The sequence below is a fragment of the Patella vulgata genome, chromosome 3, assembly GCF_932274485.2.
Source record: "Patella vulgata chromosome 3, xgPatVulg1.2, whole genome shotgun sequence".
Lineage (NCBI taxonomy): Eukaryota > Metazoa > Mollusca > Gastropoda > Patellidae > Patella > Patella vulgata.
Genome location: NC_065881.2, coordinates 26,885,417 through 27,136,719, shown reverse-complemented (window position 1 = coordinate 27,136,719; position 251,303 = coordinate 26,885,417). Strand labels below are relative to the sequence as shown.

At 35.8% G+C, this 251,303-nt stretch overlaps 4 protein-coding genes and 1 long non-coding RNA gene across 9 annotated transcripts; 1 reads left to right on the top strand and 4 right to left on the bottom strand.

The window, feature by feature from the left end:
- Positions 1-42,175: 42,175 nt before the first annotated feature.
- Positions 42,176-77,118, bottom strand: LOC126816903 (techylectin-5B). Its single transcript, XM_050543714.1, has 2 exons — positions 76,192-77,118; positions 42,176-43,229 (listed from the first exon to the last, which is right to left on the bottom strand). The coding sequence occupies exons 1-2, from the start codon at positions 76,790-76,792 to the stop codon at positions 42,583-42,585; spliced, it is 1,248 nt and encodes a 415-aa protein (XP_050399671.1). The 5' UTR covers positions 76,793-77,118; the 3' UTR covers positions 42,176-42,582.
- Positions 77,119-104,809: 27,691 nt separating this feature from the next.
- Positions 104,810-250,991, bottom strand: LOC126816897 (transport and Golgi organization protein 6 homolog). 4 transcript variants are annotated; one of them, XM_050543700.2, is made up of 17 exons: positions 250,471-250,991; positions 241,368-241,449; positions 239,225-240,063; positions 236,355-236,475; positions 234,064-234,191; positions 224,703-224,859; positions 191,135-191,232; positions 173,765-173,877; positions 173,027-173,209; positions 153,387-153,492; positions 139,499-139,714; positions 127,597-127,722; positions 127,212-127,400; positions 120,267-120,930; positions 119,484-119,635; positions 114,257-114,370; positions 104,810-109,832 (listed from the first exon to the last, which is right to left on the bottom strand). In XM_050543700.2, the coding sequence occupies exons 2-17, from the start codon at positions 241,438-241,440 to the stop codon at positions 109,650-109,652; spliced, it is 3,462 nt and encodes a 1,153-aa protein (XP_050399657.1). In that variant the 5' UTR covers positions 241,441-241,449; positions 250,471-250,991; the 3' UTR covers positions 104,810-109,649. The 4 variants fall into 4 exon arrangements, with proteins under 4 accessions (XP_050399657.1, XP_050399659.1, XP_050399658.1 ...); XM_050543702.2 differs by having other exon boundaries at positions 153,413-153,492; XM_050543701.2 differs by lacking the exons at positions 224,703-224,859; positions 234,064-234,191; positions 236,355-236,475; ... (1 more) ...; positions 241,368-241,449; positions 250,471-250,991 and adding an exon at positions 196,181-196,199.
- LOC126816930 (uncharacterized) lies at positions 137,340-139,491 on the bottom strand. The gene is made up of 3 exons (XR_007678672.2): positions 138,480-139,491; positions 137,877-137,958; positions 137,340-137,488 (listed from the first exon to the last, which is right to left on the bottom strand). It is a non-coding gene; the product is annotated as an uncharacterized LOC126816930 (long non-coding RNA).
- On the bottom strand, positions 201,047-205,816 carry LOC126816909 (uncharacterized). The gene is made up of 4 exons (XM_050543722.2): positions 203,871-205,816; positions 202,737-202,880; positions 202,246-202,399; positions 201,047-202,075 (listed from the first exon to the last, which is right to left on the bottom strand). The coding sequence occupies exon 1, from the start codon at positions 204,995-204,997 to the stop codon at positions 204,014-204,016; it is 984 nt and encodes a 327-aa protein (XP_050399679.1). The 5' UTR covers positions 204,998-205,816; the 3' UTR covers positions 201,047-202,075; positions 202,246-202,399; positions 202,737-202,880; positions 203,871-204,013.
- LOC126816901 (dynein regulatory complex subunit 2) lies at positions 205,845-210,333 on the top strand. 2 transcript variants are annotated; one of them, XM_050543710.1, is made up of 2 exons: positions 205,845-205,964; positions 208,720-210,333. In XM_050543710.1, the coding sequence occupies exon 2, from the start codon at positions 208,740-208,742 to the stop codon at positions 210,237-210,239; it is 1,500 nt and encodes a 499-aa protein (XP_050399667.1). In that variant the 5' UTR covers positions 205,845-205,964; positions 208,720-208,739; the 3' UTR covers positions 210,240-210,333. The 2 variants fall into 2 exon arrangements, with proteins under 2 accessions (XP_050399667.1, XP_055955724.1); XM_056099749.1 differs by lacking the exon at positions 205,845-205,964 and adding an exon at positions 207,471-207,588.
- Positions 250,992-251,303: the final 312 nt, after the last annotated feature.

The window sequence follows — 251,303 nt, the reverse complement described above, 5'->3', positions numbered from 1 at the left end:
TATGGTCATTCTGTTATAATCAGACTGGTCAAAATCGAAGATTTCCAACAAGTGAATAAAAATACTACAACTTATTGAACTCCATATGGACCGTAAATAACTGACTGGGATATATTTTTAAAAATATACAAGTCGGGCTGATACTGATATGAATAGACAGAGACTAATTTTCATACACAGGCCTGACAGGCCAGGGTTATTTGCGAAGAAAATGACAACGTAAACAAGCATGGCAACCACATGCATACGCTACACAGCATATTATATCTACACGGTCACACGAGTGTATGGACATTTATCAAACATAATATGCAATTTATTTCGAACCTAGTCACTGCTGGAGTTCAAAATCATTTAAAAAGTACATAAAATACACTTACGATTTCTGTTTCGATCTTTAAAATGATCGCAGAGTGACCTCCCTTTCGAAACAGACACAATTAACCAGTCGCCTAGTGAATCAAACAGAACAGGAAGTGTTTTATGGATGGGACAAAAAATAATCCCAGATTGCCCATATCTCGGTTATTTATCAACGGATCTTCTTCGGGTTTTCATTTTGAGATTCTTTGGATGAATCCCATATGGGCTCTTTCTGACGGTTATCAGAAATTCAGAGGTTCGCTTGATTAATATTAGTATCAAAGATTTGCGAAAGTTTCTTTGTCATTTTTTCGAAATTCAAGATGGCATATCTCCGATTTTCTCCGAACATGATTAGTTCTCTCCTTTTTAAGAAAAAATAGATATAAAATGATATATGCTAGTGTTAGCCCCAGATATTATCATTCTTTTTCAAAGACCTTGTTCCATAACATTTTCAACCGCTTGGCCGCCATATTGGATTTTATAAAAAAAATATTCAAATCGTTATTCAGCCACAATTTTAATTTCGATTGTCGAAACTTTTTTTTGTATTGAACATATTCCAATTGACAACAATCCTTAGGGAGCCGATTTTTGAATTTCGATTTTGTTTACTTCCGGTTTCACTTTGAAGTTTGTTCGACTTTTCACCATCTAGTGTTGGATGGCCGAATGGTTAGCACGTGCGCGCTGTATCATAAGACCTGTCATTGAGTCAACTGGCGTGGTTTCGAATCCCCGGTTGTACGTGACAAGGAGTAGGGTCGCCTGTCCAGCCTCGTGGGTTTTCTCCGGGTCCTCCGGTTTTCCCCCACTGCTAAAGACCCCTACGCGCATGCGAATTAATGAAATAAAAATTAAACCATATGTTAGTCCCGAAATGACCTAGTTTGTGTCGAGTGGACGTTACACTCCATTTCTCTCTCTCCCTCCTAATCTTTCCATGACCCTTGATCTTTGTATGTATGATGACCCCGATGTCTACTAACAATTAATATTAAAAACTTCCGGTTTTATTAATTGTTCAAAATGACAGGTTTGTGCAGTTTATTAGGTATTGGATGTTACTATACTCAATAATTGATGCTGTAACTTTAATGTTGATGTGACAAGGCGTGACGTGACGTGACGTGACATATTTTACTTTAGGAATGCCTAAAAAAATGTTCGAAGCAGAATTTTGATTTAGGTCAACTGATGGTCACCATTTTGAATTGAATATGGAAAACGATAAAAAATAAAGTCTTCATTAACGGGCTTGTAAATAAACACAATAGGCCGTAGTTTGTACAATTCGTCTAGTATTTCTTAAATTAATACATTTCTGGATAGCCTGACACATGGTCGAAATTTTGGTATTTGAATATTTCAAAATTTCGAATTTCGCCTTTGACATTTTTTGTGCCGACAAAGCTGTTTACGAGTGAAAAATTCCCATCAACGGCTTGAAAAAAAATCGAAATCGGCCGCCGTTTCGTGAATTCGTCTCCTATTTCCCGAAATTAATACATTTCTGATTAGCCTCCTTCCAAGAATGGGTGGTGGCTTTGGAATCAATATATTTTCAAAACGTTTTACGAATCCGAAATCACCAAAATTTACTAATGAAAAAATTGATCTATATAGCTGTAACTGTGTGATTTTGTGATCTATTTTACTAATTCATTTTTGTTTGAGTACCTTAAAACATTTACTTTAAATCTGCTATTTCCGATTTTCGAAGTTCGAATACTACGTCATTGACCTCTCGTCCCGGAAGTAAAACGAACATGACAACTTCTTGAATATTAGTACGATTTTCATGAAATTAGGAATGTATAAGTAGATCTATTTGATCCAACTTCAACGATGTCATTAGAAATTTTCTAAGTTATCTCCCCTTGGAGAAAATAATGTACTAGCTAAGACATTACTGATACGTACACAAAATATGAAGTCTATCGATCGAACCGGAAATGCCACCATCTTGAAATGTGAAAAATCACTAAGGCTTTTTCGATATTTTACTTACAGACTTCACTGAGGAGTCACGGCCATTTCATCCCGGTTCAATTCTTGTTGAAGCCGAGCGATCTAAAATGTAAAATTTAGAAAGACATCCAGTTTACAAAGCCACCACCTTTAATTAAAACAATGTTTCACCTTTTAACCAAATCAAAACTGTGGCTTGGTCATTTTAGATTAAACCTCGAAAGTGTCGTAATCTGACGAATAAAAGTAACTTCTCTAAAATAAAACCAATGCAATATGTTTTATGTTACATTTAAACAGTTCGTGACAATTCATTTCGGTTTCATGCGAGCGCAATATTGTCCGTAGCATAGTTTTCATTTCGTTCGATATGTGGAAACACCTGACCTGGTCAGATAACTTTTATTCTAAATCTTTGAAACTTGATATATGCAAATATACGTTTTACGTTTGCATATAAAGAACACGCTGGTTGTGCCTTTTGAGTCTTTAATAAATCAGAAGTAATGTTTGTATATAAAACCATAAATAAATTCCCTGTAAGCAAGAAATGTGCATTTTATGTTTATATAACGATTAATATATATATATATATATATATATATATATATATATTTGGATGATTGTTTTGTGGTCCTTAAAGTATCTTCAGAAATCATCTATGAACTCCATAAAATGTTAAACAATTTAGATGGCAGTATTCAGTTCACAATTGAACAGAGTAGAACAACACTAAATTTTCTCGGTGTGAAATTAATACTTCACCCTAACGGCTCTATTGAAACTGATATTTTTTACAAGCCAACAGATACACATCAATATCTGAATTTCAGTTCTTGTCACCCGTCTCATACAAAAAGAAATATCCCATATAACCTAGCTAGACCCTTGCATGTATTGTTCATAATGTAACCAAGACGTCATGACGTCATAATATGTATTATTTATTTAGGAGATAAACACCTCCTGTTTCGCATTTAGAGGGGTGTTATTGTCCAATAGACATGTCCTGAGATCATTAGGACCCAAGACGCGTTAGCGTCGCGGGTTGTAATGTAAAATCTCAGGACATGTCTATTGGACAATAACACCCCTCTAAATGCGAAACAGGAGGTGTTTATCGACATTGTAACATGCTATTTTTTAGAATTTTTAAAGAACTTATTTTATTGTGTAAACTTCAAAATTCGTCTTACGGCAAATCGCTTTTAGTGACGTAAAAAACAAAGAAATCAATTTTGACGTAATGAAAACGTCGTGACGTAGCGGGGTAACTGGCTGCTCATGTTAGATTTGACTCGCTTATCGTCTGGTTGCTATAGTAGCCGTATGAGTATAGACACACAAAAAAAAACCCCTAAAATTCTCACTTCATTTTTTTAAAAGTAGTTTTTGAAACAAAATTTATGTTTCTGTAATAGATTTTTGAATATTTTGTTGTTTGTAGCTGTTACCTGACAAGGGGTTGGCGTTTTAAGTGCATCTTCGGACATATCTCCAAATATTTCATCTAATGTACCGAGATCAAAATTGATTGTCTCCATTGTGGTTATCGCCATTAAAGTAGTACGCATAATATTAATACGCAGTGATTTTTCTAATTTAGAGGGGTGTTATTGTCCAATAGACAGTGTCTAATCGACCAATCAAAACGCAAGATTCACCCTTAAGCATGTTACAATAAATAGTTTGCGCCTGAAGAGCAACGTAAGTTGTGAAAGCGCTAGCGGAAAATATGTAGTTTTCTTTTGCCATTTTTTTTATTTTCTCCCTCTCTCTCTCTCTCTCTCTCTCTATATATATATATATATATATATATTTTTATATTTTATACTATGATATATGATACTGTACATTAGAACAACAACTCACTACAGCTATATATATATATATATATATATATATATATATATATATATATATATATATATTAATCGTTACACCTCCAGTGTTCAAACAGCCCAGACAGAAGAATAGAGATATTGCAATTTTATAGAGAATCGACAAATAAATTTGAGGACAATGTCGTTAACAGTGTTGATCCCGAAAGGCGTTTATCTTGTAAGATTAAATAAAATGGGGTTTGGTGTCTTACTTTTCTTCCCCAATTGGGCTAATGAAAACAGTCGTTTATTTTGTTGTGAAGGCGTATTTGAATTGACAAATAAATAGACGAGGATGTTAAGGTGAATGTAGTTCATCCCAAGGGGCGTTGCTATTGTAAAGACGGTTAAAATAGGGTTTAAGATTCTTCTTTTCTGCTCCAGTTTGGTTAGTGAGAACGGACTTCTACTTTGTAGTGAAGGCGTATTTAACAAAATAGTGAATCACTGTCAATATAAATGCCTCAGCTCCCTATCACCGCCATGTTACATTAGTTGTAACGGCCATTTGTCTGGAATCCAGCAAAATTGGTCTTTCAAAATTGTCATATAAGTGTATCGAAAATGAAATGAAAAAGGGTTTAACGTCCTACTGTTCTGCTCCGACTGGGATCATGAAGACAAGCATATGTCATGCATTGTGCTATGAGGGAGATTTTGCTCGTCAGTGGCGCTACAACCTACACTTATATCGAATTCCATCTGCCAATGGAACTTATACATGCCATCCAGACAACTAGACAGCTGTCCTTGTCAGGCCCTCCTTTCTGCTTTACCAACAAGGAGAAACCACGCCGGGAGATATTGATAAACTTTCTCGGCCACCACTGGCAGTGCCAGAGTTATTGCCCTTGATCTCTTTGAAATATATTTTGGACGCTCTAGAGGCTAAAGTTAAGGTCACAAGAGGAAGAAGCCTAGTTATTTTCAATAATTTACGATAATTACTGTCAGAGTTATGACCCTTGACCACTTTGAAAATTCTTCTGGATGCTCTACAGGCTAAAGTTAATGTTTGATTGACTTTAGATGTATACACAGTGTTTATTGATTTTCAGCGATTTCCGATCGAATCCTATGAAAATCACACCTAACTCTAAAACTAAATGCAAGGAACGGGCCTGTTTACTGAAGCACAACTACCTCCTGTCCTGCGTACGCGAAACTACTAAAAGGTCTATTCAAGAGTTTTAAATATACCTTGGGTGTAGCCACAATACGACAGTTTTTGTTTTGTATTTTTTCCATCTTGTAAATGTAATTTTTCAGATACCTGATGACATTTATACTCATTGTTTCAATAGATTCTAATATCCCCTTTTGCAGTTAATATGAAAGCTTTGATCTAGTTATTATTATTATTTACCGCCGGAGCCTATTTCTCCATGATCGCGAACAGATACCGATCTAGGACCTAATTTTCTATTAGGAAACTGGGTGAGGCTACTTGATAGATTATTTTTGAAACTTCTGCGCAGACCGGAAGTGGTCGAATTTTATACGGTGCTTCGAAATTGAAAATCGGCTATAGTTTTATCAATTCTTTACCTATTTTCAAGCAAAAGACATTTCCGGAATCCCCGGACCTTTTCCCAAACAATAGCAATCTCACATGTTGCAATTTCGAAACTTCGTTGTTGACTTCTGTCGTTCGAATATTAAAAAAAACGTTGTTTACGAGACAATTTTTGTTATTTTTCAAAGTTTTCAAATTTGACCTACATTTTTGACCTAGCTGAAGTAAACCCGATCACAATGATATAAGTTTCATTCAGAGTTATCGCCCTTTATCTTTCGATTTTCTTTTCGAATTTACTGTCCATTTTGTAAGAAGCTTCAATTTGTTTTTACGGCCAAATGGTGGTTTCTGAAACTTCTAGAACATAAAGCCATACGCCCAATCCAACTGATAAAGCTATCCCGACAAGGATCCGTAAACCGGAAGTACTTGAAATAATGTCCGATATTTTGAAAAAAAAAACGCTAAACAATAGGTGCTTTGGGGAAAAACTCGATTTCTCCGTCCAATATCAATAGATTAAACAAATTAAGGTATCGTTGGGCGGCACGAGGATTGGACTGTCGGATATTATGACCAGGCAGCAAAATATAGCACGCTGAAAATCAGGTATTTTCTGATTTGGAGCGTGTTTGGACACCTTTATGTCAAAAACTTAACATACATTTTTTTTTTAACTTTCTCTACCGAGAGTCCATTCGATAGTCTTGTGCACAAAGCCATCCAATAAGACTTTGAAATGTCTGGAATATGATGATAAAAAAAGGGACTGAAAATCGAAAAAATGTCGAAAAATAGTGAAATTAGGTCAGATAGCTGACCTAATTACGATTCTAACGATGTATAATATGAAAACGACACCTACGATTTTTCTTAAACCTTTTTTACTCAGAGTCCTCTCGGTGGTCTATGGCATGAATCTCAAAATAGAAGCATTGACATAATATAAGTGGTCCAAAAAGAGCCTCAATCTTTGAAAAAAGTAGAAAAATCCTTAAATTACTGAAAATGTTCTTCTATTTTTCTTTGTATTGAAAACAGCTCAATGGATGTTTCTGAAACTTCTGGTACAGAAAGTTTAGTATCCAAACAATTTGTTAAAACTATCCCGACAATGATCCAAAAACCGGAAGTAGTCGAAAAAATATCCGACATTTTGAAAAAAAAACGTAAAAAGTAAATAAAAAAAAAAATGGTGATCTTGCGAAAAAAAGTGATTGCTACGCTAGATTTCACCGAATCAAAACAACTAAAGTCTCATTGGATAGTGGACAATCTTATGACATCCAAATGGTACAAATTCGCTGGTTAGGCAATATATCACGGGACGCTGAAAATCTAGTATTTTTCTTTTAGAGCCTATAGACCAGTAAATCTATGGAACAGATCCACTGTGACCTGGAATAAATTTGCAGAAAGCTGGATTCAACTGTTTTTGTATCTAGGGAACTTGCTTATCAAAATAACAAAAATCTTCCAAAATCGGATTTGCGGGTCTATGCAAAAATCGATAGTCAATCCAAGATGGCGGACGACTGCGTGAAATGGCTTAAAATATCAAATATCTCGGAATGTAAGCGTTTTAGACCATATAAATGTACTATGAGTTAATATAAAAGTGATACCACTGAATCAGATGATGGGGCCAAATTGTTGCTATGACGTCATAGTGGCGTCATAACGCAATATCGAGTCAGAAAAGGAAGTAAGTAAATATAAAGTGACGTCATAACGCAATTTCGAGTCAGAAAATAAACAGATTGAATAGAAATGCCTTTTAATAAATTAAAGTAAGAATAAATGGAGGTACTATCACACTTTATATATTAAGTGTCTTATTTAAATCATACCGGTCTTCATATGCCAGTCGGAGCAAAACAGTAGGACGTTAAACCCCATTTCATTTATTTAAATTATACACTATTGAATGTCAGGAAGTGCGTCATCATCCTTTCCATTTGCATACATATCAGGTTTAATGCTATTATCACAACTGTCAGTTTGGCACGAACCACATGCGCTAGTGCAGGAGAGTCCGTATCGTCGACACCCACACCTCCTACTGGCACAGTGTGTGGTGCAGTTACAGTGAACTATTCTTAATAATTCGTCTGGTACATGAAGTTGATCAGTCATGATTGGTATAAGCAAGAGTTTATCATTAGACATATTCCAACCCCAATCAGTCACCACCATATCACCATTATTTGGTGATATGTTCTCAAGCTGTGAAATATCGTCGCAGTCGGAGGCAACCGTTCAGGCGCGACAAAGTTTTTCGACGAGAAGACCTTGCTTGTCAGCTGATTATGGCGTAATTTCGCTAAACTTTCTTCTTTGCTGTTGAATAACGTGAGCATTGCTTCACAGCCAGCTCTCGAAATTTCCTCCAAGTTCTTGCCACTAGTAGTGAACAAATCCGCAGATTTTCCTAGTTTAGTGGATTTCATAAGTTTGGTGAACGCCGTCTACTTCCCAATTCCGAAAATCCTTGATGTTGTGTCACACCCTGTAAAAGCGTGCAGAAACAGTAGTCGCTTACAAACACGTTCTCCCAGGATCTGTCTTACCAATGCTATATCATAAACCTTAATGTTTTTTTGCTTCTTTGTCTGTTCGAAAGTATAGTTTTTCTGTCTCTGCTGGGTCTTTTAAGTTGCACAACAGTAGAACTAGGAGATCAGTGTCCTCACCAATCACAGTTGTGGAATGTATCAGCGCCGTGTTCACTGCCTTCAGTACAATGTCTAGGTCGACATCTCCATTAGCATGGACAACTTGCCCTCCAGCTCAGTACCGGATCTAAGGGGGGGCAAAGTGGGACACATGTCCCGGGCCCCTACATTTAAGGGCCCCCACAATTCTGGGTCATTCTAATATTTTATCCCAGACGGAGCCAACCAGTACCTGGGCTGAGGGGGGCGAGGATGGGGCCCAGGGCAGTAAGGGATATTGGGGGCCCCGGGACTGGTAGGTACCAACAGATTTTCGGGGGCCCAGAGATCGGTTAGGCCCTAAAATTAACTAAATTACATAACATAGAGGTTCTACCAATCGATAATAGGTCCTAACCTGTTTCGGGGACCCCATCTCGCGATGTGATTGCTGGGGCTCAACCAGTACCGGGAAATTAACGTAATCATAGTATAGTAGTTCAGACAAATGTATAATCTGAACATGTTTCCTGCCTAAATTTTACGTCTTTTTTCTCCTTGTCTTTTGCTTGGGATTTTATGTCTTGATTTGACCTATGCTCAGTGAGAAAATTGGTTGATAGTTTCGTGCGTATCGTCAAAAAATACATGGGAAATGGCCAAAACATCCTTCACATTGCCTTGGTGTTATGGAAATCGCATTTTTAGCTCATTGTCTGGCCCTCCTAATGGCCGAAAACACCCCAGGCACTCAAAGGGGGCGGATACATACGATCCGCGGTTAGTAAGAACAATTTGAACAAACAACAGTGGGGCCCCCGCACAGTTGGTATGTCCCGGGCCCCGCATAAGTTTAATCCGGCATTGCTCCAGCTTTCTCAATCCCTGTTCCCAACATCGTAATGAAGAGCTCTTAGTTGGACGAATCTCGTGAAATATGCTATCGATAGTAATGTGTACTTTATTAGATTTACAGGGATGCCGCCGTTTTTGTGTACAATATTTGGTCGTTGGTCCATCAAAGACGATCGTTGTTTTATCAAGGCCATACTTATCCAAGAATTTTACATACGACTTTATTATTGAACCATAAGAGCTATCTGGTATCCATTTGATGCGGTGCAGTAATGAACCACTGTCCATAACATACCAGTCAGTGCTCGGTATATAATTTAAAATGGCTTTGTTGTCTTCATCTTCTTCATTGTGAATGGACTTTGAGGGTTTGCAACAGTGCTGGTTTGTTGGGCGCCCTCATCAGGTTTTTACTTTCAAACAAAGAAGGTGGAAACGGACAAAGTTCGTATTCCATGGCACCACTAAGTGACACTTCACCAGTCTGCGAAACTACAAGGAAGCGTTGGAATAATGCAATTGGATTAAAAGATCTATCTTCGTCTATTTTCAAGCTGGCAGTAGAAGCCATTGTAACGGCACGATCTTTACGCTTGAATGAGTAAGAGAAGACTTGTTGTCCTACCATTTTTTCCATAATTCTCCTGCCCACTTCTTTAAACTCAGTAACGTTCACTTGTGGATTGGCTTCCAAACCAGAGATGATATTCTTCAGAGAGGGATATGTAATTAAAGGCGGATAGTCGTTGAATTTGCCGATAACCTTCGAAGAATCTTCTGCGTCACGCTTTATCCGGCATGGCATCGTTTCTTTGTGTTGTTCGCTGGTTTCAAACATCTTTCCTGTGAATTCTTGCATTGCCTGATTATATTGAGAGCATTCACGCGCCGACATTGTCCACAAGGCGATTTGTTTTTCAGTCATGTTACTGCCTCTGGTTAAACCTCCTGAAGTCTTGAGGGCCCTCGCGAGGAACTGTTCAATACCTAGATCCAATCCAAGCCAGGCCCAGAATTTTTCGGTTCTTCTTAATACGAAGAGTCCTTGTTCAAACATAGCATTTACTTTAGGTTGCGTGGTTTCTAATTTCGCCATATTTTGAAGGTACATGTGCTGATTTTAGGTAGTTGAAATGTCTTGCAACCCCAAAGATTTCCAGACAGTGGTATACAGCCGCTTTATGAATCTGCCAGTCACCCATTCTATCAACTCGAACTAAATTTCGAGCTACTTGCATCATATATTGAAAACCAAACCATAATTCACTCGTCTTGGACTTTGAAGACAATTCGTTCTTTTTGGAATTCATAACATCAAGTACTCGCATAAAAGTCTCATCTTCTGCCAGTGATTCAACGGTTTGCCTTCCATTCATAATTAAATCGTATTTCTGACTAAGAGTATTCATTGTCTGGCCGAAGTTTTCGTCGCCAACAGCTAAAAGCCTGATCAAATATTGTGTTAGAGATTTGACAACTATTAGGAACCCGCGTAGGGCTCTTTGGACAGCTTTACCGTGCAGCATGTGTTCAACAGTGTTTTCACCATAAATGACTTCGTCTCTCAAACCTGCCCCATCCATTAGAGTCCCAATAGCGCCTAATAAGTTCATCAATGTATGAAATGATCCAAGCACCAACACAATATTTTTCAAATCATTATCATCATTCAAATCATTCAGAATTTCCGATGCCTTCCAGAATAATGGTTGGTCGAACGTTATAATGGCCGGAAGCTGGTAATTGCGAGCTAGGTTTGAGAGATATGACAATGTCGAAAATATACACGTCACTAGAACGCATATCTATCATATTCAGGAAATACACCGAGGATTGTCCATGGTGAGCACGGTCTTTGTAAATCAGATTCATGTCTCCTCACCAGTTGGGAGTATTAGGATGAGGTTTGAGATTCCATAACATATCAATCTTCGGGCAAATTGACACATTCAGAAGAGCATCAAAACTAAGTTTTCGGGTCTGTCCCGATTGGTGGTAGTGTTTTATGTCAATTTTACTCCGAATAGTTACATCTAACTTCGTCATATCTATACGTGGAATTTTCTTAGTAATGTTGTTTCGTGGTGTTACTGCAGCGATCATCCCCATTCCATGGAATACACCTTTTCCATCTGTCGTAATTTTATAATGATCGACATTATCAGCTGCAAACGAGAGTGCCATTTGTTTAGACATCGCCCCAATTGGCATATCCGCATCAGAGCAGGCAGCATTCATTTTAAATCTGAGAACCTTGCTGTACAATGAGCAAAATCCCATACTATTCAGACGTTTTTATCTCGAAAACTAATCTTATTTCATTTCTTAAACTTCTGTTACTTAGAGTACTAACGGTGGTCTACGGTGTGAATCCAAATTTAAAAGCCTCAATATAGTATAAATGGTTCAAAAAGGGCCACAATTTTTGGAAAAAAATATCCAATATTTTGAGAAAAAAAAACAGTAGAAAATTGGCATTCTTGCGAAAATCGCGATTTCTCCGTCGGGTGTAACTGAATCAAAACAACTAAAGTATCGTTTGGTAGCACGATGGATCGGCTATTGTATGACACTCTTCATGTCTGATTCCTGAAAGCCGGGTCAGTGCTGCTTGCCGGTCTATTTATTATTATTTTTCTTCTTTTATTTTGCTTAGATCTCAGCAACTACTTGTCACATCGTTACGGGGTCTTCGGTTTTACCGGGAAAGTGGGTGTGACTTTGAGAATATAGCTATTTTGAACGTTCTGCGACAATGCGAAATGTCCGAAATTACCGAAGTTGTCGTTTTTAAAATCATTGCCTTAATTTTAACAATAATCGTTGGATTTTAACTTTCTATACATTATGGCATAGCCTGAGACAGGGCACACAGTTGTGCTACTTTTGATTTTTGATTTTCTGAAAATCTTCGTAGATATAAGGCGCTAAATTTAGAAAATTTAAATTTTTACCCAAAATTTTTTATTTATTAATATTTTTTGATGGTATTTTACTCAGGATTAAAGAGTCATCCTACTTGAGCAAAAATGTGAAAACATTTGGGCTCAGTAATTTACGTTAACCGCCATTGGCTAATTTAGTTTTTCGGTCCTACATTAATTATTTATTGTTCGATCTGTATAAAACAAAGTTCATATGCTCCGTGGTCTCAATTGTCATTTTTTTTTTGTTACCGATAGAGTTTCCTGGAAGTGGCGTAATTTTGCCAAGAGCTACAATTTTGACAGTTCGGTACCACTTTTTGAAAGCCAATATTATATTTTCAAAATCTGATATACCTAAAAGGGTGTGCCCTGTAAAGGGGCGCAGAATCTTGAGCTCAGGTTTTTTAATTTCGATTTCATTCTTGGGCAATTTCGATTAAAAGGTGAAAAAAGGTCTAAAATTAAGCTATTTACAAACCATTCAGCGTCTTCATAAAATAAAACATTTCTTTGGAACTTTCATAAACTCGTAGCAATAATCCACACAAAGAGGATGTATGCGAAAATTAGTTTGTAATATGAGCATTTGCCGAAAAATAGGCAATTTTGCATGCGTCACTTTTCACGCTATTTTGCCTGTAAAAGAATCAACTATTATTCGATTTTCAATATTTTTTTTACCATTTTATGTCTAATGCAAATCTTGACTAGGGGTCACACTAATTTAACATTTTCACAGTCACCGGAAATGACGTCATTTCGACAGAAACTGTATTTTTAAAATTAGGACATTTGTGTCCCCTCAACAAATAGAATGAACCCATACGATCATACAGATACCACAAAATGGTTTCTAACTTGAACGGTTGCAGAGAAATAGACGATTTTCCACAAGTCACTTTTCAAGGTTTTTGGTCTATAAAAGTGTCAGTTATTATTCGATTTTCATAACATTTTCACCATATGATATCTTATGTCATTTATGATTTCATGGAATTAATTTAACATTCTCAGTATCACTGGGAGTAATGTCATTTTGGCAAAAACTGTATTTTTATTCAAATGAATCTGATTTTTAATGTGTTTAAAATTATGATATTTGATTCCAATCAACAAATAGAATGAACCCATACGATCATACAGATACCACAAAAAAGGTTACTAACTTGTACTGTTGCAGAGAAATAGACGATTTTTACAAGTCATTTTTCAAGGTTTTTGGTCTATGAAAGTAGTAATTATTATTCGATTTACATAAAATTTTCACCATGCGATGATGCCATTTCTGATTTCATAAAATTAAATTAACATTTTTATTATCACTGGAAGTAATGTAATTTTGTCAGGATCACTTACATGTAACAGATGTATAAAATGAATTAATTGCTGGATTTGGTTGATTCTGCGTCCATTTTGTTTCATGTGTGCAATGCTTATGTAGAAACCTGTTTATCGGTTTCATTGGTACCGGAAGTGACATAAGTTAAAGGGAAACGTGGCACCGGAAGTGACATAAGTTCAAAGGTTAAGTTGCACCGGTGAAACTCGTCATTACTGCATCGCAGTTCTAGTTTATTATTATTTTTTACCGGCAAGGCCTATTATCTCGAAGACTATAATATACTAAGCAGCAAAAGAAACGTCAGGTTGCCATGTTACTCTGAATAGACGCATTGCATAAAACTTGCCAAATGTTTTTATTGCATATATGTGACCACATCTCCAACTTTGCCTGAGCAAAAAGGCTCCTTCCCAAACACAGAATTGAACCCAGGAAATGTTCTCAAAAACGCAACCTGACTTCTGAGATGGTAATGTGTTCTACTTGATTTTCATGTTACTCATGCTGCACGTGCTGTTCACCGGGACCAGCTATATAAAATGCACCCCCATACCTGGTTGAATCATTCACACTACAACGTCAGCAGCATGCCACGACTCACGACAGCTCAGAGAAACCAGGCGCTTGGAAGACGCGACGCTGGCCACACTACCCAAGCAGTTGCCAATCACTTCCCGGTCAATGTTCGGACCATCTACAGCCTTCAGCAACGCTTTCGGGCCACCAACACCACGGATGATCGTTCCCGAACTGGTAGACCAAGGGTTACCACAAGGCGACAAGACCGTCATGTTGTGCGACAGCACGTGCAAAATCCCTTCACACAGGCATCTGAGACAGCACGTCAGACAATGGGAACACATGGAGGACACATCAGTACCGATACAGCGGGCCGACGTCTCACCAGAGAGAACATCCATCGTCGTAGACCTTACCGTGGACCAATCCTCACCCCTCGCCATCGACGTGAATGTCTACAGTTTACCCAACAACACCAGAACTGGCGACACGGGCAATGGAGAACTGTTCTGTTCACAGATGAGAGTCGGTATTGCGTATCAACTGCAATTGGCAGGACCAGAATATGACGTCGACGTGGCCAGTGTTATTCTGACCAATGTGTCATGGGGACGTCCAAGCATAATGGTTTGGGGTGGAATCGGCCTGAACCAAAGAGTGGGTGCTGTGGTGTTCCAAAGTCTTGTTCCGTGAGAGGAAGCTCCACCACAGCAGTGCGCTACATCGATCAAGCTCTCGTCATCGAAACAACGTTTTCCAGCTAATGGATTGAGCCAGGCTTTTCTGATAGTGTGGTTCCAGGTGCCAATGGCGTTCATCAATCATCTGGTCCACTCCATGTACAGACACTGCGCTGCTGTTATTGACACTCGCGGTGGACACACCAGATACTGATGTATAGACTGTGTACAGACTCCAAACCTTCTCGTAATGTCTTGGAATTGTGATGAATTATTCACTAATGTGTCAACATACTATTCACAAAAAATTGCTTTGATCCATTTAGTAAGTCGTTTTCTAGTATGATTTTATTAAAGTGCCTCTCTTTGATGGAAAACCATATGACCGCTACGAGAAAAACTAATTTCCAAAGTTCTACCTAGAACGGAAGTTCCCACATGTTCGAAAACCGGAAGTTGGCTGTGGTTTCTAAATTTCTTTATCTAATCCTGAATTCTTTTTTTTTTCAGTTCTAAAATTTTCATATTTAAAGATACATTATGTAAGATTTAGATAAAGAACTAGCCATTCTTGCTATAATAGTTCGAAAGTAGATGATGTAAAATGAATAATTTGAAAATTTCATTCAAATTACTCTATTGCAAGCGAAGATATTAGCCTTTGAAGGTTTGACAGACGTGTGCAATAATTTCAACCACCGTACTGGTTGATCGAAGCTAAGTCTCGGTCCCCCATATTTGATTAAATCAAAGTATCGCTGAACCATTCTAATCTATTTAATATCGGAGATATCTGATGCCATCGACAGTTGATTAAGGCCTGGATCAGTTAAAGATACATTATGGGAGATATTTATAGAGAGTTGGTCATTCTTGCTATAACAGTTCAAAAGTAGATGATGAAAGAAGAATATATTGAAAAATTCAGTCAAATTACTTTATTCTGAACATAGTTATCATCGTTGTAATATTTGCCTAGAAATGGTAGCGAAATGTGTCTTCACCTTCGCCGAACGTTTGATTGACAGGCGTTAACTCCACCTACATATATCGATTATCAAGTAAAGTTTTCAATGGCATACGGAAACGCTTTACAGCGGCCTCGCTAAGTACACTCTATCATTTAGCCTCGATCTAACTGACGTATTTTCATCAGGTTACCCCTTATCTGATTTAATCAATTAGTGAAATTCTATTTAAATCCGAGCTGTAGCCGAGCCATCCGTGGGTCTACAGAGTTGATTTTGGTCTTGTTGTTTAAATAAAGATCTAATTTATAATTTCTATAACATCTGAAGCCTAAATTAAGACTTGCAATAATCAGATTTAGCTCTTGCATAATGCATGTTTAACATACATTTTTGGATACCAGAAGCCCATCCGATTCCAGCAATATAAGATTCGTGCAAGGTTATCACCCTTTATTTTTCGAATTTTTTCAATTTTTCTACCCATTTAAAAAAAAAAATGTTGTTTACGAGAATTTGTTTTTATTTTTCAAAATGTTCATATTTTACATACATTTTTTGGATACCTGAAGTCCATCCGATTCCAGCAATATAAGTTTTATTCAGAGTTATCGCCCTAATGTGTGTCATTGAGTCGACAAGGAATAGTGTCGCATGTTGAATCCTCATCCCACTGTTAAATCCACTGCGCACAAGCTAATTATTGAAATAAAATTTAACGATATTTTAGTCGAATTATTGAATTAAAATTAAACCATATGTTAGTCCCGAAATGACCTAGTTTGTGTCGAGTGACCGTTGAACCCCATCTCTCTCTCTCTCTCTCTCTCTCTCTCTCTCTATCTCTCTTTCTCTGTAAGAAGAGAATTAATAAAAACAATTATCAGTATAATCGATTAAAAAAATAAATTAAAATATTCTAGGAAACCGACATTTTATTTTATTTTTTCAAATTTCCAGAATTACACAGCTTATTAATTAGTGTTTTTTTCATTGTTTTGTTGTTGTTTTTTTTTTTTGGGGGGGGGGGTCACATCAAGGCGATTGCAACAAGTTGAAGTATTAGGCCGCTTATTTTAATGTACGGTGGCCGATCGTTGTCCTTCTTGTAATGATATGCAGAAGCTAGCAGGTGATCTAATTCATTTCCGTAATATGCCAATCGGTAAAAGAAATTAAATTGGAGAAAATTTGTGATAGAAAATCCTGAATATTATGACATTTAAGACCACACCCACCCCCTCCCAATCAATTAATAGAGTTTAATAGCGTACAACTTTTCAAGTTATTTTCTGGCACATTTATATTTACATACCTTGAAAAAAGATCAAAGTTCCACGGTACTAAACTTTATTAAATAGGGGGAGGGGAGGGATATTTAAAGTAAAGAAATAAACGATCTTAATAAGAAATTTTCGATATCTGTTCGTATACAGCTGGAAAGTATGTTTGTTTTTGTTTGCTACAAAATGTAAATTATTTTCTTGCACATTTGTATGTACATACCTTTAAAAAAAAATTTGAAATGGTACTAACATGTATTAAATAAGGAGGGAATGGGGGGGGGGGGGGGTATTTAACGTCAAAATTGCGGACCATAACACAAAATACAAGATTTCGGAATGCATACCATTAAATAGGTCTGAATACATTTTCAAAATTGTAAAATATTTTCTGACATATTCATATTAATGTACCTTGTTAAAGAAGTTATAATATGGATCGTCTGAACGCTATTTAGTGAGGGGGGGGGGGTATTTAAAAGTCAAAATACGCATCTTAATACGAAATTCCAGTTATCGTATAACGCTATCAAACAAAACCTTATTTCTTAAAGTAGACTACTCTCAATTTATTTTATTTAATGCTAGATCAGATTAACCAATATAGAGAGATTACACGCACGCGATTTCACTAAAGTTGTATGGTGACTTATTGTATGTCAGGTTGATTCTGCTCGTGTCGTCATAATGTTACGGTTCGATGAATTTCGAGAAATGTTTTTGGGGAAAGTTTTTGGAGAAATGTTTTGCAAGATTTGTATTTGGAGATTTGTATTTAGAAATTTGTTGTTCGAGATTTGTTTTTCGTTGTATGTCTATGATGAAAGGCAAATGCAGATTTTTTTTGTTTTTGATTTACTAAAATAAATTTATCTTTAGATTAAAATAAAATTAAATTAAATAAAAATACATTTTACAAATCTGATATGACAAATGTCTGATTTGTAAAACAAATATTGATTGATTTTAAGATACAAATGTTAATTTTAGTGTACAAATGTTGAAATACGACAACAAATGAAGAAATAAGAATTAAGGACTATGAATTAAGAACTAAGAATTAAGAACACAGAATAAAAAGCTGGTTGGTCTTCCATACAAAAAAGGTAATGTATTTTGGGGCATGGCTGCGGGGTACAATCCAGTATTGGGCTGAGAGAGGCAGGGAGTTGAGATCTCTAATTAAATTTAAAATAAATGAAGGAAGTGGCTTACCAACAATTTTTACCACTGAAAGTTGTGCAGAATACCATTTTCCCTCACTTAAAAGACTTCTTTCGTTGTACGTAAAAGACACTACAGGAAATACCACTGATCTTAGTAATCGTAACATTCTCTTCAAATCACTGCAAGAATATACCCATATTGTTAGCCAGTACTTCGATCTAAGAACAAAATCGTATTTTAAAGATGTCATGAAACCTGTGTTTGGTGTTGATACTTTGTGGTACCGACAGGAATTTGCTAAATCGAGGGGAATGGTGCATTGGCACGGTTTGTGTTGGAGATCTCACAAACATCCTCATAACTTGCTTTTTGAACCTATTGAAGCTGGTCTAGATGATGATGCATGGGCTAAGAACTTAACTGATTGGGTATCATGCGAATTTGGCATGACCGCCTTGCATCTAGCTAGAAATGCAGATGGAAGTTCCAACAAGGATCTTTGGCCGCCTCCTAAAGGCTCAGCACCACAACCACCAGATGAAAACAACCCATTACAAAAATTACTCATGGATGTCAGTGTCTCTCAAGAGTCTTTATTAGAGGACTAAATACTTCTTACTAATCGTTTTAATTTGCATAGGTTTTCTGATGGATTCTGCTTGAAATCGTCAAAAAGTTCTATGAACAAAACATGTCGAAGGGAATTCCCCAAGGTAATTAGACCGTCTCCTTCTCTTGTGAAAGACAAAAATAAATCTCTAAGGCTTGAAATAACAAGGGATTATCCAGGTTTAGTCCAGAACTTAGATTTTTTTGCTACGGGGATTTGATGTTGACTGGGGTGAAAATCTCACTTCCGACACAATGATTGCTCTGCAGAAAGACACTTTACATCCCCTATCCCTCTGCTGTAAAATCATCTGTATTACCCAAAACTGCTATGAAATTGCAAATTTGATCCCTTTTCTCCAATTCTAGACCAAAAAGGCAACCCAAAAATGCAGGAAGAGGGGAGAAAAAAATTAAGGGAAAAATTGTCTATTTATAACTCGCACTACATTCGTCCGACATGAAATAAGGGGAAATAATTACTTATGCACATGCCTAGGTGCCGAAGGCTTCTCTGACCTGCGCATTGAGTACCACGCCATTGTATAACGCCTTACAGTAAAATACAAGTCTAATAATTTCAGTTGTGTTGTGTTTGCAGTATTGTGAATGGCCTTTACTGACGCTGTGTATGTTGCAGTGCTGTTTTCATTTTTGCATGACAACACCGGAACCGTGTGAATACTATGATCCTTTTTGGAACAGTCAACATTTATTGGCACAAGGTACGGTTCCTGGAAGAAGAAAATGTCGCAAATCTACACAAGTCATAGCCAGGACTGGCAATCGATACCGATTTTACATACTGATATCGGCAATCATTTGGGTGATATGGATATATCTGAAAATTTGAAGTTGAAAGAAATAACTATGTTTGTATGCTAGTGTAGTAGGGTATAATTGGTTGTCAGTTGTTATATATTTAGTATTTAGAAGTAGCCTCTTTCATCCTGTGTTTGGTCTTAGTTTATATTTAGTCAGACAGTTAATTCATTTCTTTAATAGTCTTGTTCAACTAGACACTTCCCATAGCTTGTAGTCTTGTCTTTCCATGTCATCTGTAGTTTATACCCTATTTGGAGTGAGTAGTAACCCGTTACTTAGCTACAGTCCTTTAGTCACTTTTTCTTACATCTCCATCTTGGATGCATCATTTTCTGTCACAGCTACAATTTCACTAACCAAGGTAGGTTTTTATTTGTTTATACTGTTGTATTCTAATATAAGTACAAATAATATAATATATTCAATCTAAGTAAGTAATAAGTTATATTTTAAAATGTAGGCCTATGTCTAATTTGGTGTTTGTTTTACCTTTTAGTGTTTCACTATTTCGTACTCTGTACATGTATATGGTTTTCACCATACATTAGTTCTGTTTCTTCATTTCTTAAGGGAACCTTTTTCAGGGTATGTTTTTAGTTAGTTTCACATTTTGTTATATGTTATTTATGTACAATATTACTAAATGCTTCATTATTACCTGTACTAGGCAATATATATGAAGATCTAATTATATATTAGTTACTAGTTATTAGAAGCTATATATCTAAGCTATATTATTTTGTATATATATTTGTAATTTAGTTATTTTATTATTTCAGTGCTCTTCTAGTTGTTCTTCTTTCTGTAAATAATTGCCTGTTTTGTTCCTGTGTGCACGCTCTGTGTATTTTAAATAAACTGTTTAGCTGTGTTCCTGTCTTGTCTCTTTTGGTTTAACCCACGACCTGGAAAGGTGGGTAGTCCGTCGTCCATCACACAAGTAATGTATTTAAATATGTAATTGATCTGAAAAAAAAAACTATTATCCTCAACCAACGTTTCATAAAGTTATTTTCGTTCGCAGCTTACTTGATGGTGCAATGATGTTATTAATAAAACAGTAATCGCGGCCGCGCCCGCCATCAATCGAATTCCTCTGGTCGCTCATAACAATAATGAACTGGAGGCAGACCACCATTAAATTTCACCATCTCGGTACCGACAAATTGTAGTTCGTCTATTTATAGCAATTCTCTCACTGTCACTTTTCTCCCCTTTTGTATGCCTATTTTTGTTGATGTTTTGGTCTAGAATGGATGAAGAGGGTTTGAATTAACATTTTCTGCCAGGTTTTGGTTCATGATTTTGAGGCGGAAGGATAATGGGGTTATCAGGTTGGCTACGGCGATATGTACGGCAACTAGTTACATGTTTTTAGTATGCTTCTTCAAGTTTGTGTATCTCAAAATTTTGGTGGCCAACCTCATACAAATTTTAGTGCAAAGACATGACCATTTGTTCCTCTGTCTTTAGTGAAAAGCATTCAGCCCAACGAAAATTTGGGGAAAAGTTGGAGGTGGGCAAAGAGGCCAGAATAAACATTGAAGTCAATGGGGAAATTAATGGTGGTCTGCCACCTGTATGGAAACAACCTGACAGTGGATGAGAGGCCCAAATTTGATATGATCTCCAAATTGTCAGAAAATTTGATATATGACATTTTGATTATAAAAAAAAAGTGAAATGGTAAAATTTCAAAAATATTTGACAAATTTGTGAGGGGCAATTTTGATTTTAGTCAAAATTTTGTGATTTTCAGTGTTTATTTACTTTTCAAAATTAGTGGAAAATATTTTAATGTATAATTTTTACTTTTTCTGCATCATAAAGGTTAGACGGGAAGAAAGTATCATAATTTCACTCAATTTTGCCTAAAAATCATGATAAGTTGTCTGAAATTCTTCAGTTTACCCCCAATATTGTTGTCAAAATTTTTATTATTCATCTGTTACAAAATAAACCAAAATGTCTTGCATGTCTTTATTTTCATTGTTAAATAACTTGGAAAGGATCCATGTGTTTGTCAGATATTGAAAAGGTATCAATGTGTTTGTCAGGAATGTAAAAATTAAGAAATTTAGTCTAATTATGTACTGCTGAGGTATGTTAGAATTTTCAAAACATTAGTGAACTGCATTTTGCTGCTTAACACAATTTAAATCTTTCAAACCCTGAAATTGTTGCATTCCCCTTCTCGAGAAAGTAAAATTTTTGTGTTTGCAGGGAAATTTCTCTGTCTTCGTTTCATTTACTTGAACATGCTATTTGGATATTCAATTCAGTAATTGGATTTTGTGCTTGAATTGTAACCAAGCATTTTATATGACAAAAACAGATAGTTACATATAAGATTTCAAGGATTTCTAAGACTTTTTGTTTATGGCCAAACATGTAATCCTATTAGTAAGTGTAGGGGGACTGCACCACACAAAATTTACACAAAAACAAATACACGGACACCCGTATTACCGTAGATGTGTGTTTTGCAGCTTAATGTTTTACATTTTGGATGTAAATGTATTATTTGTTGTGATCTTTTAAAATGTGACACTTACAGAGCAATAAAATATTAATTAATAGCCTTTTCATACCCCTTTTATGCTATGAATTATGTCATAACTCCCTTTTTCCACCTCATTTTGTCAGGAAATTGAGGTAAAGATTAAAACAGAGAGAGAGAGAGAGAGAGAGAAATGGGGTTTAACGTCCACTCGACACAAACTAGGTCATTTCGGGACTAACATATGGTTTAACTTTATTTACATAATTCGCTTGCGCGTAGGGGTCTTTAGCAGTGGGAGGAAACCGGAGGCCCCGGAGAAAACCCACGAGGTTGGACAGACGACCCTACTCCTTGCCACGTACAACCGGGGATTCGAAACCACGCCAGTCGACTCAATGACAGACTTTATGATACAGCGCGCTCACGCTAACCATTCAGCCATCCAACCCCCCAAGATTAAAACAACTTGCTTCTACAAAATATTTACACTATGTAATTTCAAGGATACCTCTGATTGTTAAAGTATTTTAAATACTGAAATATTCCCATTTTTAAAAAATAAAAAGTGCTTTGTGACCCTTTTATTAGAGTGGCGATATGGTTATCACCTAAATACAAGCATTTGTTTTACATTAATTATCAATCCACATTTTAATAAATAATTCATACTTCTTATAACTAACTGTGTTTATATGTATGTATATAAGCCAGGGATAGAGGAACATGGCTATTAGCCGTATTCCATCAACAGTATTACTTATGTGGACACAAGTTGGATTTGTTACCACAGCAACATTTTTCGGGGGTGGGCTTACAAGTTTCACTATAGTTCCTTACAGTTACCTTCAATGCAATCAATTTGCAGCTTGTCTTCTTGTATACTGGCCAAGGTTTCTAGAAATAAATGCCTTTCATCTCAGACTTTCCAAGAAATAGGGAAATATTGGTATTTTGAGGCATACAAAGTGTCAAAAATGGACCATTTTGTAGAAAGTATATAACTTTAAAGGGTCACCGTTTCTGCAGTAATTACTTTTTTGTGATTCGGTATTATAATTATGTTGCAAAAATAAATGTGAAGCTATAAAGAAAAGAATTTTTATGATATATGAACTTATAAAACCATATAGGAGGCAGACCACCATTAAATTTCACCATCTCGGTACCGACAAATTGTAGTTCGTCTACTTATAGCAATTTTTTCTCTGTCTCTTTTCTCCCCTTTTGCATGCCAATTTTTGTTGATTTTTTGGTCTAGAATGGATGAAGAGGGTTTGAATTAACATTTTCTGCCAGGTTTTGGTAAATATTCATGATTTTGAGGCGGAAGGATAACGGGGTTATCAGGTTGGCTACGGTGATATGTACGGCAACTAGTTGCATGTTTTTAGTATGCTTCTTCAAGTTTATGTATCTCAAAATTTTGGTGGTCAACCTCATACAAATTTTAGTGCAAAGAGATGACCATTTGTTCCTCTGTCTGTAGTGAAAAGCATTCAGCCCAACGAAAATTTGGGGAAAGGTTGGAGGTGGGCAAAGAGGCCAGAATTAACATTGAAGTCAATGGGGAAATTAATGGTGGTCTGCCTCCAACTAAGTTTCTATAAAAATGGAGTTATTTCCCTTGAACAAGATTAATTTATACATCACGTTATCCCTATATGCCCGGCATCTAGGAACTACTTACCAATCGAGAAAAGAGTTGATATATGTTCTCATAAATGCCTTCTCAGACGATCCATTACCAAACATTATGTTTTTATTACACAAAGGAAAGAACTCCCCACCAAACCAATCCATGGCCACCTGCCGCAAATGGAAAGATAGCTACTGTCTGAACCGTCGTAAATTTTAAAGGGATTTCTTCGATTATGAACAAACTACTTAACTTGGGTTATTATAAACTTACCTGTGTGTTTGAAATTACCTCCGGTTAAATAAAATCCATTGTACAACTAAATATCCCAGCGAATAAAAAAAGTTCTCTTTTATAAATTTGAACTCATGACAAACTTGGACATCGAGAAATACAAAGATAGGTTGCCAGGCAACGAAACATACGCCCACAGCAGCTAAATCGTCCGGGCAGTCAACAAGAGTTGTCGCATATTTTTACTTTTTTCGGTAATGAAACATTTATAATACACTAAAATCTGATTAAGAGCAACAACTCAGAAAACCATTAGAATTTGTTTGGTTTTTATAAAGTTCTGCCCCATGCTAACGTTTTGTATACAAAACTTTTAATACTGTATCATGGATTTAGCTGTTCCAAATTCATTGAAAATCAATATACTTGTTCGTCTCAAGATCATAAACACTGTGTATCAATCTGAAGTCAATCGGATATTAACTTTGGCCTCTAGAGCGTCCAAAAGATTTTTTGAAGTTATCAAGGGCCATAACTCTGGCAGTAATTATCGGAAACCGCTGAAAATCAATAGGATTCTTCGTCTCATGTCCTTAACACTGTGTATAAATTTAAAGTCAATCGGATATTAACTTTCGCCTCTAGAGCGTCCACAAGATTTTTTGAAGTGATCAAGGGCCATAACTCTGGTAGTAATTATCGGAAATCGCTGAAAATGAATAGGCTTCTTCATCTCATGACCTTAAACACTGTGTATAAATTTAAAGTTAATCGGATATTAACTTTGGCCTCTAGAGCGTCCACAAGATTTTTGAAGTGATCAAGGGACATAACTCTGGCAGTAATTATAGGAAATCGCTGAAAATCAATAGGCTTCTTCGTCCCATGACCTTAAACACTGTGTATAAATTTAAAGTCAATCGGATATTAACTTTGGCCTCGAGAGCCTCCACAAGATTTTTTGAAGTGATCAAGGGCCATTACTCTGGCAGTAATTATCGGAAATCGCTGAAAATCAATAGGCTTCTTCGTCTCATGGCCTTAAACACTGTATATAAATTTAAAGTCAATCGGATATTAACTTTAGCCTCTAGAGCAATTGTGGACGCCGGACCGACGGACGGACGGGGGTGACGACAATATACGACATTTCAATGGGGGCGTATAAAAATGGAAGCTAATTATGTCACTTATCGGGGTAGATCATTTTGTATATGGGGGTCGCAGCAAGGCTTGTCTATCGTAACGATGTTTGGCTCGTTTACGACAGTTTTGTGTATGAATAAGCCATTGCTCTTGGACCCAGTAATGAGTTTGGGCGTTTACAAACATAAATACGCCCGTAGTCCGTTATTTTGTTTCCGTCTTGTATTAATTATTTGGTTAGAGACTTTGGTAGGATTATTTCTTTAGAATACATGTGCAGAACAAAAAGAACGACATTCGTTTTACGCGCCTTGAATCTCACCCTTGAATATCTTTAATATTTCCTGATGAACTTAAGCAGTCCTGTCAATTAACCTCGACAGTCTGCTGTAGCCGAGGAAAATATGTAAATGCCGATGCATTTTACATTTGCCTCGGCAAAATTAATAGTCGAGGCCATTGAATCATTGAATAGATATATAACGTTATTTTTTTTTTTATAAATAACAAAAAATTATCATCAACAAATTATACCGCATATCGGTTTAATTATCGACAGATAGTTCCATGTCTTTCTATTTCTCTTCGAATATTATTTCCATTGTGCAAAAACTGCTCAGAATTTTATAATCGTGCTTCTCGGTAACACAATTAATATCCGAAAATCCCGGCTTCGTTTTGAAATTCACGGGCCAATGTATCCACACGATTGTACTCTCAGTTATTAACTATTTAATCACAAGTACAACTCCATTTTGAAATCCATGGAGAATGGAATTTTCTGATGGCATTTCGTAGATCCCGATCATGCCTCAGTCAACCAACGCTTTGAATTCTATTACCGTAAACGGTACCATGCCATATGAGTTATTGTACAGTGAAAATGGTTAAATGTAGCGCGAAACTGCTTAATTAACACACAAGATCCAATAATACAAACATTTATATAAAGACGATAAACGATGTTTAGACATTCCGAACTGTTTTGATTTTTAACCAGGAATACTGTTGACATGAAGAGTCGGAACGTGAACTAAATATGGAAATTATTGAGAAGCGGTGGCCCCTTTTCATTTTTTTTGTGGTAATCACAAAACTTTGAAAATGGACTAATAACCACAGAGCATAACCACTAATAGCCTGTTGTGTTTGATTCTTAGTTTTATATTTCAGATTTGTATTTGGGCCATTTTGATTTAAGGATGATAAAATAGGTGTAAAATAAGCTACACGTATTTACACTGCATTCAGGCTTTTAATATTTTAAAATATATCTTGACAACTTTCATAAACCTGTAGCATTAATCCATAAAATATTCATTGACAACTTTCACAAACCTGTAGCATTAATCCTTACAAAGACAATGTATGTCAAAATAAGTTTGTTATATAAGCAGTTGCCGAGAAATAGACGATTTTGGATCAGTCATTTTTCACATTATTTTGTCCGTAAATGAGTTAATTATAGTCCGATTTTCGATTTTACTTTACCATGTGATGCCTCATGCCACTTTTGACTGGGCGGAACCAATTTCACATTTTCAATGTCACTAGTCATGAGGCCATTTCGGAAAAAAACTGTATTTTTAGCCTTCAAAATAGATATTTTATTCACAAGAGTCTGATTTGTAATGTTTTTAAAATTATGATATTTGATTCCAATCAACAAATAGAATGAACCCATACGATCATACAGATACCACAAAATGGTTTCTAACTTGTACGGTTGCAAAGAAATAGACGATTTTTTTTCAAGTCACTTTTCAAGGTTCTTGGTCTATAAAAGTGGCAATTATTATTTGATTTTCATAATATTTTCACCATGTGATGCCTTATGCCATTTATGATTTCATAGACCTATTTTAATTGTCCACGGAAGTAATTTCATTTTGGCAAAAACTGTATGTTTAGCCTTCAAAACAAATTTTCTTTTTTTTAAAGTGAGTTATATTTATCATCGTTTAACATTACGATATTTGACTCCAATGGACATATAGATTGAATCAATACGATGATATAGATGTCCAAAAATTGCTTCTAGCATCTTACCCTTTTCGAGAAATAACCAATTTTGTCACGATCACCTTAGATTTTTTTCGCACTTTAATTTCCCATTAGAAAGTCAGCTAACTTGGCGTAAGTTAGTAACAAATTTTGTCAGGATCACTGTGACCCATGGTAAAAAATGTATAAATGGAATTGATATTGCTGGGTTTGATATTGCGTCCATTTTATAACACGTCTGCAATTTTTATGTTGAAATCTGTTTATCGGTTCCATTGGTACCGGAAGTGATATAAGTTCAAAGGTAACGTGGCACCGGAAGTTCAAGGGTAACGTGGCACCAGTGAAACCCGGCATTACTGCCTCGCAGTTCTAATTTTTTTCTTTTTTACAAAAATTGTGATTGCTAGTGGTGACGCCAATACAGTTTGACAAAATTAGTACGTGTCCAAGCCATTGAATACAAATTTTATTCAATTGCTGTATTCAATGAAATTTGCTCGTATTTGCATGTAGTTATAGAATAATGGATTTTATCGAACTTCCAGGCATTAAGACTCGGCGAAAAGAGCAACGGGACGAAAATTTCAGGTATGTCACCAAGTTTCGGCCGTTGGAATCAAAAACTGAAGAAATGGCGAAGAATTTTAGAGTCGTAGTATCTTCTGAAACAGACAGAAGTATGTAAAGACATGAACTTTTTATCCTAAGTTAGCATGTATATATGTATATAACTATGTATTAATTTAAATTTCAGTGGTACATGTATTTGTAAATATTTTACATTATATGGGAAGAAGACTGTAAATTGTATGACTTGTTCTGATCCCGTTTGTATATACTTATATATGTGTGTTTGCAAATAAACTATATTATTTTTTAAAAACAAAAACACAAACAAAACCGCTGAATATCGAAAAGTGTTTGTCCTCACATGACCACAATGCGTCATACCAAATTTAACGGATGGACGGACATAAAACGCCCACACTGAAATGCGGGCTTAAAACAAGTAGTTCCCGTCATCCGGCAAATCTTGGAAAAGGCCCACAATTATAACATTCCCCTCGGTGTTTTTTTTCCAAGAAGTTAGCCAGCTCATGGGTTAGAAGCTATCCGTTAAAAATGTACATTTAAACAAATTCATGCACACATCATTCACACGAACTACTGTATCTTTTATACACCTTGTGTGTCTCAAAAAAGAGAGAGAGGGAGAGGGTTTAACGTCCACTCGACACAAACTAGCCTAGCCTAACTTGGTCATTTCGGGAGTAGCAAGGGTCAATCGTATTTCAATAGGGGTCTTTAGCTGTTTGAGGAAACAGGAGGACGTGGAGAAAACCCACGAGGTTGGACGCGTGACCTAATCCTTGTCACGCACAAGCGGGCAATCGAAACCACGCCACTCAATGACGGATCTTGGGATTTCACGCGCATGCGTTACACCGCAAGACCCCCCCCCCCCCTCCGAGGCGTGTCCCTCAAATGAAATTTACAAAGAAGTGAGAGACACCCCACCCCACCCCTTTTCAGTGAAGATGTCGTCCGGTCTAGTTTGTAAGATCACACTGTTACAATGTTTAACATGAACCAAAGTTATCTTTAGTATTATCGACGCGCAGGTGTGTTTGTCGGAATCAAAGTAAATCTACCACCATGGTCAAATTTCCAGTCCGCTCGCTCACTGAAATCCAGAAAAATTGGCGTACTGGTGTTGTGCATTTTCAGTATACTAGTTCTTAGTGAGGTGGCGAATTAAGCCATCGCCTGCTTGGTCCATGCCAAATACGCCCGCGCATGGACCAACCAGGCGATGGCACAGTCAGGCGTTCCTAGTCAAAAGTGTTGTCATTATAGTTATATTCAATTACGCCGTTTAGTGTAACTTTACCTTTACCTGCAATTTTCCATTTGCCATTTGCTAATACCATACCTCAAAAGACAACATTTAAGACTTTTGGTTTTATACAAACTAAGCATGACGTTATTCTTATAAACGATAATGATTACTTTATTTTTACAATCATTAATGATTTTATTATGTCAAAAACATACCATTTCACAAAGAATAATTCAAAATGGTTTAATGTTCCAATGCAATCGATAAAAGATCCTGCCATATTAGACAACGATATTGTCTGAGCATGTTGTAATATACTGTTATGCCAATATCATACATCGGGCGTGTATCTGGCGGAATAGAACGAATGGTATTCCTGTGATGCCATTGTCTTTCCATTTGGCGTCGTGCACCTTTATTATCTTGGTCATCATCCTTGCCAGGAAAGCCGGTGATCAGGACTTACACTACCCACTGCCACAAGAAAGGGTCTCGAGTGTCTACATATACATCGCCTCGATTATGCTGAGTTAATCGGTTTCGAATATTATTTATAGTATGCCCCACATACGTTGTGGCTGACGTGTACTCACAATTAAATAGACGAATCAAGTTTCTGTATGTTGGGTAACTTTACGACGAGATAAAACCTCTAGAACAACAATCAAAAGCAGGCGTTTTGTTTACCTTCAAAGATCACAGGAAATCGCAGCGATTTCAATGGCGGACAAGTTTAATGGCTTGCCGAAGTGCTCCTTTCTGGGGATTGTAGCTTATTCCAACACTAACGACGAAACCTCAGATAAATAGTTAAAATTGTACTTTTAATAAACGAGTGTCCAAAACTGGCTAACGGTCACAATAACGAGATACGTATCGCTAGGGCGAGCCGGTCAGGTGACTAAATTTACAGTAGAATATAGGACATATATATACAAGCTTAGGATTAAAATAGTTATACATAATAATATTTGATCAGAAATGTTAAATTGTACATAGGAAACAGATGTTTAAATACAGAAGAAGATATCGACATACCAAGAACGCGTGTTAACTATAATTACGTAATATATATCGTTATATTAAGTATAAACCCAAACAGCCAAATTACGGTATGATCAACGTTCTGCCGTTCCGCGATATGCTGTTGATGACATGGTTCTTCTTTATGACCCGGCGGTGCCCAAAGGCCGTGCATCTAAACTTACAACCAAATACCAAGAACGCGTGTTAACTATAATTACGTAATATATATCGTTATATTAAGTATAAACCCAAAAGGTTAAAAGACTTGAAAGATTAGTCAGATATCAATTCGGACATTGGTCAATTACTACCTTAACTAAAATTATATCATAAAATATATACAAAGCTACCCTATAACAATTTGCTGCCAAAGAAGTACATTATTTAGGTCATATATTTACCAAAGATGGGATAAAAGCTGACCCAGCCAAAGTTGAAGCCGTTAAAACGTTTCCTGAACCAAAGAAAGACGCAACAAAAACTTCGCCAATTCCTAGGCTTAGCCAATTACTATCCTAAGTTCATGAAAAATTACTCAAAAATTATATCCCCTCTTACCAAACTACTACAAAAGGATACGAAATTCCTATGGACTCAACAATGCCAGCTTGCCTTTGATCAAATTAAGAATTCTTTGATTTCGGCACCAGTCCTGTCATTTCCTGATTTTAACAAACCATTTTTGTTGACAACTGATGCCAGTGGTGAGGCTTTAGGCTATATACTTGGACAAATGAACGACAAAAACCAAGAACAGGTTATCGCATATGGAGGGCGATCACTACATCCAAATAGCCGTAATAGAAGGTATTAAAACATATAGAATCTATTTAGCTACATCCAAATTTAAAGTATTTACAGACCATAAAGCGTTAATTTACTTACAAACTTGTAAACTTACCGGTACGGGAAAACTTACCAGATGGGGGTTGACACTGCAAGAATATGATGCTGAATTCTTATACAAGCCGGGCGCCACGAACCAAAATGCCGATGCCCTCCCAAGACGCGAGTATCCCGCATTAACAAAACAACCAAACCATGATGATATCCACCCTGCTGCCGTGGTTCAAATCAACACTACATTGAATAATTCGCGTACGGGAGAATCAAGTGAGTACTTTCAAATTGTCTTTACGAACAAGAACCAAATGCCATTAGTAGCACCTGTTCATATACAGGAAGAAGTAAATCTTCCTGATGTAAGTAAATGACAACGTGAATGCAGCGATTTTATTCCAATATTTAATTACTTAGAACGACAGGAAATTCCTCTACATTTGTCCGAATCACAGACAAAGGGATTACAGATCAGGTCAATGGAATATAATATCGTAAATGGCACCTTATACCACTTTTATAATCCAAAATATAAAGGATCGAAACGAGATCGTGCCAATAACATCGCTCAACTAGCCATACCATTACCAGACCGTCAACAATTATTATCTGCATACCATGATTCCAAAGTAGGCTGTTAATTGTCATTTCGGACGAGACTCGACGCGGTTTTCCATTTTGTAGAAATTCTACTGGCCAGGTATGTACCAGGATATTGAAGATTACATAAAAACCTGTGAGGTTTGTCATCGATCAAAGAATCATCCAGCCAAGACAGCACCATTAGTTCCGATGCCCATCGAAGATACCTTCCAGCGCCTACATGTTGATATCTTAGGTCCTTTACCTGAAACTAAATCTGGTAATAAATATGTATTACTTGCTGTTGATTCCTTTACTCGTTGGACGGAGGCGTTTTCAATGAAAACACAAGATGCAAACGAAGTCGCTAAATGATTGGTAAATGAAGTATTTTCAAGATATGGAGTACCAAACACTCTTATAACAGATAGAGGTAGGCAATTCACTTCAAAATTAGTTAACGCCATTTGCGAATTGTTCGATGTTAAACACAACTATACGTTAGCATATCACCCACAAACCAATGGAGTTTGTGAACGTAAAAATAAGGATATTGCCCAGGTGTTGCGAGCTTATACCAATGACGAACAAGATGATTGGGATACATACATACCTTTCGTTATGATGGCCATTAGAAGTTCCCCATGCCAGTCGACAGGGTTTTCCCCACATTACCTTCTATTTGGAAGGAATATGACCCTACCGTATGATGTTTCTATTGTACCTAAACAATCGCTCGGTAAAGATGTGGAATCACATGTAAAAGAGTTGTTGATAAAAATAAAAACCGCCAAAGATATTGCGCGGAATAACGTGAAGAATAGTCAGGAAACAGCCAAATTACGGTATGATCAACGTTCTGCCGTTCCGCGATATGCTGTTGATGACATGGTTCTTCTTTATGACCCGGCGGTGCCCAAAGGCCGTGCATCTAAACTTACAACCAAATACCAAGAACGCGTGTTAACTATAATTACGTAATATATATCGTTATATTAAGTATAAACCCAAAAGGTTAAAAGACTTGAAAGATTAGTCAGATATCAATTCGGACATTGGTCAATTACTACCTTAACTAAAATTATATCATAAAATATATACAAAGATGCACTATAACAACACCCTTCGACAAGCTTTTGACCCTAAAAGCAAATAAATGAATTTATATGGATTTAAAAAATTAGTCAAAGTAAGTAAAGTAGCAGTATGAACATAATGTAAAATTTACATGGAAATGCAAGAAAAACAATTATCAAAAATTATAAAAGATAATATTTACACAAATTATCAATCAAATTACGGATAAGTCCGATCATTGTGCCACACAATATGTCGCATTCGTGCATGGTGATGTTGCAGATATGCAACATGCTGGTCATAGTGAGCGCGAGACGGGTAACGTAACTTGGGTCCGGGTATTTTTTTCGCATGGTCCTTTATGTAAAATCATCCAAATCATCCTCGGACACCCACGAATTCGTCGTTGTTGAGAGACCCTTCCAACGAATTAAATATTCCTGTTTGTCCTTTTTAATTCGTCTTTGGACAACTTCCTGGGTCGATTTGGTTGCCGTGTTTCGTTTGTGCACTTGGTCCATTGATCTACATGTTGACACGCACTGTCTGTATTCGCTGGTCCTTCGTTGTCCGTGACAACTCTGATTCACACTTTCCACAGAACACATTATTTCCACCCACGATACCTGCTGAAAGTCATTTTTTCTAGAAAGAAATTCTTGACGACGCCGTTAATCACACTCTTTCTTTGCTGAAGAACGATCTTTCTTCTCCGGATTACGATGAGTAGAATTGCTCCACTTAAAACATATTTCTGTGGTACTGTAATCCTGTCTCAGGCTCCAAGTTACTAGTAATGCGTCCATATACCTGATGACGGCCAAAGCTGCTGCTGGTAAATAGCGTTCCATATCCATGCTGGCTAACGGTCACAATAACGAGATACGTATCGCTAGGGCGAGCCGGTCACCGGACTAAAGTTACAGTAGAATATAGAACATATATATACAAGCTTAGGATTATAATAATTATATATAATAATATTTGATCAGAAATGTTAAATTGTACGTAGGAAACAGATGTTTAAATACAGTAGAAGATATCGACATACCAAGAACGCGTGTTAACTATATCGTTATATTAAGTATAAACCCAAACAGTTAAAAGACTTGAAAGATTAGTCATATATCAATTCGGACATTGGTCAATTACTACTTTAACTAAAATTATATCATAAAATATATACAAAGATACACTATAATAACAGATAAGTCGGTCAACAGGTACTTGCCAGTTGGCATCGCTGAATCCGCGACAACATAAAATCCTAAATTAAGAAAATAATTTGGATATCTGGTTAGCAGATTTTTCGCGCACATATGCTCTTTCGCCAACTTGGATACTTTATTAAATTTTTAAAACTATTTTTAGCCACAACACCGATGGGTGGAACAAAAAGTCATAAAAATTTGGCCCAGCATCTGGCCTATAACTAAGATAATTAGAACAAACTTCGATGTTCACTTCAACATATACAATCAAATTTTAATGTATCATGCTCCAGCAATGGGATCGATCGTGTAAAATGTCGGAGTAACTCGAATTCTATTACGAAAATCGGGGACAGAAATTTGCATCCCATACCCGATTGATCCGCGTAATTCTATTTTCATAACTAGTAACTTACTGTTACTGTCTTCAATACGCAGCCGTTTTGAATGGGTAAAAAAATATCGTCATTCTCTACCCTATGGGCTGTCGCTGAAATGTGGTGCCCGGAATTTGAAATGGGTCGCTGGGCAACAATGGCTACTCGCCATATGGGGCCAGGCGTTCAGCTGATTTGGGGTGTGCATTTGTCTTAATCTGCAGCGATCAAGTAAATAGGAACCCGGTTAAGTTTCACTACCGTCCCAAATGGTGTTAACACAAAATTGTGTATAGTGCAGCAAGGCCTCAATCCGTTTATCCGGCATTTCAGGGCTACAGTCCTGTTCCCCAAATAAATAGGTCAGTAAATGCCACCTGGGGACATGGAACTTACGGTCCTTGGGCATTTTAGTTCCCACTTCTGGGTTCTCATGATATAAGTAGTGAGGAATAGACACCCGGGGCAACGATCAGGTGAAGCAGGGAGGCACAGAGTAGTAAAGCGGTAACTGGGCTTTCCCTCCTCTCAATTATGCGTGCAAAACTGTCATGTGAAGTGTAAATGGTCTGTTACACCCATGTAGAATAAGCCAAGTGTGCCATCTTGTGTATTAATTTCTGATAAAAGAAAACGTACCTTGCCAGTACTGTATAAATTGGTAGGAGGCAGCATGTTTTTAAAACCGGAATCACGGTGAGGCAATGAGTAGGACGTTGGCTGGTTAACGGTACTATTAGGGATCGATTCTGTAAATTAGGACACAGAGAGACCCTTTCTTCCCAGTCTTCAGAATCAGAGGCGGATTTAATTTTCGACAGTGCCCTTTTTTACTGCTGAAATTGCCCTTTCTCAGACCCAAATATGTCCGTTCCCAACCCGTTGCAGGGATCCCAAATGACTCAAACCATCGATTCAAACACACCAGTCTGGTCTAATTAATGCTTCCACTTTCAAACGAATTCTTGTTGTTTAGCTGACGGTGCCCTAATCCTATAGAGTGACTATAGACAGACATTTTGTGGAATCGGCGGCGTATACACTCATGCCCATCACCGACGCGCATGAGTGCAACTTGATGTAGCATTGTTTCATGTGTGGACAGTACAAAGTACAAGTTAGTGAAGTGGCTAGGGAATAGATTCGTCTTTTTTCCCATCATAATGCCTCGCTCGCCTTGACAATTTTCGAGTCGCATGTTCAACTGGCTTTTTTGCTCGATTTTAAGGCTCTTTTTCAACGATTTCCGAACGTTTACTTAGACGAAAATATCAGCCAAATAGCTCTTGGAATGGCTACAGATGCAAGGAAATGACGGATAATGTTCATGCCCCCCCCCCCCCAAAAAAATCCCCTCTCAGCGGCGTGCCCCGTCTCCGCGGTCAGTGCCCTCATTTTGCGGCGCCCCCCTTTTCAAAATTCCTAGATCCGCCCCTGAGAATATACCATTCATCACGCCAGTCACAACAAATTATTGGACTGTCATTTTTAGGCCCCTACAATATATTTCTATATTCCTTGTCGGACTCAGAGATGGACAGTCAGGCGTCTTTTTAAACTACATGATCCATGCGGATATTTCTGTGTCTTAAACGAATCAAATACGGATGACACCCTCCGTTTTACGGGTTTTTACTTTAAATACACATGGCGTGATCAGTTGGGTTATGATACCGGGCCATTCCAAGCCGGTGATCGATTGAGATTTTACCTTTCTTCACAGCGGTATAGAAAATTTACAAAGTACACAAAATATAGTTATCTGACGCTTCCCGATATTTGCCAATATGAGAGAGAGAGAGAGAAATGGGGTTTAACGTCCACTCGACACAAACTAGGTCATTTCGGAACTAACATATGGTTTAATTTCATTTCAATAATTCGCTTGCGCGTAGGGGTCTTTAGCAGTTGGAGGAAACCGGAGGACCCGGAGAAAACCCACGAGGTTGGACAGGCAACCCTACTCCTTGTCACGTACAACCGGGGATTCGAAACCACACCAGTTGACTCAATGACAGGCCTTATGATACAGCGCGCACGTGCTAACCATTCGGCCACCCACCCCTCCCCCATTCGCTAATATGAATCAGCTCGTTATTCAGGTAGAAAGACCGCTTGTTAGAATCTATTTCCCGAGACTTTGAAGTGTTATATACCAATTAGACGAATAACGAACAATGAACCACAAGCTAACTTCACGTCGCTATTGGGTAGTAAAAAGACATTTCTTAATTCACTTCATACTTATACTTATGTTAAAAAATGTTTAATCCCAGGAATCAATAATTAGTTAATATTCATGTACAATCGTCGTAATGCTATGGTAATGTCGTGTTGTCCAGTTGTAATAATGGTTCATTCATTATCGAGGAAGTGTTGAGAGCTCTAAGTTTATTCCATAATAAATCATGTTTAGCTTTGTTTGCCATTGTTTTTTTATAACTGCTGTCACAGATAAAGCATGGTTTCTTTTAATTTTGTTAACTTGTATATCAGCGTCGTTTGCCTTTTTTTTCTTTGTTCTCTTGTCGGGTTTCCAATTTCTAGGTTCGGTATTAAATCATCCCAACGTGTGGTGAAACAAAATGAGGATACTCGATTGAACGTTCCGGAATTGAATTCTCTCAATCCCCAGAATAGTGACAATCGAGTGAAAAGCGAATTTCGCGCAAAAACGCATGTGTCGAATGCATAAGATAAAGGGGGTACTCGATTTAACGTTCCGGAAATAAATTCTCTCAATTCCGAAAATAGTGTCAATCGAGTGAAAAGGAGAATTTCGAAGTACAACGCATGTGCCGACTGCATAAAAAATATCTCAACCAATCATGGCAGCTGAAACATACTTGTTACTTAAAATACGCCACGATTCTACTCACACCACCTCAGCTGTCGGGACTGGCAGAAGTGGCAGGAATGAATTCTGTATCACTTGATTGCAATTCTGTCAATTGGGGACGTTCCGGACTGACAATTGAGCATCCCCAAAGTGTTTTGGTAATTCTTTCGACAATATCGATTAAGACTAGTAGTGCCTCCCTTTCCTTCGTTTGCATACCAATTTATTTATATTTTGTGGAGGAAGGGGGTAGACATACATGCATTCGACAAATAAGATGTTAAAAAAAACGTGACAGATTCCTTTGACCGGGCGTAGAAACAAGATAGGTTTCCAGGCAACGAAACATACGCCCACAGCAACTAAGTCATCCGAGCAGTCAACAAGAGTTGTCGCACATTTTTTTCTATTGTCGGTAATGAAACATTTATAATACACTAAAATCTGATGGATTAAAATTCAATATACTTGTCTGCCTCAAGATCTTAAACTCTGTTTATCAATCTAAAGTCAATCGGGTATTAACTTTAACCTCTAGAGCGTCTACAAGATTTTTCAAAGTATTCAAGGGCCATAACTCTGGCAGTAATTATCGGATATCGTCTCATGATCTTAAACGCTGTGTATAAATTTAAAGTCAATCGGATATTAACTTTAGCCTCCAGACCGACGGACGGACGGGGGAGGCAACAATATACTACCACATTTCATTATGTATAGCATTCGTTGTAAAACTAACTCGGTGCAAAGGACCTCATTTGACCTTTGACCCTGAATATCTCGAGCCCCCCCCCCCATCGACGGACTGATTACCACTCGGCATCGTATTCTAAGCAAAATTTTTATTATACAAAAGTTGGGCCTGATTTAGTGCCCATTTGGTGGACAACCCCGCCCACTGGGATAATAAAGACGGGCATACGCCATACAGTGTATTATGTGGGATATTTAGCCCGAACAGTGGCACTACGGCCTACTCTTACTTCGAATTCCAACTTTCAAGGGTTCTTTAAAGTGCAGGCCAATATATACACGAAACCTCGGTTGGTTTTTCGTCCCATCCGAACGACTATACGATGTACCTTACCAGGCCCTCCGTACTGCACCACTGACAATACCGGAGTCGAATACGGGACATGCAGGTTAGCGACCCAAAGTCTTATCACTGAACATCCGTGGCCGTAGACATAATTATGGAATTTTATTTTATGAAGCAATTTCATGCGCATTGGGGACAACGAACGAAAGGTCGAAAGGAACGAGTAAAACATATTCGATAGCTTTATAATACGATATGTATGACAGTACCACAAAAACATAATTAGTACAAGATTATTTGACATTGAACATCACTGTAGGGATCTTTTGTCTATAAAATCAATGAATAAATAAAAGATAGGGTGCCAGGCCACGAAATATAAGCCCATAGCAGCTAAGTCGTCCGTGCAGTCAACATTTATAATACACTAAAATCGTATTAAGAGTAACAACTAATTAAGTAATTATCAGAAAATCATTAGAATTTGTTTTACTTTTAGTTCTATCTCATTGAACTAAAAATCTAATATCATGGATTTAGCTGTTCCAAGTTATCAAAGATAGGTTGCCAGGCAACGAAACATACGCCCACAGCAGCTAAATCGTCCGGACCGTCAACAAGTGTTGTCGCATATTTCATCTTTTGTAGGTAATGGGGTCATTTACAAGACAATTTCATACAGATTAGATGATAATTTTCGTCCTTTTAGGATTCAGAAGGTGCTACAAACAGAAACATGGACCTTAACTCTGGAAGTAATAAGCAAAAATTGTTGAAATTCGACAGTTTTTTTCGTTTTACTTATTTAAATAATCCATATAAATTTCATATAGATCGGATGGTGACTTGTCGTTCACATTGTTCAACGAGTAAAAAAAAGGGGAGAGAGAGAGAGGAATGGAATTTAACGTCCACTCGACACAAACTAGGTCATTTCGGGACTAACATATGGTTTTTAATTTTATTTCAATAATTCGCTTGCGCGTAGGGGTCTTTAGCAGTGGGAGGAAACCGGAGGACCCGGAGAAAACCCACGAGGTTGGACAGGCGACCCTACTCCTTGTCACGTACAACCGGGGATTCGAAACCACGCCAGTTGACTCAATGACAGACTTTATGATACGGCGTGCACACGCTAACCATTCAGCCATCCAACCCCCCGAGTAAAAAAAGGCCCATAACTTGAGAAGTAATTACTGGAAATCGCTGAAATTGAATAGGCTTCTTCGTTTCACTAATTTAAATGATGCATATAAATTTCATATGGATATTAGAACGCTGAATATCGATAGGGTTCGTCCTCTCATTACCACGATGCTTCACACCAAATATGAAAAAGATAGGTTGCCAGGCAATAAAACTTACACCCACAGCTGCTATCATCGGAAACCGTTGAAAATCAATAAGCTTCTTCGTCTCACTGTGTCTAAATTTATAGTCAATCTCATGACCTTAAACACTGTGTATAAATTTAAAGTCAATCGGGTATTAACTTTAGCGTCTACGGCATCCACAAGATATTTCAAAGTGATCAAAGGCAAAAGATCTGGCAGCAATTATCGGAAATCAATGAAATTCAATAGGCTTCTTTGCCCCATGAAAATAAACACTGTGTATAAATTTACTCGTATAGTCAATCAGATATTAACTTTAGTGTCTAGACCTTCCACCAGATATTTCAAAGGGATCAAGGGCAGTAAATCGGGCAGTAATTATCAGCAATCATCAATTATCAGCAATAGGATTCTTCGTTCCACGACCTTAAATACTGTGTATAAATTTAAAGTCAATCGGATATTAACTTTAGAATCCAGCGCGTCGGCAAGAATTTTTTAGAGTGGTCAAGGGCCATAACTCAATAATTATTGGAAATAGTCTTCGTCTCATGGCCTTAACACTATGTGAAAATTTACAGCCTTCAGAGCGTCCACAAGATTTGTTAGAGTGATCAAGGGTCATACCTCAGGCAGTAATTATCAGATATTGTTGAAAATCTATAGGCGTCTTCGTCTCATGACCTTAAACACTGTATATAAATTTAAAGTCAATTGGGTATTAACTTTAGTCTCTAGAGCGTCCACAAGCAATTGTGGACGCCGGACCGAAAGACGTATAAAAACCGTCCAAAACTACAGTCTCTATCACCTTCACATGGTTTTCGTCAAAGGGGGGACTCTAGAACGGAAGAATACAGATAGGCTTCGTCCTCTCTTGACCACAATGCTTCACAACAAAATCCGTCGCAAACTGTAGTCTCTATCGCGTTCACAAGGTTTTCGGCAAAGCGGGAACTCTGGAACGGAAAGTTACAGTAATTATCGGATATTGTTGAAAATATATAGGCTTCTTCGTCAAATGACCTTAAACACTGTGTATAAATTTAAAGTCAATTGGATATTAACTTTAGTCTCTAGAGCGTCCACAAGCAATTGTAGACGACGGACCGACGGACGTATAAAATCGTCGAACACTACAGCCTCTATCACCTTCACAAGGTTTTCGGCAAATGGCGAACTCTGGAACGAAAGATACAGAACGCTGAAAATCGATAGGCTTCGTCCTTTCTTGACCACAATGCTTCACAACAAAATCCATCGAAAATTGTCTCTATCGCGTTCACAAGGTTTTCGGAAAAAGGGGCATAACTCCAGAACGATAAGTCGTGGAACGATAGGGTTCGCCCTCTCATGGCCATGATACTTTACACCAGATTTGAAAAGAATCCGCCTGAACTGTTAGCTCTTTATCTGAATCTTATATAATGCATCTTTAAGATAAAAGTGTAAGCGGACGTTCGGACGAACAGGTTCGATGGCGTATAACAATGGTGAATTCCGTGATATAGGTCTAACTAGAAACCTTAAGCCCATAAGTTCTGTATTAGAAAATTCATAATTTCTTTCATTTGATATACCGAGTTGAACTATAAGAAAGGTTGTCTGACACTATGTCTCATGATGCTTTATGGATAAACGTCAAAATACATTTTTAGTTTCTCCAGAAAGCATTATTATTTATGATTTATTGAAAAATACTTTTAGTCCAGGCATTTTAACTCAATTTCGCACCATTCCGGGCAGCTGCTGCAATAGATATGTCGACCATGGTTTATGTTCGGTTTAGACGTATATTACCACCAAAAGGTCCCAGTCCGAAATCCGTGCCCAAATGGGTTAAATTGGCAAAAATCCAAAATGGCCGCAAGTTTTCACTGGAAAATGCCAATTTTTATCCACTTATCATACAATGATCGAGATCGGTATCAAAATATATACTTTTGGGATAGCTGAATCCATTCACTAATTTAAATAATGCATATAAATTTCAGAAATATAGGATGATAACTTTTGGGGTTTGAGCGTTCACAAGGTTAAACAAGTGAAACAAGGACCATAACTCTAGAAGTAATAAACGGAAATTGCTGAAATTCAATAGGCTTCTTCGCTTCCCTAATTTAAATATTGCATAAAAATTTCACAAAGATCGGATGTTAACTTTTGGCATTAGAGCGTTCACAAGGTTCATCAAAGTGAAACAAGGGCCATAACTCTAGACGTTATAAACGGAAATTAATTGAAATAAAATAGGCCTCTTCGTTTCACTAATTTAAATAATGCATATACATTTCAGAAAGATAGGATGATAACTTTTAGGGTTTGAGCGTTCACAAGGTTAAACAAAGTGAAACAAGGGCCATAACTCTAGAAGTAATAAACGGAAATTGCTGAAATTCAATAGGCTTCTTCGTTTCCCTAATTTAAATATTGCATATAAATTTCACAAAGATCTGATGTTAACTTATGGCATTAGAGCCTTCACAAGGTTTAACAAAGTGAAACAGGGGCCATAACTCTAGACGTTATACACGGAAATTAAACAAAATATATCAATGTAAACAAAATATATCAATTTTAAAACAATTGGATGATAACTTTAGGCGTTAGAACGTTCACAAGAAATTATGGACGGACGGACCGACGGACGGACGGACGGGGGCGACGGCAATATACGTCCACATTTCTATGTGGGCGTATAAAAAGCACGACCATTTTCCGCAGTGATCTGTGAGTGGCCCTGGTCGACATACCACTACGCCGCTACCGCAGTGAGCTGAGAGACACTCCAAATGAAATTTAGTTCATACTGGATGAATGTCATTGTGTTAGGTCTAAAGTAGGAGTATCATTCATCTTCAATCCCCAGTCGGAAATCTAAAACCCTTATTGGAATTTCTCCTATATTGACACGGGGATATGTTAAAAAAAAATGGACTAAGCTACCTCGAAAACGTATATTTTGACACCAAACTCGAAATTTCCCGCCAAAATTGATCGCCATCTTGAATACACCCCTCACCCAATATTGACTCAGCGGTAACACTTATCACAAAAATGTGTATGGAAATTTTTTCAGTTATCCCGAAAACGTATATTATGATACCAAACTCGATCATATTATGATAATTGGTCGGAAATCGGAATTGACAAGTCAAGACCGGCGGCCATTTTGGATTTTGGCCAATCGGACCCATTTGGGCACGGATTTCGGACTGGGACTCTTTTTTTGTGATAACGTCTAGACCGACCATAAACCGTGGTCGATATTTTTATTGCAGCTATCTTGCTTGGACTATTTGTGAGCAAAATATTCAGATATTTCAATTAGGATTCTGTGGATTCGCGATCGGTCGTATTTTCATTTCTGATCGACCTAATTGTTCCCTTTTCCAGTGATTCCATGCTATTCCTCGCCATTGTATATTCGATTGGTTATGATATGGTCCATTTAGAAAAGCAAACCAACAATTATTAAACCACCAGCCGCCTTCCCATTCCTTTGCGCAATGTGCCTCTCGCCTGGCATCGTTATCTTGGTCTGGTGTACTGAACATCATGCGATTGTGTTTGAACAAACTATCTTTAGCACTTCCGGAATACCCGTGTACATGTAACTTGTAAAAATCTCTTTCACCTTCAACTTTGAATGTTTTATATGACGCATAGACTCGATTTCCCGAGAAGTCCCACAAATCTATTCTAAGTTCATATTGTTTTTGATTTGAAATAAGGAATATATTGTCGTTCCCAAGCCAAAACTCCATGTTCACATCCCCAAAACCTCTTTTGTACTCATCCCAATTGCGATTGAAGTCTGTATTGCCACTGAAACGTTTTTGTATTGTAAGCCAACCTCCGGGACGTGTTTCCATATCACACCATACTGGAATAGGACATGCTGAATAACTTGGTTTAACATAATAAACACCATTTTCTGTGTGGCCTTGTGCATAAATTTCTTCACAATCTGTAATGATATTGTTATATATAATGGAAAACATAGTATAGTATATTTATTGTATTAGGCTGAATTTCGACCCAATAGTAAATGTTTAATATGTCGTCCTAATCCGCACAGTATTATATAATTTAGTAAATTATATTTCAATAGATCTCAATCAACCTTAATTATCCCCATTTATATCTATTTCATATTGTCTAATATATTTCCTTAATCCCCTGTCTCCGGTATTTTTTGTTTTACACTTTAAATTGTCCTTTTAAATTGCAATTAACGTCTACGGGCTATAGCGTTTTAGTTACCATGGTATATTGTTTGTATAGACGATAGATTTATAGGATTGATGCCCTAGGTATGCATGGAAATATATATACCTAAATGAGTTAGTTAAGGGGGACCTTTCTACAAACCTGCCATAAGGAGATCAACTCCAGATCACATCCCTAAGGACAGACTTGATTTACCTGTATTTGGATATTTGGAAGCACACGTTCATGTCAAATCTCATATATCTATATTGGAGCCTATTTACCATTAATCGGCTATACCAATATTTGATACATTAATTGTGTGTTGAAATTCATGTTTATTATTTGTTAACCAAAAAATATAGAAATATTTACAAAAAAGTCCTGTCTTCATTTATACAACAACGACGATTCAATAAAATACACAAAACTACACCTGCAAAGTATTACACATTTGCTTCAATTCTTAAACAGGGAATCCGATGAAAGTACTATTACATCATGAAATCGATTAACCTTATTAGATTATGACATTGACACTGGTATGACACGGTCAACGGCCACGTGGAAGTCATTAGTTACTGCCCTTGACCTGAGTTATGATGAAATATAGGCAGCTGTATAATCTCGTCGGTCATAAGCAGAAATGAAAAGTAGATAGGACAGAGCGGGGATCATTGGCGCCTTGTAGGGAGACTAGGCGAGGGCGTCTAGAAGTTAATTTGCAATCAGGCTGGCCTCGAGTTAAGACCGGACAGTGGCCATGTAAGTTAGTCGGGCGTTGGCACGCTGTGCCAAGCCAAGCTAAGACCATGACTCCCTTGACACAATCTAATTCCGGAGTCTTTAACTGTAAGAAGTTTTGTACTTGATATGTTTAAAGAATAATAAAAGTAACGTTTGAAGTTAAACAAGTGTTGTAATCAAGAACCTGATTCAAGGACCCAATACTGTAACATATTAATTGGTGCCGTGTACCAGAGCAACGTTTGAAGTCCTAACCACTAGAAGATCTTGGCTATTATTATTAAGAGAAAGGTCTTTTTTAAATCCTAACCATGTTCAAGGTTAATCCTGACAATAGTGCTATGTTTAACAAGTTAAATATACTCTTCAAAAAATGAAACGCATAGTGACTTTTCGTCGTAGGTATACCCTTGCTCTGTCCTCGCCTCGTTGCAACAGGAAACGCGACTCGTTGCTGAACCCAACTTGTCTCCAGCGTTGCTGTGGCCATACTCCGAGGTCGCTGTTGTGAATGGTTTCCGCAAATGGCGTAACCGGATGTGACGATCGAGAGCAGGTGTGGTCACTCTTGTTTGGCCTGAGCTTGGGCGGTGAGGTGTTGAACTTCTCTGTCGGTACCCATTAGACCAGGAGCCCAGGGGGTCCACCTAGCTGAAAAGTGTACCAATTTTCTTCTGTATGGTATCAATGTATGTATATCTGGTATCATCAGAATGTAAGTATGCCGGGTTTCTGGTGGTGGGTGTGGTATCCCACGCCCTAAATGCCATGACCCCCAACTAGGCTAGATTAGCTCAAAAGTGTACCAAATGAAAATCGTACAGCAGTGTACCGTACATCTTCAGGTATTACAAAAACACTCTGACAGACATTTCTAGTGGTGGGTTGCCCCTGACAGAGCTATGTAATTGCCAGACATTTGTAGTGATGGAGTATCCCTGACAAGAGTTATCTAATATTTATACCTATTTGTTGGGAAAGGACAAAAAAATATATACATATATATATATTGTTTGTTTTATAATGGGTCGTGTTTTTTTATTAAAGATTATGAATTATAATTGTTTGTTTTTGAACACATATTTTTGCATTTAAAATTAGTATTTACCAAGAATTAACAGATTTATAATGCGGAGTAAAATGATTTGTGATTGTTTAAACGGAATTGGGTTAACGATAGTATCGTAATATGGAAATTAACTCATAAAGATTCACAAAGTATTAACGGGTTTTTCTGTTGTATTTTTGTTTTGTTTTGTCTATATCTATATATTTTTGCGCCGATTTTACGGGATGCCTCGATATTTACGAGAGAGATTTATTCGCGTTTCACAAAGTGCCCCGATTGTTACGGGATGGCCTGATATTTACGGGAGAGATTTTATATTGTGTTTTAATGTAGTACCCCAAATATTATGGGATGCCCCGAAATTTCGGGAGAGATTTTATTTGTATTCCTCGAGAAGAATTGAGTGGCTATATACGCTCGCGGCCAGATTAGGGGCGAGTGTGATGTTTTGTTTTGTTTAAAAAAAATAGAGAGATCAACCGTTTGTTAATTTTGATAAGTTCTTTCAAAAATGTCTTATTTAAGAGTGGTGAAATGTGTTCAGATAATTTTTTATTCTTTATCTTGAGGGAAAACAATGACATTCTATTTTTTTATTCATTTTTTTTTTTGTTAAATAATAATGCAAATATTTTGATTAATTGCTAATTTGAGTTCACTCAATGATGTAATAAGCAGATGATAAAACTTGGGCACGGGTGGCAGTTATAATATTCTTCATAGCAAGACATGTCATAACACACAGTTCGGCCAGACGGTAAGGAAAGGGAAAAGACTACCCGAAAAAAAAATAAAAGCGGCCAATCTTAAAGAAGAGAAGGAAATGAAAGAAGAGAAGGACAGAATATACGAGGAAAGAGATACCTTGTACCCACAACGCCGATGTCCTGAAGAAGAAGAAAGAAATAATTTCTTCAGTGCGTGTGTGACTTTGTAATGATTGATTAAAAACGTTTGTGTGACCATTAGAAGAATTTATATTATATATATTATGTGATTTCAATAACTCCGTGTGTCACCAATAGAATAGTTTGTATTATATATGTGTGTGATTTTAATAACTCGCGAGGGTGACCATTACTAGAATCCGTGTTATATGTGATTTCAATAATTCGCGTGTCTGACGACTAAATTAGTGTTTTGTTTTTTTGATTTTCTTTCTAGACTTTTGTTTATTGTATGACATTTAATCAATGTTGATTTTTATAATGTTGTTTATATTTTAATTAGGGTAGTTATTATCGACTCCATTTATATTCAATTTTGTAACGGCCTTAAAAAAAGTTATTTCTTAACTTTTTCCTAAAGAAAGAGATGTTATAGACGCTTTGTGCCATCTTGACACGTGAAAGCGGAACTGATCTTAATATCAACATGTCGGCTATCGACACCCATGGTGGTCCTGATGACATTCATTAGTCATTTCCATAATATAAACGTATGGTTGGCCTGTTTTATTTAACTTCCTTTGTCTTATAAGCAAACTGTACTGAATGTTAAATCTGATATGATGCAGTAGCCATATGTGTAATGAGATCCTTTGTCTAGAAGGGTTTATAAACCCAGAATGGAAACGAGATCGGGGACGAGACTAAGCGAGGGCGTCTAGAAGTTAGCTTGGGACCAGGCAGGTCTCGAGTTAAGACCGGACAGCGCCCATGCAAGTTAGTTGGGAGTTGGCACTAGAATCATGGCTCCCTCAAGTTAATTCCAGAGTCATGTGCTGGTAGACTGTGAAATCTACAAGGAGGAGAAAAGGGAAATAGTGGAGATGATGGAGAACAACAATATACCTCTCAACACCAGGAACCTACTCTTCCCGAAACCAGACCTCAAATATGAATCTTCGAACAAATCCACGATCTAATGAGCACGGTTGGACTAAGTATAATAGTAAAGTACCCACGGTTAGACGGGCTCGGCAACTAAACACTAAACTACACAAAGATATGCCAAACTAGCAGGATAGTGGAGTAAGAGGGGCCACGATTAGACGGGTTCAGCATCTACATGTAAACACTAAATCCGCTACAAATCGACACACCGGAATAGTGGAGTAAGGGGAGGTTACGATAAGACGGGCCTGGCACTTAAACATTAAAATCCAAACGATATGTTTATTAATAAATAAAGGGAAGAACTTCCCAATAAACCCACTCCATGGCCTAAGGTCGTAAATGGAAAGACTGCAAAATCGTATTCTAAACAAACAGGAAGAAGCTTCGGCTCTCCTACGTCTTGTCTGTGATATCACTTCTGTGGGAGCAGATCTTAAAGCACCAAGATACTACTACTATATTTAATATCTGCAGTAGTGTCGAATACTGTACTTGTGACGGGCTTAGAATCTTTAAGGTACACTAAACCAGAAAATAGGCCATATTTCGGAGAATATTCAACCAACTTTTGAATCAGATACATATTTGAGCAGCTGGTGGTAAGGCCATTTTAGTGATATAAGTTTTATTGAGATTTATTGAGTTTGATTACTACTGCAACTTTTGAATCAGATACATATTTGAGCAGCTGGTGGTAAGGCCATTTTAGTGATATAAGTTTTATTGAGATTTATTGAGTTTGATTGCTACTGCAACAGTAGTATTCAAACTCACTCAATAAATCTCTGCTTAAAAGTAATTTAAATGTATTCATTGATACGGCAATGAGACGCCAATACAAAGAACATATGAATATCTTTGGTGGCAGGGTATTATTCTGTCTTACATCCGCCCACCTTCAGCATTACGCGCAATTCTACTACATAGTATAAAAACTTTTGCTTTTGATCGAATTATCATTTTTTTTCCTGTACATACTCTATACAAATAGACTCTATACCATCTGAAAATTAACTTCAAAAATGTTATCAGGAAGTGACGTCAAATATAAACCTGAAGAAATGAGATTGGAGTCTGTGAGCCTCGGAATAAAATAAGAACAAAACTTCGTCTGCACAACTACCAACTACCAAAATATATCCGAAATGAATGTTTAAACATGTGTAAGTTATTTTGTATCAATACGATTAGTTAAATGCTTCGTTCGTATAAAAGGATCTTACCGCACACAGGCCTAACAACAATAACGCAGATGTTAAAGGCTAAAATTATATCACCAATTAAAGATACATTATGGGAGATAAGATAAAGAGATGGCAGTTCTCGCTATAATAGTTAAAAACTAGATAGTGTAAAGGTAATTTGCTGAAAATTTCAGTCAAATTGATCCACTACGAGCCAGGAAAGAAGCCGGTGAAATTTTTGCATAGTCTCGGTTATCATTACTAAAATCATTAATATAAACAGCATAGTCTCGATTATCCACTTTTTCTGATTTAATTATCTTTGGCCGTTAGCGGCATATAGGAATCTAATCCAGCCTACATCGAAGGCTAGCCTTGACATCGAGAGTTTATTATGGTCTGGATAAGTTAATTAATGTCTAATTGATAATTTAGATAACATTTCAGGCCTAAAGAAAGACTTGTAATAAGCAGATTTTGCTCTTGCATAATGCATGTTTAACAAACAATACAAGGTGCCCTAATCCTATAGAGTGACTATAGACAGACATCTTGCGGAATCGGCGGCGTATACACTCATGTCCATCACCGACGCGCATGAGTGCAACTTGATGTAGCATTGTTTCATGTGTGGACAGTACAAAGTACAAGTTACAAGGCTTAAATAGTGAAGTGGCTAGGGAATAGATTCGTCTTTTTTCCCATCATAATGCCTCGGTCGCCCTTGACAATTTTCGAGCCGCATGTTCAACTGGCTCTTTTGCTCGATTTTAAGGCTCTTTTTCAACGATTTCCGAACGTTTACTTAGACGAAAATATCAGCCAAATAGCTACAGATGCAAGGATATGACGGATAATTTTCTTGGGGGACCCCCCGCCCCCCCCCAAAAAAAAATCCCCCCTCAGCTGCGTGCCCCGTCTCCGCGGTCAGTGCCCTCATTTTGCGGCGCCCCCCTTTTCAAAATTCCTAGATCCGCCCCTGCTACGTGTATGGCGCTATTGCATAATATCATGCATTATGTATTGGACGTTAAATTTGTAATAAACAACAACAACAACGATCTGAAATCAAATAACGAGTACTAGCTATTTCTTCCATACAATTATTCTTAGTTCTGGGCGAGATCACCAATACTGTGGACGACTTTGCATGTGGGCGACTTGACTGGCACCCCACAGAAATTATTGAATAATCATTTTCAGTGAGAATGCGTCCTGGAACATGTATTATAAAACCTAATTTGTTTTTATTTGATATAATAAAACCTAATAAATATAGGTTGCCTTGCAACGAAACATACGCCCACAGCAGCTAAATCGTCCGGGGAGTCAACAAGTGTTGTCGCATATTTTTACTTTTTTCGGTAATGAAACATTTATAATACACTCAAATCTGATTAAGAGTAACAACTCATGAAGTAATTATCAGAAAACTATTAGAATTTGTTTGGTTTTTATAAAGTTCTGCCCCATGCTAACGTTCAGTATATACGAAACATTTATATATCATGGATTTAGCTGTTCAAGTCATAAAAATTCATTGAAAATCAATATGCTTGTTGGTCTCAAGATCTTACACTCTGTGTATCAATCTGAAGTCAATCAGATGATAACTTTAGCCTCTAGAGCGTCACAAGATTTTTCAAAGTGATCAAGGGCCATAACTTTGGCAGTAATTTTCGGAAATCGTTGAAAATCAATAGGATTCTTCGTCTCATGAACTTAAACACTGTGTATAAATTTAAAGTCAATCGGATATTAACGTTAGCCTCTAGAGCGTCCACAAGATTTTTTCGTTTTACTTATTTAAATAATGCATATAAATTCCATACAGATCGGATGATAACTTTTGTCATTCGGACGTTCACAAAGTAAAACAATTTGTTAAAATTCAATAGACCTCCGTATCACAAATTTAAATGATGCATATAAATTTCATAATTATCGGATAATAACTTTCATCAATCGAGCATTAACAAGGTTGAACAAAGTGAAACAAGGGCCATAACTCTAGAAGTAATTATTGTAAATTTCTGAAATTCAATAGATTTCGTGGTTTCACTAATCTTAAATGATGTAGATAGAGATGGGCGATTTCACCAGTTATCCCTTTTAGCAGTGACTAGTTTCGTTCTAATTGAACTCTTCAGACTGATTTATCTTACCGGGGTTTCTAATATCGGGGTTTGGTATTTTACCGAGGTTTTCGTTTTGGCGGGGTTTACCGGGGTTTGGTATTTTACCGGGGTTTAGGATTTATACCGGGGTTTCGGGTTTTACCGTGGGTTTGAAAAGTTACCGGGGTTTAAGGTATGACCGAGATCTGCAAACAAGACAGTTCCATACAAATCAGATTATAATTTTTGCCGTTTGAGGGTTCACAAGGTTCTACAAATTGAAACAAAGGTCTCAACTCTGCAAGTAATCTACACAAATTGTGGAAATTTGACAGGCTTTTTCGTTTCACAAATTTAAATGATGCATAAAAATTTCATACATATCGGATGATAACTTTCATCAATCGAGCATTAACAAGGTTGAACAAAGTGAAACAAGGGCAATAACTCTAGAAGTAATAAACGGAAATTGCTGAAATTCAATAGGACTCTTCTCTTTACTAATTTAAATGACGCATGTAAATTTCATACAGATCGGCAGATAACTTTTGATGTTAGAGCATTCACAATGTTCAATAAAGTGAAACAAAGGCCATAACTCTTAGGCGTAATAAACAGAAATTGCTGAAATCCAATAAGCTTCTTCGTTTCACCAATTCAAATAATGCATATATAAATTTCAGAAAGATCGGATGATAACTTTTGGCGTTAGAGCGTTCACAAGCTTAAACAAAGTGAAAAAGGACCATAACTCTAGAAGTAATAACCGGTAATTGCGGAAATTCAATAGGCTTCTTCGTTTCCCTAATTTAAATATTGCATATACATTTCACAAAGATCGGATGTTAACTTTTGGCATTAGACCGTTCACAAGGTTCAATAAAGTGAAACAAGGGCCATAACTCTAGACGTAATACACAGAAATTGCGGATATTCAATATGCTTCTTCGTTTCACTAATTTAAATAATGCATATAAATTTCAGAAAGACAGGATGATAACTTTTGGGGTTAGAGCGTTCACAAGGTTAAACAAAGTGAAACAAGGGCCATAACTCTAGAAGTAATAAACGGAAATTGCTGAAATTCAATAGGATTCTTCGTTTCCCTAATTCAAATATTGCATATAAATTTCACAAAGATCGGATGTTAACTTTTGGCATTAAAGCGTTCACAAGGTTCAACAAAGTGAAACAAGGGTCATAACTCTAGACGTTATAAACGGAAATTATTGAAATTAAATAGGCTTCTTTATCTCACTAATGTAAACAACACATATCAATTTTAAAACAATTGGATGATAACTTTTGGCGTTAGAGCGTTCATAAGAAATTGTGGACGATGGACGGACGGGGGCGACGACAATAGCGTCCACATTTCTATGTGAGCGTATAACGAGATTTTTTGTACAATCGGGGGACATAATTCAGGAAGTTACGATCCGATATGCGCAAACATCGAAAGTAACCAAGATCTTTGGGTTATGAACATGCATATCAAGTTTCATCAAAATCAGATAAAAATTGTGACCTCTAGAGTGTCCATGCACAAACTAACCAGCGGCTGCCAGGCAGGATACGCCCACATTTTGGAAGAGATGGATAGAGAACAAGCTAAAAACAAAAACGATTTTTTGTAGAACAGGGGCCATAATCCAGGAAGTTATGGTCTGGGATTTTCGGAATATGAAGATATGTTTTAAGTTTCATCAAAATCGGATAAAAATTGTGACCTCTAGAGGGCCCATAACCTTTGTATTACATACTTATACACAATTTGCGTACAAAGAGCGGACATTTTGTTGGGCAGTTTCATTTCGATTTTCCCAAAATTCTAATTCAACCTTCATCATGGTGGAATGGTGATATATCTAAACGGTTTTTAAAATCGGAATAAAAATTGTGACCTCTAGAGAATCCACAAGCTAAAAATGCGATTTTTCGCCAAATCAGGGGCCATAATCCAGGAAGTTACGTTCGGGTATATGTGATTATCAAAAGGAACCAAAATCTTTATGATAACCTTGATATATCATATTTTTACACTATTTGCGTACAAGGGGTGGCCATTCAGTGGCGGCGTCAAGGGGGCGGGCAAAATTTCCCTCGTAGCACACTGTATGGCATATGCCCAACTTCATTAGCCCAGTCAGAGCTGAACAGTAGGACGCTAAATCACATTTCATTTCATTTTTTTTCATTTTGTCTCATCTGTGACAAAGCAAACCAACACATTACTCATACAATGTAATTAAATTAAAACTTTCATCTTTTAACTGTTAGTCAATTTAAGTCAACTAATACATGGTATGTTTTTTTTTCTCAGTTAACTACATCAGAAAGATCAAGACAGTTGGAAATGGCTATTCATATCGTGGAAACATTTTTGTCACAGAGCTTGATAATCAGGCAAAATGTAATTTACATACATATTTGTATTTTAATCAGGAACTAGTTTTATACACTTGCTTGGTAATATAATTATTCTTCTTGGAGCAATGCGTAGGGCTCTGCTGTTTCAAGTACTTGGCATGCTTGATTTTTGGCAATCATATCCATTGATTTTCTTCAAGTTGTGATATGTGTATTTTTACAGTAAATAGCAGTATAAATATGGTGCACAATTTTTTTAAATAGATTTCAATAAATTTCCAAAGGTAATATCCAATTTGTTGTCCATGGAAATAAAATATGAATGGGCCCAAAAATAATTAGACATTGCAAAGTAAATAGGCACTGCCATGATGTAGTAGGGAATCTGGATTTGGAGACATAATACATGTATGAACCGGGTGAATAGTTGACCTATTATGAGACTTAAGTCCCAAATCTTTCTAAAGACTTTTTTCTGAATTCTAACCCATTTGATTTGAGCATAATAATCTGCCTGGGTCTGGACAAGACACAATAAGTGTAACGCAAAGTTGAAACAAAATAGAGACTCAGTCTCGATGTGACAAAATAAATTGTTTATTTAAACATTGTGAACCATAGAAAGTATTATTATTGCCTACTTTTTATTTTTTTTAGGCCGAAACACTATTGGAAGAGTATTTGATGTATGATAACAACAAAAGAACCCATGCATCAATTTATTTTATAATTCTGGAAAAGAATGCATTTGACTCTATTTTTAAATATTTATTTTTTGTTTTTAATGTTAAATATTCTTCCCAAACACAATTACATGTAGATTTTAATTCTCTTCAGAAATTTATGTATAATATAGAAAGTAACGTGACATATAAATCACTTAGACTTTGGTCGGAAATCATAAAGTGTTTAATAGGCATTATCTACAAACCAAATGTAGATCAAATATACCCAAAATTACAAAAAACCTTGATTTACATTATTAAGGTGACTTTCCCTTGCTTATGAAATGAAATAGGGTTTAATATCCTACTTTTCTGTGTTATTAGGGTGATTCTGTCCTACAACCTACTCTTATATCAAATATTTCAGCTGTAAAGGGTTTTTTTTAAAGGGAACCCAAGGGGGCCGAATGGTTAACACGCGCACATTGGATCAGAAGGTCTGTCATTGAGTCAAATAACTCAAATTCTAAGGTTCTTTAAAGTGAACGCAGTGGGGGTGGTTTCGATTCCGGGCTTGTACCCAATTATCTCTTGCCATGTCCTACACTACTGATATGTGGGAACTATGCCGGAAAATCGAGTTGAAATTTCTCGGCCAAGCCCTATACCCGCTGGACCACTGTGGCTCCACCTTGCTTATGACTTGTGATTGTATATAAATATTTTGTACATATTATTTAATATTTGCCATTTTCTTTGATATATTTTTTTATTGCAATCCTGTAATCTTGCTGTTTTGCTCCTTTTATGTACATCATTTTATTACTCCTGCAAAATAATGCATTTTTCTTTTGTTAGTTTTCTGTGTATGCTAGGTATTTCTAGATGCGTCCCAAATCCCTTGTAATATGACTTTGTAGCACTTTTCAGTTTTTGAAAGTATTTCAGTTTAGTGCATAATTAATATTATTAGTGCTTGGTTTGGATGTTATTTAAATTTAGATATATTTGAATTATACATTTTTGGGGTATGGGGTAGGGATACTGTGTACATATCTTTATATTCTCGGTTCTTGTTTTTGGGTAAAGGGGGGGGGGGGGTCATTATATACTCTTCAAAAAAAGTAGGGGATATTCAGAAACAATACAAAACTTCGGAAATGCACTGCTGTTTTTATTAGAGGTAACCAGTGTATGTTAATGACAGGCCAATTGCCTACACATGAACAAAAACAGTTCATATGGGCGGCTTATCTGACGGCCCCATTTCACTCGCAAAGAGATACGCCGTCAAAAGTGAAGATGGACGTTTTTGATTTTTGTCTTAATAATGAGTAATTGCTCCACCAGTCCTCAGACATTCAGCAATTCGTCGTGGCATGCTCCTAATCAACCCTCCAATCAAGATTTGGGGCAATCTGACCCACTCCTCTTGCAGTGTTGTCGGTTGACGTTGACGTCGACGAACACGTCTCCCGATCAAATTAAACGTAACACACTAAAGCAAAGATAGGCTAAATAGTAAATCTTATACAAGAACCGATAGGAAAGCAAACATGAATAGATAAACCAGCACGCGGCAGTTTTTTTATCAACCCTTCCTTGAAGTGTCAAATTTGATAATGAACCCCTCCCACGTGTATAGCGCTATTGCGTGTCGCATGTGCAGCTCAGTGGTTCTGTTGGGGTGATACGTTCTTCATCTGTGAACATACTTTCAAAGCATGTCAAATGTCCATGACTATTTATTATATCGCAACCTGCATAGGTATTTGCATTTCTGGGCAACACTTGGCAACTATTGGCTCACTATCTTGTCAGTTTGTTAAAAGGTTTTAAATTTTTTGTTTTATATTCCAAACATTTGAAAAAATAATTTTATGCGAGAAGCTTGCCATGTTTGGGCCAGAGATGGCCCACATCCAACTGGCCAAATGCCTGAAAATATCAATCCAATAAATTCCAGCTCAGAATATGACTTCTACTTTCCAGCAGAATTTTCCTGGGTGCTGGGGTCCTGCAGTGTTCTATATTAGTTTTATTAATAGTTTTTTTTAATTTTTAATGTACTGTATATAATATGAATGGAATCACCTCACCCCGCACTTCAAAAAAAGGCCAGTAAATGTGAATCTTTGAAGCAAAAATAATAAATTATTTTTAAAAGAATTCAATGAAATAACGACAAAGTTTATTTGAAGACAGTCGGAGTGTTAGGTATCATCCTATAAAGTAGCTAGATTCTGTACTCAAGTTATACAATTTGTTGAAGATAGCAGGTCAACCGTGCAAACCTTTCAACAAAGCATAATTAACAGCCAATTTACTGGTCATTGGCTGAATTATAAATTCTAAAATTCAGTGTAAAACAACTTAATAGAAGTTAGCATTAACAAGAAACTGAAGACATTGCAGTGGTATACAACTGCACATTATTTTCACAGAACTTAGTTAAAGACAAAAAGATAAGTATATTTTATCACTTTCTCTGCAATAATATTAAATTAGATAACAATTATGTGATTTTATTATTTAGATCATTGGTCATTGGCTGAATTTTAAATTCTAAAATTCAGTGTAAAACAACTTAATAGAAGTTAGCATTAACAAGAAACTGAAGACATTGCAGTGGTATACAACTGCACATTATTTTCACAGAACTTACCCAGACAGCCACTCAGCTTTGGCCCTACTATGGCCCACATCTGGCAGCATCTGGCTAGATGTGGCCCATATCCAGCCAGATGTTGCCACATGTGGGCCACAGTCTGGGTAACACTTGGCAACTATTGGCCCACTACTGATGAATTAAACTTATTTTTGTAACTGGTATCTAAGAATATCTTGTCAGTTTGTTTAAAAGTTTTAAATTTTTTGTTTTATATTCAAAACATATGAAAAAATAATATTATGCCAGAGATGGCCCACATCCAACTGGCCAAATGCTTCAAAATATCAACACGATAAATTTCGGCTCAGAATATGACATCTAGTTTCCAGTAGAATTTTCCCTTAAAATAATATTTTTTGAATGTACTGTATATAATATGAATGGAATCCTCTCAACCCACCCTCCCCAAAAAGCCAGTAAATGTAAATCTTTAAAGCAAAAATAATAAATTATTCTTGAAATAAGTCAATGAAATAAAGACAAAGTTTATTTGAACACAGCCTGAGTGTTGGGTATCATGCTACAAAGTAGTTAGATTTTAATTACTATAGCAGATTCTCTACTCAGATTATACAATTTTTGTTGAAGCCAGCAGGTCAACCATGTAAATCTTTCAACAAAGCATAATTAACAGCCCATATACTATCTTGAAATCTGTTTGGTCATTGGCTGAATTTAAAATTGTGAAATTCAGTGTATAACAACTTAATATAATTTAGTACTAACAAGAAACTGCCCATGGTACACAACTGTGCATTATTTTCACAGAACTTAGTTAAAAGATAAAAAAGATAACTACATTTTATTACTTTCTCTACAATTATATTAAATTAGATAAGATGCATGTGATTTCATTATTTAAATAACTTCATTTAACTATTCTTTTGCCTTGGCAAATAAGAATTATTTGACTTAATACTTTGGTACTTGCATTGACAGACCCCTAGGCCATGCTTGATATAAAGAAGGAAAAACATGTTTTTTTAAGTACATTTTTGTTGCATTTATTGCAGGTGTGATCAAACTTCACCACAAGGATGCAATGGAAAATAATTTCAAAAATGTTGTAAAAAAACTGGTTGAATGAGGGAAGAACAAAAACAAGGGGAAGAGGAGGAGACAGCTGCAGGAACAAGGGGAGAATGATATTGACATGGATAATTTGTATGCCTTATAACGACCAGTGAATTCTTGTTGAAACGTCGTGTGTATATAATATAGTGATTGTTATCCATAGAACTGTGTTGTGTTATATGGATGAATAAATTTCATAATTGAAGATTTTGCTTTTGTTGTAAATGTATGTTGTTTGTGCTGCATGCAAGATATCCTTAATTTCTACTATCTGGAGTACGAAATGGAATTGGGAAGAAAGTCTTGGCTGGAGAGACTTTAAGAAGGGGCAATAAAGAGAAAAATGGGTTGTAACGTCCATTTGACACAAACTAGGTCATTTTGGGACTAACATATGGTTCAACCCTATTTCAATAATTTGCTTGTGTGTAGGGTTCTTTAGAAGTGGGAGGAAAGGACCCGGAGAAAACCGACGAGGTTGGACAGGTGACCCTACTCCTTGTCACGTACAAGCGAGCATTCGAAACCACGCCACTTGACTCAGTGACAGACCTTATAATTTCAAGCGTACGCGATAAACCACTAGACTTTCCAACCTCTGACTTTAAGAACGGATAGGACAGGGATTAACCGTATGTTTTCAGGTTGCCATCTTTGGCCTACATCTGGCATGGCATGATTTTCAAGTGTGGGACATATTTGGGCCAGGTATGGGCCAGTTGTGCCATCTCTGGCCCACATGTGGCAGGCCATATCTTTGCCAGCTGTTAGCCAGATCTGGCCCATACAAGGCAGGTGTTTGCATTAGTGAATGTGGGCCAGATCTGGCTCTGACTGGGCCACGTCCGGCCCAGATATGCTAGACTTGGCCCAGCTGTGGCCTGCCATATCCGGCCCAATCATTTTGCCAGATGTTGCCAGATATGGGCCGTGTCTGGGCCAAATATGATGTGTTGTCTGGGTAGTTAAAGACAAAAAGATAAGTATATTTTATTACTTTCTCTGCAATAATATTAAATTAGATAAGAATTATGTGATTTTATTATTTAGATAACTTCATTTAACTATTATTTTGCCTTGGTATCATCAACAGAATTCAAATTAATCAACAGAGAGAAAAAAATAAGCTTATCAAATTAGAAGAAATCATGTGACAACTATATTTTTTCCAAAAATAAGAATTATCTGACTTAACGCTTTAACACTTGCATTGACAGATCCCTAGAATATAATTTAGAAGTAAACATGTGTTTTTTTATGTACATGTTTTGCATTTATTGCAGGTGTGATCAAACTCCACCATAAGGATGCGTTGGTGGAAACTAATTTCAAAAATGTTGTAAAAAACTGGTTGAATGGGGGAAGAAAAAGACACGTTAAACCACTAGATCATCCAACTTCCCTCTTTAAGAATGGATAACCGTATGGTTTCAGTTTGCCATCGTTGGCCAACATTAAAATTTGGCATGGTATGATTTTCATGTGTGGGACATATTTGGGCCAGGGATGGGCCAGTTGTGCCATCTCTGGCCTACATGTGGCATGTCATATCTTTGTCAGCTGTTAGCCAGATCTGGGCCATACAAGGCGGGCGTGTGCATTAGCGAATGTGGGCCAGATCTGGCTCTGGCTGGGCCACACCCGGCCCAGATACGCCAGATCTGGCCCAGTTGTGGTATGCCATATCCGGCCCAATCATTTTGCCATATGTTGCCAGATATGGGCAATGTATGTGCCAAATATGGTGTGCTGTCTGGGTACGTGCATCATTTACTGATATTACACTGATATACGATAATTTGACATAAACGACAATGATATATGTTATACCCCATCAGTGAATAACACACACAGATACGACATTTTGACATATTTTGTTTTTAATTTCAGAACAGTTTCTGTCTTTTAAATCTACATCAGTATTTCTACTAGTCTGCCAAAACCCTTATCAAGGGGTCAGATACTCCAGGATAAACAAGCACCAAAAGCTACGAGCTTGATTACGACTAATTCGAATGAAGATGACTTTTCAGATGATTTAACCCTTTATCTTACTAATATTCACTCAAATAAAAGAAAATTCGAACACTTGAAACTGTTTAAAATAGAAAATATGGATAAAGCCCCTCTACCACAAGTGCCGGAAATAGAGGTGATGCTTCAAACACTCCAACTCGAACTGTATTCAGGGGACAGTGATTCCAGTTATGATGAAGTATCTTAAAATATCTCCACAATAGATAAGTTTTTCGATACTAGTGAGCACGAAAATAACCTAGGAGATAAAATAAATGAATGAATGACATTGTCAAAGATCCGGATTGGGATGAAGGTATATGGATTGATCACACACAAGTAAATGAATTAAATGAAGATAATGGAATAACTGAAGATAATGAAATAACTGAAGATATTGAAATGAATGAAGATAATAAAACAAATAAAGATAATGATAATGAAATAAATGAAGATAATGAAATAACTGAAAATAAAGCAAATAAAGATAATGAAATAACTGAAGATAATGGAATGATAGAAAATTATAATGTTAGAAAAAAGCGGAAATCAAAGGTTATGCAGTGGCAAAGAACTCAAAATAAGAAATGTAGAATAGAAGGAGTCAAATACAAAGGCTCGATTAAGCTTGATGGTCACTACAGTTATTCTTGCGGCAGAAAAGGAAAATAGAAGAAAGAAAATGTTCCAGATGTGACAGAACTAAATGGGTCTGTAACACCTTCACTGAAGAAAACAGACAGATTATCTTTTTAAAGGCTTTCTGGAAAACTATGGACTGGAAAGACAAAAGAGTATACATAAGTAGAGAAGATGTTAAAGAAAGGAAAACTCCAAAAGGTGATGGGGAACATAGAAGAAAAAACTCATTTCGATAGTACCTTAAGAAGGGTGACCAAAGATTTCAAGTGTGCAAATCAATATTAACTACATACACGACTGGTTAAATAAAGTACCCATGGCATTCCAATTAAATCACCGGAAACACAAAAACACACAGAAAATGATGTCAAAATAAACCATGCTGAGGCGTTCCTTAAAGATCTTACAAAACTATCATCGCACTACTGTCGATCCTCAGCACAAAGAGTTACCTAGAACCCGTTCATTTGCTGAGCTATATAGAGCCCGACTGTAAAACACATAACTACCCAACTACTGGTCGGAAACTGTTTGACGAATTAAATCTTTCGTTATTTTCTCCCAAGAAAGACCAATGTGACATTTGTTGGGCATTCGAGAATAAAAATATAGAAGAAGAAAAGTATAATATTCACATTTTTAGAAAAAGAAGATGACCGTCAACAAAAGGCATCTAATAAAGAAAGGGCATTAGATGACCCAACAGTTCTTCTCTTAACACTCGATATACCGGCTTTGTTGTTGTGCCCCATGTTACAGGCGAGTGCATTACACTACAGATCTAAACTTGGTTGTCACAATTTTACCATCTATAATTTGGTCAGTAGAGATGTCATGTGTTATTTTTGGCATGAATCAGAGGGTGATCTGGCGTCAAACTCATTTACATCTTGTGTCGTTGATTATTTAGAGAACACGGTTGGTGAAAGTATATCAGAAGTAATCATATACTGTGGCTGGTGTGGCTATCAAAACAGAAACGTTACCTTGTCGAATGCACTGCTTCTCCTTTCTCTAAAAAAAAAAACATCATCATCACCCAGAAGTATTTGGAGTGTGGTCATTCCCAAATGGAGTGCGATAGTATTCACAGCGCAATTGAGAGAAAGCTAAGGAAAAAGTCAATTTGCCACCCCCAGGACAACGTGGACACGATACGTGGGGCGAGGCTTGAAAACCATAAAGTGCAATTTGTATCACATGATTTTTTCAAGAATTATTCGTCCCTGAAATACTTTTCTTCCGTTCGACCCGGTTTCAAAATTGGTTATCCTGTTGTTACTGATTTGCGCCTCCTCAAATATAATCCAAATGGTGACATTCAATATAAATTAAACTATAACGACCAATTTGTTGATCTACCTCGCAGAGCTAAAATGTCAAACCCGCGCATAGGTGACGAGGTGCGTAATTTGCATCACTGCACCATTAAGATCAAATCTGCTAAATTTAAACACTTACAAGAACTGAAAAGTGTTATTCCTCAGGAATATCATAGATTCTATAATGATTTACCACATGAGTAAACACGGAATGACTTTCAAATATGTATCTTGTTTCATAGACATTCCTTGTGCATTTACGTGTGCTCAAACTGCTCATCACTTTGTATTGATATGGTTACTGTTATTTTACATGTAATGTTCTCAAAATTTTAAAATAAAATCACGTCACAGGTGTCCCACCCCCACCCCACTATATGCAATAAATTATGTTTAAATTATAGGTCATTGTGTAAAAGAATTGGTGTAGTAGTAACATTTTTATAATGTTTTTGTTTCCCCTGAAAAGTGGCAAAAATCGACATACGAGATGATAGCGCAGCGACGTAATGTAGTACGTGTGCTTGTAGCCGTAGAATATACAGTATTTTGCGCTTGTGCTGTCACAGGTTGCAGCCAGAAACGCAGCTAAAGGGTTAAACTGAATATTATCTAGTTTTGTTGAGATTATGTTCGTGTTTTGTGAGTAGAATCTGGGTTGTTTTTTTTAATGTTCAACAAACAGCTTGTGTCTCCAGAAACGCAGCTAAAGGGTTAAACTGAATATTATCTATAGTTTTGTTGAGATTATGTTCGTGTTTTGTGGGTAGAATGGGTTTTTTTTTTAATATTCAACAAACAGCTTGTGTCTCCCTTTTCAGGACCGAACCACGTGACCCTTGAGCCCCCGATAGGCATGTATGTTGTGTTATCGTATCGCCGCTCCAATGTTTCTATGTCTAAAAATATATAGTTTAGATATAAATAATTAAAAATATGAAATCTGTAAGTTCTTTACTTAAAGTTTCATGCGGTACTCCACACTCATCAGAAGAAAAATACAAATGAAGCTTGATTACACGAGGCATGGTAACAACGGTTGACGGGCGTGACAACGGTTGACGGGCGTGACGTCAACATAATTAAAAATATGAAATCTGTAAGTTCTTTACTTAAAGTTTCATGCGGTACTCCACACTCATCAGAAGAAAAATACAAATGAATCTTGATTACACGAGGCATGGTAACAACGGTTGACGGGCGTGACGTCAACAGATATAGTTTGGTTAGGTGAAATAATCGACACCTACCGCCGCCAACGAGTTAAAAGACCTGGCATGTTTGATTTTACTATCATCTAATAACCCCACAACATAATGAACGATTTCGGTGTATTCCTTGGCCCCTAAAACACACGGTTAGACACCAAATTTATCATCCTAGAATAAATACCATGGGAGCTACAGAGGATTATTTGAAATGGCGACATTCTTGGACGCCATTTTGAATTTAACAAAACGCTCAAGGGTGGCCGAGGTTAACCCGGCAGATTCTGAAAGAGGACACCCTAGGCTACTTAAATCAATCATAAAAAAATTGTATACAATTTCCAGGTTCAGCAATAGTTCTGCCGGACTACGCATGGCGTATGCCCGTCTTCATTATCCCTGTAGAGCAGAACTGTAGGACGTTAAACCCCATTTCATTTCATTTTATTCCAGACAGTTATTGATTTAATTTTCAAAAAATGGGGAAGCAAGGCTAAGCATCGAATATACCAGTAGGCCTACCGTGGTTACGATAATACACTACGCGATCTCGGCCTCTAATGAAAAATTTAAGCGGTATCAAATGGACAATAACAGTCCAATAAATTCTAAACAGGAGTTGTTTATCGATATTGTAGCCCAAAATATTTAACATTTTTCTTTGAATTCTTTCTTTCGCGATAGCTGACGGTCGTTTTGTGGTATTAATGACGTAAATACCAAGGAAAACAATTTTGACGTAATGAAAATATCCGTGACGTAATAAGATAACATTCATTTCCATTCTTTTTGGTTCACTAAGGGACTGGTTAATTGTGTCTGTTTGGAAAGGGAAGTCACTCTGCGATAATTTTAAAAATCGAAACAGAAATCGTATAGTGTATTTTATATATACTATTCAAAAAAAGTAGGGGATATTTGATTTTGGGGGCATAATACTAAAATATGCAAATGACTACGAAAAAAGTCACTATAGAACCTAACAGAAGAAACATTTCCAGTTACATGTGACGCCCAAACGCACCAATAGCTACCGCATGGAATGCAGGTGATGCTTGGGATCATCATGGGGGTCCAACCCAAGATTTGCACGACTCTGACTTTGAATGTTACAGTCATTGTGGCATTGAATTCCAGGGTGGAAACATCAGTTTAATTGTTTTAGTGACCAGAAAACAAATTTTGATATGCGTCGGCTTACCCAAAATGAAAGGTTACGTGCCCTTGGCATGCTACAGATCGGCACAACACAGGCGGTTGTGGCGCGGACGATGAATGTTTCTCAGTCTGTCATAAGCAGGCTATGGTCCAGATACCGTGATACACAATCTGTACAGGACAGACCACGCTCAGGTCGAGAAATACGGTGTCGACTGGGAAGGGGGGTGATGCAGATTCAGGACAGGAAGTTGAAGAAACGGGTATGGATTTAAATATCCCACTCATTCGGCGTGTACACTCAGATACGATGTATAAAATCAAGCTAAAAGTTCAAGGACAATCAACCTCTTCGGTAATCGATACCGGGTCACAGGTCACGATACTTTCCGATCGCCAGTATGATAAACTGGACAAAAAACCTCCCAAGCTCCGTGTCGTAAAAATACATACCGCGGGTCGGGAATTAGCTTTTTCCGGTTTTATTGTTGGACCCGCTAATTTAGATTTTGGGTCATTCCAGGTGCAATTAGACCAATTATATGCAGCTCCGATAGAAGACGATATGTTATTTGGTTTAGATTTCATGAGAGCGAATAAGGTACATATTGATCTAAAAACAGATAACATGCATATCGGAGACGATAGGTTTGAGTTGTTTTGTGGGAATGTAGATGATCAAGTAGATCACGCTAACTTATTTGTCGCCAAGCGAATAGCTGTTCCACCGTTAACTGTAGCACGAGTACGGTGTAATATGGATAATAATTTATCCCGATTTTTGATCGAACCGTTAAGTCATCCTAATCTATTAATAGCACGATCGGTGCACTCTCACATATACTCAGCCAAATTAAAAACTTGACACTCGGGATTTTTGGGACTAGATTTTTAATATTTGGTTTAAGGCAACTATTTTAGTGTTATGTTGTGCACAGACGACCTTGACATCAACAGAAAGCAAGAATACGTCTCGCCGAAAGTCCTTGCGTTGATAACGTTCGTGATGTCACAGTACCCCCCAAAATGAAATCCAGAGACTTGGAGATTAATCGGAATAAAGTTTTTAGTAACGGTTGTGGCCTCTTCTAGCGTCTCGTACTGCCACACACCGTCTTCTCGTGGTTCTCAGAACATTAGTAAACACTACCCGAGGAAGACGTCGCCACTGCTTAGCAAGAGCATGTTGAAGGTCCTGCAACGTCAGTGATGGATTCACTTGCTGACGAACACGTCGACCCAGTTCGTCCCAGATGTGTTCAATAGGATTAAGGTCGGGGCTAATCGACGGCCAATCCAGGACTTGGACACCGGCATTTCTTAAAAATTTCTGGGTAGCAATTGCTGTATGGGGTCGAGCATTGTCTTGTTGAAACATTAGTCCAGGCCCATGTCTCTGCATAAACGGAAGAAGAACAGGTTGCAAAATATGATCCCTGTACTGGACAGCATTTAAGTTCCCTTGGACAACAACAAGAGGAGAACGTCCATGTGCACAAAAAGAACCCCAAACCATGACGCTGCCGCCACCAAATCGGTCAACTTCTCTGACGCATACTTGAGCGTAACGTTCACCTCGTCTGCGGTACACTCGGACCCTGCCATCGGCAAATCTCAAAGTGAATCGAGATTCGTCACTAAAGACAACCGAATTTCACTGTCTTTGAGTAAATCTTATGTGTCTTGTGGCCCACACAAGTCGGTTACGGCGATGAAGAGGTGTCAATATTGGTCCATTATAGGGCCTCCGAGCTCGAAGACCAGCAGCCTGCAAGCAATTACGAACAGTTTGTGCAGTTACCCTTCCACCAAACATCTCTCTACTTGTGGAGGTTGCAGTGACAAATCTGTTTCTAAGATGACGTAATCGTATTGCTTGATCTTCCTGGAGTGACGTCACACGTGGCGCTCCCGCCGTTTGGCGGTCGGCAATAGTTCCAGTTTGAAGCACTCTCATTTTAAGATTAGTTATTGTCTGGCGTGAACAATTAAAGGCTCTTGCAACAGTGACCACAGATTGACCAGCATAGAGCCCGTAGACGTTCTACATTTGAAAGGCGCGGCATTTTCTAACAAAGATGAAAATAACAATTTTAATTTGTTTTTCCAGTTCAAGTTACGTGTGCGTGTTCAGTTTAAGCAAATTTGCATCGATTGACCTCACGAGTTTGTGTTTGCAAGTGTTTTTCGGGGTTTTCATCTTTATATGCTCAAAAGTCACGTGATCCACGTGACTTTACAATTTTATGAAATTAAAGGCTTCTTACTACTTACTATCGTTAGAAACACTTTAAAATTTATTTGACTTACCAGAAAAAAAAATTTGTTGAAATTCATCAGTGTCAAGTTTTTAATTTGGCTGAGTATAGAAACTGAATTCCCGCGTATATGTTTGATAAATCCAACTCAAGATAGCGTTATTCTCGAAACTAATCAATCTATAGCTAAAGCTATGGAGTTCGACGAGCTTGATATTTTAAATTCAATATCTTCGGATGGGACAAAAAGTGAGAATGACGGAACTATTCCCGAACATTTAAGTAATTTATTTGAACGTTCCAAACAGTTCTTAGATCCAAGCGAACAGAATAAAGTTAAAAGTCTATTAATTGATTATCAAGACGTTTTTGCTAAGGAACAATTTGATTTGGGTAATTTTACTGCTATCGAGCACTGTATTGAGACGGGTAATGCCAAACCCATTAAACAACGTATGCGACGTACACCCGTTTGTTTCGCGGGGGAGGAAGAGGTACATTTGAAGAAAATGTTAGAAGCAAAAGTTATTCAATCTTCTATGTCCGAGTGGGCGTCTCCTCCAGTTTTGATACGGAAAAAAGACGGAACCGTACGTTGGTGCATAGACTATAGGAAGTTGAATGCGGTGACATCTAAGGATGTATTCCCTATGCCATTGATTGATGAATGTTTAGACACATTGGCGGGAAACAAGTGGTTTTCGAAATTAGATGCCAATTCAGCTTATTGGCAAATTCGCCTTAATAAGGATTATAGGAAAAAAAACGCTTTCATTACTAAGTACGGTTTGTTCGAATTTACAAAGATGGGATTCGGATTATGTGGGGCACCAAATACCTATTCAAGGGCAATGAATCTGGTACTTCATGGGTTAGCCTGGAATATTGCTTTAGCATTTTTGGATGACACTCTTGTCCTAGGGAAAGATGTAGACGATCATTTGGGTAATTTGCGGTTAGTTTTAGACCGGTTTAGAGAATATAAAATCAAATTAAAACCAAAGAAATGTGAATTGTTTCAACTGGAAGTTGAGTTTTTAGGTCGATTAGTTAGCCAAAACGGGATCAAAGCGGGAAATAATTTAACTGAAACCGTTGATAAATGGACGGTACCCACTTGTACCAAGGAGGTGGAATCTTTCCTTGGGTTTGCGAACTATCATAGAAGGATTTTGCCGAAATAGCTTTACCGTTGTACGCGATTACGGGTAAACAAGAATTTACTTGGAAAGGAAATCAACAGTTAGCTTTCGAACGAATTAAACGTTTGCTTGTAACAACACCGGTACTTGCTTTACCAAATAATGCGGATCAGTTTATTCTCGATTGTGACGCGAGTATGAACGCTGTGGCTGCCGTGTTGTCACAGGTTCAAGACAACCACGAGAGGGTGATTGCCTACAGTAGTTTTTCGCTAACGCCAGAACAGCGTCGTTATTGCGCGACTTGACAAGAACTTTTGGCAATTGTGCGTTTTACAAGACAATTTAGACACTATCTGCTTGGTAGACCATTTATACTACGAACCGATCACAGTAGCTTGACATGGCTTTTACGGTTCAAACACCCGACTGGCCAACTGGCCAGGTGGTTAGAAGAATTAAGTCAATATGATATGAAAGTTATACATCGTCCGGGTAAAAGACACCAAAATGCCGATGCATTATCGCGTATGAAGTTGCCTGATAAACCGTGTCCGGATTTTACAATGGACGTGGAATTGACCGATTTACCGGTTTACCGAGCGCATAAAAATTGGATAGATTTTACCGATAACATTGACGATGTGATACCGTTGCCCTTTAAATCGGGTGTAAAATATAAATTACTGTTAGACAGTGACCCGGATGATAAACCCGTTAGCATCGCAGTTACTGGGTGTCCCGCGAATCCGCAGGTTAACATTGTTACCCTCGACGAAAATAACGAGGAAACTGGGACCAGGATGTTGATATAGAAGTCCAATAAATAATAATAATAAAAAAAAAGAAAAAAAAAGAACGTAAGTGTGTGTATGGGTGAATGCACGGTGTACATGGTATACCGCTACCCGAGTGATTGAGGTAATTTTTTTTAAGTTTATGGAGCAGCCCTTTAAAAAATAAAATAGGGAGGAATGTGGTGATTTCGGGACCGGCTGGATGTCCGGGACTACCTACTACGGACTGGTTAACCAGGACCAAGATCTATAAAACACCGTCGCCAGCTATACACAGTCTAGGTATGTGTCACAAGTTATATAAGAAGTAAGTTCAAAATTGTCACTTGTCTGCGATATCACCTCGGTGGAAGCGGACGTAAAATACAACTAACCCATCAAAGTTGTCATTGTTTATCGCCGTCTGGGTTGGACTAGTTATATTGCCTCGTGCCACATTATATTTTTAAATGATTTTGAACTCCAGCAGTGACTAGGTTCGAAATAAATTGCATATCATGTTTGATAAATGTCCATACACTAGTGTGACCGTGTAGATATATTATATGCTGTGTAGCGTATATATGCATGTGGTTTCCATGCTTGTTTACGTTGTCATTTCGACGCTGTGATTTGGGGTTTTTTTCGCAAAAAACCCTGGCCTGTGTATGAAAATTAGTCGCTGTCCTATTCATATCAGTATCAGCCCGACTTGTATATTTTTTAAATATATCCCAATCAGTTATTTACGGTCCATACGGAGTTCAATAAATTGTAGTATTTTTATTCACTTGCTTGTTGAAAATCTTCGATTTTGACCAGTCTGATTATGATAGAATGACCATACTCGCCCATAGCAACCATTATTATCTTTCAAATACACTCACTAACTTTGTCTTTTTGTGTGTTTCAGGTGTGTTTCAATAAGCCAATAGTTAAATTTCATTGTTAATGACATACAAGAAAAAATTCATGAAGATTTCCTAGAATAAAGTTTTGAGGTGTAGAATTTTTGGCCACTGCAAACAGAGTCTAGCACCCAGAAAATATTTATTCGCAGTGAGTCACCCAGGAAACTTAAAGGACTGTATTATATTCATTCGACGCCACTTTTCGACCAATCAGAATCCAAGAAATTTCCATTTTGGGCTACAATATACACACATCTTATCAAAACCACTTGGCTCAGAATACAAAATTACTTGGCTCAGAATAAAGTAATTTGAATGAAATTTTTAACTTATTTATTTTGCATTATCTCATTTTAAACTATTATAGCAAAAACAAAAACGGCCAGCTCTTTATCATAATCTTACAAAATGTATCTTTAAGTAAGACATTTGGTGCTTACTGTCCTCGCCTTTCGAAGAAAGCAGGGGACTATTAAAATGGGTTTGTCCGTCTGTCTGTCCTTCACACTCTTTGGGACACAATAACTTTCTTTCAAACTGCGCTAGAATATTCAAACTTGGTGTAGGTCTTTATTAGGTGCATGCCTTGACGGAGTGCAAAGATGAGCATTTTCTGCTTTGGGTAAGAAGAGATAAGCAAATTTGATTGGGTGATGCTTTGGGACACGATAACTTTAATTCTAATTTGAATGAAATTTTCAATATTTTTGTTTTACATTATTTACCTTTGAGTTATTATAGCAAGAATGGTCAGCTCTTTATCTAAATCTTACATAATGTATTTTTAAGTGTGAGTGATGAAACTTGGGGTATAGCTCCATTACATCAATACCTTGATGAAGTAGGACAATGAGCACTTTCTTCTAAGAGTAAGCCAGGCGATAAGCAATTTGATTGGTCGAGACCAGATAACTTTGTTTCTAACTGACGGAGAGTGATAAAACTTAGTGTATAGTTTCACTACCATGTACTTCAAAACCTGACTGAGTTTGATCGCGATTATTTTTTGTTTAGACTTAGCATAGATAATAAGTTTGATTACTCGATACTTTTGAAAAAGATAAATGTGTCATCTGTTTATATTGGGATTCCGCCGGAGGACATCAGCCTCACTGTTGGCTTATTCTGAAAGCTTTATCAAAATCGGCCTGTAAACAAAGGTTCTGCGCAATTTAAAAAAAAATTGGAAACTTTTTCCGGCTGTAATATTTTTCTATATAACATAGCGACTTTTTTTTTTACGGATGTTAATAATTCTTTTTGCTTTAAGACTCTTGAAAAAAACCAGGACAACAATATACATTAATCTACTGGATATTGTAATTAATGTATAAGTGTGTGATTGTGTTATATAAAACTATCAAAGTTGTTTCGAGCACAACTCCAGTTATTATTAATTCTTTTTTTCCACTTGAGCATATCTCAGAAACTCCTTGTCTTCGGTTTTACAAGAAAAGTGGGTGTGACTTAGAGATTAAAGCTATTTCGAACTTTTTGCGACAATGAAGTTGTCGATTTTATACGTGTGTGTGTGTGTGTATGTATGTTTGTGTGTCTGTGGGTCGTTTACAGGGTGCAATTCTTAATGAATTGTCTTGACACTTTGTATACTTATTCCTTATACCGTAAGGATGATCCTTATTGTTTTTGGTGCATGCCCAACCCCCAGGGGCAAAACCACTCCCATGTTTTCTTTGTGTGTCTGTGTGTCGCCTACAGGCCACAATTCTTAACGGATCTCTTGAAAACTTTTCATACTTATTCCTTATTCCTCTATTATTTTTTGGTGCATGCGGGTCTTTGAAGAGTCATGGACCTCGCTCTATGAACTATGCGAGAATGTGTGTGTGTATGTTTGTGTCTGTGGGTCGTCTACAGGGTGCAATTCTTAATGAATTGTCTTGACACTTTGTATACCTATTCCTTATACCCTAGAGATGATTTCTATTGTTTTTGGTGAATGCCCGACCCCATGGCCAGAGCCACACCCATTTTTCTTTGTGTGTCTATGTATTGCCTATAAGCCTGAGGGCAACAGCAATTGATTTTGGTGCATGTTACGATCCCAAGGGGCAGAGCCACGCCCATTTTTTGTGTTTAGCGTTTGAAGGCGACAATTCTGAATGAAGTATCTTGGAACTTAGTATACTTATCCCTTATACCCCAAGGACGGCAACTATTGATTTTGGTACATGGTCCACCCCCTTTGGGCGGTGCCACACCCACTTTTTGTTAATATTTTGTCTGTAAATAATCTACAGGTTGAAATTATTAACATATTTGGATCCAGTATGATCCATCATAGGGTTGTACCTATTTATATTGGTTCATGTCTAACCCACAGGGACAGAGTCACGACCAATTTTTCCAAAACAAAGCCAATGAATGTTTGCAAAACAAAGCAGGAATGTGGACGTATATTGCAGCGATAGCGATGCTCTCGTTAAATATTGCCTTAATATATATTAACAATAATAGGCGGACTTTAACATTTGATACATTTTGACATAGCCGGAGACCAGGTAAATAGTTAGTTCTTTAGATTTTTGATTTTCGACGCCAAATTTTGAACATTTAAATTTTGACATAAAACTTTTTTTTTGATGAAGACTTTTTTGTGACATTTTTCCCAGGAATAAAGGGTCATGTGATCTGAGCAAAAGTCTGACCAATTTTTGTCTCGATAATTTTCTTTGGCCGCCATTGTCTAATTCAGTTTATGGGTTCTATATTAATTATTTCTAGCTAGATTTGTATTAAACAAAGTTCATGCTCAATGGTGCAAATTCTCAACCTTTTATATTACCGATAAAGTTTTCTTTCGGCAGCGGAAATGACATAAATTTGCCATCAAACTACAATTTTGACGTGTCGGAAAGTCTTTTCGCAAGCAAATATTAATTATTACAAATCTAATAGATCAAGATGAATGCCCCTACTACAGGCGTAAAAAAGTGGGACTCGGTTGTTTTAGTTTCGGTTTTGTATTTGCGCCATTTTGATTTAAAGGAGAAAAAGGTGTAAAACAATGAGCTAATTACTATGCATTTAGACTTTTCATATTTCAAAATATTCCTTCGCTACTTTCATAAACTTGTAGCATTAATCCATAGGAAGACAATGTATGTGAAAATTAGTTTGTAGTATGAGCAGTTGTTGAAAAATAGTCAATTTTGCATCAGTCACTTTTCAGGTTATTTTGCCAATAAAAGAGTCAATTATTATTTGATTTTCAAAAACGTGACACCATTTGATGCATACAGCAAATGTGGTTATAACAAATTGATTGCAATTTAAAATTGACACCGGAGGTGACGCCATTTTGTCAAAAACAATATTTTAACCATTTAGATTAATTTTTTTTTTTTCAGCTATGAATTATGCCATTTTCATTTCATTTCAACTATGAATTATGCCATTTTCATTGTCACCGGAAGTAATGTCATTTTGCCAAAAGTGAAATTTACTGTAGAACTAGAAAATAGGTTGCCAGGCAACGAAACATACGCCCACCGCAGCTAAATCGTCCCGGTAATCAACATATTTTTACATTTGTTGGTAATGAAACATTTATAATACACTAAAATCTGATTAAGAGTAACAACTCATTAAGTAATTATCAGAACATCATTAGAATTTGTTTGGCCGATGCTAACGTTTAGTATACAAAACATTTAATACCATGGATTTAGCTGTTAAAGTTACCAAAAATCATTGAAAATCAATAAACTTGTTCGTATCAAGGCCTTAAACTCTGTGTACATATCGAAACTCAATCGAAACGATTATATATAGGCGTAAACACGGTGTATAAATATAAAATCAATCAGATTATAACTATGGTCTCTAAAGCATCCACAAGATTTTTTTCAAAGTGATCAAGGGTCATAATTCTGGCAGTAATTATTGGAAATCAATTGGGTTTTCCGTCTCATAACCTTAAACATTGTGTATAAATTTAAAGTCAATTGGATATTAACTTTAGCCTCTAGAGTGTCCACAAGATTTTTCAAAGTGATCAAGCGCCATAACTCTGGCAGTAATTATCGGAAATCGGTGAAAATCAATAGGCTTCTTTGTCGCATGACCTTAGACAATCGGATATTAACTTTAGTCTCTAGAGCGTCCACAAGCAATCGCAGACAGACGGAAACGACAATATACAACCACATACTTTAACATCCCATTTATAGGACCAGCCAGCCACCAAATTAAAAGAATTTTAAAACAGCAAATTTGCGCAGATGTAGTGTTTAGTAAAGGGATTATCCTCAAAACCATGTTAAAAGCTGAGGGCAGAAGATCCAAAGGGTGTAATATACAATATTAAATGTGACTGTAATGAAGCTTATATTGGAGAACAAAAAAGCTTCACACTGCATTTAGAAAACAAGAACATAAGTCGGCTACAGCAGAACACATCTACATAGATAGGTTGCCAGGCAACGAAACATACGCCCACAGCAGCTATATCTTCCGGGCAGTCAACAAGAGTTGTCGCATATTTTTACTTTTTTCGGTAATGAAACATTTATAATACATTAAAATCTGATTAAGAGTAACAACTCATTAAGTAATTATCAGAAAACCATTAGAATTTGTTTGTTTTTTATAAAGTTCTGCCCCATGCTAATGTTTAGTATACAAAACTTTTAACATCATGGATTTAGCAGTTCAAGTCATAAAGATTCATTGAAAATCAATATACTTGTTCGTCTCAAGACACAGAGTCAAGCGAATGATAACTTTAGCCTCTAGAGCGTCACAAGATTTTTCAAAGTGATCAAGGGCCATAACTCTGGCAGTAGTTATCCGAAATCGTTGAAAATCAATATGATTCTTCATCTCATGACCTCAAACACTGTGTATCAATTTAAAGTTAATCGGATATTAAGTTTAGCCTCTACAGCGTCCACAAGATTTTTCAAAGTGATCAAGGGCCATAACTCTGGCAGTAATTATCGGAAATCGCTGAAAATCAATAGGCTTCTTCGTCTCATGACCTTTAACACTGTGTATAAATTTAAAGTCAATCGGATATTAACTTTAGTCTCTAGAGCGTCCACAAGATTTTTCAAAGTGATCAAGGGCCATAACTCTGGCAGTAATTATCGGAAATCGCTGAAAATCAATAGGCTACTTCGTCTCATGACCTGAAAGACTGTGTATAAATTTAAAGTCAATCGGATATTAACTTTAGCCTCTAGAGCGTCCACAAGCAATTGTGGACGCCGGACCGACGGACGGATGGGGGTGACGACAATATACGACCACATTTCCATGTGGGCGTATAAAAACCCGCAGCATGAAATCAAATGGGGAAATTACAGAAATACTAGCCAGAAACTTGTCAATATGGAAAAACATAATTCTCCGGGAAGCCCTAGAAATCCAAAAATATAAGCTTTGTGTGGATTTACATAATCCCTATTTAGTGAATGTTTTGTTATAAGTATGTTTTCCTTCCTTTCGATTTCTTGCCTTAGTGTTGTTATCTACATATTGCAGCTCTCATCTTGTTCATTTACTATAGTTATTTGTTTTATCTACTAAATGGTTTCTAATTGTTGTCTTTATATTGCACCGCAATTTTGTTTAATTTTTTTTTTTTTTTTTTTTTTGGTATTGGACGTTAATTCTTTAATTAACATCAACAACATGTTAAATATCGTTATTTGCTTTTGAAAATGATACCTGTATGTGTATCCAAACGTAGCATGTCAATTAATAAGTATTTTAGTTTGTGAAATCTAGTTTTATGTCTTGTAAGGATTATATTCATTATTCGTTTAAAATTATATTTGATTCCAACGAACACATAGAATGAATCAATACGGTCATATAGATATCTAAAAATAGTTTCTAACTAAGAAATAACCAATTTTGGAAGGATCACGTTTTAAGATTTTTCGCAATGTAATAAGGCTTTATAAAGTGGTAATTCTCTCCAATTTTTAACCAGTTTTCTGTAACGCAAAGGACAATCGAAGTCGTTATTTCTGTAATCTCATTTAAATATTATGTTGATAACGGAAGTGATGTCATTGTGTCTAGAGTAACAAATGTATATAAATGGAACTGATATTTCTGGATTTATTGCCCAATTCTGCGTCCAATTTATAACATGTGTGCAATGCTCATGTGGTAATCTGTTTAACGGATCCATTGGTATGTGAAGTGACGTTGGTTCAAGGGTAACGTAGCACCTGTGAAACCCGTCATCACTGCATCGCATTTCTAGTTATTATTATTATTATTACAGCATATTTATAGTGCACCCTTTCGCATCATGTGTTCAGGGACACCTTACAAAGTGACAATATAATCATAAAACCAAAATTATGGACATGTTAAAAGTTGTATATACAGACTCAGTTAAATGTGTTTTAAGTTGGGTTTTTTTTTTAAATGAATAATAATATAGAGATGTACAATATCTTAAACTGAAAGGTAGATTATTCCATAAAAATTATTGTGTTCCAAAGCGTTGGCCTTAACTCTGCTTACGCTAAGCAGAAAATGCTAATTATCGAACACAATCAAGGCATTCGCATAATACACACCTTCACCAAATTTGTTTGCTTTACATTTGTTTTGCAGGTGTAAAATGAATCAAGCAAGATTCCGCATTTGAGGACATTCTATCATATGGCCTCGGAAAATTTTGAGATGATTTTATACAACATATATCGTCAATTGACAAAAGCGAATTAAGTTGAAGGTTAATGAATTTAATTACAAAATAAATAACGGGAGAGAGAGAAATGGGAATTAACGCCCACTCGACACAAACTAGGTCATTTCGGGACTAACATATGGTTCAGTTTTATTTCAATAATTTGTTTGCGCGTAGCGGTCTTCAGTAGTAGAAGGAAACCGGAGAAAACCCACGAGGTTGGACAGGCGACCTACTCTTTGTCACGTACAACCGGGGAGTCGAAACCACGCCAAATTACTCAATTGCCGACGTTATAATACAACGCGCACGCGCTAACCATTCGGCCATCCAACCCCCCAATAAAGGAACATGATTGGTTAATTAAGTCAATTATGACGTGTGTCAATAATAACAATAAAATAACATGAATAATAAACGGTTTGTGAGCTGTGCCCCGGAATAATAATTGTAAGTCAAATTTGTATCCATTGAAACGCATAAATTATTAAATCCGAGAAATATATAAAAAGGAAAAGGCGTTACTTCTATAATTTGTGCATGACGTTTCATAACGATGTCGTGCACTGTTTATGAGATATCTTCCAGAAACCAAATCGGGACAGGACGGGCGAAGCCAATTACAATATGCCTTTCTAACTTTGTTCGGTGCGGGATAATTAATAAAGATTGTTTCAATGCCCTTACCCCCACCCTCAAACGCCCAAGACTAAAAGAGTGGGTCGTATTAGCCAAGAAGTAAGTAAGCTTGAAAACAGACTGAGAAATTGGCGATTTGAGTGACCTGTCATAGGTTATTGTCGTGGTAATTTAGAACGCTAATATATGTACTATGTATGGACCTGGCCACTGTGAAACTATAATTAATTTGCTTACCGACGAAAACCATAGATTCTCCAGTATATCCTTGACAGGTTTTTACGTCTGCTACACTTTCCACTACAACCTGTTTATCTTTAAATTTGCTATGACTAGAGGTTGGTTTCCTTGTTAACAGATTGTTTACTTCAACTACGTCTAATATAACATTAGATAATTTGTCATTCAAACTTCGGCTAGCCTTTCTCTGTCTTTGTAATTTTTGTTCCATGTACATCATCGTCCGAAACACTCTTGAAAAGTTTGTCTTATAATTGTCCAGTGTGCTTTCGGCAAGTTTAAGCATATGTTCATGGCGTGATAAAGTTGAATTTAATTCACGGTTTTTTACCATTTCATCAAATAAACGACTTTCCATGTCTTTCATTTTTGAATTCAAATTGTGAATGTATTTGGTTTTTGACACACCATCTGTCATTTCACTCGTATAACCATCAGCCTGTACATGTGGATTTACTGCCGGACATTGCGAACTATCCATTTCTTGAACAACCAGAGTATATTCACATTGGGGGGTTTTAATTTGTTTTTTCCTTAAACGCACCAGTTTGGATTCGTTGCATATAATCAAAAACACAATTATCTTCAATGCCAACATTTTACTGGAATATATAGTAGTTGCTGAACCTAAATGTAGGCCACAGTGTAATGTCTGCTGGTTACTACTACACCGAAAATAAAATGCTGAGTCTGTATAATATGGGATACTTATCACAATTAAACTCTCCCACTAAACAGTACCTACACAGTGGCTAAAGTTAGTAGATCCAACACAAAAAAAACCTTACTAAATACTGCGTTCATGCAAACGTCGTATTTGGTGGATCCAGTATGTCAACATAGGTATATCAGGCTTAGCATTACTCACATTAAGAGTATATGTGACTATTTTTATTCCTCCCTGTACAGATTGACTTCGGTGAATGGGTGTGCAAAGCTACAGTAGACAGTACACATCTATTGGTTAAGTCTGTGAAAACAAATATCACATATTCCAATGAGAAAGACTGTAGTATGAAAATGTTACCCAATGAAAAATAAGCTCGGATCTCTATTAACATAGATGTGTTTTATGAATGGAATGCGTAAATGGCATGCGCTAAATAGGGTGAATTTTGTTTTCGTGTGATATTAGCTGAGTAAGCATTTTACAAGAATCGCTGATGTACGAGTATTTACAATGATAACAAACGTTTTACCATTTAGCCACGGGGTGCTTGGGACAATTTTGCAGATCGTTAACATACATACATACATACATACATTATGCCTTTTACTCCTTCTAGAGGGTAGTATTCAATAGGAAGAAAGCTAAAGAATTTAAAAATCAAAATTACTATTCGTGTGTGTTTCTGAAAGATTAGATGTTTCACAGATGATATGCATGTTTTAATAATCATGGCTTTCAATTTTAAAGGACAATATTGGTGTCAGTCATTATAAAATATGTGATAGAACTGGTTAAATACATTCCAAATATAATTTTAACACAGAGATCAATGCTACGGGAGATGTGTAACAAGCACGTAAAGAAACGGGAAGTGACGCCAAACATGACAAACAAGAGTTATCCTTCTAGAAGTAAATGTAGACTTTCAGGAGAAAAAAACTTCTATGCTCTATACTGATCCCTGGGTTAAGAGCCTCCCAGTTGCGAGGGTCGCGATTAGTTAACTTTACTGAACAGTCGAATATTTCATTCCATCTCATTTACGTTCAATCTATGACAGATTGGCTAATTAAAACAAAACGGGATAGAGTTTTTTATACGCCCACATGGAAATGTGGACGTATATTGCCATCGCCCCCGTCCGTCCGTCTTCCACAATTTGTTGTGAACGCTCTAACGCCAAATTGATATATGTTATTGAAATTAGTGAGAAAAAGAATCCTATTTAATTTCAATAATTTCCGTTTATTACGTCTAGAGTTATGGCCCTTGTTTCACTTTGTTGGACCTTGTGAAATTTATATGCATTATTTAAATTAGTGAAACGAAGAAGCCAATTGAATTTCAGCAATTTCCGTTTATTACTTCTAGAGTTATGGCCCTTGTTTCACTTTATTGCACCTTGTGAACGTTCTAACATCAAAAGTTATCTGCCGATCTGTGTGAAATTTATATGCGTAAAATTAGTACAAAGAAGAATCCTATTGAATTTCAGCAATTTGTTGAACCTTGTGAACGCTCTAACGCCAAAAGTTATCATCTGTTCTGTATGACATTTATATATATGCATCATTTAGATTAGTAAAACCACAAACCGAAAGTTATAACCCGATCTTTGTGAAATTTATATGCATTATTTAAATAAGTGAAACCACGAAGCCCATTTAATTTAAGTAATTTACAATAATTACTTCTAGAGTTCTGGCCCTTGTTTCACTTTGTTCAACCTTGTTAATGCTCGATTGATGAAAGTTATCATCCGATATGTATGAAATTTATATGCATCATTTAAATTTGTGAAACGGGGGTCTATTGAATTTCAGCAATTTCCGTCAATTATTTCTAGAGTTATGGCCCTTGTTTTACTTTGTGAACCCTGTGAACGTTCGAATGACAAAAGTTATCATCCGATCTGTATGACATTTATATGCATTATTTAAATTAGTAAAATGAAAAAACCTATCAAATTTCAAAATTTTCTGTAAATTACTTCCAGGGTTAAGGCCCTTGTTTCAGCTTGTAGAACCGTGTGAACCTTCAAACGACAAAAAATATAATCTGATCTGTGTGAAATTGTCTTGTAAATGCCCCCAATTGCCTACAAAAGAATAAATATGCGTCAACCCTTGTCGACCGCTCGGGCGATTTAGCTGCTGTGGGCGTATGTTTCGTTGCCCTGCAACCTATCTTCTAACATTCTACTAGCGTAAAGGAGGGTGGCCATTTGACGTGAAGTTTCGGTCCGATTTTCAGGAAAATTATGGTGTAACGGTGATATATTTGAATCATTTTGAAAATAAGATATAAATTGCTAACCATAGAAGGTTCCACAAGTTAAAAACGTGTTTTTCGTACAACCACGGCCCATAATCCAGAATCTTACGGCCCGATAAGCGCAAATCGAAAATAAATAGTGACCCCCAAGCCGTACCATGCGACAGAGCACGGTCAAGATAGTTCAAGGATGGCTGAAAAGGTTGATTGCCGATTTCCAGTGCGTTATTTACACCATGGACCGCATTTCATCGTCCATGGTAACACCTGGAAGTTAGAGAATGAGGGTTGGGGTATGGTTTATTAACAACTTTGATTTTTATTCGATTTTTCTTGATGAATTTGACAGATAAAGATCTGCTATTCGAATAGGCCCACGACAAAAAACTATGTGAAATAATCCATATTACCAGTTAAGCCGGATGGAGTCAGCGTTAAAAGAAAATGTTTTAAAAGCATTTCTTCATCCCCATCGTCAAAAATATAGTTTTACAAAATGAGTAAATAGCAGAAAATATAGCAGGCGAAACAACTGACATGGACCAATTGTCCCGGCCATTTGCGTTCGGGTGCTGGTTCAGACTGTAGTCGCAACCACAATTTACATCCGATGATCGCCCTGGGTATTATGTGCTTTTACAATATTTGCGTAAAAGGGAGAGTCCATTTAAACTTTGAATTTGTACTCAGTCGTAATGATGTAAGTGTGATATATTTGAACGGTTTTTACAATCAATAAAAATTGTTACCCCTAGGGTGCCCACAAGCTAAAAATGTGAATTTTCGTACAATCAGGGGCCATAATCAAAGAAGTTACGGTTATAAACATACTTTGTAAGTTTCATCAAAACCTGATAAAAACTGTGACATCTAGAGTGTCCACAACCTTGGAATTATTATGTATATATTTGTCCAGTTCAACTTCACAGGAAATCACCATCGACTGCAGTGCTTTCCTAGGACGGTAGCGCCCCCCCCCCCCCCACACACACACAGGAAATCACCATCGACTGCAGTGCTTTCCTAGGACGGTAGCCTCCCCTGGATACGCTGTTCATGCAAAGTGGAATTATTGTTAAATTGATAATATGTTTAAAACAAGCCTGACTAACACTGTTTCATTTACAAAAGTAAAATTCGCACAATCTTCCCAGAATAAATTGTATAAAAACTTAAAGGAGGTCTTAGTTTTAGCTGTTCAAGCAATATTTCTGATGTAAGAGATTTTTCGAGCTCTTTGAAGCTGGATAAATGTAAATCAACTTTTTAGGTTTTTATACAATAATTAATGTTGCTAAATGACATTTTATATGTTTGTCACTCTGGGCCCTATTTCTCGAAATCTTAACTAAAGATAAAATCCAAATTTTAGTAGATACTTCAATTTTGATTGGTTAAGCACTAAAATCCATCTAAGATTATCCAATCAAATTACTAAAATTTGGATTTCATCTTAGTTAAAATTTCGTGAAACAGGCCCCAGTTCAAGAGTTGTATAAAAAATTGCATATTTCTTGTGTCTCAATACATGTAGGTTAAGCAACTCGCAAAACTTTGTTATAAATAATAATTACATTGTTTATTTTTCCAAAATCGCCCATATCGGAAGAAAACCAAAATCCCACTACAATTTGGAAACGTGTAATATAAATAAAGAATACAGATATAGCAAGTTTATGCAAAATAGACAAATAGTGATAATTTCGAATTTTAGAAGGGGCATAAAATTAATCAGAACAAATGTAACTTTGATATAAGCAATAGAAATTCACTTTTCGATTACTAAAAGGGAGCCACAGTGGTGCAGGATGGAGGGCCTAGTAAGGGACAACGTAGAGTCGTTTGGATCGGATAACAAACCGATGTATCGTGTACACATTGGCGCGCACGCAAAATTGCCCTCATAGCACAGTTGGAGCAGAACAGTAGGACGTTATACTCCCATTTTATTTCATTTCGAATACTAAAAATATCCGAACTCTATTTTTCTTGATTTTCTTTTTCACACATTTTATTTCTTTCCTGCCCACCCATACGAAAACGTTTGACTTTGCGAGCCGCAAAAATAAGTTCACGGGCCCTAGGATGGGAAACACTGTTCTACAACATGTGGTTTTCTAATCTAATTCCTGTAATTGGGTCCCTTTATCAATGATAAAAGCCTTTTAAATCATTGATTATATTCAATCATTCATGAAATGTTTAATTATATTCAAAGTTTAAACATGAATTTTAATCTTTGATTACAAAAAGATTAGCTAATCTGAATTTTGAGAATACCAAACTTAGTCAACCTCTAATCCCTAACTAGTTAGTTACTGATTAGACCTAATCACAGATTATTTTAGACACTGTTCGAAAAAATGCCTTAAGGTCTAAATATGGTGATTATGGTTCGAAAGATGGCGATTGGGTAGCCGTGGCTACCTTGATGCCATCTGAGACCATATTTGTGCGTCTTCCACCTGCAGCTTCTATTTTTACAGTTGAGCTATACTGCAGGCCCTAATTTACCGATTCTTTGTCCTCTCTTCAAGCAATAAATGATAAAAAAAAACTTGATCACCCATTAGTACCAGACAGTAATCACCTGCTACTATCTTTCGAGAGTATCAGCAAGGACATTGTCCTTGGCTGGCGTCCCAGTCACATGGGGCTATTGGGTAGCCGCAGCTTCCGTGATGCCATCTGAGATCATATTTGTGCGTCTTCCACCTGAAGCTTCTATTTTTACAGCTGAGCTCCAGGCTATACTGCAGGCCCTGGAGTTAAAACAATTCTCGCCTAATTTACCGATTCTTTGCCCTCTCTTCAAGGAATAAATAATAAAAAAAACTTGATCACCCATTAGTATCGCCTGCTACTATCTTTCAGTAAGGGCATTGTCCTTTGCTGACGTCCCAGTCACATGGGAATAAAAGGGAATGATCAAGCAGATTTGACTGCCAAGTCTGTTTTAGATCTTCCCATATCTCAATTTCTAATAACTTTCAATGATTTTAAATTTTCTATATGGCAAAGGTCTTGGGATCTTTCAGACACAAATAAACTTCACCCAAATAAGCCTCTCTTTGAAGATTGGCCAAACTCCTATAGAACTAACAGGAGGGGTGAAGTTGTTTTGTGTCGCTCTCGCATTGGTCATACCTTTTTAGTTCACATTTTCATTTTGAAGCCAGAGCCTCAATCAGAATGTGTTCACTGTCATGTTCCTTTGACAGTTAAGCACATTCTGATTGAGTGCAATCACCTCAAGGATGTAAGATCAAGACAAGAATGATCCCATTAAGTGCACATATTGATACCTGTGCGAAGGACAATAGTAGAACTTAATCTGTCCCATTAATAAAAAAGGGCAGTATTGATAACTACTTATCACCTAGAGTCATTAATAACTTTTAAATTTCATTATATTACTAACGTTCTTTACACATTAGTATTACCTGCTAACAGTGAACAGTTTCATCTCATTAACAAATCATCTTTAATTAATTACCCTAACCGTATCTGGTTATTGTTAAAGACATTCCACTTGTGCTATAAACCCACCGTTCACCATGTTTCATTAATCAACTAATTTCCATATAGATACTCCCTATTAACATTTTAAACCTTTTCGTGAATTTATTTCTTTCTGAATTCAAACGAAACAGCATCTTGAAACAAATGTCACATCAATAATTATTTCAAGACCGTATTGTGATAACAAATCAACCGCATCGAGTAAGTTATTATATTTCTTACTTTCAACACATATAACATAGAAAAATTTACAAATAAGTTCTTGACTTGACATTAAGTATGGTTTTACGTATACACTACGCATGACATTTCCGAGAATTCAAAATTGAGATTATCCTTTACACTTTTTTAACAAAACAACACGACGAAAAATCAGGAATCAGTTTATACCACTTGCGCTTTAGCTACACATTATATAAACCATTTATTTAAAACTTTATACCGACCCATACGCTATCTCACGAATTTAAAAAGGACATTCAGTTTTAAATTTACCGTGAATTACACAGGTCCATACCTTAAACACACATACATATACATTACTTCAACATAACACTACATTACATTATTACGATCTAACCTTAGATCGGAGACATCCTTTTTTCCTTTACCTGAGTTTTACCGTTTCAATTTAGGAATCTTTAGTTTTATTAGTTTTCTTATTATTTATTTCCTACGTTTATAGAAAGTTACCCATGTTTAAACCTAAACCTTAACTTTTCCCCCCTATTTACTTAGATTTTCTTAATTTAATTATTTTAACTTTTTGTAGTCCTTTTTAACCTTTATTTTTAGCAAATCCCTAACTTCTAAAATGTCATTAAATCTACCCCTTGGTCTTTTTGGCATTCCATGGTCAGTTTACTAGAAAATATGTACCTACCTAGAAACGACTGGAAACTTCTTCTTCTTCCAGGGATTTCCTCTAGGGTCGACATCCTTACGTCCACGGCACCAAATAAAAATATCAGATGTGACACTTTCGTTTAGGATTTTCTTTGACTTCACGTTGTGATAACTATTTCCAAAGTCTGAAACACCGTTTATGTTGTTACTAAGTTTATATAACAAATACAGCAAACTAGAAAGGTTAAATACAGGAAAACTACAACATCTATTATAGATATTTTAGGGGTTATTAAAATATTCGCGGTCTGAGTTTAACATACAGGAAAACTAAAACATCTATTATAGATACTTTAGGGGTTATTAAAATATTTGCGGTCTGAGTTTAACATCCTTTATAACTCTGACCTAACGGCTTAAACATCACATTTTGTCTCTACCCCAGCCTATCGGACGAGGCGGCTGTGGTTATGACGTTCCCCTGGGAACTCACGGATTATGTCTTCTCTACGGTCTCATCATGATATCTGAGGGGAAATTTAACCTCGCTCTTTCTTATATACAAAATATACCATTTAGGTAAGTGTTTCATATGGGCACCGTTTTACGTCAACCGTATTCTACTTAATTGGACTAATCTGTGCACCAGTTACTTGAAAGATAGTACCCAACTTCCCGCCATGGATACTGACATAACTGTCGGTAAGTAAGTCTAAGATAGTAGTAGAATAATGCAAGCTACTTCATTACCCTAGTTTTCGTCACACACCATGTAGGTAAAGAATTTCTATATTAAACAGAACAACTTTCTTAGAACTAAAATAAACCCTATAGTATTACAATATATCCATTCTATAAAATGTCTACAACTGATAATATACGAATGGGAATCAAAGAAAAATATTTCATCGATAAATATAAATCGAAATTAAATGGTTTGATTTGAACCCATTTGCATAATGTATTATTCTCCATTATAATGACGTAATTACGTGACACTATTGTTTCTGTACCTAGTTACCTACATTACTTTGAAAATTATGTGAAACATATCATTAATAAAATAATTATCTAGAATGAACGCATTTACTTTTTTTACATATATTATCTACTTCTAATGAAATCTTCTAACTACTTCTACATATAAATTATCCATTCAGAAGCAAAATACCTCCATCAAAGAAACAAGGAGAAAAGAAATTTGAAGAGGAGATCTTGCAAGCGGTAATCTACATCACTGGTAAGCTGACAATACTTATAGAAAAGTTAGATATGATGACTTCTTCTATTAAAGACCTAGCACAGCATGTGAGCAATATTCGTATTCAGCCACAGCCGCAAAAAGCAACATTCGAAAATATTGAGAAATGTCTGGTCGACCTAACCGATTTAAACAAACACATCCTTAAGTCACCAGCAATGACAGCCTCTACTCGAATCTCGCTATCCATAGATACTAAGTGGAAAGAAAAAATATTTCACAGGAGAACAGCTTTTTTGGGGCCAACTGAGAAATCAAAGCCAAGCACATATTCTCCAGAAATTGATCAATGCGGATATACCGGTTATACTCTCCAAACATCGAATCAAGGAGATTAAGGGTGAGCCAGATAACCAACTGAAACTCCGTGAGATACAGGCGAAATCCAGCTTATGCTTATGTATAACTCTACATGTACATACAACATTAATTGTAAAATATATGTATATACGAAATGAACATGTGTAGTAATAATAAAATATATATAAAACTTTAAACAGTTTCTACTAACCAACTGTACTTTTGTCACTTAGATGCATCTCTTTACTCACAATGTTACGGTAATCATCCATTACATTGTCCCACCAACATGGAACTCACACACTAAACCATCATGTGAATTAGCACTTGTCCCCAATAATAAGCACGAGATTCACCAGCAATGTGACTTAAGATATGTACAAAAGGAACTCACATCAAAATTAGTTGAGATTTCACCTCTAAACATCCTATATAGTTTATCAAACAATCTCCTTGACCATAAAATGTTCAAACAATCAAAAACAAATAAGGTGGTGTTCCTTTTGTATAATGAAAATTCCATGTCTGTGTTCACTCAGCACTACTCACTTCATGATTCCAGCACATTTGGGAAAATGTCACAATGTTACTCATCAGGAAACAACCTACGTACATCCTGTAAATTTAGCCATTTTACAAGAATTCTTTGATACCAAACGTTTGACATCTATTAGTGGGAACACGACCTTTAATGAACCTATTAATGTTCATCTTCCAGATTTTAAATTTTACAATAATAACATTAGCAAGAGCTCTAAAAATAATGAAATGATTTTTCAAAGCTTAACTGAGTCTCTATTGGATGGACAAATTAGTATGAAAACATCTTGGCTTGATACAAACTATTTACTGACCATTGCTGCATTATCAGCGTCAGTATTAGCATTGTTTTTAATTGTCTGGATGTTCTTGAAAATACGTTCGTTAACAACAACGGTTTTACTAGTGCAAGCCATAGGCTCGGTAAAAGCTAATTCTATTCCATCCTTTGAATATCAGGTACAACCTTCTACATCAGTTACTTATATTGCTGAAATAGTCTATGAGTATGTACCTTTAACTATGATTATTTTAATACTTGTTGTTCTCATAATAATTGTAAAAAACTAGTGAAAAAAATATCAACATGTACCACTATTATTTTAAAAATCACAACTGGATCTTCATGTGAACAGATACCGATCATGTACTTGTCCCTGTGTCCTTCATATTGGGACATAAATCCCCCATCTACTATAGACGATATTACCATCAATAATTATTGTCGACCTTCAATGATCATAACATGGCCAGGGTTTACTGTTAGCAACAAATTTACCATGCAATCTCTTAGAACTCCTAATTGTATTTCCATATCACCTTGGGCAGCGAAAAGGTCAGGAGGCATTTTATCACAACCTTACGCAGCACATATATTAGTGTCGCATCATGGTCAATACCAAGTACTTCTTTCTGGTAATTGCACTATATAATATCATTTAAATTTGTCTATTTTACTTATTCAATGTGACTGTATTTTATGTTCAAATATGTATATTATTTTTATAACTTGGGCTAATTTTTGTAGCCACTTATAGTTCTTTTGCGGACAAAAGAACTTTTCAAGAACGTATAACTCTACATGTACATACAACATTAATTGTGAAATATTATGTATTTAAAGTTTTATATATATTTTATTATTACTACACATGTTCATTTCGTATATACATATATTTTATTATTATTACCAGTAGCGGATTATCATTGAGGCTGATGAGGCTGCAGCCTCAGGCCCAAAGATTTTGTCTGATACTTGTCTGATACGATTAAAAACGCATAGACAATGAATGTTGGGGGGGGGGGGGGTTAGGCCCAACGGGAATCAACATAGGCCCTGACCCGAAATTAAATAGGCCCTCCAGCAACTGCCGCCTCAGGCCTTGGTGGAGCTTAATCCGCCACTGATTATTACACATTTCTTATCTTGATAGACTAGTTGTAAATTACTCTAATTGTTTTAATTACCAAAACGTCTAGGGATATATATATAACTTAAGCTCGTTCAAACTGTATTCTTATAATTTAAATCTATTCTGCTAATTCTTTAATGAGTTAATCTTAGGACGCTCTAAATCAGACCTGGTTACCAACATGTATATAAACTCAAGCAGAGTGCAGCATATATATTCACTCTGGAAATAAACATACATGTTGAACAACCTCATCTGATTTAGAGACTAATTTACTTTTAGGTAAGAATAACTAAGATACTTCATAATTAGTTTTATGTACACATTTTATAGTTCTCGTTTTATCATTTCATTTCTTTAAATATTGCATGTGACAATATATGTACATGTAAAAGTTTACAATAACGCGTATAGAGATAGTCATCTAATTAACTTAATATCAATTTTATGAATATCCAATATTTGTTTTTATTGATATCTATATAATATTCACTCTGGAAATAAACATACATGTTGAACAACCTCATCTGATTTAGAGACTAGTTTACTTTTAGGATAATTGAGAACGAAACAGCCAAGCGAGTAAACAACCACCCCCAACCCTTATTGTAGTAGAATCTTGATGCACAGGATTCCCTCAATATAGAACGCAACAAACGGCCCGTTCTCACTTATGAGAGCAGGCAGCCAAATGGAAAAGGTATGTAATATAGATAAAGAGATGACTGAAGAAATAAATTCTGTACCACACACCCCTACAGCAAACAACCTCCTTGATCAATGGCAAAATGAATGCCTCGCAAACGAGAAGAAATCTGAAGAGCGATGATCAAAGAGCGAAAAGTGGCTGAGGGACTACGAAATGTCTTTCAATAATCGAGAGCAGAAAAATCCTTTCCTGAAAGAAAAGGAGACAAAATCTGAAAGACCACTTTCACATATTAACTCACCACGAGTCACCCGGAATACAACTCAAAATCACAGAGTTAATAAGAAGCAAAGTTATGAATACGTGGAGCTAATGATTAACTTCCCGATGCAACACAAAAATTACACAACCAAAAGTAACATAACACGCAACCAATGGTCTGAGATAGACAAACTATCCAATAGTCCGGATATAGTTATAGAGCAGGCCGATAAAGGGGGCGCAACAGTTATTTTGAAAACCAGCTATTACCGAAAACTAGTTATGAACATTATCGGGGACGAGAAATACTACCAAGAGCTAAACAAACAGCCGACCAGTTTAATAATGAACAGACTTCGAAAACGTTTAGACTCTGCTGATTGCAATTTAACTGGTAAGGAGAAGGAATACTTGTTGGACTTCGCGACAAAATGTAGTAATTTCTACTGTCTTCCGAAACTTCACAAGTGCAAGAATATCCAAGATGCCTGCTCAGTCCAGAAGATTGAATATTTAAAACTTCCGGCACCGTCGAATCTAACATTACGACCTATCATAGCAGGACCTGACTGTGAAACTCAAAGACTAAGCAAATTTTTGGATATTCTTTTACTTAAAACATGTAAAAAGCTATATTTGTGATAATGTAAACTTTTAAAACCACCTTCCACAAACCGTGCCCTCTAATGCCTTACTGATTACATTTGATGTCACTTCATTATACTCAAACATACCTCATGATTTGGGTCTGAAGAGTGTACGATTCTGGCTTGATACACATCCAGATGACATACATAAACGCTTCACATAATCATTCATTCTAAAGCGATTGGAGTTCATTTAAGAAAATAACTGTTTCCATTTCCATGGAAAATTCTATAAACAACTGATTGATGAGAACAAAAGTAGCTCCTGTTTATGCAAATCTAGTTTTAGGATATTTAGAACACCAAATGGCATCATAAATCGAACAAAATATAAGCTTGGACATAAAAAAACATTCTTCCAAGACAAATGGGACCGATTCCTTGACGACTGCTTCATAATTTGGACACATTCTCTACTAGAACTAGAAACATTCAAAAATATAATAAACAATATTCATCCTAGTATTAAATTTGCAATTGGAGCAGAGCGATGAACAGGTAGCCTTTCTTGATATCCTAGCTATTAAAAATGGCACTAAAATTGGAACAGATATTTTCTATAAGACTACTGACACCAAACAATACCTTCAGTTCGATTCATGTCATCGCAAACATACGAAAGTATCATTGCCATATAGGGGATCACGTTGCTAAGTGGGTAAGACGCTGGCTCGCTAGCCTGGAGGTCGGGTGTTCGATCCCTGCATTGGCCGAGAAAGTTCATTCAGATTTTCCGGCGTGGTTTCCCCCTTGTCAGTGATGCAGGATGGAGGGCCTGACACGGACAGCTGTCTAGTCGTTCGGATGGGACGAAAAACCGAGGTCCCGTGTACACATTGGCGTGCACGTAAAAGATCCCTTGGCAGTTGGAATTCGACATAAGAGTAGGCCGTAGTGCCGCTGCGCGGGCAAAATTCCCCTCATAGCACACTGTATGGCGTATGCCCGTCTTCATTAGCCCATAGCCCAGGTCAGGAGCAGAACAGTAGGACGTTAAACCCCATTTCATTTCATTTCATTGCCATATAATCTCGCTCGCCGTATTTATACCATCGTTTCACCACCATCCACAAGAGACACGAGATTGGAGGAATTAAGATCATTTTTCACGAAGAGAAAATACCACCCTAATTTCTGATGGAATTTTCAAGGCCAATACGATTGATATTGACGAACTATTTGGTCAAAACTAAAGAGAACCAGCGTTTGTCAGGTAGGATACGCCCACATTTTGCAAGATATGGGAAGAGAACAAGCTTAATAAAAAGCGATTTTTCGTACAATCAAGGGACATAATTTAGGAATTTATAATCCATACCATATAATTACACTATTTGCGTAGGAGGGGCGGCCATTTTGTCCGACAGTTTTGGTCCCATTTATCACGAAATTCGAACTCAGCCATCATTAGGGTGTAACAGTGAAATATTCAAACGTTTTGTTCAATCGGATAAAAATTGTGACCTCTAGAGGGACCACAAGCTAAAAACGTGATTTTTCGTACAATCAAGGACGATAATTCATGAAGTTATGGTCTGATATGCGCGAATATCAAAAGAACCAAGATCTTTGGGTTATAAACATGTATTTCAAGTTTCATCAAAATCGGATCAAAATTGTGGCCTCTAGAGGGTCCACAATCTTGATATACCATATATACACTATTTGCGTACGAGGGGTGGCCATTTTGTCCGGCAGATTTGGTCCGATTTTCGCGAAATTCGAACTCAGCCATCATTAGGGTATAACGGTGATATATTCAAACGTTTTTTTTTTTTTAAATCGGATAAATATTGTTACCTCTAGAGTGACCACAAGCTAAAAACGTGATTTTTTGTACAACCAAGGGCCACAATTCAGGAAGTTACGATCCGATATGCGCGAATTTTGAAAGGAGCCAAGATCTGTGGGTTATAAACCTGTATTTCAAGTTTCATCAAAATCGGATCAACATTATGACCTCTAGAGGTTCTACAACCTTGATATACCATATTTTTACACTATTTGCGTACGAGGGGTGGCCATTTTGTCCGGCAGTTGTTACAGTGTAACGGTGATACATTCAAACGGGACCAAAAGCTAAAAACCGATTTTTCGTACAATCAGGGGGGGGGGGGGGCATAATTCAGGAAGTTACGATCCGATATGCGCAAATATCGACATAAACATGTATTTCAACTTTCATCAAAATCAGATGAAAATTGTGACCCCTTGAGTGTTGTATATCCATTATATAAAATGTCTACAACTGATAATATACGAATGGAAATCAAAGGAAAATATTTCATCGTTAAATATATACCGAGATTAAATGGTTTGATTTGAATCCATTTGCATAATGTATTATTCTCCATTATAATGACATAGTTACGTCAAACTATTGTTTCTATACCTAGTTTAATTTGTCTCGTCAAAAATCCCCATGTTTGGCACCATATAACCCAGTTGGAGCTGACGTGCCATAAAACTCCATTTCATTCCATTTCTTATCCGAGAAAGGAGATTTCGTGTTCTTAAGTTACACTGATAGTTAAACGTTTAACGAAAAGATTAATGTTGCACAAACGGAAGTTGAATTAACTCATCTCTAAAGGGGATGAAGAATGGGTCGGGGATTTCCTTAAGCAAAGTTTTTGATTGGTCGACTTATCCACGGAAGTTGATTGTTATGTTCTAGTGGAGCAACAGTGAACATTTTAAAGAAAAAATTAATGTCGCACGCGGAAGTGAATTAACTCATCTCTAAGGGACGTAAAGAGGTGTTCTTAAGGGAGGAAGGAAGGGCCAATGGGTCTTCTTAAAGTAGCTAAGTCTCTAACTCAATATCATCAAAAATCTTCGACATTGAAAACACGAATTAACATTGCTCTTGTGATCTTACAAGGAATAGATGGGCTTCTGATATCCAATATTCAAGACAAAATGAACATTTTACCATTGGTACACGAATCTTGTACCATAATGCGTTCCAGTGCCATTTGGAACAATGGACTCGAAGAACGAGGCTAGACATATTTCACAAGTCATGTCAAATGGTGACGCTATATTCTTATCTGAGAGCATGCGCAATAAATACCATCGGTGTAGATTGGAATAACCAGACGCTAAAGATTGTCATTCAATTGAGACTTTGGCGCATTTCACCGAACATAACTGATTAGAAATTAGACTAAAAACAAAAACGATTGAATGAAAATCAGTTTATATACATCATATTACATTATTATATGCGTTGCAACCCATTTCTGTCAATTTCTAGGTACCAAATATTAGCGATTTAGCTCCTTTAAGCATTGTATTTGATGGCATCTGAGGTTGGTCGACTTATGCAAAAGTCGAATTAAACTCGAAATTTCGACGTTTTATCGGACCCCCCCCCCACCCCATGGAAAGGGGACCCGCAACTTAAGAATCGGGATTCAGAGTATTTTGTACGCGATTTTCGAAACAACCTGAATCTAGCTCCCTTACTATAACCATCAACCATCTAGCGGCTTACAAACTGACTGGCAAGATTGGGTCATTGCGTTGCGACCCATTTCTGTCAATTTCTAGGTACCAAATATTAGCGATTTAGCTCCTTTAAGCATTGTATTTGATGGCATCTGAGGTTGGTCGACTTATGCATGAAAGTTGATCGTTGTACGCAAAAGTCGAATTAAACTCGAAATTTCGACGTTTTATCGGACCCCCACCCCACCCCATGGAAAGGGGACGCAACTTAAGAATCGGGGTTCAGAGTATTTTGTACGCGATTTTCGAAACAACCTGAATCTAGCTCCCTTACTATAACCATCAACCATCTAGCGGCTTACAAACTGACTGGCAAGATTGGGTCGATGAGGGGATCATTTCCTTTGATCCTCCTGATGATATAGCCATTGGTATAGCTGACGGAGAAGTTGCTGGTGCTGTAGGCGGGAATGTTGCCACACAACCATTTGACCCTGACATCGCTTTAATTGCCGAAGTGATCAGGTTGATTCAGAACATCAGCACCTCCATAGACACTAAATTAGATAAACTTTCTGAGAAGTTTGGTAGAAAATTAGAGCATCTCGGATTTGAGTTGAGATCAGAATTTGCGTTATATGCAAGTCCTGTTAAATATAAACCAGATTCAACACCCACCGGTACACAACCTACTTCCTTTCCGATATCTAAACACATCGATCCCATTGTAAATGCCCCTCTTCCAGCTGATGGGGGGGGGGGGGTGTCAGTCATCTAGACAAGCTCCTATTCAGTCATCATCTTTGGGCTTCAAGGGAAAGGGTCAGGATTTCCAGCGGATCATCAATGCGATTCCTCCTGTATGCAATAGAAAATCAGGAATTTAATAGTGCACGTAAGGTTCCGCCTACTATTAGGAGGAAACGGTTTCTCTCTATAATGAGCAAAGCAAACATACTGAATGTACATGTCATATGACATCAGTTGAAAGGAGAATACCTTTAATGAGGTAACAGGAACAACAATAGACAATTCCATTTCAAAGTCAAAATCAACCCCAAGGCGCCGTTTCTCACCCCTCTGATCAATCTCGTGAGCGTTCTTTTGTACAGGAGGATTTCTCTTCGTTGGTAATGTAGGAGGGTTCCTGCTCATTTACAGGACTTGTTTAAATATCTAGTGACAATGATGCTTGTCTATTATTCGCGAACTTGTTTGTTCGTTTGGTTCGTTATCATTAGACCAGGGATTAAGATGTAAATTTATATGTATATCAGTATATGGCAAGGATTTTATATGTATCATACAAACTACGATTTAGAGGTAATGGTAGCAACCCATCGGATTGAGGCTGGCAGTATCGAGGGTTCTACTCTTAATAATGTCAGGTGTTTCATGTGTCGGGTTGAGGAATCCATGCTCTCTCCTAGCTTCTACATATGTAAAAAAAACCTAAAAATATGTTAATGAACTGTACATATTTGAATGTACTAATATTATTTGGAGATAAGTTTGACTTGATACTGTGTATATACGTACCTTGTCATTTTCGCGTCTTTCTCTTTTAAACTTCAAAGTCTACCATGCCATAAAATTGTAAGTTGTCAGTAATTCTATGAATTTTATAAACATTGGTTGCTTTCAATTTATCAGTTTGTTTAGGAATTTCACTTACCGCATGTACCTCTTCTTCACGACAAGACAAGGTTACTAAAACCACAAACTTAAATTATTGAAAGGCTTATGAAATTTAGTAGGACATATTTGAAATATTGATGGAAATTGAAACATTGATGTAATAAAGTATTATTCATAATATGCCTCATAAATGCATGATACATGGATCGTGATATAAATTTGAATGATTTTGTAGGAAAATATGTTTGGTGTCGGCTTCCTGGATGTAATATCATGTGGCCGGCATTAGAAAAAATAAATTCAACATCAGTTGATGTATACTGTAATGCTGATGATGAAATATAAGTATACTATAATTGTAATTGTTAAGATTACATTATGGGAGATTTTATAAGGAGTTAGCCATTCTTACTATAACAGTTCAAAATAGATGATGAAAGAAGAATATATTGAAAATGTCAGTCAAATTACTTTATTCTGAACATAGTTATCACCAGTGTAATTTTTGACTAGAAATGGGATGGAATTCCATCTTCACCGATTCTTAGTGTGGCCGATCGTTTGATTGACATGCATTAACTCCACCTACACAATCTCTGCTGTCTTTTGTCACACTGATCCGCAGTGAATATTTGCTTTGCCGCGACAATCACTGATAAGGATGACATTGATGCGGCTTAATGAGCTAGAAATATTAACTTTTTTCCTGCGACAAATTAAATTCTAAAACATTTTTTGTATATATTGGAAAAATAAATAAAGGCGTTTGACGTATTTGTAGGTAAAAATTATTTCCGATTTAGTGTAAATGGGTATTAAAATGACTAAAATGCAGCATTCTCTCCGAAGCAGTTATGTCTTATGTAAACAATGCACGCGCCATTCAGCCAATGATTCACACCGCGTGCTGTGACAGCACGTGTTAAGGCAGTCATCTATGACAGAGATATTATACGAGACTCGTAATTCTCTGTGAAACAGATTGGTCTTTTGTCTGTTGTCATCATATCCGAATTTGTGTTTTACCTTTTTAGATTTTTGTAACAATTGGACAAAATGAGTGAGAGGGTAAATTTTCATTCTTACTTGTATTTTGGGCATGCATTAAATCAATTGAATATAGGACATAATATTATAATACAATTATGATAAATCTATAGGTATACACCAGTGGCGTCGTGCCTATTGCCGTATTGGGGAAATAAAAATATTTTTATTGATATTATTGAGACAGAAGACCTGTTCGTCTGTATTAGTTATCACACGGTCTCCAGGAATTGTATAATTTGTCATTATCTGTGTTTAGTTTATTGCACTTTAAATAGTTTAGATGTCATTTGTTAAGGTATCGCTCAACAGCGGCCTCGTTTCGTACACTCTATCATTTAGCCTCGACCCGGGAGTATGACGTCAATGTAACGGTTAATCTCCGCTCACGACACCATTTAAAATTAAATCAGTCAACGAAATCCCGTTTAAATCCAAGCCATCCGTGGGTCTACAGAGTTGATTTTGTTCTTGTTGTGTAAATAAAGATCTAATTTATAATTTCTATGACATCTGAAGCCTAAATAAAGACTTGCAATAATCAGATTTAGCTCTTGCATAATGTATGTTTAATGGTGAAGCTTTATTTGAGTCAAGATCGGTTCATTTTGGGGCCATGGCATTAATAAACACCACAATAACTTAAAGCATTAAACGGCCATTCATAGTAGATGCCTGACAGGGAGGTTGGTTGATCGAGTGGTCTACTGCATTAGAGCATACATGTAAGTCAAATGGCTTTAAATTTGTACATGACAAGGAGTAGAACTGTCTGCTCAACCTGTAGGGTTTATTCTGTGTCTTCTGGTTTCCTTCCACTGCTCTAGACCCTACACACACAAGCAAATTATTTTATTGTAATAAAATTGTACCATAAATGTAAGTTAGTCTCAATATGACCTAGTTTGTGTCATGTGGATGTTAAACCCCTTTTCAGTCAGTCGCTCTGTGTTTTATCAGGGGTATATATTCTTTCTATCTTATGGATTGTAGCAATACTTCGATCATCTATTGGTATATTGTTATTTCCCCATCCCTACAAAATTCGACTGCTACAGTTTCAGGTTCGATGATGGACTGGACATTGCCTGAAACTTTGTTAATTTCTTACATTACAGGGAGTAAATCTAAAAGACGGGGCAGAATAAGTTCGGATTCGGACCCCAAAGTCCCTACACATAAAGATATGTGCGTTATTCATCTTTTTCTGATGTCAAGAGCTGACCATCAGTATTTTTGATAAAAACAGTAACCATACAGAGACAAATAGCCTATCTCCTTAATATACGAAATCACTATTCCCTGAAACTTTGATAATTTCTTTGAGTCGGATTGGCTCAGTGAGATCCCAATTAAAAAAACTGGAGCCTGCTGTTTTGCATCAATTGAGCGACAAAGTACAATAATATTCAAAAGTTTCACCCCCAGGCGCAATCCTTGTACAAAAGTTATCACCTTCTCCATAACCAATTGTCCATGTGGTCCCAAACATACAGTATGAAACACATCTTTTAATTTATCTGTTATTTAGAATTTATGTGTTACATACAATATTTCCTGAACCCTTGTTGATTTCATACATTACATCAAACGACTTCAGAAACTTCAAAATAAAGCAGCCCGGATCATAACCAAGACGAAACCAAATGAACATATGATACCAATTCTAAAAGATCTTCATTGGCTTCCAGTCCGTCAACGTATCAATTTTAAAATACTGTCTATTACGTATTCTACTCTAAATGACGATTCTTCACCTCAATACGTTAGAAACCTTCTAAACACCAATAAACATAGCATAACCCTTCGATCACACCAAGACAACCTCTTAATTATGCCTTTTTCATTAACCAACTCCGGTGATAGATCTTTCGCGATCGGTGCTCCAAAGTTATGGAATTCAATATCAAACGAAACCAAAAGCGCAAATTCTATGTTTTAAAAGGTATCTCAAAACCGAACTTTTTAATCAAATATACAACTGATTGAATACGGTTCTAGCTGTGTTTGTGTCAGACATTTACCATGTGTACTAAATTATATTCTCCGTTATTTGTTTATGTCTTTCTTTTATGGATTAATGTGTTGTGATTGATGTAATTTTATATTTATATTAGTTATACTTATGTAAAGCGCCTGAGAGCAGCTCGTTGAGTTGAGTTGTTGGCGCTATATAAATCAATTATTATTAGTAGTAGTGGAAGTTAAACCCATTTCTCTCTCGTCAGTAGTGCAGGACAGAAAGCATGGCAAGGAACCGGCTATGTTAGTTTGGGTGAAATAAAAAATTATTGGCAAACATGTAAAACCCGTCGCTGTCTTGGCAAAACATCTTCTTTGTAGCCCACACTGAATGTCGAACATTAAACTCCGGAAAAACACTAAATACCGGAAAACACACTAAATACCGGGAATCACCCTAAATAGGTAACCCGGAGAAGGGCTATGCTATAAACCAGAAACTAACCCTAACCCTAAACCAGGCACACAGAGGACCAGGCTCCCGGTTACCTATTTAGGGTATTTGCCGGTATTTAGTGTGTTTTCCGGTATTTAGTGTGTTTTCTGGTATTTAGTGTGTTTTCCGGTATTTAGTGTTTTTCCGGTATTCAGTATAAAATGGTGTTTTCCGGTTGTTTTTCGGTGTTTTCCGGTATATAGTATTGCCGGCAATTTTAAGCTTATCAATATTTTTTTCATTTTGTCTGACACGTCACCCCTGTCTGTCCGCCCACAATTGTTTGTGGACAGTCTACAGGTCACAATTTTTATTCGATTTCAACGAAACTTGAACTATAGGTTTATCTCCCTAAGATCTCGGTTCCTTTCGATATTGGCATGTATCGGACCGTAACTTCGCGGATTATGGCCCCTGATTGTACGAAAAATCACGTTTTTAGCTTGTGGACACTATAGAGGTCACAATTTTTATCCGTAATTGAAAATGTCACCCACAGACTGTTGATTAAAAAAAAATTCAGACCGGAACCGGATACACTGGGCAAAACAGGCAATGCGCATGTCAACTTACCAAATCTCGCTCAAGCGAGATCACGTAACTAACAAAAATAATTCTATCCACCAAATCTCGCCCAAGCGAGATTACGCGCCTCATAGAACTATTTCTATGACGCATCTAATCAATGACGTCACATATTTTTTACGTCAATGAAAATAATTCTCACACTTTTTTGTTCTTTTTTTAAAAACAAAATTAATGTATAAAAATTAGATCTCAATAAAAACTAAATTATTTAACATTTTTTGTATCACTTGAGAAAATTAATTATGAAGGTTTTATATTTAACAATAATCAGCGTTGCTCTACTCAGGCAATGCCTGTTACATATTAATGTTATCGACATATCAACTGTGATTTGTATTTATATTCGCAGCATTCATGACTATATCTCAGATTGTTTTCCATCATTTGATGATGATATTTCCAAGATAGCGCCCATTTTAAGCGGGAAAATCGGTCGATGCGCTGATTTCGATTAAGTAGTAGTGTTTGGTGTCAATATATATGTTTTCGGGGTCACAAATCCCATTTCTGACATTTACAACCTTGTAAAATGATCACATGTTCATATTCTTAGCATATTACAAAGATGGCGGGCATTTTGGGCGGGAAAATGAGACGATGTGCAGATTTTGATTAAGTGGTAGTGTTTGGTGTCAATATATATGTTTATGGGGGCGCAGAAGCAATTTCTGACATTTACAACCTTGTTAAATGATCCCATGTTCACATATTTAGTTCATTTCCAATATTGCTGCCACTTGTGGTGGGAAAATCGGACGATGGGTTGATTTCGATTAAGTAGTTGTCTTTGGTGACAATATGTATGTTTTCGGGGAGGCAGATTCGATTTCTGTCATATACAACTACGTAAAATGGTCATATGTTCACCAATTTAGCATATTTCCAAGATGGTGGAACGTTTTCTAAACACATTATTAGCATTTATTTATCATCGATTTTCCTGGGAAAGTAAAGCCTATTCCTGGCATGAAGGCAAAAAGAGCATAGCGGCAGTGTCGTGCTTACGCCTGCAACGACCACACCAAGCGCTTACTACAAGATCTTTCTACGCTCATGGCCAAGATCTGGCTGCGCGAAAAGTGTTCCCACAATGATCTCGCGGTTACCAGTCAGACCGGGATATACTTTCTCACCACACTCCAGTGATTTGCCTACCAGGCGTAAGGCGGTCTCTCGCCACGCCTATAGAGACTGTGCCATGCTCACCCGTCCTCATTCACTTTCAAAGCAGAAAACAACCAATAACCAAGCATATTTCATAGTTTTCTTGAGGTTTCCTCTTTTGGGTGCGAGACTGGAGCTGACGGACGAGGCTCAGTATCTTCCCTATATATACATACAGGTCGTAACAGCGTAGCAAGCATATGGCCAGGAGCTTCGTTCCAGCCTGGCAGCAACGTGGATGATAGTGGTGGGGACGTGGCTGTAAATGAAATACTTGCCAAGAAGCTCTCATAGCATAGATTATGGTATCAACTGACATCCAAGATGAATGTAGAACGAATATGTGGAATGATATTGCACTGGAGTTCAACTACTTCATTGTTGGATAATATAATCAATGGGTAAACTCGGCACAGGCTTCCAGGAACATGCTACAAGCTTATACATAGCAGAATTGGATTCAGAAACCTTTACAGTAATGTGTTTAGAAAACGTCCTGCCACAAACAAAAATATGCTGAATGTGTGAACATACCACCATTTCACGCAGTTGTAAATGGCAGAAATAGAATCTGCGCCCCCGAAAAACAAATATTGACACAAAAACGCGACTACGTAATCAAAATCACCACATCGTCCCATTTTGACGCCCGACATGAAAGCTATATTGGAAATATGCTAAATATGTGAACATGTGATAATTTTACACAGTTGTAAACGGCAAAAATGGAATCTGCTCCCCAAAAAATATATCCTGGTACCATAGACGACTACTTAATCAATATCCGCACATCGTTCCATCTTCCCGCCAAAAATGGCCGTCATAGTGTAAATGTACAAAATAATCATTTTACACAGTTGTTACTGACCGAAATGGATTCTGTGCCCTTGAAAATATATATATTGACACCAACGACGACTACTTAATCAATATCAGCACATCGTCTTATTTTCCCGCCAAAAATGCCCGCCATCTTGGTAATATGCTAAGTATGTGAACATGTGATCATTTTACAAGGTTGTAAATGTCAGGAATGGAATCTGTGGCCCCGAAAACATATGTATTGACACCAAGCACTACTACTTAATCGAAATCAGCACAGCGTCCGATTTTCCCGCCAAAAATGGTCGCCATCTTGGAAATATCATACTGAAATGATGGAAAACAATCTGAAGTATAGTCATGAACCCTGCCAATATTAATACATTGCCAAATCACAGTTGATATGTCGATAACATTATAAATAAGGTGAAAATAATAAAATAAGTTGGAATATTATCACAAAATGGCTACCCTCAAATAATGGCCTCCCATACTATGAAGACCTACTCAGAAACATGTCAACATTGTTTTTTTGTAATCAAACATCAAAACCTACAAAATAAAGCTTATTCCATGATTTCTACCCGAAAAGCCGACGGATGGCAATTATGTAACAAACGGAATCCGACTAGTTTGATCCCTAATGTAAATCCGTCAGCTTTTCGGGTACAAATCGTGGAACAAGCTTTATTTTGTAGGTTTTCTTTATCTAGACAGTTTTTAAGAGCTTTTGACGCTTTCAGTCTGTATGTCTTTTTTTCATTAAATAGTTCAGTAGTTCAAAATACATATTTTAGTTTTACAATTTGCAATTTCCATTGCTCAACAATACCAATGCCACGGTGTTAAAATACAGAATACACTTTTCAATAATACAAAATACAGTAGAATAGTTACGTCAAATCTAATCGCCTAAACACCTCCTGGGACGATTAGGTCGATTTGCCTAATCAGTTGAGTTAAATCGTCTCACAAATGTAACGATTAGCATAATCAACTTGGTTCACAAATGAGTATAATAGCTAATCGGTCTAATCTAATCGGTTCACAAAAACGCCTAATGATCTCAGGACATGTCTATTGGACAATAACACCCCTCTAAATGCGAAACAGGAGGTGTTTATCTCCTAATTGTAACATGCTTAAGGGTGAATCTTGCGTTTTGATTGGTTGATTAGACACTGTCTATTGGACAATAACACCCCTCTAAATTAGAAAAATCACTGCGTATTAATATTATGCGTACTACTTTAATGGCGATAACCACAATGGAGACAAGCAATTTTGATCTCGGTACATTAGATGAAATATTTGGAGATATGCCCGAAGATGAACTTGAAACGCCAACCCCCTTGTCAGGTAACAGCTACAAACAACAAAATATAAAAAAATCTATTACAGAAACATAAATTTTGTTTCAAAAACTACTTTTAAAAAAATGAAGTGAGAATTTTATGGGTTTTTTTGTATGTCTATATTCATACGGCTTCTATAGCAACCAGGCGATAAGCGAGCCAAATCTAACATGAGCAGCCAGTTACCCCTCTATGTCACGACGTTTTCATTACGTCAAAATTAATTTCTTTGGTTTTTACGTCACTATAACCGATTTGCAGTAAGACGAATTTTGAAGTTTACACAATAAAATAAGTTCTTTAAAAATTCTAAAAAATAGCATGTTACAATGTCGATAAACACCTCCTGTTTCGCATTTAGAGGGGTGTTATTGTCCAATAGACATGTCCTGAGATTTTACATAAGAACCCGCGACGCTAACGCGTCTTGGGTCCTAATGATCTCTGGACATCAAGGATATTAAAGCATCTGACAATGGGGAAATCATGAGTCAATCACGTAGATTAAGTTTATAATCACTCTTATTCGATTGATACATATCCCGACAAAGGAGAAGCAATGACTTCTGTCCAGGATTGGATTGATGAATTGTCCGATAAAGGATTAAGACAGAACTAGTTGATCAAGGTAGGTGTATAGGCGGTACAAGACGATAAATACGTTGATCACTTAATTACCTAATCAATCCAGCATATTATCAACGATAATCGGATTGAGTGGTAGTTATATACTCAGTAAACTATATTAATTTTGGAATTTTGAATATCATTCACCATGTCTTGAAGTCCGATTGGGCATATTCCTGGTCGGACAATTTTTGGCATTTGGAAAATAGCGCCAGACAAGTCCAGAATATAAGGGCGAAATCCCATCCCTGAAGACAATGTTGTCTTTAATCGCTGACTATTTATTATAAATATCGAAGCCCAAAAAATTCTTGGATTATCCACTGCTCAAGTCTTTTTCCGTGGTTTTTAACTCAGAAACTGTTGTACCATCAAGTTTATCAACATATGCATCAAGCGCTCACTAACGCTACCATGGGTGTTTTTCAGGGAATCCAGCATTTTTCTAGAAAGATTGGATGTTTCTACATTCCATATATTTTAATCATTTTAGCTTTTTCCGATATTCTATCCAGATTATCACCCTTATTGTTGTTAATGTTTTGACGTTTTTACTTATGACGTCAAGTGGCAGATTATCACAGTCAAGAATCGCCATTCTCTGTTTTATTGCGAGTTTGTTTTCATTTTGAGTGAATTAGCCTGAATCATTACAGCACAATTGACACTTACAATGGACCATTGATCCATTCACTTGATTTGACATTGGATTATCCCCAGCCAAATCCTCTAAATGTTCTGAAAAATCTTAGCCACTAGATTAACACAAGCTCTCCTTATGTCAGGCTGCTCTTTAGGGTTACCCTCACATTCTTGTCTTGGGTGTTTTTCAGGGTGTCTCTACTTTCAATGTAGATACCAAAATTACCATACTTTTATTGGAAATTACAACCCAATAAATACTTCCTTGGACTGTATCTTTAACATACCATTACTACTTCTCTATGATTGGGTCAATACAGTTGGGAGGTAGATGTATGATTGTCTACTGTTCTGTTGAAATGTCATTGTCAACAAATGAGACCTTTGGATGCAAATAAAATAAAAACATAACTTCTTGTCAAGGTGATTATCAAAGGTAGAGTGGTTCAATGGTCACTTATTTGTCCTTATATAAACATGCACAGGTCTCTGCCTGACTGCATCATCGGGGATATTTTCTGAAGTGAGCAATGTTTAGTCATGCGCACGTGATTTTGGAGGTCGCAGCAAATATACGTCACAAATAGCTTTCCACGTGGTATTATACAAACATGTATTGGTATATGAAACCAATTAAAAATACACTCATTACGCGCATCGACTTTCGTGTTTATTTAATAGCGAACGTGAGCAAAAATTTCGATTACAACTCTTTGGTTTAATTTTTGATTTTGGGTTTTTTGGCGATTTCGGTACAGAGCTAGCTGTAATAGCTTTGTTTCATTTCTAACTTTTTAATCCATGAGCGTGGCAAGATAAACTCATTACAGCACTTTGGGATTTTCTTTAATATGGTCGTTACAACCTTCGTTTACGTGGCGCTCTATTTACTTTAGGAAATAAATATTTGCTAGCTCTAAATATGCAGAACTATTTGGGACCGGAAAATAACCGAAACAAACTTTTTAGTGGTAGTCTTTATTTTCCAGACACTTTTCGGTAACTTGGTGTAAATTACTTTCATAATCATAGTATCTTATTTAATTATTCTGTAGCCATAAATAAACTAATAACTGCTCCACTGTGGTGCATATTAGAAAGCGGTATTAAGAGTGTGTTTGCGAGAGAATCATGCAGGGAGCGGCACATGGTGGGTGACTGATTTTCACCATTTTGTTTATGCATGATGGGTAACCCCTCCAAACCCCACTGCCACAATTTTAGATCAATCAAACCATTTTTAAAGTGTAGAAAATTTTTTGACATTTTAGACAAAAAAAAGCCCCCCAAATCATCATTTTCTGGCCATTTTTCAATTATGGGGTACAACTAAACCACGGCGAGTAGATTAATGAAACTTTATTGGGTAGCAGATATGATTAGTGAGTATACATATGTACAGTTTGATGGACTTTCATCAAGAGGTTTTTGGTATAGGGATTTAGTGCTTCAAGGTACCAAAATAGCTCAATTTAGGTATGCTATTTTATTATATCTATATCTCACCCACTGCGGGTATAAGAATTTTTTTGGAATGCTGACTGAAAAGGCAAAGATCTGTAGTATTAAGATCAAGAAAAAAATTGGGTGGCACGCAACTCGTTTAGTAGTAAATAATCTCCATTTGTCTCCCCAAAATAACGATTTTCACCAAAAATGACGAAAACGCACTGCTTTATGTATACACTGAACTGTGTAACAGGCACTCGAAACTAAATTAACGTGGGTTCAAGTTCCATTAAGTATCTAATCATGAAAATTGAGCGAGCTCACAATTACACCGTAAAAATTTTTAAGCGTTGAAGTTTGAAAAGCTTAATTTACTGTAAATACCAAAAGAATTGTTCTTGGCAAATACAATTAATCTCTCTGGACTAATTTTTTAACATTTTATTAATTCGGCAATAATCTCATGATCTAGTACTAGTAGTAGAAGGATGATGAATTTTTAAACAGCAAATCGTAAAAACTAAATAGTGTAATTTATACTAACATATAGTGGTCATACAAATCTGTCTATACTTGAAAAACAAATCAAGCGATATTTCAAAAATATAAAACAAATAGTATATGCGCGCAAGGTCACTATTGTAGCATACCCCTCACAGTGTTTCGTTTGGTTAGACCTATTCCCAATCAACACTGCCGCAATTAAAGAGAGAGAGAGAGAAATGGGGTTTAACGTCCACTCGACACAAACTAGGTCATTTCGGGACTAACATATGGTTTAATTTTATTTACATAATTCGCTTGCGCGTAGGGGTCTTTAGCAGTGGGAGGAAACCGGAGGACCCGGAGAAAACCCACGAGGTTGGACAGGCGACCCTACTCCTTGCCACGTACAACCGGGGATTCGAAACCACGCCAGTCGACTCAATGACAGACTTTATGATACAGCGCGCGCACGCTAACCATTCAGCCATCCAACCCCCCGCCGCAATTAAAGCAAATTATGACTGGTCAATAGTCTGATTAATAACCAACTGCGTAACAATATCATTCGGGTTCAAACAGAGCTCCAAACATGTTTACATAACGTTACATCATGATTCACGAAAGGTTTTGGAAGACCCAGATTAAATGAAAGACTGTCATTTTGCAGAATAGACACACTTCCTTAAAAAATCAAGTATCAGAAGTCAATCCAGCAATGGCCAGAGAGATATTTCTCAGGCCATTGCTTCAGGAATATGCTATTGTAGTATCTTTCGGATAACCTCATTTTATTTGTGGAAAAAGACGGGAAAATAAATAGTTGATTTCAGCCGTCATCTTGGATGCTGGAGTACAAACCTAACTTCGGCCTAGCAAATAATAATAATGATGTTCGTTTATACAGCGCACGTATGCCATGCACAGAGGCATTTTCACTGCGCATACAATGAAATTCATTTATTTAATCCTGATGACAAGGTGGGTTTTAAGTTTTGATTTCAAACAAGAAAGAATTTGAGATGATTTAATGATCTCCGGACGATTGGTCCACAGTTTAGGCGGATTTACCGAGAACGATCCGTATCCAAATGATTTTAATTTCCACCTTGAGTAACACAACTGATGGAGCTGTGTCCGGTCGGAGCTTACGCGAGGGAACTTGTATTTGCATAAGCGTTGGCTAAGCTATTCACACACTGATACGTCAAAGGCAGACTTTTGAAGATGATTCTTTCATTTATTGAGTGGTTTCAGAGCAGGAGTAATATGAGAGAATTTTGATAATCTGGTAACAATTCGAGCTGCGGTATTTTGTACAAGTTGATTTTTTTTAATATTGGCACTAGATTTTTTTTAATATTGGCACTAGATGTTTCTACTAACAAGCTGTTACAGTAGCTAATCAATTGTCTTATATGGCCAATGTTCCTGGACTGAAGATAACATTGTCGACAAATTTCACTAATGTGACTGTCCATGCTTAAATTGAATCCCATCCTAAGTTCTTCACAGTGTTTCATGGTACAAGTATTGCATCTTGTACAACCATATCATTTGGACTTGTATTTTTCAGATGTATATTTGGGCCAAATAAAATACATTCTGATTTACTTATTCAATTACATTTAATTTCAACATATTCCTTGTCATCCTATCTTTAATGCCACGTCAACACAATTTGATTTCAGAATAATTAGGGGATGAAACAGTTTTTGAAAAGGAGTAATTTGCAATCAGCTGTGTGTCACCTGCATAAGTATGTCGTCCTAGAAACCCAATTATCGATTAGATGTCCTAAATTCTTAGTATACATTACAGAAAGGATAGGGCCAAGGACTGATCCTTGTGGAACTCCTGAATTATCTGTACCGGTCCTACATAGGGTTACTGGAAGACGGTTGCATGGGGCATTATCAGGCCTAATAATTCAGGCAATGAATGATTTTATTGGAAAAATAATGTCAGAAATGAAGTCATTTTCTTCAACCATCAAATTTAATATGAAAGAAATCCGTGCCAGTCATTTTCTCAAAACTAAATAATAGTATTAGTAGTCCTCAACTTCCATTATTAATATAATTGTCCTCGGCCCCGCAGTGGGTGAGATATAGCATCATGAAATTTATATGTTTTAGCATATAGCAAAAACTACGTCTCAAAATAAATTCCTCATGGCGTCAAATGGTTTCGGAAAAATTTAATAGTCATATATATTGAAGTAGTAGACAAGATCATTCATAAAAAAAATAATTTAAAAAATAAAAATTCAATAGGCAATTTATGGGAAATATTTGAATTTAGGGATTTTTTTGTCACAAAAAAGATGTGTTTAAACTCTAAAATGGCCATAGCTGGTTCTCCGTAACTACAAGGTTGGTGACCCTCATATTTCATGTGGGGTATATGGGGTACCCAATGACAAAAACTGCAAAGTTTGGTCAAAATCGCCAGACCCCACTTGTGCCGTTATTTTTCAATTTTGCATGATTCTCTCGCAAACACACTCTTAATGCTCTTGATATGAAACATATTTATAAAAAAATTACATGATTTTTTTGAAACAGCAAATTTACATGACTTTGCAGAAGGTAAATCACACCCATTTGAATCTCTGATTAAAATTGAAAACGATCCAGTCCTTGATCACTTAAAAAAATTAGATTTTAATTCTGATATTAATTCAACCTCATCCATTTTTTTAAAATCCTCTTTGTCGTGTTTAAAAAGTACATTTCAAATATTTTACTTGAGTATCGAGATGACTTTAATCCTTCATGTTCGGGTTCTGCCATGCCTCACAACAAATTGCCGGAAACCGTGTTCAGTCATCTCGATAGATTAATGAGGATCGCGCCCTCGTCTAATACTTTTGGCAAGGAAGCATCCATTTTATATAAAATGAATAAATCTAACGAATGGCTTAAAACTCTTTCTCCTGATAGATGTAATTTGGTCATAATGGATGCTCGAATTATAACGAAAAACCAACTTTCTAAATTTAGACAAAGGCGCGAAGAGATTGAGAGAAAACGGTTAGAGGTTCTTTTGGCGAAAAGGGATAAATTAAAAGAAAGGGGACAACTTGAGATTAGGAAAAAAGAGCGCCTAACAGCAGAAATTGCTGGGATGGGACTTTGGATAAATAAAGAAGGAATGGATGATGGGCTTTCAAAGTTTTCGTCAGTCGGGGAAACAAAAGAGGCATTGAAAGCACAGCCCCGATTTCGTAGATACGTCATGAATCAGCCAGTTTCTGATAAATCACTTTTTTATTTTTCTTCGGCGGGTAAGGAACGTTCTGTTCCAAATTTAAAGGCAAATTTAGAAACAAATATTTGTATGGCTCACCCTACTTAATCGGAAGAAGTTTACAATGCCTCTTTCTTAGCGGTTATGAAATGCAGTTAATTGATATTTTTTTATTTCTATGTCCATTTTATTCTTCATTCCAGATGCCCCAGCAGACAGACATTCTGACAAAGTGAATACGTTTTAATCATTTAATACCTTCTATTTACAGTTTCGGTTGTTTTCTGGTTCATTTTAACTGTGCATATTTATTAATTTAATAATTTGTTGTAAATCCTTTTGTTCCAGGAAATATTGTGAACAATGTTTGTTAATTTAATTTTACATTTTATTGTTTGATAAAGAAGAGGATATTATCAACTGGCGTTTTCAACGATCATCTTTTTTATTTATTGGTTTGTAGTAAATCCTTTTGTTCCAGGAACTATATAGTCAAGAATAATATTTGTTAATTAAATTTTACAATTTTTTGTTTGACAAAGAAGAGGATATTATCAACTTAAGTATTACATTTAAATATAGATCGTGTTATCGGGTGACAATTAGGTAACAGATTTAGAAACTTAAATTTAAATAGGTTGTGTGTACAGGAGAACACAATTAATAGATTAATTTAATTTCAACTTAAATCTTCTTTGGGAAACTTGTATTTCTGTGGTATAATAGCTGACATGATAACATTGATTGTTATAAAAAATATCTGAACAGACAGATATATGGTTATACTGTTTAAGTACATGTATATGATTTAATGATGTTGCAAAAGACAACATTCGGTAGCATATGCAGCTCTAACATACAGACATATTCATTCAGGGGGCGTTGGTCACGATGAAATGTGTTTTGGTAAATGTTATTGAGCGCTTTGTACGAAATAGAACAGATAACGGCATAAATATTCGTGTGTAAATGCTAGCATACCACAAGAGAGAACGTGGTCCTAATTTTGAATTTGTTGTTAATATATTATCTTTTATGTTGCATTTACCCCTCCCCACTATACCAAATTCGAATTCAAATCTCCCTGAATCTCGATATATTTATTTATCTGTGGGACAAAAAATAAAGTGTTAAATTATAAGATTTATAGAGGTCTTTATCCCTCACTATCCGCATTACATGCCATTTTATTTTCCTCGTACTTTATCTGACAATTTATTTTTCATAACAAATATCATGCTGCCCAATATATTTATTTATCTTTGGGATTAACATTAAAGTGTTATATTATTAGATTTATAGACGTCTCTCTCTCTCGCTCCGTCTGTATATAACATGCGATTTTAAACAGACCCAGTGGCTGTGGGTATACAGAAATGAAAGCACTGTTCTTTTTAATACATATGTTTGGCTAATCTTTAAGCAATTCAAACGTCGACGGTTTCATATCCAGCTAAACGTGTATTTTAATTTTCACTGTAGCATTATAAACAGTTAATATTAAGACATGTGAAGGCGTGGATATATTGTTAAAACAACTCAATTCAATCGTCTCATAGAGTGTATTCCGTTACTTCGCAGCCAGGAAATAAACAATGTTTTCCGACTGCGATAATGAAATTTTCGTTTCAGGGGCATCCGTACCATTTTTACCGCGACCAAGGGACATAACTCTTATCCTCACTAAGAGTTATCTGCCTTGATTATGGAAGACGGGTAGATTTTGAGGCATTTATAACATATTTGCAAATGGTTATATCCTCAAAAATCAAATGTTGTCAGACTTCCATTGTTGATAAATGAAGTTTTTATGGTAAGTCTTATCATATAATGTTAAAATAATCCCGAAATAGTGTGTGTTTGTTGTTAAAAAAATTGAGTATGAACCACTCTATCAAAGGACCAGATAAAGCAATACTGCATCAGATGTAGCAAAAATTAGAGGTTGGATTGCGACTATGCCAGGATGACAGACATATAGGATGTGGGAATTATTCATGCGATCTTTGAAATAGTGAGTGCAAACACTGCAAACTCTAAAAAAATATTTCATAACAATTTAAGATATTTCCATGTGTATTACAACTTGATTTAGTTAGTCAACACTTAAAACTCTAACCATTTTAGATAGAACTTGTTTAGGAAATAGAGCTTCTCTCATTATATCATCTAGTTCATTTAAAGCTAGAGTAACATGATCTATAACAACTGGATCAGTCTCAACCATGTTAACTGTTTTCAATAAACGATAGACATCTTTTAAACCAGAATCCAATATCTGTCAAAAAGAGAAGAATGAATTCAATGAAGATAGCCACTAGCAGCAATGTCTCGACAGCAGCTTATCTAAAAGGAAAGCATAGATGTTGACCAAATTTTAGAACGTTAGATATTCATAGGGTTCGTCCTCTCATGACCCCAATGCTTCACAAGCTTCCAACTATATTTTCGTACAATCAGGCGCCATAATCCAGGAAGATATGGTTCGATAAGCGCAAGTACCGAGAGGAACCCAGATCTTTGGGTTATAGACATATATTTAAAGTTTCATCAAAATCAGATATGGCCCCTGATTGGTCGAAAAATTGCATTTTTAGCATGTGGATTCTCTGGAGGTCACAATTTTTTTTTCCGATTTTAAAAAACATTTAGATATATCTCCATTCCACCATAATGATGGTTGAATAATTTCGGGATAATAGAAATGAAACTGCCTGACAAAATGGCCGATCTTTGTACGCAAATTGTGTATAAGTATGTAATACAAAGGTTATGGACCCTCTAGAGGTCACAATTTTTATGTGATTTTGATGAAACCTAAAGTAAAACATATCTTTATATTCCAAAAATCTCAGTCCCTTTGGATATTTGCGCATTTCAGGCCATAACTTTCTGCATTATGGACCCTGATTGTACAAACCAGCGGCTGCCAGGCAGGACTTAGATCTTTGGGATATAAAGATATGTTTTAAGTTTCATCAGAATATGATAAAAATTGTGACCTCTAGAGGGTCCACTCTACAACTTTCATATTGCATACTTTTACACAATTTGCGTACAAGAGGGGTCATTTTGTCGGGCAGTTTCATTTCGATTATCCCGAAATTCGAATTCAACCTTCATTATGGTGGAATGGTGAAATATTTAAATGGTTTTTAAAATCGGACAAAAATTTGTGACCTCTAGAGAATCCGCAAGCTAAAAATGCGATTTATCGAACAATCAGGAGCATAATCCAGAAAGTTACGTTCGGATATACGCGATTATCAAAAGTAACCAAGATCTTAGTGTGTAATGGTGATGTATTCACATGTTTTTTTAAAATCGGATAAAAATTGTGACCTCTACATGGATGGCAAGCTAAAAACGTGATATTTTTTACATTCAAGGGCCATAATTTACGATCCGATACGCGCGAATATAGAAAGGAACCAAGATCTTTGGGTTATAAACATGTATTTCAACTCTCTTCAAGATCAGATCAAAATTGTAACCCATAGAGGGTCCACAAGCTTGATATACCAGATGCTATACATGCGTATGAGGGGCGGCCATTTTGTCCAGCAGTTTTGGCCCAATTTACACAAAATTCGAACTCAAACCAAAATTACGGTGTAACAGTGATATATTTGAACGTTTTTTTTAAATCGGATAAAAATTATGACCCCTATATTGTCCACAATCTAAAGACGCGGTTTTTCGTACAATCAGGGACCATAATTCAGGAAGTTACGGTCCGATATCTGCGAATATCGAAAGGTATCAAGTCTCGTCAAAATCAGAATAAAATTGTGACCTCTAGAGGGTCCACAACATTGATATACCATATTTTTATGCTATTTGAGTACGAGGGGCGGCCATTTTGTCTGTCAGTTTTGGGCCGATTTTCACGAAATTCCAACTCAACCATCCTTGGGGTTTAACCGTGATATACTAAAACGTTTTTTTAAATCGGATAAAAATTATGACCTCTAAGGACCGATTTTCAGGAAATTCGAACTCAACCATAACGGTGATATACTAAAACTTTTTTTTAAATCGGATAAAAACTATGACCTCTATAGGGTCCACAAGCTAAAAACACAATTATTAGTACAATCAGGTACCATAATTCAGGAAGTTACGATCCGATATGTGCGAATATCGAACGGAACTGAGATCTTTGGGTTATAAACTTACATTTCAAGTTTCAACAAAATCAGATAACCAGCGGCTACCAGGCAGGATACGCCCACATTTTCGAGAGATGGATATAGAACAAGCTATAAAGAAAGTGATTTTTCCTACAATCAAGGGCCATAATTCAGGAAATTACAATTCCATATGTGCAAATATCGAAAGGAACCGAGATCTTTGTGTTATAAACTTACATTTCAAGTTTCAACAAAATAGGGTCCACAAGCTAAAAACGCAATTTTTCGTACAATCAGGGGCCATAATTCAGGAAGTTACGGTCCGATATGCGCGAATATCGACAGGAACTGAGATCTTTGGGTTATAAACTTATATTTCAAGTTTCAAAAAAATCGGATAAAAATTGTGACCTCTATAGGGTCCACAAGCTAAAAATGTGATTTTTCGTACAATCAGGGGGCCATAATCCATGAAGTTTCGATCCGATACATGCCAATATCGAAAGCAGCCGAGATCTTTTGGGGATAAACCTATATTTCAAGTTTCGTCAAAATCGGAAAAGAATTGTGACCTGTAGAGAGTCCACAAACAATTGTGGACGGACGGACAGGGGCGACGGCATAATACGTCCACATGAAAATGTGGGCGTATAAAAATTGTGACCTCTATAGGGTCCACAACCTTGATATACCATATTTTTACGCTATTTGAGAACGAACGGCGGCCATTTTGTCTGTCAATTTTGGGCCGATTTTCATGAAATTCGAACTCATTCGTCCTTAGGGTGTAACGGTAATATAATAGTAGTTTTTTTTAAATCGGATAAAAATTATGACCTCTATAGGGTCCACAAGCTAAAAACGCGATTTTTCATACAATCAGGGGCCATAATTCAGGAAGTTAAGGTCCGATATGCGCGAATATCGAAAGGAACCGAGATCGTTGGGTTATAAACTTACATTTCAAGTTTCAACAAAATCGGATAAAAATTAAGGCCCCTGATTGTACGAAAAATCGCGTTTTGCGCATATCGAATTGTAATTTCCTGAATTATGGCCCTTGATTGTAGGAAAAATCACTTTCTTCTTAGCTTGTTCTCTATCCATCTCTCGAAAATGTGGGCGTATCCTGTCTGGCAGCCACTGGTTTTAAATCGGATAAAAATTATGACCTCTATAGGGTCCACAAGCTAAAAACGCGATTTTTGGTACAATCAGGGGCCATAATTCAGGAAGTTACGGTCCAATATGCGCGAATATCGAAAGGAACCGAGATCTTTGGATTATCAACTTAGATTTCAAGTTTGAACAAAATCGGATAAAAATTGTGACCTCTATAGTGTCCACAAGCTAAAAACGTGATTTTTCGTACAAACAGGGGCCATAATCCATGAAGTTTCGATCCGATACATGCCAATATCGAAAGGAACCGAGATCTTTTGGAGATAAACCTATATTTCAAGTTTCGTCAAAATCGGATAAGAATTGTGACCTGTAGAGTGTCCACAAACAAATTGTGGACGGACGGACATCCAGATGACCGGGTATACGGACGTCCAGGGGCGACGACAATATACGTCCACATGAAAATGTGGGCGTATAACAACAATATATAAGCATTGTCCCCAACAAATCAATAATATATTTAAAGAGAGGAATAACTATACATCTTTTAGTATGGACATAGAGAATTTTTGATTAAGCCCTGTATCTTTATTTTAGTTTAGCCCCCCACCCCCTTCACTTCAACTTTAATCTTATTTTGTAAAGTTAAGCAAATATGAATGTGCCAGAAAATTATTTGCATATTTGAAAACAGCAATCAGTGATACTTAACATGGTATCTGGAATTTCGTATTTAGACCAGTATTTTTACTTGAATACCCCTTTAATAGTGTGATATTTATTGGATTTAAATAATGAAAATACGATTGTATCAGAAAACTATTTACATATTTACAAACAGAAATGAATGTGATTTTCACTTACATGTAACATGATACCTGAAATTTCGTTTTTGGACATTGCACAGTCCCCCCCCCCCCCTTTAATCATGAGTAAATTTTTATTGTGTGCTTATAGTGTTCTGGCTTATAGTGTGCCATGTTTCCGTATATGTTAATAGGTCACATGATATCCTACATTTGCATATGCAAGTTGATGCTGTGCGAAACATGCTATGTAGAATGCGTGATTTTTCGTACAAACAGGGACCATAATCCATGAAGTTATGGTCCAATACATGCCAATATCGAAAGGAACCAAGATCTTTTGGGAGATATACCTATATTTCAAGTTTCGTCAAAATCGGATAAAAATTGTGACCTGTAGTAGAGTGTCCACAAACAAGTTATGATCCCATACTTACCAATATTGAAAGGAACCAAGATCTTTGGGATATAAACTTATATTTTAAGTTTTGTCGAAATTGGAAAAAGTTGTGACCTCGATCCACAACCTTGGTATTACATGCTTTTACAACAACAATATATGTCCACATGAAAATGTGTGAGTATAAAAACTCTAGTCTCTATTGCATTCACAAGCCAACTGTTATACAAATATGTACCTTAAATGCCTCTTTTCCAACACCCTGGAGTAAATGTGTAAAAACTAAGGCAGCTGCTTTCCTGACTTCAACATCTTCATCAAACTTTAAAACACTACCACAACATGACAATATCTAAAATAATCAATTATATTGTCATTAATAAGGATTTTAGAAACTGGTAGTTAGTTTAATACCCCTACCTGCGTCACATATAGGAAAAGTCCAATTTAGTTTCTTTATTATGCAAGCTTGACATTACTCCTTGAAGTACAATAATTTTTTTATTTATGTCTGCATTATCTCATTTGGGATAATGTCCGAAATTGATCAGAATCACATAAATTTTTTTATTTATGTCTGCATTATCTCATTTGGGATAATGTCCGAAATTGATCAGAATCACATAAATTTTATGGAGCTAAATATCTATTCTTTGGAATTTAAAATGGATCAAAAAGCACATATTAATCCATATAAACTGATTTAAATTCATTTTTTAAAACTTTTATTGTAATTTCTAATCAGTTTTGTTCATTGAGCAGTCCAAATTGAATGGTAGTTGCATGTGCTTAGTCAGTCCAGTTTACATTGGAAGTACGGTTTGACATTTCACTTACGCCTTGCCACGTTCATCAAGGTGTCTCATTACAAATCACTCACTGTGTCTTAATTATTTGGTATCAGGAGCCAATATTTTCACAGTAAGATAACAGCATTACTATTGAATCGAATGGACAAATGTTTGTAATGATGAAGACTCTGGATATATGAGGCCTTCACGTAAAAGGAGCGCAATTGCTCTTGCTCTCCTGGAAACGCCTAGATGTCAGTCCAGGTATACTTTTTATTGCTCGCCTCAAAGTCTAAATTGACTCCCCTCAAAGTAAATAATCAGGAAAAATATACCGGTAACGAAAAATACAGTCAATATTGGCGAATGATAACATCTCGGCATGGATTGTGAATCTTAGCAATCGCCCCGTCTTCCGACGCTTGATCTATACAAATTCAAGGTAGATTTATTAAAACAATAATTGAATCATACATTTTATGGTTTATAAAGTTCTGTCCCATGCTAACGTTTAGTATACGAAACATTTAATATCATGGATTTAGCTGTTCAAGTTATGAAGTTGTCTGTCAATTTTGGGCCGATTTTCATGAAATTCGAATTCATTCGTCCTGAAGGTGTAACGGTGATATAATAATACGTTTTTTTAAATTGTATAAAAATTATGACCTCTATAGGGTCCACAAGCTAAAAACTCGATTTTTCGTACAATCAGGAGCCATAATTCAGGAAGTTATGGTATGATATGCGCGAATATCGAAAGGAACCGAGATCTTTGGGTTATAAACTTACATTTCAAGTTTCAACAAAATCGGATAAAAATTGTGACCTCTATAGGGTCCACAACCTTGATATACCATATTTTTTACGCTATTTGAAAACGAACAGTGGCCATTTTGTCTGTCAATTTTAGGCCGATTTTCACGAAATTCGAACTCAGCCGTCCTTAGGATGTAACAGTGATATAATAATACGTTTTTTTTAAATCTGATAAAACTTATGACCTCTTAACGGGTCCACAAGCTAAAAACGCGATTTTTCGTACAATCAGGGGCCATAATTCAGGAAGTTACGGTCCGATATGCACGAATATCAAAAGGGACCGAGATCTTTGGGTTTTAAACTAACTTACATTTCAAGTTTCAACAAAATCGGATTAAAATTGTGACCTCTATAGGGTCCACAACCTTGATATACCATATTTTTACACTATTTGAGAACGAAGGGCGGCCATTTTGTCTGTCAGTTTTGGGTCGATTTTCACGAAATTCGAACTCAGCCATCCTTAGGGTGTAACGGTGATATAATAATACATTTTTTTAAATCGGATAAAAATTAGGACCTCTATAGGGTCCACAAGCTAAAAACGCGATTTTTCGTACAATCAGGGGCCATAATTCAGGAAGTTTCGATCCAATACATGCCAATATCAAAAGCAGCCGAGATCTTTTGGAGATAAACCTATATTTCAAGTTTCGTCAAAATAGGATAAGAATTGCGTCCTGTAGAGTGTCCACAAACAAATTGTGGATGGACGGACGCCCGGACGGACAGGGGCGACAACAATATACGTCCACATGATTTTTTGTACAATCAGGGGCCATAATCCATGAAGTTACAGTCTGTTACATGCCAATATCGAAAGGAACCAAGATCTTAGGGTGATAAACCTACATTTCAAGTTTCATTGAAATCGGATAAAAATTGTGACCTGTAGACTGTTCACAAACAATTGTGGACGGACAGACAGACAGGGGCGACGACAATATACGTCCACATGAAAATGTGGGCGTATAAAAATAATTTAAATTGGATCATTATCCAATATGTAGTCGGTTATATACTTATAAGAAATGTCAAACTTGGTATGTTGAAGAAATGTAAGTTTTGAAATTTCTTTCAAAATGCGTAATAGTGTACCGCCTTTGGTAGTGCATTTAAAGTAAAGAGATTTTATTCGTTACATATTGTCAAAAATCGTAATGCCTGTGAATAGACAAGCCAACAGTGAGGCTGATGTCCCCCGCCGAAATTGCAAAATAAATAGATGACACATATTAATTAATCGCACATTTATTTTTTTCACTAAGTTTCATCACTCTCTATCAGATAGAATCAAGATTATCTTGTCCCAAACCATCGACAAATGAAATCGATTAGCTCTGCTTAGCTTCAGCTCGAAATGTTAATTATTGAACTCAGTCAAGACATTCACCTAATGAACATCTACATATACATCAAGTTTAAACATTCACCTAATAGACACCTATGCCAAGTTTGAACATTCTACCTCAATTAGAAGGAGAGTTATTGTGTTCCAAAGTTTCTACCAATCAAATTGCTTATCACTCTGCTTACCCTCAGCAAAAAATGTTCATTATCGAACTTAGTTAAGCTATTCATATAATAAATCTATACACCAAGTTTCATCAATCTCACTTAATTAGAACTAAATTTATCGTGTCCCAAAGCATCAACCAATCAAATTGCTTATCTCTGCTTACCCTAAGCAGAAAATGCTCATCTTCGAACTCCATCAAGGCATTGACCTAATCAACACATACACCAAGTTTGAACATTCTAGCTCAATTAGGAAGAGAGTTATCGTGCCCCAAAGTATCAACCAATCAAATTGCTTATCTCTGCTTACCCTAAGCGGAAAATGCTCATCTTCGAACTCCATCAAGGCATTGACCTAATAAACACATACACCAAGTTTGAACATTCTAGCTCAATTAAAAGTTATCGTGTCCCAAAGCATCAACCAATCAAATTGCTTATCTCTGCTTACCCTAAGCGGAAAATGCTCATCTTCGAACTCCATCAAGGCATTGACCTAATCAACACATACACCAAGTTTGAACATTCTAGCCCAATTAGGAAGAGAGTTATCGTGTCCCAAAGCATCAACCAATCAAATTGCTTATCTCTGCTTACCCTAAGCGGAAAATGCTCATCTTCGAACTCCATCAAGGCATTGACCTAATAAACACATACACCAAGTTTGAACATTCTAGCTCAATTAGGAAGAGAGTTATTGTGTCCCAAAAAGTGTGACGGACGGACGGACGGACGGACGGACGGACGGACGGACGGACGGACGGACAGACAGACAGACAGACAGACAGACAGACAGACAGACAGACAGACAGACAGACAGACAGACAGACAGACAGACAGACAGACAGACAGACAGACAGACGGACCCATTTTAATAGTCCCCTGCTTTCTTCGAAAGGCGGGGGACAAAAACACTATATAGTGTGTGAGGATACATATTAATAGTGTTCATACCAGGGTTCTTAATCCATTTTGAAATGGACCTGCCACGGTTAGGCCTAATGGATTAGTCATCTTTTCAACAACAAACATGTTAGTTTATGCATACTCTATTCAAGACAGTAATTGCATAATGCACTAATTGCATAACATGTTCCGGATAATAATAGCTGAAACTCTGAATAAACAAGACGTTTGTAATTGCATACTTGTATTCATACATCGCTATAATCTCGACATTATAGTCATATTATTATTTAAGCAACTTGCATTGCATATTCCTACTTTTGCTTTCATCCAACTAAACGGAAGTTATAAATTAGTAAAAACTACAAGTACTTACAAATGGGTTTTAAATTATTTTATTCGTAAGCACATATATATATATATATAAAAATAACAAAGTATATAAGTATATAAATAATAAAGTAGCACAAATCAGTTTCCGTGTATAGTCGGAACTCGGAAATATGCTGTACGTGCGAAAGGTCACGTGGCCAATTGTCGGATCTCCGGCTTTTGGAACTTTCATTGACGACGTGCTTGCTTGAAGTTCAAGGTCAACGCCGCCATCACTATTTTCAGTTTAAATCTCGTTTACGTTTCTGGTGTCATTCTGCGAGGTGTTCAAGTACTTGGTATGATTACCTCAATTAAGTTGTTTATTTATGAAATAAGCCGAAGGTATTCATTGTAATGATTGACTCTTTGATGGATTTACCAATCGGCCCGATAATTAATTCTTTGTAAATCGGTCGAAAGTAGATTGATTTGTGATACCTTAGTGGCCGGTTCATTGTTTTACCAATCGGCTAGATTAAAGATCAATCGGCTAAAGCCGACAAAAAACAGCCGATTAAGATCCCTGGTTCATACTGCTGTAAAGTAGTGTCAAACAAATTAAAACAAGAGTACATGTGTGAAATAAATGAAATGGGTTTAATGTCCTACAATTCCGCACCGACCGGGCCAATAGAGATGGGATGTGTGAAATACGATGTGTAAACAATGCAAATGGCGGCTTTTCGAAGTATTTATTCGTAGTTAATTCTTACATCCCAACCATTTTGAAAAGGAATAAATAAATATACATGACTTGATATGTGAGTACCGGTATTATGAATTGAAGTAAAATAAAAATTAGTACCGGTACAACTGTCGCTATCAAAAGGTACTTTTACTAGAAACCTGTCAGACGTAAAACTCGCCTGTCCGCTTGTCGAGCCCTGGTGAATAATATATAAATCCTTGCAAAATTCCCTTTAAATCCCAAGATTATAATTTTAGAAAAAAAAGTTGACTTCTACATTTGTGGAGATGATTTCTGAACCCATATTTTTAATATATTGTTCATGTTACATAGTTTACTTAAATAGTCACACTACTATGTCTTACCTCATGAATATGACTTCCCAATGAAAATCTCAGCAAACAACATATTTCTGTAAGATTTGAAAGACTACTAGCTCGAACCAGTGGATCACAATCCTTAACACCACATAGTACAGCAGGTAATAATATACTCTTATACTTGGGTATCATGTCACCTAAAAAAAAAATGTTCATAATCTGTTTGTCAATGGAACAACGGATGGATCGTAATGTACATCCACATTAACATGTTGGCATATAAAAAATTCAAGTACTGAATTCACAAGATTTCATAAATTTGAAAGTAAATACTAATTTCAAATTTTGGTAGAGATCTTCCAAATGACCCATTCATGGTAATTGAATAATCCATGTAAAGAACACTGCACTGCAGTAGAATGAGAAGGTTCATCAGGATTTTCTGGCGTGGTTCCCCCCTGTCAGTGGTGCAGAAATGGGGCCTGACAAGAGACAATGTTTAGTCGTTAAGATGGAACCCTTGACAGCTGGAATTGGAAATAAGACTAGGCCATATAGTGCTGCTGTCCGGGCAAAATTTCCCTCATAGCACACTGTGTGGGGTATGTCATCATGAGCCCTGCCAGTGCAGAACAGTAAGACATACACCCCATTTCATTTCAAACTTATAAGGCCACTCAAGGCAACATGTCACAGTACACTGACATTTATTTTAGGGTAACCATTACATAGAGAGCCATGGCAGTGTATTTCAAAATTCATCCACATGTATGTACATATACTGCACATGACAAATTTAAACAATAGCATGTAGTTTCTATGACTTACCCAACACCCTTAATGTCTTAACTAGGGCTTCTCCTACTTTCAATTTGAGATCAGACTGAATAGTTGATTTATTTTCGGTGATATTAGAAAATTCGCGAGCTAATCGTGGAATAATTTTATCAGGAAGAATGTCTGCCATAGCAACCAGACCATTTACAGACGGTAAATACAAATAGGTGTCTGTATGGGCCAAATTATTTTCAAATATTTCAGCAACAGAATCTTGATGATTAATTGTTTCTAAATCTTTTGACTGAACTAATTTGACTAATGTCAGTAAAGCATGACCTCGGACAGGTATCTCTGGATGACACAGTTCCTCAAATACTTCTGCTAATTTAGAATTTGGACTCAAATTTGAAACTTCAAGTTTTGTAGTCTGTGGTTCATTAACCTTATCATTTGTTAATTTGTTAACCTCCAAGATTTTATCAGGATTCAAATTATTGTCTTCGAGGAATTTATTGGTTTTTAAATTTAAAAGTTTATCAGAGTGACTGTTTTGTGATTCTGGCATGTCTGCCTTTTCCTGCACTCTTTGTGATATCATTAAATCTGATGTTTCTTTAACTGTTGTAGATGTTCCAGTCTTGGACTCTGTGTTACACTCAGAAATAACCTCGATTAAAGGTTTCTCCACCGATTGGGTTTTCTCTCTTGAGAACTACAAAACAAAAATAATTTGGAACATAAATATTCTTAACAACAGTTTAAAAGAATCCTCCCAGATATCTAAATTAAACCAAATATATAACAAATTATCTTGAGCCATTCCAAAATGTATCAACTGCAACTTATCTGAAATAAAAAATTGGATGTTGCAACAGAAAGTTGCAGAACACTTTATATTGATAGGGTTCATATATCCTCTCATGACCCAAATGCCTCCCACCAAATTTGAAAAAAATCTATTAAAAACTATAGCCTTCACAAGGTTTTTGGCAAAGGGAGGATAATTCCGGAACGAAAAGTCGCAGAGCACTGAAAATCGACAGGGTTTATCCTTTCATGACCGCAATGCTTACCCGCAATTTTGAAAGAAATCTGTTGATAATCATTAAAGCATCTATCATGTTCACAAGGTTTTCAACAAAGGGGGGATAACTCCAAAATGGAAAGTCACAGTACGTTGAATATTACTAGGGTTCATCCTCTCATGACCCCAATGCTTTTGACCAAATTTTTAAACAATATGTAATAAACTGTAGTGCCTATTGTGTTCACAAGGTTTTCTACAAAGGTGGGATAGCTCTGAAATGGAAAGTCACAGAATGCTGAGTTCATCTTCTCAAGACCCCAATGCTTCAAATAAAATTTGAAAAAAAATTTGTTAAAATCTGTAGCTTCCATTGTGTTCACAAAGTTTTCGGCAAAGGCATGATCACTCTGGTACGGAGAGTCTTGGAAAACTGAAAATTGATAGGGTTCATATTCTCATGAAAGGGATGGAAAGTTGTAGAATGCTGAATATCGATAGGGTTTGACCTCTCATGACTAGACTGTCGAAAACTGTAGCCAATATTGCATTCAAAGACTTTCAGCAAAAGTGGGGTAAGTCCGGAATGGAAGGTATTAGAATGCTGAAAATCGATAGTTTCTGTCTAATAACATCCTCAGTATCCCCAGTGGTTTCATTCTGTTCTACTCTACTAACCCCTGGGTTAATCTATGGGGGAGACACGTTTTCAAGTTATCCGCCCTTGATGTTTGCGCTATTTTTATCGACCAATCTCATAAATTGTTAATTGCAAACTAAGTTGACAAAGGGAAGTAACTCTCAACCGACAAGGTTAGGAGTTGGCCTAAATGAGAGAAGTCCAAATTATTCTAAATGAGTATTTATTAACAACAAATTATATAATATTATACTAATGAAGACCGTGCGTTTATGTACGTTCAAGAATTTTATTGAGCATCGTTCGTTCCTTCGTTCGTTCCTTCCTTCGAAACATTTCAGACAAAGAACAAATAGTAATAATAATAACAAAAGTCAAACATATAGATGTTATACATATTTGAAATCAGCGAAACATACTACAGATTTTGATAATAGACTTAAATATAAATGAATTAGAAATATATATAGAGAATCTCCTACAAGTCTTTTTTTGATATCAAACCAGTGGATGCCAGGCAGGATACGCCCATATTTTGCAAGAGATGGATAGTGAACTTGCTAAACAAAGATAGGTTGCCAGGCAACAAAACATACGCCCACAGCAGCTAAACCGTCCGAGCAGTCGACAAGGGTTGTCACATATTTATTCTTTTGTAGGTAATTAGGGGACAGATGACATTATAACTTTCGTCGTTTGAGGAATTAAAGGTTCTAAAAACTAAAACAAGGTCCGTAACTCTGGAAGTAATCTACAGAAATTGTTCAAATTCGACAGGCTTTTTCGTTTTACTAATTCAAATAATGCATATAAATTTCATACAGATCGGATGATAACTTTTGTCGTTCGAACGTTCACAAAGTTCAACAAAGTAAATCGAGGGCCATAACTCTAGATGAAATTTTCAGAAACTCAATAGGCTTGTTCATTTTACTAATTTAAATGATACATATAATAAATTTCATACAGATCGGATAATAACTTTTGTCGTTAGAGCATTTACAAGGTACAACAAAGTGAAACAAGGGCCATAACTCACAGCGTAATTAACGGAAATTGCTGAAATTCAATAGGCTTCTTCGTTTTACTAATTTAAATGATGCATATCAATTTCAAACAGATCGGATGATAACTGTTGTCATTAGAGCGTTCACAACATTCAACAAAGTGAAACAAGGCCTTAACTCTAGATGTAATTAACGGAAATTGCTGAAATTCTATAGGCTTCTTTGTTTTACTAATTTAAATGATGCATATAAATGTCATACAGATCGGTTGATAACTTTTGTCGTTAGAGCGTTTACAAGGTGCAACAAAGTGAAATTAACGGAAGTTATTGAAATTAAATAGGCTTCTTCATCTCACTAATGCAAACAACATATACTAATTTCAAAACAATCAGATGATATATGTAGTCTGTAGAGTGTTTACAAGAAATTGTGGACTATGGACGGACGGAGCGACGGACCGATGGACGGGGGCGACAGCAATATACGACCACATTTCCATGTGGGCGTATAAAAATATAGCAACTAAATGTTGTTTCTGGATGAAAGCATCCCTGACAAACGTTTCAAATCTAACGAGATGATCAAGAGTGCTCCTTTGGGACTGAACAAGGACAGCTGTCTAGTCCTTCGGATGAGATGAAAAACCGAGGCCCCGTGTATACATTGGAATGCACGTAAAAGATCCCTTGGCAGTTGGAATTCGATATAAGAGTAGGTGATAGTGACGCTGCCCGGGCAAAATTTCCCTCATAGCACACTGTATGGCGTATGCCCGTCTTCATTAGCCCAGTATAGGAGCAGAACAGTAGGAAGTTAAACCCCATTTCATTTCATTTCATTTCCTTTGTGACCGAAATCCACATTGGAGGTCAGTAATACAGTTGTTGGACTCAAGGTTCCAAACAAGCCTTCGATTGATCAATCTCTCCATGGTTTTGCAATTACAGCTAGTTAAAGCGATCGGACGATAGTTGGTAGGATTCGAATGATCTTTACCTGGTTTAGAGATGGGAATTATTGTGGCTTAACTTAAAGCAATGAAGGAGGGAAAAACCCATCAACCCAAATCTGGTTATAAAGATCTAATAATATTAAAAGTGTAGAAAAAGATAGATGTTTTAAAATCTGGTAGTGAATCAGTATCCCGAGCTCGTTTAAGAGAATCGCTAAGTTCAGGAAGAGAAAATTGATCATTATAACATTCATCATTGTGGGACTTGAAGTTAAGTCGCCTGTTCTCCTGCTGATGTTTAATGCCCCGAAAGGCATCAGAGAAGAAATTGGATGATGAATTGAATGAAAATGTACTGGCCAGAGAGTTAGCAATATCAGGAAATGTTGTTAAGGTGGTATTATCACCATTTAGATGGTTAACTGATAATGCACTACTTTTACCTTTAATCCTACGAATCCTATCCCATATCGATTTAGAAGTCGTACAGGATTTTATCCTTGAGACATAACCCTGCCACGAAGACTTCTTTGCCTGGCTTATAGTTCTACAGGCTTTCGCCCAGACCATTTTGTATGTTGCAAGATTCTCCATGGAATTGGAAGGGTGATTCTTAAGGCGTCTTAAAATACGATCACGCTCTTTCAGAGCGGATTTGTAATCGTTATATAAATTATACCATGGTTTATTGGAATAGCCTGCACAGCTACATCTTGAAGAATTGAAGTGAATAAGGCGATGGAATCATCTGTATCTTCTAGCTCCTTTGTGTCAGAAGAGAAAAGACACAAAGATTCAAAAAGAGCCAAATCAGCCTTATGCAACTTCCACCTCTGCAGTCGTTCAACAGGAGAGGTTCCATTATTTTCTATAAAGATTGGAAAATGATCACTGCCACACAGATCTTCATTTACTCTCCATGTAAAATCCTGAAACAGGACCGGAGAGCAAATAGTGAGATCGAGGGAAGAAAAAGAAGCTGTGGCAGGATGTAGATAAGTGGGCGAGTCATTATTTAAAGGGACAATAACACTCTTGCTGGCTTGAAAGCTCCAGAAAATAAATTATATCTCTATCTAAGTACTAGATGTTTAAGTGTCCTACCTAGTGTGTAAATTATCCATTACATCCTATTTTACTTGTCCAGAGGGTTCGAAAATATTTTTAAATCGAAGTTTCATTTGAAAAGGTTTACGTTAGACGTTTCAAACCATTATGATGAATTTTTCAAAATTTTTAAATGGGGTGTGTTAAGATGAAATTTATATCACCAATTAATTGGAATATTGTAAAATAGTACAATTTGTTGACCAGAATAAAGATTGGGACATATTATTCAGTTACAACAAGAGTGGTATTGAGCCTTTCACAAACACAAATTATTAATGTTAATGAAGTCCACTATTTGTTTACCTCTGTTGTTATTGTCTGGACTCCCCCAGTGTGAATGATGACCATTGAAATCTCCCGTAATAATAAAACCGGAGAGGTCATCAAGATCTCTGGGGTTCAGATGCAAACTTGGTGGTAAATATACAGAGCAGATTGTGATAGGAATATGTAGAGTCACCCTAACTGCAACTGCCTGTAAAGGCAAGTTGAGAGCGACTTTACTCTGCGGAATATTTCCATTAAGGAAAATGGAAACATCACTGTGTGCTCTACCATCATTATTAGCAAAATGATGATAAGCAACAAAATGTCTGAGAGATAAGACATCTGAATTCTTTAAAAAAGTTTCTTGTAGACAAATAGCTAAAGGTTTAAAAAATTTTAATTAAAATTTGAACTTCATTAAAATTTGGTTTAAGACCACGACAATTCCATTGAATAATGGGATTAGCCATTTTCAGGGAGGTTTAACAGGACTTCTATGATGTTGTTTGGGGTCATGTACTTCAACAACAACATCCTTGTCACCCTTCCTACTACGGAAGGTATTTAATTTTCGAGGAACGTCTTTATCAGAACGTTCCTTGATTTTGTTGGTTTTGGGTGGATTTCCACCATTTGGTAGAGGAGTGGGGGGCACAATCTCCTCTATCTCAGAATCCCCAGACTTATAAACAGTCTGAGTGCTGAGGGTTACAATTGCGGGTTTTGGAGGAATATGAGGTTTTGTTTGTTTTGACAAGGAAACTTTTGTCGCAGCTGGAAATTCAACAGGCGTTTGGCAAGCAATAGAAGTGGTCTTCGGCTTGACTGCATTTGCAAAAGACATTGGAAATGTTGGGGTTGCAGCCTCAACCAACTTCCGGATACGATATATTTTTCTCCGTTTTGACCTGTTGAACTTGTTTTTCTTTCTTCCATATTGGGCACTCTCTAAAATAAGCAAAATGAGGCCCTTTGCAGTTAATGCAATGGTGATTAAGTTGATAAGATGTACTTTCGTGACCATCTTGTCCACATTGAGCACACACCGCTTTCCCCTTATATACGTTTTTACTGTGTCCAAAGCGTTGACAATGAAACAACGTAATGGATTTGGGATGTAAGGGGAAACTGGTATGGCAAGAAAACCAGCTTTGATCATCCTAGGAAGATCAGGTTTATCAAAGGTCAGGATATAGGTGTTGGTTTGGATAATATTACCATTACGTCTGATGGAAATACGTTTGACGTATGTAACACCTTGTGAGGCGAGATTTTCAAGCATCTCTTCCTCACAGCTGCCTTCTAAATCCTGAGACCGAATAACACCTCTTGAAGAATTAAGAGAGTTATGCGGTGCAACTTTGATCGGAATGTTGGCTAAAGTTTTTGATTTTAATAATGAAGTAGCGTGTGATTCTTTAGCACATTCCACTAACAGAGTACCATTTCTCATTTTTTTGACGCTTTTGGGCTCACCAGCTAAGCCAGCAAGACCTTTAGCAATCAAAAAAGGAGAGGTTTTAGCTAAGTTGATATCATTCGTACTCTGTATAACCAGAAATCTGGTTGACCCAACCCGCTGCTTTAGAGTAGGCACTCAGGACACAAAGGTAGAACTGCAATAAATACATTACAGATTTATGGGAAAGGTGCGCCTCCTCGTCAGCTAAACACGACCAAAGCCGAATGATCAGAGTGGGCCACTCTAACCTCCCATCTAGCTGAATTGTGGGCCGAAGCAATGTGTTGCTTTTTACGACACGCAGGACATACGAAGGATATATTCTTATCACTCCCTACACCCCAGGGGCGTCTCAGGGTATAGGGAATAGGTATGCAAAGTTTGAAGATGATCTGTTAAGAATTGCAGCCTGTACGCGATACACAGACACATGCTTAGACCCATACACAAACAGACAGGGGCAACAGCATAATATGTTCACATTATGAATGTGGCCGTATAAAATATGAAGATCTTCATGAATTTTACCTTTTCATAATGCTTGTGTTCAGCAGTTTTGTTCCTCATTAAATCAGATACAACTATTTCTCTTGTTGCTATAGCAATCCTAAGATCTGTAGCCATGTCTTGAATCTCAGATTCTGGGTGGTGTATTGATAACTCATTTAACAGTGGCAGCAATTCATTCATCTTCATCTTTTCTTCTTCAGTAGTAGTCTATAAAACAATCAATCTAGATTCTAACTATTTGTACCATATACAATATTAATATAGCCTGATTTATTTTGATGTTAATGTCATCTTATTTTCTTGTTAATATCATCTTATTTACTTCACTATCTTATATATCATACACTATCATAAAGAAAGGAACTAAGAATTTCGACACGACTGCTCAAATCTATGTACTAACCTGTCTGGGGTTTGTCATAATCGCAGTAAGTAAACCCATGGCCATAGACAGAGATTCACTTTCAAATAAATGAAACACATCATCTTTTGTATGTTTCCATACTTCAATGCCTCGTTCTAATGTAGCCTGTAAACAGAGACAAGATTTTTTTCAAACCACTATATATAGTACAAAAGTTGCTTAGTTTTTCGAATATGAGTTGATAATAGTCATATCTCAATCTCTTATATTTTTACTTCTATAAAAGGCATTATTTATAAGTACGTAATACATTCACGAAAAACTACTAAGCAATTTGTTACATATTTAATAAGAAAGGCAGATTACACTGCTGGATGGATAGTGTGTAGAACTGATCTCTGAGCTTTTACTAACTGGCTTCTGTGTTAGAATATCCTCAAATCACGCAGAATAAGTTTAAGTTAACTGTGGTTACTATTCATGGAAACTCGTGAGAAATATACGAGTTGTCAGTAGTTGCTTAAACCTGTCAGTACTTGCACTGTAAGTTAGTATTCCTATAGATGGTCAGTAATAATCATAAGGTGAGTATTTAAGTTAATTGGTTAGTATTCCTTACTTTTGACAGTAAGTAAAAATAACGTCAGTAATTAAACAAACATGAGTTAATCCGAACATATCACTAGTCAGGCGACTGCGGGAGAAACTGGCAAATGTGTGACTAATTAAGAAAGCGTCACTATTGGGCTATAGTTCACTATCTGGGTGAAACCGCCTGTTATCTTTGCGTCATTAACTGGAACTGACATCAGTAGAGTGTGAAATCATGAACAATATAAATTTCTGGTAAGTTTTTTGATAAGGGATTAGTATCAGTTAAATTGTGACTTTTCTGTTAAATCGCCACTATATCCTGAATTAATTATTATTAATAAATTATTTATTAATATTCTTGACTAAGGGGAAATAAAGGATGCCAGTTAACTGCCGTATTGTGTAAAAGACAACTGAACGTGTGTCTCCAAGAAAAATGGTGCAATGTGTATTGTTATGTTACACAGTAAGACTGGTATCATTTAAAACGGGGTTTGTAGCACTAGAAAGTATGCATATAGTTTACTTTCAAAACATTGTTTGATAATTGATAAAAATCGTTTGAAAATTACAACCAGCGGCTGCCAGACAGGATGCGCCAAGATTTTGCAAAAGATGGATAGAGCACAAGCTAAAAAACAAAAACGATTTTTCGTACACTCAATGGCCACAATCCAGAAAGTTATGGTCTGAAATGCGCAAATATCAAAAGGGACTGAGATTTTTAGAATATAAAGGTATCTTTTAACTTTCATCAAAATCAGATAACCAGCGGCTGCCAAGCAGGATACGCCCACATTTTTGAGAGATGGATAGAGAACAAGCTAAAAAGAAAGTGATTTTCCCTACAATCAAGGGCCATAATCCAGGAAATTACAATTCAATGTGCGCAAATATTGAAATGAACAGAGATCTTTGGGTTATAAACTTAAATTTCAAGTTTCAACAAAATCGGATAAAAATTGTGACCTCTATAGGGTCTACAACCTTGATATACCATATTTTTAAGCTATTTGAGAACGAGGGGCAGGCATTTTGTCTGTCAGTTTTGGGCTGATTTTCACCAAATTCAAACTCAGCCGTCCTTAGGGTGTAACGGTGATATAATAATAGGTTTTTTTTTAATCGGATAAAAATTATGACCTCTATAGGGTCCACAAGCTAAAAACTCGATTTTTCGTACAATCAGGGGCCATAATTCTGGAAGTTACAGTCCGATATGCGCGAATATCGAAAGGAACCGAGATCTTTGGGTTATAAACTTACATTTCAAGTTTCAACAAAATCGGATAAAAATTGTGACCTCTATAGGGTCTACAACCTTGATATACCATATTTTTAAGCTATTTGAGAACGAGGGGCAGGCATTTTGTCTGTCAGTTTTGGGCTGATTTTCACCAAATTCAAACTCAGCCGTCCTTAGGGTGTAACGGTGATATAATAATAGGTTTTTTTTTAATCGGATAAAAATTATGACCTCTATAGGGTCCACAAGCTAAAAACTCGATTTTTCGTACAATCAGGGGCCATAATTCTGGAAGTTACAGTCCGATATGCGCGAATATCGAAAGGAACCGAGATCTTTGGGTTATAAACTTACATTTCAAGTTTCAACAAAATCGGATAAAAATTGTGACCTCTATAGGGTCCACAACCTTGATATACCATATTTTTACGCTATTTGAGAACGAGGGGCGGCCATTTTGTCAGTTTTGGGCCGATTTTCACGAAATTCGAACTCAGGCATCCTTGGGTGTAGCGGTGATATAATAATACGTTTTTTTTTTAATCGGATAAAAATTATGTCCTCTATAGGGTCCACAAGCTAATTTTTCGTACAATCAGGGGCCATAATTCAGGAAGTTACGATCCAATATGCGCGAATATCAAAAGAAACCAAGATCTTTGGGCTATAAGCATACATTTCAAGTTTAAACCAAATTGGATAAGATAGGTTGCCAGGCAACGAAACATACGCCCACAGCAGCTAAATCGTCCGAGCAGTCAACAAGAGTTGTCGCATATTTTTACTTTTTTCAGTAATGAAACATTTATAATACACTAAAATCTAATACAGAAAACCATTAGAATTTGTTTGGTTTTTATAAAGTTTTGCCCCATGCTAACGTTTTGTATACAAAACTTTTAATACTGTATCATGGATTTAGCTGTTCCAAGTCATAAAAATTCATTGAAAATCAATATACTTGTTCGTCTCAAGATCTCAAACTCTGTGTATCAATCTGAAGTCAATCGGATATTAACTTTGGCCTCTAGAGCGTCCACAAGATTTTTCAAAGTGATCAAGGGCCATAACTTTGGCAGTAATTATCAGAAATCTTTGAAAATCAATAGGATTCTTCGTCTCGTGACCTCAAACACTGTGTATAAATTTAAAGTCAATCAGATATTAACTTAAGCCTTTAGAGCATCCACAAGGTTTTTTGAAGTGATCAAGGGCAATAACTCTGGCAGTAATTATCGGAAAATCGCTGAAAATCAATAGGCTTCTTCGTCTCATGACCTTAAACACTGTGTATAAATTTAAAGTCAATCGGATATTAACTTTGGCCTCTAGAGCGTCCACAAGATTTTTTGAAGTGATCAAGGGCCATAACTCTGGCAGTAATTATCGGAAATCGCTGAAAATCAATAGGCTTGTTCGTCTCATGACCTTAAACACTGTGTATAAATTTAAAGTCAATCGGACGGACGGACGGACCAACGGACGGACGGACGGACGGACGGGGGCGACGACAATATACGACCACATTTCAATGTGGGCGTATAAAAAATTGTGACCTTTACAGTGTTCACAAGCTAAAAATGTGATTTTTTGTACAATCAGGGGCCATAATCCATGAAGTTACAGTCCGATACATGCCAATATCGAAAGGAACAGAGATCTTAGGGTGATAAACCTATATTTCAAGTTTCATTGATATCAGATAAAAATTGTGACCTGTACAGTTTTTACAAACAATTGTGGACGAACAGGAGAGTGATTCATACTCAATTTTTATTAACAACAAACAGACACTACTTCGGGATAATTTTAACATTATATGATAAGACTTACCATAAAAACTTCATTCATCAACAATGGAAGTCAGGGGCCATAATCCAGGAAGTTATGTTTTGGTATCCGCAATTATCAAAAGGAAGATCTTAGTGGGTAATGGTGATATATTCACACGTTTTTTTTAAATCGGATAAAAATTGTTCAAACAAGGGCCATAATTCAGCAAGTTATGATCCAATATGCGCAAATATGAACCAATATCTTTGCGTTATAAACATGTATTTCACGTTTCATCGAAATCAATCAAAATTGTGACCTCTAGAGGGTCCACAACATTGATTTACCAGATGTTTACACTATTTGCGTACAAGGGCGTGGATTTGTCTTAACTTTTTTTGGGGGGGGGGGGCGGACGAACCCTGGAACCTGAAACATTTGATTACCAAACGAAATAAATAATTACGAACAGTTTACTGTACCAGTGTTATTTCGATGAAGGCTGTAACTAGGGGTAATATGATGACAATATGGAAAAATTGACTACCTACATCAAAGCTGCATAAATATTAATTGTTCATGAAGTTAAGTTAATTGTTCTACGATTAGGACTGTTCTCTTTGAATATCTTGGCGACATGAAGGGGGTCATTATGCACCACACATGCCCTCAAGTGGTTCAGTCGGTTTTGCGTCATGGAGTTGCGCAGCCAAGTTTTGATACAGCGCAGAGTGCTGAAGGATCGCCCATCTGAGCAGGAACTAGCAGGGTTCAGCAGTGTGAGATGAGAAGAGCTTCGACAGAAGGGAACATCTGCCTCACTTCAGGAGACATAATGAGGAACACTTCTATACAAGTCGAAAACTGGCGCTTGAAGAATGTCAATTCTTGTTCGAAGTCCCGATTCAGTTCCAGATACATAGAAAAAAGCTCACCATCATGTGGATCATCCTCAGTATCCCCGGTGTACTCGTTCTGTTCTACTCTACCATGGGTTAATCCATAGGGTTTCCACCTTGATTGTAGCTATAGTCTACGAACCAATCAAACAGTTTACAAACCTTATTCATGTCCATTGACTGAATGATTTATGTAAGTAATGTATATATTTCTAATTCATTTTTATTTAATTGTATTATCAAAATCTGTAGTATGTTTCGCTGATGTCAAATATGTATAACAGCTATATGTTTGACTTTTGTTATTATTATTACTATTCGTTCTTTGTCTGAAATGTTTCATTCTGTTATGTTTATTATTATTGAACTTATACTTGGCAATTTGATTCACAATAATTCACCTCAGTGGAAGCGGACGTAAAATAGAACTAACTCACACACAATAACTTGTCTACGATATCAGGTGGGCGTAAAACTCAGCGAACGAAAGAACGATTCTCAAAAAAACTCTTGAACCTACATAAACGCACGGTCTTCATTGATATGATATAATATAATTTGTTGTTAATAAATACGCATTAGAATAATTTATGACCGGCCGCATCTAAATGAGTCGGAATGCGCGAGAATCATTAATGAGATAAAGACAAAATAAGTGAAAATATTGATTTTGAACGAAATTGAGATTTTTACAAAAATGAGTTTAGAAATATATTGTCTATCGACACAGAAGATCAAAATAGCAATAAAACATTTTAAAACACCTGTATTTGAATGTTTTGTAAGAGTACCGTATTCTGAAATCTGTCCTATTTCTTATAATTCTCAGCGAAATTAGTTGTTTTTCTTCGCTCGCAGTGGGACGACCGGTCATTCCTCTTGCATAACAATTGGCATCGTTGTAAAGCGGGGCATCTCTAGTTTATAAATATGATCAAAATATTGTCGATGAATTGATTTTGAACGAATATAATCGAGTTTTAAAACCCTCCAAAAATATAAATAAACTCCGCCTGTTGTCATGCTGTCCACACAACTCCTTTGCTGATTGGCCCAGACAACGCCCTTCCGATCCTAAATCTATGCCATCAAACTCATCAAACATTACAGTGTAACGGTGATATATTCAAACATTTTTTGAAATCGGATAAAAATTGTGACTTCTATAGGGCCCACAAGCTAAAAACGCGATTTTTCGTACAATCAGTGCCCATAATTCAGGAAGTTATGGTCCAATATGTGCGAATATCAAACAGATCTGTGGGTTATAAACATACATTTCAAGTTTAAACCAAATCGGATAAAAAGCTAAAAACATGATTTTTCGTGCAATCAGGGGTCATAATCCATGAAGTTACAGTCCAATACATGCCAATATCGAAAGAAACCGAGATCTGAGGGGAATAAACCTATATTTCAAGTTTCATGGAAATCGGATAAAAATTGTGACCTGTAGAGTGTTCACAAACAATTGTGGACGAACGGTAGAGTGGTTTATACTCAATTTTTTTTAACAAAAAACAGACACTATTTTGGGATTATTTTAACATTACATGATAAGACTTACCATAAAAACTTCATTCATCAACAATGGAAGTTTGACCACATTGGATTTTTGAGGATATAACAATTTAGAAATAATGTTATAAATGCTTCAAAATCTACCCGGCTTCCATAATCAAGGCAGATAACTCTTGGTGAGAATAAGAGTTATGTCCCTTGGTAGCCATAAAACTGAATCGTACTCCCGGGAAACGAAATTCATTTATCGCAGTCAGAAAACATTGTTTATTTCCTTGCTGTGAAGAAACGGAATACACTTGATGGACGACTGAATTTGACATGTGTGCGCATGTGCAAACGCTTAGTTGTTTTAACAATATACCCACGCCTTCAAATGTCTTAATATTAACTGTTTATAATGCTACAGTGGAAGTTAAAATACAAGTTTAGCTGGATATGAAAAGATCGACGTTTGACATGAATTGCTTAAAGATTAGCCTAATGCATGTATTAAAAAGAGCAGTGATTTCATTTCTGTATACCCACAGACACCGGGTCTGTTTATAATGGCATGTTACACAGCGGGAGCGAAAGAGAGAGGGAGAGAGACGTCTATAAATCTAATAATGTAACAGTTTAATGTTAGTCCCAAAGATAAAAAAATATTGTGCAGTATGATGTTTGTTATGAAAAATAAATTGTCGGATAAAGTACGAGGAAAATATAATGGCATATTGTAATGCGGAGAGTGAGGAATAAAGACCTCTATAAATCTATTAATTTAACACTTTATTTTTTGTCCCACAGATAAATAACTATATAGTGCCATATGATGTCTGTTATGAAAAAAGAACACATTGTAGGATAAAGTATGGGGACGATATTCTATAAGTATTACAAATAAAATAACGATCGAGATTCAGGGAGATTTGAATTCGCATTTGGTATAGTGTGGAGGGGTAAATACAACATAAAAGATAATTTATATTAACAAAAAATTCAAAATTAGGACCACGTTCTCTCGTGTGGTATGGTAGCATTTACACACGAATATTTATGTTATCTGTTCTATGTCGCATTCATTTATACAGGCATTCAAAGCGCTCAATAACATTTACCAAAACACATTTCATCGTGACCAATGCCCTCTGAATGAGTATATCTGTATGTTAGAGCTGCATTTTCTACCGAATGTTGTCTTTTGCAACATCATTAAATCATATACATATATACATATATCTGTCTGTTCAGATATTTTTATAACAATCAATGTTATCACGAATATTTATGTTATCTGTTCTATGTCGCATTCATTTATACAGGCATTCAAAGTGCTCAATAACATTTACCAAAACACATTTCATCGTGACCAATGCCCTCTGAATGAGTATGTCTGTATGTTAGAGCTGCATTTGCTACCGAATGTTGTCTTTTGCAACATCATTAAATCATATACATGTACTTTTACAGTATAACCATATATCTGTCTGTTCAGATATTTTTATAACAATCAATGTTATCATGTCAGCTATTATACCACAGAAATACAAGTTTCCCAAAGATGATTAATTAATCTATTAATTGTAATCGCCTGTACACACAACCTATTTAAATTTTGTAGTTTCGTCAGTATAAAGGGTGGTATTTTTCACCGACTTTAAGGTTTCCGAAACATGTTTTAAAGATACACCGACACGCTCACATGATATTCTTTTAACTGTAGATTTTGAAGGAGTGTAGTTAGATGTTAGTCCCGCGACAGCCAAACATGCGGTTATATGCGCTGCTATGTTACCATTCGAAACGTTTAGATTTTTAAGTTCCATGACCAAATTATGACATTCTGCTGTGTATCTTTCGACACCATAAAAATTACTTCATTCTTCCTAAAAGGTTTGGACTTGCAACCATTTTTTTTACCTGCCAATTGTTTTTTTATTTTCATTATTAACCTTCATGCGAATCATTTCTTTATAAAAGTAATCCCAAAATGTTGTAATGAGTTTATCTTGCCACGCTCATGGATTAAAAAGTTAGAAATGAAACAAAGCTATTACAGCTAGCTCTGTACCGAAATCGCCCAAATCAAAAATTAACTCGAAGAGTGCAATAGAAATGTTTGCTCACGTTCGCTATTAAATAAACACGAAAGTCGAAGCGCGTAATGAGTGTATTTTTACTTGGCTTTATATACCAATACATGTTTGTATAATACCACGTGGAATGCTATTTATGATGTATATTTGCTTCGACATCAAAATTCACGTGCGCGAAACTACATTCCGCTCACTTCAGAAAATCTCACGGACAGTGCAGTCAGGCAGATAACTGTGCATGTTTATATAAGGACAAATAATTGACCATTGAACCACTCTATGAACGGATGGACTGACAGGGGCAACGACAATATACGTCCACATGAAAATGTGGGCATATAAAAATGGCTTAGTTAGTACTATGGTTTAATTTAATGGTAAATTCTCCGAGAGGGGTTTATAAATGGACGACCCGTTCACTTATCTACTATGTTTACTTATTAGATGAGAAGTTTAATTTCCCGAGATGAGTATATAAGATCAACACCCAGTTAATTTATCTACGTTGTTTAACTATTAGATAAACCGTTTAATTTCCCGCGAGCTGTTTATCCGATCATTTCATTTTGATTACGATTATTTACATATGAAATACAAATAAAAAAGGTGAATATAAAAAAAAAATGCACACCCATAGATGCTCACGTTACCATGTCGTAAGTATTATTATCCATTAAAAATAGTAATTCCACCATTGACAAATACATCAAAAATCGGCAATTCACGTCCCAGGTAATTAAATTATACAATTTGAAATCGGTATAATGTATCTTCTTTAAATCCATTATTCATTAAAAATAGTAATTCCACCATTGACAAATACATCAAAAATCGGTTGCCAGATATGGGCCATATCTGTGCCAAATGTGGTGTGCTGTCGGGGAAGTTTGAACATTCTACCTCAATTAGAAGGAGAGTTATTGTGTTCTAAAGTCTCGACCAATCAAATTGCTTATCGCTCTGCTTACCCTGAGCAGAACATGCTCATTATCGAACTTAATCAAGGTATTGATGTAATGCAACTATACACCAAGTTTCATCACTATCACTTAATTAGAACTAAAGTCGTGTCCCAAAGCATCAACCAATCAAATTGCTTATCTCTGCTTACCCTAAGCAGAAAATGCTCATCTTTGAACTCCATCAAGGTATTGGCCTAATAAACACCTACACCAAGTTTGAACATTCTAGCTCAATTAGAAAGAGAGTTATTGTTTCCCAAAAAGTGTGACGGACAGACAGACGGACGAACCCATTTTAATAGGACAAAAAATAAAGACATAATTAAGTAATTATGCAAATGACCTTTGACTTTGATCTATTATTGACCTTTGAACCCACTATTGATCTTTGACTTGACATACTCACTTATGCCCCCAAAATTAGTATTTTTATTCTTTTGCTGTTAAAATGTTACCCACAGCTGCTATTATGCAAAATACTACAGCATTTGCCATAAAGTAATTATATAAACACCATCCCAAAGACAATAGCACTTTTTGCACCAAAATATGAAAGTAGCCACAAGGCTGATAAGAAAAATTCAGAAGGAATACATACAATCAAGTAGATACATGTACACAGGTCTAGGAAATTCATGCAACAATCAATAATTATATTATTAACAATAAATACAGCAATGACAAAAAAATATCCAGTTTTCACCCTTCAAACAGATCAAGTTCCATTGTGCCAACTGCCAACTCACAAAACTCCAGTTCCCTCCAGGTCTCGGAGTAAACTTTGGTATATTGGGCTCTGTGTCTATACACTGTTCATGCTTTCATTCTTCTGTGCTAATATTCAGTAAAATGAGTAACCTTTGGTAAAATAATTGGAAAGAAATGAAATGAAATGAAATGGGGTTTAACGTCCTACTGTTCTGCTCCTATACAGTGTGCTATGAGGGAAATTTTGCCCGGGCAGCGGCACTATCGCCTACTCTTATATCGAATTCCAACTGCCAAGGAATCTTTTACGTGCATTCCAATGTATACACGGGACCTCGGTTTTTCATCTCATCCGAAGGACTAGACAGCTGTCCTTGTCAAGCCCTCCGTTCTGCACCACTGACAAGGAGAAACCACGTCGGTTAATTGGAAAGAGGAAGATCATAAATCAATATTTTATCCTAGTAGATCTAGGCATACAATCTAAAGCTGTAGAGCATTTAGACGTTTGAGTTTATACATAACAAAGAAAACTCACTCATCCAAATCAGTGCTTGTATCAGTACCATTAGGCCTAAAACTATCATTATCGTGTAGTATCTTCAGCTGAGGTTGAAGGCCTAAAAAAATAAAATAAAATTAAATAAGACACTTTGATCAACATAGGGTACATGTAGAACACAGAAGGCTAGTCAGGCAAGCTTTCATTTGGCATTTATGATATTTATGATATACAGAGATATAACTTATAATACAGTAGTGGTTTAGCCTAAGCCTAGTCCCAACAACGGCCCAACCCCTAGATGGAACGAAAGAAAACAAACGCAAACTGACAATAATTAGTGACCAAGCCTTTGAAATTTAATACAAAACGTGGGTTTCTACATTTCATGTCAATAGTCTAATTGAAATAGAAAACATCTGCTCTTCATCAAGTCCAGCCATACGTACATATGACGTGGCCGACTAGCTGTCAAAATGCCATTACAGTTTAGGCCTACATATTTGGGATAATTTACCGATAATTCGATGCTAAATAGATATTTCATGCTAGAAATGGGCATAGAATCTGCAATTAAATAATTATATCAAGCTTACATTTGTTTCAGATGTCAAAAGTAAATTAGTAAACAAAACTCACTCATCTAATCGGGATCGATTCTCTTGTTGACAAATTCTTTGTCGGCCGAATCTAGGTCACCTCTTTGCTCTTTGAACTTCATCGGCATCGCTCACATATTCAAGATCAGACGTGTCTAATCAATGTAAAACTTAACAACACTTATATTCTTAGTTTAATACTTTCTCTTTCAGACACAATAAACTAAATTTTTACGGCTATAAGTACACAAAATAATAGGACTTCTGCTATATATAAATAACACAACGTCATTTGTTTACGCTCAGAGAGTTATCCATCTTTGCTAGATTCCAGACTACTTCTATGTTGAATAGTCACTCGTTAGTCTAATTTCAAAGGGAATTTTTGTGGCTTTCGAATGATATAAATTATATTCCTTCACTATGAATACTTTTTCGGATATGACGTGATGAATTTATCGATCGCCGGAAATCGATCTTATTAGTTTTAAGAAGGGATGAGTTGACAGGGTTAACCGATACTAATCACTTATTAAAAACTCACCCGAAATTTATATAGTTAGTGATTTCACGCTCTACTGACGTTGGTTCCAGTTACAAACGCAGATCAAAGATAACTGGCAGTTTCATATAGATAGTGAACAGTAGCCTCAATAGTGACGCTTTCTTCATTAGTCGCGGGTTTGGCAGTTTCTCCCACACATGCCTGACTAGCGATATGTTCGGATTAACTCACGTATGTTTAATTACTCCATTATTTTTACATACTCACATAAGTGAGGAATACTTACCGATTAACTTAAATACTCACCTTATCATTATTACTGACCATTTTATAGGAATACTAACGCACTGTGCAAGTACTGGCAGATTTAATTGACTACTGACAACACGTATATTTCTCACAAGTTTCCATGAATAGTAACCACAATTAACATATTCTACTTAATTTAAGGATATTCTAATATAGAACCCAGTTAGTCAATAATCAGAGATCAGTTCTACACACTGTGCATCTTCCCCGTCTTATATGACATATATTCAGCAATTAAAACATACCTTCACAAATTTTAATATTTGTTCATTACTTTGCATACAAGATGAATCTAGAGAATTAGAGAGTGTAGCTAATAAATTTAATATCATAAGCCGTTTTTGGATACTCTCTATTTGCTGGACTTGTTGATCTTCAATATTTAATAACTTCTGCTCACTTTCAAGTTGACTACTGCCAGACATGGTTCCAGTTTCTAATTTGAGTATATCCGTCAAATTCTGAAAATAAAATTGGGATTGTTCACTATACATTATATACATTTACTGCTTTATGCTAATTAACAATACAGAGGCCAATGCCATGTTCTTTTCACAAACCCTCTAAGCGAAGATCCCTCTTTTCGCCCCAGATACTGTGCATGTACAAATATATATTTATATAGGTAAGTAAGGGTAAATAAATCAAAACAACCATTTTCAGGGGCGGATCTAGGAATTTTGAAAAGGGGGGGGGGGCGCCGCAAAATGAGGGCACTGACCACGGAGACAGGGCACGCCGCTGAGAGGGGGGTTGGGGGGGGGGGGGATCCCTGCTAAAAAATTATCTTTCATTTCCTTGCATCTGTAGCCATTCCAAGAGCTATTTGGCTGATATCAGAGGATCCGCCTCTGATTTTATGATTATTACAAAGGTTAACAGGATTTAATTAAAACAAATTTCTAACTTCAGTATATTGGTGCTGTAATAGTAAGTGTCCCACACATAAAAGATAGCCACACAAAGCGTTAAATACACCCATACAGCAGCTTTGTCTCAACTGCAGCCTGGGAACAAAATAACTGTTGACAATTGATTAGCAGTGCAAAATAGTTTTAACAAGCCAACAGCAAGGCTGATGTCCCCCGCCAAATTGCAAAATAAATAGATGACAAATATTAATTAATTGCACATTTATTTTTTTCACTAAGTTTCGTCACTCTCTATCAGATAGAATCAAGATTATCTTGTCCCAAACCGTCCACTTAATTAGAACTACAGTTATTGTGTCCCAAAGCATCAACCAATCAAATTGCTTATCTCTGCTTACCCTAAGCCAAAAATGCTCATCTTCAAACTCTGTCAAGGCATTGGCCTAATAAACACCTACACCAAGTTTGAACATTCTAGCTCAATTAGAAGGAGAGTTATTGTGTCCCAAAAAGTGTGATGGACAGACAGACAGTAGACGGACGAACCCATTTTACTAGTCCCCTGCTTTCTTCGAAAGGCGGGGGACAATAAATTTTTGCTAATCAAATCAAAATTTTGATTACCAGTTTTGTTAATTTGAGGTTCAACAACAATCTATCATGAATACTCAATATTAATTAAACATAACAGTTTACTTTTTATTTACCATCACAGCCTATTTACAGTAGGCATACGGTAGCTATGGTATTATTAAATTTTGGCATTTATTGTCATTTTGCAATGACAATTAAAAAAAAATTCAAAAAAAGTAAATGGATCCGGGGGCTAGCCGTAAGCGTCCCCTGCGATGTACAGACTCGGGTCTGTAGTGACACAGACTTCACTCAAATTTGAAAACAATTAGGAATACAAGCCAAAGAACCCATTGTGCAATGCCAGCATGAGTCATGATCTGCTATATGCTACACGAAATACGAATGTGAGCATATGTAGTAAAATTCAACATACAAGTAACCACATCGGTGAAATGTATAAAAAAGTAGTCTAAACTCTTAAATTCAATCGAGAAACGCTTCAGTATTCAATACATATAGGGTACATGTTCCATCGTCACAAAAAACAAAAACAAAACTGATGCCACATGACATGAATTGTATTGTGGATGGTATTATCAACACCAATCATTAAGATCCTTTACGGGTGCCAAACGCATTCCAGCTGTAGACGACATATTTCATGTTGATGTCACATGGTCTGAATTACTCCATGGCAATGAAGAACTTGGCGTAATTTTGTCTACCTTAGTTACATAGCCGTTATTGAGTTTAAAATCATGCATAATTAATTAAAAATGCATGTAATTAAATGTTATTCATTCATCCTGTTCTGAACATTCACTATAGTATTTAATCATGTTTTATCAGGCAGAATATCAGATTGATAGAAGCTTGCGATGTCAAACTTTCATTTCGTAAATCGGCAGCTTTTGACTAATTATGTAAAATTTATCAAACAGTGGTCAGGAAATTAAATACTTGTAAATTGAACACTCATTATCAAAATTGAATGGTCAGCTTTAAACTGGACAGAAGTACAAATTAAATGATTTATGGTGATTTTAAACAATTTTTATGAATTTTGAAACAAACATTGGATATTAAACAAATGCTAAAGAAATTAGTGCTAGATACACAAGATTAAATGATACCTGGGTTACAGTGATAGTGGAAGTTGATCATAGCCATGTTTGAAAATGGGTGATTTTTCTGGCGTGCAAAATGACCATGGGTCAGATCTAGTTACGGCCATTTTCCATAGCCCTAGATTTTGACCGGCATATACGGCCGACATGGAACCCATGATATAGACACTATTACACAGGCATGTTTTTTTGATGAAACTTAAAATGCATGTTTATAGCCCAAAGATCTTGGTTCCTTTCGAAATTTGTGCATATTGGTTTAACTTCCTGAATTGTTGCCCCTGATTTTTCGAAAAATCGCGTTTTTAGCTTGTGGTCCCTCTAGAGGTCACAATTATTATTTGATTTAAAAAAATGATTGAATATATCACTGTTACACCCTAATGACGCTTTAGTTCGAATTTCCTGAAAATCAGACTAAAACTGTCGGACAAAATGGCGTACGCAAATAGTGTAAATATATGATATATCATGGTTGTGGACCCTCTTGAAGTCACAATTTTGATGAAACTTGAAATATATCTTTATAACCCAAAAGTCTTGGTTCCTGTCGATATTCGCGCATATCGGATCGTAACTTCTTGAATAATGTCCCTTGATTGTAAAAAAATTGGTTTTTGTTCAGCTTAATTGTTCTCTATCCATCTAGTACAAAATGTGTGTGGGCGTAATCTGCCTGGCAGCCATCAGATATTGTTCCTTAAATTTCAACAATTTGTGTTTCAAAATTCAGTTGACAATAAGAAAACCTTTCATGGTTACTCCAAAAATGCAAACATGTCATTTCTATGCTGCATTTTACAAAACAATGTTCATTATCCAGGCCTAATAAATCCATGGAAATATTGGTCATGCATCTGGAAAATGTGACTCCTGTGTCTTTCCTCTTCTCTCTATAGCTTAGTCTGATCGTAGTATTGGTGATGAAAACTATGCTCGAAGTTTGATATATTTTACATAATTAGTCGGTAGCTGCCGATTTACGAAATGAAACAAGATGATTTTTGGTAATTTTAAACGATTTTTTAAACTTTAAAGATTTGATATTAAACGAATGTGAAAGAAATTAGTGCTAGATACACAAGATTAAATGATACCTGGGTTACAGTGAACTATACACTTGTACGGCCAGTACAGAATAATGCACACATATAGAAGCTACATAATCTCGTGATTGGTGTTATAGAGTTGTATACATAGTCGTCAACAGATTATACTGAGTTTTGTGTTGATAATTAATGATGAGTGTCTGGTAGTAGAAAAATAAAAGTTAATTGATATGTGGGAATCTTATTAATGGTGTGAAGCGGTCGACTGTTAATCATTCACTATTTGAACACTCACATATTGTCCACGTTTCATAAGAATTTTCTATAACAAAGCCATTTACCGCTATTACGGTCACCCACGATGTAAACAAGATTATTATGATCTTTGAAAAAAGGGCAATTGATACGAAATACTCCTCTTCATATCCAACCAACTGTCATATATTAAAGATACATTATGAGAGATTTTTATAAGGAGTTAGCCATTCTTGCTATAACAGTTCCAAAATAGACGATGAAAGAAGAATATATTGAAAATTTCAGTCAAATTACTTTATTCTGAACCAGGGCTTCCACTTCAAAATTTTCACTGCCGGTCATTTTTGATAACGCACGAAAATTTTTCAAAGTAAATTTATATTTCATGTTTTTTATTCATGGTAGGGTATTGTGAATTCACGTGTCTATACTACTTTGTCACCATGGGGTGCACAAAAAAAATATATTTGACTTAAAAATGAAATATTAGTAAGGCTCATGATAATTAAATATTCCGTTTTGGCTACTTAAATAACGAAATAGTTGAATTGGCCGGAGAAAAACCATTTCAGTAGCTCACACGTAATTAACACGTGCTCTATAGAAAACACACTGGCCTGGATAATTTTGAGTTGTAATACAATAACTTTGAAATGAAGATAAATATATAATTATCCATGGCATATATCTCACATTTTTTGGGTTTTAGACCATCTATTACGGGCCGCAGAATTGTGACGTAAATCCTAATAATGTATAACTAAATGACTTACGGATAACTAACTTCACGGCTAGCGACACTAGCGCCCCCTAGAATATGGTCGTGTATAAGAGTAACCGTATATACACGACATTTCTTCTACACGTGGAATTATCAATATTGCTGCACAATAGAATTGGAATACGTATTTTTCTTAATTGTTCGGTAAGCAAGATAACTAATCTCTAGATTTTATTTCAACAATTTCCACAAGGCCGTAATACCGCTATAAACATTTTATTTTTAAATGCATTTTTCTTCCAACGCGTATGTTGTTGAGGATTTCTATGCTGTTTCTATTTGATATGACAGTTGGTTGGATTCGAAGAGCAATACTTCATATCAATTGCCCTTTTTCGAAGATCATCATAATCTCGTTTACATTGTGTCTGACCGTAATAGCGGCAAACGGCTTTGTTGTTGAAAATTCTTATGACACGTGGACAATACGTGAATGATTAATAATGGGCCGCTTCACGCCGTTGATTAGTTTCCCACTTATCAATTAACATTTATTGCTCTACTACCAGACACTCATCATTAACTATCAACACAACACTCAGTATAATCTGTTGACGACTATAATACAACTCTATAACACCAATCACGAGATTGGCTTCTAGACGACGTGCATTCTTGTATAGTTACACAGTGAAGGTCGATCGTAGTCATGTTTGAAATTTTTTTTTTTTTTTAAAAAAAGACCCTCTTTCTGGGCGTGCAAAATGACCGTTAGGTCAGATCTAGGAACGGTCATTTTCCATAGCCGTAGGTCTCAACCGGCATATACGGCCGACGTGGAACCCATGTTCTGAACATAGTTATCACCAGTGTAATTTTTGACTAGAAATGGGATTGAATTCCATCTTCACCGATTTTTAGTATGGCCGATTGTTTGATTGACAGGCGTTAACTCCACCTACATAATCTCTGCTGTCTTTTGTCTGCTGTAATCATATCCGAATTTGTGTTTTACCTTTTTGGATTTTTATAACAATTGGACAAAATGAGTGAGAGGGTAAATTTTCATTCTTACTTGTATTTTGGGCATGCATTAAATCAATTGAATATAGGACATAATATTATAATAAAATTATGATAAATCTATAGGTAGCCTATACACCAGTGGCGTTGTGCCTATTGGGGAAATAAAAATATTTTTATTGATATTATTAAGACAGAAGACCTGTCCGTCTGTATTAGTCATCACATGGTCTCCAGGAATTGTATAATTTGTCATTATCTGTGTTTAGTTTATTGCACTTTAGTTTAGATGTCATTTGTTAAGGCATCGCTCAACAGCGGCCTCGCTTCGTACACTCTATCATTTAGCCTCGATCCGGGAGTATGACGTCAACGTAATGGTTATCTCCGCTCACGACGCCATTTAAAATTAAATCTGTCAACGAAATCCCCGTTTAAATCCAAGCTGAATCCAAGCCATCCGTGGGTCTACAGAGTTGATTTTGTGCTTGTTGTGTAAATAAAGATCTAATTTATAATTTCTATGACATCTGAAGCCTAAATAAAGACTTGCAATAATCAGATTTAGCTCTTGCATAATGTATGTTTAAATAAAAACAGCATAGAAATTACTAATCCTCAACAACATTATAATTTTTTATTTCGGTATTACAGCCTTGCAAGAATTGTACAAATAAAATCTAGAGATTAGTTAACTTGCTCACCGAAAAATTAAGAAAATTACATATTCCAGTGCTATTGTGTAGCAATATTGATAATTCCACGTGTTGCAAAAATGTTGTGTGAATATGTATATATATATGGTTACTCTTATACACTACAATATTCTAGGAAGCGGTAGTGTCGCTAGCTATGATGTTGGTTATCCGTTAGTTATTTAGTTATTCATTATTAGGATCTAAGTTACAACTCTGCGGTCCGTAATGCCATAAGAGATGGTCTAAAAGTTAAAACAAACAAGCCAACAGTGAGGCTGATGTCCCCCGCCGAAATAGGAAAATAATTAGAGGACACATATAAATTTATCACAAATTATCTTTTACAAAGTATTGAACAATCAAACAGTATATCTTTACTTATAGTCTAAGCATACAATGTTTTTGATGGAATAATTATAGCATATTAAGGGGAAAACATGCTCTATGCCTACAGATCTAGAGTTTGGTTGTATCAACGGGTCTATTTTCCATCTTGCTGCAAGTTGTGCAAAGTTCACTGTTTTCTTTCTGTCATTAAATGTCAATTCATTATTGCATACTACATATTTAATTAATTTATAATAGTTCTCATTTAATTAGAACTAAAGTTATCGTGTCCCAAAGCATCAACCAATCAAATTGCTTATCTCTGCTTACCCTAAGCGGAAAATGCTCATCTTCGAACTCCATCAAGGCATTGACCTAATCAACACATACACCAAGTTTGAACATTCTAGCTCAATTAGGAAGAGAGTTATCGTGCCCCAAAGTATCAACCAATCAAATTGCTTATCTCTGCTTACCCTAAGCGGAAAATGCTCATCTTCGAACTCCATCAAGGCATTGACCTAATAAACACATACACCAAGTTTGAACATTCTAGCTCAATTAAAAGTTATCGTGTCCCAAAGCATCAACCAATCAAATTGCTTATCTCTGCTTACCCTAAGCGGAAAATGCTCATCTTCGAACTCCATCAAGGCATTGACCTAATCAACACATACACCAAGTTTGAACATTCTAGCCCAATTAGGAAGAGAGTTATCGTGTCCCAAAGCATCAACCAATCAAATTGCTTATCTCTGCTTACCCTAAGCGGAAAATGCTCATCTTCGAACTCCATCAAGGCATTGACCTAATAAACACATACACCAAGTTTGAACATTCTAGCTCAATTAGGAAGAGAGTTATTGTGTCCCAAAAAGTGTGACGGACAGACAGACGGACGGACAGACGGACAGACGGACAGACAGACAGACAGACAGACAGACAGACAGACAGACAGACAGACAGACAGACAGACAGACAGACAGACAGACAGACTAACCCATTTTAATAGTCCCCTGCTTTCTTCGAAAGGCGGGGGACAATAAATGTGAGATATATGCAGTGCCAGTGGATAATTATATATTTATCTTCATTTCGAAGTTATTGTGTTACAACTCAAAATTATCCAGGTCAGTGTGTTTTCTATAGAGCACGTGGTAATTACGTGTGAGCTACTGGAATTGTTTTTCTACGGCCAATTCGGTTATTTCAATTATTTAAGTAGCCAAAAGGGAACATTTAATTAATAAATAATTATTTACAATTATCATAAGCCTTACTATTATACTAATATTTCATTTTTAAGTCCAATATATAATTTTTTGTGTACCTCAAGCTGACAAAGTGGTATAGACACATGAATTCACAATACCCTACCATGAATAAAAAAACATGAAATATGAATTTTCTTTGCAAAGTTTTCTTGCGTTATCAAAAATGACCAGCCGTGAAAGTTTTGAAGTGGAAGTCCTGGTCTATATGTTACCGATGTAATTTAAAGATAGGTTGCCAGACAACAAAACGTACGCCAACAGCAGCTAAATTGTCCGAGCAGTCGAAGGGTGTTGCATATTTATTCTTTTGCAGGTAATTAGGGGAATTTAATAGACAATTTCATACAGATGACATTATAATTTTCGTCGTTTGAGGGTTCACAAGGTTCTAAAAACTAAAAAAAGGGCCGTAACTCTGGAAGAAATCTACAGAAATTGTTGAAATTCGACAGGCTTTTTCGTTTTACTAATTCAAATAATGCATATAAATTTCATACAGATCAGATGATAACTTTTGTCGTTCGAACATTCACAAGGTTCAACAAAGTAACACAAGGGCCATAACTCTAGAAGTAATTGACAGAAATTGCTCACATTCAATAGGCTTCTTCATTTCACAAATCTAAATGATGCATATGAATTTCATACAGATTAAGTGATAACTTTTGTCGTTCAAGCGTTAACAAGATTCAACAAAGCTAAACAAGGGCCATAACTCTAGCAGAAATTTGCTAAAACTCAATAGGCTTGTTTGTTTTTCTAATTTAAATGATACATATAAATTTCATACAGATCAGATAATAACTTTTGTCGTTAGAGCATTCACAAGATACAACAAAGTGAACCATTCACAAGGTACAACAAAGTGAAACAAGGGACATAACACCTTGGCGTAATTAACGGAAATTGCTGAAATTCAATAGGCTTCTTCGTTGTACAAATTTAAATGATGCATATTAATTTCAAACAGATCGGATGATAACTGTTGTCATTAGAGTGTTCACAAGATTCAACAAAGTGAAACAAGTGCCATAACTCTAGATGTAATTAACGAAAATTGCTGAAATTCAATAGGCTTCTATGTTTTACTAATCTAAATGATGCATATAAATTTCATACAGATCGGATAACTTTTGTCATTCGAACATTCACAAGGTTCAACAAAGTAACACAAGGGCCATAACTCTAGAAGTAATTGACAGAAATTGCTCACATTCAATAGGCTTCTTCTTTTCACTAATTTAAATGATGCATATCAATTTCAAACAGATCAGATAACTGTTGTCATTAGAGCATTCACAACATTCAACAAAGTGAAACAAGGACCATAACTCTAGATGTAATTAATGGAAATTGCTGAAATTCAAAAGGCTTCTTTGTTTTACTAATTTAAATGATGCATATAAATTTTATAAATAGGCTTCTTCATCTCACTAATGCAAACAATTCAAAGGCTGAAATGCTGAAATTCAAAAGGCTTCTTTGTTTTACTAATTTAAATGATGCATATAAATTTTATAAATAGGCTTCTTCATCTCACTAATGCAAACAACATATATCAATTTCCAAACAATCAGATGATAAATGTAGTCTGTAGAGTGTTCCCAAGAAATTGTGGACGATGGACGGACGGACGGACGGACGGACGGGGGCGACGGCAATATACGACCACATTTCCATGTGGGCATATAAAAATATTTTTTTATAAAGAAGATAAATAATCCTGGGACATCACAAACTATTCATTTTCTGTCGAATAAATATTGAGGAATGAATGAACTTTAAGCTTTCATTTTCTATCGACCCTATTGTATAAACCACCAGCGGTTGCCAGGCAAGATACTCCCATATTTTGTAAGAGATGGATAGAGAACAAGCTAAAAAAAAAAAAGAAGCAATTTCTCATACAATCAGGGGCCATAATCCAGAATATAAGGTCTGAAAGAAATGCCCGAATATTGAAATGAACTGAGATATTTGGGATTTAAAGATATATATTAAGTTTCATCAAAGTATTACATACTTTTAAACTATTTGCGTAGAAGGAGCGGCCATTTTGTCAGGCAGTTTTGATCTGATTTTCATGAAATTCGAACTCAACTGTCATTAGGGTGTAACGTAAACGGTGATACATTTAAACGCTTTTTAAAATCAGGTCAACAAGCTAAAAACACAATTTTTTTGTACAATCAGAGGCCATAATCCAGGAAGTTACGGTCCGATATGTGCAAATATCGAAAGGAACCAAGATCTTTGGATTATAATCAAACATTTCAAGTTTCATTGAAATCGAATAAAAATTGTGACTTCTAGTTCTAGAGTGTCCACAAATGTTGGTTACAGATTTTTACGAAATTTGAACTCAACCTTCACTGACGTGTAACAGTGATATATTTAAAAAAAAATTTAAAATTGAATACAATTTGTGAATTGTGACTTCTAGCGGGTCCACGAACCAAAAATGTGACTTTTCGAATGCCAGGGGCCATAATCCAGAAAGTTACGTTCTGATATGTGCGATTATGGAAAAGACCAAGATCTTTGATTGTGTTGATTGCACAATTGTGACCGCGTATATCAAAGTGAATCCGAATACGCAAATTCTAATTTTGGACTAAAGACAAAATAAGTGAAAATATTGATTTTGGATCGAAATTGAGATTTTCCCAAAAATGAGTCTATAATGAGTCTATCGACACAAAAGATCAAAATAGCAATAAAAGATTTGAGAACATTGGCATTGTTGTAAAGCGGAGAATCTCTAGTTTACAAATATGATCAAATTAATGTCGATGAATTGATTTTGAACGGATACAATCGTGTTTTAAAACCCATAAAAAATATAAACCACCTCCGCTTGTTGCTGTGCTGTCTACACAACTCGTTTGCTGATTGGCCCAGACACCGAGTGAAAAGCATTATGGTTACGTGGCTGACTCGAGCGGGTGATAAATATTTGGTTTTGGCAATAATGTTTTTGGGTACCTACATGCGATTCACTCTCATAAGTGGCAGAAAAAAATTAATTCTGATCGTATATAGATTGCCGTTGAGTGTTAATTCAAACCACATGGCTGATTATGTCAATTAATCAACATGCGGGTGGGGTGTCATTGAGTAATACTAATCAACTGTCACAGGTCAATGATAAAGCCGTCGACAACTCCTTATTTACTTCGAATAATTAATCCAAACAGTGATTATCTGATATCTCATATCATCTTTAAAAAAATAATTTATAGGCCTTAAATGGAAAAAAAAAAAAAATGGCCAATAATTTTCTTTTCGAAGAAAATTTTATTGATAGATGAGATCACAATTTTGATCCGATTTTGATGGAACTTATAATACATGGTTATATCCCAAAGATCTTGGTTTCTTTTCGATATTCATGCAAAGTGGACCGTAACTTCAGAATTATGGCCCCTGATTGTAAGAAAAATCGCGTTTTTAGATTGTGGTCCCTCTAGAGCTCACGATTATTTTTTGATTTAAAAAAACTGTTTGAATATATCACCGTTACACCCTAATGACGTTTTAATTTGAATTTCTTGAAAATCAGACAAAAACTGCTGGACAAAATGGCCACCCCTCATACGCAAATAGTGTAAAAAATATGGTATATCAAAGTTGTGGACCTTGGTTCCTTTTGATAATCACCCATATCCAAACGTAACATCCAGGATTATGGCCCCTGATTGTTAAAAAAAACACATTTTTAGCTTGTGGACCTGCTAGAAGTCACAATTTGTATTTAATTTTAAAAACCGTTTAAATATATCACTGTTAAACATCAATGAAGTTTGAATTCGAATTTCGTGGAAATGGAACTGTAACTGCCCGACAAAATAGCCGCCCCTCGTACGCAAATTGTGTGCAAGTATTTAATACGAAGGTTGTGGAGTCCTAGAGGTCACAATTGTTGTCCGATTTTGATGAAACTTAAAATATATCTTTATATCCCAAAGATCTCAGTCCCTTTCGATATTTGCACATTTCAGATCATAACTTTGTGGATTATGGCCCCCTGATTGTATGAAAAATCGTGGGGTTTTTTTTTTTTTTTTTTTTTTTTTAGCTTGTTCTCTATCCATCTCTTTCAAAATGTGAGCTTCTCCTGCCTGGCAGCCGCTGGTATGATACCATGGACCCTATAAATAAGGTCCTTGGTAATACAATGTATTTAAAATCTTTATACATGTATTCCATAAATTGTTGTATTTACACAGACTTCCGACTGCCATCCTAATATATTGTAGTTTAATTTTCTAAATAAGACATTGTTCCTGACCATGTTTAATGGTTTATTACTTTATGTACATTATATGAATTGTAAAAATTTTAGTACAAACAGTACTTAATCTTACTTGCATTATTTTGGGAGATGTTTTATAATATATGTTTTAGACATAACTATAGAAACAGTTGATGCATGGATTGAACAAGAGAAAGCAGAATCCAACTTTATCATAGGGCAACATTTAACAAATTAAATATAGTAATTATCAAATTGTTAACATTAATTCTAACTCTCATCACTTTCACTTTATCATATATATAACAGCATAATATACTGTTTAAATATAATGGTCGTACACAACTCTTTGGATTATTTTATTTGCAAAATAAAGTCTGATTTCTGAAATAGATATTATAGGTAAAATTAATTATATTTATGATATGTTCGTTAAAAAAGTATTAACATTAGTGTTACTTTGCTCTTATTTTTTTAACAAATTTTCACAAGTTGATTTCCTTTATTTTGTTAATGTAGAATGGTAATGAACTGCTCTTTTCATTTCCTTTGTTTTATTTGTTTCGTTTGAATTTGATTTATCAGTTTAGTTTTTGATTGTTTAATTTTTGTTAATGAAGTTGATTTTATTTTTGAACTCTACTTGGTGTAGGTGTTCATCAGGTAATACCTTGACTGAGTTCAATATAGAGATTAGCCGGTTGATTTGTTGGATATAAACCTTTGAATAATAGCGCCTAACAGGCAGCTGTGTTTAATTATGTTCTCCTGATTTTGATTGTTTTTGTGTGTTTTAAGTATATGTTTGTGATATGCGCTTAGAAACACTTCACGTGTAATGAAGCGCTATATAAATCGAACAATAATAATAATAATAATAATTCACTTTACTGTCGCTTCTTGATACGGTATGCAGAGTAAGGAATGCATCTTGGATATTATTGTTTAAAATTCTCTTATCACCATGGCTCGAAAAAATGAGAACGACCAACGAGCCGAATTGCGACGATTCTCGAGTCTGCCATTGTTTAATAGCATCAAAGTGAACATAAGTATTTCTTGACTATGAAATTGACATTTCTCTAGGGACTCATATTTTGATTCCGTTACGGTACCTGAAAATAATAATAGACCTATCATACACCAAAATCTTATTTTAATTCACATGTTAAATGAACACGCGTACAGCTGTGGCGGCTTCTTTGATGATTATCCAATCAACAATCTTCATCTCCTGACCACTAGCTGGCACTAGTGTGCTAATTAATTGATGAGATTAACTGTTAATCTAACCAACGTTATAATATACATTACAAAACAGACTACTAATATATAGATTATTCTTCAGTGTAATTAACACTATCATGTGAATATGCCGCATGTGTTATGGATGTTTCGTCACGAAAGGAGTGCATTTACTATGATTTTCGTCGTCAGCACCCTTGAAATCCTAAATAAAAAAAATATTAAACGACAAAATAGCAAATAAATGGCGGAAATCGTCGGATCAAATTTTAACTACGATATTCGTCTTCAGCACCCATGAAAACCAAGGGAAAGATATATATAAGGGAAAGATATATTCAACAACAAAACAGCAAATAAATGGCCTGGTTGCTATGGGATTTTGTTTTGGAACATACCAAATCTTTGTCTTGGTTTTTCTCAAAACTTATTTTTGTGATTTGGGTAGCTTCGAATGGACAGAGCTCAGTCAATTTTTGCCTGTTTCAAACAAACTATACATCAAATTGAAGGTAACGAGTTGGCGAATGTGAAAATAACAATAACTCAATTTTTAAAATTTCTTCACTGCGACTCAGTATGCCAACAATTATTGTTGTCCGATTTTATAGACTGATTTTATAGTGGAAGCCAAGATGACAGAAATTTAACCCGAGAATTTGGCCTACAGGTTTGAAAAGAGATATGAGTTCTTGTAAAAAAAGGTACCTTTAACAGATAAAGTAGAAAGTCACCTGCTAGTCCACCAGCTTGTAAATCTTTTACCAAATTACATAATGATTCCACTTTTATATCTTCACTGGTACTCTTTAACCTTGAATAAAAATATTTAGAGTGACAGTTTAAGGAAAATAAACAGATATAGATTGTTTAGACCTTTTTTGGTGATCATATACTTGGAGAGAGCCAACCTTCGGTGCATGCAGGGATGTTATTATATAGTAGCCGACAACCGGCAAATTTTGCTAATATTTGGGACCTAGAAACTGACACAAATGGGTCGCAACGCATACAATAATGTAATATGAATGTATATAAACTGACTAACATTCAATCTTTTCCGTTTTTACTCTAATTTCATATCAGTTATGTTCAGTGAAATACGCCAGAAGCTGCAATTTAATGGCAATCTCTAGAGCCTGGTTCTTCCAGTCTACAGCGAGGTATTTATTGCGCATGCTCTCTAGATAAGAATATGGGGTCACCATTTGACATGACTTGTGGAAAATGTTTAGCCTCGTTCCTCGAGTCCCTTGTTACAAATGGCGCTGAAACGCATTATGGTGCACGATTAAAAAGCAGAAAAATAATAATTAAATATGCCATACTATTGGCTACAAAAACTGCATGTGCATATCTACCAAGTACCGATCCTGCAACAGTACGTCGATGGCCCAGCTATACGTTTACCCCACTAAATGTGTATTTTCTTTCATTCTTAATGTCAACTGCCTAATTTGAATTATTATTGTATACATGCATTCTAGTTTTAAGAACAGGTCCACGAGAGGACCATGCAAAAATTGAAAAAAAAAAAACCCTTATAAACCTGGGGGTCAGCAATTTTCAATCATACTTGGTCTATGGGAACCCCTAGGCGACAGAAGTCACACGATGCAGTGAAATTTTTTTGAAATGACAACTTCCGGTATAACTGGAAATTGTTGTTTTGGTCAAAATTTGTCATATTTGGACCAATTTTTTACCCTTATTCCAAAATGCTCTTACTCGAAATCTTGTGAGTTGTGACCCTAAAATTTTGATATTGGTCAGGTGTGATAGGCCAAGTGGTCGATTTAAAATTCACCCTTCGTTTGGGAATGTATGAATCGTGTGGAATTTTCTGTGAGTTATTAAATTGGTCATTTTACACATGTTGAAAACTATGTCATCCTAAACCTTGTAGCTGCTTCTTGGCGGATCTGACATAGAATTGCTTGGTGTGGTTATGAAGGGCATTTGTCCAAGTATATGCCAGAAGAAAAAAAAACTGACCAGCTCTAAACCCACTAGTGTGCTACAATCTTCTGAAAATGTGTAAAGATAGGTTGCCAGGTAATGAAACATGCTCACAGCAGCTAAGTCGTCCAGACGGTCAACAAGGGTTGTCACATATTTTTTCTTTTGTCAGTAATCTAATTACGAGTAATAACCCATTAAAGATACATTATGTAAGTTTTTGTTAAAGAGCTGGCCATTCTTACTATAACAGTTCAAAAATAGATGATGAAAAAAGAAAATTTTGAAAATTTCAGTAAAACTACTTTATTTTGGACCATATTATCAGTGTTGGAAGTTTGGACTTGAAATAGGCATCAACTGACCCGCACCTCCAAGAATTGCTGATCGTTTGATTGACAGATGTTAACTCCGCTTACATTTCTCAATTGTCAAGTATCATTATCTATGATTACGGTACCGTTATCAGGTTTGAGACAGAGGATGCAATTCAATTCGTATTACTTTTATTGTTTACCACAAATAAGACTTTTAATATAAAAATAAGAATAGAAATGTCTGCAATAGGATTTCACAGTTTGAAAAAAATGGGCTGTAAATAATTATAGTAGGGTGACCCACCATAAATAAATATCTCCATATATCTCGACAATTACGCCACAATATTTATATATATGCCAAGCCTCAAATCAGTTTCACACAATTATAGTCACTAAATAAACGATCATGTTGTACTTAATAAGCTATGACCATTAATCATCTATAAATAATAGACTGAAAACTGGTTCCAAGTGTCGTCCATTACATCCAGACACTTTTGAGTAAAAGATAGGTTACGTGCCCTTGTTTTGAAATTAGTCTCGCTTAACCAGTCTATCGACCATTCTACGTCTGATTGACAGGTCGGGATAATCAAGACTACTTTTTTACGAAACATAACAGAAAGCTAGAACAAGAAATTGAATTTAGAAATAAGCACGTTAGGTAGCTCAACAATCGTTTTAAGAACCTTGTAAAAGTAAAATGAAACTACTGCAAGTATCATGTTCCTGTCTAATCCGAGTGATTCAGAGATATTATTTGTACTAAACCAAAAGATGCCGCTCTTAACGGTACAGTTAATGATAAAGCGATTTAAAAAATGAAACGAACGTAATTTCTAAATCTGCTGTAATAACCAAGAAGCTTAATTTCACTGCTATTCAAAATCGTCAACAATAAATTTTTTACGGCTGTAATAGTTGATAGATTTGTAGAGAATTGCACGTGCCATGGCTATTTATAGTATCATATTGTCAGAAAGTTGGTCTCGGCACGGCGAATGTGTACGCTTCAGTGGTAGTCTCGAACTATCAGCGGTGGACTTTATTTCTGTAGAGCACATGGGCCACCCTATAAATTATAGCCGACTTCTTGTCAGTCTGCTTATATGTACGTGACTTCCGAGGCTCACAAAATAGACAGTGATAGTGATCCAATGGGGTTGCAATTTGATGTGATGATAGTAGCTACAATGTTTATTATTAATATCCGTAATTTTTATAACTCTAAATCAAAGTGGCACAAAGTTACACAAGAGCGTATAATTCTGAATTAGCATCAACACATTGTAAATGACCTAATAAAATCATGAGGCATCAGTCACTTGTCAACATCTTGGACAGGAATTTGTTGAGGGTTTGTATGTGTCTGTGTATTCCTCCTCTACAAAATGTCAAAATCTTTTTTTTTTCTTTTTATCTAACTTCACTTTTTTTTTCTTTTTTTTTACCAATTTGTATGCTGTCATATTATCAGAATTTGTGTTTTAAAATTTCTGGAGTTCTATAACAAGTGGACAAAATGAATGAGAGGGTAAGTTTTCATGCCTCCATGTTTTTTAGGTAACGGTGTGGTGATCAGCATGCATTAAATCTATTAGATGAAATGATAAAATTGATAAAAGTGATATAGGACATAATATAATGATAAATTTAGTTGCACACTCTACCAGGAACTAGGCTCCAAGACACTACTGAATGGATAATGTGTAGAACCGATCTCTGAGTATTGACTAACTGGCTTCTGCGTTAAAATATCCATCAGTCAAGTAGAAAAGCTTAATTGTGGTTACTATTCATGGAAACTCGTGAGAAATATACGTGTTGTCAGTAGTCGCTTAAACCCGTCACTACTTGCACCGTACGTCAGTATTCCTATAAATGGTCGGTAATAGTCATACGTTGAGTATTTAAGTGAAGTGTCAGTATGTAAAAATAACATGAGTAATAAGACAAACGTGAGTTAATCCAAACATATCACTAGTCAGGTGCGTGCGCGAGAACCTGGCAAACGCGTGACTAATTAAGAAAACGTCACCATTTCGGCAACTGTTGACTACCTGGGTGAAACCGCCGGTTATCTTTCATCTGCGTCAGTAACTGGAATCGACGTCAATAGAGTGTGAATTCATTAACTATATAAATTTCTGGTGAGTTTTTTAAATAAGTGATTAGTATCTGTTAAATCATCACTACATCCTGAATAAATGATTAATTATTTATTAATATTCTCGAATTGGGGGACAATTTGTTGCTGTAGTTTGCAAAAGAGACTGAAGATGGGCTAGACAGATAAATACCTTCATATTTAATTATGCATTTAAATGCTCAGTGGCAAGGTTTGATTCATCAAACTATTTGTACCCATTCCCGGTGGAAGTAAAACTCCAGGAACGAACTTACAATGGTTGCCCCTAATAGAATATTTGCTTAGGAGGGGCAGGCATTTGGATAATAAAAAAAAAAAAAAGAAAGAGAGAGAGAGAGATTTTTCATACAATCAGGGGCATCCAAGTTATGGTCTGAAATGCGCTAATATCATAATATGGACTGAGATATTTTGGATATATAGATATATTTTAAGTTTTAGTCAAAATCAGATAAAAATTGTGAGTCCACAACCTTGGTATTACATACTTTTATACTATTTGCGAATGAGGGGCGGCCTTTTTCTCTATCAGTTTCGGTCCGATTTTTACGAAATTCGAACTCATCCATTCTTAGGGTGTAACGGCGATATATTCCTACGGTTTCTTGAATCGGATAAAAATTGTGACCTCTATAGGGTCCACACGAAAACGCGATTTTTCGTACAATCAGGGGCCATAATTCAGGAAGTTATGGTCAGATATGACGGGTTTATGCGACTACTGACAACACGTATATTTCTCACAAGTTTCCATGAATAGTAACCACAATTAAGCTTTTCTACTTGACTGATGGATATTCTAACGCAGAAGCCAGTTATTAAAAGCTCTGACACCAGTTCTACACACTATGCATCTTGCCGTGAGAGCTACTTATCTTCTTGTTGTTCTTGTTTTCTTCTTTCTGAAACCGAGGCTCTTCCATCAAAATATAATACTAGAACTCCTAAGGAGTACTGATGTGTTTCGGTATGTCACATGTCACGTCACGTCACGCCTTATCACATCAACATTCAAGTTAAACCATGAATTATTGAGTATAGTAAAATCCAATACCTATTAGAGTGGAAAATGCTGTCATTTTGAACTCTTAATAATACCAGAAGTTATACTTTATGACCAAACTTTTTTATATTAATTGTTAGTAGACATCAGGGTCATCATACATACAAAGGTCAAGGGTCGTGGAAAGATTAGGTCACCATCTAGATCGAGAAAAGTCAAACAAACTTCAAAGTGAAACCGGAAGTAAACAAAATCGAAATTCAAAAATCGTCTCTCTAAAGATTGTTGCCATTTTGAACAGGTTCAATAGCGCAATACAATAAAAAGGTTTTCGAAAATCTGTATTAAGATGGCGGCTGAATATCGATTTGAATGTTTTTTTGTAAAATCCAATATGGGGCCAACACCACCATATGTCATTTTTTGTCTATTTTTCAAATGGAGAGAACTATTCCGGAAGCCGTCACAAAATTTTTTAATATGCCATTTTGAAGGCATCGGTGTGTTCCTTATTCCTACCAAGTTTCAACTTGATACCTCAAATAGTGACGGCGATATGCCATCTTGAATGTCGAAAAAATGATGAAGAAAACTTTTGCAAATCTTCGATGCTAATATTACTCAAGCAAACTTTTGAATTTCTAAAAACCGTCAGACAGAGCCCATATGGGATTCGTCCAAAGAATCCAAAAATGAAAACCTGAAGAAAATTTGTTGATTAGTAAGTGAGATATGGGCAATCTAAGATCATTTTTTGTCCCATCCGTAGAACACTTCCTGTTCGTCAAAATTGACCCCGTTTATATTTAACAAGCCAACAGTGAGGCTGATGTCCCCCGCTGAAATCCCAAAATAAATAGATGACACATATTAATTAATAGCACATTTATTTTTTTCAAAAGTATCAAGCAATCAAACTATTCATCAACTATACACTAAGTTTCATCACTCTCTATCAGATAGAATCAAAGTTATCTTGTCCCAAAGCATCGACCAATGAAATTGCTTAGCTCTGCTTAGCTTTAGCTCAAAATGTTAATCATTTCATGAACTCAGTCAAGACATTCACCTAATGAACATCTACATCAAGTTTAAACATTCTACCTCAATTAAAAGCAGAGTTGTTATGTTCCAAAGTCTTGACCAATCAAATTGCTTATCGCTCCTTAGCCTAAGCAGAAAATTCTCATCATCGAACTTTGTCAAGGTAATGATATAATGAATCTATACTTGGGGTTTCATTACTCTCACTTAATTAAAAATAAAGTTATCATGCAACAAAGCATCAACCAATCAGAGTGCTTATCTCTGCTTACCGCAAGCAAACAATGTTTATCATCGAACACCATCAAGGCATTCATCTAATGAACGCCTACACCAAGTTTGAACATTCTACCTCAATTAGAAGTAGAGTTATTGTGTTCCAAAGTATTGACCAATCAAACTGCTCATCGCTCTCCTTACCCTGAGCAGAAAATGCTCATTATTAGGTATTGATGTAGTAAAACTATACACCAAATTTCATCACTCTCACTTAATTAGAACTAAAGTTATCGTGTCCCAAAGCATCAACCAATCAAATTGCTTATCTTGTTCCAAAGCTATTGTGTTCCAAAGTCTCGTATAATCAATTTGCTTATCGTTCGGCTTACCCTGAGCAGAAAATGTTCATTATCGAACTTAGTCAAGTTTCATCACTCTCACTTAAATAGAACTAAAATTATCGTGTCCCAAAGCATCAAACAATCAAATTGCTTATCTTTGCTTACCCTAAGCAGAAAATGCTCATCTTCAAACTCCATCAAGGCATTGACCAAATAAACACGTACACCAAGTTTGAACATGCTAGCTCAATTAGAAGGAAAGTTATCGTGTCCCAAAAAGTGTGACGGACGGACAGACTCATTTTAATAGTTCCCTGCTTTTTTTCGAAAGGCCAATCACATCTATGTTGGCACAATGTTTGCACCATGTACAGTTTGGCTGCACAAACTGACTAAATTCCAGAAAAAAAAATAAATAGAACTCCAAAGAGTACTGACATGTTTTGGTACGTCCCGTCCCGTCACGCCTTGTGACGTCGACAATCAAGTTATACCATGAATTATTGAGTATAGTAAAATCCAATACCTATTAGAGTGGAAAATGCTGTCATTTTGAACTCTTAATAAAACCGGAAGTTATACTTCAGGACTGAATTTTTTTATATTAATTGTTAGTAGTGAAATAGGGTTTAACGTCCTACTGTTCTTCTCCGAACTGGGCTAATGAAGACGGGCATACACCATACAGTGTACTATGAGGGAAATTTTGCCCTGACAGCGGCAATACAGTCTACTCTTATATCGAATTCCAACTGTCAAGGGATCTTTTACGTGCATGCCAATCTGCTCTTTTTTTTTTTAAAATTAATCATACAATTTAGATCTTAATTAAAATCAATTTGGAAAAACAAATTTATTTAACATTATTTGTATCACTTGAGAAACCTAATTATGAAGGTTTTATATTTAACAACAATCACATCATCTTTCAAACAAACTAAAATTATAGTCCTCATTAGTGCTGGAATGTAGTTGTATGTTTTACCCACTTTTTACTGCAAACACTGTCCATCTACTACAGTGGACATCTTAGTCTTACAGGATCGTTACAATGTCGGATTACGCAGACTGTCGGAATACTCAGTTTTCTCAAAACCGGAAGTATTATTATAATGTAGCTTCAAATCCCCAGAACATTCTTCCCTTTAAAAATGATAAACCTTTCTATACATTCAAAATTTTATTACATTAATGTTTATTTCATTTAACATGCGTAGGCATTTTGAATAGGTCAAGTCTGTCGTTAGGTTATCTTCTTCGTCGTCTTCAGTTGATCGCACACTTGTCTTTAGTGTCACGTGATCATTGATAATCTGTCGTTCTATGTCCAGGTCTTCGTCACACGGTTCGGATAGATCCGTAGGGTGACCAAACTTAGGTATTCAGGTTCAGTCGGCATGCGCAACAAATGTTTCCAACGGGTGCTAGGAATATTTTTACGAAAGTTATCTTGTCCCAAAGCATCGACCAAGGAAGTTGCTTATCTCTGCTTAGCTTTAGCTCGATATGTTAATCATTGAACTCAGTCAAGACGAACATCTACATCAAGTTTAAACATTCTACCTCAACTAGAAGCAGAGTTGTTATGTTCCAAAGTTTTGACCAATCAAAATGCTTGTTGCTCCTTAACCTAAGTAGACAATTCTCATCATCCAACTTAGTCAAGGTATTAATGTAATGAAACTATTGACCAAGTTTCATCACTCTCACTTAATTAGAACTAAAGTTATCGTATCCAAAAGCATCAACCAATCACATCGCTTATCTCTACTTACCATAAAATAATCATCTTAGCACTCTATCAAGGCATTGACTTCATAAACACCTACACCAAGTTTGGACATTCTAGCCCAAATAGAAGGAGAGTTATTGTGTTCCAAAGTCTCTGCAAATCAAATTGATCATTGCTCTGCTTACCCTGGGCAGAAAATGCTCAATATCGAACTTAGTCAAGGGATTGATGTAATGAAACTATACACCAAGTTTCATCACTCTCACTTAATTGGAACTAAAGTTATCGTGTCCCAAAGCATAAACCAATCAAATTGCTTATCTCTACTTACCCTAGGCAGAAAATCCTCATCTTCACACTCCATCAAGGCATTGACCTAATAAACACCTACACCAAGTTTGAACATTTTAGCTCAATTAGGAGGAGGGTTATTGTGTTCCAAAGTCTCGGCCAATCAAATTGCTTATCGCTCTGCTTACCCTGAGCAGAAAATGCTCATTATCAAACTTAGTCAAGGTATTGATGTAATGAAACTATACACCAAGTTCCATCACTCTCACTTAATTAAAACTAAAGTTATCGTGTCCCAAAGCATCAACCAATCAAATTGCTTATCTCTGCTTACCCTAAGCAGAAAATTCTCATCTTCGAACTCCATCAAGGCAATGACCTAATAAACACCTACACCAAGTTTGAACATTCTAGGTCAATTAGAAGGAGAGTTATTGTGTCCCAAAAAGTTTGACGGACAGACAGACGGACGGACAGACGGACGACGAACCCATTTTAATAGTCCCCTGCTTTCTTCGAAAAGCGGCGGACAATTATTATTGAATGGGATTACTGCATAATAAATGCGTGCTAATGAGTGATAAATTGTTATTACTTTGAACCTGCCTACTGTGAGGAAATGAAATCATCATTTTTTTTTTGTTTAACAAAATAATGTAAATTGAATATACAGTAAACTTCGCATAAGTCGGATCTAAATGGACGGACCAATTTTATCCGATTTACGCGAAGATCCGAGTTAGCCGAAGACTTAGTCTCATTATCGCCCTGTACGTTCAGGAACCGTCCTATTGAATCCTTGTCGAAATAAAATCGGTTCCCAGTCAATTTTACTGGGAAACTTTTTCTGCTAAATGGTCGTGTGTCAGCCACTATGAACGCCTGAATAATGTAAAGGAACATTTTGGCGATGTATCTTTAAGTAATTATCAGAAATCATTAGAATTTGTTTTGATTGTTTTAATTTATAAACTATAAACATACTTATGGAAAGCTACTGATTTATTTAGGCGACGTTTCGAAGAGTATTCTCTCAACGTTTTCAAGCTAATACAATATATCAAAATTTGAAGCAATATATCATAGACAAAATTACAATAACAAGGTTGAAACCATTTGTGGCAACAAGAAGATCAAAGGCCTATGACACAATGGGGTTATGATATACAACAACAAGATAAAAGGGACTAATTAACTTCTTAAAGCCCCCCCGAGTAGTGGTGATGTGAACATAATCCTATGTTTTGTTGATAGGGATATTGGTGTTTACACATTAATATATACACTTACTTTTAAAAACAAAAGAGGCACAACTGATTAAGGATAGGGGCGAATGTATTGATAAAGCCAGATAATAATTACAGTATTTAATAACTGAGTGATTCCAAAGGTTTGGGCGGGTATAGGCATCTGATTGCACTGCACACCATATTAAATTAATGGACTAAAAACTAGTGGAGAGTAAACAATTAATAAATAAAACTGACAGAGTAATATCACAAGTGTGTAGTAATTAGGAATAAAGTTTTAAATATTTATGATTTAATTATTACATCGTATGCGCTCAACAAAAATATCCCCATGTCGCAGTTAAGATCTGGTGAGTTTCTTCTGATATGTATAGCCTCAATTAGATTGTGTGTCTTTTCTATAGGGAGATTAACTGCCAGGGCTTTGTATGACTCAATTCTATGTCCTTGGTTAGATTGGAGATGTTAGGCTACAGCTGAGTTATTAGTAGAGGATTTAGACTTATGTTGACTCATTCTTTTGTCCAGGGGCTGTCTAGTTTCTTCAATGTATTTACTGTTACAGGAACAGGCAATTTCATAAATCCAGTCTTTTGGAGGTGGTGGTTTGTTAGGAGGAAGCTTACCATTTGCCTTTAGGATGTCTTGTTGGGTTTGTCCTGAAGGTGACTTGGATCCCTGTTGGTATGAGGAGTCTCCTAATAGGTGATAAGATAACTTCCCTTGAAATGGTATGGTGATTCTTACTGGTGGTTTGTCGGGTTTTGATTTAGTAGTTTCTGTGGGACTGTTAGTGGTAGTCTTGAAGGTTTTCTGTACTAATTGGTTTGGGTAGTTGTTGTATTTGGTGAGGACTTCTTCAATGTGGTCAAATTCTGTTTCGAGGGAATCTTTGCTGCAGTTGTTGATGGCACAGTGTGCTAGTGTGTCTATCGTAGCTGTCTTTATACTGTGAGGATGGTTAGACTTAAAGTAAATGTATTTGTCGGTATGGGTGGGTTTTCTATACACGCTGGTGGTGAGTTTAGCATCAGATTTCTTAACTAGGACATCTAGAAATGGGAGGCATTGGTTCTTTTCTTTTTCTATGGTAAATTTAATTCTGTTGTTTTGGCTATTGAGGTGATGAAGGAGGATGTTAGGATCTTTGTTCTGTTGGAGGATGACAAACGTGTCATCAACCCTACAAAGCCATGTTGTGGGTTTGACTGCTGAGGTTGATAGGGCACCCTTCTCAAAACTTGTCATGTAGATCTCACTAAGAATGGGCGACAAGGGGCTTCGCATCGGTAGTCCATGTATCTGTTCATAGTAGTCTCCTCCCCAGGAAAAGTAGGTAGAATCTATACAAGATTTGGTAAGCATGACTATATCTTCAGTACTAATTCAGTAAGGTTAGTATCCATTGGGCTCTATAAGGACGCAAGTCTTTGCCGTAGTGCTGCTAAGGATTTGTCACAGGGGATATTGGTGAAGAGATCTATGACATCATATGATAACATTTTTACATCGTTTGGTAGGTCTTGTAGTTTTTCACAGAAATCTTTAGAATCTTTGATAAATGAGGAGGCTTCTTCACCTAATGGAGAAAGGAGTTTTGACAAGTGCTGGGCAGTGTTGTTATACAGAATCTCTGGAGCATACTAGAAGTTTGGTTTTAATGGGGCTCTTATGGGTTTTAATTGTAGCTTTGGCATTTATATTATATAATTTATATTAACTTTAGGATTCTTTGTCTCACGAACGTAAACACTGTGTATAAATTTAATGTCAATCTGATATTAACTTAGCCTCCAGTGAATCCACAAGATATTTCAAAGTGATCAAGGGCCATAACTTTGGCAGTAATTATAGGAACTTGTTGAAAATAATTAGGAGTCTTCGTCTCATAACCTTAAACACTGTGTATAAATTTAAAGTCGATTGGATATTAACTTTTAGCCTTTAGAGCATCCACAAGATATTTCAAAGTGATCAAGGTCCATAACTCTGACAGTAATTATCAGGAATCGCTGAAAAGCAATAGGTTTCTTCGTCTCGTGACCTTAAACAAGACAGTATACAACCACATTTCAATGTGAAACGTATAACGGACTTCTGCTGAAAAAAAGTATCGATTTATACCCGGAAAAATATGGTTATCTTGGAGGTGATTTTTAACAAAAGTATGGGTTGAGAGGTCGACAGTAGTCGCCACGCTTTCATTCTATCGTATTACGACAACACGTAATTTTGTAGGAATATTACTGACATAAATTTGAATACCGTACAGGAAATAAATATGAAAAATAACGAGGGGCACCTATTTTCTTTTCATTATGTACGAATTTGAATATTTTGTTGACACATGATTTTTAATTGTGGTCTGAAACCATCAGCTTAAATAATGATAACAGTTTGAGTTATGCCCCTTTATTTTCGGTAAAACTGTCCGACAAGAAAAATTTTGAAATCCCATCACTGCTATAGAGTCTGGCCAACCTGTGTCCCAATTCTGATTGACTAATGGTCAGGCCCGTATCTAGACACCATTAAGCAGGGGGGCATTACCTTTCGGTATGGGGGCGAACATTTTGAGGAAATTTTCGGAAAGGTCATTCTAACAGACTGTTGTAATCATCATGCTATGTAGTTACCTAGGAGTCTAATAAGCATTTTAAAATAAGTATTCAAACAAAAAAAAATCGTGATTTTTTAAATTTATTTAAAACTATTTTAGATTAGTACAAAAAAATGGTTTATAAAGTAATGAGATACCGTGGGATTAATATGCGCATAATCACCTGAATTATACCTCCTCCTGCTTAGGGAAGCGTAGTTTTTTTATAGGTTAATATAAGGAACTGTGTATACTTTAATGATTGTTAGCAATTTCTGAGCGGGGGGGGCGAGCATTTCACGCGGGGGGGCCATGCCCCCCCCCCGCGCCCCCCTGTAAATACGGGCCCGCTAATGGTAGTCACGTGACACATGGACGCCATTACGTTACACACCTGAAAATAATCGTCTGCATAGTAGCCTATAATTTGACGAGTTTTTAAAATGACAACCAGCGGCTGCCAGGCAGTATACGCCCACATTTTCGAGAGCTGGATAGAAAACAAGCTAAAACGAAAGTGATTTTTCCTAAAATGAAGGGCCATATTTTAGCAAATTACAATTCGATATGCGCAAATATGCGCATTTCAAGTTTCAAAAAATCGGATAAAAATTGTGACCTCTATAGGGTCCACAACCTTGATATACCATATTTTTACGCAATTTGAGAAGGAACGGTGGCCATTTTGTCTGTCAGTTTTGGGCCGATTTTCACGAAATCCGAACTCAGTCGTCCTTGGGGTGTAATGGTGATATAATAATACGATTTTTTCAATCGGATAAAAATTATGACCTCTATAGGGTCCACAAGCTAAAAATGCAATTTTCCGTACAATCAGGAGCCATAATTCAGGCAGTTACGTTCCGATATGCGCGAATATCGAAAGGAACCGAGATCTTTGGGTTATAAACTTATATTTCAAGTTTCATCAAAATAGGATTAAAATTGTGACCTCTATACAGGGATAGAAACTAACGCTCGCCCGGTGGCCCATGGCAAGTAAAAGTCAGTACGGACGAATGAAATTCAAAATCAATTAGCTTGTGTGGCGACCTGATATTTTGGTAGTTGTAATAATTGATAATTTGTACTTAATGAACAATGTCATGAAACTAACTTCCGAAAATCATCACCATCCCTATTTATGTGTTTTTAATCTTTGGCTGTTCCATTTTGCCATATCACTATCCTCAGTGATTTATCCCCAAGGGAGGGTACGGAACAGCCTCTGTTTACACCTCAATGAATTATAATGCGAGAGTCGATATAATTGAATAACTTTTCAGTCATATTTCAGGTTAATTATCATAAATCGCCTAACCTAATCGTTGATATATATACATGAAGCAATTTAACGAAGACCATGGATGTAAAAAGGTTTTATAACAGCGATATATTATGGCAATGAAGACGCTCGCAAATACACGTGCTCTGCTATAAATAACTTCATCACTCGGTGACAACTTATGATATTAAATTTTAAGGACATTACATCATATTATTTTGCACATCACAACTGAATTTATAAAACATAAATGAAATATAAATACAAATGAGGCCCCAAAAATCTATTGTATTGAAGATTAAACTTCCGAAGGACAAATATGAAATATGAAATGAAATGTGCCAAATTGAATTTTAATATATCTCTTCATGACTGATTAATGAATTCATTATTTGATGAAAAAACAGAGGCAACAATGAACAAAGTCTATTTGTTGTATCATTAAATGTGCCAAAATAAATTTAAGTGCATGTATTTTGGTGTTTTTGATTGATTAATGATGAACAAAACAACAGTCTAAATCAGAATTTTTACGTCTGGTGTTGGCTGGGCTAGTAAGATCTGAAAGCTACTAGCCCAAATGGCTAGTGACCATTTCAGGTTAGTTTCTACCCCTGTCTATAGGGTCCACAACCTTGATATACCATATTTTTACGCTATTTGAGTACGAACGGCGACCATTTAGTCTGTCAATTTTGGGCCAATTTTCACGAAATTCGAACTCAGTCGTCCTTAGGGTGTAATGGTGATATAATAAAACAATTTTTTAAATCGGATAAAAATTATGACCTCTATATGGTCCACAATCAGTGGCCAAAATTCAGGAAGTTACGGTCCGATATGCGCAAATATCAACAGGAACCGAGGTCTTTGGGTTATAAACTTACATTTCAAGTTTCAACAAAATCGGATAAAAATTGTGACCTCTATTAGTAAGTGCAGGGGGACTGCACCACACATAATTTACACAAAAACAAATACACGGACAGGACATCATACTCAGGAAAACACAAACATACAGACAATTCAAAAAAAAAAAATGGATCCGGGGGCTAGCCGTAAGCTTCCACTGCGCTGTACAGTCCCGGATCTGTAGTGACACAGACTTCATTCAAATTTGAAAACAATTAGGAATACAACCCAAAGAACCCATTGTGTAATGCCAGCATGAGTCATGATCTGCTATATGCTACACGAAATACGAATGTAAGCATATGTAGTAAAATTTAACTATACAAGTAACCACATCGGTGAAATGTATAAAAAAGTAGTCTGAACTCTAAATTCAATCAAGAAACGCTTCAGTATTCAATACATATAGGGTACATGTTCCATCGTCACAAAAACAAAAAACAAAACTGAATACAAAGAAGCAAATAGGAAATGTAGACTGTCTCAAGGGACAGCCGTCTGCTGACTGAGAATGACATCATATCTTAGAAGGTGATAAAAAATAACAATAAAAAGGGTGATAATCCAGATAAAATAATGTTAAAAGCTTAAAAACCATAAGTTTTAGCGACTAATCCGAATTATTAAGTTATGTAATTGTACAATTTATAATATATTAATATAATATCCCACACAAGAAATGCAAAACAGGTATGTTGAAGAAATCGTACTATGTAAGTGTTTTTACAAAGGCATAAAATTAAGGGAGGTAATTCAGACAGGGTTAGGTAACTACAGAAAATCTAAAATAAAATTTAATTAGGATCATTATCCAGTATGTAGTCGGTTATTTACAAGTGATGTCAACCTTAGTATGTTGAAGAAATGGAAGTTTTGAAATTTCTTTTAAAATGCGTAATTGTGTAGCGCCTTTGGCAGTGCATTTAAAGTAAAGAGGTTTTATTCGGGAGAGAAATAGTTCTTTATTTTTACATATTGTCAAAAATCATAATGCCTGTGAATAGAAAACACTATATAGCGTGGTATCTGGTATGTTACTATAGATTGATGGGTATTTTACTACTTCAAAACCAAATTTGTCCGTTTTGTCGAAAATACCGACATTAAATCTATTGTTAATTATATTCATGTTCAGGTCAAGAACAGATGCATTTACAGTACCGGAATTTTCTTTATTTAATATTAGTTCAGGAGGATATATTTCACTTTTATATTTGTTGAAATTTCCGTTATCATTGATAGGTGTTATGTCATCAATGTATCGGAAGGTATAGTTTAGACTTTTAGCTACTTTGTAATCTGTTTTTCTTTTATGGTCTTGAAAGTCGAATTCGTATTTATATAAATGTGCATTTGCCATAAGTGGGGCGGGGTCAGTTCCCACCGGCAAACCAATGGTTTGTTGCATTATCTGATCCCCAACCTCAAATATGGCATTGTCAATGAGGAAATGTATGATATTTTGAAATTTTTCTTTATCAAAAACTACAGTGTCGGCATTGCGACGTTATATAATCCATTTAGCATCTTCTACATAAATGGCCATCAAGTTTCTGCCTTTCCTGAAAGCTCCATTAAAGGCTTTATCTACAAACCAATCTAAATTATCTTTAAGATCTGCATGTTGAAGCATAGTATACAAAGTAGAAAAATCGAACGTTTCCATTGTGTTTGCATTAATTTTTTTTATTTGATTTTTTCTAAAGTGTCTACTATAGGTTTATTTTTATCAATTATAAAGTAAACTATTAATTCCAGTATAGCTACGAAGTGTTCTGCACCAAATGGCATGTTGGGTTTGGCATAATTTAAGCCCTTTTATGATAGTTTTAGCTAATGGTTTCGTTTGGCAGATACTGGAGGATATTTCCACAACCTTGATATACCATATTTTTACACTATTTGAGAACGAACGGCGGCCATTTTGTCTGTCAATTTTGATCCGATTTTCACGAAATTCGACCTCAGTCGTCCTTAGCGTGTAACGGTGATATAATAATATAGTTTTTTAAATCGGATAAAAATTATGACCTCTATAGGGTCCACAAGCTAAAAACGCTATTTTTCGTACAATCAGGGTCCATAATTCAGGAAGTTACATTCAGATATGCGCGAATATCGAGAGAGAGAGAAATGGGGTTTAACGTCCACTCGACACAAACTAGGTCATTTCGGGACTAACATATGGTTTCATTTTATTTTTTTAATAATTCGCTTGCACGTAGGGGTCTTTAGCAGTGGGAGGAAACCGGAGGACCCGGAGAAAACCCACGAGGTTGGACAGGCGACCCTATTCCTTGCCACATACAACCGGGGATTCGATATCACGCCAGTTGACTCAATGAGGTTCACCCGGCAGATTCTGAAAGAGGACACCATAGGCTACTAAAATCAATCCTAAAAAAAAACTTTGTTGACAATTTCCAGGTTCACTCGAAATATTGGGTTTGACGACCGGACTAACTGCTTTGATACCGAATAAGCGAGTTTGACGTGAGTTCTGATGTCCTAGAGAACTCAGAATAAGCGGGCTGTGAACTGGTTTGTTTTTGTGACACTGACTGACTGGTCTGGAATCCAATCTGGTGAGTGAAATTCTGTCTGCACTGTACATGCATTAGGGGCGACCGAAATGTCCAACTCGTGAAGCTGAGCAGCCTGACTGATTACATTCGGCTCTTTTCACAAAATTAGCAAACAAAGTTTCAAATATCTGGGGAAAACCCAGACTGGATTGCAAGCCAATCACCAGAGCTTGACAACATTCCCATTAATATTTAGGTTATTGCCGCAAATTATGCACGTATCCATGGCGAAATACGGCTCTTTTCACAAAATTAGCAAACAAAGTTTCAAATATCTGCGGAAAACCCAGACTGGATTGCAAGCCAATCACCAGAGTTTAACAACAACCTCACCATTATTTAGGTTATTGCAGCAAATTATGCACGTATCCATGGCAAAATACGACTCATTTCACAAAATTAGCAAAAGAAAGTTTCAAATATCTGGGGAAAACCCAGACATGATTCCAAGCCAATCACGACTGCAGACCACAATTATCAACCGATAACATTAATGATATCTGCAAGTTTCATTGAAATCAATTGGTAATTGCGGTCTGTAGCCGTACCACATGAAATGTGTGGTAACCTGATATCTCGGAAACCGCTAACCGGAAGTGGTCTAATTTGTGGCTACTCTGAGATATTATTAATGTTATCATATTCTGCAAGTTTCATTGAAATCGGTTGGTAATTGCGGTCTGTAGCCGTGCCACATGAAATATGTGGTAACCTGATATCTCAGAAACTGCTAACCGGAAGTGGTCGAAACTTTGCCTACTCTGCGAAATTATTAATGTTATCATATTCTGTAAGTTTCGTGGATATCGGTTAATAATTGAGGTCTGCAGTCGTGCCACATGAAATGTGTAGTAACCTGTTATCTCGGAAACCGCTAACCGGAAGTGGTCGAAATTTTGCCTACTCTGACACATTATTAATGTAATTATAACCTGCAAGTTTCATTGAAATTGGTTCATAATTGTGATCTGCAGTCGTGCCATGTGAAATGTGTAGTAACCTGTTATCTCGGAAACCACTAAGACTGAAGTGTGGCAACCTGATATCTTGGAAACTGCTAATCAGAAGTGGCCGAAACTTTGCCTATGCTGAAATATTATTAATGTAATTATAATCTGCAAGTTTCATTGAAATCGGTTGGTAATTGCGGTCTGTAGTCATGCCACATGAAATGTGTGGTAACCCCCATATCTCGGAAACTGCTAACCAGAAGTGGTTGAAACTTTGCCTACTCTGAGATATTATCAATGTTATCATAATGTGCAAGTTTCATTAAAATCGGGTAACAATTGCGGTTTGTAGTCGTAAGGCTATTTTGAAATTCTTGCTTGCCACATGTTGCAAATATCCACTGCCGAATGTAATAATGGTTCTCCGAGACCCTTGTGGATATTTTCTGGTTTCCATTCGTGTGCAGAGTAAATGCTTTAAATTAGGCATGAATAATTCACTGAAAACAGTGAATTTTTTATTCCAGAACATTGAAATACTCGTCAATGCTACGGAATATTTCAATTGTTGAAAAACATTTGGTGTTGTAGCTGGGAGAAAATTTCCCTTCAGTAGTTTCAGTGTAGAAGCACGGGAATATGAGTCACGTGATGTCAACACAGTAGCCCTTGCAAAAAGCGTGAAAATAAATGGAATTAACTATTTTTGGGCAAGTCCTTTATTCATATAACATAACGCTTACTTCATAAATGAACATTCAGTTGCATTTCGATGTAATTTACCGCGAAGATGGGTCTTTGGAACTTGAAATGCAGTTTTTCTTCGCCGTGTCTTATGACGCCATAACACGAAACACTACGAGGTTTATTCGTTCACAAAAAGTCACATTATATACCATTTTCAAGTGCTCGGTGACAGCACTTAACATGCTCCGATTTTATTGATTTTAACAGCATCGGAACGAACATTCGATCGGTCGAGGTGGAATCTTGACAAATTGCCTCATAAAAAGTGAGCGTGAATTGTTTTTTCAACTTGAAAAATATACATCATATTTTTAAATGCCAACATTCCACCCCCGACAGATCGAAAGGTAGTTCAATTATCTTTCTAATGGTATCAAAATGAAAAAAATATATTAATAATAAGAACTGCCGCCGAGCACGGTTTCTTCAGTTTGTTAGACTGACATTTTTCTTTTACGTAAAAAAAGTAATACTATTACTATGGATTAATATACTTTTATGTTTATTTTCCTTTTGTGAGTTTTGACATGTACGTATAGGCTAGAATATAGAGCTACGATAGCAGGTAAAGTTACAACTTGGTGAGAAGTGGTCTACTTTTATTTTCCAAAAATGGCGAAAATCTCTGATAAATTTTCGCTCGGACAAAATGACAGACCATTAATAAGTTTCACCTGACAAATTGTGAAATTCAACTGGACCACATCCGCGTCCGACCAGTTATTTCCAGCCTTGACTGACAGGGGCGACAGCATAAAATGTCCACATGAAAATGTGGGCGTATAAAAATATTGACCTCTAGAAGTTCTACTAGCTAAAAAACAACAATTTTTCGTACCATCAGGGGCCATAATTATGAGATTCCTATATCGGTCAAATCACCCTCAGGGACATTAAATGTGGCTATATTTTAGTCAGAATAATATTATTAAGACACCAAAATTATAAACTTCAACACTTACTGTTCATTACTTTGATAAATAATCTGAACACCTCCAAGATCTCCAGTTTCAAATACAATATCATCACAGAGCTGTTTAGTTGTATTGTTACTGTGATCACATACCAGCCCAACTAAACTCTCTAAAGCTTCACTTTTATTTAAGTTTTTAAAATATATCACCAGCAATTCATGAACATATGTACTGAAAATATAAATAATACTGCTACTAAGTTAATAAATGATATTTAATGTCCTTCTGCACCGACTGGGCTAATGAAAAGGAGACTGTCTGGTGTGGTCTGTCCTTGTCAGTAGGGCAGGATCGACAGACGGTCAATGCAAGGAAAGGATGGGGCGAAAAATTTGGCGTGCACGTGAAAGAACCCTTGACAGTTTGAATTCTAAATAAGAGTAGGACATACACCAATGTCTTGGCAAATTTACCCTCATAGCACAGATCATAGCGAATGCTGGATTGCCTGCTCTTTCAGGGTGAAAATCATATAAACTTAATAAAGAGAAGAAATTTCTTTTTTTTATGTATGCTTAGTCCAACAATGTCATATTGGTGTAAATATGACATATCATCAAATTAAAATCTTATTACTCTGCGTGTGACGGTGTCTTATGACATAGTCTACAATCATGTGATAAAACAGATGATTATATATTACGACAGAACAATAACCATTGCCAAATGCAACATGCCATTCTTTCACCATACTTAATCAAATTAAATTAAAGTCATATATCAAACCTTAAAGCAGCACACCCATTAGAGCAAAAACATAGGACAGAAAATAAGGGTTGTACAATATCTCCTAATACACTGGTTAATGATGACATAGGTTCTGCTCCACAAACAAATATCTGAAATACACAATAGAGAGGTTTCCCAGCGTAACAGTTACACTTACATTTAGACAAGTGTAAGTGTAACTGTACATTATGGCGTTTCGCTAAATTTACACTTACACTTGGAAGGTGGCGACACTGAGAATAGCAGCCTATAGGCATGAGAACATGGATGGTGACAGAATTTTAAGGTTAGCCTTGGAAAATGATGATGAAGAGACTTTAAACTATACGATCCTATTTAATATTAACCGCCATGTCTCTAGTTCAACTTACGATCCGGGCTGGCCAAGATTTAATCTAAATAACCTCTCAGACGAGCATATTAGATGTCAATTCAGATTTGACATGAATGGAATTCATTATCTTCATATCCTGGATGAGATGTTTTGTGAAAACCAGACACATGTAAATGGAGTTGATGCTTTATGCATTTAGCTACGGTGTTTCGTCTATCCTAATAGGCTGGTAGACCTTTAGAAATTATTTGGAAGGCCGAAATCAACCCTCTCTTTGATCATAAATAGAAGCTTAGACTTCATTTATGATGTATTTAGACAATTACTCAGTTCTTTAGATGAACCTAATTACGGGAAGAAAAGCTACGAGAGTATGCGGTTTCTAAACATGAGAATGGGGCTCCACTTGAAAAGTATTTGGATTTATTGATGAACAGTGATTGATGTCCGTAGACCAGGAGAAAACCAAAAGGTCCCCTACAATGGCCACAAGCGCGTCCATGCCCTCAGGTTTCAGTTGGTACTCACATGTGAACATGTTTGGACCTGTTGAGGGAAGGCAACATGATTGTGCACTTTTAAAACTTAGTAGATTACTAGAGCAGTTAGAAACCAAAGATTTTAAAACTTCAAATGGTCAGTCGGTTGCATTTTATGGAGATCCTGTGTATCCAGTGAGGGATAATTTACTGTGTCCCTATAAAGGTGCTAATCTTACGACGGTTGAAAATAACTCTCAAATGTCAAGTGTAAGAGAATGCGTGGAATGGGAATTTGGAAAGATAATAAATTTGTTTGCCTTCCTAGACTTTAAGAAGAATTTGAAGATCATGCTGCAACCCATCGCTAAATACTACTTGGTTTGTGCTTGGATTTCCAACTGCCAGACGTGTCTTTATGGGAGTCAAACAAGCAGTTTTTTCCAGTTACAGCCTCCTACTATCGAAGACTATTTTGGAAGAAACTAATATTTTATGAAAATATGGCGTACTAAACAAGACGTGTGTGCAGCTCGCTTCGTGCATAGTAACAATGATATGTAACCAGCGGCTGCCAGGCAGGATACGCCCACATTTTCGAGAGATGGATAGAGAACAAGCTAAAAAGACAGCGATTTTTCGTACAATCAGGGGCCATAATTCAGGAAGTTACGGTCCGATATGCACGAATATCAAAGGAACCGAGATCTTTGGATTATAAACTTATATTTCAAGTTTCAACAAAAATGGATAAAAATTGTGACCTCTATAGGGTCCACAACCTTGATATACCATATTTTTACGCTAATTGAGAACGAACGGCGGCCATTTTGTCTGTCAATTTTGGGGCGATTTTCACAAAATTCAAACTCAACTTAGGGTGGAACGGTAATATAATAATACGTTTTTTTAAATCGGATAAAAATTATGACCTCTAATGGGTCCACAAGCTAAAAACATGATTTTTCGTACAATCAGGGGCCATAATTCAGGAAGTTACGGTCCGATATGGGCGAATATCGAAAGGAACTGAGATCTTTGGGTTATAAACTTACATTTCAAGTTTCAACAAAAACGGATAAAAAAATTGTGACCTCTATAGGTCCACAACCTTGATATACCATATTTTTACGCTATTTGAGAACGAACGATGGCCATTTTGTCTGTCAATTTTGGGCCGATTTTCATGAAATTCGAACTCATTCATCCTTAGGGTGTAACGGTGATATAATAATACGTTTTTTTAAATCGGATAAAAATTATGACCTCTGTAGGGTCCACAAGCTAAAAACACGATTTTTCGTACAATCAGGGGCCATAATTCAGGAAGTTACGGTCCGATATGCACAAATATTGAAAGGAACCGAGATCTTTGGGTCATAAAATTACATTTCAAGTTTCAACAAAAACGGATAAAAAAATTGTGACCTCTATAGGGTCCACAACCTTGATATACCATATTTTTACACTATTTGAGAACGAACGGCGGCCATTTTGTCTGTCAATTTTGGGCCGATTTTCACGAAATTCGAACACAGCTGTCCTTAGGGTGTAACGGTGATATAATAATACGTTTTTTTAAATCGGATAAAAATTATGACCTCTGTCCACAAGCTAAAAACGCGATTTTTCGCACAATCAGGGGCCATAATTCAGAAAGTTACGGTCTAATATGCGCGAATATCGAAAGGAACTGAGAACTTTGGGTTATAAACTTACATTTCAAGTTTCATCAAAATCGGATAAGAATTGTGACCTGTAGAGAGTCCACAAACAATTGTGGACGGACGGACAGGGGCGACGGCATAATACGTCCACATGAAAATGTGGGCGTATAAAAAACGTTTCAGATTCAGTATCGTTCTAGGTCTTTTATTTGGATTTTCTTCTTCCATGCTGGTAGGTTGAGGCTGTAGAGAGAGTACGCCGTTGGCGTTCGGGTGTCTCTGGAGTGTGAAGGGATCCGCAGAGGATGCTCAATCGTCCGTGAAAGTAAAATAAATAATCCCAGGAAGAAGATGATAAAACCTCACACACGATAGGAAAAGAGGGGCGGAAGAGTCCTCATAACAGTGCAGGCAAGTTTGGATCTCAGTGATGCATCCGAGGAAAAACAGGAATCAATCCTTGTAAATAAATAATAGTAAAAAATCCCCGGTATTTACAAGGATTGGTTCCTGTTTTTCCTCGGATGAAAAAATCTACCGCTGTAACGCTACTTGGGCGGTCAACTTTTCCACATATTAGAAAGTCCCATTCAAATGGTTAAATTCCACAAATATCCAACTTAGCAATAGTTTAATTGTTAATGAATGATGACTGGTGAGTCTTATCATATTTGTTAAAATAAGCCCCAAATATAGCTCGTTTATTGGATTTTTGTTATGTGCACGAACCACTCTACTTATAGCCAATGATTACTATTTTAGTCTTTCTCAAATTCCTGTTAGTTTTATTTTGTGATTTTTGGACTGTAGCAGCAAAGGACCTTTTTATTGGAAGTTATTTTAGTTTTTATTTGGATATTTGCAATTAAGTGTGTGCTTTTTATTTAAATATTTATATAGTGAGTAGGAACTCACTGAGGTTAGTCTTTTTTAAATTCCAGTTGAAGTTTTACTTTGTAATTTTTGGACTGTAGCAGCAAAGGACCTTTTTATTGGAAGTTATTTTAGTTTTTATTTGGATATTTGCAATTAAGTGTGTGCTTTTTATTTAAATATTTATATAGTGAGTAGGAACTCACTGAGGTTAGTCTTTTTTAAATTCCAGTTGAAGTTTTACTTTGTAATTTTTGTACTGTACACCTATTCTCACCAAACAGACCCAATTTAAAAACGCTAATAACAAAAATAAAAATTTCGAAATATTTGTTCTTAATGAGATTTATGTACGAAAGAATATTTACTGTGTAACAGTGTGAATTTTTAAAACTGGGTCACATATACCTATTAAGATATGAGTTTTCAAACATTATTCTCAAAATCGTCTGGCGTAAGCTACGTTACTAATAATAGCTAAATATGATCAATATTTTGAAAGATTTCTTCTTAATAATCGCCTTTGTCACTCGTTTATTTCAAGCATCAGATACGTTTCAAACCTCTGAAATATTCTAAGTAATTCTAAAAACATTTTGGTTTATAAATATCTTATTCATAATACAAAAGAGCACAACGTGGAATTTTCATCAATAAATTGAAAACATTATGATATTACACAAATCGTATGCAGTGTAGCGGCATAACAATTTAATATTGTTTTAAACTACCCCTGGATATATTCTTTCAATACTAAATATTATAAAAGACCAATATTCTCTTCAGATTCGTCAGGGAAACTTATACAGATGGTAACGTACATTTCACCAAAGTGTAACGTATATTACGTAGAGATAAAACGCTCCAAAAATGTGAACAGAAACAAACTACTAATTCATATATTGAATGGACAGACTTATCAAATTAAATTAATACAAATTTATTTGCAAAATGTTGATTTTTAGAGATTTTAATAATGTAACGTAAATTACTAAATTCAATAAAAAATGTAACAACAAACATTATTCGTTTTAACTGAAATTAATCTTTCAATTTTAAGAATTCTTTAGAATTTTTATCATTTAAATGGAAACTTCGACCAGTTTTACCAATTGGAATCGGTTCATCCACAATAAGTAAAATATTAGCAAAGTCAACCCATATTTCGTCAACAGTCGATGGCCACTTGAAAGTTGGTTTGTGGACATCCAGAGCCAAACATCTTCTCATAAACGATATTAAGCAATCGTTTTCTTCAGGGTCCACTTCTTTTATGCTACCCAAGTGGATTTCATTTTCATAAATGACAGCAACCCACATACCAGAGGTAAATGTAAATGTTTTAGATAAAACTGTGGTACTCTGTACAACATGTGGTGTACCCTGTACAACATTCGGTGTACCCTGTACAACATTTGGTGTACCCTGTACAACATTTGTGGTACTTTGTACAACATTTGGTGTACTTTGTACAACAGTTGGTGTACCCTGTACAACATTTGGTGTACTTTGTACAACATTTGGTGTACCCTGTACAACATTTGTGGTACTTTGTACCGCACCTTCTACATTTATTTCAGGTGCGTCGTCTTCCTTGATCTTTCGTATAAAACAAGATTCAGAGAAATCGTGAAATTTCCCAGTAATGCATAGTGAACAATAGCAAGAAGTTATTCGAGTGCGTATTTTTCCAACTGTGACGGCACTAATCCAATGAAATGACATAGTGCCTTTGACAGGAATAATACCTTTATTCATTTCAATTATTTCGTTACGGGAGTTTATCCAATCATCTAAAGGTACAAATATATAAAACGCACTGTTGTGGTATTTCTCACCCCAAAGATAAAAGTCCGTGGCATCTTGAATTGTAACCTTTCCTTGTCTGATGGCAAGATCTGCCATTCGCTTAGCGGTTCCGCCAATGCCATCACATGGACCCTTCCCATGCCCAGATTCAAAATAATTCCAAATGCACGAAAAACCAAAAAGATCTTTGTGTTTTGATATCAAGTAAAATGCAGTCTTATTTCTATATTGGGAACTTGGACTGTCCGTCCAATAATGAATGAATGAAATGTTTGGCAACCATTTTTTTATGTCTGCGATGAGTGACTTTAAAATGGTATAAACCATGCCTATATTGTGGCCAAGGTCATCAGATACGAAAACGTAATTCTTGTGGCATAACGTATCTTCTTTCATGAAGTATACGACAACTGGGTGAAGGGTAACGGCTGTGCTATTCCAATAAGCACTCTGTACTTCGTCATTAGAAGAGCAGGCAAAATTCTCTGCAAAATCCATCTGTACAAGAGCGTGACCATCGGGAAGGTTTTCTTTCAGACTTTTAATTGCAATATACTGTTGTTTAATTCGATCTGTGTGACCGAGGAATTCCGATGTCTGTTCTAAAAATATTTTACCGAACTCTTCTTTTGCTACTTCTTTTTCAACTATTTTGGTTTTCTTTTTACCAGCTATTTCTACCTTTTTCCATTGTTCATATTTTATGTTTTCTGTAGTTATTCCATTAATCAATTCTTGTGGGTTAATCGTATTGATTTGTCGAATGAGCTCATCTGGATTTAAGGGAACATTAATGCCAACAGAACGTAAACTTTTCAAACATAAGGCATAGTTCTGATGTTTTTGACAAAGGCATTGTTTTTTTGTTAGGTATTTTGTAAGAGTGATATGTTTAGGCCTTAGTCTACAAAACGTTGCAAATAACAATTTACATGTACTTTCTGCATTAAACTTAAGATGTAGAAATAACATGCTATCATTCAAAATTCTTTTCTGTTGGTAGGTTCCGGTTTGTATCTTGGCTTTATCAGCTTTGCCCGGCATCATCCTGCTGTTATCATCTCTCTCTACGAAGGCCTGAATATCCTCTTGCAGTTTTTTTTCGTATTTCTACTAATTTACTTATTTTAGGAATTGTTTTAATTTCTTTTCCGCGGGATTTCAACCCCTTTCTGCAAAATCCTGTGGTTTTATTTAGTTTTCGTCTCAGTCTATATTTATCAATTAGTTTACCTGAAATTATCTTTCTTAACACCCTTTTCCCTTTAGTCTCATTTACCACTCTTGCTTCTCTTAGAAATTATCTTACTACCCTGGGTAATTTGCCTGGACTTACCCCTTCATTCCTCAATTCTGATTCAAGGCGTTTTCTTGGTGTTAATACTGTTATTGGTTGCTGGATATTATGACTCTTGGAAGTCGTAGTAGAATCCCTTTTAACTTTGTTATTTAATCTTTCATACCTTTTTGATACTCTTTTATACTTTTTCTTGATTCTATCTATTTGTTTTTTTAAGTTTGAAATCTCTCTTCTGTTTTTGGCAGTAGCGCGGTTTATTCGTTTTCTTGTTCGCAATTTTGGATCCGGTAATTTTACGATTAGTCTATTTTCAGATGATATGCTATGATTTGCAGGTGTGCTTGAATCGTATTCAGAAGTAAAATCAGATGTACTTATTTCACTTAAAATACTTTCATCTAATCTTTTCTTCATTCTGTGCTCTCTCACCCATTTTCGTACTTTTTCGCGCCTTTTCTTTAAATCTTTTATTGGGAGTTCGCAAACAGGAACATAATACCCCTTTGTCCTTTGTCGTTCTTTGGCGAAATATATTTCACCTTCTTTTGCCTTCTTTCTTTCTCTGTAGTTTCTTTGGATCTCTGCTCGTGTTTTATCCATCGATAATTAATATTCTGAAAAAATATAAAGAGTATAATCAGATGTTTTGAACGCTGTAATCTACGTTACTGTATAGTAATTTACGTTACGCTCAATCTAATTGGCTTTTAGATAAAATGAAAGTATTTACACCCTAAATAAAACAAATAACTGATCATGTAACACTTAAACATACACCGGATAACGGTCTTACATAGAAATAAAAATTAAATCCAATCACAATAATAATGAAATGTAATTTACGTTACCAATCCCGCTGTGGGCATCATAATTACATATTATTCACTGTTTTGTTTTCAAAGGTTAGCGTTAAATTTCATGACATATCTATTTAATTTAGAATAAACCATTTGCGAAAAACTTTGGCTGGGCATCAGCTATTGAAGATCAAAATTATTGAAAATTTAAAAACATTGTAAAATAGGCCTACATAGCACAAAAGCTTAAGACCGTCAATTGAAAGCTATCATGTTTGAATTTGATCCTTTAAATTTTATTGGGAAGCATATTATTATATTTTTTAAATAATATTGAAATAAAATAGTTTTTAAAATTAAAAATTGAAATCTCTTACCTTGAAAATTACAAAATTATAGGTTTATATAGATAAGTTCTCCTCGTTGAAAAATAGCTCAGTATAACGTCTAGGACGATTTAACCTTCAAAGCGTTAAGGTTGAAAGGGGAGATCACTTTGCGTGAACAAAATGTAATGTAGACGCGAATAACATCGAATAACGTAAATAGTATGTAACGTAGATTACATCACGTAGATTACCGATTTCGCTTTTGTCACGTTTCCAAGAATATAAATTATAGAGGAATATAAATTTTATATGTAATCTTGACTGTTGGGTTAACGCAACTAATCAAAGTGGTGTTTGTATTCGACACAACACTTGTAACTGTGTTATGATGGTAACGTAGCTTACACTCTTAACACGACGCTTTTAGCCAACCCTTACTAAGTTAGAATGTACGATCATATTATCAATGGGTGTAATGATGACCTAATCGTATGCGAATATAACTTTAATTCTGCTGTTTAACGTTGTTTAAGAATAATCAATGTGTTATTTTGTTAATCCTAGAAACTCTTATGTATAGGTAACGTAGATTACCTTTAGTTGCACGACATTAAATAAGTCGTATGTACGATTTTATTATCAACTTCTGTGCACAGGAGACTTACCCGTTACCTAAACAACACTACATGCTGCATAGCTAGTAAAACAAACCTCCGTAATTTCAATATTTTATTTATTTATCAAAGCAGTCTGAAAACAATATCAAAAAGCGACAGTCATTTTGGGATTTAATTTACACAAATAGACATTTCTTTTTGTCAGAAAATATATATATGTGTCAGTTTTATTACTTTGAATAACTAGTAAATGTTATAATATTTCAAAATAATACAAAAATTCAATAGAACAAAAACATTTTATTGCTCAGTAACCATACGACAGTAAATGCAGAGCACGGGGTCTATTACGTGAGAATAGGTGTGTAGCAGCAAAGGACCTTTTCATTGGAAGTTATTTTAGTTTTTATATGGATATTTGCAATTAAGTGTGTGCTTTTTATTTAAATTCCAGTTGAAGTTTTACTTTGTAATTTTTGTACTGTGTCAGCATAATACCTTGGTGGACATTTTTATTGGAAAATGTTTTAGCTTTTATTTGAATATTATTATATTTTCAATGAAGTGGGTGGTTTATTTTGGGTTTTTTGTTTTCTATTTGAATATCTACATAGTTACTAGGAACTCCCTGAACCTGATTAGTAGTCATCATGATCACCTGCAGAAGATCAGAGTTACTACAGATTGGTAAACATTGTTCCCATAAACTGAATGAAGAAGAGGTGTTTCAATCTTTGCCTAAAATAACCAGCGGCTGCCAGGCAGGATACGCCCACATTTTCGAGAGATGGGTAGAGAACAAGCTAAGAAGAAAGTGATTTTTCCTACAATAAAGGGCCATAATTCAGGAAATTACAATTCGATATGCGCAAATATCGAAAGGAAACGAGATCTTTGTGTTATAAACTTACATTTCAAGTTTCAACAAAATCGGATAAAAATTGTGACTTCTATAGGGTCCACAACTTTGATATACCCTATTTTTACGCTATTTGAGAACGAAGGATGGCCATTTTATCTGTCAGTTTTGGGCCGAAATTCGAAATCAGTCGTCTTTAGGGTGTAACGGTGATATAATAATACGGTTTTTTAAATCGGATCAAAATTATGACCTCTATAGGGTCCACAAGCTAAAAAAGGCGATTTTTCGTACAATCAGGGGCCATAATTCAGAAAGTTACGGTCCGATATGCGCAAATATCGAAAGGAACCGAGATCTTTAGGTTATAAACTTACATTTCAAGTTTCAAATAAATCGGATAAAAATTGTGACCTTATCTCTAAAGCTAAACGTGAATTTACTTAACAAGAATTTGCACAAAATCCAGGACAACTCGACAAACTTGCAAATAATATTTTAAAACGTCCTAATGGTAGTATTCTCCCTGAAGGTAATCCCAATGACGCCTGTGAACGATAATGTTTAAGAGTACTAACAATACTTGGCAGCATACCAAGCTGATAATCTGGATCGTGTCTAATCAACTGTCTTAGATTAATGATTAGTTGATTGATAATTGCCAATGATATATATTATATATAAAGCATATCTCAGGTCATTGTTTACTCCTAGTAATTAATCCAAGCGGTGATTATTTGATGTTCTGAAACAAAGACAGTTAACTCTGGAAGCAATTTACAGAAATTGTTGGAATTCGACAGGCGTTTTCATTTTACGGATTCAAATAATGTATATAAATTTCATTACAGATCAGAATTACTTTTGTCGTTCGCGCCTTCATAATTTTCAACAAAGTTAAACAAGGGCCACAACTCTAGAAGCAATTGACAGAAATTGTTGATATTCACTAATTTAAATGATGCATATAAAGTTCATACAGAGCATTCATAAGGTTCAAACAAGCCAACAGTGAGGCTGATGTCCCCCGCCGAAATCCAAAAATAAATAGATGACACATATTTATTAATCGCACATTTATTTTTTTCAAAAGTATCGAGCAATCAAACTATACACTAAGTTTCAGCACGCTCCATCAGATAGAATCAAAGTTATCTTGTCCCAAAGCATCGACTAATGTAAATCATTGAACTCAGCCATGACATGACAGCAGAGAATATTCATTATCGAACTAAGTCAAGGTATTGATGTAATAAAGCTATACACCAAGTGTCCTCACTCTCACTTAATTCGAACTAAAGTTATCGTGTCCCAAAGCATCAACCAATCAAATTGCTTATCCCTGCTTACCCTAAGCAGAAAATTCTCATCTTCAATCTCCATCAAGGCATTCACCTATCAGACACCTACGCCAAGTGTGAACATTCTAACTCAACTAGAATGAGAGTTATTGTGTTCCAAAATCTTGACCAATCAAATTGCTTATCTCTGCTTAACCTAAGCACAAAATGCTCATGTTCGAACTCCATCAAGACATTGACCTAATTAACACCTACACCAAGTTTGAACATTCTAGCTCAATTAGGAAGAGAGTTATCGTGCCCCAAAGTATCAACCAATCAAATTGCTTATCTCTGCTTACCCTAAGCGGAAAATGCTCATCTTCGAACTCCATCAAGGCATTGACCTAATAAACACATACACCAAGTTTGAACATTCTAGCTCAATTAAAAGTTATCGTGTCCCAAAGCATCAACCAATCAAATTGCTTATCTCTGCTTACCCTAAGCGGAAAATGCTCATCTTCGAACTCCATCAAGGCATTGACCTAATCAACACATACACCAAGTTTGAACATTCTAGCCCAATTAGGAAGAGAGTTATCGTGTCCCAAAGCATCAACCAATCGAATTGCTTATCTCTGCTTACCCTAAGCGGAAAATGCTCATCTTCGAACTCCATCAAGGCATTGACCTAATAAACACATACACCAAGTTTGAACATTCTAGCTCAATTAGGAAGAGAGTTATTGTGTCCCAAAAAGTGTGACGGACAGACAGACGGACGGACGGACGGACGGACGGACGGACAGACAGACGGACAGACAGACGAACCCATTTTAATAGTCCCCTGCTTTCTTCGAAAGGCGGGGGACAAAAAGTGAAACAAGGGCTATAACTCTAGACATAATTAACAGAAAATGCTGAAATTCAATAGGCTTCTTTGTTTTACTAATTTAAATCATGCATATAAATTTCATAAGATCTAATGATAACTTTTGTTGTTCGAGCGTTCACAAGGTTCAACAGAGTAAAACAAGGGCCATAACTCTAGAAGTAATAAACAGAAATTGCGGAAATTCAATATACTTCTTCATTTCACTAATAGGGTGACCCACCATAAATAAATATCTCCATATATCTCGACAATTACGCCACAATATTTATATATATGGAAGCCCCAAATCAGTTTCACACAATTATAGTCACTAAATAAACGATCATGTTGTACTTAATAAGCTATGACCATTAATCATGTATAAATAATAGACTGAAAACTGGTTCCAAGAGTCGTCCATAACATCCAGACATTTTTGAGTAAAAGATAGGTTACGTGCCCTTGTTTTGAAATTAGTCTCGCTTAACCAGTCTATCGACCATTCTACGTCTGATTGACAGGTCGGGATAATCAAGACTACTTTTTTACGAAACATAACAGAAAGCTAGAACAAGAAATTGAATTTAGAAATAAGCACATTAGGTAGCTCAACAATCGTTTTAAGAAGCATGTAAAAGTAAAATGAAACTACTGCTAGTATCATGTTCCTGTCTAACCCGAGTGATTCAGAGATATTATTTGTACTAAACCAAAAGATGCCGCTCTCAACGGTACAGTTAATATAAAGCGATTTAAAAAATGAAACGAACGTAATTTCTAAATCTGCTGTAATAACCAAGAAGCTTAATTTTACTGCTATTCAAAATCGTCAACAATAAATTTTTTACTGCTGTAATAGTTGACAGATTTGTAGAGAATTGCACGTGCAAGGGCTATTTATAGTATCATACTGTCAGAAAGTTGGTCTCGGCACGGCGAATGTGCACACTTCAGAGGTAGTTTCGAACTATCAGCAGTGGACTGTATTTCTGTGAGTACATGGGTCAGCCTATCACTAATTTAAATGATGCATATAAATTTCATACTGAGCGGACAATAAATTTTGTTGTGGAGCGTTCACAAGGTTCAAAAAAGTAAATCAAGGGCCATAACTTAAGAAGTGATTAACAGAAATTGCTGACATTCAATAGGCCACTTTGCTTCACTAATTTAAATGATGCATATAAATTTCATACAGATTGGATAACTTCTGCTGTAACAGCGTTCACAAGGTTTAACAAAGTGGAACAAGGACCATAACTCCAAGACATAATTAAAGGAAATTACTAAAATTCAATAGGCTTCTTTGTTTCACTGATTTAAATGATGCAATTACTAAGTTTCATACAGATCAGGTGGTAACTTTTGTTGTTACACCGTTCACACAAAGTGCAACAAAGTGAAACAAGGGCAATAACTCCAGAAGAAATTAACAAAAATTATTTAGGCTTCTTCATCTCACTAATGTAAACAACATACCAGTATATATATCAATTTCAAAACAATCAGATGATAAATGTAGCCTGTAGAGTGTTCACAAGAAATTACAAATAAAACAGTTACTAAACATAAATGGATTTACCTCAAATACAAGTTTAAAACCACAAAATGAGGTTAAAATTGTTTTAATTTTTTCGGAATTGATCAAACAATACAAAATCAGAAGAGGATTACTGATACACTACTAGGATCACTTCCTGAATCAAAAGAAAGAATGCTTGAGAAATCTCTCTTTAATGACCACATAAGATGGCCAATTTTTTTTTTTCGCTACCTGTAGCCAATAGTTACTATATCCACTTTACGGCAAGCTCACGCCAATCTGATTAAAATTAATTCGGCTATTAACGTTTGAGTATCCGACACACAAAAACGCTTTTCAATTTTTCAATTACGACCATAATCCGGTCGATTGGCTGGTGACGTCACAGGCACTGCACATATACATTATCTATACAGTTATCACTACCTGTACAGTATATCTCTGATATACACATCACGGTCCAATTAACACGTGACTGGCCTAATCATAATCACCGAATTATCGTATTATACTGTTATAGATTAGACTTTTTGTGATAGGAGTATTTTCGAGTGAATTTAAAATGCTTTATCATGCCGTAGATCAATTTAAGCGTCCTTTGTTTAAAAGGTCACGTGACAGAAGAAGACGATCCAAGCAATTAGCCCATTTACCGGTAATTTGGATAATATTTGATTTCCCAAACTATCTCTATACAGAAATACAAATAGTGCCAGTAATTTGTCGTTACTATTCATTATTGGCTATATATAATTATAATAACCATTTCTATACACAAACAACTTATATCGTAACTCCATTTGAAATTCACGGCGAATATTTAATTGTTCAATGACTATGCATAACAATAGATCGCCCTCATTTCTCAGCCAATCAACGCTGGGAATCTTATTACCGTGTACGGTGTCATGTATACTACGGCCGTAGTAACTGACGTTAAATTTTGGAGCGACAATTGCATGGGATTCATGGACATGAATATCAAATACACGTGATCATCGTGAATGAAGTTCCTGATGCTGTTTGGTGAGCTATTAAAGTGTGAATGTAATTGTTAAATACTTTTTTTATAAAGAAGTTAAATGATGTTAGACAATAACCTAATCTTATCACAAACGTTTATCTATCGAATAATTTATATTCAGATTTCGTATCATGTCCATTAAATATTGTCTAAACGCCAATCAACAAATAATACGAGGCAATTTTATTACAAAAACATCGGTGAACAAATCTAATTGATTATTGGGTAAAAAATAATTATAAACAACTGATGAGTAATGTACGATTCAACGATTAGTTGTGGTGTGGAGAAATGTTTGCAGCAAAGTTCCCCCGTAACTTGTGTCGTTCGTTCGTGGAGTTTTAACACTTTCTACCTAGAGTGATTTCTTTGATCTGGCGGGCTAATAATAACCTTATCAGCATTCTTAATCCAACATCTTCACTTGTAAATTAATTTATAATCCCATGTGTGTGCAACGCTAATCATTATCTACTTCAATATGTAAATTAATTTATGGCCCCATGTCTGCAACTTAGTCGGATTGATTAATGATAGATATTAACGACAGTACACTTTATCAATACACAAAGATAGTTAGATGACCGTTCTCAATCTCGATAATTGGCAAAGTCGTTTTTACGGGAGGTCTATTTTTGCGACTTTGAGTGAAGATAGCAGAATTAATTTCAATCAGATTGGTGTGAACTTGCCGTAAAGTGGATGTAGTAACCATTGGCTACACGTATCTCAAAGTTTCCAGACCCATCTTATGTGCACTTTAAAGAAACGCTTGTTTGTAATTAGGACATTATCTAAAAGCAAACTCTGGTACGTCCTCAAAATAATTCCTAGAGACTGCAACATCCGAAAATCATCAATAAAATAATCTACTCCTTACTCTGGCCCAACTCAATAGAATCCATCAGCAGAAAAGCACTATATGAAACAGCAGAAATTTATAAGGGGGAGCATTGTCTCTTTAAGAAAAAGCCTTTGACAAAATTGAAAACTTAGAAAAGGGAGGTCTCAAGATACCAGATCTAGCCCTTAAACTAAATATATTTACCCTACAACAACTTATCATACATTCTGACTCATAATTATCCTGAACATGCATGGGCAGGACTATTCCACTACTGGTTTCGAAATAAACAAGAAGGCATGTCACCTCTCAACCAACACACGTTCGTAACTTTTTAATTCCAGAACAGCTTGAATATATAAGGAATATCTTCCTTTGTCATACAGACCTGAACTAATAAAGAACATAACCCTTATCCCTAAAATATACATTGAAAATAAAACCTTAAATTTAGAAAATATTTTCTTCTTTCCATCCAACCCACACCTCAAACAGAGAAAAAGATTTCCTATACACACTTGTTCAATCTGCTTTGCTGACCAAAACACTCCTTGGTAAATGAAACTTCAATATCCAAAACACCAAATGTAACAAGATTACAAGTCAACACTGAGGCTGATGTCCCCCCGCTGAAATCCAAAATAAACAGATGACAGTATAAATAATTAATTGCACATTTATCTTTTTCAAAAGTATAGAGTAATCAAACTCATTATCTATGCTTAGTCTAAATATAAAATGTTCACGATCAAACTAAGTCAGGTTTTGAAGTACCTGGTAGTGCAACTATACACTAAGTTTCATCACACTCCATCAGTTGGAATCAAATTTATCTTGGCCCAAAGCATCGACCAATGAAATTGCTTAGCTCTGCTTAGCTTTAACTGGAAATATTAATCATTGAACTCAGTTAAGACATTCACCTAATGAACATCTATACCTCAATATAAAGCAGCGTTGTTATGTTCCAAAGTCTTGAACAATCAAATTGCTAATCGCTACATACTTAGCCTAAGCAGAAAATTCTCATCATCGACTTTGGTCAATGTATTGATATAATAAAACTATACACCAAGTTTCATTGCTCTCACCCAATAAGAACTAAAGTTATTGTGTTCCAAAGTCTCAACCAATCAAATTGCTTATCTCTGCTTAGCCTTAGTGGAAAATGCGCATGATCGAACTCTGTCAAGGCATTCACATAGTAATAAGACACCTACACCAACTTTGAACATTCTACCAATTGAAGAAGAGTTATGGTGTTCCAAAGTCTTGATCAATCAGACTGAGGTCTCTACTTTGCCTAAGCAGAAATGCTTAGCATCGAACTTTGTTACCGTATTGATGTAATCTAACTATACACCAAGTTTCATCACTCTCACTTAGAACTAAAGTTATCGTGTCCCAAAGAATCAACCAATCAAATTGCTTATCTCTGCTACCCTAAGCAGAAAATGCTCATCTTCAAACTCCACCAAGGCATTCACCTGAAAAACATCTAAGTTTGAACATTCTAGCTCAATTAGAAGCAAAGTTATTGTGTCCTAAAGAGTATGACGGCTAGACAGAGGGACAGACAATTAAGAGAACCAGAAACACATTCTTATTTGAAATATTTGTACTCTGTAGGCTACGGAGTAACTACCCTTGCCTGTATAATAATTTTATCATGTAACTATGACATTGTGATGTCATAGACTATTGTTAATTGAATTACTGTTTAATAAATGCCTGAAGAGCTGCTATCACGGCGAAAACGTTAGTATAAAAATGTAGTTTTACTTTGCCATCTTTAATTTCAATTATATAGAGAATCTCCTACCAGTCTTTTTTGATATCAAAAAATATCAACGAGTGTTGATATTTTTTGATATCAAAAAAGACAAGTAGGAGATTTTATTTATCACCCAATCCCTTCTTACATGCACAAATAGATAAATATAATTCTTTGCTGTAGATTCACTTTTAATGAACATTACGGCGTAGTGATACATCATTACAAAGTCCTTTATATTGACCCAGTGTTTCCATCAAGATCAATTGAATAAAAATAGTTCATTTTTAATTAAAAAAAAAGGTACTGTTCTTTGAAAATAAAAAAAAGTAGTTCCTTTCCAACTGACCAATCAAATTCATGTAAAGCGATATCTCCTAAGGAGATATCGCAGTAGATTATGAAATATATCACACAAGCGATATCTCCTGTAGAATGTATTATTGGGTGATAAATATATATATATATATATTATACCTTTCTGTTTTATGCAGGTATATAGTTATATGTGTATATGTTTTGTAAAAAAATCGTAAAACCCTACGAATGAACGTACGTCATTGTGCTTGATAACGATAAGAGAACACTTATCGAAACGTCGTGCTTGTGTATAATAAACTAGTGATTGTCGTCCCATATGACTGCGTTAGTTCTGGTACTATTTGCGTACAGGGAGTGGCCATTCTGTCAAGCAGTTTTGGTCCGATTTTCACAGAATTCAAACATAACTGTCATTATGGTGTCACGGCGATATATTTAAATGTCTTTTTTACTTATTTTTAGATTGCAGATTGTCGACAAACAAATGTGAACGTACACATGGACGGACAGGGGCAACAGCATAATAGATCCACATGAAAATGTGGGCGTATAAACATTGTGACCTGTAGAATGTCCTCAAGCAAATGTGAACATAAATGCTATATGTCCACAAGAAAATGTGGGCGTATAAAAGTTTTACCTTATGTAAATCTTGGACACACATCTCAAGCTCATCTTCAGAAACAATGATGTGTCTTTGACATGATGACATATGTGTTTGAGATACCGGTACTTTGTCTGAAAAACACCAAGTGTTGATTAAATAAATAAAATTGTAAAATTTAAAACAGTGAACCAAAAAAGTCTCAAAATATATCCAATAACATGATCAAATTTAACAGCTGCCCTGCATGAGTGGGGATGGCAAAGGCAAGAGACATTTCTAAATTTAAAATTAAAGTACATTGCTAAATTTAAAGTGAAATAGGGTGTGTTGGATAAACAGAGAAATTCGCAACAATTGTTGTTATCAAGATTTAATTGCTTGAAGATATTTGTCAATAAAGATTTGAGTAGAGGAAGATGGTTGAGCACAAACGTTTTTATGAATTTATGACTGATTTTCTACTGTTTTATGTATTTCAGAGATGTGTTTGGATAATGGATAAAGTTTGAAAATAGTGTGATGGCCATTTGAGCAGAATTTCTTGAAGATATTTGTCAATAAAGATTTGGGTTGAGGAAGACGGTTGAGCACAAAATGAAAAAAGTACACTGTAATATTTATACGCAGTTATTCGCCTTGCTAAAACAGAGAGGTGTTATTGTCCAATCGACAGTGTCTAATTGACCAATCAAACAAAACCCAAGATTCACCCATAAGTATGTTACAATGTAAATCATATCTAATATTTACTACATAAAATTATAAATAACCAGACATTTTTGCCAACAGACTTTTATTCAAACATTAAATAATCTTGGAGAGCCTATATTTGCTAAAAATATTAGACTAAACAATGCATGTGGTAATCAGAATTTAAACACCAGGACAGACATTAGGCCCAAGCTATAACTATCGACATACATAGCTTCATCCTCATGACTAGGTATATTGCCAGTTAAGTATCACATAATTTGAAATGTACGTATTGCTTATTTTGAACTCAGGGCAGGGTAACTCAGAAATCTTTGGGGAAAATTCCTTCAGCTCCCCCCTCCCACCGCACAGGAACAGACTGGGGGCCAGGGCCCTGTTTCACAAAAACTTAAACTAAAATCACTAAAATAGATTTTAACTAAAATCAAACTGAAATTTTAAATTTTATGCGTCTCACGAAGATCGATTGTAACTTAAAATGCAATTTTAATAGATTTTAGTTAAAATTGCTTGCGCTCGCGCATTGCACAATTCCGGCAAGGGCACTTAGGGTGTAAGCATACACGCTTCGGAACTGACAACTGTTGCCAGGTTGAACTAACCGTTACAATACCAATGAGGAGAGTTTCATACGTTGTAACAATGCCTGCACATGGTCAGACAGTCGTAGAGAGATGAAATAAATAAGTTTATTGCGTGTTATTTGTTTTGAAATACATCAGTTGGTTGGCCTTGAACTTGCATGTCTCTTTCATGACCTTGGCATTGGAAATACTCACAGACTTCAATGGAAATAATGCGTATCGATAAACTAAATGGCTTGAATTTCGTAGTTTTGTGGTATTTTGGATAACAGAAACTATTGAGAAATTGTCACAAACATGTGATATTTCTGACTCAAATGATTAATCTAGACTAAAGTATTGTCGAATTTTAAAAGTATTTAATAAATTTTAAACTAATACACGAAATAACCAATGTTCCGATGCCTAGATTTGAAATGTCAGTCCCATGGACCCTTTCAATAATAATTTGAAAATGCCAAAATGACACACTCCTTATTGGATAATGCCTATTTATCTTATTAAATTAAAATGATTTTTTCACAAAATAAAATACCCTTGGCTCCTATATAAATCATCATAACCCCAAAACCATAATTAATACTTTGCATATGGCGTATCTAGTATTATAGGACAGACGGGGTTTCGATTCCCCGGTTGTACGTGACAGGGAGTAGGGTCGCCTGTCCAACCTCGTGGGTTTTCTCCGGTTCCTCCTACTACTAAAGATCCCAACGCACAAGCGAATTATTCAAATAAAATTGAACCATGTGTTAGTGCCGAAATGACCTAGTGTGTGTCTAGTGGACATTAAAAACTCTCTCCCTCTCACCCCCCTCTCTCTCTCGCAGATATGGAAGTGGGTTTAGATTTTTTTTTTTTGGGGTCTATTACTTATTTGAAAATAGTATAATTTATACTTGAATCATATGGTAATATATAAAATAGTAACAAAGAGTTTTGTTTACTGGGGGTTTTGAGGGTTTTTTTTGTTCTTGGGGTTTTAATTTGGGGCATCATCTAATTGCTTATATTGACTTACAATAAAATAAACCGGTGGGCCGCAGCTATATTTCCCAGGCAATGAAAAGAAATTGAATGAAAATTATTTTTGTGAATGATAGTATGTTTAAATTATATAACCCGGGCCATTGACAATATTATCTATATTCCAATTATATCTGCTATATGTCGCAATAGATCTCACAACGTATCTCTAATTAATGTTTGTTAATGTCATGATTTTAAGTTAGAAGGTGACAGCTGTCCTAAGTTACAATAGATTTTAGTTAAAATTGTCCCTAAAATAGTTTTGTGAAATGCCACTATTGTAAGTTAAGATACAATTTTAACTTACAATATTATTTTAGTGGATTTTACCTAATATGCTTAAAATCGTTTTGTGAAACACATCTGTCTTATGTTAGGATGGAATTTTAGTTTAAGACGATTTTAAGGAGATTTAAGTTTTTGTGAAACAGGGTCCTGGCCTAATCAAGAAATTACCGATCTAGAGGGCAAAAATATGGAACAATATAAATAGGTACCACCCTGTTATTGAAGTGATTGATATGCTCAATTTGAACAAAATCTGTTAATTATTGCAACCTGTAGAGTATTTACTGATAAAAACTAACAAAAAAGTGGGTGTGGTACAAAACCCCTGGGGGTCGGAACATGCACCAAAATAAATAGTTGGTATCCTTACAGTATAAGGAATAAATATGCCAAATTCCAAAATGATCCATTTAGAATTTCAGCCTGAAGACAAATACCACAAAAATTGGGCGTGGCTCTGCCCCTGGGGGTTGGACATGGACCAATATATTATACTAAGCAGCAAAAGAAACGTCAGGTTGGTATGACATGTTACTCTGAAAAGACGCATTGCATAAAACTTGCCAAATGTTTTTATTGTATATTTGTGATCACATCTCCAACTTTACCTGAGCAATAAGGCTCTTTCCCAAACACAGAATTGAACCCAGGAATGTTCTCAAAAAGGCAACCTGACTTCTGAGATGGTAATGTGTTCTCCATGATTTTCATGTAACTCATGCTGCACGTGCTGCTCACCGGGACCAGCCCTATAAAATGCATCCCCATACCTGGTTGAATCATTCATCCTATAACGTCAGCAGCATGCCACGACTCATGACAGCTCAGCGGAACCAGGCGCTTGGAAGACTCTACACTGGCCACACTGCCCAAGCTGTTGCCAATCACTTCCAGGTCAGTGTTCGGACCATCTACAGGATTCAGCAACGCTTTCGGGCCACCAACACCACAGATGATCGCCCCCGAACTGGTAGACCAAGTGTTACTACAAGGCGACAAGACCACCATGATCTGAGACAGCACGGCAGACAGTGGAAACACTAGGAAGACCCATCAGTACCGATACAGCATGACAATGCCCGTGCCCACACCGCCAGAGTTACTCAGGACTTTCTACAGCAGAACGGTGTCAACATTATGCACTGGCCAGCACTTAGTCCGGACTTAAACCGGATTGAACATCATTGGGATGAAATTCAGAGACCAAACACAGCCGATGGATTGCGCCAGGCTTTTCTGAGAGTGTGGTTCCAGGTGCCAATGGTGTTCATCAATCGACTGGTCCACTCCATGTACAGACGCTGTGTTGCTATTATTATTGACTCTCGCGGTGGACACACCAGATACTGATGTATAGACTGTGTACAGACTCTAAACCTTCTCGTAATGTCTTGGAATTGTGATGAATTAATCATTAATATGGCAACATACTGTTCACAAAAAATTGCTTTGATCCATTTAGTAAGTCGTTTTCTAGAATGATTTGATTAAAGTGCCTCTCTGATACTGAAATCGTACTGACGTTTTTTTTTGTGTTTAGTATATACATGTATAGGTGCAACCCTATTCTGGATCATTCCGAATTGGATCCAAATCTGTCAATACTTGCAACCTGTATATTTCATTTACTGACAAAATATCAACAAAAAGTGGGTGTGGCAGTGGCACCACCAAAAAGGGTGGGGGTGGGGGTGGACAGGGGGTCGTGCACCAACATCAATAGTTGCCATCCTTAGGGTATAAGGAATAAGTATACCAAGTTCCAAGATAATCCATTGTGCGTGTCTCTGCTCCTGAGGGTCGGGGCATTCACCAAAATCAATAGTTGACACCCTTAGGCTATAAGGAATACATATGCTAAGTACCAAGATGATCCATTCAGAATTGCGACCGGTAAACGATAAACACAAAAATTGGGCGTGGCTCTGCCCCTGGGGGTTGGAACATGCAATTGTTGTCCTAAGGCTATAAGGAAGACATATCCCAAGTTCAAAGACAATCCATTAAGAATCATGGACTGTAGGCAACACACAGAGACACAAAGAAATAATGGGTATGGCTCTGCCCCTGGTGGTTAGGCAATCACCAAAAAAACTATAGGGGTCATCCTTAGGGTATAAGGAATAGGTATGCAAAGCTTCAAAACGATCTGTTAAGAAATGCGGCCTGTAGGCGAAACACAAAACATTGGGTGTGGCTCTGTCCCAGGGTGTTGGGCATGCATCATAAATAATAGAGGTAAGCCTTAGTGTATAAAGAATAAGTATAAAAAAGTTTTCAAGACGATCGATTAAGAATTGCGAACTGTAAGTGACACACAGACACACAAAAATAAAATGGGCGTGGCTCTACCCCTGGGGGTTGGGCATTCACCAGAAACAATAGGGATGTTCCTTAGGATAGAAGGAATAAGTGACCTTAACCAGTGTGTATAAATTTATAGTCAATCATATATTAACTTTACCCTCTAGAGCTTCTACTCTGGCAGTAATTATCAGAAACCATTGAAAATCAATAGGCTTCTTCGTCTCATCACCTTAAACACTGTGTATAAATTTAAATGGTTACTATATCCAATTTACGGCAAGTTCACACCAATCTGATCGAAATTAATTCAGCTATCTTCACTCAAAGTCGCAAAAATAGACCTCCCATAAAAACGACTTTGCCAATTATCGAAAACACTCTTAATCTCCTCAGATGCCAGTGACGTCACAGTGACCGAATGCATATTCCTTAATTACCTATATACAGCTGGCATGTATTCATTAATGCTTGACTGACTCCTTAATCCCCTTATTAAATAAAACAATTGACTGCGGAATAATTTGTTTTGTAATTAATTTTAATTTACGATTCTATTTATAATTTGTTTTATAATGTTAAGCCCTCTCTTCTCACGACAGCAATTTTAAAACTGTGTTTTAAAGTGACTTTTTGATAAGAGCCACTCTACCATTAAAGTCAAACATGACTGAAACGTGATTTGTTAATGACGATCCGTATCTCGTTTTCCTGTAGCCATCGTACGGCGTCTTTCTTTCTGCATGTGGATTTGGCCTTCATTACTCTGAAATAGACCGCAAAAATGAAATACGAAAAAATATCTCAATATTATACGTTAGAATTAAGAGATTGAGAACAGTCATCTAACTATCCCAGTGTGTAATAATAATAATATGGCAAGTGTACATTGTAGTTTCGTTAATATCTATCATTAATCAATCCGACTAAAGTTGCAGACATGGAGCCATAAATTAATTTACATATTGATGTAGATTAGCATTGCACACACATGGGGTTATAAATTAATTTACACTTAGATGTTGGATTAAGAATGCTGATTAGGTTATTATCAGCCCGCCAGATCAAAGATATCACTCTAGGTAGAAAGTGTTAAAACTCCACAAACGAACGACACAAGTTACGGGGGAACTTTGCTGCAAACATTTCTCCACAACACAACTAATCGTTGAATCGTACATTACTCATCAGTTGTTTATAATTATTTTTTACCCAATAATCAATTAGATTTGTTCACCGAGGTTTTTGTAATAAAGTAGCCTTGTATTATTTGTTGATTGGCGTTTAGACAACATTTAATGGACTTGATACGAAATCTGAATATAAATTATTTGATAGATAAACGTTTGTGATAAGATTTGGTTATTGTCTAACATCGTTTAACTTCTTTATAAAAAAAAAGTATTTAACAATTACATTCACACTTTAATAGCTCTTTAAACGGCATCAGGAACTTCAGTCATGATGATCACGTGTATTTGATATTCATGTCCATGAATCCCATGCAATTGTCGCTCCAAAATTTAACGTCAGTTACTACAGCCGTAGTATGCATGGCACCGTACACGGTAATAAGATTCCCAGAAATGAGGGCGATCTATTGTTATGCATAGTCATTGAACAATTAAATATTCGCCGTGAATTTCAAATGGAGTTACGATATAAGTTGTTTGTGTATAGAAATTATAATTATATATAGCCAATAATGAATATAACGACAAATGACTGGCACTATTTGTATTTCTGTGCTTATATAGAGATAGTTTGGGAAATCAAGTATTATCCAAATTACCGGTAAATGGGCTAATTGCTTTGGTCGTCTTCATGTCACATGGCCTTTTTGAACAAAGGACGCTTAAATTGATCTACGGCATGATAAAGCATTTTAAATTCACTTGAAAATACTCCAATCACAAAATGTCTAATCTATAACAGTGCAAGACGATAATTCGGTGATTATGATTAGGCCAGTCACGTGTTAATTGGACCGTGATGTGTATATCAGAGATATACTGTCCAGGTAGTGATATATTGTGTATAGATAATGTATATACTATGTGTAGTGCCTGTGACGTCAACAGCCAATCAACCGGATTAAGGTCGTAATTGAAAAATTGAAAAGTGTTTTGGCGTGTCGAATACTCAAACGTTAATAGCCGAATTAATTTTAATCAGATTGCGTGAGCTTGCCGTAAAGTGGATATAGTAAATATTGGCTGCACGTAGCGAAAAAAATTTTTGGCCATCTTATGTGGTCTTTAAAAATTAAAGTCAATAACTTAAGAGCGTCCACAAGCTATAAACGTGTTTTGTTTTTTTTAAAAATCGCACTGACGATAAATAACTTATCTCTGGTCCATGAAGTTGTGTTCAGCCAGTGTTATGTGGTTAAGAAAGTCCCACTGGTGGTATTAATGGCCGCAGTCATCTTCTCCTATGTTCATATACCCACACAACATTGACTGAGCACTGTCAAATAGAAAATTAAAGAGAGCACCAAGCTGGGGGTCATAAAATGCCTGGATGATTTTCTTATTAACATCCAGATTTATTAGTATAGAAATCTATTATAGGGTTGGGAGTAGTTATTTCGTTTATAACTTTAAGTTTATATTTTGAAAATATTTTTGTCTCATTTTATGAGAAATAGTGAAATTTTATATTTTTTATATTTTTTATTTTATGATAATTTCATGAGAAATGACGAAGCTTAATGAAAATATGAATGTTTTTATATTGTACAGTCATAGAAATCTATGCCTACATTTTGCACAAGCTATAAAAAAGGTGATTTTTTGTGCAAATCAGGGGGCATAATCCAGGAAGTTATGGTCTGAAATGACCGAATATTGCAATGGACTGAGATCTTTGGCATATATAAACATATATTTTAAGTTTCATTAAAAAAGGACAAAAAAGAGACGACGACAATATACATCCACATTAAAATGTTGGCGTATAAAAACTCTAGCCTATATCTAGCAACTGTGGTACGGAAGGGGTCCATAGATTTACCCAAAACAACTTTTAATTATCCAAAACAACCTGTATTTTGAATAAAACAACACATTTTTATTGTTCTTTCTTTCTTTTTATATATATAGATGATTAATCATCTCCCTAAACTTTCTGAATAAAAAAAAAAAACGAAATAAATAGAAGATCAAAGCAAGAAAGGCAACTCTTATTAGTCTTATTGTTATCGTAGTAGGTTCGAGATTTGTTTTTCGTTGTATGTTTCTGATGAAATGTAAATGTAATTTTTTGATTTAAAAAAGAAATTTTATCATTATATTTAAGAATGCATTTGCGAGAAAACCATGCAGGGACCGGCACATGGTGGGTGACCGATTTTCACTATTTTTTTTATGTATGATGGGTAACCCCTCCAAACCCCACTGCCACAATTTTAGATCAATCGAACTATTTTTAGAGTGTAGAAAAAAGTTTGAAATTTTAAGACCGAAAAAAGCTAAAAAAAAATCATCAGATTAATAAAACTTTATAGGGTAGCAGATATGGTTAGTGAGTATACATTCTGAAAGTTTGATGGACTTTCATTGAGTGGTTTTTGGTATAGGGACTTAGTGCTGCAAGGTACCAAAATAGCTCAATTTAGGTATGTCATTTTATTCTATCTATATCTCACCCACTGCAGGTTTAAGCATGTTTTTGGAATGCTGACTGAAAAGGCAATGATCTATAGTATTAAGATCAAGAAAAAAATAACGATTTTCAACAAAAATGACGAAACATAAACCGCTTTTTTTACACACTGAAAAGTTTAACATGGCACTGGAAACCAAATTAATGCGAGTTCCAGTTCCATTAAGAAGAGCCATAATAGAAATAGAAATAAACAAATAAATATAAACGCATTATATACCTTCATCAAACCATTCACGTTTAAAAAATGTTCCATTATCAAAACTACAAATACTTATTATCAATAAGTATTTCAAATTAAAATATATTGCTATACTTTACTATCTACTATCTATCTAATCATCTATCTATCTATCCATTATCTATCTATCTATCTATATATCTGTCTAATAAGTATCTAATCACGAAAACTGAGCTCACAATTACACCGTTAAAATATTGAAAAGCTATATTTACTGTAAATGCCAAAAGAGCTGTTCTTGGTAAATGTAATTAATCTCTCTAGACTATTTTTCAACATTTTATTAATTCGGCAATATAATCCCATGATCTAGTAGAAGGATGATGAATTTTTGAACAGCAAATCATAAGATAGGTTGCCAGGCAACGAAACATACGCCCACAGCAGTTAAATCGTCCGGGCAGTCAAGAAGAGTTGTCGCATATTTTTAATTTTCGGTAATGAAACATTTATAATACACTAAAATCTGATTATAAATTTAAAGTCAATCGGATATTAACTTTGGCCTCTAGAGCAGCCACAAGATTTTTCAAAGTGATCAAGGGCCATAACTCTGGCAGTAATTATCGGAAATTGCTGAAAATCAAAAGGCTTCTTCGTCTCATGACCTTAAACACTGGGTATAAATTTAAAGTCAATCTGATATTAACTTTGACCTCTAGAGAGTCCACAAGATTTTTCAAAGTGATTAAGGGCCATAACTTTGGCGGAAATCGCTGAAAATCAATAGACTTCTTTGTCTCATGACCTTAAACACTGTGTATGAATTTAAAGCCAATCAGATATTAACTTTGGTCTGTAGAGTGTCCACAAGATTTTTTGAAGTGATCAAGGGCCATAACTTTGGCAGTAATAATCGGAAATCGCTGAAAATCAATAGGCTTCTTCGTCTCATGACCTTAAAAAATGTGTATAAATTTAAGATCAATCGGATATTAACTTTGGCCTCTAGAGCGTCCACAAGATTTTTTGAAGTGATAAAGGGCCATAACTCTGGCAGTAATTATCGGAAATCGCTGAAAATCAATAGGCTTCTTCGTCTCAAGACCTTAAACACTGTGTATAAATTTAAAGTCAATCGAGACATTTTTTCAAATTCTGGTGAAAGATCCCAGCTGTATAATGCTCTGTCAATAGGCGAGTACGATAGGGTGCATAAGAACTAGCTCCATTTAAGAATGAAAACCACAAAGATGACTTTCCCGCTCCCAATGGCAATAACAGACTGTAGCCATTCTCACCACCAAGACGCTCTCTGCTAGTTTCACAGCTACAACTTCATTACAATGTATCATCATATCATAATGGAGAGTAAAAGTAGCATTTATTTTTCTCATTGTAACCATAAATTCACAAAACTTTTCTCATTGTAACCATAAATTCACAAAACTTATCATTCCATTTCTGGGCTATCTCAAGAGGCGTTTGATTTAGTTTATTCTCAACAAATAACTGCGCATCCGTGCTTGGTAGGTATTGAACAAATTTAAGGGTAAAAGCAAACTGAAGAGATTAGGAGAGCCTTCTAATATGCCGTGTAGCAGTAGCAATGTGTTCAGCAGTTATTGACTTTGACCATTCTGTAGTTGTTTCGTCATGCATGACCATCTATAATTCTACCAATCCCGCGTAGCGATATGCACTAAACAAAGTATTGACATTGTATTTTCTGAGATGAAGGAGTGGAAACTCGGGCAAAAATTTCTCATATTTTTTATTTTCCTCAATAAGGGACAGCAAATTAATACCAATTTTATTGTCTGGGTCAAAGAGAATTCTATTGAATGAAACTGACTCGCTTTCAATGTTTTTATCCATTCCAGCTTTTACAAGAATATCATCTAAGATTTCTCTTAGCTTATTGATATCGTTATCTCTTCCACTTGCTGGAGGTGAATGCCTTGTAAATACATGTAATGGAGGTGTTGTAAATTTTTCAAAACCAAACATTGAAATTATAGATTGTTGCTCATGTTCAGTTTCTTGAATCGTCAGTTGTTCCATAGATGTTTCCAAAAGGGAATCGTCGAGGGTAACCCCAAGGTCCATAGAGCCAACTAAAATGTTACAGGTATCATGAACAATTTCGTTCAAGTCATCGCCATTTGTGTACAATGGATAATTCGAGGAAAAATCATCTGGAGATATCTGAAACACAAAAATAATGATTTTTAGACAAGATATTATGACAAACTAGATTTTAAATCTTTGCAGTGTGAAATATTTTGAGTGGGACTATGTATAGAATCGAACTGACTTCAACATCGCCTCAACACATTCATCATTTTGAAATAAGATAGGTAATGGTGAAATGTTACCTGGATGAAAGGAATAGGGGATGAATCGTCTGGTGACTTCAGTTCTTCAACAGGTTTCAATGATGTAGAGTTTGGCACCATCTCTTGGTTGAATACAATGGCTTCTTGAAGAACTTGTTTAGCCATGAAGTCTTTGGAAATGTACAAGTATTATCTGAAAATGTGTAAAATATTTTATGCTAGCTATAGGATAAACTAATAGGATTGTCATTATCATCTGTCAAGAAAAAAGAAATTTTGAAAGTAAAATTTGTAACTGTAGAGGCCACTAAGTCACTTGTTAATTCTCTGGTCACTTCTCGATTAGATAACTTTAATTCACTTTTAGTTGGTTTACCTTTTAAGCTGATAGATAAATTACCAAAAGTAGAGAATACTGCAGCTAGACTTGTTACCTTAACTAAGAAATGTGACCACATAACTCCTGTTTTATATAATTTACACTGGTTACCTGTTAAATATCGAATTGATTTGAAGATTTTATTACTTACTTAATTTAGCTCCTGTTTATCTCTCGGATCTTTTAGAACTTTATACACCTGGCCGAACATTACGTACATCAGATAAACTACTTTTAAGGCCCAAAACTGTTCAACCAGTCTTTTATGGTCAGCGCTCTTTTAGTTATCAAGCACCTGTTTTATGGAATAATCTACCATTTAGTTTAAGATGTTGTACATCTCTATATTCTTTTAAAAAAACAACTTAAAACAGATTTATTTAATCAGGCTTTTAACTGACTCTGTATATAATTGTTAACATGTCCATAATCTTGTTGTTTATTTATGATTACATTGTCACTTTGCAAAGTGCCCCTGAACATGTTATATGAAAGGGTGCACTATAAATATGCTGTAATAATAATAATAATTCTCTTGTTACCCAACTTATAAATGACCCAAATTTGTAACTCTGCCTTTTCTTAAAATACAAAAATATTCTTGAATGTAGCCCTTAAAGGAGCTAAATCGCTAATATTTTGAACCTAGAAATTGACACAAATGGGTCGTAACGCATATAATAATGTAATAGGAATGTATATAAACTGATTTACATTCAATCGTTTACATTTTTACTCTTATTTTAAATCAGTTACGTTCGGCGAAATATGTCAGAAGTCTCAATCGAATGAAAATCTCTAGCGTCTGGTTATTCTAGTCTACATAGTATTTATTGCGCATACTATTACTATGAATATGCCGTCACCGTTTGACATGACTTGTTGAATGTCTAGCCTCGTTCTTCGAGTCCCTTGTTAGAATGGGCCTGAAACGCATTATGGTACACGATTCGTGTACTAATGGTAAAATGTTTATTTTGTCTTTAAAATATTGGATATCAGAAGCTCATCTTTTCCCGGTAAGATCACAACATCAATGTTAATTTAAATTAACAAATAATTCGTGTTTTCAATGTCGAAGATTTTGGATGATATTGAGTTAGAGACTTAGCTGCTTTAAGTTAAGCAAAATCGTTTCATGTGCCTTGGCCCTAAACCGTTGTATATAATGGTATCCTTTTCTAAAGTAAGGGTAAATATCCATTATTTATAGCTAAAGGAACATTTGGGGTTTTTTTTTCAAATTTGTCAGATTGTTGATGTTAATGCACATTAATAGTCTTACCTTGTAACATTCTCCAAAGGCTATTAAATATTTCCCCATCTGCATATGTTATCAAATATTTCCAAACTTCTTTCCTCTAAATGTGAAAGATTCAAAATGGTATCAAAAACCTCCTCTTTGCTCAAAACATGTTGCTTTTTACATTAGCAATGTTGTGATCCATCACAGATATTCACATCATGCCAGTTTTCTGTTGCTTTTGAGTCTTTTGGCAACCCTTGAAGTGTTATTGGTAGCATGCACAGTTGTTTTGAGCGATGTTCTTCAGGATCGGGATCACTGTGATACTTCAGACATACGAGATTGTCCAACATCAAAATCAAGTGACACTGCCTAAGGCTAACCATTTGAGTCACATTACCAACAAGAGTATCATATGTAATAGGGTACTCCTTGATATAGGTCTGGTAGTAGAGCGGGTCATCTGTCGACTTTGATATAAGGTTGTTTTCAGCAAATGTCAGTGATGCTGTAAATCCATATTTACTTGTGATTTTGAATAGCATACTTATGCTGTGATAGTTCATTAAAAGTTTGTCTGCTATTCTCTGTTGCAAAATTTCAATAAACTTTTTGTTAAATGTATTCAGTAGAATTTCATATACAGAGTACAATCGTTCATATTTTCTATTTAAGAAATTTTCAGATAAGTTCTTGTGGTAAAGAGTATTTTTGTTAATGAACATTTCAAGAATAAGTTGCATTTCCAATGGTACATCCAAATGAAATTCCCGGAGAATGTCGAAATTTGTGACAGACAAAGGCTTAGGCAGTGATACGTCAAAGCATGACTGGCATCTTTCAATTAATCCGTCGACACTAATATTGTCTGCAACTACATTTTCTTGTAAAACGTTACATAAAAACAATATATGTGTACTTAATTTCTTTAACCGGATGTCGTCATAAAGACTGAATCTTGCAATTTGACCATTTTTTTGCAGGTATGGTGTTAGCGAATTGGAATCAATGAACATAATATGATGACAGTTCAACGAATGATATTTGTTGCAAATGTTTAATATCATCTGTTTTGTTAATTTGTCGGTTGGTGCTTCGCAGTTTCTAGTACAGCCGACAATAATGTCAACTGTATCTAAAACAATCCTGGATATCAGGACACACATTTTACGCACGTAATTGATTGTATTTCAACAGGAAATATTGTTGTGACTGCGTTGAAAATTTGCGATTCTAAAATAGCAGGATGATGTTTGTTAATTGTTGATAATTGTATTTCTTCACTAACAGTATTTGATGTTATCCTTTGACGTCTCAATTGAATAGTTAGGCACTATTTACAACAGATTTGCTTAAGTTTTTGGCTTCTTTTAGTGATTTGAGATAGTCCCAACGCCTTTTAATACTATCACCTACAGACTCAATGACAAGCTTTGCGCAAAATGGTGCTCAAATAAACATATTCTTGACCATTCTTCCTTTGTAAAAATAACTTTATATGAATGCTCAAGGAATGGAATTTGCAATTCCTCAAACTCAAGATATTTATGATCGTCCTTCCCAACAAGTAAATTTGATATTTCTTTGTAATAGTGTATCTTGTGAATGAATTTTTGATGGGGCCGAAATTGCGATTTTAGTTTCGCCAAGGATTCAATAGGACGGTTCCTGAACGTGCATACAGGGCGAGTGTAATGAGACCTACGAATTCAGAGCTGAAATAATCTACAATGAATGGCCAAGCAATATCCCGAACTACGTCGTACGTGTGGGCTTAAGCTACAGTTAAATTACGGGTCATTATAATAAGACGCGATGTAATTCCCCACAACATTTGGGAATATATATTCCTTCATTCAATATAATTTTTTGTATCTGCCAATCATTCTAGAAAAAGTTATTGGTAATCAGTTTAATGCCTTCGTGTAGTTCAATCTCTTTAAGTTTGAACCGAACAACATTTATCATCCAAGGGAGACTAGTCTACCTTATTGTTTTTACATACTGGTTGTTCTCGCATGCCAGGTAACCAATGGACACAATATTTACTTCCGGTGCAATTTCGATAATTTTCCATAACAATTTTAAATCCTTATGTTTGCGTTCATTTCTTCGTCAAGACTCAACAAATAGGTATAGTATATTTTTTTCGAATTAATTATTCACAACTCATATACCGGTACAAAGTAGACGTCTACCATACTCCTTTCCAATCGAAAAGGAGGGACTTATTTCTATTATAGGCCTAATTATTAGGCAGAGGAATACCGAATGAATAGCATAGGCTAGGCCTAGAGCAGAGAGGCAGTTTTAATTAATAATAGTTTGGCTACGCACAGTTACTATAGGCTACTTGTTAAACTGTGTGTTTAACGTTACAATTGATACAGTCTAAGACTCCTTACGCAAGTTCAAATAGGTTGAAACGCACAATTGTCAACACATATCATTACAGTTTGTATTTGTATTGGAATAAGTAATTCTATATGACAAATAGTGAAGACTGGACCACTGAAATAGTTACCGAACAGTTTTTCTTTGTGGTTATGCGTTCTACATTTGCATAGCGATGTTTCTTGTAATGACGTATTACGCAAGCCGCCATGACACTGTACAGTTGAAATTTCGCGTAGCAGTTCGGTTTCATCAAATCATATAATTATGCGGTAAGGCTTCACATTTATTTCAATGGGAATTGATTTATTATATGTTAAGCTATGTGCAGTACTGTTTTGGGTCAGTTTATGTGTAAATTAAGGGAGCTATAGGCCAGTAACCTTTTTGTAGTCATTTGACTAAAAAACTTGCGCAAAGGAACTCTGTAGGACGAGCCACTACTGTGGCTGGAGTAAGGCGGAAGACATCAGTAGTGGAACCATTTCTAACACGCAGTATGATCACGATTAATAGGCCCACTAACCTTACCTATGGCTATGACTTCCTACTGCAGACCAGATTAAAGGGACAATAACACTCTTGCTGGCTTGAAAGCTCCAGAAAATAAATAATATCTCTATCTAAGTACTAGATGTTTAAGTGTCCTACCTGTTGTGTAAATTATCCATTACATCCTATTTTACTTGTCTAGAGGGTTCGAAAATATTTTTAAATCGAAGTTTCATTTGAAAAGGTTTACGTTAGACGTTTCAAACCATTATGTTGAATTTTTCAAAATTTTTGAAAAGGTGAGTTAAGATGAAATTTGTATCATCAATTAATTGAAATATTCTAAAATAGTACAATTTGTTGACCAGAATAAAGATTGGGACATATTATTCAGTTCCAACAAGAGCCTTTAAACTCAAACAAAAGAAAACAATTAATAATCATATATATACTTACTGTCTGAACCGTGACAGATTTTATATACCGGTACTTGAAAAGGAACTTCTGACCCAGAAAAACGACACCACAAGACAACAGTTATGTCGATTAGTGAGTGCAGCACAAATGTTTTTGCAATAACTATCTGGTGACCGTACATTTTTTAGTCATAAGAAGTGTCATTGTTTTATTTTATCCATTATTCAAGTTAGAGGGGAATCAAATCAGATTTTTTTAAAAATAAAATTGTAAGTAAAGTAATAATTAGGCTCATATAAGTATTAAAAAATAAATTTTATTTCATTCCAGCAAATTAAGACATACATTTCTTAATTTTTAACAGTCTTTAATCTCAATGAAAAAGACACAAATGGCCGTTTTGACAATTTGGCAAAGTGAACCCACTGCAATAAGCTTACCACCTAGTTTATAGGTAGGCCTATAAATTAGTATGTTCAAGCAATCTAAGAACCTGTTACTATTTGGAAAAATTGAGATGACTCACATTTCAAACTATAACATTACAGCCAAATTATGTGACAGTCTTGGTAGCTGTCTGCCTCGTGCCCAATTTAATTTAACTACTGTAATGATTTAGACATTGTTTTATACTATAGTGTTATTGATATCCATCTAGAGCTAGCACATTTGAGTGATTTTAACAAAATTTTGTTCCAAAGAGTTAAAGTAAGGATAGTCATGATCAACTGTTGAATCCATAGACTTATTTCCCCCCTTAAAACAGAGCCAGAGTTAAAGTTACAATCTCATATTTTTATACGCCCACATTTTCATGTGGACGTATATTGTCGTCGCCCCTGTCCAGACGTCCGTCCACAATTGTTTGTGAACAGTCTACAGGTCACAATTTTTATCCGATTTCAATGAAACTTGAAATATAGGTTTATCACCCTAAAATCTTGGTTCCTGTCAATATTGGCATGTATCGGACTGTAACTTCATGGATTATGGCCCCTGATTGTACAAAAAATAACGTTTTTAGCTTGTGAACACTGTAGATGTCACAATTTCTATCCGATTTTGTTGAAACTTGAAATGTAAGTTTATAACCCAAAGATCTCGGTTCCTTTCGATATTCGTTCATATCGAACCGTAACTTCCTGAATTATGGCCCCTGATTGTACGAAAAATCGCGTTTTTAGCTTGTGGACCCTATAGAGGTCATAATTTTTATCCGATTTAAAAAACCGTATTATTATATCACCATTACACCCTAAGGACGCGGAGTTCGAATTTCGTGAAAATCGGCCCAAAATTGACAGACAAAATGGCCGCCCCTCGTTCTCAAATGGCGTAAATATATGGTATATCAAGGTTGTGGACCCTATAGAGGTCACAATTTTTCCGGTGTGAAGATTTTTAAGTGTGAGAAAGATAACCCATGATCGTATAATAGTGAGTTGACAACCTATTGAGCAAAAGATATGTAGAAATAATTATGTTTTGACTTTCTTAGAAAATATGAAATTGTAACTTTAAATATATTTGAAGCTATAAGATGTCAGTGCTACACAAATCTATATCAATTTGTTTTATTTTTCAGTAAAATAAGATCCAATCAAAATGCCAGCCAAGAAAAAGAAGAAGTCAGGAAAGCTGTCAAAGATGACAGAGGAGGAGAGAATGGCCTATGAAGAGAGAAAGCGCCTAGAAGAAGAAGAGATGAGGAAAAAGAAAGAAGACATGTTAACCCAGTTTTTAAAAGATAAATTAACAAAAGAAGAACAAGCTACCAGGTTTAACATGAGTAAACTGAATCATCAATGGAGAAACATAATGAGAGAGTCTAAGTCGAAAGAATTGAAGAAAGATATTGAAATATTGAGTCAAACATTTGAACGTGTTGTAGATAGAAAAGATGCTGTGATTAAATCTCTTGCTAAAGACTTGATGGAAGCTGAAGAACAATATTCTATGGCTTTACGTAGTCATATTCAAAATATTGATAACCTTATAGCACTCCAGCAACAACTCCTCAGTAAATATGAAGACCAGTACACTGATGAGTTAGAAATCATTAAGGAAGAGTTTGATACAGAGAGGGCCATGTTAATAGAACAACACAATCAGGAGATGAATGATGTGGCAGACATTTTATTTGCTATGGAACAAAATTACCAAGAGCGAGAGAATGATGCTAAAGCTGATTTCCAGAGTATGAGAGATGAAATCAAAAATAAAAATTTAGAAGAAAAACATGCATTAAGAGTACAACTTGAAACTAAAGTTGATGATTTGTGGCAGCAATTTAGAACCGCTTTACAAAACTACAACGAAACTACAGAAGAACGTAAAACAGCATTTGAGGGACTGAAGAAAAGAGATGAAAATAGTGCCAAGGAAATAGAACAACAGATGAGAAAGCTGCAAAGAATATCTGACCAAATTGCTGCACTGAAAAGTAAGATGTCTGGCAATGCCAAGGAATGTGATGAGAAGAATCGACAGTTAAAAGACGAAAGAGAAAAGATGCTGTCTCACTTTCAAGATCTAAAGGCCCAAATGAACAAGCTACGAGATGCAGAGAGAGAAAAGCTGACAAAACTTACACTAGAAAGTAATGCAGCAATTAAAGAATTAAAACGACAGAGTGAAAAAGGTGAACAGATTTTACGATTATCTGAGATGTGTAGAAAACTTGAAACCGAGGAGGAGAAGGTTTTACCATTCTATGCATCATCATTAACCAAGGAAGAAGAGGAAGATGTACAGGGAGCCATACTGGAACCACCGTCTGAAAAGCTGGCTACAGTTATGCACGAATACTCTTCCCTAGATAACTTCTGGAAGCGTTTCAACAAAGTTTTATTAGATAAGCTCGCATTAGACAAAGAAAAACAAACTTTGTCTGAAGAGAATCAACAGCTGAGAACCCTACTCAAACAATATTTAGATGGTATATCCGTTAACGATGAGATCTTGAGCCAAGTTAACCCACTATTTATTGTCAATAACAAAACTAACGTTACATTAAATATTCCAGTAGTAGATCCCAGAATAAGACGTCCTGCACCACAAACTGTTATTGAAGCCGCACATGTTGTAAAGCATTTACCTGCTTAAGGAGTTTCATTAATAAATTTGATATGGTGTACCATATATTTATATATAAAGGTTTTCTGTAATGTGTGTAACAATAAAAATCATTTTACAGGTAGTTATTTTTTTTCTTAAGTGAAAACATACACCCACAGCAGCCAAGTCGTCTGAGCAGTTGACAAGGGTTTTGCATATTTATTTTTACACGGCCACATTGTCATGTGGACGTAATATTGTCGTCGCCCCTGTCCAGGCGTCCATCCACATTTGTTTGTGGTCACTCTACAAGTCACAATTTTTATCCGATTTTGAAGAAACTTGAAATATAGGTGTATATCCCAAAGATCTCCGTTCTTTTAGATATTGGCATGCATCACTATCAGACCGTAACTTCATGGATTATGGCCCCTGATTGTATGTAAAATCATTTTCTAGAGGTCAAAATTTTGATCTGATTTTGATGAAACTTAATAGTATGTGCAGGGGGACTGCACCACACAAAATTTACACAAAAACAAATACACGGACAAGACATCATACTCAGGAAAACACAGACAGACAATTCCAAAAAAGTGAATGGATTCGGGGGCTAGGGCTGTACGATATTCTCGATATAGTCATTTATCGCGATATGGTATTTTCAGACCCAACTACGATATCATGTGGCCAAAAATCGTCGATATAGTGGTTTATAGAATATCGCCAAAAAATTCAAATATCGAAAAAAATTATCATAAAAATAGATCATAAATACACTATACAGCAGTGGAAATTAGCCGACGGCAATAAACTATAATAAAACTAATGTTTTGAGAATCGTTAAATGTTGAAAACACTTGCGCAGTGTCCGTAGCCGTTTTTCACTGCATCGTGTATGCGTTACTTTTACTTTTGCGGACGTATATTGTCGTCGCCCCTGTCCGTCCGGACATCCGTCCACAATTTGTTTGTGGACACTCTACAGGTCACAATTCTTATCCAATTTTGACGAAACTTAAAATATCGGTTTATCTCCAAAAGGTCTCGGTTGCGTTCGATATTGGCATGTATCGGACCGAAACTTCATGGATTATGGCCCCTGATTTAACCAACCAACGGCTGCCAGGCAGGATACACTCACATTTTCGAGAGATGGATAGAGAACAAGCTATAACGAAAGTGATTTTTCCTACAATCAAAGGCCATAATTCAGGAAATTACAATTTGATGTGCGCAAATATCAAAAGGAACCGAGATCTTTGGGTTATAAACTTACATTTCAAGTTTCAACAAAATCAGATAAAAATTGTGACCTCTATTGGGTCCACAACCTTGATATACCATATTTTTACGCTATTTGAGAACAAGGGGCAGCCATTTTGTCTGTCAGTTTTGGGCCGATTTTCACGAAATTCACACTCAGACGTCCTTAGGGTGTAACGGTGATATAATAATACATTTTTTTAAATCGGATAAAAATTATGACCTCTATATAGGGACCACACAATAAAAATGCGATTTTTCGAACAATCAGGGGCCATAATTCAGGAAGTTACGTTCCGATATGCACAAATATGGAAAGGAACCGAGATCTATGGGTTATAAGCATACATTTCAAGTTTAAACCAAATCGGATAAAAATTGTGACCTCTACAGTGTTCACAAGCTAAAAACGTGATTTTTCGTACAATCAGGGGCCATAATCCATGAAGTTACAGTCCGATACATGCCAATATCGAAAGGAACCAAGAATTTAGGGTGATAAACCTATATTTCAAGTTTCATTGAAATTGGATAAAAATTGTGACCTGTAGACTGTTCACAAACAATTGTGGACGGACAGGGGCAACGACAAGATACGTCCACATGAAAATGTGGGCGTATAAAAATCACGTTTTTAGCTTGTGGACCCTATAGAGGTCACAATTTTTATCCAATTTTGTTGAAACTTGAAATGTAAGTTTATAACCCAAAGATCTCGGTTCCTTTCGATATTCGCGCATATCAGATCTTAACATCCTGAATTATGGCCCCTGACTGTACGAAAGATCGCGTTTTTAGCTTGTGGACCATATAGAGGTCATAATTTTGATCCGATTTCAAAAGCCGTTTAAATATATCACCTTTACACCCTAAGGATGGTCAAGTTCGGATTTTGTGAAAATTCCTGGCAGCCGCTGGTTTGTAAAATCAGGGGCAATAATCCAGAAAGTTATAATCTAAAAGAAATTATATACAAAGGGACTGAGATCTTTGGGATATAAAGATATGTTCTAAGTTTCATCAAAATCAGATAAAAATTGTGACCTCTAGAGGGTCCACAACCTTCGTATTACATACTTTTACACAATTTGCATACAAAGAGCAGCCATTTTGTTGGGCAGTTTCATTTCAATTTTCCCAAAATTCTAATTTAACCTTTTCAAACGGTTTTTAAAATCGGAAAAAAAATTGTGACCTTTAGAGAATCCGCTAGCTGAAAATGCGATTTTTCAAACAATTAGTAGCTATAATCCAGGAAGTTACGTTTGGATATGCGCGATTATCAAAAGGAACCAAGATCTTAGTGTATAATGGTGATATATTCACACATTTTTATACGAAAGATCGCGTTTTTAGCTTGTGGAGCCTATAGAGGTCATAATTTTGATCCGATTTCAAAAGCCGTTTAAATATATCACCTTTACACCCTAAGGATGGTCCAGTTCGAATTTTTTGAAAATCGGACCAAAACGGACAGACAAAATGGCCACCCCTCGTTTTCAAATATCGCAAAAATATGCTATATCAAGGTTGTGGACCCTATAGAGGTCACAGTTTTTATCCGATTTTGTTGACACTTGAAATGTAAGTTTATAACCCAAAGATCGTGGTTCCTTTCGATAATTGCACATATCGGACCGTAACTTCCTGAATTATGGCCCTTGGTTGTACGGTAAATCGCGTTTTTAGCTTGTGGACCCTATAGACTATAGAGGTTATAGTTTTTATCTGATTTTATAAGCCTTTTGAATATATCACCTTTACACCCTAAGGATGGTTGAGTTTGAATTTCGTGAAAATCGGACCAAAACTGACAGACAAAATGGCCGCCCCTCGTACTCAAATAGCGTAAAAATATGGTATATCAAGGTTGTGAACCCTCTAGAGGTGACAATTTTCTTCTGATTTTGATGAAACTTGAAATGTAAGTTTATAACCCAAAGATCTTGGTTCCTTTCGATATTTGCACATATCGGATCGTAACTTCCTGAATTATGGCCCCTGATTGTACGAAAAATTGATTTTTGTTTAGCTTGTTCTCTATCCATCTCTTGCAAAATGTTGGCTAATCCTGCCTGGCAGCCGCTGGTTTGTAAAATCAGGGGCAATAATCCAGAAAGTTATGATCTAAAAGAAATTATATACAAAGGGACTGAGATCTTTGGGATATAAAGATATGTTCTAAGTTTCATCAAAATCAGATAAAAATTGTGACCTCTAGAGGGTCCACAACCTTCGTATTACATACTTTTACACAATTTGCATACAAAGAGCAGCCATTTTGTTGGGCAGTTTCATTTCAATTTTCCCGAAATTCTAATTAAACCTTTTCAAACGTTTTTTAAAATCGGAAAAAAAATTGTGACCTCTAGAGAATCCGCTAGCTAAAAATGCGATTTTTCAAACAATTAGTAGCTATAATCCAGGAAGTTACGTTTGGATATGCGCGATTATCAAAAGGAACCAAGATCTTAGTGTATAATGGTGATATATTCACATGTTTTTATATGCCCACATTTTCATGTGGACGTATATTGTCGTCGCCCCTGTCCATCCGTCCACAATTTTTTTTTTTTTTTTTTTTTTTTTGACTGACAAAAGTGGGTCGCAACGCATATAATAATGTAATATGAATGTATATAAACTGATTTACATTCAATGGTTAGTATTTTTACTGACGAAACGTTGGATAAAACGATGGTTTTTTGATACTGTATTCTATTAATTATTTTATATCAACTTATCTGAATATCAAATGCATCATTTTGACTAAGTCAAAATTGATCCCATCAAACCGTCTGTATTTGGTTTGTGTTTCCTGTTTCTACTGATTGGAAGTTTCACAATTGTTTGTGGACACTCTTAAGGTCACATTTCTTATCCGATATTGACAAAACTTGAAATTTAGGTTTATCTCCAAAAGAATTGATTGCTTATGATATTGGCATGTATCGGAACGACACTTCATGGATTATGGCCCCTGATCTGATTGTACAAAAAATCACGTTTTTAGCTTGTGGACCCTTAGAGGTCACAATTTTAAACCGATATCGATGAAACTTGAAATGCATGTTTATAACCCAAAGATCTTGGTTCCTTTCGATATTTGCGCATATCAGATCGTAACTTCCTGAATTATGGCCCCTGATTGTACGAAAAATCGCCTTGTTTAGCCTGTTGTCCCTCTGGAGGTTACAATTATTATCCAATTGAAAAAAACGTTTGATTATATCACCGTAATGAAGGTTGAGTTCGAATTTTGTGAAAATCAGACCAAAATTGACAGACAAAATGGCCGCCGCTTGTACACGAATAGTGTAAAAATATGGTATATCAAGGTTGTGGATCCTGTAGAGGTCACAATTTTGATCTGATTTTGATGAAACTTGAAATGCATGTCTATAACCCAAAGATCTTGGTTGCTCTCGATATTGGCGCATATCGGGTCGTAACTTCCTGAATTATGTCCCCTGATTGTACAAAAAATCGCATTTTAAGGTTGTGGTCCCTCTAGAGGTCACAATTATTATCGGATTTAAAAAACTGTTCGAATATATCATCGTTTCACTGCAATGATGAACGAGTTCGAATTTAGTGAAAATCGGACGAAAACTGCCAGACAAAACGGCCGCCCACCTACGCAAGTATTGTAAACATCTGGTATATCAAGGTTGTGGACCCTCTAGAGGTCACAATTTTGATCCGATTTTGATGAAACTTGAAATGCATGTTTATAACCCAAAGATCTTGGTTGCTTTCGATATTTGCACATATCGGATCATAACTTCCCGAATTATGGCCCCTGATTGTACGAAAAATCACGATTTAAAAAAACGTTTTAGTGTATCACCGTTACACCCTAATGATGGTTGAGTTCGAAATTCGTGAAAATCGGACCAAAACTACTGGCCAAAATGGCCACCCCTCGTACTCAAATAGTGTAAATATAAGGTATATCAAGGTTATGGACCCTCTAGAAGTCACAATTTTGATCCGATTTTGATGAAACTTGAAATATATCTTTATAACCAAATGATCTTGGTTCCTGTTGATATTCGCGCATATCGGATTGTAACTTCCTGAATTGTGGCCCTTGATGGTTCGAAAAATTGCTTTTTGTTTAGCTTGTTCTTATCCATCTCTTGCAAAATGTGGGCGTATCCTGCCTGGCAGCTGCTGGTTTTTAAATCGGATAAAATTGTGACCTCTAAAGGGACCACAAGCTATACCACATATTTACACCATTTGCGTTATATGAGGAGCGGCCATTTTGTCCGTTAGTTTTGGTCCGACTTTCATGAAATTCGAACTCAACCATCATTAGGGTGTAACGGTGATATATTCACACGTTTTTTTAAATCGGATAATAATTGTGACCTCTAGAGGGCTTTTGCACCAATGAAAGAAGCCAAGCATTATGGCGTCATATTATCCTTGCTATATAATATAGATGCCAGTCAATTCTACAAACCTTAGCCTCGGCAGATCACAGTACTGATGGCAAAGCGGACCAGACTGCGCACGCTCTCCATATTACGGTTTCCCAACACGAACCCTATTTTAGTACCCGGAGCAACTCCTTTGAATGAAATTATACCTTGAACGCTACCCTGCAAAAGGCAATGTGTCTTTGTTTACGGAAACAAAACTGAATAGGCCTACTACTTATTGACCTCACATCTCCTACCCATACTGGACTTACCTACATGTGACTTCTCTGGCAAGTTTCTTAGGAAACACTTGTCTGCAATATTACCCTAGGTGGAACCGGGCATTAAACCTAAAGCCCCCCTCCCCCCCCCTAGACTGGAGGATAACGGCAAAGCATGAAGGAAAAGACTACTGGGTGAGGCTGACCCCTGAAAGATTTCTGGGTGCTGGGACCATCGCTGAAACCGAGTCTGAACAAACTTCAGAAATAGCCAATAAAGAGAATCAGATTTTAATGTAAGAAATTATTTATTTTTCATAATAGTCTTTTTGGATTAAAACCAGAACACTGTCCATTTCTGTACAGAAACAATCTCCATATCTTCAGGACACAACATGAGGATGTTACGACTCTATTCCCTGTACCAAGGCGTCACATCACAAACTGTCTATAAGCCATGTGTGATCTGCTGCAATTAACGTTGTTCGGTACACATTGGCAAGATCCAGAACTCCTGGCTATAAACAATACTGTTCCAACTTCTGTAAAAATTAAATTAACTATTTTTAAAATCTATTTTAAGTAAGCCAGGTAATTTGAAAAAGAGTGAAATGAAGGGGATTTAACTACTGCTGTCTGCACTAACCATGTCTATTACATTAGTCTTCGTTAATGAAATCTTTCGAAGGATATTATGACAGAAAAGAATCACTTAATGGTTGTAAACAAATACTATTCTCTAGTCAGTTACCACAAAATAACTTCTCAATATCTGAAGGCATAACCCCACATCTGTCACAGGAATTGGATTTGGTTATTGGCTTAACTGTTGATTCGCTACTTTTTCCGAAATATCAAACAAAATTAAAGGCATTATTTCAGCAAAGGACAACAAAAGTCTCCATCTATCTACTTCTAGCTAATTTAGCATTTTCTGAAATTTGAAAATTGTCTCAGCAATTTGTAACTAATTAACCCCAAGATCATATACTGTGTGAATATTATATATAATATGGTCATATATATATATTTTTGTATTTCTATGTAAATACATAAGCTTATTTTTTTATATAACAAACCAACAGTGAGGCTGATGTTCCCCGCCGAAATCCCAAAATAAATAGATGACCCATATTAATTAATCTCACATTTATTTTTTTCAAAAGTATCAAGCAATCAAACTATTTATCAACTATACACTAAGTTTCATCACACTCTATCAGATAGAATCAAAGTTATCTTGTCCCAAAGCATCGACCAATGAAATTGCTTAGCTTTAGCTCGAAGTGTTAATCATTGCATGAACTCAGTCAAGACATTCACCTAATGAACATCTACATCAAGTTTAAACATTCTACCTCAATTAAAAGTAGAGTTGTTATGTTCCAAAGTCTTGGCAATCAAATTCCTTATTGCTCCTTAGACTAAGCAGAACATTCTCATCATTGAACTTTACTTAGTCGAGGTAATTAAAACTACAGTTATCGTGCCACAAAGCATCAACTAATCAGATTGCTTATCTCATCATCAAACTCCATCAAGGCATTCACCTAATGAACACCTAAAACAAGTTTGAACATTCTACCTCAATTAGAAGGAGAGTTATAAGTTTGAACATTCTACCTCAATTAGAAGGAGAGTTATTGTGTTCCAAAGTCTCGACCAATCAAATTGCTTATTGCTCTGCTTACCCTGAGCAGAAAATGTTCATTATCGAAATTAGTCAAGTTATTGATGTGATAAAACTATACACCAAGTGTCAACACTCTCACTTAATTTTAACTAAAGAATCAACCAATTAAATTGCTTATCTCTGCTTACCCTAAGCAGAAAATTTTCATCTTCGAACTCCATCAAGGCATTCACCTAATAAACACCTATGCTAAGTGTGAACGTTCTAGCTCTATTAGAAGGAGAGTTATTGTGTTCCAAAGTCTCGACCAATCAAATTGCTTATCGCTTTGCTTACCCTGAGCAGAAAATGCTCATTATGGAACTTAGTCAAGGTATTGAAAAAAACTATACACCAAACATCACTCTCACTTAATTAGAACTAAAGTTATCGTGTCCCAAAGCATCAACTAATCAAATTGCCTATCTCTGCTTACCCTAAGCAGAAAATGCTCATCAAGGCATTGGCCTAATAAACACCTACACCAAGTTTGAATGTTCTAGCTCAATTAGAAGGAGATTTATTGTGTTCCAAAGTTTCAGTCAATGAAATTGCTTATCGCTCTGCTTACCCTGAGCAGAAAATGCTCATTATCGAACTTAGTCAAGGTATTGATGTAATGAAACTATACACCAGGTTTCGTTACTCTCACTTAATTAGAACTAAAGTTATAGTGTCCCAAAGCATCAACCAATCAAATTGCTTATCTCTGCTTACCCTAAGCAGAAAATGTTCATCTTCGAACAACATCAAGGCATTGACCTAATAAACACCTACACCAAGTTTGAACATTCTAGCTCAATTAGAAGGAGAGTTATTGTGTCCCAAAAAAGTGTGACAGACAGACAAGAAAGTGTCTAAAAAATAATCCATTGTGAGATTACAAAAAAAAATTTATGTAAATATTTCTATTATTATTAAAAGTTTGCTCTTTGTAATTTTGCTGTTTTTGTTTCTATGTAAATATTTTACGACTATTAAAGAAAGTTTGTTCTTACTTTTGAGTCCCTCTGTTCGATCCTTAAGATGTCTTTCAACTCATTCCCTTGTGCCAGTTTTCTCTTTTTGTCTTTTACCTCTTTTTGGTCTTGGTGGGGGTGGATGGAGGGGTGGTTTCATGACGTTGTTACATGTAATTGCAATTTCCATCTAGATCTAATTGTCCTTGATGTAGATGGTTCTGTTCATTTTTAACATTATGTTGCATAAGTAGCTTCTGGCATAGTCACTAAAGCAGGTGGTGGGGGTTGTCAACATCGGGTAATGAATCTGACCTCAAATAGACTTTGTTCGAAATACCTGTAAAATCAAGACGCAAGTAAATAAATAAATAAGGTTTTCCAGAATTCATATAAAAATCTAGCCAAAATGAAATGAAATGGGTTTAACGTCCTACTGTTTTGCTCCGAACTGGACTAATGGCATACGCCATACAGTGTGCAATGAGGGAAATTTTGCCCGGACAGCGGCAATTAAAATTAATAATTACACACAAGAATTTTCTCTGATCCATCCCAACTGCAAAAATAAATCTTATGAATGATTTATTTAGCAAAGCTTGATATTACTGACTGAGTGTGTATCTTCAAATAATCAGTTCCTATGATCAATCAATAATAAAAAAAAAAAAATGCAGCTTGGTGAAGCCATGCCAAGATTAGGCCTCATCAAAGCTACTAATGAAGACAATCATCTAATTTTAAAGATAATTAGTTTGATCCATTAATTAGGTAACCAGGCAAAGCCAGTGATAATCAGTTTACTTAGGCAAAGTAGTACCAGTATGATCAACAACGACAACGGGTATCAAAATTCCAATCATTCACTATGCTGTACTCGATTTTGAAGCCTTGAGAGTTTAAGTAAATAATATATTTAATAAACTTACCGTAAAAAATGTAATCATCATTTGGGATGAATAATAGCAGTTTATGCTTTCTAAAACTGTCAGTCATATCTATCATAGCGAGAAGCAAGCTGTCAATAGTGAGGTGGCATCTTAGCATCAATGAATTCGAATATAGTAAAATAGTACAATTTGTTGACATTTTATGTAGTTACAGCAAGAGTGACATTGTCCCTTTAACAGTCACTATCAGTTGACACGAGCACTCACAATTCAGTTGCCCTCGGTTGCTGATTTCATCGACATAAGCACTCTTGCAACTGGTTGAAAGCATTGCTCCCAGTTGCAAAGTTGACATAAGCCCCACTTAAAGGGACTATCCCGATTTGAATAGAGACTCAAAAATAAAAGTCTGAGTACGTATGAAATTTAAGCGCCAAAATATAGAGGAATGGTGCATTTACCTCGTCTCAAAGCCAAAACTCCTTATCCGGACATGTAACCCTTTTAAGATTTGGGGTCAATGTTTTCATTGGGTGATCTGTACTTGACAACGAAAGGTAAATTTCACCTACACATTATTTTTATACAATAAAAGTCTGGTTTTATCCAGTCACCGCATTGGTACACCGGGTTTAAGTTGCTTGAAAACGTATCACAAATATTGAGTTAGTTGTTCGGCCCTTAGGTAGAAGATTTTAACACAAAATTAAGCAGTTTTATTCTCCAAAAAATTATCAGGATTGGCCCTTTAATATGTCCAGCAGATACACAATTCTAAATGCATGTATTATAGGAAGCATAAATTACATACTTGCACTCAACCTCTCTATTGCAGGATTATGATGTCACCCAACTAGGTATTTTATTTAATTTACTAATTTATGAAGGAAGATGGGAATTTTAACACAGTGTTTAAGGTCATGTGACGAGAAGACGCCTATTCATTTTCAATGTTTTCTGATAATTATGGCCCTTGATCACTTTGAAAAATCTTGTGGACACTCTAAAGTTATCATCCAGTTGACTTTGAATTTATACATTGTGTTTAAGGTCATGAGATGAGTTATTGTCCTTGTTCACTTTAAAAATCTTGTTGACACGAGTGGCTGAATCACTACAGCTCAGGCATCATGTAGTTGTGCTGTTTTAGCAGGAGTTTTTGTATTTAATGTTTAGTTTCAAACCATTGTTGCCAAATTGTTAAAACTATTTGGTTTCCGTTGTTGCATAGTTTAAAATGGTCCATCTAGATTAGATAATGAGTGTTGGGTTTACATCTGTTTACTTTCCTAAAAGGTGTTGTAATTAACAGACTAAAATTACTCAACACCGCTAGAGAAAGTTAGTTCATTGTTTATTCGAAGAAGGCTATTGAACTGCTAAATTCACCACCTAATTGTTTTGTATAATAAATAATAGTATCATGAAGAACAAGTAGCCAATTGAATTTTTATTATTTTTGAGAATTGCTTTATAATGGATTGTTACTGGGTTATACCATGTTAAGTGGACCAGTGGTTGTTGGGTGAACTCCTAAGAATATTATGTAAAACTGCAAAGTTATATGACTCTAGCAGAACCTTGGCAGTTAGAATTCGATTTTTCATAGTTCAAAATAGGTGATCTAGTTGATGCGAAGAATTAGCCAAAGAAATGGTCTGTTATAGTTATGGTGAGTTCTTGGAATGCTCTGCACGGAACTGTGGGTAAACCCCTAGACTAGAAACGGGAACGCTGATTGATTAAACAATGTCTGACGTCATAGGGTCTGGCATCATAGGGTCAAAAGCCGCTCATATGACACCTGACGCAACCTCCCAGTACAACTGGTCAGATCGTCATGTAGTGTAGGCCATTGAAAGTACCGGTATTAGAAAACGGAATGAAATATAGATCTGTACTTTAATTAGATTGGGTTAATAATATTCAAATTCCAAAGTTATTTGGCTGTACTGGGTATACTATATTACTCATCCCGATTATCGTCGATAATAGGCTGGATTGATTAGGTAATTAAGTGATCAACGTATTTATTGTGTTATACCTTCTATACACCTACCTTGATTAAATACTTAATCTGCCTTGATTGACAGACTTAATCCTTTGTCAGACAATTCATCAATCCAATCTTTAACAGACGTCATTGCTACTCCTTTGTCGGACTATGTATCTATCCAATAAGAGTGATTATAAACTTAATCTACGTGATTACCTTGTGGTTTCTCCACTGTCAGTCATTTAAATCTCCTGGATGTCAGCTGACAGCATATAGTTCAGTCATAGATGTCACATATCCTAATAGTATAACAACGGACAGTCATTTGTCTGCGATATCACCCAAGGCATAAAACCCTACAACGAATGGACAGTCATTATAACTTTCAAAACGCTTTGATTCTTATCTACTGCCTAGTCCTCTACCATAAAAATGTGACAATGCTACGTGGTCACACCTGGCAACACATTTGCCATTACAAACTATTTTCCATTCACTGAAAACAAAATATCCCATACATATACGCAAAATGTATCCATATATGGAGTCTTTTAAGATTCCATATAGAAATTCCCATCTACAGTGGCACCTTCCCACGATCTCGATTTCGCAAAGAATATCATTGCATATCACGCAGTGCTTATTACAAAACTATAGGATTGATATGATTGTGAATGATGTGTTATCGATCACGTAGATCAATCAGACATGATACATGTTGTATCCTTGCCATCCATCTCCTGTCAAAAGGCAAAACTTAGTAACTCACTTTTATTTTATCAAAATTGAGTTAGGACCAAATTTGTAGTTACTAGGGTATGTGCCTCCTGTTGTTGTACTAGATATTCCAATCTTTTGATTTTGTAAGCAGTTACACCCATGACAAAACCTAGCAACTTCCTTCATTTGCCTAGTATACCACAGCAAAACCTAGTAACTCAATAGTCAAATCAATGGATGAGCTGGCGTTTAATTTTCATTCATTACGTTTTCCTTTGTTTTCTCAAAATAAGAAAAAAGTGAGTTACTAGGTTTTGCCTTTTGACGGGAGCCATGCCAATATCAATTGTGGTTATTATAAAAAGTAGTCTTATTTCTGGTCAGCTTGTGTTGTCATTCAAGCCCATGTGGTGTAGATAGAAATCCCTTGTGGCATCACAAACTATTCTATACTATTCAAAAAAAGTAGGGGATATTTGATTTTTAAGTGTTATTAAAGTCACCTAATGAAACTGACGAAGAAACAAATGACAAAATGAAATGAAGTTCACATTCATCGCTTTATTCCAAATGATCGTTAGACTAAGTAAGGCACAGACTGACCATTATAAGGGTAAAATGATACCCGGGGTCAAACAGCAAAGTTACCACAGCATCACAACCAAGTCAGTAACGGGTAAATCCTCCTCTGTTTGCCAAACAAGCATTGATCCGACGTGGCATACTCCTAATGAGACGTCTAAGGTCATTTTGGTCCAGATTGTCCCATTCCTGTTGCAACGCAGCAGCAAGTTCTTGGACATTGGCAGGACGTTGTTGACGTTGACGTAACCTCTGTCCAAGCATGTCCCAGACATGCTCGATGGGGGAGAGGTCGGGACTCAGTGCTGGCCAAGGTAATGTGGTGATGTTCTGTTGTTGGAGGTAACCTGTAACGATCCTGGCCCTGTGACATCTTGCGTTGTCATCCTGGAAGATGAAACGGCGGCCATGACGTCGTGCGAACGGCACAACATGGACTGCCAAGATGTTGTCCCGGTAGTACTGGCCTGTAACACGCCCTGCAACAACATGTAAAGCCGTTCTTCCAGCAACAGTGATGCCTCCCCACACCATAACAGAACCACCCCCAAATCGATCATGTCTGATGACGTTAACGTCTTGGAAGCGCTCGTTTCGACGACGCCACACCCTCCTACGTCTGTCCAAAAAATCAACAGTGAACCTTGACTCATCTGAAAACATCACATTGCTCCAGCGTCGATTATCCCAGTGTTGACGATCCCTACACCAACGACGTCTTGCCTGAATGTGATGATCTCTCAAACAAGGCATCACGCGAGGACGTCGGGCGCGAAGGTGACCCCTATGCAGTCGATTCCGAATCGTCTGGCCACTCACTCTCACACCAGTGTCTGTTTGAAGACGAGCGCTGATCTGATTTGCTGTGATGACACGATTTCTCAAGGCCAAGGTACGGATAAATCGATCCTGGGCTTGAGTTGTCGCCCTTGGTCGACCTGAGCGTGGTCTGTCCTGTACAGATTGTGTATCACGGTATCTGGACCATAGCCTGCTTATGACAGACTGAGAAACATTCATCGTCCGCGCCACAACCGCCTGTGTTGTGCCGATCTGTAGCATGCCAAGGGCACGTAACCTTTCATTTTGGGTAAGCCGACGCATATCAAAATTTGTTTTCTGGTCACTAAAACAATTAAACTGATGTTTCCACCCTGGAATTCAATGCCACAATGACTGTAACATTCAAAGTCAGAGTCGTGCAAATCTTGGGTTGGACCCCCATGATGATCCCAAGCATCACCTGCATTCCATGCGGTAGCTATTGGTGCGTTTGGGCGTCACATGTAACTGGAAATGTTTCTTCTGTTAGGTTCTATAGTGACTTTTTTCGTAGTCATTTGCATATTTTAGTATTATGCCCCCAAAATCAAATATCCCCTACTTTTTTTGAATAGTATATTTCAGATATTATGATTTCATTTCTATCATATTACGAGTGTCCACAAGATTTTTCAAAGTGCTCATTATTATCACAATACATTGAAAATCAATAGGCTTCTTCGTCTCATGGCCTGAAACACTGTGTTAAAATTCTCTTCATCCTTCATAAATTAGTAAATTAAATAAAATACCCAGTTAGGTAACATCAGAATCCTGCACTAGAGAGGCCTGAGTGCAAGTATGTACAAACTATAAGTGCCTGTAATTTATGCTTCCTATAAAACATCCATTTGTAATTGTGTATCTGCTTAACATATTAAGCTACTAAAACTATCCAATGTTTTTGTATGAAAAACTGTGTTGTTAAAGCTGGTGAAAGTTTGCATAGTTACCATTTAAACAGTGAAGTAATGGTTGTATTATAGGTTTTATTATATACTGGTGGGTAATTTGTTGATTGTGTAAATACATCTCTTTTATTACATTATAACATACACGTAAATATATACTATTCTTCTCATCACCTGTGGTATGTAATAAACTTACAACCTGAAATACAAACACGATACAATAGCTTTACAAATTGCAGGTATCCATTTCTACATGTTATTATTAGAAACCACCAATTTTTATAACAAACCAGTCAATACCGCAATTATACCAGCGGCTGCCAGGCAGGATACGCCCACATTTTCCAGAGATGGATAGAAAACAAGCTAAAACGAAAGTGATTTTTCCTACAATCAAGGGCCATAATTCAGGAAATTACAATTCGATATGCGCAAATATCGAAAAGAACCAAGATCTTTGAGTTTTATACTTAAATTTCAAGTTTCAACAAAATCGGATAAAAATTGTGACATCTATAGGGTCCACAACCTTGATATACCATATTTTTACGCTATTTGAGAACGAGAGGCGGACATTTTGTCTGTCAGTTTTGGGCCGATTTTCACGAAATTCACACTCAGACGTCCTTAGGGTGTAACAGTGATATAATAATATGATTTTTTAAATCGGATAATAATTATGACCTCTATAGGGTCCACAAGCTAAAAACGTGATTTTTCGTACAATCAGGGGGCCATAATTCAGGAAGTTACAGTCCGATATGCGCGAATATCAAAAGGAACCGAGATCTTTGGGTTATAAACTTACATGTCAAGTTTCAACAAAATCGGATAAAAATTGTGACCTCTATAGGGTCCACAACCTTGATATACCATATTTTTACGCTATTTGATAACGAACCGCGGCCATTTTGTCTGTCAGTTTTGGGCCGATTTTCACAAAATTTGAACTCCTTATGGTGTCCTTATGGTGTAACGGTGATATATTAACATGTTTTTTTAAATCGGATAAAAATTATGACCTCTATAGGGTGCACAAGCCAAAAAACGCGTTTTTGCATACAATCAGGGGCCATAATTTATGAAGTTACGGTCCGATATGCGCGAATATCAAACGGAACCAAGATCTTTGTGTTATAAACTTACATTTCAAGTTTCAACAAAATCGGATAAAAATTGTGATCTCTATAGGGTCCACAACCTTGATATACCATATTTTTACGGTATTTGAGAACAACGGCGGCCATTTTGTCTGTCAGTTTTGGGCCGATTTTCACGAAATTCGAACTCAGCCTTTCTTAGGGTGTAACGGTGATATATTAACACGTTTTTTTAAATCGGATAAAAATTATGACCTCTATAGGGTCCACAAGCCAAAAAACGCGTTTTTGCGTACAATCAGGGGCCATAATTCATGAAGTTACGGTCCGATATGCGCGAATATCGAAAGGAACCGAGATCTTTGTGTTATAAACTTACATTTCAAGTTTCAACAAAATCGGTTAAAAGTTGTGACCTCTACAGTGTTCACAAGCCAAAAACGTGATTTTTCGTACAATCAGGGGCCATAATCCATGAAGTTACTGTCCGATAGATGCCAATATCGAAAGGAACCGAGATCTTAGGGTGATAAACCTATATTTCAAGTTTCATTGAAATTGGATAAAAATTGTGACCTGTAGACTGTTCACAAACAATTGTGGACGGACGGACGGACAGGGGCGACGACAATATACGTCCACATGAAAATGTGGGCGTATAAAAAATGCAAATCATTGAATTTCCACCAACATGACCATAATTTATAGCCTATACTAAAAGACAATTGCTATTTGGTGGTTTGCTACTATAATATTTAGCCATACCATTATATATTAAAGAGACTCAAGCAAAGCCTGGAAATACGCACAGACGTCCAAACTGACAGAGGTGACAGAATAATAAGTGCACATGAAAGTATAAAGATAGGTTCCTAGACAATGAAACATACACCCACAGCAGCTAAGTCGTCCAAGCAGTCAACAAGGGTTGTCGCATATTTTTGCTTTTGTCAATAATGGAAATATTTACAACCATGGGTTCCACGTCGGCCGTATATGCAGGTCGGGATCGAGGGCTTTGGAAAATGACCGCAACTATAGATGTGACCCATTGGTCATTTTGCACGCCGGAAAATAGCCTTTTTTTCAAAACTCAATTTTCTAACATGGCTACGATCGACCTCCACTATGTAACTATAAAATTGTACGGCGAGTGCAGAATGCGCATGAATAGAAGTCACATCATCTCATGATTTGTTTGATAGTGTTGTATACATAGTCGTCAACAGATTATACTGAGTGTTGTGTTGATAATTAATGATGAGTATCTGGTTTTAGAACCATAAAAGCGGTCCATTCTTAGTTAATCACATATTGTCCACATGTCATAAGAATTTTCTATAACAAAGCCATTTACTGCTATTACAGTCATGCCTTGATGTAAACAAGATTATTATGATCTTCGAAAAAAGGGCAATTGATATGAAGTACTGCTCTTCGAAATCCAACCAACTGTCATATTAAATAAAAACAGCATAGAAATTGCATAAATCCTCAACAACGTACGTGTTGGGAGAAAAATGCATTATAATTTTTATAGCGGTATTACGGCCTTGTGGGAATTGTAGAAATAAAATCTAAGAGATTAGGCAACACAAATAAAATAAGTTGTTTCTCGGGCACCGCCCGCACGCAAAATTGGTTGCGCGTGCGGCCTATTTATTAGTCTTGATGAAAAAAAAAAAATATGTAACGCCCGCCCGAACATCGATAAGCAAGTCATAAAAAAAATATGCCGCGTGTATCTACATGCCCCATACGTGAATATCCATTCAAATGTATTAAACTGATTCAGATGTAAACGCTCATTTACGGGTCTTTTTTATTGATATCGAAAGAACCTCCATTTTTGTATCACGTGATTTTAATTACCTCCCCTTGTGAACTAGAATTTGAATCGTGTTAAACACCGAAAGTCATTGACAACAATGCAATGTATTTCAATCATTCGATCTTAATCAGCTCATTATTGCCGGCTTCAGTCGGTCCATGTTTAAAAAAATCCTACTTATAAAACAATGAATCGTAGAACAGGTTAATTATTATAACTTGTGGCTACGAATACGATACGATGATAGTCACCATACCTTAGTCAGAATCTGGGTCATTAGCACATTTAACGGTAGTTTTGATAATCCGGAAAATAATAATTGGATTACACATTTGATGGTTTTACTGACGAGTTGTTAGTTAAATTTAAATAGTCATTCGATATAAACCCCAGATAGAACACCGAATATCCTGAGAAACACACCGAATAACCTGAGAAACAGTCATATCCCGATGACACGTGACATTGGTTGGAATTAGGTCAATGATTATAAACCAGCGATACTAGATTTAGATCGAAGTGTCGTTTACCGTGATGATGATGATACACATGCTGACAGAGGCTTACTCTTTAAAATATTGTCGTTATTATGGACGGCTATTAATAGTCGTACGGAATTTTATTTTAAACCAATTTCAATTATGGTTGTCACTATTACCATTAGTAAGCTACATTACGTGAATTAAATATGGAAAATTATTTTCCTTTCAGTCAGTGTTCAGTGTTTGAGTAGACTTGATTTTTGGGTTTATATAATAATATATAACTGAAAGCAAAACCGTAGACAAGTAATGACTTTCTTATTAAAAAAAAAAAAAAAATACAAGGCTGCCCTCCCGCCCCAACAATTTTCAACAATAGGCAAATTTTATTTTGCACCATCCTCTAGCCAGAAATGAGATAAAAAAAAAAAAATAAACCGCCCTCCCCCCCTACAGTTTCAGCTGTCAAGACATTTATTTTGTGTAGCCTTAGGTAACTTGCTTACCGAAAAATTAAGAAAATTATGTATATTCCAATGCTATTGTGTAACAATATTGATAATTCCACATGTTGCAAAAATGTTGTGTATACATGGTAACTCTTATACACGATATTCAAGGGGGCACTAGTGTCATTAGCTGTGAAGTTAGTTATCCGTAAGTTATTTAGTTATTCATTATTAGGATTTACGTCACAATTCTGCTGTCCGTAATGCCGTAAGAGATGGTCTAAAAACAATAAATGTGAGATATATGCCATATATAATGAGGGTTTCACACTACGTAGCTTGTGTGAAACACTATTGTTTTTGTTAGGATCATTATTAGGTTTTTGTCTGAAAGCCTATTGTGATTACTAAAATTAATATTATTATTTACCATGGACCCTTATTTCTCAGTCCCTGTAAGGGATACCAATCTGGGATCTAATTTTCTATCGTGAAACCATGTGGTGGTTACTCCATAAACTATTTTTGAAACTTCTGCGCAGACCGGAAGTGGCCGAATTTGGTATGGTGCCAAAAAGTTAAAAAACGGCCGTTGTTTCGTTAATTCTTTACCAATTTTCAAACAAATGACATTTTTGGAAACCCTGTGTCTTTTCTGAGAAGATAGCAGTTGAAAATTTCTAAATTTCGAAACTTCGTCGTTGACTTTTAACGTTCGTAAAATGAAAAAATGTTGTTTAAGATACAATTTTGTCATTTTTCAAAAATTTTAAATTTGACCTATATTTTTGGATACCCGATGGAGTGATGGCCATCCGATTCCAGCCATATAAGTTTCATTCAGATTTATCGCACCCTTATATTTTTTTTAATGAATCAATCGATGTTTCTGAAACTTCTGCAAAATAAAGCCATCTGGTCCAATCGATCGATAAAAAAATATTCCAACAACGATCTGTAAACCGGAAGTAGTCAAAATAATGTCCGATATTTTGAATTTTTTTTTTTTAAAATTTGGATACTTTTTACAAAAACATGATTTCTCCTTCCGATATCAACGGATTGAAAAAATTAAGGTATCGCTGAGTGGCCCGAGGAATGCACTGCCATGTGATACCCAATTCATACGGATACTAAGACCAGGTAGCAAAATATGGCATGCTGAAAATCAAGTATTTTCTGATAGGGAGCGTTTTTTGACACCGTTATCTCGAAAACTGCTCCAGCGATTTTTCTTAAACTTTCTCTATCGAGAGTCCCTTCGGCAGAGTTCTCCACAGACATCCAAGTAGACTTTGAAATAACTGGAATAAAAGAAAAAAGGGACCGAAAATCGAAAAGATAGGTTGCCAGGTAACTAAACATACGCTCACAGCAGCTAAATCGTCCGGGCAGTCAACAAGAGTTTGTCACATATTTTTACTTTTTTCAGTAATGAAACATTTATAATACACTAAAATATTATTAAGAGAAACAACTCATTAAGTAATTATCAGAAAATCATTAAAATTTGTTTGGTTTTTATAAAGTTCTGCCTCATGCTAACGTTTAGCATAAGAAACATTTAATATCATGGATTTAGCCGATTCATTGAAAATCAATAAACTTGTTCGTCTCAAGACCTTAACTCTGTGTATCAATCTGAAGTCAATCGGATGATAACATAAGCCTCTAGAGCATCATATGACATTTCAAAGCAATCAAGGTATCATTGATATCATTGAAAATCAATAGGCTTCTTCGTCACAGAGCATTCACAAAATATTTTGAAGTGATTAAGGGCCATAACTCTGGTAGTAATTATCGGAAATTGCGGAAAATCAATAGGCTTCTTCGTCTCATGACCTTAAAAACTTTGTATAAATTTAAAGTCAATCGGATATTAACTTTAGCCTCTAGAGTGTCCACAAGATTTTTTGAAGTGATTAAGGGCCATAACTCTGGCAGTAATTATCGGAAATCGCTGAAAATCAATAGGCTTCTTCGTCACATGACCTTAAGCACTGGGAATAAATTTAAAGTCAATTGGATATTAACTTTAGCCTCTAGAGCGTCCACAAGTAATTGTGGACACCGGACGGACTGATGGGGGCGACGACAATATACGACCACATTTTAATGTGGGCGTATAAAAAGGCAAAAATTCGTTCAATTTTGGAAAATCCTTTATTATTGTTTTATTTTTACAGATTTTTAAAAAACGGTTTTCATATTTAGATAGCTGATCTAATGTCAATTCTAATAATGTGTATTCAGTTATTGAAATTTCATTTTCGATATTTTTACATTTTTGCATTTATGGCACATTTGAACATGGGATTCCTCATGGTGAGTTCATCTGATCAGATAATATAATATTAGGTGGAAAAGGTGATTTTGAGATTATGGTTATACATATGATTTTATTAGCTTTCCATGTAGATCTCTTCATTCTTCTCACAAAACTTTTTACAGATTCAAAATCGGATGAAATTTTTTTTTTTTATTGAGGCTCAAAGTTGCAATTTTTGACTTTTCGCGGAAGAAAGGTTTTTCAACACTTTGAAAAAGTCATTTTTGGTGTTTTTTGTGATGCCATATTTCATTTCATATCAAAACTATCAAAACTGTAGGTGTAAATTCATGAAATACAACTTTAAGGCTAATAATGTTTTAATTTTCACATTTGTGTGACAATTACTCTGGTTTCCCCAGCAACTCCAAATTACCTAGGTTTTCTCAAAAATTCCATTTTGTCAACGTGATTTTGGTCAATTTTTTCATCAAAAATGCTCTTGTCCATGTTATTGTAGTGAAATATTATGGACTTTGGGTGATTGCCATAGCAACTACATAATTTTAAAAAATAAGACAACAGTTTTCACTATCATTGTTCTCAGCATTGGTTTGCTTGGTAGCTTACATCATTGTTACGAGAAGAATTCTGCTTTGACATATTATTTTCTACTCAGAAGATTGACCAATAAAAAAATATTCTCTAAAGAGTAGGCTACAGTAAAAGTAGTTACTGATACTCACTGATACTATAGTGATAGGCTATGATTATGATGTAGTCATGTTTTAAAGGCCTAAGGCCTGGAAGCTACATTTTGACTCAAAGTCAAACAATTGTTTTGTTTTTATTTCCCTTTTGAATATTTTTATTATTCCTTCAAATCGTTATGTAGCCTATTGAGCAACTTCATTTTTATTTTGTAGGCTATATTTTCATCAATGTAAATATCAAATCAAGGCCTAAAAAGTAGGCCTTACGTTTGTCGGTCCTTGCAACAAATATCTCGAGACTACGAGAGTTAAATAATATATATTTCCCTAAAAATAAAATACAAAGAATTAAAATTATAATAATTAGTATGACAACTGTTATATAATGCTAAATTATTTTAAAAAAAAAAAAAAACATTTTGCGTAAATTGGTTATCCGTATCAATAGTAATAAGTATTTTAAGTATATTGACATGACTGACCTAATTTTAATCTACAGACATGTCGGTTCTATCATCAAAATCAAACTCAAACGATAGTTGTAAATCGCCAACGGCAAATCCAGAAATTGAGCCATTTTTCAAATTTTATTTTAGCTAGCATTAATTCAACTTAATGGGTAGAATTCCTTTTTATAAGTGAACAGAAATCGTATCTTCCCTCACACTGATAGAGCTGCAGTAATGTAATGCTCTCACAATTTATGATAATTTATGATAAAAAAGAAAAGTTATAAAAATAACAAAATAAAAAAAAACAGTTCCTAAAAACAGTAAAAAGAGAACGACAATATAAAAACTTTAACTACATAAAACAGTCAGATGTGTAAAATCAGTAAAAAGCCTGTTTGAATAAATGAGTTTTCAAGTGCGATTTGAATGTAATGATAGAAGGTGATTTCCGAATAAAATACGGTAATTTGTTTCAAAGTAACGATGCATAAAATGAAAAGGCCCTCTCGCCATAGGATGCTAGTCTGGCTCGAGGCTGTATTTACAGTAAATCATCACTAGAAGAGAGAGAGAGAAATGGGGTTTAACATCCACTCGACACAAACTAGGTCATTTCGGGACTAACATATGGTTTAATTTTATTTCAATAATTTGCTTGCACTTAGGGGTCTTTAGCAGTGGGAGGAAACCGGAGGACCCGGAGAAAACCAATGAGGTTGGACAGGGGACCCTACTCCTTGTCACGTACAACCGGAGATTTGAAACCACGCCAGTTGACTCAATGACACTCCTTATGATACAGCACGCACGTGCTAACCATTCGGCCATCCAACCTCCCATCACTAGAAGAACTTGTGTTTCTCACTGGAGTGCAGATTTTTATCAATTCGGATAAGTATGGAGGTGCTAAACCATTAAGACATTTGTATGTGATTACCAATATTTTAAAATCAATTCTGAATGATACAGGAAGCCAGTGAAGGGTATAAAGAATTCCTCATAACCCACACCAGTAACCAGACGTGCTGCAGAATTTTGCAGTTTTTGTAGTTTTGAAAGTAGCTTAACCGGTAGACCAGTTAACAGGGAGTTTAAGCAATCAAGACGTGAAATACATGTAACAAGAGATTGAATTAAAGTTGTAGTAGCATCAATAGATAAATATTTATGTATTCTACTGATACAGATTATAATGACCATTCTTACAAATATTATTAACATGATTTTCCATTGAAAAATGTGAGACAAAGATGGCTCCTATGTTTCTTGCAGTTTGTGATGGGGAATATAACAGTTTTACACCCATGGTCTGCAATGCGTCAATAACAAAAAGAACTAAAATCTTTGGGATATAAACCTATATTTTAAGTTTCATCAAAATCTGATAAAAATTGTGACCTCCTAGAGGGTCCATAACCTTGATTTATCTGCATAAAGGGGAGCTTCCATTTTGTCAAACAGTCTGGGTCTGATTTTCACGGAATTCAAACTCAATCGTAATTATGGAGCAACAGTTATAGTTGAACGGTTTTTAAAATCAAATAAAAATTGTGACCTCTAGATGGGTCACAAGCTAAAAACGTGATTTTTCATACAATCAGGTCCACAATCCAGGAAGTTACAGTCTGATATGTGCAAATACACTCCCAATTTACTTAATCATTTCAATTAATTCTCTTATCCAAATCTGTCCCATCCATCACAATATTATGACATTGTCCCATCTGTCGCAAATCAAAACTCACTGCTGAAAAGTGAAAGTACATTTTAAACTTATTGCTCTGATCCTTTTCCCAGATATTTGTTAATTTATAGGAAACATTAATTTTGATTTATTTTGAGTAAATCCTTTGTAGATCGGTCAATTTATGAAAAAATGGGGCCAACACCCCAAAAAGTTGTAAGAAAAGTTTTTTTGATGGTTTCTGGTTAAGTAGGGTGTACTGAATGACATCCTAAAAGTTTATCAACAAGCGGTTGCCATGCAAGATACACCCACATTTTGCAAGAGATGGGCAGATAACTAGCTGAAAAAAAAAGCGATTTTTTGTGTAATCAGGATCCATAATCCAGGAAGTAAATGGAGGCAAAAGTTTAACTTTACCTGCGGACTTATAATTTTAAAATATCCATCACGAGATGTTGACTTCATTGGACAGTGGGCAATAATCTTAGCAACTGCATCAAATTTCCTCCATTCAGATAAAGCTGATTGTGGCAACTGTAAATTAGCTGAGAAAACAAAACTCATTTTTACTTTTAGTAGCAATTTCAATTTCACATCATCAATCCATATCAAATAACAATGTTAATTTCAAAATCATCAATTGATTTATAGAATATAAAATATCCTTCACAACAATTAACATTTTATAAATTTGCAGCAAAAAATTGTTAGCTATGTGAATACATTTTAGAAATGGCATTTAGTAATTGGAACAATGTCAAATAACACACTATTTATGGATAACAATTACTATTGGTTTATTTCACTGCGACGTTTCAACAAGATTTCACAAGTCGTTATCAAGCTATAACACAAAGAAAACCCAAAAAAAACCCCCCGAATTTTGTGTTATATGCTTGATAACGACTTGTGAAATCTTGTTGAAACGTCACAGTGAAATAAACCATAGTAATTGTTATCCATAAATAGTGTGTTATTTGATTAGCTATGTGAATTTTACAAATAAATAGTATGTGGTATCAGATGTTCTAATGATAGGTTGCCAGGCAGCGAAACATACGCCCACAGCAGCTAAATCGTACGGGGAGTCAACAAGTGTTGTCGCATATTTTTACTTTTTTCGGTAATGAAACATTTATAATACACCAAAATCTGATTAAGAGTAACAACTCATGAAGTAATTATCAGAAAACCATTAGAATTTGTTATAAACTCTAGAAGACAAAGGAATTCTTCTTTGGGAGAAAAATAAGTCATGTTGATGTTGAGTAAAATAGCTAGGCCTTATCCAAAAGAGGACGTTGCACTTTAACATTTTCAAATGGCCCATTTTAAGGTGTATGGAAATTACTTTCAAATCTAGAAATCGAAACTACAAGTATTTGGTGGATTAGTTTTAAAGTTAATAAAAACCTTTAAAAATTGACAATAATTTACAGTCTAGACCAATTTGTAAACCATCACAATTATTGCCATCTTTCACTTCAGTCCGGGCCGTCCCACGCTGCGTTTATCCATGTTTTAAAAATATGAATCATGTTTTATAAATTCGCGAAACACACACACAACTAACATATGATTGTATGTGATGATTCTCAGTAGTTTTGTTACCGAATATACTATAAAACTACGAAATTAAAGAGATTTGGTTATTTTTACTCTGTGATGTTTAGTGACATTACAGACAAACCCCAAGATGCAGTGCCCGACCTACTTTGTATGCAAATGAAGCAGTCGCCACTCTGTGTATTTTTACTCTGTGCCGTGTACTGTACGAGTGTATGCGAGAATGGCTCCGCGTAGCAAATAATATCCATGAAGCAAATAATATCCGCGAAGTATGCAAATTAGGCACGGCCTATGACGAAATAACCACATGACATTTTAATCTCGATTAGTCCAGACATATTAGCTTATTCCATTTTATATTAATAATAATCGAGAAAACTGGAGACATGTTTTCGGCTATTTCCGTCATTTTACCGTGAATTATGCAAATTAGACACGGCAAATGACGGAAATAAGCACATGACATTTTGATCTTGATTAGTCCAGACATAATAGCTTATTCCATTTTATATTAATAATAATAAGGAAAACATGACACATGTTCTCGACTATTTTCGTTGTTTTACCGACTCATACTACGATAAACAGTATCGCCATCAGATTCACAACAAACAGCGAGAATGCCGAGACAGTCGTCAATGTAAAAATAAAACGAGAGGGATTTTATCAATCAAAAAGGTCAGGAATGAAATATAATAAATTTCTTCCAATAAATTTTAAAAAATGGAATTATAAAGAGTAAAATCAGAATTCAGAATTAGACTCAGAAAATCAGAATGATTCCGACAAAATCGGAATAGTTGGCATGTATATGTATGCACTTCTTCATAAGCCCGATCGCAGAAAACTATAACTTAAAGCCCATATCATTCATTCATTATGTGGGACCCGGTCACCGGTTTATCACACAACATACATGTATTACAGCATTAAACTTTCTGTGGGACCAAGTAACTGGGTCCCATTCTAATATTCGAGTAGTCTAGAATAAAAATGGGCACAAAAAGCAAGTGACCAGTTGCTAAGAATGTAAACATTTTGACTAAATGTGTAACTCTGAGAGTGTAGTTTAGCCAGTTTACTGGATTAATTAATGTAGATTTATTAACAAGATTTGCTATTTCAAATAATATACAAACCTTCATTTAACACAACACCATGTATAATATGAAATACACCATTAGGTTTTAGCAATATATCACTAAATAGACTTCCACAAACATTACGTAACCATGCTGGAGCAGGTGGTAGAAATCCTGGCTGTAATAGAATCGATGTTACATAATCTCATGACAGAAGATAGGTTGCCAGACAACGAAACATACACCCACAGCAGCTAAATCGTCCGAGCGGTCGACAAGGGTTGTCTCATATTTATTCCTTTGTAGGTAATTGGGAGCCTTTACAAGAAAGTTCCATACAGATCAGATTATAAATTTTGTCATTTGAGGGTTTAAAAGGTTCTACAAACTGAAACAAGGATCTCAACTCTGGAAGTAATCTACAGAAATTGTTGAAATTTGACAGGCTTTTTCTTTTTACTATTTTAAATAATGCATATAAATTTCATACAGATCACATGATCACTTTTGTCCTTCAAAGGTTCACAATTCGCCATAACTCTAGAAATTATTGACAGAAATTGCTGAAATTCAATAGACCTCTGTTTCACAAATTTAAATGATGCATATAAATTTCATACATATTGGATGATAACTTTCATCAATCGAGCATTAACAAGGTTTAACAAAGTGAAACAAAGGCCATAACTCTAGAAGTTATTATTGTAAATTATGAAATTCAATAGGCTTCGTGGTTTCACTAATCTAAATAATGCATATAATTTCACAAAGATCCGACGACAACTTTCGGTGTTGGAGCGTTCACAAGGTTCAGTAAAGTGAAAAGAGCCATAATTCTAGACGTAATAAACGGAAATTGCTTAAATGCAATAGGATTGTTCTTTTTACTAATTATCGAAAATCAGTGAAAATCAACAGGATTCTTCGTCTCATGAGATTAAACACTGTGTATAAATTTAAAGTCAATCGGATATGAACTTTGGCCTCTAGAGCGTCCACAAGATTCTTTTAAGTGATCAAGGGCCATAACTCTGGTAGTAATTATCGGAAATCGCTGAAAATCAATAGGCTTTTTCGTCTCATGACCTTAAACACTGTGTATAAATTTAAAGTCAATTGGATATTAACTTTGGCATCTAGAGCGTCCACAAGATTTTTGAAGTGATCAAGGGCCATAACTCTGGCAGTAATTATATTGCTAAAAATCAATAGGCTTCTTCGTCTCATGACCTTAAACACTGTGTATTAATTAATGTCAATCGGTTATTAACTTTGGCCTCTAGAGCGTCCACAAGATTTTTTGAAGTGATCAAGGGCCATAACTCTGGTAGTAATTATTGGAAATCGCTGAAAATCAATAGGCTTCTTCGTCTCATGACCTTAATCACTGTGTATAAATTTAAGATCAATCGGATATTAACTATGGCCTCTAGAGCATCCACAAGATTTTTTGAAGTGATAAAGGGCCATAACTCTGGCAGTAATTATCGGAAATCGCTGAAAATCAATAGGCTTCTTCGTCTCATGATATGATCTTAAACACTGTGTATAAATTTAAAGTCAATCGGATATTAACTTTAGCCTCTAGAGCGTCCACAAGCAATTGTGGACGCCGGACCGACGGGGGCGACGACAATATACGACCACACTTAAATGTGGGCGTATAAAAAATTGTGACCTATTGAGAGTCTACAAGCTAAAAATGCGTTTTTTCGACCAATCAGGAACCACAATCCAGCAAGTTACGTTCAGATATGTGTGATTATCAAAAGGAACCAAGATCTTTATGATAAAAACATATATTTAAAGTTTCATCCCATTCTGATAAAAACTGTCGACTCTAGTCTAGAGGGTCCACAATCTCGATATACAATATTTTTACACTATTCAAATTTGTGACCTCTAGAGTGTCCACAAGCTAAAAACGTGATTTTTCGTACAATCGGGGGCCATAATCCATGAAGTTTCGATCCGATACATGCCAATATCGAAAGGAACCGAGATCGTTGAGAGATAGATCTATATTTCAAGTTTCGTTGAAATCAGATAAAAATTGTGACCTGTAGAGTGTCCACAAACAAATTGTGGACGGACGGATGGACGGGGGTGACGACAACATACGTCCACATGAAAATGTTGGCGTATAAAAATCAAAATTCTGAAATTGTGTATATATATATCAGTTTGCCCAGATATTGGCTATTAGAAACTGTAACATTTTAATATCGGATTGTAACTTTTTGTCTAATGACTAATTACATATAATTCACATCGATCTGATGTCAAGGTATTCATGTACTGAAAACTATGCTCCGAGTTTGATGTAATGAAACTAACGGTATACACCAAGTTTCTCCACTCTCACTCAATTGGAAACAAAGTTATCATGTGCATTATGGAACTTAGTCAAGGTACTAATGTAAGATATACCCCAAGTTTCATCATTCTCACTCAATTAGAATTAAAGTTGTTGAGCTTTAAAGTCTTGACACCAACCAAATGGCTTATCACTATGATTAATCTGAGCCGAAAACGCTTGTTATCGAACTGAGTCAAGGTATTGATGTCATGAAACTTTACACCAAGTTTCATCACTCTGACTTAATCTGAAGCAAAATCTGAGGTCCCATGTATACATTGGCGTCCATGTAAAAGATCCCTTGGCAGTTGAAATTCTATAAGACGAGTAAGCCATAAGGCTGCTGCCCGGGCAAAATTTCCCTTGTTGCACACTGCATGGCGTATGCCCGTCTTCATTAGCCCAGTCGGATCAGAACAGTAGGATGTTTTAAACCCCATTTCATTTCATTTTAATAGTCCCCTGCTTTCTTCGAAAGGCGGGGGATATTAATATAATATAGGAAAAGGAAAGAAAAAAATAAATAAATAAATCCTAACAAAAACCCTATTAATTCAACATGTTTTACCTTTTTTGTTCTGGGTCCACCTTGTAGTAACAACAATTCTTTCACAAACATCGATGGACGGATATCATTTGTTATCCTTTTTAATGCTGCATCACAAAATTCATTAGATTTTAAAGTGAATAATTTGTCAATATCAGGTGAATGGCTTTTTGATTCATCTAATTTTTCATCATCTGGTACCTTGTTTGGATTGTTTGCTGATAATTCTCCTACATTTGGTTCCTTTTTTAAGGAATTATTTGATATTTGTTGTCCAAACCGTAATTGCAAAATAATGACCAGCAAATCATTTAGATGTCTTGATAGAATGAGAACACCAATAGAAGGAATGTCAAGACAAGATATCAAAACATTAGCACATAACAAAAGTTTACAATGTGATTCTTGAAAATTTGTTTTTGTTTCTGGATTGCTGTTTGTTTCAGACACAAAAGTGGCTAAAATGCCAAGAAATTCAGTTCTCACTGTCAGTGGAAGACCCACTCCTTCTTGTAAGTTTGGACAGATTGTAAGACACACTATAAACTGTAATGCTGTTAAAATATTTTTCTGTTGTTCAAAACTTAATGTATCTGGGGATAATGGTGGTGCTTGATTTGGTGTAAGATTTTTACTTGTTTTTTTACTGCAAAATTCTTGTTCAGCTCGTTTAAAGGATATCTGTAAGAGATCTAGGAGTTTTAGACATTTTGCTGAAAATTCCCAACTCAAACTGGTATCTTTGATATGCGATGAAAATGTACTACTTTCCCAAGAATAGAGCAGAGGTGGATTCTCTTCTATATAATCATGCAAATTTTTAATATTATTCCTTAGTACAGCCTCCAAGTTGACTTTATCTGTTAAATGATAAAAAAGGAAAAAGTTAATCAAATAAACATTAAAAGATAATAGGAATGAAAGATACATGTTCTGGTAATTAAGGATCTGGGCTATTTTCACAAAATAGTACAAATAACGGAAAAAACATTGTATACCCATGCTGTCTTTACGGTATATGGAATTGCAGAATTGTAGCCTGTAGACGATAAATAGAACGTTTGGGAGTGGCTTGGTCCCTGGGGGTTTGATATAGAACAATATAAATAAGTACCATTATTATTGAAATAATTGATGCTGAATTTTAACAAAAATCTGTAAATTACTGCAACTTGTAGACTATTTACAGATAAAAAATAACAAAAAAGTGGGTGTGATACCACACCCCTGGAGGACGGGACATGCACCAAAATAAATTGTTGCTATCCTTACAGTTACAGTATAAGGAATAAATATACTAAGTTCCAAGATGATCCATTTAGTATTCCTGCCTGTAGACAAAAAAGCACAAAAATTGGGCGTGGCTCTGCACCTGGGGGTTGGACATGGATCAAAGTAAATAGGTACAACCCTATGCTGGATCATTCTGAATTAGATCCAAATTGCAAACTGTATATCATTTACAGACAAATTATCATAAAAACGTGGGTGTGGCACCGCCGAAAGGGGGGGGGGGATCATGCCCCAACATCAATAGTTGTCATCCTTGGGGTATAAGGAATATGTATACAAAGTTCCAAGATAATCCATTCAGAATTTGGCCTTCGGGCGCTAAACGCAAAAATTGGGCGTGGCCCTGCCCTGGGGGTCGGGCATGCACCAAAATCAATAGTTGCCGCCCTTAGGCTATAAGAAATACATACGCCAAGTTCCAAGCTAATAGCACTGAAAAATTTTCAAATTAATCAAGTACCATAACAACAACAATTAAGAAATTGTCTTAGGAACAAAAACACTAAAATTTTGAGTTAATCAAATGATAACTTTACCCTCTGGAGCAGCCACAAGATTGAACAAATTGTTCAAGGGCAATAACTTTGACAGTAAATTTGGGAAATTGTTGAAAATGAACAGGCTTCTTCGTCTTATGAAGATAAACACTGTGTATAAATTTAATTGATATATAGTACATGCAAGTATTTTTGTTTCGGAACTGAAGAAGCCTGTTTATTTTCAATTTAGTCTTATTGAACATGTAGAGCACCCGACAGACAGATATACGGGGGTGACAATAATATACAACCACATTTGAATGTCGGAGTATTAAAAATTGTTTCAATAAAACAGATTAATGGTGTATAATGAAAATTTTCTATACAATTACTTGAATTTCCAGGTGTAATCAGTAAGTGCAGAGCTTTCAAAATACAGTATGGTTTAAGACTATTAACAGCCATATCTTTTACCTGGAAGTAAAGTGAAAAACAACTTTTTGATACAATTAAAAGTTAAAGTGTTAGGGTTGGGCGATACACCGTTTTTTTGGTATCATATTGGACTTACTAAAAAATACTGAAAACCGGTATATCGTGATAACCAAAATTATCGCAATATGATAATTATTGTCCCAATATTGATAATACAAATTACAATGCTATATAATTACCTATGACATTCTATTGATATAATTAAATTCATCAGTAAAAATAGCATTATTAAGTACCAGCTGGTCTAGAGCAATTCTCCATTATGGCAGCAACAATAATTCAAAATTTGACTTCTTAAGACACACATATAATAAATTATCATGATAATATCGGTTATCGCGATATTTGATAAATTATTATCACAATATTTTTTTCCATTATCGCCAACCCTACAAAGTGTACTGAACAAAGACAACAACAATCAACACCAAGTGTTAAAAGAGTAATGCAATATCATAGATTTAAGCATAAAGACTTAAAAACATAGTGCTAGATTAACTAACACAAGTGACCAGAACTTAGGCAGTATTATTCCACACAAATGAAACTACCTGTACATCAAACCTAATTTGAAGTCGGTCAGTGATAAATAACAGGGAGACCGTGATGCAGAGAGTCATATCTACGAAGGCCGTAACATTACGACATAATAACCGACCGGAGTTGATTTTTGACGAATGTCGATCACTGCAAGAACCATATTTTACGAGATGTGTAAACACGAGTCAAACACTATTCAAATAAACTTCCAGGTTGCTGTTTTGGGTCTTCAACCATCCAGTATCCTTCACTTCAGAATAGGGTCACTCTGCCACAACCAAAAAGATCGCATTGATTTACGACACCAATAGACAAGACAGGGAAAAAAGAATATTTTTTTTATTGAAAAGAGCATATCATTGATCATATTCATTGTGTGTACAAATTGTAATGAAGATTCAACAAAAGGAAGTGGGTCAAATGAAGCCATCTTTCGTTGCCATTTCCCCGCCGGTAGTGTTTCTCTTTATCAAACACTTACATGTAAGTCAGTGCCGGATTAACCATTAGGCAAATAAGGCACATGCCTTAGGACCAGTCAAAAATCCAGGCCACAAAATTCAAATAAAAAAAATTGTAATCTAGCTGACATTTACAATTCGCGCAAAAATCGTCATCCTAGCCTGACCAAAATCTAAATGCGTTTCGTTGGAACCAAATTGCGAAATACAATGTATCGTAAGTAATACGGAAACTACACATACTATACACACCAAATTACCAAATAATTATTGACTAGAGGCTAAACATCAAAGAATATGTTTTCAGAAACCAATGTTCCTCGATTCAAAACTCGACATTACTTCCTGTCAGTGGCCGTGCCAGGGGGGGGGGGGAATTTGCCCCCCATTAATCTGGTTTGCCCTCTGTTTGCCCCCTCCCCCCCCAATAATTTTAGAAGATAAAAAAAAAGTATTTGTGATACATTTCGGTAATCAATACCTTCTACGGTGAATAAATCCCACATCCCCACTCAGTCATAAACTTGCTACTTTGGCGCTCACAAGGGGAATTCGTTGAGGTTCGCAAATCCGTTCGTTTGACATTTTGTTCTCTAGTCAGATAAACTAGTGATCAAGCGACAGACGGTATCTGGTCAGATCTATTTATCTCGACGATCGGTGCCTGACAGAATACTGTAAGACAGCATTTCCGGCAGTCTATTTTTCAAAATTTTCTGAGGGAGGACTCCCTACTTTGACGCTCTTGAGTGGGCTTCGTCGTGATTCTCAAGTCCGTTCGTTTGACACTTTATCTCATCGATCAGTGACTGAAATACTGCCAGGCTGCACTTCTGGCAACCTGTTTTTCAAAATTTTCTGGGAGAGGCCCCCTACCCCTAGTTAAAGCTCGTGCCTTTGCCCCCTTAACCTTGGACTTTGTCCCTCCAATCACTGACGGCTGGCGCCGCCACTGCTTCCTGTTATAATGAAAATGTTAAATTAGGTTTATGCAATTATTATTTGATTTTCATAATTGTTTTACCATGCGATGCCTAATGATTAGGCATCGCATGGTAAAACAATTATGAAAATCAAATAATAATTGACACTTTTTTTGCACCAATGGTCTGTTTCCCAGCAACTAAACAAGTTAGAAACCATTTTGTGATATTTATATGACCGTATCATTTTTATACACCCACATGGAAATGTGGACGTATATTGCCATTGCCCCCGTCCGTCCATCGTCCACAATTTCTTGTGAACGCTCTAACTCCAAATGCTATTATCTGATTGTTTTAAAATTGATATACATTGTATGTGGTTTACATTAGTGAGATGAAGAAGCCTATTTAATTTCAATAATTTCTGTTTATTACGTTTAGAGTTATGGCCCTTGTTTCACTTTGTTGAACCTTGTGAATGCTATTACGCCAAAAGTTATCATCCGATCTTTGTGAAGTTTATATGCATTATTTAATAAATTAGTGAAACGAAGAATCCTATTGAATTTCAGCAATTTCCGTTCATTACGTCTAGAGTTATGACCCTTGTTTCACTTTATTGAACCTTGTGAACGCTGTAACGGCAAAAGTTATCAACCGATCTTTCAGAAATTTATATGCATTATTCAAATTAGTGATACGAAGAAGCCTATTGAATTTCAGCAATTTCCGTTTATTACGTCTAGAGTTATGGCCCTTGTTTCACTTTATTGAACCTTGTGAACGCTCTAACGCCAAAAGTTATCATCCGATCTTTCTGAAATTTATTTGCATTATTTAAATTAGTGAAACGAAGAAGCCTATTCAATTCCAGCAATTTCCGTTCATTACATCTAGAGTTATGGCCCTTGTTTCACTTTGTTGAATCTTGTGAATGCTCTAACGCCAAAAGCTTTCATCCGATCTTTCTGAAATTTATATGCATTATTCAAATTAGTGAAATGAAGAAGCCTATTGAATTTCAACAATTTACAATAATTACTTCTAGAGTTATGGCCCTTGTTTCACTTTGTTCAACCTTGTTAATGCTCGATTAATGAAAGTTATCATTCGATATGTATGAAATTTATATGCATCATTGAAATTTGTGAAACAGAGGTCTATTGAATTTCAGCAATTTCCGTCAATTATTTCTAGCGTTATGACCCTTGTTTAAACTTTTACTTAAATGTTTGAATGACAAAAGTGATCGACCGATCTGTATGAAATTTATATGCATTATTTAAATTAAAACGAAAAAGCCTGTCGAATTACAACAATTTCTGTAAACTACTTCCAAAGTTGAGGCCCTTGTTTCAGTTTGTAAAACCTTGTGAACCCTCAAAAGACAAAAATTATAATCTGATCTGTATGGAACTGTCTTGTAAAGGCCCCCAATTACGTCCTACAAAGGTATAAATATGTGACAACCCTTGTCGACCGCTCAGACGATTTAGCTGCTGTGGGCGTATGTTTCGTTGCCTGGCAACCTATCTTTATTAATATGATGATTTACACCAAAGGTTATTTCATATGAAATATGAAAGCTTAATAATCTTAACAAAAACAATAAGCTTTCATATATAAAATAAACCAAATAAAAACAATAGTGTTTCACACAAGCTGTGAAACCCTAATTAATGTTTCCTGTAAATTAACAAATATCTGGGGCAAGGATGAGAGCAATAAGTTTAAAATGTACTTTCACTTTTCAGCAGTGAGTTTTGATTTGCGACAGATGGGATGGGACAATATCATATTGTGATCGAAGGGACAGATTTGGACAAGAGAATTAATTGAAATGATTAAATAAAATTGAGAGTGTTAATGATGAGCAATGAAATTTGAATTGAGATGTTTAACTGTTTCTAATTGAGATGTTTAACTGTTATCTCTGTTGGAGCCTTTTGTATTATTTAGAAATTGTTTAAATTGTGAATTTGTTTTATTTTATGAAAACAAACTTTAAGTTTAAAACAAATATATTTGCTGTTTAGTCAATTTCATATAAAAACTGAAAATAATTATTTCACATAAAAAATATATCTATTAATCTATGTTACTTTTTTTTATATAGAAACAAAATAAATTTACAACAACAATGGATAATCTTGAAGTAATTTTTCATTTGCTCAGAACAAATTTCAATATCTAAATTTGGTACATTTGGATAAGGAAGATTCAGATACGATACCAAATCTAGAATCTTATTAACCCATTAGCACTTTGTACATCTAAATATTGACTATTCCATTTCCTGGAAGAAAGTTAGGAAAGTGATATTAAATACCGATACATCCCAGCACTAGGGCTAGGCAATAATTTCATTAAATCAGTATATTGCAATATATGTTTATTTTATTGACAATATTTTTTTTTACCATTGAAAATACTGCAATAATCCAATATATCTGGATTCTTGCCATTCCTCCAATAATATTCTCTCAAAGATTATTGTATTTTATTGAAACAAAGTATAAATCAGATTGGTAATACATAATTCCATATTAAATGGCGCTGTATTAAAGTTACAATTTCATATTTTCAAAGAAAGATAAACATAATTATGTCTATGTCTTTTGCTCAATAGGTTTTCAACTCACTATTATACGATCAATCATAGGTTATCTTTCTCACGTACTTAAACATCTTCACACCGGAAATAATAACACAATTACCTCCCTTGTTTTCCTATTCCCCACCATGGAATAGCTATCTTCAAACGTTTGAATTTGAAGTTGAAAATGATATTTTTGCCAAGTTCTCAACTGGCAATTTAGTGAATTATAGGATTAATAGGATTATTCTTTAACAAGGTAGGACTGTTTATAGATACCATCTATTTTAGGGCTTTATTTTAATACATTTTAAAAATATAACTTAAAAATATGAAATTGTAACTTTAAAGTAAGTTTTGTGTTTAACTAGAGCTTGACAATAACTTTTATAAATCAATATTGGAATATGTAAATTTTATTGACAATAATTTTTTTGATACGACAATAATCCAATATATTGCTTTTCTCTATCTCTCTTTCCCTAATAATATTCTTTAAAGGAATATTATATTTTATTGAAACATATGTAAACTTGACCTTACAATGATTTAAATTTACATGTACATGTTTCTCATAGAAATCTGTTGGAAGGGTTTGCCACCTCTTTTCGATGCCTTTTGTCTTCAAGCCGTATAATATAAATATTGCAATAATGGAAGTATATTGTGGATTTTTATATTGATATCGCAACAGACCCTGGACAGACATCCTAAGACCGCCTCAAATCGCCCAAAATATACATGTATGAGAAGCTTAATTTCCACATTATACCATATCTAATTTCTAATTCATGCAGGCACAACAGCTGTGCATGTGACAGAGCGGTTTAATATATTATATTTATAGCACGGCTTTCATGAGTTAACAGGTGTAACCAGAGGCCATAGGCCGAGATGTTTTAAACACCTGTTAACGAATGAAGCGTGCTATAAAAGACTTGTGACATTGACACCTGCTCAACGCGCATTGTTACTGCACAGAAAACCCACACCCACTTCTCTATATGATTTCTACTAAAACTTGTGTAAACCAGCAAAATTGTGCAATAACATTGAACGTGTCTAGTTGTTGCACGGTTAAGCTCCACCCAATCTACATGTACTAGAGGGAAAACAATCTGCTTATTCAACGAAAAGAACAAAGGAAGATTTCCCATCCATGTTACAAATTATAATACGCAAGTCATGTGTTCAATCCCTGGTTTGTACCGGACTGTGTGTTTGGTCAGGATACTCTTGATTTTCTCCTACCACAAAAATCATCTGTGCACAGTGCTGGATTAACCACGGGCACGGTGGGGCCTAGGCCCCAGGGCTCCCCATATCAGGGGACCCCCCATTCAAAAAAATATCTCAGTTGCGCAAAATATCGATGTGAGCATGGTTGGACCAAGGACTTCATCTGCTTGTGCTTGTAATGGAACCCTCCATTGGTAGGGTGGCCCATGTACTCACAGAAATACAGTCCACCGCTGATAGTTCGAGACTACCACTGAAGCGTGCACATTCGCCGTGCCGAGACCAACTTTCTGACAGTATGATACTATAAATAGCCATGGCACGTGCAATTCTCTACAAATCTATCAACTATTACAGTCGTAAAAAATTTATTGTTGACGATTTTGAATAGCAGTAAAATTAAGCTTCTTGGTTATTACAGCAGATTTAGAAATTACGTTCGTTTCATTTTTTAAATCGCTTTATCATTAACTGTACCGTTAAGAGCGGCATCTTTTGGTTTAGTACAAATAATATCTCTGAAACACTCAGGTTAGGCAAGAACATGATACTAGCAGTAGTTTCATTTTACTTTTACAAGCTTCTTAAAACGATTGTTGAGCTACCTAACGTGCTTATTTCTAAATTCAATTTCTTGTTCTAGCTTTCTGTTATGTTTCGTAAAAAAGTAGTCTTGATTATCCCGACCTGTCAATCAGACGTAGAATGGTCGATAGACTGGTTAAGCGAGACTAATTTCAAAACAAGGGCACGTAACCTATCTTTTACTCAAAAGTGTCTGGATGTTATGGACGACTCTTGGAACCAGTTTTCAGTCTATTATTTATACGTGATTAATGGCCATAGCTTATTAAGTACAACATGATCGTTTATTTAGTGACTATAATTGTGTGGAACTGATTTGAGGCTTGGCATATATATAAGTATTGTGGCGTAATTGTCGAGATATATGGAGATATTTATTTATGGTGGGTCACCTTACCATTGGATTTTCAGTCCTGGACATTGGGGCCCCTTCAATCCATGGTGAGCCCGTGTTGCGGCTTACATTTGAGAATTTTGTGTAATCCGCCAATGCCGGGTGGTACTTTCAACTGGTACATGTATGTGGGTTTTTTTTAAATTTTATTTAGTGGGAAATGTGTATCATTATCAAGAAAACACATTAAAATCCTCTTTAGCAGCTCAATATTTTGGTTACAACTTGTTGTGCTACTAGGAGGTGGAATCAAGGTAACTTTGAATCCATTTATATTCGAGTTATTAATCGAGGAACATTGGTTTCTGAAAATATATTCTTTGATGTTTAGCCTCTAGACAATAATTATTTGGTAATTTGGTGTGTATAATATGTGTAGTTTCTGTATTACTTAAGATATTTCGCAATTTGGTTCCGACGAAACGCATTTAAATTTGGGTCAGGCTAAGATGAAGATTTTTGCACGAATTGTAAATGTCAGCTAGATTACAACTTTTTTTATTTTAATTTTGTGGCCTGGATTTTTGACTGGTCCTAAGGCATGTGCCTTATTTGCCTTATGGTTAATCTGGCACTGACTTACATGTAAGTTTTTGATTAAGAGAAACACTACCGACGGGAAATTGGCGGCGAAAGATGGCTTCATTTGACCCACTTCCTTTTGTTGAGTCTTCATTACAATTTGTACACACAATGAATATGATATGCTCTTTCCAATAAAAAAATATCACTAATTTAAATAATGCATATAATTTCTGAAAAGGTTCAATAAAGTGAAACAAGGGTCATAACTCTAGACGTAATAAACGGAAATTGCTGAAATTCAATAGGCTTCTTCGTTTCACTCATTTAAATAATGCATATAAATTTCAGAAAGATCGGATGATAACTTTTGGAGTTAGAGCGTTCACAAGGTTCAATAAAGTGAAACAAGGGTTATAATTCTAGATGTAATAAACGGAAATTGCTGAAATTCAATAGGCTTCTTCGTGTCACTAATTTAAATCATGTATATAAATTTCAGAAAGATCGGATGATCATTTTTGGCGTTAGAGCGTTCACAAGGTTCAATAAAGTGAAACAAGGGCCATAACTCTAGATGTAATAAACGGAAATTGCTGAAATTCAATAGGCTTCTTCGTTTCACTAACTTAAATATTGCATATAAATTTCACAAAGGTCTGATGTTAACTTTTGGCATTAGAGCGTTCACAAGGTTCAACAAAGTGAAACAAGGGCCATAACTCTAGACGTAATAAACGGAAATTATTGAAATTAAATAGGGTTCTTCATCTCACTAATGTAAACAACATATATCAATTTTAAAATAATTGGATGATAACTTTTGGCATTATCACATACACGAGTTATCTCCATGAACCTCCGATTTGAGCACAAACCAGAGCGGCTTCTTAAATTCAACTAAATTTTTATTTTGTGTTTCCAGTCAACATTTTTGGAGTAATTTGGTGTTATTTTGGAGTTATTGGGTAATTCGACGCACCCTTCGTTATCATAATCATGATGCATATATTTTTAATGAATTCTGGTAGTCTTTCAAATAAATACACTTAACAACAGTGCCTTCATCCGGCCTATGGAGAGATCAAAATAGTTATTCATTATATTATAATGTATTATACATTTAAAATAAATTAGTTGTGTAGGAGGAATCAGGGATTTCCGAAGTGAATTCCGGTGATTGTAAATGTGAATTCCAGTGATTAGTCTACCCGCGGTGAAACCTGTCATTACTGTATCGCAATTCTAGTTTAACATGTAATTACACACACAATATATAATAAATAAACTTAATCAAATCCCAGTTTCTAGTATTTTTTTTATGGTCCGAATTAGCCATGGTGATGGTCCGAATCAAGTTGGTTTCGGCGTCCTACTCACGGATGCCTTCCGTCTTGCTCTACATAACATTGGTTCTCATCTGTCTCGCTGGAATTATTAGCCATTTATGTATTTATCTCTTTCTTGGCTGGCAGTTGTGGGTAAATAATTATTATCTGTTTTATAACAGAATACGGCGATCATGTTTGATCCGACTCCCTTCTCTATTTGAGTATTTCCATCACTTTTACACCGAAAAACCAGCGGTTCGGGTTAGCCGTCCGTACTGTGTCCACACGGAACTTCCTACTTTCTATTAGGGTTAGGATTTGGGTTAGGGTGGGGTATTTAAAATTAAAACCTATAACACAAAAATGGGAGTCACATCAAACATGAAAATATAAACAAAATACTTACCCAACGTAGTTACCGTACCCGTAATTCCAGTCAAAAAAGTTAGTTAATGAAAGGAGATCGTTAGATCGGAGACGGTCCTGCACATTTCTTTACCTTGATATAAGCGGCCCGTGCATTCGGAGTTCTTTGGTTGACCGAGTGTTTGGTTTGATTTTTCCCACGAAATTCAATCGGTTCAGACGATCAGTAATGATAAAATTTTTAATGCCAGGGTCTAAAATGTCACCGAAAAGAAAGAGGTACATTTTTGACGGCTGCAAACACGTTTTCCTGCTATTTCAGCCCGTGAACAAAGCAACTTCAAAGTGGTCTATTATAGCCTAATTAAGATGGCTGACTCGAATTCCAATCAAAAGATCATTCGTTTACAGTCCACGAAGACGGAACATCAACTTGGTCCAATATAGCCCACCTGGCTGACCCGAATTCCAAACAACCAATCAATCGTCGCGGGGTATGGGGGCCTCACCCTCACGGAGAAAATTTTGAAAATTTAACCACCGCATATGCGTTTTCTGCTATTCTAGCCAGTGTAAGCAACTCCAAAAGTATCCAATGGTTTTGTAACTCAAATCCCATTCTGAATTCCAACCATCCAATCAGACTGTTGCAACTGCATTCACAAATAATAATCGATGCCCGAAAAATGTCGCACAAAGTAGAGTGGCTCCAGACAAAATGTTTTAATCCATAGTTAACTCAGTACAAATTTGTGGTATTCAATTTAAAGCTAAGTAAAATGAGTGTTTTATTAAGGCTCGATGACAGTTAGGGAAGCAAAACTAGAAATGCCCTAAAAATTTCAGGTTTACAGACAGCGGCGCCGGTTTTCT

Excerpts from the sequence above, each read along its gene's own strand:
- LOC126816903 (XM_050543714.1), bottom strand. The coding sequence starts at position 76,792 with ATGTTGGCATTGAAGATAATTGTGTTTTTGATTATATGCAACGAATCC. Across the intron at positions 43,230-76,191 it reads AGAATCTATGGTTTTCGTCG|ATTGTGAAGAAATTTATGCA; the intron begins GTAAGCAAATTA and ends ATATCATTACAG.
- LOC126816909 (XM_050543722.2), bottom strand. The coding sequence starts at position 204,997 with ATGTGTGTCCTGATATCCAGGATTGTTTTAGATACAGTTGACATTATT.
- LOC126816897 (XM_050543700.2), bottom strand. The coding sequence starts at position 241,440 with ATGGCTGTTAATAGTCTTAAACCATACTGTATTTTGAAAGCTCTGCAC. Across the intron at positions 236,476-239,224 it reads GTGGACCCAGAACAAAAAAG|CCAGGATTTCTACCACCTGC; the intron begins GTAAAACATGTT and ends ATTCTATTACAG. Across the intron at positions 224,860-234,063 it reads TTAAAATTATAAGTCCGCAG|GTTGTAAGTTTATTACATAC; the intron begins GTAAAGTTAAAC and ends TTTGTATTTCAG.
- LOC126816901 (XM_050543710.1), top strand. The coding sequence starts at position 208,740 with ATGCCAGCCAAGAAAAAGAAGAAGTCAGGAAAGCTGTCAAAGATGACA.